Source organism: Onychostoma macrolepis, chromosome 14 (genome assembly GCF_012432095.1).
Source record: "Onychostoma macrolepis isolate SWU-2019 chromosome 14, ASM1243209v1, whole genome shotgun sequence".
Lineage (NCBI taxonomy): Eukaryota > Metazoa > Chordata > Actinopteri > Cypriniformes > Cyprinidae > Onychostoma > Onychostoma macrolepis.
Window position 1 is genome coordinate 6,108,142 of NC_081168.1, and position 288,358 is coordinate 6,396,499.

At 36.5% G+C, this 288,358-nt stretch overlaps 9 protein-coding genes across 24 annotated transcripts in view; 6 read left to right on the forward strand and 3 right to left on the reverse strand.

Annotated features, from left to right (window-relative positions):
- Nucleotides 1–6,331: 6,331 nt before the first annotated feature.
- Nucleotides 6,332–39,765, reverse strand: tsc22d3 (TSC22 domain family, member 3). Of its 2 annotated transcripts, none has more exons than XM_058797427.1 (3): nucleotides 39,115–39,765; nucleotides 8,849–8,900; nucleotides 6,332–7,681 (listed from the first exon to the last, which is right to left on the reverse strand). In XM_058797427.1, the coding sequence occupies exons 1-3, from the start codon at nucleotides 39,426–39,428 to the stop codon at nucleotides 7,424–7,426; spliced, it is 624 nt and encodes a 207-aa protein (XP_058653410.1). In that variant the 5' UTR covers nucleotides 39,429–39,765; the 3' UTR covers nucleotides 6,332–7,423. The 2 variants fall into 2 exon arrangements, with proteins under 2 accessions (XP_058653410.1, XP_058653411.1); XM_058797428.1 differs by lacking the exon at nucleotides 39,115–39,765 and adding an exon at nucleotides 9,063–10,572.
- A 9,956-nt stretch (nucleotides 39,766–49,721) lies between these two features.
- mid2 (midline 2) lies at nucleotides 49,722–206,258 on the forward strand. 12 transcript variants are annotated; one of them, XM_058797647.1, is made up of 13 exons: nucleotides 116,347–116,593; nucleotides 129,795–129,921; nucleotides 130,033–130,090; nucleotides 141,898–142,606; nucleotides 168,109–168,174; nucleotides 169,761–169,856; nucleotides 179,772–179,879; nucleotides 184,066–184,214; nucleotides 185,744–185,871; nucleotides 186,029–186,172; nucleotides 193,555–193,716; nucleotides 201,797–202,004; nucleotides 203,145–206,258. In XM_058797647.1, exons 4-13 carry the CDS (start codon nucleotides 141,914–141,916, stop codon nucleotides 203,545–203,547), a joined length of 2,157 nt encoding a protein of 718 aa, XP_058653630.1. In that variant the 5' UTR covers nucleotides 116,347–116,593; nucleotides 129,795–129,921; nucleotides 130,033–130,090; nucleotides 141,898–141,913; the 3' UTR covers nucleotides 203,548–206,258. The 12 variants fall into 12 exon arrangements, with proteins under 12 accessions (XP_058653622.1, XP_058653623.1, XP_058653626.1 ...); XM_058797639.1 differs by lacking the exons at nucleotides 116,347–116,593; nucleotides 129,795–129,921; nucleotides 130,033–130,090 and adding exons at nucleotides 49,722–49,811; nucleotides 68,300–68,430; XM_058797640.1 differs by lacking the exons at nucleotides 116,347–116,593; nucleotides 129,795–129,921; nucleotides 130,033–130,090; nucleotides 168,109–168,174 and adding exons at nucleotides 49,722–49,811; nucleotides 68,300–68,430.
- A 24,054-nt stretch (nucleotides 206,259–230,312) lies between these two features.
- On the reverse strand, nucleotides 230,313–234,495 carry nek12 (NIMA-related kinase 12). Its single transcript, XM_058798967.1, has 4 exons — nucleotides 234,116–234,495; nucleotides 232,756–233,994; nucleotides 232,381–232,581; nucleotides 230,313–232,007 (listed from the first exon to the last, which is right to left on the reverse strand). The coding sequence occupies exons 2-4, from the start codon at nucleotides 233,870–233,872 to the stop codon at nucleotides 231,850–231,852; spliced, it is 1,476 nt and encodes a 491-aa protein (XP_058654950.1). The 5' UTR covers nucleotides 233,873–233,994; nucleotides 234,116–234,495; the 3' UTR covers nucleotides 230,313–231,849.
- A 191-nt stretch (nucleotides 234,496–234,686) lies between these two features.
- pin4 (protein (peptidylprolyl cis/trans isomerase) NIMA-interacting, 4 (parvulin)) lies at nucleotides 234,687–238,239 on the forward strand. Its single transcript, XM_058798968.1, has 4 exons — nucleotides 234,687–234,919; nucleotides 235,336–235,406; nucleotides 237,242–237,361; nucleotides 237,905–238,239. Exons 1-4 carry the CDS (start codon nucleotides 234,883–234,885, stop codon nucleotides 238,061–238,063), a joined length of 387 nt encoding a protein of 128 aa, XP_058654951.1. The 5' UTR covers nucleotides 234,687–234,882; the 3' UTR covers nucleotides 238,064–238,239.
- A 2,882-nt stretch (nucleotides 238,240–241,121) lies between these two features.
- acsl4a (acyl-CoA synthetase long chain family member 4a) lies at nucleotides 241,122–253,788 on the forward strand. The gene is made up of 15 exons (XM_058797901.1): nucleotides 241,122–241,264; nucleotides 244,368–244,871; nucleotides 245,992–246,169; nucleotides 246,346–246,455; nucleotides 247,325–247,463; nucleotides 247,644–247,794; nucleotides 248,547–248,670; nucleotides 248,793–248,864; nucleotides 248,950–249,089; nucleotides 249,185–249,354; nucleotides 249,488–249,562; nucleotides 250,585–250,776; nucleotides 250,911–251,025; nucleotides 251,146–251,303; nucleotides 252,091–253,788. Exons 2-15 carry the CDS (start codon nucleotides 244,533–244,535, stop codon nucleotides 252,246–252,248), a joined length of 2,121 nt encoding a protein of 706 aa, XP_058653884.1. The 5' UTR covers nucleotides 241,122–241,264; nucleotides 244,368–244,532; the 3' UTR covers nucleotides 252,249–253,788.
- An 8-nt stretch (nucleotides 253,789–253,796) lies between these two features.
- Nucleotides 253,797–264,353, reverse strand: nxt2 (nuclear transport factor 2-like export factor 2). The gene is made up of 4 exons (XM_058797902.1): nucleotides 263,992–264,353; nucleotides 263,815–263,901; nucleotides 263,555–263,699; nucleotides 253,797–254,105 (listed from the first exon to the last, which is right to left on the reverse strand). The coding sequence occupies exons 1-4, from the start codon at nucleotides 264,004–264,006 to the stop codon at nucleotides 253,921–253,923; spliced, it is 432 nt and encodes a 143-aa protein (XP_058653885.1). The 5' UTR covers nucleotides 264,007–264,353; the 3' UTR covers nucleotides 253,797–253,920.
- Nucleotides 264,354–265,008: 655 nt separating this feature from the next.
- Nucleotides 265,009–269,067, forward strand: psmd10 (proteasome 26S subunit, non-ATPase 10). The gene is made up of 5 exons (XM_058798119.1): nucleotides 265,009–265,189; nucleotides 265,286–265,384; nucleotides 265,629–265,775; nucleotides 268,201–268,367; nucleotides 268,480–269,067. The coding sequence occupies exons 1-5, from the start codon at nucleotides 265,076–265,078 to the stop codon at nucleotides 268,631–268,633; spliced, it is 681 nt and encodes a 226-aa protein (XP_058654102.1). The 5' UTR covers nucleotides 265,009–265,075; the 3' UTR covers nucleotides 268,634–269,067.
- A 3,678-nt stretch (nucleotides 269,068–272,745) lies between these two features.
- On the forward strand, nucleotides 272,746–280,343 carry xiap (X-linked inhibitor of apoptosis). Of its 2 annotated transcripts, none has more exons than XM_058798836.1 (7): nucleotides 272,746–272,902; nucleotides 275,602–276,387; nucleotides 276,769–276,868; nucleotides 277,714–277,792; nucleotides 277,928–277,964; nucleotides 278,096–278,269; nucleotides 279,556–280,343. In XM_058798836.1, exons 2-7 carry the CDS (start codon nucleotides 275,622–275,624, stop codon nucleotides 279,744–279,746), a joined length of 1,347 nt encoding a protein of 448 aa, XP_058654819.1. In that variant the 5' UTR covers nucleotides 272,746–272,902; nucleotides 275,602–275,621; the 3' UTR covers nucleotides 279,747–280,343. The 2 variants fall into 2 exon arrangements, with proteins under 2 accessions (XP_058654819.1, XP_058654820.1); XM_058798837.1 differs by having other exon boundaries at nucleotides 278,099–278,269.
- A 518-nt stretch (nucleotides 280,344–280,861) lies between these two features.
- Nucleotides 280,862–288,358, forward strand: part of stag2b (STAG2 cohesin complex component b) — a 26,892-nt gene continuing 19,395 nt past the window's right edge. For 2 of the 3 annotated variants that reach the window (XM_058797774.1, XM_058797776.1), the window contains exons 1-5: nucleotides 280,862–281,052; nucleotides 286,267–286,399; nucleotides 286,503–286,581; nucleotides 287,342–287,485; nucleotides 287,670–287,766. In XM_058797774.1, coding sequence (XP_058653757.1) covers nucleotides 286,356–286,399; nucleotides 286,503–286,581; nucleotides 287,342–287,485; nucleotides 287,670–287,766 — 364 coding nt within the window. In that variant the 5' untranslated portion in view covers nucleotides 280,862–281,052; nucleotides 286,267–286,355. Of the gene's footprint in view, nucleotides 281,053–282,392; nucleotides 283,502–286,266; nucleotides 286,400–286,502; nucleotides 286,582–287,341; nucleotides 287,486–287,669; nucleotides 287,767–288,358 lie in introns of those variants that run through there. The other variant, XM_058797775.1, reaches the window with a different exon arrangement.

Here is a 288,358-nt window from a genome sequence, read left to right on the forward strand (position 1 = left end):
CGGTGTACAACTTTATATACAGAGTTATGAAATAATACCGTTTACATTTTGTGACTATACAACAATCAAGCAGTTAATATTTGCTATATAGTACATACTGCTTAACCAGTATGTACCTGGGTAAGAATAGATATAGTAGTTGTATAATTTGATGTAGGTGATATTAGGAATTATGAAGACTTTGTTTAATTTATAACATTTTGGTGTCGTGACAAGCTTAATTACTGTTTGGTGATGTGTATGACTGAAATGGTTATGCATATAAATAACAGGGTTAAAAATTTCTCATATCACCCACTCCTGAGCATGTTATCCGAGGAGTTAATTGAAAGTTGTCATGGCATAATACTTAATATATTTAGTCAAATTTAACAAAACAAGTCTCAGAAGCCCAACAATTTCAAAGTACTCATGGCTCATCACGAAAAATTCAGGATATGCAATAAGAGCACCTCAATTTCCCCCATGACATATGTCAGTGCTAGAAAACAAGCTGTGCTTGTCCCATGGTGGACTCTGAATTCAAGGCTTTCCACTCAAATCCTCAGCCTCATGCTGGTGGCCTTTGTTCTGCCCCACTTGGTCAGAATAAGATGTTCCAGGCACATTCCTTGCCAGGCTGGTACCACAGAGGAGCAAAGCTCTCACACAGACGGCGATTCACAGTGTTTTCCAAACCCCTGGGGAAAGACGGACACAGTTCTTCTCAGATATCATGCGTCTAGGAAGAATTCCAGGACTGTTAAATAAGAGCACCTTCCCTTCAGCTGCTTACAAAGGGTCTCTTTTTGAGGAGAGCTTAATAAAAGCCACTCAGATGAAGTTGCAGGACCTTTCTGGCTATTTTTACACACTTATCATTTTCAACTCATCAAGCCGAGGAACTAACAAACATATGTTCTGTGTGCTCAAGCCAATCACCCATGAAGGGTAAGGGTCATTGGGCAACTTCTGCTTGGTATATTTGACCTCTTGCACCAGCCCTGGGATTAGTACAGAGTTTAGGGTGGAACTACCACCCAGATGTGTTTGTGAGGCAACATCCTTTTATGGTCGTGTGAAAGTAACTAGTGTTGCTTTCCAAATCCTCTTTCTATAGGTGGAGTGCAGTAAACTTATCACATTCCCGCACCCGTGTAAAAACAAGAGCGTAGTGGCTTACCTCAAATAAACAGACCATTGGTGTTGTGAATACAAAATGCTCTGTCTTGAGAGATAGCTGTGTATGTTTATGGGAATAAACAGAACTTTGTCGTAGATTATTCTTGGAGACAAATTAAATTCATTAGTCTCCAACTATTCACTGTTTACTGCTTATGCAAAACAGTGAAACCATTCAAAAGACTGTATTTGAAGTATGACAGGACAATATTAAACCATAAGGGACTTTGGGATCAAAATTATTTGGGTCAGGTCGGCTAGGGTAGATACTGAGATAAAACACCTCAAATAATTGGAGAAAGATTCAATATATGAGATACTATATGCATACTGACTACAAAAGTTCAGTACATACACAATCTGAAAATGTGGTTTGTTCAATGGAAATGTTTTACTTGTTTGTGGTTATGACATGCAACCCTGGTTAAACAGTGGGTCATGCATTTGTTTGCCATTTATGTCAGAAGAAGCTTGACCATATGCAGGCCCAGATTAACACAGTGTAGTGGCCTAGGGTGACCACATTTAAAATATTTAAGAGCACTGTCAGGAGCACATTCTGATCAATAACAAAAATTAGCCTTCCCATTACAAGGTAATATTTGACTCAAAGTGATTTACAGGGGCATTTCTTTCTAATGTCATTATGTCAAATTCAAAAATCTATATTTATAAGCTTTTCCAAAATTTCTAATAAAAAAAAAATAGAATAAGAACAGGTAGAATAAGAAGAATAAGTTACCAATCAAAAGAAATCAGTATTAACAAAATTAGTTTCCACTACAAAGGTGGCACAGAAGAACACAAAAGTGGCATGTAGGTAAATTTACAGACATTTAGAGAGGCTCAGAGGTGGCATGGATGTTTTAAATTCATAACAATGTTGTGAGATTAATGTTTTAAATATAAAATTTTGAATACAGAACTATTTTTTGATTGAAATGATTTAAAATACCTGAAATGACACTTTAAAAATAAAAATAAAACTGCCAGCAGGTGGCGGTAAGTCACTGATTTTATCACTGAATCATTCATTCAGTTGAATCGTTTGAATGGCTGATTCATTCAGGAACAAAGCAGGTGTCTTTATGAATAGGTAATTGAATCATTGACTCTCTAGATTCATTTAAAAAGCAGGTTCCTTCATAAACGAAACACCGCTTGGAGATGCGCCGTGGCTCAGCTGTGACTGAAACTATTTTCGTTGAAGAAATAGATCAAAATCAGGCAATATTGTTAAAGTCATACAATGTATGTCACTTAATATTAACTTATTGTTTATTGAACAGTTGTATTCATTTAATATCACATTTGCAAACTGCCTTAATAACCTTTAAAAGCTGTCTGCACTCACTCCAGTCCATCGCGATCTCACAAAGGTCCATTATAATTAATGAAACTCTCTCTACACTGCACAACGAATCTCTTATTTACACCCTGTCTACACTTTGTTTATTATAACAAGAGGATTTGTGAGCTTGCATAACTCAGCAATGAACAAAACTCCAGTATTTTGAGCAGTGAGTGATTCCAAATAACATTGCATTTAAGCAATCAACATATGTCTGCGACACATTACTCAACGCTGCAAAAAGACGTAAGTAGACAGCTTTGACTCTCCCCTGAGCTCAAATACAATATGCTGATCGGGTTAGTCGCACAGGTGCTCCTAAATATTTTTTGATAGTCGCACGCAGTACTTTTCAGTCGCAAATGTCACTAAAACGGTCGCATTGTAGAGCCCTGGCTATGTGTCATGATATTTTCCTGACCCAATCGCAATTCTTTATGTATATATTGTATCATTAACTGTTCATATTGTATGTATCTGCATCTCCTCTAGCAAAATTATATATTTACAAAACATGAAAAATATTTTAAAGGTCTAGTCATTATCTTAATCACTTGGTGCCCCTCTATTGGCTGGTGCCCCAGGGCAAATCCCGTCTATGGATAATCCGGCCCTGACCATATGCCTAGTACTGCCCTAGAAACCTTATACAATGATTCATGTATTCCATTACAAGGGAGGATATTAAAGATTTTCAAATGCATTTTTATATAGCCTTTTGTGTGGATTATATAATTTATATAATCTTATAAAGACTTGTGTATTTATACAAGTTAAGTAACTCTTATGTATTCATTTGGATTGGATTTTGGATGCTGTGATGTAATTTAAAGTAATATTTTTAATTAGTTTATTTGGGAGCTGAACACCAGTCGGTGCATTCCATAAAGGTAGTAAACACTTTCAGCTCATTATGACTTTGTCTATTTATACTGTCAACTTTCTTCTAAAGGATTGACAAAAAAAATCCTGAGGTAAACATCTGTCGCGTTTGATTCTGTCTCTACAGGATGCACCTGGGAGCGAGAGGGAGGCAGTTTGTATAACGTGAGAATGAGGTAACAACGTTTACACGGCGGCTCACACTCAATAACTTTCCACAACAGGGTATTAGATCTGAGACTTAGGAAATAATGTCTCTCCACTGAAAAATGGCACAAACAGCCTACTGTGAGCCTATATTTACATGAGAGGACAAACAAGTACAATTCTCAGTGCACTGTAACTCGCTCGCATGCAAAGCCGGCCACACTTCACCAGGCCTTGACATAGAAAGCCGCCCACTACACCAAACTGAAACAGATGTTTGGGAGTTGCATAACAGCTGAGGTCTTGCAGCTGTTTTGGGAAGAGAGCAAATGCCAAATCATCAGTGAATTTGCTCTGAACATTGTACCATTGAACAGTGTTTACACCAGGTTGTTTTGAACCAAGTCAAATACATATTTAATCGAGTTTGAGAGATTGCATTTGTAACAAAATATGCATGTTCCCGCCATACCTCAGAGAGGTATCATGGAATGTAATTGCAACAATATAACATTTTTAACAAAAAATAAGTGGTTATATTGTGAATATATATATTTTATTTAACATGTAAAAAATTTTTTGTTTGTTTAAGAAAAAAGTTGTGTCCCCCAAATTAATGTCTGTGGTGTTACAACAATGGATGTAGCCTCTTTAAGAAAAGGGAGAATTCTAATTCTAATTAGGCTACTTCCTGTGTGTAAAGGTCACTGCAGGTGCTGGATGATCTGAGGGGTGCATGGGAAGTACATTCTTTCTTATACATTTTCTTAAAATTAGCTAAATTTCTGACAATTTCATGTGTCGCACTTTATTAGTGTCTGTGGTGTTATGTTGATAACTTGCAAATCTGACACATTTTAACCAAAAAGTACCGATAAGTACATACTTATTAATATTTTCAAAATGTGATCTTGAAATCATCATGATGGCAGCCTCCATTTTAGAAAAGTCAAGTCAAGTCACCTTTATTTATATAGCGCTTTTACAATACAGATTGTGTCAAAGCACTTAACAGTATCAAATTGGAGGATAGAGTGTCAGTAATGTATAATGATAAGATTAAACACTCAATTTTCAATTTTCAGTTAAAGGCATTTCATTATTGAATTCAGAGATGTCATTGTCTAGCTCAGTCTGAATTTAGGCGTATGTGTCTGTGGTGTTACTGTCTTTCCTGGCAAAATGTTACTTCAGTTATTGGTAACACCATAGACATAAGTGGTTGTGTCACCAGTGTTTGTTCATTTTAAATGGATATAACATATTAAACTAATTTGAAATGCATAGCAATATATTTTATTAGAAAAAAACAAACAAGCATTTTTGCAAATTCTGCCTCTCATTTGGCACCCCAATTGAAGAATGACCCATTATTATTATTATTATTATTATTATAGTTCATTGGTTTAGTTATTTGCCAAAAGACATATGCATTATTACCCAATGAAATAACATTCTTAAAGTATGAATCTTCATATTCACAAACTTCACAAATAGTTAGTGATTTATATTTAATGTGTGGTTTGTCTATTCACTTTGGAATCAAATTGCCATATACTGTAGATGTTCAATACAATTCAAGGGATTTTAGTTTAACGGCATGAACAGGTATATCTTGTTTTTATTAGTGGCAATAAAATATTAATGAAACCTCAGATCTGAGTGCATTTGGATTCTGATATTTCCAGAAGTAATTTCCTTTTAAGCCTCCACCCATTTGCAAAAGGACCCAGTGGACACAACTCGCTAGATCTGCATAACCTTTGAATCTACTTTATTACCTTTTACCTTATCGGAACTTCTGCGGAAATACTAAAATCTGGGTCTTACGTAGATGTCTTACCCCAGGGACCTCTCAGAGGCTTGAGTTACACTGAGCGTGGCTTTCCTAAGGAGAGAAAGATGAGGGTTTCACACGCCAGCTCTGTTTTCTCATGCGTTGCCTCAAAGCCTCCTGGATTACTACAGCACAGTAGCCATTATGAACTTGCCTCTAGATCTATTAAACCCTCTCTTTACTCCACGTACAGTTTTAAATAGCCATTTTTACAATTAAGCGGAAAGCTCAAACGATGTATAGTTTTTAATCATGCACATGATGCAGAGCTCACTGAAGTCATTGACATTTACTGTATCTTTATATATATATATATGTAATTACCGGAAAGAATTTGATTATTCCTATAAAGAGATTTCATTGCATGTAATAAAATGTGAGCAGTGAGAGATGCCACTGCATTTTTGAATAGTAAATGTCAATCATAAACTACCATGCATGCTAAGGGGACAATATTGGGCTAAATAATTGCATCTTGAAGGCTTTATCTTCATGGACTTTGCTCCTGGTATAAAACACTTTATCTCAATCCTATATTAAGGCCAATGAAGATTGTGCCAATTTTACGTCGAAGTAGGAATTTTTATGGATATTAATAATCCGATGGCAACTTATCTAAAGTGTTACTGAGGTCATGAGCATTCATGTGAACTACCAGTGCAAACTCAAGTGTTTGCTTTGCAATGCATGCATAAATAAACTGTTCTCACCGTCGGGGCCTATTTTGCCTGGCTAAGTGTACATGATGTCCTTATTTTTAAGATTATTATATAAAATGAATGAATCTTACCCCTGGTATCAAACATTTGATCTCAAACCTATATTAAGGCCAATCAACATTTAAAGTTGGAATTTTTATAGATATTAAGAGTCTGATATCTGAAATGTTAAGAGGTTATATGGAGAAATGTCCTTGTCCTACATGAAGAAAAAGAAAAGACTTGAGCATCATATTTAGTGTAAACATAAGGTTTATTGCAATGTGCATTTTGCATCCATAAATTGTTAAAAAAAAAAAATACCATGGACACAACGAAGCAACAATACCCATGTTTCAAAAAGACTGCGGTCAAAACTTCTCCCTGTGAAAAGTTCCACATGGTCCTGTTGGCTTGTGAGTATTAGGCAAGTCTTTGGTAGTTAGAAAACACAAAGTTAATTCGAAAACATGTTGCCTTCTTCAGACACCATCGTGCCTGTTAATTGGTTGGCATAGAAGGTCAACAGAACAGATGTTCGACATGTCAGCAGAACATTTGCAGCAACATTATCCACCTCCGTTTCAGAACATTTCTCTTTACATCAGTCGCTAATTTACAGAACTATGCAAATGTATACAGATTTTCATTCCCACAATAAGAAAAAAATCATTTTTTTTTTACTCATAGCCCATATAAACAAGTTGATTTTGTTCCGTTTCAAAACACAAACAAGCAATAATCCCCATAAGCAGCAGGCCCCATCTGCAGAGATACAAGCGATGCTATACAAATCATATGGCGGGAGTCACCGCTGTGGACGAGAGGACCAGGGCTCCATACGGGTCCGTCTCAAACGTCCTTAACCACGGGAGCTAAAAAATAAAAATAAAAAGTCCACAGCACTAGGGATCAATGACATGGAGGGCATGAACGTGAGTCCCGTATAGCTTGCGTCAGGTGGGGCTGTGGGGGCGTCTCGCAGGGACGTGTACATTTCCTTGGCTTGACTTGGATAGGCCAAAGATGCGCTCTCGGCCAGCTCCATCAGGCAAACCCCTCTCCGTCTCTTCGTGAGAGGGACCAAGGGAAAGCAAGGCTGGGCCCCCTTCCTAACAAGGGGCACGTCAGTCCCGTTGTACAGTAACCTCGGACGTCTACATCACTCTCTCTTTTCCGTGTTAGTCCGAAGAGATTGTCAGATATTACTGAACTAGGCCACTTGTCGCAATGCTTTCATTTCAGGTCAGGTTTTCATCTGTACAGCCAGCTTCATCTTGAAGTTGCATATTTGGAGGTCCATTTCAGGTGAGAGCTGTGGCTCTGCCCGCCCCATGGCAGAGCCACTTATACAGCAGATCCCATGCTGTTGTACTGGTGCTCGCCGTCCTCGGAGCACCCCAGCTCCAGAGGCTCCAGGGGGAGGCTGGACTCTGAGGGCAGACGTGACTGAAACTTCTCCAGCTGCTCTGGGCTCGCCAGGTTCTTCAGCAGGCTGTTCTCACGCTCCAACTGGTTGTTCTTCTCTGCCAGTTCCTTGATCTGCTCTTTCAAGATCTCAACTTCCTCCCTGACTGCATACATTAAGTGATTCTTCACAAGATCCTATGAGGAAAAAAATATGAGAGAGTTGAGTTTCCATGATCACACCAAGACATCTGACTTTTAGATGCAATGCAACTGATCTGTTTGCACTCATGAATGGAGTAGAATGAGGCTAAGAACATAAATCCAAGTTTTACTCCTTGAATAGTCCAATGAAATAAACTACATGCTATTTTTTAGGGGTCCTGATCTCACCATCAGGGTCTGTTTTACAATACTGACCAGCTGACTGTACATTATGTTCCAATTATTCATTCATTTTACCATTTTTGAGGGGGAAAAGAAAATTAATCCAAGAATGAATGCATGTTGCTAATTTTCTACCTAAATGTTGCATTTTTTAATGTGAATCATGTTATTCAAATAGGCTATTGATTACCAAATATTTACATCTATTTTGAGTATGATTTATACACTGTAAGAGAGCAATCTTAATACATAAAGTTATGATTATTTGTACAAGATATTGTAGTTATGGTTCTGCACTTTAATTTACAGTTAAATATGAATAATTACAGAAAATAGACGGTAGTACTAATTGGTACTAAATGGTTACAGAGGTTACTAAGAGGATTAAATGGGATAAAATAAATACTTTAAAAAAAGAATCGGGATCTAAAAATAAATGCTCGTTTCTCTTTATTTTAGTTACATTTTCCAACATCCTAATCTACAGTCAACTTATTCAAATGTGGCTCTGGATGTTTACATCTATTGTGAGCATGATTTATATACTGAAAGACAGAGCAATCTTAATACATTAATAAATGACTGTTTAATTGTTATTTTTACTAAATATGGTATTATGGATCTGATTTTGCTACCTAGATAGTAATATTTAATACATTAATTTAAAAAAAAAACAAATAAATACGTTAAGACCTTTAGTAAAAAAATTGGTTACAGATGCTACTGGGAAGGTGAAATAGGGTAAAACAAAGACATGTTATAAACAAAAGGGTGCATGTATTGTTGTATGGTGACCTTTGACTTTTACTGCAGGTGGGCCAACAAAGCACAGGCAATAGAGGTAACTTAGATGCAGCAGCTCTAGAGCGTGCCACAGCTCTGGTTACAACCTACACAGAAACTAGACACTTTCCACTGCACTAATACAGTCTGAGCTCATTCTAGTAGGGATCTGATCATGATGTTAAAACAACTTACCATTGCTTGTTCGATCTTGTTGTCAATTGCCACAACGCTTGCGCCAGAGGCACTGCAAAAGACAAAGAAACAAGGTATTAGAACGCAGCTCAGGCACCGCAGTAGTAAACAAGCTCGTCTCAATCGAAGCGCGGTGAACCGAGCGAAGTCCGACATGCAGTTCCTACCGACTGTCAGAAATAAAACACCCTACAATCCCATAAAATCGGCCTACCTGTTGTCTAGTTTGACTGATACTACATCCCCTCCTAGGAAGGACGAGAAGAAGGAGATGGAGAAATTGTGCAGCTGATAGACCGCGAGCTCCATTGGCGTTTTGAACATCTCCGTGCTCATGTTGAGGACAAGACCCGTCTGAATAATACTTCTCGCCACGTTTGCGACTTGTTTGGACACGAGTTTAAGATCCTGGTTGTTTTGCTTCGTTGCTCTGTTGCGGTGCGCACAGAGAAGCCGGGCGCTATGAAAGGACTAGGAGCGGTTTCAGAGAAACACTGTCGGCTAATGATGCTATTTCTGCCGCAGCGGGGCTTTTATACTCGGCGCGGTGACGTCGCATGACGCATGCATATATTATTCAAATGAGGCTTGTGGCATAGATTTTCTTCCTGCCCTCTCACTGAACTCGCTCAAAGAACACACAGCATGCAACAGCAGCAGCAAGCCGCAGGACAAACCCTCAAAACACATCAACACAAACAAGGCACGCCATTAACAAGTGGCCGTTACTTGTTGCATCAGGTTTGATAAATGATACGTTTTGCCGAGTTATGACAAGCATTGTGAAATAGATAGTTCTCGACAAGGCATTTGTTTTGTGCAGGTACCACTGTCACTGAGGAACAACATGTTCCTATGAACTGAAAATCAGTTTATTACCGAGTAGCTGAAATTACACCTTCCAGGTCTCCGTAAGTTTACAGTTGACAGCTCATACACAAGACAGTTTGGGAAATGAGTTTAAACAATAGAATTTTCTCACAGTAGTACTTTTTCCACAGTGTTTAACTTCAGCCTTTAGTACCTCTAGTGGGCAAACTGGGTATAACAGATGTAAACACGTGCTCAACCTCAATGTCACTGATGCTTCAACACTTGGATATTAGTCAATAAGCTGGTGTTTGCACATTTTGCTCGTTCAGAATGTAAACAAACTAATTGTTAAACCGTCCATTAGTTTAGTTTTTAACATTAAAGCTCATACCAAAATCATGGCAACAGTTTTAGCTGGTAGCTATATTTTACAATGTTTTAAGACATAGAAAGCACCCCATAAAAATAAACAATAACATTTAGAATCCTTCTAATACCTGTTGTAGACTCAAAATGTAAGACTCTTAATTTAGGTTTTGTCCAATTTATAAACATGCACATCTTACAAAAAAATACTTTTTATTCACGCCATTTCAGATTTGTGAACAGAAAGAAGCGTTTTTGAATGGGTGTACAAGAATTCAAATGAATATACTTCTACCTCACTACAAATTATTTTAACTTTTAAAAAGTCTCAAAAATGTATGTATGCGTACGTTATGTATTAGGTAAAGTGGCATTAAAATAGGCTGTATAGATTATTAGCTATTTAAAGTTATGACATTATTTAAATTCATAATTATTATGAAAAATGCAAAACTGGAATCTCAAAGTTCTCTATCCCTCTTTCTTTCACTCAATATTGTTTTATGTCATTGGTGAATACTTTTAGGGAGGGTGTGTGCTAGCAACGTTATCCAAAGTTTCTGCAATGTTATGAAAATGCATTGTCGCAAAATGACATCCTAAGCACTTTATCAACTCTTTCACTACAATCTAGCATCTTTTCTTAGTGGAGTCTAGATCCCAGTGAAGCCCTTTGAAAGGTGACGTCTCAAAGTTGATCCACCTAATGAGATTTCAAAGAAAAGCTCAAATTAGCGACCGTAGTGCTGTCACTTTCCATTTCATGCAGAGTTAGTAATGCTGCCAGATTAGATTTTACAGGGACACCCCAGAAGGAAGTTAACATCTTCTCATTTGACAGATGCTGAACTCCTGGTGAGCTGTAGTCACGGTAATTGGCAAGCGCTTGTACAGTTTGTACTGTATGAAATGATAATTGTACCTCAGATGAAGGGGGGAAAGACCATGAAGTGCCCTCTTAATTTAAAGAAATATGTATCTTGCTGAGGGTCTGCAGATAATTAAGTGTCAACAGAACCTTCCTGTCCTGCAGATTTAGTGTAAGGTAATAGTATTCACTTTAGTGGCTTGACATGACAAAACGAGGACAGCCAGCCTCTCGAACACCGAGAAAACTGCATACATTACATTCCAGTAGAATTAGGATGTTATGTACTTAACTTGTTTTGGAATTGGAAAAAGTATGCATTAATAATTAATGGAATAATGCGTTGTTGTGATGCAGCGAGATGAGCAAACAGATGCTTCATTCAGCCGCCACTCCTAAAAAAAAAACTGCACATCACAGTAAACACAGATGTGCCATGGTACAGTATGTCTCCGTCTGTCACCATGGCCAGGGTGGGGATGTCCCAGACTCGCTCCGATAAACAAATCCTTTACACTGCTACTACACAGTCTGGAAACTTAAACGCTAATTATTTATACTTGAACCCCTAACGCTACAAGTTTAACTTAATTGACTAAAAACCCACAAAGCACACCTAACCATACTTGGTAAACTTGGTTAGCATTTGCATACGTAGGGACACACCAATAATTGCAACTAAGGAATGTGTGGAATGACACATTTTCAGTCTGTTAAGTTTGCATTCCGTGAATAGTTGCTGCTTATTAAGTCAAAAATGTAAATCTAGTTTACTTAGGAGGACAGCTTCAGAGAGACCTTCACCATACTTATGAATCAAATATGTAAATAACACCATCTACAGTGTTAACTTGACTTTGTATCCTACAAAAACAAGTTATGCAAGATGTGCATAACCCATCTGTAATTACTTTCTAACATGATCCACAACAGATGATAAATGCAGTCACGCACTTCGCTGACTAAAACGTAACGATTTTGGCAACTTGTAGACGAGCAGTATTCGCCTGTTTGAGTGGTTAAACGAGACTGAACTATCCTCACTCACGTTCACACCTTAACAATTAATCCGTCAGCTGTCAGTAGTAATGATACACTCACACAACTCCATCATTCTCACACTTACCGCCTGTCCCTCCTCTTAAATAGACTAGGTGAGTAGAGAGGTGGCAAACTCATGGCCGTTGCTTTATGAGAAAGTCACTTAACTGCAGACACAGCCTCAGATGCAACTTTGCGACTCCAGCAGTGTGGATGGAGTAAAAATGTCCCATTCTCTCAGCTGGATGGGAGGGAGGTGGACATACAATGATATTGTGTCTCTTTTTTTCCCCTTTTGTTCTCTGTCTGACTGTTCTCTGGAGACATATACCCAGAAATTCTGTTTTGCACACGGCAAGATTGATTAGTGACTCTTATTGCGACATGATTGAGAGCAGAATATTCAGAGGATGATAAATTATTCATGTAAACAAAATGACAATGCTGTACAAATGAAGTCTCACTGTTGCAATCTGGAATTTCCTAAAATATTCTTCTCAGATTATGTTAAATTCCCATCTAGATTTTTCCATGTCCATTTACGGTATGTGTTTTTAAAGTTTAAGTTCCCTTTTGTTGGAAGAGAACAGACATGATTCAACTTTTATGTATATAGCATGCGTATTTCTCAGCAGACAGCTTTGTTTTGTGCGTCTGATGGTCTGAAAGGACTCATGCATGACTGCAACAAAGCTGTACATGTAGCGTATGGCTGGGTGTTTGTCTACATAAAACATGTTGGTACAGGAGATGTGCATGCAATGTGTTATGTAAAACAAGATTAGGCATCCATTACTTTAATTCGCTGGATACATTTAATTGTCTAATTGCCTGAGTCAAGAACACATGAGTAATTCTTACAGGCATAATTCAGGTCAGCCTGTGGGCGAATAAGGCGTTTGTTTGTTGGCATCTGTAAGCTAAATAATTTTCATGTTCCAGAAGTAAAACCTTCCTTTTGAACATAGAGTAGTTTTTTTTTTTTTTTTTCTTTGCTTGTTTTTCCCTTGTCAGGATGGCTTCCCATGTATTGTACTTCCAGAGGAACCCTTGACTTGACCTGTTTGAGTGCCAGGTCCTGCCCTGAACAGCCAATAAGACAGGAATTTAGGCCACAAAGTTACAGAACATTTGTAGGACTTTTGAAAGCAACATTGAATGAGTGACTAGTGACTATTAAATATGTTTGAGCACTCAGAAGTTTGGAGTCAGTATTTATTTTATTTTTATTTATTTACATTAATCAAGTCTCTTTTGCTCACCAAGGCTGCATTTAATTGATCAAAAATACAGTAAAAAAAGGTAAAATTGTTAAATATTATTACAGTTTAAAATAACTGTTTTCTTTTTAATATTTTAATATTCTTAGTACTTTATTACTTCACATGTTGCATGATCCTTCAGAAATCATTATCAAATGCTGATTTGCTGCTCAAGAAATGTTTCTTATTATTATCAATGGTTAACACAGTTTTACTGCTTAATATTTTTGTGAAAAACATGATTTTTTTTTTCCAGGATTCTTTGATTAATAAAAGTTCAAAAGAAGAGCATTTATTTGAAGTATCAAATACTTTTTGTAGCATTATAAATGTCTTTACTGTCACGTTTAATTGAATGCATCCTTGCTGAGTAAAAGTTATTTCTTTTTAAATAAATGCATAATCTAAAATCCAAATAATCTTGACCCCAAACTTTTGATTGGTAGCATCGGTTTGATTGCAGTCCTGTGCAATGCTCGTGAATGCACGTTCCCACTGGCATGGGATGAAATGAGGTGCAAAACAAGTCATTACATCACTCAAGCTCTCAGTTTCGTGCATTGGCTGACTAAGCAATTATGAACGGTCAGAATGTCATTGGCACTATTATCATTGTGCATGGAGGAGCTGCTTACATAAGACCACATTTGAACAGTTATAAAACCACCTGTAATCATACAGCAAGTATTAGCAGGTGTTTGTACCTTTACAGCCCAGGTGTGTCACAAATCCGACCCTCTTTGTTGCTTTGTTATCTGTCTAGACAAGACTCAGTGAGGACTGCAGTGCCTATGGGTTATACTAACATCTCTGTGGTTACTCTGTTTCCATTGGGCCTCATGGAAATTCTGCGCAGTCTCTACTAAAGATCTAATTATTTTCATGACAGAAAGCCCGAGTCTGTAATACGTTGAGTCAGCCACTTGAGGCAGTTGCGGACATTCAGTGCCCCTATTCCTGCTGGATATTTGCACATGCTTGAGTTCTGTGTCAGCTCATCTGTCTGTACCCACTAAAGAGAATCTACTGCCCTCTCCTGTTTTATGGGCTTGCATTTATTTATTTATTTATTTTCAGATTCACAAGGAACAACAATGCTGGGCTCATCCTGCATTACTAAAATATTGGTATAGATGCATATAATTTACTCATGTAATGATATTACTCCAGTTATCAGTGTCACATGATCCTTTAAAAATCTTTCTAATATGCTGATTTTAAACTGTAGTGTTTTAGCTACAGTTAAATATTATGTAACGAAATGTAATTTGATTCTCTTGAATGCGCATTGCAAAATGTTATGGAAATGATTTGTCAGTTCCATGTCTCCATTTTCAAATTGCATCAGTCTGACTAATGCATGGAAAGTGCATGTTAAAGTATGAAATGCAGGAGTAACACATGAATTAGGGGAGAGAAAGGATCAGTTATGTCAGTCTTTCTCTAAATGCGAGTGTTGATGACAGAAAACTGGTGTTAAAGGTAAAGTCACTAAATAAAATTCCTAAAATCCTGAACACTCCCCCATCTTTCGTCAAACACATAGTCCTGCCCTGAAGTCATGCCACTGGATAAGCCAATGATTCTGTGTCGGTCTGGGGTGCATAGTATGATGCATTGTTGGAGAAACAAACTGGCTAGTCACGACTGCTTCCAAAACATGTTTATTGCCGTAAATCTATGAATACTATTGTCCCAGCAATAAACTACAGTATTTAACACTGACTGACAAAATGTTCAAGCAGATGGTGTCCTTTACACAAAATGTGCAAGATGTGAGCTCAAATCAAAGTGGAAGAAATTTTGGTCCAACAAAAATGGCTGTTCTGCACAGTTTGTGCAGTTTTCAAATCACTCTAATTAGTCTGTCATAGATATTCAGGCAACAAAAGGAGAGAGCACTCTGACGTAAGTCATCATTATCGTTATTAATATAATCATCATGACCTCAGAACATTAGTCCCAAGGTTACATTGAATAAAACCTCCATTTCCATTCATGCATTTACAAATGTGTAAATATGAGCAGTCTCCGTTGAGATACGTTGAAACAGTCAATGGATCACTCTTCAGCTCTGTACGGTATGTACCAATTATCCACGTGTTCAAGCGGCCCCTGCTGTGCAGACATGAAAAGAGATCGCTCCAGATGTGGCTGTACTTCTGCACACACTCTTAATTAATAATGCATTGTTTTGTGCAGAGAGCAGTCAGAGCGCTTTACTCTTGCACGGCTGCTCACAGGTCATACTAATCAATGCCTCTCGCTGGGCTGTGACCTCCCACGGACTAGGCAACGAGGAAGAGCACCTTCTCTTAGAAAGTGGGTCTTGTGTGCCCCAGAAGGCTTATGCAACCAATCTGCAGCCAGGTCATAAAGTCATTGTCAATGCAGCAGTTCTTGTACAGCAGTGAAATCATAAAAATGTATCAATATAAGGCTTCTGTATATGTTCCGTCAATGTTTTTTCCACCATCAGTGGTTTTCCACGTATTCAAAATAATTACTAGAATTAAAGTCAGCATTGATATCATCATTCTAAATGCACAGTCAACCTTTTCCTATCAATGGTTTTCCATGCATTCAAAATAATTAGTAATATTGAAGTCAGCATTGACGTCATCATTGTAATTGTACTGTCTACAATAAAAACTTGTTTTAGGTTTTCAGTTTCATGTGATATTACTCTAAAGTTGCGCTCACAGAAAAACATGTGTATGTTTTTAAATCGTATATAATTAAATTAATTTTATATTAAATAGATTTTTGATATAAATTGAATATAAATATAATTATATATATATATATATATATATATATATATATATATATATATAAATTGAACAACAGTGTCAGTAAAGACATATAATGTTACAAAAGTTTCTATTTCAAGTAAATGCTGTTCCTCAGTCTTCAAAAAATGTATCACCGTCTCCCCAAAAAATATTAAGCAGTACAGCTGTTTTCAGCATTGATAATAATAAGAAATATTTCTTAAGAAAATCAGCATATTAGAATGATTTTTGAGGGATCATGTTACACTGAAGACTGGAGTTATGATGCTGAAAATTTAACTTGAATTAATCACATTTTAAAATATATTACAATAGAAAATAGTTCATTTAAATTGTTAAAATATTTCACAATATTACTGTTTTTACTGTATTTCTCCTTGAATAAAAGCAGCCTTGATGAGTAGAAGTGACTTTCAAAAACATTACAGACCCCAAACTTTTGAATGGTCATCTTCATCATCAGTCATAATCTCACTAAACTAAGCATTATTTGTTTGTAAAGCTCTTGAAGAGGCGAGAGCTGTAGAAAGTGTCTGATGGTGGTCTGACGTGAGCCACAGAGACTTCCCTGCCTGCAAAGTGGCAGCAATACAAGTGAAGCTCCAGTGTTCTGGCCTCAGAAGATAAGTGGACATGCCAGGAGGAGGGTGGAGCATAAGGCATCTGATGTCAGAGCGCGGTCATTACATCCGCTTTAACGTAGATCAGCTGGCATCGACACAATGTGCAGAGCCTGGCAACGGGCCTCCTGCTAAATCCATTCATTAGTACATCTCATCTCAACTGAAAACAAAACGTGTGTGTGTGTGTGTGTAGAGCGGTACTAATTTATTTTATCAGGTACGCTTCAGTGTCTGTTGGCTAGGGAAGTGCCTGTTTGTATTCTCTGTGACCAATGAGGCTTGAGAACAAAAGTAAATCAATTTAAAACATAATTGTGTTAACCTGTGCAATAAAAGGGCACCATTAATCATCCAAAGCGTCTGTATTCATTAAATGAGTACTAAGAACAATCATTCTTTATTTACTTTCTTGCATCGTGTATTATCTGCACTGAAAGAATTTGTCCTCTAAATCATATGATGTTGTCATCGGATGGTTTCCAAAGACAACACAGACAAAATGCCTTTGACACAATTGAACCATAAACCTTAAGGCAAACAACAGGAGCAAAGGTCAAGAAATAGCATTATCTCGCACACATGTTGTCATCACAGCACATTTGAAGATATACACAAACAGACAAGAAATCCACACAAAATCCTCTCCCTCTCAGTCTATATCAGGCCGGATGAGATCCATGTGTTGGCTGGATAAAGCTGGCAGCCAGGCAGGAAAGATTTACAGCTCCTGGGCCGCCTCAAACTCACTGCCCCAAACTCATTCCTCTGTCTTCATCATGAATGGATCCTAGCTAAGAAAGGAATTTCCCAGAAATAGGGTAACCTTGTTCACCTTGAGCCATAACCGCCGCCTACGCCTGAGCACTGGTGTTTGTGTACTTACAGTTATGTATGTGCATTCAAGCAATTACCTCTGCAGAATGAAAATGTGTTATCTTGAGGCTTTGTACATTCTTAATCTCCTCTGCACAAAAGGATTAAATCGTTTAAAGGTATGAACTGAAAGATGATATATGTGCAGGTAGCAGAGGCGGTGACGTAAAAGCTCTAATCAAACTCAACCAACCGGACAGAAATATGAAGGTCAACTAAACGGTGCAGAGATGTTTTTATCTGATGTGCAGGCTTTGTTACACGTAGGCAGTGTTTGAGCCAATTAGCTGTCAGCATATCTCCAAAACAATCTAGAAGCCTAGTCAGACTTGAGAAAGTTGTCCAAAAAATGGTGATATGCTGGCATGCAGCCACTTTTGCAGAAACACGCGATGTTCAGAGCAGTCAGGGGAGGTGGAGGCCATACGCTGCTATGCAAAAGCATGTTACAAGGCTTCTGAACTTCGATGAGGTCGACTATCGGCCTCAGATGATCTTAGGTTATCTAACGTACATCGGTGGGAATTAATTATGCAAATTAGGTAATGTTGCACAAACACCCACCAATTAGTCCTGAATGCATTTTACACGGTGCAATTTCCAATCTTGCACGTAGCAGACTAACACAACTGCCACTGTATAGAACTGAGATGGAGGCAACTCAATTGACTTTATACAGTTCAGATAGTGTGCTTGACTACATCGGATTGCAGATTGCAGTTATTGAATAACACACAGATTTTTAGAGCGTGCAAACGTGACACAACTGTTCATTTGCGCCATAATGTGCCAACAGTGTGTGTTGAAAGACTGTATCGGCATGCAACAGTTTGACTCTACTCTGCAAACTCCACATACTGAGATTGAAACGGATCAGTGTTGTCAAGAATGTCTTTCGAGACATTGTTTGCAGTTCTTAGTCACTGTAAAAACAAGGCAGTTAAAGAAAGCTTGTTTCAATCTAATGCAAATACAAAGGGTATACAAGCAAGTTCGGTGTATTTGTGCACAGTTTTACTTTCTCTCTCTCTAAGTCACTGTCCATGATTATTTCATTTTATTCAAAATAAAAGATATTATTAGATATTATAAAAAAAAATATGACTTGATAGGAGTGATTAGCTCCAATATATGGCTCAACGCTAAAGATCAGAAGCGGTGAAGGAGCTCCTGTTCATATGTCACTATACTATACTAAACATACTATATGTTTACAGAAACTGATATATCTATATCTGTATTTAAAATACCACTTTATTATTTTCAGATATGCAGGCACACAGACATGGTTTTACATAACAGTGAACCGAGTCAACTGCCACACCCAGAGTAATGCAGAAGTGCAGAGGGCCATTTTAAAACACCAGCTGCACCTAGATTTGTTCTGTTTCGAGTTCTTTTTAAATGTATTAATTATATGTGTTTTAACATTAACCCATTGTTTTTTCTCAGTGCATACCCAACATAAAATAAGACTTGGCCGATTCACTTCCTTGATGCATGTTCCTGGTGTTATTGTGAATGATTCATCCATGCAAGGTATTCTTCATAAAACCAGTCCTTGTAATCATTAATCAAAAGGAAATAACCTGCTCCTTCTCTGAGACAACTTTCCTTTTCTTCTGAAAACACTTCGTTACAGAGCCTTCAAAGGGACACAGTGGAGGAAAAAATACTGTATGAGATGGAGGAAAAATCATAATTAAATGTTTTTGCACTCACTCACAAAACTTACATTTCCCAAGAAACATTGCATTCGCTTGCAAAACATTTGGGTTCTCTATTCTCTAAGTACTGCATTCCCTAAAGAAACTTTCTCACAAAAGCATTTAAATACAGTTGTTATTGTATCATCCCATCATTTTCTCGAGGGAGTGAATGCGAAGTTTCTAAGGGAACACAAACATTTTGCAAGTGAATGCAAAAGCATTAAAATATAATTCTTTCTTCCATCTCGTTTTTCCCCACAAATATTTCCCTTTAGACTTACTATTAGCTATGGGCTATTAGATCATTTAGGCATTCACAAAGGCAAGAATAAATAAATAAATAAAATCAAGTCCCACCCATTTTTCCTCCCTGAATATGCTGTTTAACAAAAACGAATCCATATGAACCAAGCAGTTTAGTTTAAATTACTTTACATGATGAAAAGATTTAATTTAAGCTTTTAATCACATATTTGCATTGATAAGTGCACATAAACAGAAGCTCAACTGTACTTGATGTGCAAGAACAAACCTCATTGGTTCTTTTCGAAGATTGAACCTCATTGGTTCTCACACGTCAAGCAAGCATGCTTGCTGTAACTGATGTGTGCACTGATTAATGTTTATATGTGAATAAAAAACTAAATTAAATCTGTTAATCATATAAAGTGACTGAGTCTCTTCCGAAAATTTGGACTAAACCACTCAGTTCATATGAATTTGTTTTATGATCTCTTTATGAACTTTTAAGGCATCAAAGCGATAAGTTGCAAGGACTGTAAATGGAGGGACATGAATCTCTTAGATTTCATTAAAAATATCTCCATTTGTATTTCCGAAGATGAACAAAAGTCTTACGTGTTTGAAACAACCTGAGGGTGAATGTTTGGGTGAACTAGCCCTTTAACATTTTCCTGGAGTGATTTGGTAATAATCTCGCAAAGCACACAATGACAGCCCAACCATGGGACAAAAACGCATCTGGAGAGCTCAAGGACTGGAATTAAAGCTATAAAATGACAAAGACAGAACCTCAAGTCAAACAGCAGACTGCAATATAGCTGTTATTTCAGAAATCTGCTCCAACACCTTCAGCTGCCCTAAAAACATTCCTTATGTTTGGAGTTGCACAGTCTATGCCAGATTGTTAATGTCAAACACTTCAGCAATTGTCTACATACTAAGCTCATCCCGTCTGCACTTTTGCTTATGCCCCTCCCTGCTCTGTGCTTTGCATGTCTGCAAGTGTTTGCCTGTTGTCTGGCTCAGGCGCTATTTCTGGCATGAGCGAAGGTGTTTGGTGTGACACTGACAGTACCTGCAGGGTTATAACAAGGTGAGTCACTTCTACCTGGATACCTTCACCCTGTTGTTTGTTATGAAGCGCTTTAACCGGTGTGCCGCTCTCTGTTGCTAAACAAAACTCTCTTCACTGTCCTCACAACACCCTGGAAAACATTCATCTCGCTTCTTCTGACTGTGGGGGAGCCTTTAAGGCCAGACTCACTTCAAACGGCCCTGTGACATAAACATGGTCACCAGCAGGTTCTCAGAAACTCTGCCCAAGTAAACAGACCAAAGGAAGAGACTCTACATGACCCTCAAATGAGAACAACAAGGAAGCTGGTTGACATGGGCCCTATTATTAGACACTCCGTGATAGACACTGGCATGGAAGTTGTGGTTTTTGCCGTGCAAGACCCTGACTACTCTTTTTGCTCTATTGAAAACAAAGTGGAAGCACCTAAATGTGTTTTCCTGCAGTTTTTCACATTCAAAGACAACTTGAAATCAAAACTGATACTGTTTACTCTTTATAATAGAGACATTCCTAGTCCTGTTGTGAAAGATTCTTTACTGCATGTCATTCCAAGTTTTTTTTTTTTTTTTTTTGGCCAAAAATAATAGCTTAGTCTGTCTCTTAAACAATAGCAAAAGTATTGTTTTTTCCATGCTCTGGTCACTTTTAAGATTTTGGGCTATTTTGATAACATAAGATGTCTTCTTTTAGACTAGAACGACATATAAAATAAAAACATCTAAAATACACGTGTTTATTTCATTACACTTGTATATTGATGTCTGTAGTTTCCAAATACAACATATATTTTCTCAAAAAGATATGCACCAAACTTTTTTCCTGTACGTTTTATTCCTATATTCCTAATTTTACAAAAAGCCTTGGTCATATATAATTCGCCCATATTTTATTTTATTTTATTTTATTATTTTCTTTTATTTTATTTTATTTTATTTTATTTTATTTTATTTTATTTTATTTTATTTTATTTTATTTTATTTTATTTTATTTTATTTTATTTTATTTTTGTTTTGTTTTGTTTTGTTTTGTTTTGTTTTAAACAATGCATTTTGAACCTGAATTTATCCAATATTTAGATTTCTGTTCTGTTTCTGCTGTTATACAAAACAATCTGTTTATGTACTGTGATACTGACTAGCAAAGCACTTTTTTTATTATTAGGGATGGCACAATTCTGATATGTAATACTCATTTTTAAAGATCTTATCATATAAAAGTTCTTATTCTGGAGTTTTGCTATCTGAATATCCAGTTTGACTTGGAAATGTCACATTGCGGAAGTAAAAAGAGTTAAAAATGGGCAAAGTGTTCTTTATTTTGCCATTGTTGTTGTTACTACTACTCTTTAAGAGCTGATGTCGTGATTAATCTTTTGAAGTGTGGGTGGCACAAATATAGTTCTCTTCTGATTCGTGCTAGTATATAATTTGTCAAGGTCTAAACGGACGTGTGATGTAATCTAACGTACAATTTATCTGAAGGATGTCCTGTGTCTCTTTCAGATCTGGATGACTATGAGTGGTAGAAAGACAGAGAGTGAGAGAGACGGAGAGTGCACACAGAAACAGGGAAATAAAAAAAAAATGAGGAAGAGAAAGAGGTGGGGTGGGAGGGCTTTCACAGCTGTTGTTCTGCTATGTTTCCTCTGATAGTGAACTTGGCTGTACTCCCAGTTCTTTAGGTAAAAGATTCAAAACACAATTACCTTCAACGCCTTTTTATGAAAAGACAAGGTGGAAGTATGCAAAGCAACACTCATTCTGGATTTCCACCAATATATTTTATTATAATTTTTTCACTCAAATCTGTATGCATAATTAAGTTGTTTTACTTTTATATTTTAAAATTGAAGGCGTGCTGCATATTACTGTGGATATACTTTAGATGTACAAGAATTAATTCCACCTTCATCCTCTTATAAAGTTGTCTCCCATCACATGAGGGAAAATGCTGACAGTGCTGACATGAGCTTCTTATATCTAGATCAGCTTATGGTGCACGCTTTAATTCTTTAATCTGTTCTACACAAGTGACCCTTTGCGAGTTGCACTTGGCCGGGATGTTGAAGGGAAGGAACTTATTCTAGAATACTAATTGAGAGGAACAAAAGCACCCGATGGGCCCTCACCCATGATTCGCCAGGTGACCATGGCAACACTTAAAACCTGAAAGATAATGTCTTCTTGAATTTCAATGTGCTTCGAATGTCTCTTACGGACATTTGCCCAGTAATTCTAAAGAAATGTATAAAGAAAAGAAAATAATTAAAATAACAGGCCCATGTCTCTACATAATGGATTCCACTTAAGAACAGATATGCAAAACACTGTTGCAATCCATTTAACATGCCAAGACATTTCTCTCATACAAGTCTGGTCTTTTACTATCAGATATGATCTGTCAGACTGCTCTAGTAAGGTAACTGTTACTAGTTCAAGTAATAGAAAGGTGTGTCTCGTCTACATTACAAATTTCCATATGCACCGTCAGGCTTACATAATGCAATACCTCTTGCTTTTCAAGCAACAAAGGGACAAATGAACAGCTATCAGTATGTCTTGCCTTGAAGACCTGTCTCTTTTTTTCTATGCGAGGATTACAATAATTTCCATGTGTCTGGGCTGCAGTGGACTGGCATAGTATCATTTTAAAACAAATATTTGTTTTAGAGGAAAAGATAAATGTCCTGTAAATCCAAACATCATCCAGAACTTTGGACTGATGTTAAGTACATTCACCTCTGGAAATCCAATGTAAAACATCTGTCTCAAACAACACAATGAAAATTACTCTTTTTTTAATGTAACTTATATTATGTTACCTGTTTTCCTAAGTTACTGAAAACGACTCTGTATATTTTGTGAAATAATTATGTCATGCTTATGTTTACATTTACATATTTGGCAAGTATTTCAAAAGACCTTAAGCATTATACCAATGGGATAAGTTTTCCAATTCAAAAGTGACAGTAAAGACAGTTATAGTGTTACAAAAAAATCTATTTCAAACAAATGCAGTCTTTTTATTTTTATTATGCTTATATTAATCAAACTATTTTTTGGTTACCACAAAAATATTAAACTGTGATGATGATTTCTGAAGGATGCTGTGACACTGATGACTGAAGTAATGACAGATTATTATTATTTTTTTTTAAATATATTAAAATAGAAATCCGATGTTTTAAATTGAATTATTATTATTACTACTACTACTACTATAAGTGACTTCTTTCATAAAATAAAATAAAATAAAGCTTTGTTGGAAAAAAGCAAACCTCAAATCAAAGCGAATTCTGTCTGGAGACAATCGCTCAAATGAGCCCACAACACAGTAATTAATTTTGTTGATTTACTAAGAAGAGTTTTTAATTGGTCACATACACAATCATACATAGTACGACATGTACCCAGCAGGCACAAAACAGGCACACAATGTCATGAGACGTTGATATTTGGTTAAATTTCGGTTGCGAACGTCGGGTGACCAAAATTCAATGTAAATTCAACATCTAATATCAATGTTAAATTGATGTCCAATACCAACGTCAGCTGACGTTGAGATTTTGTTGTTTTTAGGTTGTGCAACCAAAATCCAACGTTAAGTCAATGTCAAATTGACGTCAAACATTGACGTCAACCCGATTTTCGTTTTCAACCGAAATGCAACGTCTGTCCGACGTCATGTCCAACGTCAACCTGACGTTACATAGACGTCTGGTGCCTGCTGGGTAGTGAAATGTTTGGTACGACTCTCCACACAGAATGCAATAGACTTAAAATTAGACTTAAAATAGAAATATTATAAAAGTAGTAATAAGAAGAGAAAAGAAAAACTGTATCCTAAGAAATAAGTTGAGAATAATGAATAAAGTTACGAATTACTATAAAAAAGAATTTCAACTAAGAAAATTACAACAATAAAGAATTATAAATAAAAAAGAATATACAGGTTACTCAAATTTACAGCAAATAAAAAATAATTTAAACAAGTAAAAAGGTAGAGAATATATGTACAAAAAAGATGTAAATGAATACAGAGATGGTAGCAGCAACAGTCTTGACAGTAGTCTTTTTTTCCCTTTCTCGATGGGTTGCATTCAAAAGGTATGTCAGTGAAACGCTAATTTACCCGAAAACGATTCCCATCTGAATCTAGCGTTACAGTGCATTACATGCGTGTTCACTACATGCATGTTCCCGTTGAACTCATGACCTTGGTGTGGAGAAGACCACACTATACAGTGTGCTGTATGTATATATGCTGAGATCCAGAAAATCAAAAACAGGAACGTCTCAAACATATTTATACATGGTACAGCTATATGGAGGATCATCCATTTCTTCAGTGAGGAACTTACATCACCAAACCAGAGAGCGTGGGTTATGTTGCACAAGTCAAGGGCACATAAGATCACTCTGCACCTGTCACAAGATCCTAAGTAATACGTTTCAAAAGCGTTTCAAATACGTAAGTCTTGACCTTAAATCATGCAAAATAAAAAATCAAGCTGCATGTTCTGGAGCAAAAAAAGTCTGTTGAAAAGCTGATTGGCTCTTGAGTTATACTGTAGGCAGGATTTTCATTGCTGCTGCCGCCATATTGAGGTTTTATGATTTCCCCATTCAGTTTTGTACAAGAGGCCCGTCTCCTCCTCCTGTGCTGTCTCTGGATAAGTATGTTCTAGTCTATGAAGACTAGAATGTTCTTTGCTGCCCAGTTCTTTAACAAATGACACATCATGAATTGCAGGCCCTGGGAGATTGCAATTTGGACCACAGCTCTGTAGTTTAAGTCCAACAAGAACCCAATTGCCCCTTTGGATAAGGCTAAGAGCAGCGTGTTTCACATTCCAGATCCCAGTGTCTTTGATTTTTTGGCAGAGCTTCGTAAGTTACATTAGCCTGTCCCAGAGTTCACTGTTCTGTTTACTCATTTGTCAATTTGCATTTGCTTGCATGACCAACTCATCCAGATGATCCAGTCCATGACATATCAGTGGAAAGAATGCTACCGCAAACGTGGTAAATGACACTGGTAATTAGCACAACACAAGAAGTGCAAAAACAAACTACATGCTAACACTAGCCATGCATGTTTAACTTGGAGGATACTGTAAACAATGGCTTACAAAGTGCGTCTTGTTCACAGGTTTTTGATTCAGGGCCACATTTGAACTTTTCTTACTTCAAGGGGTAGGCCACCCAAAGTTCAAATAAATTATGATTTTATTTGAAGAATATCTTTGCAACTCTTGTACATTTAATGAAGGTAAAAGAGGAATTGGACTGCCAAGCTTCAAAATATCGGGAAAAAAAGCTAAAATAAAATATAAAATAAAATAGTTCACCAGTCAAATAAATGATGAATAATATATTTGCAACTCTTTTGCATTTAACAGTGGTAAATGTGGAACTGGACAATGACAAAAAAATGTAAAAAAAAAAAATAAAAATGGATAACTGTGATAAAAATCAGCAGATTTGTGAAATTACCAATTCATTGAAAAAAAATCTTACACAAAAGACAGTATAATAAGCTATGGATGTTTTCAATGAATAAAGTCTTCCGTGTTCCGTCTATTCCTCACACAAAACTAAGACTTGAAATATAGCATATGACTCATTAAGCAAATTTACTATTCTTTTACGCAACCTTTTTACTGATCAGACTGCACAAAAAAAAAGGTGAAGAGTAATTAAAATCACCTATTCTTGCTATTGCTTGATTGTGCAACCTCATCCGATTTACAAGAAAGCCAACACTGAACCTGCTTATAATTTATCACAGTGACTGTTGGAGTCAATAAGAATTAAAGACAGAGCAGTCTACTGGCATGGGCATGTTACAGAAGGATACTTGGCAAAAGAGCTTTACAAAGGCTTTCCAGGACACCCAAGCATTTCCGATAAAAGGAGAGGAAGGTTTCTTAAGAATAGCAGTACTTTGGGTTATTAATGCAAACAAGTTGATTCAAATGAAAAAGCAAGCCTGATGAATCAGTGTTGTTGACTCTTTTTTCTTCTGCTCTTAGTCTTCGAGAAGTGACGGCAACAAACGTTAAACCTACGTAAATAAAGCTCGTAAGTAATATCTGTTTACCTTTAGCAGTATCTAACAATTAGTCAACATCCCTTCACATAAGCACTCTGCCTTACAGTCCCAAAGACACAGTGCCTTTCCCTCATCAAGCTTGACATTTATAATGAATTACATGCTTATGGAAAGAAATGCTTTGGGGTTGTATGTTATGTATGTTATCAGTCAAAATTAATGTGGGTGGCATCCATATTATATCCATAATCTTGATTCAGTACATTGAGATAAACTCAGTTCTATTTATTGGTCACACTTTATACTAGGTGGCCTTAACTACTATGTACTTACATCATGTACTTACTTACGTACAGTGTACTTATTGTGTTCATATTGTATTGCAAAACACTTTTGCTGCTATTGAGGTGGGATATGGGTAAGGTTAGGGACAGGTTTGGTGGTATGGGTAGGTTTAAGGGTGGGTTAAGGTGTAAGGGATGGTCAACAGAGTAATTATAAATGTAATTACAGAAATGAATTACAGATGTAACTACATATAGGTATTTTTAAAAATATAAGTACAATGTAAAAACATGTATGTACACAATAGGCCTTTATCACACTTCCGCGTTCGAAAAGCGGTAGATTCAAATAGTAGCGTAAAAGAACTTCCGCTGCAGCCTCTATCAATGGCTGTGCCATTGTTGTGGATTATTTATGTAGAATTCAGCACATATACGTCTTCTAAAGACACCAATCTCAGTTTACAACAATTAATTGAGTATTATGAAACGATGGAATATGTTGTCACGATATACCGATGCATATTTCGTGACTTAAACAGGAGCGCGCGAGGCATACTGTATGTGTATAGGCAATTCTTCACAGTCTGATCACCTTATTTCATTACAGAACAGCGAGAAAACTATACAAACAATATATCACATTAATAAGCATTAGAATTAGCCAAAGCTTAAAACATTATGACTAAAGACTGTATAGAAGGATTAAATTAAAGGTTTAGTGCAAACTTGTATTAAACATAATGCTCACATTTTTGATGCAATCCTCTATAATCGCATCAAACTGAAGTTGTTCAAAGAAAGAAATATTTTCAGCCCATAGACGATAATTAAAAATAAGTTTGATCATCTTGAGTTATTCTCCGTGATTGCGTGCAACGATTGAATATCATTTACTGTGAACAAGAACTGGAGGTTAATCACAATAAATATAATGCAAAAATAAACAATATAATATTAAAAATAAAAATAAAATTAAAATTATATAAGTCTGAGTATTCCTCTGGCAGTAACTTGAGCTGCGTGAGTCGCGTCGCTCAGATAGGCTAATGTTACACATTAAAATGAAGGATGACATGATACATGGTATGGAATCGGTATAAATACGCAGTTTTAACATTGTCGTTTATTTCGTCAATGTTCAACTGAACTAAATTAGTTTAATTTTCTTCACAAAACTGGCGTCTGTCCATTGACAATAAAGCAGGCGGAAATTTCTTTACGCTACTAATCGGAGCCGGGTGTGACGACACGCACTTACAAGGCTTATAAGTGCATTGTACCAAATAATTAATTTAAATGTAAGTACATAGTAGTTAAGGCCACCTAATATAAAGTGGGATCTATTTATTTTTGAACACCGTGCATAATATGCATTTGAAAAGCTTTGTATGTTGACTCAAAGTTCCCAACATAATACTTTGGCAACTTTATTAAAGTTTGGCAACTCTATGCGCCACAAAACAATCTCAGCTTTTACTGCCCAAAATATAGTCTTAGTTTTGTTGCATGACACTAGTGTTTTGAAAAACCAAGATCCTTTAATTAGCCGTCCAAATCTAAGAAACCAAAACAAAGAGTTGTTTACTGTGAAAGGGCTGCTTTGGACAGGAAATTGTTCACTGCATAGCCACACGCAAACATATTTTACTATAACCTGCTGTACACATGCCCAACACGCCAGAGCAGAGACGACTCGTCGCTGGTTTGTAGCATGTGACTGGAAAAAGTCCATAAGTACATCCTGCTTGGATGCAATGCAACGCAACAACCCTGTGCAGAAGCTTTACGCAGGCCTGCAGCCGAGCAGGATGAGCTGTAATAGCAGGCTGATTCATTCACTCTGTCTATAGGTGTTTCGGAGGACACCATGTTCCAGACCAGTCAAGACAAAACCATGATGACCCATGGTGTGTCACGGTTAATCTTACAAACTAGCATAATGGAAAAACATAGAGGCCTGCTCTGCCAGCACAGTGTTCTTGGTCATACATCATAGTAAATAGATGAATAAAGTGTTTTGTCACGTAATCTAAAAATGTGATTGGTAACAGCTAAAAAATGTGTTTTATTTAAGATGAAAATATTTAAAAAGACTGAATCAACTAGACTATGTTAAATTACATTGAAAAAAAAAAGTGCCAGTTGAAGTATAGATCCTTAGTTTTAGAATATATGTACATTCATGACTAATTTTTTGTAATTTTTAAATTTTTGGTGGGGTGGGGGGTGTTATATTATTATTATATATATATATATTTTTTTTAAATACAAATAAAATTATGATAATAATGATAATAGTAATAATAAATTTTACTACTATTATTATTATTATTATTTAAAACACAAATGAAATAATAATGATGATAATAATAATAATATGTTTATTATTTTTGTTAGTGTTATTATCATTAATAATATTATTATTATTTAAAATACAAATAAAATAAATAAATAATAACTATAGTAATACGTTTACTATTATTTGTAATAATTTTACTATTATTATTGTTGTCGTTGTTATTTAAGATAAGCATAAAATAATAATAATAATAATAATATTTATTTTACTACCACTACTTTTTATTATGAAAACACAGTAAAATAAATTAAAATTTGATGTTGATGTTAATGCATAACAAATGTACAGCGTGATTTCACTTTGGTTGGGGCCATCCAGTGTGATGCAATAGATACAAAATTGCTTTAATCTCATCACATATGGCTAGGTATAATACAATGGCTAAATCCTCTTTAAACCACACACTCAAGCAGCGTGAAAGCAAAGCAAAAGCATGACAACCGCATGCTCACCTTGTGCATTCAACTGAACTGCAGTTCTATGCAGAAACTTCTAGCCTTTTATTCCAACAATGAGTGAGTAAACGACCCTATTATTTTGTTCCTTCATAAATCCCATATTGCAAAAGATAATGTTGATGAATAGGTTTATGGTGCATTTCAACATTTTTTTCTGCTGAGTTCATGGGTGGAAAAAAAATGGTGTGGACTCAGCAGAGAAACTCTACTTGCACCTTTTGCTATGTTCCTGATACAGTATACAGCACAGCTCTGCTAGGGTGGGCAGTGTGAATACTATAATCTTTTAATATGGGTGCTTAAATAATTACACGCTGCTTTGCGTGTGGTGTGAGAAAGGCCTAAGTCATGCACCGATTCGGCTCGGCCCACGTGGGCTCCCAGGCGCTGATATAACAAGGGCAAACGCTGCAGAGGGCAGACTACTGTTGACAGATTCTGTCATTATCTCAGTGGACGTCATTGGCAGGGTGTGAGCAGATAAGACAATAAAGGCCAGGCACTTTTCTCAGGACTCACCTCTGTATCATCATATAAACAACAACCGCTGATGCTTTCCACATCATTCCATTCTCATAAACAAGGAAGGCAAATCAATCTACGAGGCGACCTGCTCCATGTACAATAAAAAATATATTTTGTTCGACTACAAATATCACTGTTGATATAAGACTTTTAGCATACTTTTCAAAAGTGCTATTAATTTATTTGTTTGTAAATGAGAAAATATTGAGTCTATCTTTAAAATAAAGGCAAAAGGACTGGGGCTTGTTTGTTCTTTCCAGGACATTATGCAAGGGTTGAAAGCGCTGGAAGCGGTGAAAGTTATTCCACTCTAAGACAGTTACCAGCAGAGACTTTTGAGGTCGTGAAAACAAATGCCTTGCATGAAACCGAACTCTGTCCACAGACCTTTTCAGAGTTTGTGCGATCATTGATTTTCAGCCAGTGAATGTATTTTTTCACGTTCAATACTAAGTTGTACAATAGAATAACTGTCCTTTCATTTTTGACTGCAGTGAAGGTGTTTTGTACAGTGCATTCAATTAAAAAGGCCTTGGGGGAAATGAAGGATACAGTCCCAAATGTCTGCGATCAGAACGCTATTATGTCTGCCTTGGCAGCCACTTCAACATGATCAGACCTCTCTTTTGCCCTGAGGTAAACACAGCTGAAGCCATCCAAAAGAGTGTTTTATCAAGTCAACAAACCATGAACCCATGAGGCTGTTTCACAAGCTACCGGGGCAGTTTTATTTCACAAGCAAATTATCTGACCTCTTTGCTAATACTGTGGACATAGATTTTTGTTGAAGGCCTGCCACAATCAACAACATGAAGTTACCTCCCAGCAGACACCTTGAACACTGGCTTTAAAGAGACAGTTCACCCAAACATGACAGTTATGTCATCATTTACTTACTCTTGTGTCATCCTAAACCTGGTACACACACGATGGTACACTGACACTACCATTCAAAATCTCTCATATACTGATTTATTTGAACAAAAATACAGTAAAAACTGTATGTACGTGTGTGTGTGTGTGTGTGTGTGTATATATGTTTGTAAAATATAGGTATTTCAAAAACTGTTTTCTATTTTATACAGAGGTCCTAAAAGACCCTCCATTGATACATTTTTTCTTTTTTGTTTTCTTGTGATCATCGACATAACAATAGAAATAAAATAAAAAATTAAGTCATGATTGCGAGAAAACAAGAAAGAAAAAATAATAATAATCCATGACATCTTGGGACTTCCGTAATTTTAATGTTTAAAAAAAAAAAAAAAAATCTGAATTTTAGCATCATTACTCCAGTCTTTAGTGTCACATGATCCAGCTTTTGTGGAAACTGCAATACATTTTGTTTATTTTTATTTTTTAAAGAATTCTTTGTTTGTTGAACAATCTAAAGTTTTGACTGTCACTTCTGATTAATTCAATGTGTTCTTGCTGAATAAAAATAGGCATATTAAAAATAAACAAATAAATACATTTAATTAAATTTAAGTCATTATTCACTGAAAAATCCATCTCACTGTAGCTCTCCTTGGTGCTTGTGAGAGAAATAACTGTGTATGATTTGTGCATGAATTATTCTTTTGAGTGAGTTCCCAGTTATCAGCTCACTGGAGAGGAAGACAAAATAATAATAAAATAACAAGTTTTCTTATATAGCCTCAGAAGACTTGGAACACAGCATATAAGTCGCATGGGCCACTTTTATGATACTTTTTAAAGCTCGAAAGCCTTCATTGTTACTGAAGTGAAAAGAGCGACAAGTACATTCTTCAAAATGTCTCCTTTTGTGATTGACAGAAGAAATAAAGTCCTTTTGGTGGTGCATATAAAATATGCATTGCTTACTGTCATTTACAAATGCCACCAATTACTATTAGAGTAAGCTTTTTTAGACAACGTTTATAAGACTCCTTTTTCATTGCTGAATGAACCCCACCTTTGTTTCCATTTCCATCACATAATTGTCAGTGACAATATTCGGTCCCTGATAGATTACATAACAGCACAATGTCTCTTTATTAGCCTGTCTTAACATTTAGTCCGTTGTCCCAGGTCATGGACTCTGAGGCACTCCACTGCCCTCAATAAGTATGTTTGTGTTTTGGCTATAGCATGGCTGCGCTGGATCAGTGAATGCCAGTGCTGGGTGGGCTTGCAGACAGTGCCTGTCACTACCCTGAACCCTGCTTCTGGGAACAGGAGCACCTTATACCAGACAACAAAGCCTGGGCTGGCCCCCAGCCTCTGGCTCACTGTCAACTCTCCTCCGGCCCAGTCACAACAATGCTGCTATTCAGTCAGCCAATTAAATGGATATTATACACCTCTGTGCGTGTTTGTCTGACTATGACAAGTAAATTACTGAACAAGCCTCTTGCCATGAAGACAATTGACCTGTTAAGCCACTGTGAAACTTGATCCACCTGTTGCATTTTATTACAACACCCCATCTACTGTCTGCAAGTCATTTATTACAAACAGCTTGTGTTGAGGGTAGCGCTCGCTGCATTGAGAAGCGCGTGTGAACTCATAATCAGAATCATCGATGCAAATGACTTGTTCTCACAGCACGAGCTCAATGGAGGTTTAATTTTCAGACCAGCTGCACGACTGAATGCGTCGCATGTGTTTCATCAAAAGGCCGCATCTCACTCAAATAATTAGCGGAGACGTTATCAATTCATTAGGTTTTATGTGTATGATAGGGAAAATTGATGGCATATGATCTAAGGCGGGTGGAATATGATCTAAGGCGGGTACTGCTATTCGCTATTCTCTTTAGTAAGCTGGTCTAAATTTAAAGCAGCTTTGTTTCTTTTGAAATAGTGCAAGAGCCGTAAACAACATCACGCAAGAACCATGTATAGCTATTCAGACCAATGGCACAATTTTGATTGCTTCTATTGAAAAAAAAAAAACAACATGACTGCAGACTGTAAGCTCCAGAATGTTTATTCATAAAGCAGTGTAGGATTTTTCAACCAGTCAGATCTTTACCAGGCATCGTTTGTATTTATTTCTATTTGGGCTTTGAATGTGCACACCTACTCTGCATTTTTTTTTTAGATTGCTTTTGCTTTTATACAACAGTTTAATAAACACAAAGTTAATATTGAGTAACTTATAGTTTTAGCTACCACTGCCAGTTACTTTATTTACTTTTGCTCCACTAACAAGCCGTTGAGCCTCAGACACACAGGCTGAACCCACCGAAGGTCGCATTCGTCACTGATACATCATTGGGCCTGTTTCATTTCAGAAATATAACCATTATATTACAAAGCAGAAAGGAAATTACAATAATTTATGCCTCACAACGGCAAAAATCAATTTTTTAATGGCTGCTTTTCTAAAATGAGACATGCTCAATGATGTATGCAGTCAACAAAATGAAATACAGCTAGAGGCGTTCCTGAATCAATCAGTGTTTTGAACAAATTGGCTGAGTGAATGATTCAATCATAAAGAGAATCAATTAAGTGAACATGATGGTGAATTAAACACAGGTTTGTGTGTGTGTGTGTGTGTGTGTGTGTGTGTGCATATATATAATATTTATTTTATTATTATTATTATTATTTTATTTCATTAATTAGTGAATGACAATTGCATCTAATTTAGTAGATGTCCAAGAGAAGGCAGCTTTTTTGGGAGGAGACAGCTCATGCAGTTCATTTGCAGTTTTATAACTCTGTACTCACATTATGTTACATATTATATGCTCTTATCCATGGTGTTTCAAACAGTGGCTGAATTTAAAATAGTATACTAGCATACTACTCTTGCTACTTCTGCGATATATTTCAGAAGAGTATACTATAAAGCATAAAAAATAGTAAGAGTATGTTATTGCGAACACACAAGTTGAGTGATAAACAATAAAAATGAAACCCCAGTGCTGTTGGACTGTATTTCAGCTAAAAGTTATGGCACGGCATTGCAGTCTGTGGTTAAGTTTCCACATCGTCGCTGATTGTTCCAAATCTGATCCAATCAGCATTTAGATTTTTGCTATTCATTTGAAACAGAAGTCTTATTGAAGTGTTCCTGCTTCTGTTGACACAGCTGGGAGTTGGTAAGCATGTCTTCAGATTGCGGTGTAATGTATGTATAGCTGATCTTCTTTATAGTGATGAGCATGTCAAATAAATAGGCATGTGAGGCCAGAGAGAGTCAGGGGTGGATGGGAATAACGCTCAGAGGTTCCAGGCCTGGGGTTTTTCAAAGCCTTGATTTCTTCACGCTTATAGTGCAATATCAGGCTGACATTCTCAAAACAACTTTGAGAGAAAGACCACTCAGCCAAAACCACCGAAACCCTGATGACCCCGGGATTTTTATGTAACAGTCTGCTGCGTGTTGCCTTCCGGGAAATATCCTGCAGGCTTTAGGAGGACCTCTCACAAAATAGTTGCATCTTTTGATATGTTTTTGTCCTCTGCTGTAGACTTGGAAGTATACAGAGGTTCATTGTTAGTATTTTTGGCATATTAGTACTACTTGCGTATATTGATAGGGATTGCTCAAGTCTCTGCTTCAACACGTCTTCAACGTCTTGAGAAAGAACGAAAAGCTAGAGCTCTCATGTGGTGAACATTAGCTCTCTTTCCTCATGTGATGTGCTGGATGCTTTTTATTAGTAGTGGCTCCCTTTTACATGCTGGCTGCAGACAAAGTGTGCCTGACAAACGCTATCTATCTATCTATCTATCTATCTCTGTAGCACATATTCAGCATTCTTGGTAAAAAAAATGTAAGGAGCAGCCAAAAATTCTCACTTGGGACGGAGGCTTGAGAACAAGCAGTTCTGAATTTTGTTTGTTAGTCTGTTTGGTCAGAGATATTGGGGTCAGTTTGGACAAGGCTGAGGGTTCAGATGTTATCTCACATGGGCATCGTCCTTGAAGGGTGGCACAGTGTTGTCTTTTCATGATGTCTATGAGGGCGTAGACAACCTTTTGCAAGGTTTTGCATACTCAGCATTTGGACATGGATTTGGGTGTGATTTAAGTAGAATGTTGCTCCCAAGAGTCTTGTGTATTTATGAGTCATACTACCTTTTTTTCGTGCAGGTGAAAGGCCTTATTCTCAATTCTCTTAAAATTTTGGTTTATGTTCCTGGTTTAGTGACACAACACTCATTTCTTGCATCAATATGAGCTTAACAGTTTTTTTTTTTGGAAAACAGATATTTTGTGGTGTAGTGATTGTGGACATCATATGTCAGTTCTCAGTCGTCTAAGGTTTATTGTCCTAAACTGTCATAAAACCAGTTAGATAGTGATATCAGATTCTAAGAAACAACTTTATCACATTTTAAGAATCAGAAGAGTCATAAAAAAATTACACTGAAGAATAAATATATATGGTATACGCATTTATATTTATTGCACTATATTTAGAGCTCACCAAGGATATTTAAATATTAGTTTGTTGGTGTTAAAGATTAGAGCTGTCAGAATACTATTTTTTTAAACTAATGCAATAAAAAAAAAAGTCTTTTTTTATTTTTGTATAAAATTTGGAGTAAATTTTTAGTGCTGTCAAACGATTAATCGCGATTAATCGCATCCAAAATAAAAAAGTTTTTGTTTATGTAATATATGTGTGTGTGTACTGTGTATATTTATAATGTGTATATAAATACACACACATACATATTTTGAAAATATTTACATGTATATATTTATATAATTTATATTATATATAAATATATTTAATATACAAATATAACATATTTTTATTAAATATATACATGCATGTGTGTGTTTATACTGTATATACATTATAAATATACACATCACACACATATATTATGTAAACAAAAACATTTATTTTGGATGCGATTAATCGCGATTAATCGTTTGACATCACTGTAAATTTTATATTTGGAGTATAGCATTCAATTAAAATTAGTAAATTAAAAATTAATATCATGATAATGCATTATTATCAGATAATCTCATCTCATCTGATATTAATGCATTATCATGGTATTAATTAATCACAATAATTAAAAAAGTAATGTGTAAAATAAATAAATAATCCAACAGCCTAATAAATGTTTAAAACAAAAACATATAACACATACACACACACACACACACACATACATATATAGTGCACTTTTAATGTGTTATGCAATCACCTATTTCCATTCAACAGGCACCAGAAACACACCTTTTATTTAAATCCTCACGGATAATTCCCAAAAAACGCTGGCTTCCAGACACTATAGTGTAGATCATGAGCTGTTCAGCTTGGCATGTCTGGATCCATGTCTCTGCATGCCTGGAGATGGATTACATTTCTGCATTTAAAGTAAATAGACTGGTATTTTAGCAATATATCTGAGGGTTTAGTGGACAGGACTTATTGTTGGCAAGACCTCTGTTACTTTGTATCCTGCATACTATTCAACAGACACACCTTTCTTATCATTGTTCCATCAATAACACCATGTTCCTTTCTTAAGACATCAAGGACCTTTGTGTGAAACACAAATAAGTCTGTATTTAATCTGCAAGAGGTGTGAAATATGAAATATTATACAGTGTAAAGGATGAGAGAAAGGAATCATCTCATCCATAAGACACTAGAGTGCTAATTTTTGAAATCATGGATCACAGGGAAAGTATCCCATGGCGTAGAACAGTCCAACATGAAAAAGAACTGCCTTTCCTGTCATGGAATACAAGAATGGGTTGGTGTACAGTTTAACAATGGCTATTTGATCATAATAGAACAGAGGGCTGTTGAACTCTGTGTATTTAGTAACTAAGACTGTGAAGTGTCTTTGGGCTAGAGGTCCCATGCAGACTGCTCCTGTTTACATCCCGACACCAGGCTCATAAAGAAAAGCTAATTATGTAAACTGTAACCTTTCACTGCCACGTATAAAAATGAGGACACCCCGATAAAGAAGATTGAACATTAACTGGCACACTAGGAATCTTGTTTCAGAGGTGTCCCAGTAAGGTTAAGAGGTATATTGTCTTGTCATTAAACAGACGAGATTAGATGCTGAGCAACTTTATTGCATTTTAAGAATCAGAACAGCCATAAATAAGATTCCACAGTAGAATACATTTATATTGCATATCATATTAATATTTATTGCATCAAATTTAGAACTTGAAACGTTCTGGTTTTAAATATTTATTAGGGCTGTTGGATTATTTATTTATTTTATGCATTTTTTTTAATTATTGTGATTAAGTAATATCACATCGTACAATTATCTGCATACCGTGTCATTAAATTTATTACAAAAAAGGTCAGTTGACAGCCCTACTTTTTATACGCGTATTTGTTCTTTTGAATTAAATATTATGAGATAGTTTTACTACAAAAGTTGCTATGGCAACTCCCTTTTTCATATGCAATATGTCTCATTACTATGTCATGCCATGCTCCTTTCAGTAGTCATTCAGATTGCAATCTTTTCATTTACAATAGCTGTTTCAAATATGAATTTTATAACCCCAAGAAAGAATGATTTTCTGACTGTTGATATCTGGATGGTTATTAGCCAATTTTATTACTGCTGTCAAAACTTAAGATAGCAATTTGAGCAGATGTACAGAAAAAAAGTGGCAAAATAATCAGCTATTACCATCAAAGACAGTATGACAGGCTAGCTATAAACATTTAACCCATGTCTCTGCTATGCTGACAGTGAATATTTCCAAAGTCAAGTCCAAAGGTGGCGTGTTAAAATAACAATACATGGAATACATTCTTATCATCTGGCTGCAAATGTCAATTAAATATAGTTCAGTCTTTTTTCTAATACCTGGCTTTAGCTGTCTATTTTTCCACTAGGCCTCATCTCTAATTCTTCCGCAGACTAAACATTTCGAACACTATCGGATTTTTAGCAAACTATCCTGATGTCCTGATCCTGATGTTTATTTTCAGTTTGGAGAGCATGGTTTCATGGAAAAATGCGCTGTGAGCTTGATCCTGATTAGACACTTTTGCCAAATACCTGCTGTGGATAGCTTGCAATCCATTTTTGACAACGTAGTACATCACATCAGCTTGTTCCAAAATTCAGTATTATTGCATACACACTGAGACTGAAGCAAGTGTTAAAGGTTTATGAGATTTCAATGCATCCACGGTTGTTTTGGAAACTCCTGTGACCATTAAATTTTATAAACATGCATATTACCTGGAAAGGAATTTGTTTTGCTGCATACTTCAGCTATGGGGAGATAGACTATGCCAGAATGGTATGTAAATTGCCCATAGTTTGTAAATGAATGGGTGTTTTGCAAAACGGACTGGTTGGGGAGAAAAATCCACATGCACTTTCTGTGCAAAAAAAAAAAAAAAAAAGAAAACATATTTGCACAAAACCATTGTATGAACCTGATGAGTTGCAATGAACGGGGAGCATTTAAGAAGTGAGAACTGGACTGACTCAAGATCCTCTTAAGTTTGCGCAAAGGCATGTTCTTCATACCAGACCACACATTCCTGAAACCCTACTGAGACTGTAAGCCACCCTGTTCTTAAATAACACAGTGTAGCGAGGTCCTTAATCGTGTTAATCATCAAGGAATGTAAATAACTAGTAGTGTTCAGTGTTTGTGTAACACTTATCGGTGTTGGCTGGGGGTTGGCAATTAATAAATGATGAATTACTACCCAAACCCAGTAAAATGAGCTTGGTTTAAACTAAATAGTAGTGTTACCACTTAAAGTCATCCGTAACCAGTCAGCCAGGAGGTGGCCAGAATTACATAAGTGAAACCACAGCATGTTGTTGTCACAAGACTCAAACATCACAACGTTGGCCATTAACCGGCAATCACAGCTCTGGCAGAGACTTGTACAGTTTTTATGAGCTGAACTAGACGAGTGTGCCAGAGCAGGTGTGTGAATGCACGAGTAGTTTCACATACCTGTGGAAGAACAGCAGTATGGACAGCATGGTCTGGTCAATGTTGCTGTTGCAGATGCCCTCATTGAGCAGGTAACAGGGGTCCCGGACCACAGACTCCAACGAGTCCTGTCTCATGATGTTGTTGAGCTTATCTGTGTTTAGGTTCTGAAAGTGAAGCTGGTCTCGGAGCTGTCTGAAGTGGTTGACGGACGTAGGGCTTCCCAGGCTGGTGTGACCTGCTCGGCCCGGCTCAGGCTCGCAGCCATTGGCCAGATCCAGACAGCAGCTGCAGCAGTCCAGGCCGATGGGCGAACGGCACTCCTCGTTTGACATCAGGTCAAGTTCCCCCACGTGGGAGTCAGACGGTAGCCGTGACAGGTTCTCCTCCACCTGCTCGCAGGTGATCTTCAAGCGCACCTCCCTCCTTCTCAAGTCCACCGAGTGTGCCAGGTGCTACAGGAGAAGAAGCTTCTGTGAGTTGGTTCTCCTCGACTGCGTGTGCGAGAGTGTGTGCACACACGCGACACAGGTTTTTATGAGCCGGGGGTGCCTGTTCTCTCGTAATGATGCAGCGGGAATGCGTTTGAAAGAAAACCCAGAAGCTGCTTCTGTTTTTTTGTTGATTTTTTTTCTTCTCGCTGTTCCCTGCCCCGCACTTTTCCCTGCCCCTGTGCGTGCATACAGTGCAGACAGCGAGAGAGGAGGTGGAGGGATGGAGGAGAGGGAGGAGCAATCCATCTGATTGGCAAAGCATGCCGATCAGTTCACAAAAAGATCCCGCCTACTTTCCCCTCAACATCACAATGAGGGAGGAGCGAAGTCGCATGCTCTTTAACATGTGCACTTCAGTGCTGCCAGGGGCGGAACCCTGAGAGAGAGCAAACACGTAGTACTTCCCCTGTTTATATCACTGAATCAAACACAAATGTAGTTTTTTTCCTTGCTGGTTTGGTCTCGCTTTCCTAAGGCTATTAAATTCAGACTCGACTCGTAGTCTTTGCTTGCTGCTGGGACAAATACTGCTTGTGTGCAGTGTGCAGTGTTCCGTGTCCAATGATTCATCGCTATAATGCTTCTATCAGACTTGTTTGCCTTTTTTTTTTCTATTCCTTGCCTTTTAAAGAGAGAGATTTTGGCTTGAGTACCCATATGTATGAGTTAGAAGTGTTTAATGTCCCTTGGAAATTGTTTATTAGCCTATTATTCTCTGGCATCATTTGTTAAAGGTTAAAGGTCAGTTATCCTATCTGTTTTGTCTATTAAATTCCTATTTCAGGGAGATATTCATGTGAATCAGATTTAGAACTTTGCATCAATAGGATTCCTATCATATTGCTTAACATGTGATAAACAAAAAATGCTGACATAACGTTAACTCAACACAGCATGCTTTAAAAATCATTCAGTGGTCAATAAATTCTCTGAACACCTTCCAGTGTTCCACTTAGCATGTTTGAAATGATTTCGTCGCATCTTTAGCTGAACTTTCCACTGAAATTCAATCAAAGACTGATTATAAAGCAAATGTTATTACTGTTAGGGCCAGCTTTGACATTCGACAGTCTGATAATGCTATATAATATGATGTTTAATTATTGCATTGTATAGTGCAGAGCTCCTAAATTCAGTGTATTGTGATTATTTAATAACGTGTTAAATGCCTTTCTGGATCGTCTCTTGAAATGTAATTTATGGTATAATAAGACTTATCGAAAACCCCTTAATAGGAATTCAAGAAATTTAATTTAGCAGAGAATAGGTGAATTATGATTGCTTTATTGAGTGTGTAAAGCGGTTGAGACATGTCGGGGCATTTAAGGACTTTGCCAGCATGGGGTCACATGGGTTGATTATTTGGCCCTCTGCTGACAGAAGCAGTGAAGTATAGAGAATAACAGACTGGGGGATATGAAACGATTCCATCATATGCTGAATAAGCTCTCTGAGTCCAAGTGTTCACAATCTGAGAACAAAAAACATCAAGTTCATCATACGAGAGATTGCTTTAAAGACAAACGTGAAGAGTTTCTTGTATAGACTTGACGAGTGCAATCTGTCATCAGAGAACACTGGACCGTTTGCTTTACTGCAAAATCAGATACACTGCAGTGATATCAAACACGCAGTATAAAACAGTACAATGTGTGGACAATATTAATCCAACTTCAAATTTTCAGCATCATTACCATAGTCCTTTAGTGTCACATTATCCTTCAGAAATCAATCTAATATGATGATATATGTTTCAAATAAATGTTGTTCTTTTAAACTTTCTATTCAGGAACAGTGGAAAAGGTATCACAGTTTTCAGAAAATATTAATTGGCAAAAATCAAATCAGCAAATGAGCATATTAGAAGATTCTGAAGGACACTGAAGACTGGAGTAATGATGCTGAAAATTCAGCATTGCACCACAGGAATAAATTACATTATATACACTACCAGTCAAAAGTTTTTGAACAGTAAGATTTTTAATGAATTTATCTAGGTTTATAGAGAGAGAGAAAGGGATGGATTGGTTGATCTGATCTGATGGATAGATAGCTATAGATGTGTAAGTGTATATATTAGATAATGCACCAAGAAATGGTTTTCACACAGACTACGTATGCATTTTATTATGTATGTAGATATGGTGGAAAATATATAATGTATATATACAAATTTTCCATTATATATAATTAATTTTATATTTATATTTTTCTGCAATTTAAATGCGCTATTGTGCTGCCTGTATATAATGCTGCAAGCAATGGTTTGCCATATGTGCACACAGAATACATATGGTGGAAAATTTTTCACTGTGGGTGGCGTTAGGCCGGAAAAGGTCCTGGGCTTTTTTCCCAGTCTCAGTAGTCCAAATCCTTCCCTGCTGTACCGTTACACTGAACCTGGGGTGAATAATGTGACACTGACGGATTGCATATGCAGCAGGTGTGTGCCTGAGGCTGGAGAATGTGTAATACAAAAGCTCTTTTTGAATGTGTACACTAAAGCTTTACCTTGATACTTTGATTCTATACATGAAAATACAACTGTTATACAATGCTGTGTTCTGCTTGGAAAACAGGCCTTTGCTTGTTATTATGGATTTATTGTCATTATCACTGCCTAGACAGGAAAATGAAATCAAATAAAACTGTGGAACTGTCTTGTCGCAGCTTGCAGAGATGTAAACATGTTTAAGTAAAACCGCAATCTTGCAGTGATCAATCCAAACACACAATACAGGTCAGCAGTCAACTACACTATCACTATCAACTATCACGTCCATATCTAGACATTTATGTTTAAAATAGTCCACTCTTCTCAGACTAAAATGTCCAAATTATTTGCATTTCAAAGCGTGAATGGCATATGATAGGTTAGTAAGTTCTAAAGTGAGTGATATCTTTTTGTTTGTTATCTACTGACCAACTGTATTTTTTATTTTATTTTTTTCCTGCACAGTCAGTATAAAAAAATATGGTGCCTGTCCTGAATGCTGAGTGGTCAATACAGCGTTCCTGTCCTAAAATACACAAAACACCTGTGTTTATCCTTTAGCAGAAATGTTGCACTTAATGAACATTACTAATAAAAATATTCTTGAATGAAAATTGTAATCTTTAATCATTTTTAATATGTAACTTTGTAATTTTGAAAAACAATAAGGCACTCCACAAAAACAAAAACTCTATTTTTTATGTTTTCTAGGAAAAAAAAAAAAAAACTATTTATCTTTCAAACAAGATCAATTTCCTTGAAAAGCAGTTTCTTGACATTTTTAGATAATATATCTTGAACTATGTTTATTTTTGTTACCCTATATTGATTTTCTTTTAACAAATTCAGGTAGGTTCATAATTGAAATTACTGTGTTTTACTAATAATAAAATAAAAAGAATATACCGAATACTCATACTCATAATATAGCACTACCACTCCAATGTTGCTTAAATGTCAGAAGGCAGTCATTTAAGATATTAATAATTAATGCATTAATACTAAAAATGTCTTTTACTTTTTTCTGCAGGCTCAAAGCTGGAAGCCATGCTGTGAAACCTGAAGTTTTGCTGCCACCTTTTGGAATGAAAGTTTATTTAGGAATAATTAACCCTTGTATATAATAGTTTTGTGTGTTTGTGACTTGGGACATGGACAGAACGAGTCAGGACAGAGATGGGAAGGCTGCCTGGTACAAAATGTACTCTTCACAAGCAGTCAAAGTCCTTAAAACAGCGTTTGATTTCAGATCTCCCCGTTCATAGTTCAGAGCTCTTACAACAGAGCCAAATGCTTAGCACAGCATTCCTTGACCAAATAATGAATCATTATAGTTATATAATATAATTAAATCAATACACTTCATATGACATTATAATATATGAAGTAAAACTTTTACATAAAAGAAAAGAATAAAATTACAAATTGACTTCAAATGTCAGCATACTTTTATAAGTATAATAAATATAAGGCTGTATTTTGACCCTAATAGCAGCTTTGAATCTTTTGATTTCTGTGAATAAAGTAAAACATATTGGCTTTGTTCCATTATGATGACAGATGTGCTTGGTGGAAGCACAACAGGAGTTTAACTCTGGTAATGGCTCCTCTAATCAGTGTTACAATCTGTGTCACTAAGCATAACACTATCTACTTAGATAAATGACCCCATGCTGGTAGGGCAGCATGTGATGGATAGCTCTGCTGCAGTATCTCCATTCTGGTTCAAGGTTTGCTGATCTCCCCTGTTTCATTGACATTGTGTTTTAGATAAAAATGTAGGTCCTGCTGTAAGCCAGCTTCAGATGAGATGCAATCAATCACAAGGTGCATTTCATCTAGGTTTGTTGCCAAATAAAGCCTCGGTGTGATGAATAAATAGGTGAAGGAATTAATAAATGAAATGTCATTTCAGCTTTCTGATATAGGAAAAAAAAAAAAAACGGTGTGGAATAAAAAATTGTTTAAAACTCCACAATTTTGTCTTTACACGCAATACGCTTTAGATGCAATCCTAAGTTTACAGTGGGGCAAAAAAGTATTTAGTCAGCCACCAATTGTGCAAGTTCTCCCACTTAAAAAGATGAGAGAGGCCTGTAATTTTCATCATAGGTATACCTCTACTATGAGAGACAAAATGAGAAAAAACAATCCAGAAAATCACATTGTAGGATTTTTAAAGAATTAATTGGTAAATTCCTCGGTAAAATAAGTATTTGGTCACCTACAAACAAGCAAGATTTCTGGCTCTCACAGACCTGTAACTTCTTCTTTAAGAGGCTCCTCTGTCCTCCACTCGTTACCTGTATTAATGGCATCTGTTTGAACTCGTTATCAGTATAAAAGACACCTGTCCACAGGGCTGGGGAGTAACGAAATACATGTAACGTCGTTACGTATTTAAAATACAAAATATGAGTAACTGTATTTCGTTATAGTTACATTTAAATGGGTGGTAATCAGATTACAGTTACATCCGAAAAGTATTTTAGATTACCAAAGTGATTACTTTAATTTTTAATGTCATTTATTTATTTTAATATTAATGTAAAATGATTTTAACTCGCGTGCAGCCTGTCCATACAGCAGCCTGCCTGCAGAGTGCAGACTATAGTGATGACTCACTAAAATGCAAGAGAAAATCAGAAAGCCTAGCGCGTAATTGTCATGGAAATAAAAAGACGATTTGTGTTGTACAGATCACGTTCTGGTAGAATCCCCCTCGGTCGAAATCGCGATCGCGTTATACTGTTTCAGCTATTAAAATAGTTCAGTTCAGCTTATGTTTGATGAATTTAGCCTTCTCAAATCATCACGACTTGCCTAAAATACAATCTATAGATATACTATAGATAAACAGTTCAAGCATATAACAATGTTTAAACATTAAACCTAGATAAATGTGCGCTGTACCCAGTAGTTTGTGAGGAGAGTCGAAGCTAAAGCGCAGGACGTGGAGGCACCAGCGCAATCAATTGCATTGTTTTCAGTGGAAACAACTTACGCCGTAATTTTTGCTCATAAAGGTAAGAGTAATACATCATTCGGAATTGTAAAGGGTCTACTTTTATTTGTGTGCACTCACAATATTAAAAAAAAACTTTTTATAAAATAAATAAAATAATTTGATAAAATAAAGAAAACAACGATGCGCTGTCTCGTCTTGAGCGCTTCACAAAAATGAACCGAAAGTCAATACATGCCTCACAGACATGATAAATATATCTATAGAAAGCTTTAAATTACTACTTAACGAAATAAATCAAATCGAAAACAAAAACTCTTTCATTATAATCAGTGAAGATGCACTTCTCTCTAAAGGCGCGTCTAATGAGGAGATGTCGAGTCAGGATCATCATCTTCATCTTTGCGACACTGACACAGAAAACACTAGTTTATTAGTAAATAATTCAAATATCTCCTTACTATTTTCCCCTGACACATTCATGGTAATTACTTTTGCTGGGGCTTTGCAGCAAGCGTCAGCCTACTGCATGTATTTGAACGCAGAACTCTTCATCTGCGCTGACGGCGCGCGCTCTGCTGCTGCTGCGGGACTCTAAACACCGTCGAGCCGCTCTTCACAGTCGCAGCACGGTCTCGTGTTGTTTCCACCAGCGCGGCAATTTTTTTCATCACTAAATGGTGGATGTGTAAAATATAAAAATAAGGAGAAGCCTAAAACAGGCCCGAGGCCCGGCACGCGTCTGAACTATGACGTGAAAATTGGCCCGATCGAAGCCCAGGGAATGCAGGGCTCTAGCGTTCCCCTCGGTAGAAATCACGTTTCCCCCTCGGGGGCAGTGGCGGTTTTAGGCATGGGCGAACCGGGCAGCCGCCCGGGCGGCATTTTTTCATGACACGTGGGGGGCGGCACAAGCACTTGAAAAAAATAAATAAAAAATCATCTGCGCCGCTAAGCCGTTTTCTATTCATATAACTGTGTGGGGATTTGCAAATTGGCGCCCCTGCTTGCTGAGAAGGTGCAGTGCACAGAAGCTGTGTGACTGTGAGTTCACACCAGACGCGACTTGCGCGAATAAATCGCGCTATTCGCGCGTAGTTGGACGCTTGAACATTTTGAGTTTACTCTCTTCATTCGCGCCTGAAATTCGCTTCACAACAGACGCGAATTCGCCTCAAGGAGGGACTTCTGCCAGGCGGCTCCTCTCATTACACTACACTGGTCCAATCACAAATAACTATTTTTTACTATACTATTGTGAGTGTATTTGCAATAGGATACAATTAGAATGAATGTACAAATGTTTGCCATAAGTAGCCTATTCTAGTCTTAACATAGAAATATTATTTTTATGTAACAAATAGGCTATAAATTATGATTTACTATGTTGTGCACAAAGTAACACACCAAGTAAGATCCTTTTTATTCCTGTTTCTATAAAAGTACGAAGATGTATCATACAGCTCCGGGTATCCACATACAGCGACGATGATTTTGATCCACTTAGTGGGCTAAAGTCACAGCTTTACTTTCTTCCAAATAACGCACATTTCATTCATAATATTAAAACACAGGCCTATAATTTGCACGTTTTTGTTTTTTCTGAATTGTGTGAAATGGCTAATAAAAATAGGTAATACAAAACGATTATGTGGAGGTGAATTGGTTTAGTCTTGACTTCTGGTCGTGAGTGACAGTGTTGGGGAATGGGAAATCTGTTGATTGTCGAGTGCCAAATAAACACAGCGATGGAGAGAAAAAGGTCAAAGCCTGATTGTGAAACATTCTGATTGTACATATTTTTGCCACTTTTATGTATATAGAGTATATTTAAGTTCTGATAACTTATACTGTTTTGTGCAGAATTGTGTTTTTCAAATGTTCTGTTGAATGATTTGTGCAATTGAGAAATATAAGCTTGTCTTACACTTATATTGTTATAGTAAAACATGGATGTTTGTGCAAAATTTTGTGTTTTTTTTTTTTTTTTCTCGGATGGGTGGGGGGCGCTCAGAGGGGGTCTCGCCCGGAGAGTAATTCAATGTAGAACCGCTACTGCTCGGGGGCCCCATCCCATCGTCGGACTCTTAGAATCGTCCTAACGCGATCGCGAAAATATTAATCTCATAGCATTATTTATGCATTTATAATTGTTTTAAATGTATTCATGCCACCCATTTTTATTTAGAGGTGATTAACATAAAAACAAGACATCAAAGTTAATATGCCATTTAACTTAAGTATTCCAAAGTATTCCAAAGTATTTAGATTAAGTTACTAAAATTAAGTAATCTAACGAAATACATTACAAAATACTTTTTAAAGCATGTATTTTGTAATCTGTAACGAAATACATTTTAAAAGTAACCTTCCCAGCCCTGCCTGTCCACAACCTCAAACAGTCCAACTCCAAACTCTACCATGGCCAAGACCAACGAGCTGTCAAAGGACACCAGAAACAAAATTGTAGACCTGCACCAGGCTGGGAAGACTGAATCTGCAATAGGTAAGCAGCTTGGTGTGAAGAAATCAACTGTGGGAGCAATTATTAGAAAATGGAAGACATACAAGACCACTGATAATCTCCTCGATCTGGGGCTCCACGAAGATCTCACCCCGTGGGGTCAAAATGATCACAAGAACTGTGAGCAAAAATCCCAGAACCACACGGGGGGACCTAGTGAATGACCTGCAGAGAGCTGGGACCAAAGTAACAAAGGCCTCAAATCCTGCAGTGCCAGACGTGTCCCCCTGCTTAAGCCAGTACATGTCCGGCCCGTCTGAAGTTTGCTAGAGAGCATTTGGATGATCCAGAAGAGGATTGGGAGAATGTCATATGGTCAGATGAAACCAAAATAGAACTTTTTGGTAAAAACTCAACTTGTCGTGTTTGGAGGAGAAAGAATGCTGAGTTGCATCCAAAGAACACCATACCTACTGTGAAGCATGGGGGTGGAAACATCATGCTTTGGGGCTGTTTTTCTGCAAAGGGACCAGGACGACTGATCCGTGTAAACAAAAGAATGAATGGGGCCATGTATCGTGAGATTTTGAGTGAAAACCTCCTTCCATCAGCAAGGGCATTGAAGATGAAACGTGGCTGGGTCTTTCAGCATGACAATGATCCCAAACACACCGCCCGGGCAACGAAGGAGTGGCTTCGTAAGAAGCATTTCAAGGTCCTGGAGTGGCCTAGCCAGTCTCCAGATCTCAACCCCATCGAAAATCTTTGGAGTCCGTGTTGCCCAGCGACAGCCCCAAAACATTACTGCTCTAGAGGAGATCTGCATGCAGGAATGGGCCAAAATACCAGCAACAGTGTGTGAAAACCTTGTGAAGACTTACAGAAAATGTTTGACCTCTGTCATTGCCAACAAAGGGTATATAACAAAGTATTGAGATGAAATTTTGTTATTGACCAAATACTTATTTTCCACCATAATTTGCAAATAAATTCTTTAAAAATCCTACAATGTGATTTCCTGGATTTTTTTTCTCATTTTGTCTCTCATAGTTGAGGTATACCTATGATGAAAATTACAGGCCTCTCTCATCTTTTTAAGTGGGAGAACTTGCAGAATTGGTGGCTGAATAAATACTTTTTTGCCCCACTGTATATATCACAATTTATTTCTCTTGCAATTCTTATATATATATATATTATTTATATATATATATATATATATATATATATATAAAACTAAGATGAAAAGTCAAAATTTTGATATGTAAACTCAAGAAAAAGTCAGAATTGTAAGGACGGTTTTGCCAAGGAATAAAAAAGGGTAATTGTGACTATTTATATGACAATTTTGACTTTTCAGTTGCTTTTAACTCAAATAATAGAGCATGGGGCTTGCAACACCAAGGTCATGGGTTCAATTCTCTTTGAAAGCAAGGACTGATAAAATGTCTACCTTGAATGCACTTCAAGGTTACTTTGGATAAAAGCTGTACAAAAATTCTGAGAAGAAAAATCCTAATTGTGAGATATTAACTCACAATTGTGAGAAGAAGAAAAAAACAGACTTGTGAAGAACTAAAAAATATAATCTTATTTTATAAAGTACTTCATAAGTTTTATAAAGTGCCCTGTGGTGAGACTTTTCTTCAGAATTGTGAAATTATATCTCAATTACGAGTTAACATCTTGAAATTCAATTTTTTTCTTGTGCACATTGCACATTTATATCCCACAATTCTGAGTTAATAAAAATAATTGTGAACTCTCAAAATTATTTGGACCCCTTGAAAATGAGATGGATCATCACAAGAGGCTATCCCTTTAATAAATGAAATTAATTATTGTAAGCATGCTTTTATTTTATTATTTATTTTATTTTATTTTATTTTATTTTATTTTATTTTATTTTATTTTATTTTATTTTATTTTATTTTATTTTATTTTATTTTATTTTATTTTATTTTATTTTGAATAGCACATACAAAGACAGATAGTAGACTTATGTAAAGACAGAACAGCAATACAGCATGACTCTTTTTGGAGTGCCAAAAGTACTAATTTCCATGATTATAACTGAACAGTAATATTTCATGAACAAATGACAGAAAAGCAAATAGTTGATTGATATTCTCAGGCAGTTTGAAGAAGGTTTGCAGTAAATCATGATGTAGAAACACTTGTCAAATCAAACGCTAGATGTCGCTCTCTCCTCTGATATTGATGAGGAATTGAGCCTGTCCAGCGTACAGCATGTCATGCACAAATGTTTCCCAGCTGACAGAGGAAGAATTGCGATTCAAGGTTAGTTTTCGGTGTCCTATATTTTAATGCATAAATCTTTAAGGCTAAATAGATATGAGCCTGTTCAGGGAAATCAAAAATACCTTCTAACAAAGAAACACACCACAGTATTCCCATGCACTGATGGATTTGCCTCAGGCTGAAAGCAAGTGATTAATTCTCCACCAAGCCTTGGTAGGCCATCTCCAGTAGAGGAGCAAATGTGGATTGAGTCCTCGGAGACATAAAGCATCTGTTAAATTTGCAGATTTATGTAGTCCGTCCATACAAACATAACACCGGTCATTTCTATCATGCCATTGTAAAGATGTTTGAAACGTCCGATTTGACCTCCATCATGATAGCACATCAACAAGACATCTGTGTGTTTTCATCTTAAATAAGTCGTTTTAAAAATGCTGAAATGTTAAGCATGCTAAAATCGCACGTTAGAACAATATTCAGCGGTTTTATGGTGTTTGTGATTCTGAATGTATGTGAGAATCCACTCTTTTTAAGAATTCTTGACACAAAATATTATTTTAAAATAGCACACTGTGATTTTCAAATGATTTGCTTTGTCACTGACACTTTGGCAACATATGTGTGCTTACTGGATCATTTGTGCTTAAAGCTGTTCATTATCAAAACGCTTTGTAATATCCCAGCTTGTTTAAAATGAGTCATTATTCTTTCAATCCTGATACTAGACCCAATTTATGCGGCTTCATCCCTTTGTCTTTCGTATCAGGTCCCTTAAAATGACTTAATTATGTGATATCACTTCACATTGCTCAGGTTATTTTACTCTGAATCCCACTTTTACGAGTCATTAAAAATTTGTAACATTTCATTACATGAGGTATCATCATTCTAGTCAGCTGCAGACCCAGTCATGAGCAACGTAAGGCGCACAGACCACAGACACATGCTCTGTTATTCTGTCATGCTCATTGTTTCAGTTCAGTGAAAGCAATTTTAATTTGTCTGCTTATCAAAGTGGTAAGTCAATTCAAAGTCACCAGCCCTTGCACTTACACCAGAAATGTTCCTCTGAGTGTACAGAAATTATTGCATAGACATGGTACAGTTTACCTTTAAGTAATATAGCTTGTGAGGGTGTGATATAATAAATAAACAACAGACTTCTCCATACATTTATTCTGCTTAAACCCCGATCATGTGTATCCCCATATGTGTAAACCCATATGTACCGCCTGTAATATATATATATATATATATATACAGTATATACACTATATTGCCAAAAGTATTGGGTCACCCCCTTCTAATGAACCGGTTTGACTACTTTAGTAATTTCCATGAGTACAAATCTTAATGTTTAAGCATATAATGATATTCTAGGGAATTGTGTGCTACTAATTTTAAAGCAACAGTTTGGACAGGACCCTTTTCTATTCTAACATGACAATGCCTCTGTGTATAAAGCAAGGTTCAAAAAGAAATGATTGATTGAGTCAGTGTGGAAGAACTAATCCAAGCTGAACACCTCTGGTGTGACTTTAAATGCAGATCTTGAGCCAAAAACTCTTTACCAAACACCAATGACTTTTAAATACAATTTTTAAATACATTAATTATGTTTCCATCTTTGTTGCCACAGTTTTGGAAGTGCCTTTTTCTGTTCTAAAGAAGGACGTGTCCCAATACGTTTGTCCATATAGTGTATGTACAAGTCATTGGTGTTTGGTAAAGAGTTTTTGGCTCAAGATCTGCATTTAAAGTCACACCAGAGGTGTTCAGCTTGAATTAGGACTTGGCTTTCTGCAGACCAGTCAAGTTCTTCCACACTGACTCAAACAATCATTTCTTTTTGAACCTTGCTTTATACACAGAGGCATTGTCATGTTAGAATAGAAAAGGGTCCTGTCCAAACTGTTGCTTTAAAATTAGAAGCACAAAATTCCCTAGAATATCATTATATGCTTAAACATTAAGATTTGTACTCATGGAAATTACTAAAGTAGTCAAACCTGTTCGTTAGAAGGGGGTGACCCAATACTTTTGGCAATATAGTGTATAATGCAATGAATTACAATGATGATGTAAGATGTACAAGTAAATGTTCCTTAAAATTTAAAAGCCAGATGTATCATATTTGATACTCAAATATTAACTTTTTGTGTGTGTTTGTGTGTGATGTATAGATAATCAAGTAAACCAAAGTTGCATCAATTCATCTTGAAATATTACTATATAACACTATAAAATGTATTCTTATATTTACATTATAAAAGTCTGTAAAGTTCTTAGTGCAAAAAGCCATGTGTACCACGACCTGAAGGTGAACATTTTTACAGTTATACTAAAATGCCTTTTACTTGCTAAAAAAAAAAAAAAAATTAAATGATCAATCAGATGACAGAAAGCATGTAATAGATTGTGTACAATAGGTTTTTCTTCAAAGATTTTGTTCATGTTAATAATTTAGAGACCTTAGAAATGTCTAGCACACATGCCGCTTGATACAGTAGGCTTTACAGGGTTAACATTCAGGCAAACTCTGTATCCGCAAAGAGATATCAGATGCCATCATCCAGATTTTCTAATGGCTTTCATAGACCATATGTTCCAATTAGAGCATAGTATATGAATTTGCTCTTGCCGCTGCTTGTTTTCAGGCCCGGCGAGCACAGCTTGAGGATTTTTCAGGATTTCGCACCTGAAGCTCTGCTTTTGAGTCAGATCTTAAAAGCAAGACAGAAGAGCGATTTTAAGCTCAGTCAGTGGATATGCTTCAGGGGAACCTGCTGCGTCTTCTCAAAGTCAAGCCGCTGTCAAGCATCTGACTGAGGTCAAAGTTCCTGTCAGATCCGAGCGTCCATGTGATCTGAGCCTTCAGACTCCATATATACTTTGACAGGTTTAAGGCCCATCATTGATGATTCTCAGTGACACCCTGGAAAATAAAGCCCAATCCACATCAATCTGTCAACACACAACACGCAAAGAGTTAAAGGGATAGTTCACCAAAAATGGGAATTCACAAAAATAAGATTAATAACCAGTTTCGCTCACACAATTTTGAAGTAGAGAGCATGCTCCAATAATCTTTGTTTTATTTACAACTTTGAAAAATAAATTTTTACTGTCTTTTTTTTTTGCCTCCGCATACAATGAAAGTCAATGGGGTCCAATGTTGTTTTGGACAACATTCATGTTTGGTTCTTTTAAAGACCACAAGTCAATTTAAAGACAATTTTGAGTCTACTTTAAAAGAGTGGTGTGAATACAAGAGGTTCCAGTGCTTAATTTTAAGATACAACTGATATGGTTTTTTTTATTATTATGGCCATAGGCACTCATCAATTTCTCTGCTCTGCTTGTAAACCAGATCTAAGCTTGTGTATTGAGGTCCCTCTGTTCCATACACTTCTTAGGTTTTACGCTCCGCTCATACAAGGTTCATGAAGAATTCTTCTGCCAGCAGCACACTTTGAAGTGTTCACTTTTTCTTCTGCTCAGAATAGAAGACATCTTCAATCATTTCCCTGTAGGCCTCATTATAAATCCAGCTATCATTACTCTGATGGTGGGAAGCAGAGCAACACGCTGCTCTTGTTACTGTACGGTACACTTGGTCAAACGAGAGCTGCAGTTTGATTTGTCCAAACCTCTACATCTCCATCTTTTCCAAGACTCCCTGCGTGATGGAAAGTTTTTCGTATTTTTCTTTCATTGCAAGAAATAGGCTTAGCATTCCTTTGTAGGAAATCAGTAAAGCACTGTTTTGGCTTTGAAATCTAATGTTTTCTCAAAGGAAATACTGAGAGAGAGAAGAATGTGTCTTATGCCTAAACACATGACGGTTGGGAGCTGGATATTTATATTTATGCTCTTCATTAACCAGGTTCTCATTACCTAGTCTTTGTTTAAATTATATTCTAAAAAAAAGTGGTTATGCAAACAGACAGGACTCTGAATTCTCAAGGCTGCTTTGTTTATACTGGACTACCTTATTATATGATTGAATTTTAATTGCATCTTGAGGTTACATTATTTGAACATTTCCTAAATGAAACAGGATGAATAAAATATTTTATTGTTGAGCCTTTGTCTTTGGTTGTCGAGGGAAGGATGAATGCTGCCTATAAAGACTCTTTCTTGCAAGCGCAGCACAGGGTTGCACAGTTTTAAAATAAAACCTTTGTTATATTGCAAAATCATTCGCTTTATGTATGCGTTGTAAATCACTTTCATAATATACAATTCCCTTTGGTCCAAATTATAATGAAGTCTTATTAAAAAAAAAAAACAACAACAATAATAAATGTGAGTTAGTGTTTGCCTTTTGTGTTGAAATCTATAATAATAATAGAATTGTATAATAAAATGTTAAATTATCATTTAAAATCAAGAACTTGAGTATTTACAATCTGACTGCATTATGTAGCATAAGGTATGCTTGTTCATATGTACAAATGATCAGAATGTTGCAATCAAATCACAGATGGTGACATAAAACAATGAAACACTGTTCTCATTATTGCATTTGATGCTTTTAATATCTGGACAGTGATTCATATTTTAAAATCTGCTTATTATTGAGTGTTACACAGATGTATTGTGGGTTTTCGGTTTAACAATGGCTGTTACTGTTGGCCATGTGATGGGAATAACGGCGTTATTTTTTTCAGTAACGAGTAATCAAACGAATTACTGTTTCCCCCGTTACAACGCCGTTACCGTTACTGACAATAAAATGTGGCGTTACTATATTATATTATTAGAATTTAATTTTTCAGTTCACCTGAATGGATGCGCGGTGTAGCTGTATTTGACGTACCATAAACTCTATTGTGAAGGCGCACGACTCGCCTCGCTTTCTCTCACATACACGCACGCAAAGAAAGATATAGAGCGAGAGAGTCTTTCATAACGTATAGAATTGACGCACTACATGTAAAATAACGGAGTTCCTTTGGAATTCTTCAGCTTTTAAGAACTGCCGCTTTCTCTGGTAGTGGGCGGAACTAATGCGCAAACCACAATCTCATTGGCTGGCGCTCACCTATTGTCGTCCCTGTTTTGATTTCAGCAAATCAATTCGAGCGAACGCAGACAACGTGATTAATATTCATGAACCCAGCAGCTCATTAATCCTTAGTGCGTTTTATATTGATGACAAATATACATTCATACTTGGTTATTCTAATTACTAAAGTTCTATTATCATATAATATTAAATTATCATAATATTATATTATAATGCTTGACTGACTGATAATAAGTGTCAGTAGATAAATAGTGTAGATTATAATAATATTAATGTTTTAATAATAAAAAAATGTTTTATAATAATAATTTATTCTTTTTAGTGTCCATTTCATTAATTTAACATATTTAATATTGGGGGCATCCAAAGTTATTTGACATTTGAACAGTTTTTTAAAAGTAATGCAATAGTTACTTTCCCTGGTAATTAGTTACTTTTATAATGATGTAACTCAGTTACTAACTCAGTTACTATTTGTGAGAAGTAACTAGTAACTATAACTAATTACTTTTTTAAAGTAACGTGCCCAACACTGCTGTTGGCATTCTTTGGGTTTTTCCAGATCTATGAGGAACTGTTGTCCTATTTTTGTTACTGCATTTCCACCTCATTTGGTTCCAAGCCATCTTCTCCAGTCCAGAGCACTATATGTTTACTTTCTCTTTCTTAAATCACTGGTTTCAGATTCCACAGCAAAACTGCTGCTATTTTCAACCTATGTATAATATGCAAGCAAAAATAATACAGAGACATAAGCAATAGAGCAATATTATTAGCTTTGTTGTCAGTCACTGTAGCTACTCTAATGTCTAGTAGGTACATTGGCACATTCACTAAATTTATCTATAATGCTTATAAAGAGGTTTTTCTACAGAAATCATTTGAAATGGACTTTCATTTGATGCGAGTTTAGTCTATGTCTTTCATTCAGAGGCAAACTATCATTCTCACCAAATTCACTTTTTGTTTGTGTTTCCTCTTCAAGCTGCATGTGTGCTAGAGAACATCCAGGGATCCGGACTGTTAGGGAGTATCCTGCAATTCTCTTGTCTTATTGAAAAGGAAAAAGTCTCAGCTGTAATTCTTTCTGGCCTGAGCCATTGATTCTTGATTTTGTGTTTACAGCTGGTTGCTAATAATAGCAAAACTAACACTAGCACAACACAATGCCTTGTGTTTATTTACTGCTTTTCTTTTGTTTGTTCTTTACTATGTGTGGAAGTTTGTTTGGAGATGTGGCTATTCATCATTCTCATAGCTCTCATGAGTGTTGATAGATAGAGAGAAAAAAAAAAGAGTAGAGCTGTAGGAGTCAGTATTATTATTTTTTTTAGTTTTGGCATTTTTATTATATTTATATTACATTATATTATTACTGAAAACATATGAAAATAGAAAAGCAGCAGAGGTCATCATTATGTTATTTTATTTTAGTATTAACATATTTTTATATTATTATCATCTGATATGTTATGTTAGAAAATAGCAAAGCAGAAGAGGTACCAGTGATATGATATGATATGATATGATATAAGATATTAATGTGTTACACAATGTTTGCCATTTGCTCAGTATCCATAGCACTTTAGCTCTTTCACGCTCAATATCTCTTCAGCTGCGCAAAGAAAAAGTTTCCTGTTTATAGCACAGTAATGGTTTGTTTGCTCAGAGCGAATTAACATTTCCTCAGAGGTCTGAGGGCTTCTACTGCACTTGGTTCTACTAAAAAGCTTAGCAAGGCTCAAATATATCTAGCTGTATCTCAAAGCCCACGCAAACGATGCAGACTTTCCATGATGGACAAATCCATGTAACATGCAAAGAGTAAAGTGAACCCATGCAAACGTGCATCACACTTCATTTGATTTTATCAATGCTTTTTTAGTCATAATTCTTATTTAACCTACACCTTTGTTTTGCCTCAGTTTCTTTTTTGCACGATAGAGTTATGCAAAGGAATGTGAGCTAGAGAAACACAGAGCCCCTCGCTGAGGCCAGAGGGGTGCACGTCTTCCTCCGAGAGCTAACTTTAGCTGTGAGTCTGTGTGGTGTGTTCATAGCTGCCACCGATCTGACCGGAGGTCGGTTCAAGACAATCCTCTTAGCTCCCCGCTGAGGGTCTGCTCCTTTATTAGCATTGGTGACATTCTAGACACGAGACGAGAGTTTGAAGAGGGGACAGACGTTCTGAGGGTCACAGCTACTGCTGCATGTGCTCTTCTGTCACATTATGAGAGGACGCTCTAATTAGGTCAGCGGTGAAACTGCTAATGGTGCCGCTAACTCTAGACGGATTTAGTTATGACTACAATCCTCTGGTATGTGTGAATGGCATTCTTAGCCAACATGAACAGACATCATGTTGGTGAACCAATGCGGCTGGAGTGTGTTTCAGGGCAAAGGTGTCCCAAAAACAGTATGTCAACTGAAGGCTGTGTGCACCCGCTGTGACCGATTGTTGTTACACTCCCAGTGTTGTAAATAAAGTTCATTAGCATCACTCTCTTTTGCTTTGGGTTAGCATCGTATTTTTTTTTTTTGTGACTGTCACTCTGCATAGTCTGTCTGAGCAGATGCTTGTCATTTGCAGGAAGATTATTTGCATAGAAATGAAAAGATTGTTTACACGCTGCTAGCTCATATTTGTGGATTGTCAAAAGTATGACAAATATGAGAGTTTTGTGAAGCATTCCTTGCATTTATTGCTTCTTAAAAAATTAAAACACAAAATCTGGCAAGTGCACTGCACAAGATGTATGAATGCAAACTATTATACTCAAAATCCAATCTGCTGTTTTTATTTAAATCCATAGTGCCAAACAGTTCAAAACGCTGAATCATTAAAGAGAAAAAAGAAAAACCTATGGCTTTTTAAAAATTTTTAATATAACCTATTTACACACTACCATTCAAAAGTTTGGGGTCAGCAAGTTTTTTCTTTCTTTCTTTCTTTCTTTCTTTCTTTCTTTCTTTTTTAATGCAGCAAGGACATTGAATTTATTATAAGTAACAGTAGAAACTTTTACACTGAAGAGATTTCTATTACAAAGAAATGCTGTTATTTTGTGCTTTCTATTCATTAAACAATCCTGAATATATTAAGCTACACAACTGATTTCAAAACTGATAATAATAAAAGCATTTTAGCATGGTAGAATGGTTTCTGAAGGATCATGTGACAGTGAAGACTGAAAAATTATTTTGCATGCCAAAAAAATCACTTTCCATGGAATAAATCACATTTTAAAATACACTAGTCAACATTTGAAGTGGATCAAAACGTTTCATCAAAGTTGTCCTAAGACAATATTGCATTTTGGTTTTAGGTTTTAGGACTAGTGTAGTTTAAAACTACTATATATAATATTAGCAATAATAATTCACAATATTACATTATAAATATGAGTTTTTTGTGTTTTTGATCAAATAAATGCAGTCTTGATGGGCATTAGAGACCTCAAAATCAACATAAATAAACATCAAAATAATCTTACCAACCAAAACTTTTGAATGCTAGTAATTTTGACTTTGACTTTACTTGTTTGTATGTTGCATGTCTGCGAATAATGTTACAGACCTGTGGCTCTAACGTCTGTGGCCATGAAATCATTTGAAAGACTGGTTTTGGCTTATCTGAGGGACATCACTGGACCCCCTGTAGTTTGCCAACAGAGAAAACAGGTCTGTGGATGATGCAGTCAACATGGGACTGCACTACATCCTGCAGCATCTGGACAGACCAGGGACTTATGTGAGGATCCTGTTTGTAAACTTCAGCTCCGCTTTTAACACCATCATCCCATCACTCCTCCAGCCCAAATTAACTCAGCTATCCGTCCCCACCTCCGTCTGTCAGTGGATGAACAGCTTCCTGACAGACAGGCAGCAGCTAGTAAAGCTTGGTAAATTCTCATCCAGCACCCGTACGATCAGCACTGGTGCACCCAAGGGTTGCGTCCTCTCCCCACTGCTCTTCTCCCTCTACACGAACGGCTGCACATCTAAAGACCCCTCTGTCAAGCTCCTGAAGTTTACAGATGACACCGCAGTCATTGGCCTCATTCAGGGCGGTCACGAGTCTGCTTACAGACAGGAGGTTGAGCAGCTGGCTGTCTGGTGCAGTCTTAACACCCTGGAACTGAACACGCTCAAAACTGTGGAGTTGATCGTGGACTTCAGGAGAACCCCCCCTGCTCTCCCCCCACTCACCATCATGAACAGCACTGTGACTGCAGTGGAGTCATTCAGATTCCTGGGCATCAAAATTTCTCTGAAGTGGGACAATCACATTGAGTCCATTGTGAAAAATGCCCAGCAGAGGTTGTACTTCCTTTGGCAGCTGAGGAAGTTCAACCTGCCACGGGAGCTGCTGAAATAATTCTACTCTGCCATCATTGAATACGTCCTCTGCACTTCGATAAGTGTCTGGTTTAGCTCAGCTACCAAATCTGACCTCAGAATACTACAGAGGGTAGTCCGGACTGCTGAGCGAATCATTGGTACAACCCTCCCCACTCTCCAAGAACTGTACTCATCCAGAGTGAGCAAAAGGGCTGGCAAAATCACTCTGGACCCCTCACATCCAGCACACACCCTCTTTGAACCGTTACCGTCTGGTCGACGCTACAGAGCTCTGAGCACCAGAACGGCCAGACACAGGAACAGTTTCTTCCCTCAGGCAATCCATCTCATGAACAGTTGACAATAAACGTGGAACACACAACACTATTATACATTATTTACTTAACACACATACTTATTTACATTTTAAATTTGCACATATCATACCTGTACACACATAATTGTCTATATTATATACTGTGTTTTTGCTATTTTGTACATTGTCTATTTTATATATTATTCTTTTTATTATCTGTGTCCTGTTGCTGTCATTCTGTTGCTCTGTGGAGCTTCTGTCACTATAACAAATTCCTCGTATGTGTAAACATACCTGGCAATAAAGCTCATTTTCATTCTCATTCCCTCTCATTCTCATTCTCATAAAGACCACAAAAGTGAGCAATTTGGAATAGGGCCTAAGGCTGTAAATATCAGTATCAACACACATAAATCTTACATAGCTTCTATTTTAAGTTTAATCAGCTTTCAGCTTTATTTTGATCATTTATTTTCCCTGACTGAAGCTTGAAGTGTGTGTTCAGATGCTGAGAGGCCCTAAACATCTGCTTTGGTCTGAGGAGGATTCTCCGGTTTGCTCTCTAATGTTATTGGAAGTGAAGCACAGTGTTTCTGAGTCATGCAGCCTTTGATGTGATTCTCTTAGGAGTTTTCGAGAATCAGTGTTACTTTATTTAGACTGAGGGTCATTTATGTCAACAATTTCCCATCTTTGGTTCTGTTGGCCTGTTGCTGAGATATGCTTTTGCACTTTGGATATGTATATAGAATGTCTCCTTGTTTCTCTGTATACAGTTTTGCCCCCAAGTACGTGAGGTGATGATTTTATTTTGCCTGATACGATATGATATGCCCATAGGCCAGCTAAGCAACATCACAGCATAGTGATAACAGCATACTCGAACAGAGGGTCATGGCACCATGTTTGTACCTGCATATGAAAGCACTCACACGACTATAAAGCCCAACTGTTCAAGATATCATGCCATGAGCCTTTCAGTGTTAGAACAGGCCTTTCCCTGCTTCTTCCTGGAAGACTAGTCTAAATGCATTCCTCTCTTTTGGTGAGCTGAGAGAAGCGACAACACTAAACAATTGGGTATATCTGGCCCCACTTCCTGCATCCATCTATTTATAATCTTAAGGTTTTTTGCCTCATGAGAAGCTTAACAGTGCAGACACTGGGAGAGTTTAAGGGGTGCCAGTGGGGGCCCTATGAAGACAAATTGTTTTAGATTGTGCATGAAACGGATTGTTAGGAATGCACAAAATATCTGTACTGTGTCAGTTACAACATTTTTATATATCAGTATCACTGGATATTTAACTGTGGATACTTGTTTCCCCTATTTTTGTGTTAAGATTACATCTGCCTTTATGCAAAACTCTTGCAAAAATTAGCCTTTAAAACGAATAATTTAATAACACTGTTCAATGTAATCTTTAGCATGATCTCAAAATGAACATAGATTTCCATTTTCATACACTTCTATTATACACTAGTCAACATTTGATGTGGATCAAAACCTTTCATCAGAGTTGTCCTAAAACCTAAAACCAAAATGTGTTCTTGTCTTAGGACAACTTTGAACTTTTTTGATCCACTTCAAATGTTGACTACTGTATATACATATGTGTGTATGTATGTGTGTGTGTGTGTGTGTGTGTGTGTATATATATATATATATATATACATAATCACCATTAACTAAAATGAGAAACAAAACACTAAAATAAAGCATATGGATAGATAGATCCATATCTATCTATCAGGGGTAGTCGTGGCCTAATGGTTAGGGAGTCGGGCTTGTAACCTGAAGGTTGCCGGTTCAATTCTCGCGCCGGCAGGAATTGAAGGTGGGGATTGTGAATGAACAGCACTCTCTCTGCCTTTGATACCATGACTAAGGTGCCCTTGAGCAAGGCACCGAACCCCTAATTGCTCCCCGGGCGCTGGAGCAGTGTGTGTGTGTGTGCATTTGTTCACTGCTGTCATGAAAATATGTGCATTTTCTTGTATTCTCTTGGCTGTGCCTGATAATATCTAAATCAAAATCTGAATTCAAATCTACTATTTAAAGTGTGGTGCACTGTTTCCTGTGATTGTGATTCATAGGATGCAAGCATTATAAAGTCTGTGCAACACCTTTTTGTGGTATAAATGTGATTATGACTCAAGAAAGACAGTTTTCAGTTTTCTTTTCATCTCTAGATTGCCAAAGATTTTAGAGGCTTTCATATCAAACTCACATAATATCTAAGACCTCCAAAAGTTCCACAAGACTCCACTACAAAGAGTCTGCCAATTTCATACATCAGAAAGATAGCATCATATAATTGCTCCCTATTTTAAACCATAAAAGTCATCTGACATTCCATTGCTTCCTATTCACAGATGTGTCATAAATCTATGAGAAATACTGTACATTTATTGCCCTACCATCGTCCTCTGTGCGCCACATTGTTTGTCCATCACTGCAACACTCAAACATCTACAGTTCAGAATCAGTGCTAGGCTTTATACTAGATAGATTTAACAGCGCCGGTTTGTCAAAACAGTGCAGTTCCTGACAGTAATTATTCATGAGGCAATGAAGTATGGCTTCCACTTATACTGTAGATATCTGCTCTGCTCGTAACTGCCGGCAGTCTGATTCTTCCCTTCATTTATTCAGTGACTGAGCTTCAGTGTATTTAAAGATGAGATTGGTTTTAAAGTTTTTAGACAGGATGTGCCTGTAAGGCATGTTGGATATAATATCTGTTTGAGCTCTACAGGTAACTGCTGGACATGATGAGCTTCATACCAGAACATATGGTGCTGGGACAGGATGAAACACTAAAATATGCCATGATGACCACCAGAGATAAAATTAATGATCATTAAAAGCAACAGTTCTGTTTGTGTAGGCAACTGTCAGGTAAGACAATAATGCTTTCTGTTGAAAACAAACAAATAAACACATTCTGAAGAAAATGCAATTTGACACCACAAGGCAAGGGTGTTGCCATGTTTGCTAGGGTGTTCTGAGTGGTTTTGAAACATCAAAAAAAGCATGCTGTGGTTGCTAGAAATTCAATGTAAAAAATACAGTGACAATGTTTCAAGGATTACAGACTGGCATATTAGTGCCTGTATATTTTAATTTTAATATACTAAGCTACTTGAACTAACAAAATATGTTTGTTTGTTTGTTTGTTTGTTTGTTTAACTTAAGATGTACTGATAACCAACATGATAATATAGGTTAGAAAAGGCTTGTCCAAAAAATATATATGTGACCCTGATGGACCACAAAACCAGTCATAAGTGTCAGTTTTTCAAAATTGCTTTCCATTGATGTATGGTTTGTTAGGATAGGACAATATTTGGCCGAGATACAGCCATTTGAAAATCTGGAATCTGAGAGTGCTAAAAAATCCAAATACTGAGAAAATCGCCTTTAAAGTTGTCTAAATGAAGGTTTTGATATATTTTCGGTAGGAAATTCACTAAATATCTTCATGGAACATAATCTTAACTTAATATCCTAATGATTTTTGGCATAAAATAAAAATGGATCATTTTGACCCATACAATGTATTTTTGGCTATTGCTACAAATACACCCCAGCGACTTAAGACTGGTTTTGTGGTCCAGGGTCACATATACACACATGACACTAAAACAATGGAAATATTAACCAAATAACATAAACCATTACTAAGAACAAACATATAATATTGTTTTCATATTTTCTTTTCTAACCATAAATTATATGCAATGAAAGAAATTGGGTGTATAAACAAACTTCGCTCAGGAACTGCAGATACGTTTCAGAAACAATTACAAAGAAATGGCTAATAACACATTTAATTAAAAGTAGAAAAACTGAAACTGAAAAAAATCCTTTGTTAAACATACTCCAATAATCTTTGTTTTATGTACAGATTTGGAGGGGGGAAAACATTTTTATAGTGTGGTAATTCATATATAGCATTTTTCAGTAAAATTACATGAAATGCAATGTTAAACCTGTTTTTCACCACATATGGTAAGGCAAGTTAACCAATTAATAGGTTTTATAGCATTTTTAAATGATTTTTCTGTACAAATTACAAACATTTTTACAGTTTGAAGGCAATTTTACTGACCTACGTCAAAAGAGCCCAAATCTAGACACTAGAAGCAGTGATCACCTCCCAAAACCATTTTCCTGTCGGGTCAGATGCGGTCAGAGTAATTTCCAGCCATTCAAAAGGTGACCTTGAAGGCCAGCAGCCAATCAGTGAAATGACTGGTCACCATCTGTCTGCCTTAACTATGCCCAAATCTGCTCCTTCCTGACAGTAGACCACTTTTCTGATTCTATCACTCTATTTGCAAGACTGCATGCTGTTAGAACACAGCCCAGTTGGATTTCTAAAATGTGACACTAGACCTGGCCAGATAATCAGTGACCTTTCCAGCGATTTCTATTCTGCCTTCTGGCCAAGACCGACAGCAGCTGCTTAGTTATGCTGTCAAGTCAGACCGAATGTTGTCCATGTATACTATCCTAAATATAAGAACTAAACCGCTGCTTTCAGTGTAATATTCTCATCATACAGGATTAAAAATGCATTCCACGGTCTCTCAAACCAAAAAAAAAAAAAAACAAGAGTTTGAGTCATACATTTCCATTTTGTTGTAATGAAATTATGCTCCCATCCAGCGCTTTACACGCTTCATATTTCAAAAGACAGATTTCCCAGTGTGATAAGCAATTCAGCAGCAGGCTCATAACTGCATGAATCTCACAAACTTGGCAACCAATAAATGCACCCATCTGAATCGCAGAGGCTGACAGTGTCATGTGCTGCGCATGGATATGGCTAATGATAGCTGGAGGGGGCCATTTCCAATACCAGCAGATGCACAGCAGAGAGAGGACCCCAAATGTGGTTCAAAACAACCAGCTTTTGGAGATGTCTGTGAGAAAGGTTAGGGATGCCGAGCTCAGCATTTGTAATTACTTTGAACCTCGGACTTGTCCGAAGGTCAAGTTGAGAAGAAAGCATTTCCTTGGAGGTTGCAATACAGCAAGAAAGCTTTTGAACTTCTGTTTCCTACTTTCTAAGTTCAAAGAGAATGAAGCTGCCAACCTGCTATGGTAGAGTAATGCAAGCATTTAACTGCCTGATTTGGGCCTAATATGATTAATATAGTATTTCAGAAGAATGATAATGTTATATTTGCCTGAATGAATCTTTCTATTAAATTGCCTCATCTGGGATATATCAAAGATTCATTTAGTGCTAAAAATCATCCATATATTTCTACCCTGCTCTGTGGAAGCTATACAAAATCTGCTTACTTTAGCTATACAAAAATGTGCTGCTCTCACTTTTTAATTAGCAAAATTCAAAAAGCAATAATCAACTTGTGCTCTCTGGAGGTTGTATTGAAACTGAGCTTTGGGCTCTTTGATGATGAGATGAGAGAAGCATGGCAAAAAGCGCTTCAACATTTCTCATTGCTTTACAATCAAAAAACAAATCCCAGGTGGAAACCGTTTTTCCGCCTTTTTCCTTGGGCCAGCCAGGCTTAAATGGGAGCAAAATGAAAAAGTAGAAGTTGGACTCGACAAAGGTGAACTGTAGAGAAACGATGAGACAATTCAAATCCCTTTTCTGAGTACATTTGCATACATCGTGTCCTCTAATGTGACCAGAGTTTCTAATTGTTTAAGTGGTCTTAAGTTTGCCTAATGCTCTAAAAAGTTTTTGGGCCATTAATAAAGCACAGGGTTATCAGTTACAGATCTTAATTAGGCAGCGTGGCCCATCTGCACTGTGTCTCATCAATTATTGCTTAGAACCTGCCCGAGTCCCCCATTATCCAATGAACTATTTATAAACCTTTAATGATTCACGCTATAAGAGGCGTGATTCATCAGATATTATGTGATCTTATCTCATTCCACTCTGTAAATATGTCATTTCCTTTTCGATATCAAAGATGTAATCTGTAATCTCCACTTCGAAACCGAAGGAGTATGGTATAAAACACAACTTGCACAGCACAATTATGAATAAAGAGCTGATTTAGTGTCATAGGTTTGCTAAAATAATCTTTTTCCAGGGCTACAGTTAAGAGGCACTTAAGAAGCTTGTTCAAATTACAATCTAGGATTGCGATATGGTCGAAAAAAAAACCCTGGGAAAAAAAGCCTTGACTATGAGTTTTGTGAGATTTGAAATCCAAGCCTTTGCTCAGCTTGGATCAGACTGTTGTATATTTGCTTAGGACCATGGAGGAAGAAAGCTTTATAGGATTGCTTTGGTAAACCGGCAATGCGTACGGCCTAGAGTGCCAACTCAACAGACTATTTCATCAACCCCAGTCTTATCTGAGATTACTATTATCCGCTTTTAGAGGATTTTTTTTCTTTCAATGAAACATATATGGAGTACACTTGTCCTAAATTCACTTTGCTGGCCAATTCGTGATGACAAGGAGCAAAGAAATGGAAAGTTAGATCAATTTCATCATGCACTTGCAGGCTGAGGTTTGCAATCAATCTTGAAAGGTGTTTACAATGTGTGACACATGATAAATGTGTTTTTATTTACTTAAGCATCAGCACAAGGGTGCATAATCCAATAACTGGATCATTAGTTTTTCTCCACAGCTCCTTCAGACTCCTGAGTGTCTCTTAAATATTTTCTGTCCTTGTCTGCAAGGGAAACGATCGTGAAGCTTGATATTTGTCAGGCTTTTACTGTCAACAGCTCAATGATAATGAGTTCCCTGGGAGAACGCCACCCCATTGGCTCATCTGGAATAAAGGCTTTTATCGTAAGAGTCCAACTGGCAATTATATACCAACCGTGGCTATTTTCATGGTAGGGACCATTAAACTACATTATAATGCTAGGTAGTAAACAGTTCACCCACAGTAGTCATTTGCAGATGCAGTTGCCATGAAACAATGAGATTTTCTAGTATTTTGAGGGTCTGTGGTTCATGGGATACCTGCTCAAAATTCAACATAAGCAATCAGAACAGGATGCTACATCCAATATGCAGGCTTTGCCTGCAGTTTTCTTCAGTACAACACAACCGCAATGCTCTTGTTTACACGTACTACATAGAACTACTCTTGACACTCTTTGCAGGATACACTGTAAAAAAAAAAAAAAGTTGAGCCAACTTAAAATTTTAAGGCAACCAGCTTCAGCAGATTTTTGAGTTTGCTCAACTTTTTTTTTTTTACAGTGTAGGCGTAATCCCTTATTGTGGAAGCACATATAAAGTTTAAAGGTCCCATGGCATGAAAATGTCACTTTATGAGGTTTTTTAACATTAATATGAGTTCCCCTAGCCTGCCTATGGTCCCCCAGTGGCTAGAAATGGCGATAGGTGTAAACCGAGCCCTGGATATCCAGAGAACAGTCTTCTCTAAACTACAAAGATTACTGATATAGATGCTAATACAGCTTTAGAACCATAGCAAATCAGAGCAACATGAAAAGCCAACAATGTAAGCTAGCATTAGCTACATGATAATAACTGTAACAGCATACATAAACAAACCAACTAAAGTACCATATCCAGACACAATATTTTAAACTAATCATTCGGAGACATCCTGCTGTAGTTGCATCTTCTTCATCTGGTGCTTCTCCATCCGGATCAGATTCTGGGTCAAACTGAAAAGCTTGAACAACTGAGTGTCTACGAGCCATTGCGATACATCCACTGTCAACATTAGCGCATGGTAGCGCATGGTACTGTGGCTGCAAGCTGGTTAAGACCACACACCCAGCCTCCACCTTGCCCCGCCTCTCTCCTCCTCATTAGCATTTAAAGCTACAGACACAGAAATGGCACGTCCTAAGGAAAGCTCATTATAGGACTGGCTTGTAGTGGCACCAAGGCTGAATTTCGGGAAAGAGACTTCAGATACAGTACTAGAGACCACTTAGGCCTATATAAAAGCATCCAAAAAGCAGCATGTCATGGGACCTTTAAGATTTAATAATGTGTTTAAGAAGAGTTTAGCATTAGAGCTTAGACACAAAATGAAATAAAACTGAAAAAGCCCCTCACTTCGTACAGTAAATGGGCTCTCATTTAAATCGTGTATAAATATTTTAGCAGAGAACCATTGGATAATAGACTCTTTAAACTTCCCAAATGTGTCCTTGAGCTCAGGGTAAAAATGGCTGCTGAAGAATTCATTACTAAAACGCCATGAGAACTTGGAGGCGAGTCATGACAGCACTACAAAGATCCATCCGCTCCCCACAGCTGCTCTCCACGAGGGTCCCGAGCAAGTGAATGAATTGAGATTTCTTCTCAAAAGCAGGCTCCCTTAAGGGATCTCATTTTGTTTGCTGTCCAAACGCTTCATAGTCACAACGTCATTTTTGTTTTCACGTCAGCTGTTTACAGCAGGGCACTTAATATATGTGCAAATTTTAAGAACAGTTAGATAAACATGTTGATGTGAGCAAATGCGAATGAAAGTCTAGAGAGGTGGAATAGAATTAAAGTTTAGCAGAAAGAAGTAGAACATCAAAGTATCCCTGTCATGAAGGGTTTTACAAAGCATTAACCTCTATTAGTCAGGGATAGTCACACGGTGGTAATTGCAATTCCATGTTTTGCTTTCGCTCTGTCATCATTAAAATTTACCAGGAGCAAATCTCAGGCTCCTCAAATGTTGCATATAATTTGAGTGTATGTTTTGTCACTCCTCTGTAGTTTATTTTACTTTAGTTGTTTGTTTGACTTCAGACAATAACAGTGCACGTTATAAACTAACATGTGCATATTTTTCTTCTCTGCCTTGTTATGTAATGCTGAATACTCACTGAACTCTGGCAGAAACCTGTGTTCCAAGCAAAGATTTTCCACATGGAAATCCACGTGTGGAGGAGGCCCAATGTGATGAAGTGCCAGAAAGTGACTCGAGTTGTCTTCCTCAGCCCTCATAACTCACAATCTGTATGGAGAAGGTAAGAGGACAGACCAAAGTTTGCTATCCCATCAATGTAAACTAAATAAATACAATTATTATAATTAATAATTATTATATATATTATAAAGTTGTTATTATTACAGTCATAGTTCAAAGTTGTAAATGAAGATAACTGGAGTATGTTTTACAAGAAAAAACGATTTCATTCTTTCTAAAATTTCACGTTTAATTCAGGGTGTTACTTTTTTGTTATTATATGTGAGATTAATGTGCAATAATACCAGCGACAGACAGACAGACAGACAGACAGACAGATAGATAGATAGATAGATAGATAGATAGATAGATTGATAGATTGATAGATTGATTCTTGGATTGCCCTGCCCACAAAGAAGTTTTACATCACAACAGTCTTTAACAAATAAGGGATAATACTTTCAGATGACTTCAGATGATTTTTAATTATTATTATTATGTGAGAGGCTTGACTAGATTCCAGGTATCTATCCACTTAATCTTCCAACCAAGAATATCCTGCTTATTAAATGAAGACAAACCCTTTAAAATGTACCATGATAACCACAGCTTCAACCAAGCTAAAGTTATTGGTAGGCTACTATAATAAATTATGGTTACCTGGGTAAATTCCCATTGGTGTGTAGATCCATGGTCTATCCAGAAGGCTAATGCAGTGACTTGTGGGTAAATGGAACTTGTATAAGATTTTTAATTTGTTTCACACAATCCAAAAGTTTTTTGTTTTTGTTTTTTTCTTTTACTGCAATATATTTAATGACAGTTTTGTGCCATCCTGAAATGAACAAAAATGCTAGAGCAGCCTACTGTTGCCATGGTTACCACCTCGGGCCAACATTTTATTTTATTTATTTATTTATTTATCAGGTGAAAATACCCGCTTTGACTAACTTGTAATCTAACTTTTGTGGTTACTGAACTGTTTGAAAGGGATATGTGCGCTTCTGTTTAAGATACAACATACTAAAAACAGACAAGAGTTTTAAGAAAACCACCTTGTAAAGTAGGGTTCTCACGCTGAATGTATATTTAGTCGATATGTTTATATAACCAGGTCGATATCCATATGCATTCAGCTCAGACTGATTTGATTGTCAATGCTTGTCAACTTGTTTCCATTGTCCAATACAATCTATGCACATGACATTAAGAAGGATACAACGGAATCGACAGAGCCGAACTAAAGGACGTGTCCTGCCGAAGCGATGCCAGTGTAACCGATACCAGCCGCCGGTGAGGGAGGGATGAGAGCTATTCCCGTGGGATGATCACGTGTCCGTGGGGAGTAGTTGTGTGTGGAGCCAGTGGAATGGGAGGTGTAGCGTCACGCGCGTCGTTCAGACTTGATTGTTACAGTAAGGACGCTGTCAACACAGAGCCGACTGTATTCGCGCGTGTTTATTGCTTCGTTCAAAGCGAATGAAAATGCACATGAGGATTGAGGATCTGGCGACCGATTTCCATAAACTTCTGCGCGCATCTCAATCGCAACAAACACACTCAGCGTGCTCGGTGTGGTAACATCAGCGCTACTGTTTACTATTGCAACAAGATCTGCGAAGTACAAAGGACTGTCTTTGCAAATCAAGGTGAGTACATGTATTTTAGCAGTTTTATAAGTTTTAGGAACAATTAAAACATAACAGATCGTTAGTATCCTAGTAGTTATCATGAAGATAAACAACTCGTTTACTCTGAATGTAACATTATATCTACATTATGGAAAGTTATGTTTCAGTTGTTATTGCTGTAGATTACATTGTTCATATTTGCACTAGCATCTGTGTTTTTCTATAACTGCTGTAAAAAAATAAAAAAGAAAGAAAATACGGCAGGTACATGTGACTTCTCCGGTGATGAAAGCTTCTGGATAATGTGCAAGAACAACATGATCCAATTGCTGCCTCCTCCTCAGTTTTCATTTTGTTTTTTTTTCTTTCTTCTAAATAGGCCTATATATTTTTGCCTTTTTCCCCCCCAAATTGTTTTTGTCTGTCTTGTTTTTTACATTAAGCTCGTGTTCTGATGTTTCTCTGGACGTTTTAGATGTCTTGAAAGGGAGATGAGGTAAAGAAAGACAGAAAGCACAAAATAGCCATTTACCAAGGAGAGGCAATATTAGGCAATTTTTTTAATGTCACCATGCAGATATAAAAATGTTGGCTACATTATAAAAGGAAGTGTTTTTTTAATGAATAGTTCCCCCAAATGTGTAAATTCTCCTATTATTTATTCATCCTCATGTCATATTGCCACCAGATCAGTTTGCACAGCTCAAGAAGTGTCATGAAAAAACTGGGCTGTATACGAAAATTCACTACGTCCTACATCACTCCTACTAATATCACTGAATGAGTGAATAAAAACCAAGTTAGAGAATTTAGACGCTGAACGTGCTGGATTTGCTGCAGACATCAGGTATTTTATAGAAGCTAGTAGCTGAGTGTTTATCAGTTGTACTTGAGATGCATTATGGGGTTGAATGAGTGCACTCGCCAGTGTACACTATGGTTTTGGACACCACCTCGAATGGCTCTTCCCTCAAATCATGTATCTATATAAGAGTATATGGGGTGATTACAATGCAATCAAACAAAACACATAAAAATGTAACATTTTTATAGAGCGTAAGCTAAGGTAGCAGTTTAATCAATTAGCAGTATGCTAAGCTAGTACACTGAATGGTTAACTTGCAAAAGAGTGGCCAATTTTGTGGTGATTTGAGTTCCACAGTAAAGTCAAGTCAAGTCACCTTTATTTATATAGCGCTTTTAACAATACAGATTGTGTCAAAGCACTTAACAGTATCAAATTGGAGGATAGAGTGTCAGTAATGTATAATGATAAGATTAAACTCTCAATTTTCAGTTAAAGGCATTTCATTATTGAATTCAGAGATGTCATTGTCTAGCTCAGTTTAGTTTAAATAGTATCTGTGCAATCAAATCGGCGATAACCGCTAGAAATTAAGTGTCCCCAACTGAGCAAGCCAGAGGCGACAGCGGCAAGGAACCAAAACTCCCTCTGTGACAGAATGGAGAAAAAAAAACCTTGGGAGAAACCAGGCTCAGTCAGGGGCCAGTTCTCCTCTGACCAGACGAAACCCGCAGTTCAAAAGTTTATATTTCTATTTTGTTGCAATTTCTAACAATAGTAGTATTATGTAGTTAGGTATTTTATTGTAAATGTAAAGGATGCCAGGATTTAAATTTTTAGGTCAACTGTTCCTTTATATCATGTACAGCTTCAGTGCGTTGCATCTTTGTCAGTATCTTAAACAAAATTGACATCCTCTGTTCTCATGGCAGAAATATCAGAACAGTGTGTAGGTGTACCTGCCCTTAGCGATGAGGAAGCATATTACACGCCTCCGTGTTGAAAATGTCTGTTTTTCATTCAGTGCAGTTCATGTGGGGCATTTGTTTGTAGCCAGTTGATTTCCATATTGCATCTGAATACATAATTTAAGGTTACAATGCATTGCGTTATTTTGGTGGCATTTTTTCATAAAAGTACTGTCATCCCCATAGTAACACTAAGCTTATGGTATATCCGCGGGGGACCGACACCTGTGTCACCGGCTGTGCTGTCAGCACTGATTTGACATTCAGCTTTTCAGTTGCACCACTTGGAACCGGTCCTTAGAGCTTGTTTAGAAAGAACAGAACTAGTTTGTGATGATAATAATAAGACCTGTTCATATGATAGTTTGTTCTTGAGGAAGTGGTAGGTATCATGTTGGCACTCTGTCTAGCCTTAAGATGCATTTAAAAAGTACCCAGCAGTTGAAAAGGGCTCCTTCAGTGTTGTTTCAGCCTTTCTTCTGTTTATGCTGAGTAGTCTCAACTTCCTGCCAGTATTGTAGGGCATTCTTAAACTAGCAACAAACATCCAATTTAGACCACCCTTGTGTTATGTGACACATGAGAAAATCCGTGCCCATATGTACAAAGGCTTCAGTATCCAAAAGTCCTCTTATATTTACAGAAAATCAACTCTGATGCCATGTTCCAAGAGCTTTCTTTTCTTCACTACCACTGTAGCTCCAAAGGGAAGAAAAGTTTCTCGATATTAAAAAGCACAGAAGGTAATTTTCCGTGGCTGACCTGCTGTGCCAAATGTATTTCTTGAGGCTATGTACTATTCTTATCTCAGGCAAGGCAGCCTGAGAAAGCTTGCTGAAGAGCTTGAGGATATATCTACTGAAAATATTGCGATATGTGTTAGATATGATTCCATGATGCCAGGAACCTGGTGGAGATTAGGAAGGGGGTCCGTTAATGTTGTTAGCTTCTCATCAGGGGTTTAATATTCAATTAGAGAGTCCTGCGTTCATGCCAGCTCTTATGTAAATGTGGCCTTAAGGTTGATTTTAAAATGTCCTATATTAAGCATTTCTATAGTTTACTGTGTCAATGAGGCTTAATCGCTTGTGGACAGTAATGCCTGCTGTGATGACGTTCGCTGTAACAGCCTCCCACTTTTCCCATCTATCTTTTGCTGTATCCTTATCTTTCGCTCCATAAACTCTTTAGCCAATCCAGAAAGTGATCTCGCACTGATTTACTGTTCATATTGTGGTTCTCGGTTATACTTAGTGTGCTGATTTAAACTCTCCTTCTGTTTTCACCCTGCATGTTGAGCTCTCACTGAATGATGACACAATGGAGCTGACTGCATGGCAGGCCATCTCAATGCACACAGCTTTTTCTAGGAGAGCCTTCAAATAATGCAGGCCTGTTGAAATGGGTATGACTAATTTTGTTTTGAGCCAGAGTCAAGACGAGGTGACGTTGTGCAGTTGAGAGCGGTTCATTACAAATGCCCCAGTGCTGGCCGAGCTCCATATTGAGTTTAGGATATGAAGCCCCTCATGGCAAATAAACTCATTCTGATGTGACTTTCATTCCATTTTTAGTGGAATCAAATCATAGTATCTGATATAAAGTGCCATTTAAGTGTCTAAAGAGTCTATTTTAGGGACTGTTTATAGAAACAATGAATTAAAGCTGCAATAAACGTTTCATATAGAACCAAATAGGGTTTTAAAGCCTGATCCCACTGGAGAACCTTTTCAAATTCAAGAAAAAAAAACAATATATATATATATATATATATATATATATATATATATATATATATATATTCTCTAGTATCTTAGAAAAGAGTTTTGAGGAACCAAGAAAGCAACAAAATGATTTAAAGAATGTATGTCAAAAGAATTTGAATCTTTAAAAAAGCATATAGTGAACTTGTGGTTGTTAAGTTGCTGAATGCTGCAGATGTTGCAAAAAAAAAAGATTTTAAGAAATGTTTCTTTTTCTTTTTTTAATGTCTCTCAATAGATTCATGGATTTATTTACTTATGGACTACTTTGATAAGCCATACACTCTTAAAAATACAAGTTTTTTGGGTTACTCAACCACTTTTGGGTTACTCCAAAGAACCTTTCAGTGAGCAGTTCTTACTAAATATATAATCTAAAGGTTCTTTAGATTATTTTAACCTTTTTCCAAGAACCTTTTGTGCAATAGAAAATTCCATGGATGTTAAAGGTTCTTTATGGAACCATCAATGCCAATAAAGAACCATATTTTTTTAGGAATGTACTTTTTTTTTTTTTATCGTAAGTATAATCTTTTCATTGTACCATTTATCAATACTGGTGCCTCATAAAAGTGTCATCCTGTGTGGCTTCCTACAATTTCCCTTTTCCTTCCGAGACACAGGACATCACCATAAATTTCAATTTTTCAGTTTTCAGTATGGTGGCAGTTTATCTCATTTTAAAGGATGTGGCACAGTGTAAGCTGTTATACAAGACATTTAGAAGACATTGTAAATTGTCATTTTTCTCCTGCTGAAATAATTAACGCTGCTCTAAGCTCATTAGCTACAATGCACATTAGAGTCACTGAGATGGATGTCGAGACATTCACCAAACCAGAAAGATTGTCTTGTCTTCCAGTATCAAAACAATGTCAGTATGCCTCAGCACACTCCAAAACATTTTCATGAATCCCTGATGGTTGTTGTGGGAAAAAATTGCATGACAAGGTCAAGACGGGTCATGAGACGACTTCAACAAATTCCTTCAAGGACTAGTCATAGCTTTTTCTGTCGTAAACCTTTAAAATCAGCCACTGGCTATCTTTAGTTCATTCAAACAACTCCTTAACCAGCGGCTTTCAGAAGGTTTTAATTTGTTTGTCTTTCAGCCCGTGACGAACACACCTCTCTCTCCATACAAAACAAACAGACAGTGTTTAACTTCATAGAGGGTTTGGCACCAGTTTGAACAATACAGATAGTCTTACTCGAGTATTTTACTCAAGGTCAAACATGTCACCTTCAGCTGATGGAAGTAGCACAGATGTTGAAGCTTGTAATCATCTCAATGGGAGAGTTTAGACACAATGCTATTGTTCTGGTTGTTTTGTTTTGTTGGGAGCCATATGATGCCAGTCAGCGGGGTGGGGTTGTCTAGACTCCAAGGGGGACATTGGGTGTTTGTGTAATGACCAAAAGGAACAGCAGATAAACTTTAAGTATCCCTTGGCCAGCCAACATCATTTAATGTAGAGTTCTCTTGTGTGGATTAGATGCCATTGATGCCAGACTTTCATTATTTTGTTTAGTCTCAGTCACAAGTTTTCTTTCTAAACAGCCACCTACAATGTCTCAGTGTTTATCAGAATAGGGTGAGTTCAAGAAAATTGGGCCATTTTTCACATTCATGGGATTCAAAATAAGGTTACTTTCTGGTGTCATAGTGGGGTCAGTTTTTACTTGCCCTGCCAACATGTTTTGTTTTTATCAACATATTTTATGTGTAGGAAAAGCATATTATTTATATCATTAATATATTTTTCAAAAATAATTTATTCCTGTGATGCAAAGCTGAATTTTTAGCATCATTACTCCAGTCAGTGTCACATGATCCTTTAGAAATCATTCTTATATAATGCTGCTGAATAAACATTTATTTTCATTATCAATGGAAAAATAGTTGTTCTGTATACAATTTAAAAATATGTTTTGATTATTTTGAAACAGATATCTTTACTAACATTATAAATGTGTTTACATTCACTTTTGATCAATGTAATGCATCCTTTCCAAGTAAAAATACTAAAACATTTTTTTTTAAAAAGGTCTTGACCCCTAACTTTGAATGGTGGTGTAATAGACAACATATATGTCGTCCTATTAGCGAGAACTTTGTATGCTTCTTGAAGCTAATGTGTGCTTTTTAAGCCATGTCAGTTGCTGTGTCACCCTTATTTTTGCTAGCGTTCCAGCTGTTGTTTAAATGTATTACATTTATATGATCAAAACCTACAGGTTTTTGACATATTGAGATCTAACAAGCGAAGGACTCTTTCTGCTCATGCATATTTTATTATCCCGTACTGCTAAAGTACTCTAGCAATTTGCATTTTGCTGTTCTTAGTTCAAAATGCTGCTTGCCCAAATATTAATTATATGGATGGAGGGTATTGCAGTTTGTCATAAATTTATTTCAGGAGATGTCAGGTCACCATTTTCATTTCAGATATTTGCATTCGCAAGAAAACATCCATAAGCTAATTGCTACACTCAGATCGGAGCAGTCCCACAAACTCAGAGAAAAAGAAAGACAGATTGCTTTGATGCATCATCACAAATCTCCCGTTCATTTGGACTCTCTCTTCCATCTTTTTACCCTGAACATGAACAAGAAATGCACTATGTGCCCACATTTCGGTTCATGGGAAATGGTGAGAGCATGCAAATGCGTGTAATTAGTCAATGCCAACGCAGCGATTAAAACCTACAAAGTAAGTCATTAGTTCCTTGACTTCCGTAGCGCCTAAATTCACTTATATTTTTCTTCCCACTGCATTACTGGTTTGAAATGAAGTGATTTGCTAACAGTCACACAGCAATGTGAACTAGCGACTGTGAAAGTCACAGTTATTTGTGACTCACGAAGTGTCAGATTTTCCTGAGTGTCTCTGTATGAGCCCTGCAGTTTTGTCTTGTCTGGTTTAATTGTCGTCCTTCTTGGGCTGAAGGCCACGGCATGTGGATCACTGCACTCTCGCGTTCCCCATGTGTAGGCGTGTCTTGCTCTGCCTTAAGGAGCAAATAAAGACTCACATTGTTGCCACCCAGTCAGCCTGCTGGATTCCAGAGCTTGGGAGAGGAAATCTATCCACAACACTAACAAAAGCAAACTGGCATACCGCTTAAGGAATCGGCCAGGCATGCTGGGAAAGTTTGTACCCATCTTATGCATCTTAAATGAAACGGGATAACCTTGGATAATCTTGGATCCATATACAACATTCCGTTCTTGTGTATGGGAAATGGTATTTTCAAACGTGGTGCCTGCTGTCCAGTGCTTTCAACACCCACTGAGACTGTAATATAAAGACTCTTGTGTATTTATGACTGTAGACGTTTTGTTCATTGGCATTGGGGAGTCTGAATTGATTTATTCGGTTGGGTTATTTAACCCTCAGAGACCCAGCATAGCAGTAATATTGTATTAGGGTTAAATGGGTTCCGAGCTCACAATTTTATGTTTTATTTTTGTAGTTAAATACATTTAATATTGCTGTTTATCATAATGTTTTTTTTTTCATTAGCTTATGTAGATTGTCAAATGTTGTGTTGTTTTGGCTTCAACATGTCAGTCTTTATCAGTTTTACTAATAAAAACACTTTTTGTAAGTCAAAAATGCTTTGTGAATCATTACAACTGAATCATTAAAGGCAGCTGTTTCAAAAGAAGGATTTACTTTAGTCTTTTATGAGTTAGTCAACATTTGAAACTTTTAATAATGTACTGTGGGAGTAACTTTTATTAATATACTGTGGGAGTAACTATTATTAATGTAGGGATGGAGTTAAAGATGATTTTCTAAAAATGAATCTCATGAATGAATCATTTAGTTGCCCTGATGTTGCGCAAAACCTGTACAGCTCTTTCTTTCGTGGAATACAAAAGAAAAATGTTGGATGGAATATCTCATCTTCATCTTTTTTTTTTTCAATATGATGAAAGTATATGGTGACTGAGGCTGTCATTCTGCATAACATCTTCCTTTGTGTTTAAATGGCTTTGAAATAACATGAAACGATGACAGAACTTTCATTTTTGGGTGAAAAATCTCTTTCAGGAGATGATTCAGATATCGAGAACAGTACTCTGCATAAATAAGTACACCCCCCTCTGAAATTTAAATTTGGCAATTACTCTTTACTTATAAGCAGTGGTCGAATTGTTAAAAAATAAATTAGGGGGGATGGTGTGGTCAATTTCTTTTTTCCCTTCTGGAACCTGAAATGGAGGAGTTTTGGTAAATATTGATAATTAAACTGTATTTTGCTGAATGTGTTTTTGTGCTGACATCTTGGCTGGTTTAGGCCTGTCGTGGATAAACATATGATGACAGTAAAACCGCTATGATTTATTGAATCATTCAAATCAAACTATTTGTTCAAAACGGCTGATTCAATTAGAAATGAAACGAGTGAATGGACCATTGAATCACTGGCTCAGTCAATTCATTTAAAAACTGATTTATTCAAGGAACGAAACACCGTCTTGCTATGCACTGTTGTATAAAATTAATAGCACATGCTTATTAGACATATTAGCATAGGCATCGTCGATTTATGTTTCTGCCAATGGGTGCTCACCCCACCAGAATGGGGTAAATAATGTTTTGTGTGTTAATAAATGTTTTCCTCTTGTAAAAGGTCCCTGAAATAATCAGGCCTTTACTTTAAGTCAGTTTACTTTAAGTGATTGTTTCGCTAGGAAAAGAGCAGGAGAAATATCAAGCAAGTGTCTCAGAGCTGGCAAAAGCTATAAAAAGAGTGACTGTTTCGTCTCACACAGTAAGATGCAGTGTGTATAAGTGAAAAGCATGGTTGTTGTCCATACTGTGACTACACTCATTTAGACTTTTCCAAGGCCCATATTTACAAAATATAGAATTCTGGCAATCCATACTCTGGTCTCATGAGGTCAAGTCAGTCATTTTGTATCTAAAACATTATGGCATTGTTAACGGAGGAGAACAGTGAGAAGTGCACTGAATTAAAAAAAATATATATATGATATGATATGAATGACATAGTTCTCTGTTTTTACTAAGAATGTTTAATGCCTTTAAATTTTACCATCTTTCCATGAATTGTATTAGTGATCATTAAGAAAAAAAATATTTTGTATTTTTCAGAAGGGGTGTATGCATTTGCTGAGTGCTGTATGTGATAAACATTTTAATAATAAATCTCTTAAAATATAGTACTGTGTGATCGCAACATAGTGTTTTTTTTTTTCAGTTTAGTTTGTCTTCCCACAGATTCACTGGCTGTGCATCTTTGAAAAGCCCACAACCTACAATTAACCGGGAGAGGCTGAGCACGCAGAGACTCTCTCTTCTAATTGTCAAGCATTGTTTTTGATTGAGCAGCCTGAGATCTGCTCTCCATCACTAAGACTTTGTTTAGGTAGAAAATAACATCAAGGGTGGCAGTGTGTCACTTCCTCCTGCTATAATGAATTCAGAAAGCAGTAATGACAGCTTTAGTTTCTCTCTCTGGGTCATCAGCCACAGCTGGTGGGCGCAGCCTCTGCCATCTGACATACATTGCTTTAGTTTTTCATCCATTATAACCTTGCACTGCATTTTCACTGGATTTTAGCACTAGTGTCTCATCTGCCTTCTCATTGTCCTTTTGTCATTATTTTTAGTGGTTTTATCTGGTCTTTGTGAGGCTAAATTGCCTTTTATGGAATTTGAAATGACATTTTAATGCACTTTCTGTGCACAACACTTTTTTTTTCTTTCCTTTTCCCACCTCGTAAAGAGGCTTTTGTGTTTTTAAAGTGCACTTCTTGAACTATAAATAATCTTCTGGTTGTTTTGGAGTGATAAAATAAGACATTTGCGATGCCTTGCGAACCGAGTTTAAATATTACTCAGGTTTGTATGTGTACAAGTGCAATGGCATCACAGTAGACTGTGAATACGACTAGCTTTAGCACTTTTAAATTTACTAACCTCAAATATAAAAACACAGTCAGAGATTTGCAATGTATTTCATGCCTGGTGTCGAGCAAAACTACAATAGCTTTAATGTAACAACCAATGACTTTATTAAATGCATTTTGACATCAATTAACAAATGCATTATGGATCAGTAGTTCATGTTTATCAAATTATGAATGCACTATAAGAACAATTGAATATATTAACCGACTGCGTGATTATCAACTCGCAGTTCAAGGATACACGTCAGACATGCATACGCAACACATGAGAGCCTTAAGGAACACACAGAGTGTTTTCCAGAGGGCCGGCGGGGAGTCTGAACAAGAAGCCGAAGTGTGTACGACTGGTTGAGGTAAAGGGATAGCCTAGTGACAGGTGGCTGCCCCTCAGTTGAACCACACAGTTCAGTGGCAGTGCCGAGTAACCCCCTCCACCTCACCTCCTTCTGATCCTCGGAGCTCAATTTCCACTTCCACCCTGCTGGCCAAGCCTGAACCCACGCCAGAATCAATCTCACGGGACGGGGCTATCGAATTTCTACCGCGATACGAAATAGCACCTGAGGCACTTTCTGTGAGAGCAGTGTTGCTGAGAAAATGGAACGATAATGACCCGAGTGCCAGTTTGTCTTCCAAACTATGTTTTTATTTGGTGGTAAATAGTCTTCCACTGCAATTTTATGCTCATTAAATAGCTTCAGTTTTATTGAGTATATTCAGAATAGTGCAAGATATTTTTCTGCATTTATGAGTGAAAAAAGGGATATCTAGATAAGTGGTGTTTGCAGGCGAAGTTTACTTTGTAATTTTTAAAATTAAAGGCTTTAGGGTAGCTTAATATTACTTGTACAGACAGATGCAGGTGATAAGGTGTATTTAGTATGAATCATCCCCATTTAGCAAATGCTGTTTGGCAGGGAGAGAGTAATAATTCATAATGAATTGTAGGGTGGAGAAATGGCTCACTTCATGAGCTGCCTAAGAAGGCATTTTCTCACAGCTTGAATGCTTAAAGCGTATGTAGATGTGTTTATGATTTCCTCATATCATGCAGAGTGGTTTCGTCTTTATCAGAGTGTAGCTTGGATGTATGGTCTTATGTAACTTAATATATTACTACTAAACTACATTTACACTTACTCATAACAGCAAGCATGAGTAATGCCATTTAGCAAAGCCATAGCAACAGTAGGAATACAAATATTAGACAATTGGCCCTGCCTAAAAATGTTAATGACAGATCATCTTGTCAGACTAGCTTTTGCTCTTGAATCTGTGTTTGGATACAATTTGGATAATGGTTAACTCATTTTAACAGTAATTAGCATATACAGTAAAACATTGGGGATAGAGAGACAGATACATAGATACATAGAAAATAAATATATCTTAAGAAATTCATGTAATATAAATTAACATTTTGTAAAACATAACATCAGTCAGAACACCTACAGTACATGTGTTCCTACGTACTGTAAATGAATACCAATCTTATGCCTTGATTCAAGTCTGGTGTTGATAGAAAAGAGTTCACAGTATCTTCGTCATGTTGAAGAAATTTTACAAACCGTTCACTAGCTCTTGTGTGATCACTTGAAATTGCTTTTAAATTAGACTTTTCTCTGTTCACTTGACTGTGATAAGAATTTGCCTTGATTGTCATTTGCAGTCGCCATAAATTTCAATCATAGTACTGCTTAATTTAACATTTTCTTAAAGATAAAATGGATTTTCAGGCACATTTTACTGAAAACAATGCTGTTTGCAGACATCTCCAGTGCATTAGTATTAAAGATTCTATAAAGTTATATAAGGGGGTGGAGCTAAAGTTCAAGTATCTAATTAAACACTTGCCTCAAAGAGACTGTGCCTGTAGTACCTACACTGCACGTTGGATGGGAAAGTGTTTATTAAATGACAAGTAACTGCAGAGTTAAAACATGCATTGTGAGCCACTCAGATGCACTAGATGGCAGTGTGGATGCACACTCCAGCACCCACACTTAAATCACTGTACTGAGAAAACTGCACAAACAAGCTACATGTCACTGTAAGGTGTATTAGAGAGATCTCTGTCCTGACCACAGACTAAATTAATTCATGGATTATCGCAAGAACCTAACGAGATAGAGTAGCTGCATCTTGAAAGATGTTTTTTGGTCATAACATAAACTGCTTCATACAATAATTAGATCGGTTCTTCCAATTGATTGGCCAAACAGTGTTCCAATAGCGTTGATATATGCAGTCCAACAACATGCTCAGAAAACTCAGCTACGTAATCCATATAATGTATGATTTATACACTCACAGAAACTGTCTGGGTTAAGAACACGATGCATTTGTGTTTCTCTGGCAGCTCTTGGCAGCATCATCATTTGAGTTCTGCTGAGATACTTTTGATCCCTTTAAGCAGATTTTGCCTGAGACAAACTGCCTCAGAAATGGGCTTTTTACACGTTACAGCTAATCTTTATTGAAGGGATTAGTGTACACCGAACAGATGCACTTACCCTCTCCTCTCTGAGTGATCCAATTAATAAGATCAAGAGGAACCACTCCTGTGAGGCATATTTGACTCGACCACTGCTTTATGTCTTGGTAGTGACTCACATATATGACCAACCGTTTGGTTTTGAATGGGTTTATGTTTTTGACAGCTTTTATTCAACTGAAATTGGGCAGTCAGACATCAAATTGTCTAATTTATTATCAAGTAATTGTCTCCAAGAATTGCTTTGTAAAACTCAACACTGGGTTTTTCATGCTTTGCATGACACTGCCTTGCAGCTCTTTAAGTTGTTGCCAATTTTTTTTACACATCTAATCCAGCCAGCTACACTCTTAATGACATTTAAGCCATAGGTAATTTATTTTCAATTTAATATTCATAAATTGCCATGTACTGCAAGGGTCAGTGTCTCCTCGGCTACCAAAGCGTGAATACAGAGTGTTAGCTTCATTCAAGTTGAATTTTCAGCACGGCTTTACTTTGTTCTATTCTCTGATACTGCAGATGCTTAATTATGGATGAAATTCTAATATTATGCTCTGGTTAAAAGGATCCTGTGTAGAATCATGTATTTGGGTGATGAAATGATAAAGGTACAATGTAATTATGAAATTATGGATCTTGATTTGTGAGTAACAGAGCTAAACAGTATGTTGTGCATTTGTAATTTGAATATTTTTGCTATTGTTTATGTGTTTTTGTGGAATGCTCTGGATTACATAAAAGTATAGACACTTCAGCCATTAATGAGAAGACTGGATTGCACAGCACATTGCATTTTTCTGTTATTTGGTTCACTGCAGCCGGTGAGATTCAGACTTTCACAGAATTGCATCTTCCAAAGCAATTGCATGCGAATTGAATTTACTGCGCTCCATTTTCACTGACCTTTCTCTCCTCGTGGAGCCATAAAGGTGGTGTATAAGGGAAAAGAGGTGTTTTTAGTTTTATTTAGTGCTAGGCCTGGACAAAATGAGGGTGAGATGGCTACAGTCTCACACTGGGAGCCTTTCATTCTGCTCAGACTGTCCTTTGCTTGTTCACAAACTCCAACAAAGTTGTTCTCTATGACTCAAGAGTCTTTTAAACGGGGTGGGAAAACACCCTGTATTTCTGCAGTATGCTCTGACTTCATACTGCACAAAGAAGATATTATTTGTGCTCTTTTGAGGGCCCCCAAAAATGGAGCGGAGCTAGCTGATAGATGTTCACCCCCAAGCTTTTGTCTTCTGTTTGGTGACAGAACATGAGCCGTATGCCATCGGGAGTCTCGCATCTCCATTTACAGCTGTATTGTGTCTTTCACCTGAAAGACAGACCACAGACATTGAAGCAGACGGGAATCCATCTGAAGCCACAGAGCGTTGATATTTGAGCAGGTGGTCTGTGTTTAATCATAGGGAGAACCACAAAACACACATCATCAGCCGTAGAGCTGAGGTCTTCAAAGAATTACATAATACAGATCTATTTATGGCGTATTGTGTGGGAACATACTGATACTGCTTTGACAGGCATTGTTAATATATGGCTCCCAAAATTGTAGCATACCTCTTTTGTAGCTTTGGGAACAGACAAGAAGGAGAACCTTTTCAAACGGTGGGATTGTTGTCATGCGGTGAACATCCACCATGAGCACAAAAGAGAGCGATTTCTGAAGCTACTGATGCAATCCACATTTCCTCTGTCACTCTACTACTGCTACTGTCTGTAAATCCATAATTTGCATATACTGTTGTCATTTGGAATTATTTTTTGCTTATGTGCTCTGTTATGTGTTTCTTGCTTTGGGCTTGTTTGTAACTGTAATATGGCAGAGATAAATGTAGGTTATTAAAGATGAAGTATATAATTTCTGATCCGCTAGTGTTACCAAACGAAAATAATGACTGTTTTGAAAAGGGTATTTGGAACACTCCCATTGGTCAGACTGACAGATGGCCACGCCTCCAAACTCATGCCATAGAGTGCAACAGTGGCCACCCTGTTTTTCAGTTGGGATTTTTTTAAAACCAGCCATGAACCAAACCAGCCAGCTACAATGTTAATCACAACATTACAAAGTTTGATTTGAAGCAAAAACGTATTTGAAAATTGGACAAAAAGACAAAAGTGAACTTAACAGTTTTAATGAGGGAAAGAACTACTATCCCATGATGCATAGAGAACGATGACTCTAGGTGCGTTCCGATTGACAGGGTCCCTACACAGTGCTCACTGCTCCCTACTCCCTAAGCACGTGATATCCATTGAAGTGAACTTCACTGACAATAATCGCTCATTTGGAACGCCCTTGAACGTAATCTACCCTCTCCACTTCTTGTGAAGTGATGTATCGGTGTTCCCTTATTCCCTATGCCGTTCGCAGTGCCCTTCAAACTGAACATGTTCGCTCCCTTCGGATTTGGAATTTCACTTAAGATGGCGGAATACCCTGTGAAATCCACTTTGCAGTCCACTTGCAGTCAAATGGAACGCACCTTCTGATTGGTTGAGATTCTCTGCAGAATCATGGGTAATGTAGTTTTTCACCAGGCACATGATTATTTAAAAAATAAGTTGAAATAATGGAGGCCGATGGCTTTAACAAAAGCATATACCATTGATTAACAACCTCGTAGTTCACAGTAGGTCTATATTTAAGGGCTTTATAAGTTATTGTTAAATATCAATTCCCCTCATGAGAAAGTGGATGGGATTTTTGCTTCCGTAACCTGCCTGCTGCACACTATTGGTTGACACATTGTTGCTATGTTGAACTTATTGGGTTCACAAACAAACAAAACAAGTAGTTTGTTGATTGAGTGCAACATACGTTCTGATGCCTTTAATAATCTTTTTTTTTTTAATAATGATACTAATAATAGAACAATATGGTGAAAGTACATAGATATGTATAGAATCCGCATTCGACCACTCCAAGCACGTAAATGCGGCCGCCATCTTGGAACGGTCAACTTGACGTCATCCACCATACTGTAGGTTCGCACAGAGCCGTTGAGCAGTTCTGTGCAGGACTGTGGCATCTTTCGAATATTCAGTGATTACTATGGTGAATGACGTCAAGTTGACCATTACAATATGGCAGACGGCTTACGTATAGCGGCCCATAGAACAGTCACTAATGAGGCATCTACGTATACATATCTATGGTATAGTAGGTTATTGCTAGCTTAGCAGGCTAATCATTTGGCTTGTTAACTGACAACACAAACTGTACTTTGGATAATTTTTATTAAAATATATTTTATCCTTATGGCAATGAGATTATTTAGCTGTTTTCCCTTTTGAATGAGGTACATAGCACAGCAAAAGTCACCGTGTGACTCACAGAATCATGCTGGACATGAGAGTGAAACTGCACCTGTCACAAAAATGTGAAGGCGTAATGTGATTTTATTACTCATATTTTTTTCGTTTTACATTGTATAAGGTTTGAGTAGTTTTGGACTCAAAACTAAAAATTAACCTCATGTTCACATAATTGTGATATTGAGATAAAAGAAAACTTAAATATTTAAAAAATGTGATTTTAATATTTTCTATTAGGACCTATAGGATGAGGATGCGACTTGACCCAGGTAAAATCCACATGCTGGTTATTAAATTTACTCAATTGCAAGACTCGCTGTAGCTTACCGCTGTTACTGTAGCACATTCAAAGAAATAGGACAAAGTTTAAAAATAGGTGCTCCCCAATTTCTCCCTATTTATAAGACGAAATGACACTGCAACTCTATTTTGAATCCACTTATTAGGTCCACTTTTCTGCTGTGAGTGTCTGATTTGTGTCTTTTTCAGGAGTGTGTTCTAGCCTGAGGGACTCATCTGTGCATGAATAAATTCTGTTAGAGACCTGGCAAAACTAGACACAACACACAGTCAGTGAGAAAGAAAGGCTGCATTTTTATGGCTCGTAAGAAGTGTGGTTCTCCTGACACCAATAAAGCCTAATTCAGGTTAAACAGGTGTTTTCAAAGCGTATTTATGCCACTTTTTGCATTAATACAGTTAAGGCTGTGAATTCTCACATTAAGCCAGTCAACATGGTATAATCACATTTACTTCAGATAGAAAAACATCTGCTTTTAAAAAGAGTAAATATTTGCCTGGTAAAATGTAAATAATTTGTTGTGACTTAATATTACTTGCAATGATTTACTCAAAAACAACAACAGTTTTCTGATTTATAAACTTAGAGATACATTTTCAATTCAGTTCAAATGTAGCCTATCTACCAATTTCACAAAAATGTGAACATTAAGTATTAAAACATAACCTTTTATGTTTATTATACTTGCTATCCAATGATAGGTTTGCGTGTTCTGAGGTTTTGTACCTCTTAAGTCTATCAAATGTAAATACGCTGCATTTTGTTGGCGTGTGTGTGCTGGCATGTATTCAGATAGTGTTATGATTAATATAAATTATCTTCAGTGGCTCTGACTAAATGCTGCGGCCCACCTGGGAGGTAGTTAAAGGTGATAAGTGTGTCTTTACCTGCTGTCAGAGCATAGTCACAATGAAGAGGTCTATACTAACATTTTATTTGTATTAATGAATTACTTAATAGACATATCAAAGGCTTCCGTGGCCCCCCCAGAGCGCAGTCTGATCATGAAATATTCACGTCCTGAATAATTTAGCTCTCGCTGTCAATGTTTGTGTTAACAGAGACCTCCAACAGACAGTGCATAACTGGCAGCGTAGGGTTGAGGCACTTCTTGTACTGGATGTGCGGAGGAACACAAGATTTATGAATAAAAGCCAACGTCCCTTGTTCATCGTTTTTGGAATGGTTGCATCTGCTTTGCTTTGCGTTTTGCTGTCTCTCTGAAATCTGTTTATAGAGACGTGGAAAAAACTAACAAATATCTTTTTAGCATATCAAAAAGAACAGAGCCATTTCAGTGTTTTCAATCTTTTCAACAAATAATAAACACATGAATAATGTACAGCTTTACAGCGTTAGCACATTCTAGTTGGGCATTGCTTTTATCTTCAGTAGCAACAGCCATGATTAGAATCACTCTACAGTCAATGCAAAGTGCATCTGCAGGCCTGCAGTTCTGTCAAAGATGAACATGTCCTTATTCAGACAACTGTAAATGCAACAAAGAGCCTAAAAATAAAGCATTCAACCCTTAATTCTAAGGTGACACTGTAACTCTGTGCTCATACTTTTTTATAAACGTACACTATATACCGTATACATATTCAGTGCATATTAAAAAGTAAATATAAATAAAGTGCGTCTTGCTGTATGTGTGTATTTTTTTAAATTTTAAAAATATACACTGCCACTCAAAAGTTTGGGATCAGTGAGATGTTTTTATGTTTTTCAAGGGAGTCTCTTCTGCTTATCAACTAAGGCTGTATTTATTCGATCAAAAATACAGAAAAAATATTGTAATATTGTACAAAGTAATATTGTGAAATCTTATTGCAATTTCTAATATTGGTTTCTATTTTAATATACTTTAAAATAGAATTTATTTGTGTTACACAGCACTGAATTTTCAGCATCATTACTCCAGTCTTCAGCGTCACATAATCCTTCAGAAATCACTCTAATATCCTGATTTATTATGAGTGTTGAAACTGTGCTTGTGCTCCTTCATATTGTTTTTTGGAACATGTGATTCTTTCTTCTTTGATTCTTTGATAAATACAAAGTTAAAAAGAGCAGTATTTGTTCAAAATAGAAATCTTTTCTAACAATACAAGTCTTTACTATGACTTTTTATCCATTTAACACATCCCTCCTGAATAAAAGTTTTAATTTCTTTAAAAAAAAAAAAAAAGAAAGAAAGAAAAATGTACTGACCCCAAACATTTGAATAGCATTGTATATTGTAACACACATTTTTGTTTTAAATAAATGCTGTTCTTTTTAACTCTTTATTAATCAGAGAATCCTAAAAGAAAATATCACAAAAATATGAAGCAGCACAACGGTTTCCAACATTGATTATAAATCAGCATATTAGAAGGATCATGTGACACTGAAGACTGGATCAATGATGCTGAAAATAAATATTAAATATATTAAAATAGAGTATATTAAAATAGAATTGCAATACTATTTCACAAAATAACAGTTTTTTTCTGTATTTTTCATCAAATAGATACAGCCTTGATGAGCAGAAGAAACTTCTTTTAAAAAACATAAAAAATCTTACTGATCTTTTGAGCGGCAGTGTATATATTTTTCTTAAAATATATAAAATAAATGATTCTATTTTAAATTGTAATAATATTTCACAATATTGCTGTTTTACTGAAGTTTTCATCAAATAAATACAGCCTTGGTGAGCATAAGAGACTTCAACAAGTAATAAATATATAATAATATACTAAAAATATATATGCAATATATTTATAAATAATATGTTGTGTATAAATAGTTTGAGCATGCACTTTAGATGACTTACAACAAATGAGTTGAAAGCAATTTATGCTAAGTTGACTTTGAAGAAAAGCTGTGTAATGCACTGTGAGTCGCTAGTTCAGATCAGGATGCTTGTTCATCTCCTCCAAGTGCCATGAGGCTTTCTAAACGGAACAGTGTCTCCTCCTGGGTGTTGTAGCGCCGACTGAGGTGCACATAATTAAAAGTGCACTGGACCCAGAATGGAGCTCTCTGAACCTTATTAAGGTGTAATACTCTGAGGTTTTAATGCTGTCATAGCCCAGCATCACAAAGTTCAATTAGCTTGCCCTTCACACACAATTACCCAGATGTAGTGACCACCTTGACAGGACACGTCAACCTTAATAGGAAGCTGGATGCCTTAGAAGTTTTATGAGGATGCCTGAAATGTCCTAGAAGTCTAATGACTTGCCCTTGTCCTTATGGCCCAAAGTTTGTTTTTAAAGTTAGTTTAATCAAAAAAAAAAAAATTGTATCCCTTTGTAACTTACTAACAGCCTCCTTCATCAAGGTAAAGCTTGAAACATCTGCAGGAAACTACTATCAGTACTGAACACTCACTGCTGTAGTGGTCAGGGTGAGGTCATAGTAACAAAAGTTCCCACAATGTGATCGAGGCATACAGTGTGAGAGACCGGCAGATAATGTGGAGTGAGATAATTCCTGAGTTCTGATTAACACTCTCCACTCTGTCCATTTTCCCACAGTTTCTTTTTCACTGAACTGCAGGGGAAAACACCTCAGCTGAATATGCCAGAGAAAACTGAAGAAAATTTCATTTATTTGTTCTTTATTACTGACTGCTTCAGGTTTTAATAAAAAATTTCATTTTTTAGTTTTATTTATAAAACAAAAAGTTTGAGTGTTGCCTTAGTAGAGGGTGTTATTGAATCCCCCATAAGACATGCATCACATCACTTCTAGCAGTGGTATAGATTGAAATATTTGTATGGTGGCAATGTAATAGGAATAGTGAAACCTTGATATTAAGAGTGTAAGAATATATTGATACGCTTAAGTATTCGTGATAGTATGTTTGGTGATACTGAATCGATTCTCAAAAAACTGTATTGGTATTTAATTATTTGTTTGCATCCTAGATTTGTGGCAGTGGCTTGGTGTTGGGTTTAAAGCAGGTGTGACACACACACACACACACACACACACACACACATGTCCCGAAATTTGAAACCAAAACATTCTGATCACCCCCTGGTGGCTGGCTGCAGTATAGGTCATGTAAACGAATGGGATGCCCTCTCCATGTAAACTGGACATGAACCAAAAAAAATAAAAAATCTAATTTCACATCTCAAAGATGGTTTCTGTCATTTTAGGTAGCTCTTATCAGGCTTATGTTCAAGTGTTTGTTTTGTGTAATATGCAATTGAGTTTGGGTGGGGTCCTGATATGGCTCCACTTCACGATCACTACAATGCAGATTCTGGCTCAGATCGGAGCAAGATAGTAGCGGCCATCTTGGGACATTTTGCCTTCACTTTTCCGCAGTGACAGGAAGTGGATACGTGTTGTCTATCTTTTCTAAAGTGTTTGTTAAAAATCCAGACTACTGGATAGCAGTGTTTTTTTCTGAACAAGTAGCACAAGGGCACACTGCTAAAGTTAGCATTAGCAAAACTAGCTCATAGTTACCACCAATGACATCTCCCATCTTGCTGAAGCGTGGACTCATTTTGACTTAAAGGTCACGTATTGTACACCTTTCTGGAGTTTAGGTTTTGAAAAAGCCAGGAAATTTCAGTTTTGACAATATGGGACCTTTAAAAGAAGGCAGTTTATGTAAAATTAGATCCTCCTCCTAAATAAGGAAATATTGCAATATATTGCCTTGCATACAGTCTCGCAATATATTGCAATACATCGTAACCCCTGTATTGCCGTGTGTCGTATTGCCAGATTCTTGCCAATACGCAGCCTTACCAAATGTTGTGATAAAGTGAAGATTGACTTTAACTTCTTAAACAGTTCTTTGCAATAGTTTGAATTCTTTATTATGAAGGTAATTTTTTCAAAAGACGATTCTGAAATAAATAAGAGGTTTGACTTTCTAAAGCACTTTTCACTGAAATGGCAATTGCAAATGAAATGGAGCACTTGACTAAAGTCATAAACATGAAAATGAGCCTTCTGCCAAAAGTAAGCCCTGGATGTTATTGAAGGCAACATTTCATTTATTCGACGCAGGGATATGGTGACACTTAATTTCTTTCCTCCGTGTCTGCAAAATACAGCTTGGCCTGCAGGACGTTTGATGAGAGTAAAATCAAAGTGGGCAGTTTAATCGCATACAGGGTGTATTTATCTGTCTTGTGCCTTCACGTCCCCTACACGCAAACCAGTGTCAGCAACATTCATAATTCATTACCTTACAACTGCCATTTATCTCTGTGCAACTTCCATTTGGCTGCCTCCTGGGGTAATTCTGAGCATTGTGTTGCAGAAACAGCCACAATTTAGCTTTATTTGAGACGCTTTGTCATCTATCCCCCCTCTGAAACATCTTAGATTGACTGATGTAATGTCATGTAAATACTTCAGTTTCAGTGCATTAGCTAACAGATTAATCAAACTTACTGTTCAGAGTGTGTTAGAGTCAGTATGTTGGCTTGGTGTCAGAATTTCTTGTTTTAAAGAAATATGTTTTTATTCAGCAAGGACACAGTAAATCATGTAAAACAGTATTTCATTTTCCCAAAAATGATTAAGCAGCACAGCTGTTTTCAACATTGGTAATGATAAGAAATGTTTCTTGAGCAGCAAATCAGCATATTAGAATGATTTCTGAAGGATCATGTGACACTGAAGACTGGAGTAATGATGCTGAAAATTCAGCGCTGCATCACAGGAATGAATTACATTTTAAAATATATGAAAATAGAAAGCCAAATTTTAAAACTAATAATATTACAAGCATTTTGCAGTTTTTATTGTATTTTAGATCAAATAAATGCAGTCTCGTTGGGCCTAAAAGTCTTTCAAAAACACAAAAAAATTCTTATTGAACCCAAACTTTTGAAACTTACTTCCTCAGACAGACACTCAATGCATATTTTGTTAAATTTGCCATCCGTCAAAAATTTCAAAAATGTTTTATTATTTAGTTCCAGACAGTTTGCTATAAGAACAACAACTGTATGTGAGTTTAAATGCTTGATGAATTGAACAACTGCGGTAAAAATTCACCATCCTTAGGTTAATGTATCATCTTCAAGTGATATTAACCACAGCCCTTATTTTATTCATAAATCAAAAAATCTAAAAAGCCAAATGAAAATACTCACGACTCAAAATGTAAATTCTCCTCTGGGTTTTAGGACTGCAACCTGAACAGCTCTATGACCTCCATTCCCCTTGGTCTTCATTATACCGCTGGAATATGGCAGCTCTTGCTGGGTTTGCATGGAAATTTGAGAGGTTTGAGGACCAGATATATTAATTTGGACAAACCAGAATCCAGTGCCCTGACAAATACTGCAGCAAAAATATGTGCACCTAGATCTCTCTTATTAAAGAATCTGCACTTCTATTCTCCCACACATATGCACAACGTAACAAAATGAAGACTCAGAGGCATTGGCCGTTCCCTCCTGAAATATCACAGGAAATGACTCTCATTCTTTGCGGTATTATCAGGACGCAGTTGCAGAGTGATTTGGACGGTTTCACATAAAGCGAGTGGGATGACTTGGGGTGGGGGGGGGAAGCTATAACTTCAGAGCTGCTGACAAATTCACTCCCGGCATCACGCTTCACTTCCTCATCAGGAGAGAGCTGTTGCGTCATGGGTTCCCTAAAGTGCTGACCCTTCACTTCATCACACCTGCCTGTATTTATAGCCTCCTGTTTCCATTCAAATGTAGGGACATCAGAGGACGGCCATACTGACAGGGAGTTTTCCCTTGATATTTCACTTTTGTCTGAGATGGAGAGTGTGTTGAATCAGGTCAGACCCATCTGTCATAGTCATAATCACATGAAACATAAATGCTAATGAAGACGTGTGTCAGCGTGTGAATGAAGGTTCATTAATGTGATTAAGCGGCAGCGTACACAGACAGACACGTGTGTTGTGTTTATTTGAACCAGCCATTTGTCTTCAAGCCTTCACTTTCATCCGTGGCTGTTTACAGATATGTCTTTGTTGGTGTTTCCCATGATTTCATCATCAAAAGGGCAACACTTTCTTTGGTCTTTTTATCTGGCAACAAGAGGCACAGATATTTTCACGAGTCATTTGATACCTGGATTATGGAAACCGTCATGCTTTGAAGTGATTGTTGAGTGAATGTGTCATTGAAAGCTAATGTGAGATTCATGACTGGAAGTGGAAAATGTTTTGTGCTCGTGCTTTATCATTTTGCCAAAAAACCATTCGGGTTGTGCTGTGGTCTTTTTTTGAATGCAGATAATTCATTTTTTAACAGCCACGACTTTGCGTTACTAGGTTTACTAGCTCTTTTAATAATGGTGTATTTGAATAGCTTGTATTTGAAACTTTTATTCACCTTGAGATTGAGAAATCAAAGAATTCCTGTATGACAACAGAGAAATGTTTGAGCTGTATTGGTTTGCACTGATGTGGGATGACAATGCTTCCGATTTACACGTAAAGATGAAAAGCATATGGAATTGCTACCACGATTCTATTTCTACTCATAGTTTTAATTTATTAATGATTTGATTAAGGATTCTTGGATTCTTTTAGCACTTGAAGAATAACATGATTCATTGAGAGTCAGTGAGTGAGTCATAAGACTGATTCAAACTGATAACACATCAGTTTCAGACAGATTTTTAAGGTTTTGTAACAGATTCATTTAAAAGAAACTAGTTAATAATTAAGTAATGTGTTAGATTAAATAGATAGGCTGGTTTCTTTTGTATTTATCATATTTTTTTTACTTTTTGATGGTATTATCATCATATTCAGATTGGAAGTTTCAAAGTTACTTCAAGAAAGAATTTTTATTTTGTTTTATTTTATTATTTTAATACAGCTTTTATGCAGCAGTGTCTCTATAATAAAAATGGATAATTTTTTTTAAATTTAATACAACATGTACCCACATTGTCTTTTATTAAAGCACGAATGATTTTTTTTTCTTTTATTTTAACACAGCTTTTATGCATAATTTTCTTTATAATAAAACATGAATAAGGATTTATTTTTCATTGAATAAAATTTTTTAATACAGCTTGTTACCAGTTTCATTAAAGTATTTTATGCTTTCAACAGTTTTATTAAACTATTTAAAAAATATTGTTTTATTGTATTTTAGTTTATTTTTAATACTTTCTTTGCAACATTGCATTTTTAATCAGAATTTGAAGCCTGCACAGAGCCTTCTTAAAGCAACTTGACTGTGTAAAGACACCAAATAAATGATTTCATTCCAGTATGTTGCTGTTGTTTTTAATAGATATAAGAGAACTGGTTGAACACTGTATAGTTTAAGTAATATTTTTACTGCTACATTTCCCAGCCATTTTGAAAATAGGCCTTCAGTATCTGTTGCAGAGAGAATCCGATTCATTAATTCTGCATGGGGAAGGGATATGAAACATCAGGGAAAAGCTCTTTCTGCCTGTATGAAGTCATTAAGGTGCTCAGACTGAATACCTGCTCCATCTGTCTTCCGTGTGATCTCAAATGCAGGGAGAGATTGAGCAGATACAAATAGAGATAACTAGATTCCTCTTCTAATCTGGAACAGCAGGCGGACATCAAAATGTCCAAATGCGCCTGTTGTTTTACTTCGGGCATTGATCTTCCCCTGAAGAATTTTTCTCGGCTGGAGCTTTAGAAAGGGAGGCGTGCTTGTAAACACAGAGCCGAATTCAAGCGATTCCCACCAGCTTTCCATCTGCAGATTGTTTGGTGATGTGCTGTTGGTTATGCGGGCCACGCTTCAAGAGCAGTCTCTGGTAATAAAAGTCCTATTGAAAGGCTGTGAAACCAGGGCGAAGCTGACCTCTCACCCAAAGTGATAAATGAAGGCTGGAGCACTCAGCATGCTGGCTGGACGAGCCGTGTCCGCACAGCCTCAGACGCCACTGACGAGGCCATCTCTTGTCCTGTTGTTCTTCATTATATAAACTCTACATCCTGAGATCTGCTCTGCATCGATAAACAGCACACTGGACTGTATTAATCGTGCAAGCAGATTCATTATCAGATGCCATTTAAGAGTCTAGACAGGGTGAATAAACATAAAAGAGAAATGTTTTCTGTTCGTTATTGGCTTCCCCATCATTTCTGGAAACAATATTCTTTACTCGTTCTGATTCGTGGCTGTATTACAAACCAATGCAAAACAAAGGGAAAGTAATTAAAGTTTAATGGTACACCAATTAAATCATTTGTTCTCTCTGTAGAACCCATTTTTAGTGTAATCATTTCCTGTGAGGTATCTTTCTGTATGATGAATCATCTGTAGCCGCAGTGCATTATTTCTATCATACGTTTCTCCCTATGGACGTTGTCCAATTGCAGCTTTCTCTAATAGTCAGCTAATAATCGCTGCTTTTCTCATTACACATCACAAAAATATTGTAGAATCACACAAAATACTGTCAGAGTAAGTGTGTTGTTGGCTTGATTCTTTTCTTGCTCTGACAAAAAGGTGCCTGGTTCTCTTTTTTTCCCCTCTGGTAAAAGCTTAATTTGTTGTCCTGTGCACACGGTCAGCTATTTGCAAATGTATGTAATGCGCAGAGCGGACCTCATTGTCATTAGTTACGGCTGAGCTAGACATTTTGTATTTTGTCTGTTAATAAGCCTGCTCAAAGGGATTGGCTATAATGTGTTATGCAGAAAATAGCCAGCCTAACGACGTAAACAGTGTTGTGCGTTGTTGGTGTATCCAAAGACTGTTTAGTCAGCCAGTGCTTTATATATAGATTTATCCTGCTGTAATGATTCAGTTTCCCAATGAAAGATATTTGATTAGGTAGCCAGTGTTGTCTAACGCACTTATTTTTCTGTAGCTGTTTATGTGTGCACTTTTACCATCCACAGTAAATCTAATATCCTTTCAATTTATTTGCAGTATATATACATTTGAAAGGGTTATACGGTATTATTTTAGTTTTATTCATATAGAGAGCATTTATTTTTGAATTAGCTTTTATTCTTATGTTTTCAGTTTTCATTTTCATTTTAGTTTAGTTTTAATAATTTTGTTTTATGCTTTTCTCAGGCAGGACCACAATCCACAATCTTATCGCAGCTCTTTGCAACCCAGGCTCAATGGAAATACATGACTGTGCCTACATTTCTGCAAAACTGCAAAAATGTACCTATACATATGTTTCACTGCAGTTTACAGGTGAAATGAACATTAGAGGCAGTAAAACACTAACAACTTTTATGCCTTTTAACACCAATTATGATTACAGGGGCAGATTTTTACCATATAGTGCATGATTTGTATATTAATACATTTTACAGTTTACATCACACAGTCGGTTCCATATGTATTGCTTTTCAGATTTAGTAAACTTGCTTAGTAGCACACCTGGTACAGCCATTGCACTCGTGATGCAGAGCGCTCAAGTACGTGTTTCGTGAAACACGAGTCACAACACTTCACAGAATTGCTAAAAGCCCTGTTTAAGGAAAAATGGCATGAAATGGCATGGTTGCTTCAGCAAATGTGTTTTTATCCCACATTTGCTTTTGTTAACAGTTTCAGTTAGATTTAGGATCAGGTTTAGTGTAGGTGGTACATTAATTCCAAATGCAATGGAGTATTAACATTTTAGTGCCATTCACTGGACATTTCATTTCTTAACTGCCATGATATGTACATCTAACAACATTTTGAATATACTGATTCTTAGTAAAGCTACAAAAGTTCTTCAGCTAGTAGCACTTAGGAAAATGTACTTCACAATAACTGTAAATTCTTTTTTTGCATATAAGAATTTACTTGCATGTAGTAACCACTATAGAGGTGATAATAATTCTAGTAATAATCATAGATGATAATAGAGATGCTAAAGCAATAATAATCAAAACAACAATGACACTAACTTTCTCTCTGCAAATGCAGATTGTGAAGACATTTTAAATGTAATCACAATTTAATATTGAAATATCACATGCCCCTAACTTCAACTTAAACTTATTTCAGTTAGGAAAGCCAAGTAAAAATTTCAAATGTTTTTTTTTTTTTAAGTTATTTGTCTAATTTCTATATTTTATTATATTGTAATTCTGTTGCAATTAACTAAAACTTTTTTCATTGAATTATTCACTGATTCATTCAGAAACAAATCAAGTGGTTGGCTTTATGAATCATTCACTCAACTGATTCATTCAAAATCGCTCATTCATTCAGGAATGAGTGGTGTGCTGGATTCAGGATTTGTTTAGGTTACCCTGCTATTATTTAACACTGAGAGTTAAAAACACTAATAATTTAATTTAAATTGATAGCACAATTAAATGGAATCTTTTGCAAATTTAAATCAATTTAAGTTTGTAGTGTTTGTTGATTGATTGATTTGATTTTAGGCAAAATAGTTAACAATTTTAGTTTATTGGTTGTCATCCATAACATGACAATAATTGTCAGCCAGAATGATAATATACTTGTGAGTGTTTTGCTTTAATACTAATGAAATGGGTTTTTATACACTTTACCATGGTGCAATGAGCATTATTTTCTTCCTTTTCTCAGGCCCATCTGATTGGTGGGGTCATGGGATCGGCTCGCGAGGCTGATGAGGATTACGTTAGCTGTTCATTAAGCGAGCGCTCTGGCAGCAGCCATGCTGGAACGTCCTCTAGCGCAGGTGTGAGACTCAGCTGAGCGCTCGACGTCTACGGTCTGATTCGCTCTCTGAGACTCAGCGTGGCCTCCACTCTAATTACACTCCCTCGCTCTCTTCCTCTTTCATCCTGTCTTTTCCTCGAGCTCCAGCCCCTGCCCAGAGCCGTGTCCCCAGCTCTGCTGATCAGCGCTAAGTAGGCTGGGACCCACAGGTGCACGCTCTCTGTGCTATTTTTACCTGCTCTTTCATCCACAGTGGGAGCAGCGAACAGAGACCGGAGCATCCAGATACGGCCGTGCGGATTTGGACAACACACACGCATAAACAGGCCCCTCGCCTGTATAAGAATCTTACCTTGTGCTTCTTATCCGCACGGGTCTGGTCAGGTCTCAGCGCACATTACTGCTGAGTGTGTCTCTTTAGCTCTGTACCTTGGCAGGAAGTCAGACCTCCCAGAGAGCGAGAGATAACACTGCTGGGCTCTCAGAGCGGGGCCTTCCCTCTGGCTCCTGACAGCCGCTTAGATCACTATGCGTAAGTGTGTGTGTGTTTGTGACGGTAGCGGCTTCACGTCTTTATAACGCAACTGTTATGCTTCTCATTATGCTTGAAAGCCCCATGAATCACTAAAGTGTACATCCATGTTTTACAAGCTGCATAAAGCAACATTTCATATCGCAGATGGCTCTATTAGGCCTAATATCCATGAGCAAATAAGCCCTTCTTTATTATGATGAACGGCAAACATAAATTTGATCTAAGCAAAGACAGCTGCTGTTTGTTATTTTTCAAAGCAGTATTAGCTTACCTGAATCACCCTTCAGGGATCAATGGAGTTATCTTAAATTCGAATGGCTCTCTGTGGTGTATATAGCCTTGGTTTGAGCCTCGATAAATGTTATGTTACTTTTCAGACTTGTACAGCTCTTTGATTCCTCTTAGTCACCGATGAACATTTGGCATTTGGTGTGATTCATCAGCAACAAAACAAGAAAAATAATAATTTTTTGGTTACAGGCTTTTTGCCACTTTTTGTTGAGTGAGGACAGTAAAGACGGGCAGGAAATCTTAGGTAGACAACGTTGACATTTTCCAGGCATATGGAAAAATATTAACAAGCAACCAGTATATATTAATAAAAAAAATTGAATATACTGCCAACAATTTTGTGTCGTTATAATTCTAGACAGACATGGAGTTGCACTTAATTTAACAGAGCTTAGTGGTTGCTCAACATACGGATTTTTCATATGAAGCTCATTCCGGTTCAACCCTTTGTAACTTCCACTTATGAATGTTTGAACTATTCAAGATGATTTTCAACATGACTGGTTATGTACTTCATACTTGCACTACTGTTAAAGAGTTTGAGATCAGTAAGATTTTTCAATGTTTTTGAAAGAAGTCTCTTATGCTCATCAAGGCTGCATTTATCTGATCAAAAATGCAGTAAAAACGGTAATATTGTGAAGTATTATTAGAATTTAAAATAACTTTTCTATTTTAATATATTGTAAAATGCCATTTATTACTGTGATGGCAAAACCAGGGTCAATAAGAATTTTTGATGTTTTTGAAAGTCTTTCAGGCTCAACAAGGCTGTGTATTTGATCTAAAATACAGTAAAAACTGTAATACTGTTGTAATATTATAACAATTTAAAATTTCTGTTTTCTATTTTCATATATTTTAAAATGTATTGCTGAATTTTCCGCATCATTACTCCAGTCCTCAGTATCACATGATCCTTCAGAAATCATTCTAATATTTTCAATAATTTTTTCTCATTATTATCAATGTTAAAATCAGGTGTGTTGCTTAATATTTTTGTGGAAACCATGATACACATTTTTTTTTAGGATTCTTTAATGAACAGAATTTTTTATATTTTTTTAACAAATGTCCTTATGGTCACTTTTGATCAATTTAATGCATCCTTAATTTATTTAATAAAAAAATTTCCTGACTCCATAATTTTGAACAGTAGTGTAGGTGAGCATTAGCACATTAATATCAGGGCACAAAGGTTCAAATTCAAACCTATATGCTTTCCATTTGAACAATATAGTATCTGATGCATATGCTTGCACTAAAAAGCCACAGCTTTTTGTTTAAGCTGTTTATTCCAAGCTGTCACAATAAATGCATCAGGCTAAAACCAATGTTAGCATTCAGAGCATAGATCATTCAGGGAGTCCCTGTGCAGTCCCATTGAATCCCAATGAGCAGAGGAGATTCCACGTTTGCTACATTTGATAACATACCATCGATCTCAGGCCTTTCTCTAGCAAATAAGAGTTGAGAATAGTGGCTTTTTCATGAACCATCCTCTGTATTCTAATCCTGTAGTAAACTTTGCTTTCTATTGGAAAGTAATGATTTTCGCTCTGTGGTAAATTGCAGTTAAGAAGCAATGATTTAAAAGTGCATTAAGGATTCTCAGGCTGACACGGCTGATAAACGCTGTCTCAGATGGTTCCTTCTGCTCTCCCCTTACAGACATTTGTCATCCTGCTGTGTAGGTACCTTCCTCTCCTGCCTAATGATCCCTTTGCAGGAGCGTTTTTCCCTGACACCTCTATAGCTGTCAGGGATTCGGGGAAAGCACTCCTCCCGGTCCCATGTTCTGAGAGTACTCAGAGTAACCAAAAGCACCAACCGAAACATTTTTCTACAGCGCAATTGTGAGTGGCGGGGTGCTGTCAGGAAGTTCTTTGTGATGTATTGTGAATATGAGGGAAGAATGTGTGCTCGTTTGTAGGTGTTGAGAGATTACCGCATGTCTTGTCCTCTCAGCATTCTGCTGATCATTGTAGTGACGCTGCTTTTTTTCATCCAGGCTCATCAGACACTGCGGTCTGCTTTCAGGTTTCTCTGTGGGGAATATGGCAAACCAACACTTCACAATGCCGTCAGTCTTATAGTCCAGTGATACTAGGCTGGGAATATGCTTGCACAAATAATATCAATTCAAAATGCTAACATTTACAATCTACTTCACTTTCCTGAACCAGAAAAGATCTCTTTTTTTGTTATTTAAATTTGCAGTTTAGAGTTCATCAAGAATTTTGCTTTAATATGCTTTAAAAATGCATATGCTTGTGCTTCTGCTCTCCAGGATCTGAATTTATATGAATGTACAGTATAAGAATGTACTGCAATTGAAACTCTAGCTGATACTGATAAGCCTAAGAATTGTTTTCATGTTATGGTCAATGTCCGATAAATGGCCTAAAATTATACAATTACTTTACTGTGTTAAAAAAAAAGATACAGAAATACGTTTAATGCACATTTGAAAGTTACATATATAAAGTGTATTGTGTTTTTTAAATGTATTAACTTGAAATGAATTCTCACATGCATTCTTAAAGTGACAGAGGTCTTCAAAAGTGTTCTTAAATCTGAGTGGAACTTGGTTTTATGCATTTGGTTGTTGATTGGATGGAGGCAAATCTGATTGTGAGCTTGCAGTCAATTGTAGGTAAGGGGCGGGTTTTAAGTGGACTAAATGTGGACGGCATTTGTCATATGTCACCAGAAAAGCGGTTGTCATTTTACCAGAAGATCGAGTTATGATTTTTTCATCATAAGCTCAAAAAATATAAATAAATAAACAAAGAGACACATGCATGAATAATAAATACGATCAATAACATGCGTTTCCACTTCATTTTTAATTTAAAGGGTTAACTATTTACCATAATTATTAGCTATTGCTTTTAGGTTAGTGCTAGATGATTATCTAGATTTTAAAATAGGTATAAACAATTAAATATCTATCAGCCAATTGATGCGACGCTGATGTTGTGTGCCTGTACTAAACATACGTATCAATAGAAGTGAGTGGAACACAAAGTCTTAAAAAGATCATAAAGCTTATGAAGATCATTAGAGCTGCTTATTATTGCTGTCGAGTTTTGTGTGTTTTGGTGTTATATTGTGGTACATGTCCTTGCCCTATTGACAAACAGTTGGCAAGCAGCTTGTTTGAGTTCATCCGAAGGCTTCATGCTTCATGCTTCAGTAACCAGTCTGGTCTAATTGGTGATGTATTTCTCACGGATTGGTGGACACCAGCCAAACTTCAGTCGTGATTTTTACTCGCAACATATTGAAACTTCACTGAAATGACTCTGGTGTGAGTTCATAATGAGATGAAGAATAATATTTCCATTGTGATCCAAAGCTTTAAAAACACACTCAGACTCGTACTTCTCAACAGAGACTTGCAAACCAGAGCTGAAGTACGAACAGTAAGAGGCTGCAGGTATGAGCCGTACCTTTCCTCTCTATGATGTGTGCCGTGAGAAACCTGATGCTTGCCTGGGTTGAGACAGATGAAAGTGAGATGGTGCGAGAGAACCAGCCTTCAAAGGGCTCGATGTGGAACTCTCAGGGGCTCTTTGAAAAGCTGTCCCTAAAAGGGTGAGAGGAGACCCGTCTTCTCCAAAGCAAGTTTGCAGAAGTGGAACACTGTGTTAAATTTCATCAAAGGGCTTGGGCTGAAAAGCTTGTATGGCCCGGGGTGTGTTCTTTCCGGTCCAACTTTTGATGGTTTTGTCACCCATGCGTCTAGACAAACTGGAAGGCAGGGGAAAATAAACCCAACGCAATTGATTTTGACGACTTTCTGACCCAGTGGACACTGGGCCAAACTATCACTTTGTCACGCTTTGTCAGAGTCACAGCGCCAGTGCTGAGTTTAGACTTCTGGATGCAATACATTCACATTTGCACCAACACAAGATGTCAAAAGAGTGACTCCAACCATCATTAAACTTTTATACTTTGCTCCCAAAATGTCAAAGTGATGGATTGCTGCAGCCCATCCTAAGGGCTCAATTGCAATCAGGCTGATAGTAGCTGCCGTTTTAACGCTGGAGCTTCAGAAAGGAATCAGAATCTCAGAAATGACACACTGATCCATATTATTTGCTGTCTAATTGGCTCATTATCGACCCATGTTGTTAAACCTCGCATATTTTCAGCTGTCAGCAGCCGTAATTTTGAGTGTGAATTTTGAGCAGCGTCAGAATTGGTGGTCATGTTTTGCAAATCTACTGGATATTTATCTGTCAGTAGCAGTGGTTGTGTGCCTGCGTTTAATTGTACCATCTCAATGTCTGGTCTGTTTTCTTCGATCAGCCACAGCAATACTGTTTTATCTGTTCTTCTGCTTCTCTTCCTACACCGAATGTCTGAGACTTGGCCGTTTTAATTAGCTGAATAATACCATGAGGCAATGAAAATGCCTTGACTGTGTAAGAGTGTGTTCTTTTTTCCAACACACAATAAATAGCGAGACATCCTTGCTTAAATGAATTGAAATGGGATTGGGTTTTTGCAGCACAAATACAGGCTTTCTGTGTCTAATGGCACTCCTCCAGACTATCAATATCATATCTGTTCCAATGAACAGGGCCAAGATATCTCATACTTCACTGCTTGCAAACAGAAGATGCCTCACAGACATGAAGTAACATGAATTTCTGTGATGTTCATTTTTGTGTATGTGTATACAATGTTTATCTGTCTGGGTCTTCTGGACCTAGAGGAGAGATAAGGAAGCACAACAACTCACTAAACGAGCATCAATTTTTGTGTGTTGACATGCACAGTTAATGGAGTCAAGTTTGTTGTCGGAGTTGGAGTTGAGTTAAACAATCGTGTATATATATATAACAAATATAATTCCATGTGGGCCACAAAAGATATTTTGAAAAATTCGTCAGTAGTTGTTTAATTATTTTTTTTTTGCTCAGTTAAATTCACTGGTGTCCAATCTTGTTTTGGACCCCACTGACTTTAAACAGTCCATACAGTCTTTTGTGTGTTCTTTTTACAATGTGGCTGTATTTGCCAGAACTTTACCGTAAAAAAATATAGAAATATAGTAGCAACATGTTATGCTTTACGGATTTAAAAATGAATTTACAGTAATATATATATATATCTTGATATATATATTTATATTTCATTTACTGAAATATTAATGTTAGTACTCCAGTTTACTATATGTATTTACCTCTATAATATAACAACAACCATCTTAAAAGCACAGGTGGCAAAGAAAAAGCCAAATGTTAAATCAAAGTTCATCACAAGTAAGATACCGTAAATATTTAGAAGATGTAATGTAAAATATTTAAAAAAAAATTGAAGAAACTAAGGGAATAGTTATTTAAATCAAAGTAAAAAACAATTCTGTGTGGCCATTCAATTTATTTATTTTTTTACTTTAAATTATAAAATGACCTTTTCTTTTTCACTTCCAAAAGTGATGTGCATTTAACCAAATTTTACTGTAAAATTACCTTAAATTTACCATTAGATCTACCACTAGATCTAGGTTTTCACTGTATAGAGAAAGATATCTTGGTGTTAGCCAACATTTTTATATAGCCAACCATGTAAAAATGGGTTTTAAGTCTAAGATAAAGCATCAGCGGTCAAATGAATGGCCATTGGCTAACCACCAGTAACCCTAATAGGTCTTCCTTGTTTTTTTAGTCATTGAGTTAGGATGACCGTGCGAATATTACATTGAGCGACTTAATATTCATGAGCCAGACTGGAAAGGTTTATAATGTGTCCCTCCACATTTTTCAGATCAGTCCTACGCCCTTGGCTGTAAGAGAATGATTTAACAAGTTAGGATTTGTGCCGGGTTCTGTTGACATTAGAAACAGGCGGATGAAATGAGTCTTGATTCTTTCTTGTGAAAGCTCAAGAAAGATTCTCTTTGTGTACTCTGAGTTTTACTTAATCATCTCTTGACTCATCCCCAGAGAACATGCCCACTGGCCACTGTTGCTTTACCCAGCTACAGAGGAGCTAAAGCGGGGCATTGCTCATTAGCCTGAGCACCACTGGCTGTAATTAAATTTAGCCCCAGAACAATGCTCATTCTTCCAGGCTGTATTATTTCATCATTTGACTAATCATTAAGTAAGCGTAATACAGTATCTGTCGTCTGGAGTTCCACATGAGAGCTCTTTGTGGCTAGGAATGGGTGCTTTCAGTCTGGATTTCTGTAAATAGTCTGCGGGCATCTTTATGCAGCACAGAATATTCATTCAAAAATTATGCATTTAAAAGGAATGATTCGCCCCCAAAAATGATTCATTATTTCCTTACCCTCATGCTGTTATTTTTAAAATGGAATGCAAAAATTATTGAAATTGAATTTGAATTTTAAAATGAACTGAAATCATGGCATGGCACTATGAATAATTGAAATCAGAACCAATTACATGGCACTTTATTTTTTTATTTTATTATTTGTTTTAATTGATTTTAATATTGTTGTATGGAAAACATCTAAAAAAAATTCTTACATTTTTCTAATTTAAGAATTGAAATTAGAACCAATGACATGATCAGAACAAATTATTATTCTTTTTTTAATGCAATTGTATGGAAATAATCAAGCTTCTTCAGTTCCTTCTTTTATGTTCCATGGAAACAGTACCTGCATGCTTGGAACAGCATGAGGGTGAGTAAATAATGAATCATTTTCATTTTTCAGGTGAATTATTCCTTTAATTCTGAAGTTTAAAGATGCTTTAGGTGAGGCTGAATCACACTATGGCCAGCAGATGTAAAAATGAGTTGGAGCTGAGTCTCAAGCACCTGTATTTCACATAAGCGAGGTATCAGTCCCAAATACCAGTCATCCAGAAGAGTTTGAGCCAGCCTTATGAATATCAGATGAGGCTGATTAATGCTACAGTTAAATGATGTGCAGTAGTGTCTGTTAATGCCATTGCCTTAAAGTGCAGTCTCATGAGTAATGATGTCACCGCAACAGTCGAGTGTTTGGAGGACTTGTTCTTTCCATTGCTTCTGCTTTCGCAGCACATGGCCAGCGCTCTTCCTCTGTCTGTTTATTCTGCTGTTTTATTCCAAGTACATGTGCTGCTTTCATGCTCCACTCACTCCGTTTTAGTTTCTTGTTTTCCCCTGGAGAAACAAATGCCTGCAGTTGTCTGTTGCATTTTTAGAATTGATAAACAACCAAGTCATTGCGATTTCCAATCTCATCAGCTTAGGAATGGGCGGCCCGGGTGTGACCCAGTTTTTTTCCGCCGGCCGGCATGTTCATATGAAATGACATACACTGTTATGATATACACAAATCTGTTGGAGTTTCCAGTGCACTGAATTCCTATATGTCCAAAATCAGTAATATAAAAAGCAATAGGAGCCCGGGGTGCAGCCACAACTTATTCTACCGCAAGCTTAGATGGGAAGAAACCGCTGGACCGACATGTATTGCAAGTGGCCACAGTTTGTTTTGTTTTTACATGCTGGGTGTTTTTAGATAGTGGTAAAAAAAGAAAAAAAAATCATTTAAATAATGAAGTAGCTGTCAATACATTAAACGTTCCGCAAACCCAAGAGCTTGTAGGTGGTCTGTGACTGTCAGCTGAGTCTGAGACTGGTGCAATTTTGACTCCGAATTATGTGTGAGTTTTACATTCATGTGAAAATAACATACTTCGTGCATTGTAAACAAAAATTAATTACAAGCTTTTATATATGACAAATGGCCTTCACAGGGTAGCATTAGTAAGCAACGTCTTCATAAAAGCTTTAGCCTCTTGCAGCATTGTTTCTATGGCAATGATCACACCACTAACTATTCCGTAAAAGAAATTGCTTGGTATTGATTGAGGTGATTTCAACAGAAGAAAGGTGAATTCAGAAACCTCATTTATTCCTTTTGTGATTTATTGTGATTCACTTAAATGGTTGAATATAAATGTTTGTGTCTACACAAGGAAAAACTTGACCTCTCCTTGTTTTGCTCATTCTTAACCATCATTAATTGTTTGTTATTTTCCTGCTGTATGATTTTGTAGCTTGAGACACATAATGGGTGGATTGTTCACTGCCCCTTTGGCATAAACTTTGTTGCTGTAGAAACAAGAAAACAAAGATTGCATTGACGTACATAACACAATCTTTCTTTATGTTTGCCTGGTCCTTCTCACCCATGCACAGGGCAATGCTGACACAAGCATATTTTTTATGTTTATATTCTTATGTTTAATTATTACAAATTATATCTATATGCACACACACAAACACACACACACACACACACATACATATATATATATATATATATATATATATATATATATATATATATAATAAATAAGTTATTTTAGATGCTATATTAGAATATAGTATATTAGAATGATTTCTGTAGGATCCTGTGACACTAAATACTAGAGTAATGATGCTGAAATTTCAGCTTTGCCACCACAGAAATTAATTAAAAAATGTATTATATTAAAAATGACATTTTAGACATTTTATTATAAATCACATTTTATATTAATTATAATATTTTACAATATTAATGCATTTTTGATCAAATAAATGCACAATACATTTCTGAAGGATCAGCTTTATCGTCACATTTTTAAAAACATTTTTAAAATTGTAATATTTCACAATATTACTGCATTTATTTTTTTATTTTTTTATCAAATACATGCTAGTGGGCAGTGTGTGACATATTGTGTTGCGGGCGTCCCGAGTTCGAAGCTTGGCTCGAGGACTTCCACTCCCCTCTCTCTCTTCCACTTCTCTTCCTGTCTACTCTACACTATCCTATCTTAATAAAAAGGTAAAATGCCAAAAATAAATCTTAAAAAAAAATCTTACTGACCCCAGACTTTTGAAGAGTAGTGTGTGTATATGTACAGTACAGTATATAACTGTGAAATAATACTTGTTTTCGCTGCACGAGTACATTGGTTTTAACCCTTATCCTGTGCTTATCTGTGATCTGCTCTGAAACACGGGAGGAGGGTACGTAATGAGATTAGTCTGAACCATGTTTACCAGTTCTGATTCATATCAGGCCCTGCTGTCTTGACTGAATTGCACACGCAAGTAAGTTCAAAAACCCCACTTACCATTAACCAATAAATCCAGAATTAGCACCTAACTCATCCAGACTGCATCGGACTGATTCATGCCTGAGAGGGATACTGATTTGTGCGTCGAGGTCATCAGTAGGCCAAGGAGCTGCCCGCTGAATTACTTTGAAGCCGCTCTGGTTTACTCTGTTAATGATCTGTCATTTTAAATGGTCCACGTGTGAGAATTCATCTCACATGCCTCACCAGCAGCAATTCCCACTGAATCTTCACTGGCTATTTCCATTCACAGCATGGTGAGACTGCATTATGCCTCCTAATGACTTGTGTGAGGTCTGGCGCTTTACAATTGAAAGCAGAGGTGCATGAGATTAGTTCTTTATCGATCTGGCTTTAAGAAGATAAGATACACTAACATGTTTAATGAGAATTTAATCCTAAATGACCAGGTCTGTGCTATTCATGACCATGATGCATTTTTAATGCTTTAAACAGTTACTCTAAAAGTAGTCATTACCAATTAACCTAGACTAGATAAACAGGGGGATTTTGAAGTAGGTGCTTTCTTGCTCATAATTCATTAGTGATTCATAAACTGATTCCAACTAAACGAAACGCTTCTAAATCACATTGTAAATAGACTGGTCATTTCAGCTGTTGTGGACCTTCTGTCTGAAGTCAAATTAATTTTCCACAGATATTATACAATATGTGTGAAGACTGCTACAATTTTTAGTTGTTATATAACTTGTGACCATTATTAAGCCAGCTTGTGATGTTTCTGCACCAGATAGTTGTATCTCGGCCCAAAAGTGTCCTATCATAACAAACCATACATCAATGGAAAGCTTATTTATTCAGCTTTCAGATAATGTATAATAATCTCAATTTCTGAACCAGCATAGCAGTCTAATGATCTACAACAAAACTGACCGATGCTAAAAGTGGAAAAAGTTGGAGAAAAGCATACATTCATACGTAAATCGACCACCAACCACAACTTTGTCACCATTTTATTTTTTAGATCAACTGCAGGATAGCAGGATATTATACCTTCAGAAATCAGTGACACGATCTTTGTATTTGGATGTGTTTTGTTGCCTTCCTACATCTATATCCTGCAGAGGCAGCATTTTTCAGCTATCGGACACAGCCAAGATGACCACAACATGGTGTTATGTCTGTAGTGTACACACGGTATGAGACACACACTGCATGCCAGCCAGCTTTTATAAGCTCTGAGATCACCTGGACCTGTGTGTGTGGGAAATATAACACATGTTTAACTGCAGTGGACCAGCCATTACTTATTTTACAACTTGAATTACAATTTATTTCCCATTGCTTTCCACAGGCCGTGAAATCAAGCAAGCTTTTCCATCCCTATTAAACAAATCACTGCCTTCTGCAGTCATCTGCTCTCTAACAGCCAGCGCTGAGATAGCCCTTAGCATGACTTGTTGCGCCATTTAACGTGCCTGTGATCCTATTCCTACTGACAGCTAACGACAGACACTTAGTTCCAGACCACATGCGGAGCTAGTTGCTCATGCAGAGCCTTTCACTGGGCTCTAAACCGAAACAGTCTTTCTGTAGCCCTGCGTTTGTCTTTGGCTGTAATTTCTTTTTCTTAAATGAATTAATGGTGTACGTCTGAATTAAATGAAAGCCCAGCCGGTCTTCAGATCAGTTCACCCCCTCAGCATTCACTAATGAATGTGGTACTAGTGACAGACACAAGCTGCATATACCTAATTGTTTTATTTGATAATCATTAGTAGTGATCCTGCTGCTTTATTGGCTGGATTATTTGTTTTACTGCTATCTGTAAATTACTTTTAAAGCAAAGGCAATAGAGCAATTACCCACTTTTAATTAAGGTCTTTTTCCCGTTCGTATGGCCAATTCAGAAAATGTAATGCCTCCTGTCTCATTCTACGGTGAGAACTCAATATGAGATTATACAGGGCAATAAGGAGGATCCCATGGCCCCAAAGTCATATGAATACATTTTATACGGCAGTCTTGGAAGTATCATTAAGAAGTATCATTGGAAGTATCACCAGCAGATGCTAACCATAACCATGTGTTTATGAATTTACATTACGTTTTATTTACAACATTTTTATGCATTTTTCATCAATTATTCTATATGTATGTATATGTATATGTAAAATAATTTATAAAAATGCATACAAATGTTGTAAATAAAATGTAGTGTAAATTCATAAACACATGGTTATTTTATATATATCAGTAGTTCGTGGTCAGTAACATTTTTGAAGTCAAAAATACAGTAATATTGTAAAATATTATTACAATTAAATAATTTTATGTATATTTATTTTAAAATGTCTAAAATGTCATTTTTAATATAATACAAATTTGTATTTATTTCTGTGATGCAAAGCTGAATGGTCTTCAGTGTCACATGATTTGCTGCTCAAGAAACATTTCTCATTATTATCAAAGTTGAAAAAGTTCTTTTTTTGGAAACAAATGATAATTTTTTCAAGTATTCTCTGATGAATAGAAAGTTCAAAGGAAAAAACATTTATTTGAAATTTGTCTATAAATTGATCAAAAGTGACAGTAATGCAAAAATAAATCAATAAAAATATTTATTAAAAAAATTAGCAGATTTGTGCGTGTGCATGCGTGTGTGTGTGTGTTTTGAGCGTTCAACTCCAGACATGATTTGAGAGTCCAGTTGTAGGACAGCATGGCCTTTATCTCAGTGGGATCCACTCAGCAGGGGGTCTGCTCATACTTTAACATCTTACGCTTTGTGACATTTGTGTATCTACTGCAATTTGCTAATTTATTTAAGAGAAAACAGGAAATAAACTTAAGATAGCTATGCAGCTATTAAACACCAGCTGTTGTATTTATACTTTCCTATGATGTGATATAGCTACGTTGTTATCCTCAAACAGATTTTTTTTTTCTAGTCTTGCATTCTTCACCTTAAACCTAAACTTGCATAACCTGACCATGACATTGATGATAATCAGAAATGTTTCTTGAGCAGCAAATCAGCATATTAGAATGATTTCTGAAGGATCTTGTGACACTGAAGACTGGAGTAATGATGCTGAAAATTCAGCTTTGCATCACAGGAGTAAATTACATTTTTAAATATTTTAATATAGAAAACAGTTATTTATGTTATTTCACATTATTACAGTTTTACAGTATGACTCACTAGATTTTAAAAATCCTCATATAAATGAATTCTCACAGTTGCATCTCATTCATTGGTAATTAGTTTTGTTTCATAAGAATATATAATAAAATGTTAAAGTTAGGGTGTGAGTCAGAAGTATGTGAATGAGGTTATGCAGGCTGAAGAATTCCTCTAGGGACGGGGGGAGGGTAGAACTGACATTTGTGGCAGTTTAATTTGGTTAGTCAGTGTGAAAGCATCTGTGTATGATAGTGATGGAGTCTATGTATTAGAGCTCCACATTTCTGTCAGAAACAATATGTCTTTGTTCGACTGAAAGTAACGACAAAAACAACAGTGATGGTCTTCTCTAGTTCTGCAGCCTGGCCAAGACTTCAGTTTTATAACCATAAACAGAAATATAGAATATAATAGGATACTTACTAACTGTACATTGAATTTGTTTTGAGCTGTGTTTATTGTGGATTATAGTTTATTCTTGATTATAAACAACTAAAGTTTGTTGTATTTAAGAATTTTGTATACATAATTAAGTGACACATGCTTGCTTAAAATCTATTAGAAATTAAATAATAAAGTAAATTTACTGTCCAATATCTACTGTGTTGTAGGAGTTACAGTGAAATACAGTCTGCAGAAACTGCAATGCAGAAAATATAACAGATTTTTTACAAGACAAGCACTTAACATCGTATCAAGTACAGTACACACAGTAAATACAACACTATGCAGAGCTGAAGTGTCTTTAAAAATCTATTAAAAATGCTTTTTTAAAAATAGGGTACAAGCTGTATGCTGTATTGTGAGTGCCTTGTTGATTTTATTTAACAATAAATTATATTTAAACAAAATTAATACTACTATAAATTTTATGCCGATTTAAGCAAATGTATTACTGTGATTGCCATGGTTCTGTTAGAAGATATAGTCCTTATAGCAGAATGTTGCATTGGAGCAACAGTCCACAGTAAACGGGTGTTTTGTGCCAAAGCTGTTGGATCAAAGATTTTGGATCAAAGACAATCAGGGTGCTGTATTGACCAATCAGAAGCCATGACCACATCTGTTGTATACAATTTCAAGCCTAGACTACAATCTTATGCATATACCAAAAAACATTATATGTGTGTTTATTGTAATTATTTTTTTTAAGTTGTAAATAAAGGTTTTTGGAGTATGCTTTAAAAGAAGGTACTATGTTAGTCTTTCTACTTTCAAAATTTCACATTTAAAGATGCAGTAAGTGATTTCGGATCAACGCTGTTGAAAGTGGATCGGAATGAGCACCAAAACACACTTCTAGCCAATCAACAGTAAGGGGCTTGTCCACTAATGATGGGAGAGATGCCTGTTGCATAGCATGTTAGTGAATTTGGGGGTGGATTTGTCAAGATATCTTCAAATATCAATAGCATTTCTCAGAAATTGCTTACTGTACTATATCTTTAAAGGTAGGGTAGCTGATTTCAGAGAGGGTGGCAATAGCAAGCTAGCTTTGAAGCATAAGATCCCACCCTCCCTGCAAATCACTCTCCAAAGCCACATGGATGAATGGATGTCAATGAAGGAGAGGCTTCACTACGTTGAATAAACAACTTTTTAGAGGTAACAGCTTATCATTTAATGTATTGACGCCCTATTGGCTAATCTTCAACATGTTTTACACTAAACAATACTTCTGGATTGAACTATTTTTAGAGTTTACCACAAATAGTGTGACAGGTGGGATTCAGTTTACGGCACTTCTCATTCATTCCTATGATATCCGTAAACGACGACTGAGTGTCGTATAACTCTGACCGAAGTGCAATGACGTCAAGGTTGTAATGTGATTGGTTATTAAGGCACACGTGATCCAAGTTAGCCGTTAAGCTTTCTCCAATAGTAAGTAATACAGACCCTCTCATCTCCCAATCTCTGACCTGTCGTAGTCCTTGGACCAAGGCATATGATTGGACAAACATTTCATGGTCCTGTAACTTCCACAGACTAAATAAAAATTATTATTATTGGTAATCTGAGATATTACATTATAATTTTACACACTGAACCTCTCTGAGCGTTCGATTGGTTCCAGTGATGTGTGGCTTCTTCTACACTGACTTTTATCGAGACGAAACACAGAAAACAGACGAACGGAAATAGTGGGTGATCATGGCTGCGCCAACTGGTTGTTTAAGAAACCAACTTGTGGATAGCATTACAGCGCTAATCAGAGACATGGTGAAACTATTCTAGAACAGGAAAAGGCGTGCTTTGGAAGAGTGGGAAAGTTCTGTCAGTGGTTTCGTCCACATGTTGTGGTTCAGTCCAGTCTCAGATGAAAGTCAATGGAGGTTTATAAACTGTGCACAGCACATCTGTGTTTAGCTCGACAGTTTCACGTGGATCACTTGCTATTTCTGCTGCAATTAAATGCTTTTACTTTTTGTTGTTTCCTCTTAGAGGCTTGCTTTTGATTGGCTCATTTTCACCCAACCGTGCCTCGTTTTTAAATATTGTGGAGCATCCATCCATTGCGTGTTTAACGTATCTAACTTGGAAGCCGATCTGATCCATCTCCTGTGTTTCAGACACGTGAGGGCGTATGGAGGAGGCTTGTCACGCAGCGTGTCGCCCACCTCAGACAGTCAACAGACTGAGTAAAAAAGGGGCGGCGATGCATTTCCCCTGGATCTTCACACTGATGTGTTGATGATGATCTGTTATGTAAGCTGCCTTCATGTCATTGTACTTCCTGTCAGCTAGAGTTCTACCCTCATTCTTTCACCCGGGCTTCTCAAACCGCTGATCAGCGGCTTGTAATATTTCACCCTCTGAAATAAAATTAAAAAAAGAACGGCAGGAATGTCTCAGAAGAATTCAAGGCATGCAGGCTACACTAGACTCTTTGAGTGGAATGAATGAATTCATCACAAAATGAAAAAGCCACAGTTTTTTTTGAGAGCGCGTCCTATCAAAAATAACCACACACCAGCGAAATACAAATTGATTTATTCTGCACATTATAATCATTTTTCGCTCATCCAAACCACTGAGGGTTTGGACTTGAAAGCCTCTCGAGGAAGCTCTTGCAGAAAGTGTCTTTGTGTTTCGTCAGATGGCCGCAGACACTCCTTTTTATGTAGCCGTAATGTCTTCGAACGTATCATGTCCCCTCAAAAATGGAATAAGCTTTACAAGTCTGACAGGTTTTCGTTTTGTGATGGGTGTGTCATGTGGCAGCAGGCGTTCGGGAAACACAATGCTGTCTTTCTTCATCTACATGACCGCAAGCATTTTATATCAGGCCTCACTGGGCCTCTCAGTTTAACTAAACCACAGTCAGTTTGCATATTGGCTGGGTCTGCTTTAGGAAAACACTCATCTTAGGTGGCGAGAACAAACTGGATTACCTCATTCTGTGATGCCTTCGGTTGTTTTTGTTTTCATGGAATATGCAGTATACATGCAGCAGCTGACAGAAAAACGTTATGAAGTTAAAAAATTGGCTCTGGTTGTGAAAAAAATGCATTATATAAAGTTAGAATTATTCGTTTTTGTTGGCCAAGCAATGGTTTGATATTTCTGCACGTTACCTTTTACAACTTTGATGTTTCATTGCTGTTTTGTTTCATAATTCATTCATTGCCTCATGCACTGCTTGAATTTTGCTGTAAATAATATTTAGTTTATTTGATGCCATTGTGACAACTTTACCCACACAATATAAATGTTCAATGACATTTTTCACATATTACTGTATAATAGTTTAAAAAAAGATGTAAAAACATGAGCTTGAATAGGAATTTACTGTATATAATCATAAGTATATAATTACATAATATTCAGTTTGTTTATAGATACAGCAAAACATTATTATTATTATTATTATAATACTTTCTGTTTTTGATATATTGGAAATCTTATTGCAATTCAAAATAACCCTTTTCTGTTTTAATATATTTTAAAATGCAATTTATTCTTTGAATGCAAAGCTGAATTTTTAGCATCATTACTCCAGTCATCAGTGTAAACATGATCCTTCAAAAATCATTCTAATATACTGATTTGCTGGTCAAGAATCATATTTTAGTATTATAGTTATTATCTTTGAAAAGCTCAAAAGAACAGCATCTATTTGAAATATAAATCTTTTGAAACAACGTCTGTCTTAACTAACATTTAAATAACATTTTTTATCAGTTTAATGTGTCCTTGCTAAATAAAACATTAATTTCTTTAAAATAAAACTTAAACTTGCATGCATATGAATTTCATACATTTATTATATGTATAAAAAATGGAAATAGTTAGAATACATGGCTGTCTGTCTGAGAATGGTGCAATTACAGCATTTTCCAGCAGGAGATACCTGCATGCTAGTAAGCCAAACCTTGACCTCTTGGGTGCAAGAGAAAAGTTCCAGAAAACAGTTCAAGCCTAAAGCTGCCCGATCCTGTTCTTGGCGAGCTGCCTTTCTGCAGTACTCAGTTCCAGTCCTGTTCCAACACACCTGCCTGTAATTATCAAGTGTTCCTGAAGATCTTAATTAGCTGGTTCAGGTGTTTTTGATTACGGGAGGAGCTGAACTTTGTAGGAAGGTAGATCTGGGCAACCCTGCATAAAGCCTTCCAAACAGCTGCAAAGAGGAATTCAATGTGAAATGGCTCGGTATGGTTCATAGCATATTTATTTAGCGACAGCCTTTTCCGAATAATATAATTAAATGAAATTACTGCACTATTCTTGTTTGCTTAGTTGACCGTGGGTCCGCTGCACCTATGGCTCTCATTGAACCTCCGCTGCAGGGTCAATTATACTTGGCAGTCAAAAGCAAGTGGCCTTGATTTCTGAATTCTGTTGCAAGTGTAAATTGTTTTGTCAGCAGTGCTGTGAGACAGTAACTGCACTGTATTTCTGGACTACAACCCAGGAAGCAATTAGTAGTTGTTTGTTTTGATTTTTTATAATGTTTTGAGTGTCCGTGCATAACACTCCAGACATGAGTTGAGAGCCCGTGGTAGGGACAGCATGGCCTTATCTCAGTGGGATCCACTCGACAGGGGGTCTGCTCATACTTGAACAGCTAATACCATGTGACATTTCTGCGTCTACTGCAATTTGCAAGATTTTTCCCAGGAAAACAGGAAATTATGTTCACATTGCTTAGCTGAATATCAGGATGTTGCTAATAATCTCCAACTGCTGGCTGTGTATTTAATATATTCTTGTGATGCATTCAAGTCATTTGTTTGGGATTTTAAAGCTTTTTAAAATGAAATCAGGTAGTCTGTCTTATACAAACAAGCTTGGCCAATCAGATTTAAGAACCAGAACTAATTGTTATACAGTACAGATAAAGTTACATCATTTATATAAAATTATGCAATTTAAAATTCATATAAAGTTACAATTCATTACTTATAAGCTTTTGCTGTCCAGAGAATGTTTGATATTTCTGTATGTTACCTTTTACATCTTTAATGTTTCATTGTTGTTTTGTTTCATATTTATTTTACTATGTACATTTTGCTGAAAAGCCTTAATCCCACTGTGACTATTTACCCCACACAATATAAATGTGCCACTATATAATAGCTTTTTTTTTCTTTTTTTTTTTTTTTTAATGATAAAACTCATATATGTGCTTGTATAGAATAACATAATTGTATAATATTCACTGGAGTAAAAAACGTGCCAACTAGCCTTGTTCTCCCTTGTTGTACTGAAAAACGCAAATGACCCCCTCTGTCATGATTGTATTTGCTCTCATATAGCTGCTCATGGGTAATTCTGTTTACCATTCATCTCTATGGGATTCTCGTTCATAATAAGCTATATTATGTCTTATCTACCCGGTTTCATACACAGTTAAACGCGAGGTGTAACAAATGGGTCACGGCTGTTCCTTGCAGGTCCACAGACGACCATAACATCCATAATTCCTATTATGGTTCATACTGCTGACCGTATAGAGACGCGGGAGTGCCCTCTGGTGATTAATGACCCTGCCAATAACGGGAACCTGACTAGAAGGAGACCATAGCCGCTCAACAGCCATCGTTCTGGAGACTCTTTGCGCGTGTGTAGCCGGTGGGAGGAGCCGCTTTCCTGCGATTGTCTGTCTGCGCTCGCGCCGCGCGCATTCCTCTAAAGTTGCGTTCTCGAGACATACTGCGTCGCGGAGGATTGCGCGTCGAGACAGTCACACTTGTTTCTGACATCAAGATTTCTTTTGGTTCTCGTTTTGGTTCCTTTCAAGATGACAGAAGAAAAGAATGTTCGACATTTAAAGCTGGTATGTGAGTATGTGGTCTCATATCACGCTGTGCTGTAGTTAGTTGCGCTCTGGACAGGATTTAAACTGAGGAACAGTTCGACTGCCAGAATGAAGGTAGTTTAATGCATCCTGAAGTGCTTTAAGCGCTATATAAATGCATCATTCATTCATTCAAGTAACCTAAAAGCGGAGAAGTTTTAATAATTCCGTAAACCAGGGCTGTGCTGCAAAACCTACCGAGCTGCTTACCTAGACAGTGTTTTGGAGCACCGTAAGCGCTTGAAAATGCTGTCTAGGTAGTGGGCTCGCTAGATATTGAGAAACGGCGCAGTAGAGTCGGTGTGTTTTACTTCTTAACCTGCCTGTTCTCTTTTGCACCGTGTTTCGACGCTATTATTGGATGTGTGTGGATGAACGTCTGTTTGGAGATGCTGACTAACATTGTATTGTCATTTTAGCTGCGAAGAGCAGTGATGTTCTCCTGTAGACAGAGATAAATGGATGATTAGTGTTATATACCCTCCTCTCATAATCTGAACATTTGGGGTTGCGCATATCGCTACCATAGCGACAATACATGCATGTATTATATGGCTGAAACACTGAGCGTTTCATTCACTATGAACTTAACATTAAAAGTGAGGAAAATAATACAATGGCTTTTAAGTAATCTTGTCTTTCACTTGCAGATTAATATCAAATTGGAAAGTTTCTATTTTTATTTATTTATTTAATTATTTTGGAACCGCTCTTGTTTTTAAGAGCAGTGGTTCTTAACTTGAGGTCCGGGGCCCACTAGGGGTCCTCAGTAAACCTTCAAGGGGCCACGAAATGTAAAATATTTTAAAATAAATATTGCAATAATAAAAAACACATAAATGCTATTTGCATCTGATTTTTTCAGAGAAAGTTTAACATGCACCAGCTGGTTCTCAATTGAAAAATTGTTAGCGGATGTAAAACATTTTGTATTGTTGATGTTTGTTTGTTTTTTTTTCTTTCATTTTTTGCCCTTCAATGATATTTACACGTTATATTTCCTTTAAAAATAGGTTAAAAGCTACCTGAGCAGAGTGAGAAGTGCGTTTAAAGAACATAAGAACACAATAATTGTAATCAGCTGTTGTGGGTACATTTTATTTTAAGTTCTATGGGAAAAAAGCTCACCTGCTATAAACAAGTTGAGAACATGTTTTCACTCTAAAAGAATGTAGTAGTTGTGGCGTGTTGTTTTTAGTAGCATTACTCACTAACGTTTGTGATCGTAGGAACTTCTTTTTTTCGAATCAGAGCATAAATCCATCAACAGTGGTGTGTATCAGTTTTGATCTCAGGACTCCAGTTTAATTGTTTTCATACCTCAGCTGTTTTTGATTTGTAAGTGATTGTTTGCATTTTGTTTTACAATACAAAGTCTATTGTAAGTGTGGGTTTTTGTCGAGCTTTCATCAAAGGCTGTCAGAGTTCTTTAACAGAAAGCAGGTATTTGAGGGTTTGATTGTTCCGCTGGCATGCAGAAAACCCTGTAGGCAGACCCTGAGTTGAAGGTCATTAAAATGTCATTTAGCAGCTGTCAATTTTAAAAGATTATGTGGCAGATTGATCTGATTTGTTGAAAGAGCACTACTGTTGGCTAACCTAACTTACAAGCTAAACCATTTAACATTTATGACTAGAATTCCTAAAAGTGATCTTTAGTGGCATGTACACCATGGCTGTCAGTCCCTTCATGTTCGTTCATACAGGTTTAGATTACTGCCAGCTGAAATAGAGATGGTTAGCTCTTAAAAAAACATGACTTTTATTCCACTGCGATTCTCTGAGCAAAACAAACTGAGTGTACACTTGTTTTGAAGGCGACTCTTTTTTACGCTCCTGTGGCTCATGACATGACACGTTCTCTCAGCTGAATTACACATGAATAACAGCGTAATTAGATGATATGAGGTACTGGGTAACAGAAGGCTGAAAAGGGCTGAACCGTGTTTCTTTTTTGCCCTCACCATTGTTTTTGTCTCTAGGGCATGAACTAAAGTATGATGGACTATTGTGTGGTCAAAGGGCAACCACAAAATGCAATTTTATCATTTAATTCTATAATTGTAATTGCGCCTACTGGAAAAAATACTTCACTCTAAACCCGAAAAGTAAATTGAATGCCTTTTTAGCTGGAAGCGCTGTTGTTTTAATTGATCCATTTGTTCTTGATGTGGTTATACTGCAGCAGCATGCAAGCCTAACAAAATGTGAAATATATTAAAAAGGTTTTTCTTTTTTTATATATATAAATCTTGATGAACCATCATTGAACAAACAGACATTGTTGTCAACTTGATTTAGAATGTTAGTAAAATGCAGTGAAAATAGTCATGACAAGGAAGAACAGCATTTAGGGATTTATGTGCACTAATTTACTATATATATAACCAGCAATATTTATATATATTATCAAAAGTTTAGTGTTTTTGAAAGATGTATCTGTACGCTCACCATGGCTGCATTTATTTAATTAAAAATACAGTTATAAGAGGAATATATTGAAATATTATTACAATTTAAAATAACTGTTTTCTTTTTGAATAGATTTTAAAATTTATATTATATAGCATCATTACTCCAGTCTTCAGTGTCGCATAATCCTTCAAAATCATTCTAATATGCTGTTTTGCTGCTCAATAAACATTTATTATTATTGTCAATGTTGAAAAAGGAAATTGTGATATACATTTTAAGGTTTCTTTGAAATTAATTTAAAATAAAATCTTCTATATCATAATGCATGTTTGAACTGTCACTTTTGATCGAGTAAATGCATCCTTGCTGAATAAAGTTAATTTCTTGTATATAAGCCTAACGCCCCATTTACATGAAAAGCAATGTGATTGGCCATTTTCACTATCAGCACTAAGCTTCAGACACGCCCTCCGTCAAGCGTTGATGCCGACGCCCCGTGTGAATGGGGCATAAGTGTTCTGACTATACATATTGGCCAGCCCTATTTATAACCATAAAGTTTGCATTGTTGTCAGCATTCCATGAGGAACGCTGTTAGAACCACTGTAAACAGAAACAATAACTTTTTCACAACATTTAGAGCTCGCACCCTTCCTGTCGATAATAGTTAGTTATATTTTTAGCCTACTGTACATGCAACCTTTTTGTCCAATACTGTAGATGTTTAAACTTCTTCATCTCTCACCCCATTATTTGTTCCTGATGATGAAATTATCTTTTGCATTCATTGCATTCGCTGCTGATTCTTAATGGCAAAAGAAATTATATTTCACCTACTTTGCTTGCAGGCTGAATTGAATGAGAGGAGATAAAAATGTGTTGCACAAAACCTGGACAACAAGTCTTTTTCGGATTGTCTTCGCCGACTGCATTCAAAAACAAACAGACAAGCAGTGTTGTTTAAATATTAAATATATTATCTGAATTATCAGAGCAGCAGCAGAAAACACTACAGCCACATCATATGGCCTCAAATTCAGCTCACATAGAGCTCTGTTGAGAGCCTCTAGAGGGGCCGGCTGGGGACTGCGTCTGGATTGGACTGGCTCTGAGAGAAGCGTGAAGGGTACATTTTGCACAGTCCCTAGCAGACGTCGCGCTGATCGCGTCTGCTCACGGAGGGGACGCGTAAATCTCAGTGCTTTGTGGTGAAAGGTCTTTGTGTACCTAATGAAGGTGTTGCATATTGATCACATGCTCCCAGTCACATGTTTTATTCAGGGCGTGATGATCCTGTTTAAATCCTTGGTTATTTCTCAATTCTATGCTGTGTATTCATGAGACACGTGGGTATTAGGATGGTCCTGATGTGTACCCATGGTTTGTTTGTGTGATTCAGAGCCAGCTCAAGCACACCGCATTAAGACTATGTCATATATAATAAATGAGTATCAACACAACAGTCTGCTGATTAATTTGAGCTGCAGACATGCGGCAAAACAAGCAGGTTTTGGACAGACTAGCTCTTGTACTTTCATAAACAAGTCTCATATTTTAGAAGTAGGGCTTGGCAAAATAGGTGCCTTCTGGTGATGTGTATTTGCTCTAAAATGGCTTGAAAATGGTTGCTGTTATTGAGTAGTTAAAAAAAAAAAAATCTTACACGATATAAAACATAAATCATGTTTTCTACAATGTTTTGTTCTGAATGGGCATACAGTATTGAGAATTATATTTAAAGTTATAATTAATTAGTTTTACATTACCATACAAAAGTTCAGGGTCAGTTTTTTTTTTTTTTTTTCTGAACATAAATGAAAAAGATTATTCAGCTAGGACACATTTATAATGTTACAAAAGTACATTTCAAGTAAATGTTGTCCTTTTGAACTTTCTATACATCAAAGAATCCATAGAATAAAAAATGTATTACTGTTTCCATAATATTATTGCAATCCACATATTAGAGTGATTTCTGAAGGATCGTGTGACACAGAATACTGGAGCAATGGCTGCTGAAAATTCAGCCATGCCTCACAGGAATAAATTACATTTTAAAATGTATTTAGAAAACAGTTGTTTTAAAACTGATAAATGGAGCCTTGGTGAATATAAGAGACTTCAACACGGTAGTGTATATCCTGATATTTTTTTATGTTTTTTAATACACAGAACATTATATTATACACACAGTAATCACAATCAAGAGAAACAATGCATCACGTGCTTGAAAGGTAATTGTTGATTCTTATGCACAGCAAATAGAAAAAAAGTGCACTGATTTACATGACAACAGCAGATACTCAATCAGTTGTTTTTGTTTTTTTGTAGCTGTTTTCAGGACCATATTTTTGCATTTTTAGATTTCATCCAATTAGCATAACTAAACCGCTTCCGCTGTATGGTTCCAATTGGAGACTTGTGAGCTAAACCAAGTGTAAGATTGACTCTTCCCATAAAAAACAGCCAATGTGTTGGCGGCAATAGTCTCGTGGTTAGTGCGCCGACATGCAGCGCTACTTCGCTCGCGGTGAAATATAACTTAGAAAAAAAAAAAACAGCCAATGTGATGGTGTCGCTCTTCCTCACCGCTGTGCACCTCTGAGCTACATCGGATGCTTTCACTTTGCCTCTGGTCCTGGGACTTCTCTGTACTGCCTCTAACTTTCAGCTTGTGTATGTCACATTTCTGAGTGTATCCTGAAAAAATAATGAGGCTTAATTGGATTTTCTGCCCATGTTGATCTCCATCCTGCCTTTCCCAGAGAGGAGCGCTTAGCTGCGAGACGCTGGAAGTGAGATAGGCGGTTGACTCTCACAGGACCGCTGACCCTGGGGGCGGGTGCTCATGTACAGGCTGTTCCACTGCAGCTTTGCCACTTCCTCCAGCGAACAGCAGCTCAGCAGGAAATGGGCTCTGGTCTGTTCAGTGCCAGACAAGTCTCTATAGAGACTCAAACCACTAGCACAGGTTTAGACCATCTGAAAAGCTGTTATAATTAGTAGTGACAGTCTGAATTTGTGGACTTTATTACAATTTCGGTGCTCATTTTAAGGAAAACCCCTGAAATCCGTTTAAACTTGGCCTTTGGGACTAGTCATCGTTTATGTTGTTAGATTATGTGAAATTCGATGCATCTGCAACATAAACAATTAGATCTTCAGTTGACCAGATGTTTTCTGTCAAGGTTTCTGCAAGCCTTAAAAAGTCTTAATTTGCTCTTCTACCAATTAAGATCTTAAAAAGGTTTTAAATCAGAGTAGAAAGTCTTAAATTCATAGTCATAGTTTTATGCATTGTAAATAAAAAAAAGAATATTTTCACCAATATTTTTGTCTTGTTTTCCAGTATACATGTCTAAATATTCTTAAGTCAAGATACATTCATTTGATATGTAAAATGAACATGTATGAAGTCTTGTTTTCTGAGAAGTTGAACAAAATTAAAGTGAGTTTATGCTTAAAATAAGAATATCTATCAATGAGGTATGAAAACTTGTTTTCCATTTGAATTTTTTTTTTTTTTTTTTTGAGCCCACTGGAAAATATGTTTAATCGTAAACTTGCTTAATTTTCATTAATTTGTCAGAAAATAAAACTTATATCAATTTGCTTCTCAATATATTTTGATTTAAAAACTTTAGACATTTGCACTGGAAAACAAGACAAAAATACAGAGGAACAACACGCTTTTTTGCAGTGTGATCAGAAGCTACAGTAAAAATAAAAATTTGAAAGAAATGTTTGGAAATTGTATTTTCAAACTTTTAAGAGTTGCTAATACAACTCATTGTCTACTTTCTAGACATTTCCATTTAGAGAACATATTGATGTGTTTTTCCCTTCAATTTATTCATTAAATTTTCTTTAATTTGCCTTAAAAGGATAGTTCACCCAAATATGAAAATTCTGTCGTTTACTCGCCCTCATGTTGTTCCAAACCTGGATGAGTTTCTTTCTTCTGTTGAACACAAAAGTAGATATTTTGAAGAATGTTGGTAACCAGAAATTTGCTGGTAGCCATTGACTTCCATAGTATTTTCCCCCTACTATGTAAGTCAGTGGCTACCAGCAGCTGTTTGGTTAACAACATTGTTCAAAATATTTTCATTTGTGTTCAACACAAGAAAGAACAGAATTGGTGGATTAAAGAATTTACATTTTTGGGTGAACTATCCCTTTAAAAAGGCTTTAAATGTACCTTCATAAAACCTTTAGAAACCCTGTCTATGTTGTTTGACACCCAGATATATATTGTATACACTATACAGCTGTGAGCACGTCTGAATGACCCGCATCTGCTCCGCCTCTGTGCTGGTGGAGGCAGAGGTGAGCATATGGGACTAATCGGCTGTGCTGCCGTGGAGGTGGAGGCAGGCGAGAGGTCAGGAGTTTCCTGCGGCAGCTGAGGGAGTCTCCCGCTGTGGCTGTTAAGAGCCAGCTGCCGTACCCGTACATATGCGTGTGTTTGCCTGCATCCTGTGATCTCACCTGGCACGGTGGTCAGGCAGTGGCGTTATGATTATAGACACACAAAGTGTGCATTTCAACTCTAGCAGACACACAAGTGCACCTTTTATACTGTATAAATATAAGCATTGTCACAGATACTTACAGTATTGCTTTGATCCTGTAAGAATATATGAGGTTTCCTATGCTAATACTGAATCTACAGTGCAGCTAAGAGATATTTTTGCAGTGTGAGCTGAATGTGATAAAAAAGATGTTCTACAAAGAAAATAAATAGACAGCATATCTTTCTTTGAGTTGTCACCATTGGCTGCAAACAAAAACAAACTGATTCACAAACTAATGGCTCTTTTGAGCTGGAAATATGTAATGAATCATTCAAAAGACTAGCAAGTTGCTGCTCGCTTAAGTATTAGTTGAATCTGTCAGAATGAATATCTGACTGCTTGTTTATATAACGACATGAAATTAAAAATACTACACTATATTTTTTTTTGGTGGTGTAATAAATGGTATTTTGATTACAAAATTTAAATAAAAATTATTTTAAAAAAAAGTGTATATACACTATCATATCCTTATTTATTTATTAATGTAGAAAGAAATTAATACATTTATTCCAGAGTAATGCATTAAATTGATGAAATGTAAAGACATTTCCAGTGTTATAAAAGATTTTTATTTCATATAAATACTGTTCGTTATAATCTTATATTCATCCAAAATTCCTGAAAAAAGAAAAATGATCACGGAAACATTTTCCATAAACAATATTGAGCAGCACAGCTTTTTTAATCATTGATAATATTAAGAAATTTGAGCAGAAAATCAGCATATTAAATGATTTCTGAAGGATCATATGACACTGAAAACTGCCTAAAATGACTGAAAATTCAGCTTTTTTTCTGTACTGTTTTTTTTTTTTTTTTTTTTTATCAAATAAATGCAGTCTTGATTTATTTTCTAAAAACACTAAAATAAAAATAAATAAAATCTTTCCAACTTTTGAAAGGAAGAGTATATGTATGACTTTCCAACCTTAAAGTCAACATGAAATGGCATTTGCTGTGCATCAATGTCTATAATGTGATGAATTATATGAATTAATTGAAATATTTGGAAGAAAATGCAGAGAAAGTTATTAGATTTTGAAGAATGATTATGAAAACATGTGTTTTTTTTTTTTTTTTTTTACAATAATGTATGCTGATGAATCATGAGATATTTAGGAAATACCAAAAACATTTATTAAGTAAATAGAGGTAATTTTGAATTAGTAATGACATCCAAATGTTGTACAGGCTGTGACATGCACTCAGGAGACCTTAGTAGCATCCGCAGTCCATATTTCAGCGTGTGCGTCATCTGCTCTTGACTCATTTATGACCATATAAAACCACAAAATAAATCCACGTGCATAACTCCTCCTCACCTTTCGCATGTTTACTTTGACTCTCAGCAGAAGGAGCTATGCACATTTAAGCTGAGCTCCTTGGATTTACAGCTCTTTGTTAGGAATACAGGCAGAGGCTCGGAGAGCAGGTAGGTGGAAGAGAAGGGATGAAGAGCTAACTCACTCACACTTACTCACTTCACCATCATGTGAGCGCAGAGAACGGGGACTCCTACGCTCTCTGTCGGCTCAGTAACAGCCCAACTTAAGGCAGAGCAGGATTATGGAGCATGACTGAAAAGCTCTCTGCAATTTATGCGATGCATAATCCATGAATTATGAATACAAACGAGCCATATGTTTGTGTTTCTAGCCATGGAATGCTATCTATAGCTTATTGTGTCGAAGCATATTTTTCTCAAGCTGTCTGTTTGATGGCTGATTATCTCATTCAGCATAGAAAAAAAACATAGAAATTGAACTGTGCTGAATAACCACTGTGTGTTTCAGGTGGAGAATGCATCACAACTAATACAGAAAGTTTTGTGTAAAATAAAACATTCAGATATTTAAATCTGATAAAAATGTTAGTCATGGTTTCTTATGTCAAAAACACCATAGTTGCTAAATTAAACATGGTATTTTTGCTGCTGTGCCTTTAAATTTTCTATATGTAAATGCTGTTTTGATGGGCCAAGCTTGGCATAGGCATACAGAGTTGTACTAAATAGGTGTTGATGCAAGCCTGATCTCATGACGAAACGTACCTGTGGGAACTTTTTTGCAAGACGTGAAATACGTAGCGCCATGTACGTTTTGAGACATATTTGATGTGAAATGGCCACGTTTTAAAATAACATACTATCTGCACTACACCTAAACCTATCTGTTAGAATGAACAAAAGCGAATGTAATGTAAAAACACAAACGCAAGCATGGTGTTTTAGCTTGTTTTTCGATCTCTCATCTTTGAGCTCTTTCATCGGGAGTCATTTTTTTCATGCGATTCATACCCAAGGATTCCGCATCCTAAGTCCAATTCCATGCCAGCTGAGCTGTTGAACGAACATAAAATGTAATGGTTTAGACTGTTGTGCTACTGTACACTGCAAAGCCCGAGTCTATGGGAGAAAACATAAACAGCATGACTGTGATTGGGGGATAATGGCCTTCTCAACTCAACACAAATGGAAATGCATAAACGGAACAGCAAGACTTTGACATTTCAACAAAAAGAATCAGCAAAACAATCAAAGTCAGCCAAGGAAAACAATGCCTTCTCCCTGCCCCATCCCCAGAGGAAATACCAAACATTACAGCAGCTTATAAATAGCATCTCCTACAGCCAAATGCAGGAGGGGTACTACATCTCTGGGGGTCTTTGGAAACACGCCAACATCTCCGACACGTCTGTCTTGCACTTCCCTTGCACTCTTTTCCTTGCTATCTGCCCTCCTTCTGCATGAGTTAGCAACCTTGTAACACCTCACAAACAGACGGTTATTTATTAATAAGCAGCAGCAGCACTTGTGCAGAGAGTGCTTTTTTATGTGGGTGCTTCATTGGAGGAGTGTGTGTGGACATTGACCCGAGTGATTGCAGAGGTTATCTGAGGTGCCTGATTGTTGGCTGATCACACAGCACCCGCAGGGGCACACATTGTAACACACAGCTGCAAGAGGTACTTAGTATATAAGATATATAGCTATAAGAAAGGGCACAAGATCCAGAACCTTCATTCTGTTAGTACATGGGTGTTTCTTTAACTTGTAGCACATGTTCTACAGATTGATTGTAATTACAAAGAAATTCCTTTTTTCTTTTTCAGTTTTAAGCTCCCGTTAAAACTGTCTTGGACACCGTTTTTCCATGCATTTATTTTCATTATTATTGCTCTCATATGCTCACCAAGGATGCATTTAATTGATATAAAATACAGTAGTAATATTATGAAATATTATTACAATTTAAAATACTGTAACTGTTTTCTATATTAATGTTTTAATATATTCTATTTTGTTTTAATATTTTCTAATATATTTTAATATATTCTGTTTTAATATATTTTAAATTGTAAAATGTAATTTATTTCTGTGATGTAAAGCTGAATTTTCAGCAGCCAATTACTCCTGTCTTCAGCGTGATCCCTCAGAAATCATTCTATTATGCTGAGTTGCTTACATTTATTATTATTATTATCAATGTTGAAAACTGTTGTGCTGCTTAATAGTTTTACATAAACTGATACATTTTCAGGATTTCTCAGGATTCTTTTTATAAAATTCAAAAGAACAGCATTTCTCTAAAAACAGAAATCTTTTGTAACATTATAAGTATATATGTGTGTGTGTGTATATATATATATATATATATATATATATATATATATTAGGGGTGTCAACTTAACGCGTTGACGCATGCGATTAATCAAAATTTTTTAACACGTTACTATTTTTTAACTAAATTAATAGTTCGATAAGGTTTTACCCCAACTTTTTCCTGTCATCACAGCACGGAAGGTTATCTATCATTGTGTGATGATGAGGGTACAGCAAACCAGTGTTGCCAGGGTAACGGCACAAGTGGGCTGTTTTGAAAATACAGTCGCGGGAAAAAATTACAGAGCCCTGTTTTTTGGGCTACTTTTTTAATGTACCGCGGCCGCCCAAAGTCTATATAGACAAATTAAAATTAAAATAGATCCTTTTACTAATGTGTATTATACTTGGAATGTATCCCTGGCAACTTAAGAACGAAGAGGCGGTTGTAACATCAAACAACGTGAGTTTCAGCAGAGCATACGTTAAGGCTTTTACACAGCAGAAATAAACATGACAACAGCCACTGTAGATTATATTATATAATAAACACACAATTACGATAGATATGGTCTGTATGTGATTTTCTTGAGTGAATGTGTACATCTGAAATGCTAATTTGTGCAGCGATTATAAAAGGCTATAAATAGCATATTTTAACAACAGTAAACGACCAAATTCCACACGTGATCGTAAAAGGAAGTTATTACAAACACTCGATGGTGGTTTGAAGTGAGTTCTGAGTAAAAGTGTACTATTAATCTCATAAATTGTCTTATGAAGCATGATGCTAATATTAGCTCTAATGCACCTGCAGAACAGGTCCAATTCTTCTTAGGGCCATGAATTGAAATTTTTTAAACGATACCCAGCCCAAGTACACAATGCATTATTTAAAATGTGGCAGGATTCTCCTATGATATATATATACTGGACATTTTACTAGAAAGTTAAATTAATACGTGTGAGTGTGTAAACTGCATATTAATATAATAATTTTAACTGGGTCCACAGGGTCACAAGTCCCTTTAGTTGAAGAAACACCCAAATATTGATTCAAGCTATTAATTTTCTCATTTCCTCATTCCCAGAGGAGTTATCTAGGTACAGTGGGTTCGTGTGCAGAGCCGGCCTCTGTGGCTTAATAATGAGACGGAGGGAGACACCGATCCCAAATCTTTCCTCAGTTATATTTCTCGTATTAAACACTGCGCTTTGCTTGTCTTTCTTGGCGATGATCCAGGGCTTAAAAGATGGATTCTCTTGATCGCTTCAGCTGTACTCTGAGCAAAGGCCTCAGTGGATTATCCATTATAGACTCTGGGAAAGAGTACGTATGAAATTTACATTTTCAGTAGAATTGTTTATATTGGGAACTTCCCCAGCTGGGGTTCATTGACTAGGTTCTTTTTTTTTTTTTTAAATGACCCCTCTCTATTATAAGTTTCTGAATGAGAAAGGCCAGCATGCAATCTCAGAAATCATTTTAGTTTAGAGCCTTGAGGAAACGCTGGGTGGGTTTGAAAGGTTACATAAGCATTCAGCCTGCAAATTCATAGAAAACTGAGAGAAAGGCCATCAGCTAATCAGTCCATTTGTTTGGTCATGCAATTTTGAGTCAAAAACTGCTCTTTCACACATAATTTATTTTTCATACTGCTGATCAAATCTGTATGGATAGCTAAAAATATATATATTAAAATTGGTTCAGAAAGACCACATTATTTGTGCAAGTACCTAAAGAAAATTATATTATTTTGAATTAATGAAGAGCACAATGGGTATCTTGTATGTAAAAATACAATAGTAAAAGACAAGACTAAAAATTAGCTCCAGATATGGTAAAATGTGGAAGCACCTGTTTTGAATATCATAAGTATTTGGATAGGATCAGAGATAGCCATGATACTGTAGCAGATTCTGCTGTTCATTATTGTCAGATGGGAATGCAGATTAGTACATTTGAGACTCAACGCAGCAACCCATCAGATTGCCATTTATGTGCGGCACAGGCTGCATTTCATTCAGGCTACGGGAAATTAGCATATTTATGGGAATTTTAACGGAAAGGTACGGCATTAGTTTGGTCGTCAGTTCCTCGCACATTTTGTGTCACATGTTCTGCGCCCTGTGTCAGCAAACAAGAAATGAAAGGAGACTGAAAATGAATTTTTGCGAGTGCAAGTGTGTTTACGGTGCGGCATAACGAAAGGATTTGCCGCAGCTTTTGCATGTTTACACTCCCATTGATCAAATTCTTAATGCATGTCAGCGGGGACCTTCACCGCAATGCTGAACCAGACCTCCTAATGTTTGGATATTCAATGCGTCTTGTTCTCCAAAATGCGTGAAATAGAGGAAGTATTAAAGAATATGACAGAAAATATCTGGCTAGATACTTGAAAGAAACTCGCCGTTATCTTTAATGTTCGCGAATCGATTCCTTGACATGTAAAATGGAGGAATCAAAGAATCTTTATGTGCTCTGATACTGAACCATAGCCTAAAAGCTTCTGATTTATCCTGTTAGCTCCAGTGGGACAGTTTGTTCTCATACCTCTGTTTTTCTGTGGCTTCCTGTGAGGATTCGCTTCAACATTGGACACAGCGGGGCAAGCACTCCAAGTTCTCGCCTCTGTCTCCTCCCTGAAGGTACTGGAGGTGAAGACATGGGGTCAGCAGTCCGTGTCAGGAACACTAGGGCAATAAATGTAAGCAACTCTCAACAGCTCTTTTTTTATTTAGCCTGTTTCTCTATAATCTGGGCTTAATGTTTCATGAGGTTTTGTGCTGCATTTTTATCCCGTTTTTGTTCTCACCAGAGCAAATGCACATCAATAATGGACGTGCTTTGGAGTAGCAGAGAGAGACAGCGTGAAGGTATTCTGTTAGTGTTAGACACCTCTCCAGCTAAGAGCATTAGGAAAATGACAAGTCTTTCTAGAGTATTACCGCTGTGGTGATTGGTCTATTTTGCGTCAGTTCCATCCGCAGGTGGTAAATAATTAATTTTACAAACAGAAACTGTCGTTGTAGTGAAACTGAGGTTTTGACCTCAATTCTGGGCTGAAGATTGTTCAGGGAAATAAGCCAGTCATAAGCTCCTACGGAAAAGAAAAAGTCACATTTTTCATGTCGCATTGATGGTCGCTGTAATTTAAACTCTTACTGACTAGAACAAACTACTGTCGGACTATTTAGTGCATGCATTTTAATGATTATTATATTATTTTAGATTAAAATTTATATTCATGTGTGCATACACTACCAATCAAATGAAAAACAGTAAAAACAATAATTGTGGGAACCCCAATACTTTTTTTTTTAGGATTCTTTGATGAAAGTTTAAAATACCATTTATTTGGAATATTGTTTTTCCAGAATTTTTTTTGTTTTTTTTTTAAAGATTTTTTCGTAAAATTGTAAGGGGGAAAAAATGCTGTAATTTTTAACAATGTAGAAGATCAATTCAATTCTTTTCTAAATAAAACTATTTTATATTTACTTATTTTTATTTATTTATTTATTTATTTATTCATTTTAGGTGTTGAGATGCTGTGCCACTAGCAGCGCCAAACAGAAATACACACAAAAAACAAAACAAAAAAAACCTTCCAAAAAGGGTTTCTAAACACTTGACCTGTCAATTCAGTTCTGCCCCATCCACAATTGTGTGCCAGAAATCAACATTTCAGACCACCAAAACATTGCTTTCAAAGCACCACAGAATCACAGTGTTTCAGGAAGATAGCCTACAAATGGCTTTTCTTGGAAAAAATTACACACGTTTTTTTTTTTATTCTATTTGTGACTGCAGAATGTTGTGAAACACAGACACATTTCCACTGGCGTTTTCCCCTCCCTCTCATATCGAGATCCTGCCACTTCCATATCTGGGACAAAGGAAGCCTTTTCCATCATTTCACAACCTTGTTATTCTCGAGTGGGAGGGCACCAGATGGGCTCTGACCTGGATCCACGATCTTCGATCATCAAGGTTACCCATCCGTGTTTGTGCAGATGCCAGAGCGTTGAATCTGTAGTCAGTGGTCATTGCTCTGATCCCCACAAAACTAAGCCACCACAGCACTGTTTACATTCTATGAATAGAAACACATATTTGATTAAGCCAGCCCAGTGTCAGAGAGAGGATATGGAGAACATGAACAGAGGCCAGTGAAGCACAAGCTGAATTCTTGGTGTGGAGAACTGTCACTACGTTTTATGTGACACATTTGATGTGCAACATGATCTGCTGAAAATACAACAAAGCACACCTCTGGGGATTATTACTTGGGATGGAAAGAGTGACTGGAATCGTAAGGAATTTAACGACTTTGAATTACAGTTACTTAACGGCTCCATTCTTTTAGTACTTGTAAGAAATACATATTTGAAAGAAATGAAGTTCCATTGCCAATGAGATCATTTCAATATTTGCAAAGTTTAAAACAGTTCTTGCTAAAGGTTTGTTTATTCGGACCTTTTGAAGACTTTTTAGAGCTGGCATAAATGCAATGCAAATAATTGGCCTTAATTATACAAAACAACAATACTAAAAAAAGCATGATTTTTAAAAATGCTACACTTCAATCCGTCAAATTTACGGTAAAAAAAACCCAAATTCTACTGTAAAAAATACGGTAACAACATTTTAGGTTGTACGGTTTTGACTTAAATTTACAGTTAAATACCATAATTTCATTAACTGATATAATGTTAATATACCAACCTATTGAAGTACTGAAATCTGTTTTGTATCTTAGAAATACACTGATAACCACCAAATGCAGGTGGTGATGAGAAAGTCACATGATGAACCAAAGCCCATCACAAGCAGCTTTTAAATAATAATATATATATAGAAGGTGCACAGTGTCATTCACACAAGTACTAAACGCCATCATTAAACTGAAATATGCAATAAACATTAATTTAACAACATTAGATTTAACATACTCTAATAAACATAACTGATAAGAAAAAACTAAGAAGAAACATAATTATTTCAAAGAAAAAACATCAAATTCAAACAAAATTTGAAATGCAACGCAGGGAATTCTGTGAACGTCAGTTTACGGTTTTTCCCTGTAAATTTTACAGGAACTTACCATTAACCATTTAACAGGTTTTTACTGTAGCATTTTCACAGTTTTTTACCGTTAAAATCACAGTCATTTTTTACAGTGTACTGACAAAATGAATAATGTAGCTACCTACATGTTATCATATAAGCAGTCAGTAACTACACTGATTTGAGTCTCAGTTGTAAGCTGATTCACTAAAAAGAACTGGCTTCTTGGAGTCATTCATTGGGGAATCGGACTGCACTTGTTGTGCTGTATATTTTTTCAAATCACTAAAAACAACAAACATTAGAATAATTTGTTTGGGAATCAGAGTACACTGGTGGCACTATGTGTTTGATTCACCTAAAAGAACTGACTCATTAGAGTAATTTGTTTCGGGAGTCAGAATACACTGGTCTCTCAGTATTTGCTTGATTCATTAAAATTAACTTGTCATAAGAATAATGTGTTCTTTAATTGGACTACAGTGGTAGTGCTGTTTGGTTGGTCTGTTCCGCTATTTTTAATTTATTTATTTTGTAAATATATTTATTTTGGAACAGACTACTATTCAATTTCTGGGGGGTCTGTAGGGTTTTTTAAAGAAATTAGTAGTTTTTTTTTTTTTTTTTAAGAAATTAATATCTCTATGTAGCGAAGATGCACTAAATTAATCAAAAATACCATTGAAGATCACAAAACAGCATCTTAGAATGATTTCTGGAGGATCATGTGACACTGAACGCTGGAGTAATGATGCTGAATTCAGCTTTGTAGCATTGGTGAGTAAAAGAGACTTCTTTCAAAACTATTTAAAAATCTTACTGAACCCAAACTTATAAACGTTTGTTTATGGCCCTTTCAGAAGTGGAGAAAACACATGATGTGAATGGCCATCTATGACCTTGGTGACCAGACAGCTATTGTGTATCCTTATAAAAACACATCCACTGCAATTATCCAAGTCTGCCCTCTATTTCAAGCTTTGACATTAAAAATAAATAAAATAGCACTTATGGTTTGAGAGACTGACCACTTACTTTTTGGATCTAGGCAGCCTCATGTTGACTCTCCCTGTGTGTCTACATGGTTTGGTTGTGTTGAAGCCAAGCTATCCACTCGCAGCTGAAATCTCACTGCGGTGCAGCTAAAAACAGGCCTAACACATACCCTTATTACGCTGTCCCACGGGAGATGAAATAAACCGCCTATTTAAGCAATACTTCAACCTGTTAAAGGCATATTCACCCTTTGGGCCCTGTTCTAGCACCGCTGTGTACTTCAGAACGCTTATTTAATTAGCGACGTCTCAGTTCCACATGAAGTCGTCGGTGGAATAATCCTGTAATTTGTAATTAACATCCATAACCTTTTGTTCTCATTTGATATTTGAGGAATGCTCAGTGCATACTAACTCCTGCAGCTCGTTTCTGTCTCGCTCACGTCTTTTGTAATGCTAATCACTGCAGAAAATCAGCATGTCACTTATTACGTGGACAGCTTTACTGTACAGAAGACACATGTTCGGTGCCTGCGCTTGTGCAATGGCTCACCTGTTCGGCTCAAAGCGTTAGCTGTGGGTGAGCAGATTAATACTCAGTGTGGGCTCTCCATAACGTGTGTCTTATTTATACAGAGGCAAGATTTAGCAGTTGAAGGTGGATAGGAGAATGGTGAATGTTCTCTGTGGTGAAGAGCCGTGAATTCTGTGCCAGGCACTTCAGTTAAAACACACCTGCATGCTTTTATTCACTCCAACGCTCTCGTGGGATTGAGCTTTTCATAAACGTATCCCACAGCTACGTAGTAATGCAATTCCGATTTTTTTTTTTTATCTTAATTCTAAGTTTATATCACACAGTTCTGGCTGCTTTCCTCGGAATTGCAAGATACAAGCTCAGGATTGTAAGGTATAAACTCAGTTCTGAGAAGAAAAGTTAGAATTGTGAGATAAACAATTCTAAGGAGAAAAAGCTAGAACTGCAAGATATGAACTCACAATTGTTAGATATAATTATAAAGAATTATTCTAAAGAATTGTGAGATTAAAAATGTACAATTACTTATTAACCCATGTCAAAACAATATAGCTCTTGTCGTGAGTATAAATCTCCAAATATATATATATATATTTTTAATTCACAATATGTTTGTATTATATTGGTTTTCTGCCATTATTAGATCATTTTCAATTTATCATATCATTTGATATTGTATATTTAACAGTGCAAGCCCATTTTCCTTATTTTTACTAAATTAATTTTATAGAAAATACCAAATTTCACTTTTTATTATCCACCAAGAGAAAATTATGAAAAATGATTGTCAAGTCTGACCATAGTCTTATAATAGCAGACATCTGCTCAGTAAGCCTCAATATTTGAGATGTTCATGTCTGTAGCATAAACATTCCAATGAGTGTAAGCAATGGCACCATTATTTCAATGCCATATGAGAATGTGTTTTTTTTTGTTTTGTTTTTTCACACAAAGAACTTTATGTAGTGGTGCTTTATAGATCTCATAAATCAATGTAACAATACACTGATCTGAAGAACCTATGAAATAAAATCTAAAACTTTTCATCTCCAGATGACCGTAAATCAACTCAAGAACTCTATCCAGCACAAAATGGTTCTTTTTAAGAATCCTCCGGGGTAGAATTTGCCACCCTGGGGAATCCTGTCTTTTCTTAAACACCCCTCCTGCTCATATCAGCTGCCGCTCGGCTTGCCGGCAGGTCAGTCGTAACAAATTCAGAGGTGATAAACTGCGAATGGCTTCCCTGGCACCTGTCCTAACAGCAGAGCTCTGGGAATCCCCGAAGTCCAGTCGCTCATTTTTAATGGATGTGTCTTCATCCGTCCGTGAGGTGTGGGGCTGCAGTAGTGCTCCAGTGGTGCTGTGTCCGGTCTAGACTTCCTCTCTGCCCATGACTCCAGCTGCCTGGCTACTCAAGCGGCAGAGGAGGCAGTGGGGAACCGGTAACCAGCTGCAGGTTGACAGGAGATAAATGGCTCCATTAGAGTGTCTGGGCCGCAGGGCGGAGTCTGACCCACTGGCCCACCCAGCGCCATAGTAAGCCACTTACAAACATCAAACAACATACTTCCTCATTTCGGACAGGCTAGCACAGTGAGTTATCTTGTGTCCTGACTGGAATGGCCTATATAGTACTATCTGGATGGTAGGTCAGTGTTATGACAGGTTTATGAAGAATTACGGTGTCCTACTAGATTTACTTTGTATCGAATTCCAAAATTTTGGCGAATTTTGAGGAAATGTTTAATTTCAGCATACATTGAATAGTTCTATATCATGTAGGATATTGGATTGGTGTCTCATTGACCACTGAGATCTCTAGTTATCAGCCACTTTAAAATCCATGCCGGTCAGCCACTAGGTGAAATATTGCTGGTATGGCAAAGTGTTAAAAGGGATGTAATGTGATATGCTGAATTTCTGACCCAGATGGAGTTTGCATTGAATAAACATATTTCTCCTATGACATGCTTCACCAAGGACAGTTTTTCTATCTATCTATCTATCTATCTATCTATCTATCTATCTATCTATCTATCTATCTATCTATCTGTCTATCTGTCTGTCTGTCTGTCTGTCTGTCTGTCTGTAAATACTAATTGTAAACTTTGGCAAATCTCTGAAATTAATTTCTTTTTTCATACTGTACATTGTAATGTTGTGCCTAAATTAGATGGATAGATTGATTGATTGATTGATTGATTGATTGATTGATTTCTAAAAACGTATGTACAGTAAATGTGTTATGAATATAATAACCCTAAAGATGCATTAACAAACCCTTGAAGCAGATTAGTCCATCTAAAAATAGCAGAAAAAGTTATATTTTCAGTGACCCTATATATATGTTGTAAGTAATCATTGTCTCATTATCAGTGTATGCATATAATTCAAGGAAGAGCAGTACTTAGAGCCTTTTTATAAGTGAACTGTCCCTATTGTGTAGTCAAGGCTAATTGTCATTGTTCCAGTAATGCCATACCTCTCAGTGACGCATGACTGTTGGTTTTTCTTTTTCCTTCTGTCCTAACAGGCACAGAAAAGTAGAGTCCCAGGAGGCCAGAGATAGGACTATTAAATGCAACTGCCATCTTTTATACTAGCCGTGCTTAGTATTTGTATTCTACAGTGGGCTGTCGTAAGATTGTTTAAGAGAGATGTATTACATTTGGATGTTATTAGCAAATATATCAGCATCAAGGTGGCTAGGTTTGTGTTTAGGCGAACACGTTAGACACCCGATGTACACTTGTGTCTGCAATTGAACACTAAGTGACTTTGTTAAATCATTACCATGTGAGTCATCTCTTATAGAGACTGCTTTTTGTGTTTTTCTGATTCCCAGTCTAGATCAAAGGGGAAAATAATGTCTTAATCAAGCCGAGAACAGATCAAATAAACCAGACTCGGCTCTGAGAACGTGTGCATGCGTTTGTGCTTGAGAGGGGCTGTTCGTGAGCAAAAGCAGACTGATCAGCCTCCATATGGAGCACTTCATCATAATCAGATTATATGTGGTGTCTTTCTTTGAAAGGAGTAAACTGTTTGCTTCTCCACTTCTTCTCCAATCTATCACATCCTTCTGCCTGTTACACTTAAAATAGACGTTTACATGCTAAAAATTCTGGCTTACTCTCCTGACTCTCTCTGTATGTCTCATCTTCATTTTAAACATCAGACCAGCTGTAGAGGATGCTGGAGTCCATTGCTGACCTCAATGTGACCTTCACTAAGTCCTGCCATTTCTTCCATATAAGCTATGAATGCTCTGCATGCCCAAGCCATTAGAGACAATGAGTTGAGAGTCATTTATTTGAGGTGTAACATAAAGCATTCATATTAAAATATTGCAAATACATATATATTTGCCAAGCGATGGTGATTTTCTGCTAATCTGTGCCAATTACAGAGGGTTTGCACAATAGCGGATGCACAACAGCTTTGGCACCTGCACTCTATTGCTGTGAATTGTCATTATTGTTGCATGCTCTGTTTGTTTTGTTGGCCTTTGGGTGATTTCTTGTGCAAGAAAATGTGTCTGTGAATTTGCTCGCCCAAGCCGAAAAATATGCTGTTGCTGCCGGATCTCGATTATCGAAAATCACATTTTGAAAGACTATTTTTTTGGCATAGACAATGCATGTTGAATGTACACGTTACTTGGTGACTTGCTTAAGCAAACTAATCAAAGTGAATGTTTCTGAGGATTTTTATTGTTCCGTTAGTTTTCCCCATGCTTGATATACCTGGTTAAAGTCAACACTTACCACTGGATTCTACTTGTCAGACAAGCTTTTGCTCTTTTCTAATGTAATAAGTCCCTTGTGTTTGGATGGTTGTAAATGGAACTAGTGGTGTTTTAAAGGGAAACATTTCAAACTTTTCCAAGGTGGTTAGTTATAGAACAGTTCTGTTTTCTCACTCTAATGTTTTTAGATGTAATTGTTATGAAATGAGTCTTCTTTATTTGATATCTATTTATTTGACTGAGTTTGAGCATTTGAGTCTCCACAATTTTCATTCTTTTTTATTTTTTATTTTTTGGCAGTCAAAAATGCTTTGCAACTTGCACCCGGTCCCCTAAGAATAGCACAACTCACACTGTTCACATAAATCTACCATTAATTTTTGAGGTAGCCTATGGTTTTTAAAGAACATCTGAGCCAGTAATAGTAGCTTAGGGGGCGGAGCTTAGCAAAGAGTCAGTGATGTTTCTAACTGGCCAATGAGGACCAAGCAATAACTCAAATTTCAAACGCAAACTATGATATCAGATTTTCACTCACTGGGGTGTCAAACAGCCGTATTTTTTTAACGGAATCCAAAAACTCCCAACCTGGTGAAACTTTTTCGAGGTGTCTCACTTTCATCTGTCATCTTCAAGTTTTGAGTGGCAGTTGTGCCCATAGATATGTATAGATGCCCTATTCAACCGCTCCATATATGTTGATGAGTCCGCCATTTTGGAATGGTCAACTTGACGTCATTCACCATTATTATCAATGAATATTCAAAGATATACAAGCGTATAACTTGCTGTCGTAGGCAACACAGGCAACACGTTCAAAGGTTCGCAGACCGTTCCAAAAATGGCGGATGGCTTACGTAACGCGGCCCATAGAAACAATCACTAATGAGGCATCTACTTATGTATATCTATGGTTGTACCTATACACTGTGTTGTCATCTTATTTATTTAATGAAGGATGGCAACCAACATTAAGGTACCATACTGCCACCTATTGTGTTGGAGTGTCAAGCAGATTATTTACAATATTATCACATAGAATTAACATGATATCAGTATTTAATTTTCACCATTGTTATTGTGAGTACCGGAATATTGCGATTAACTTTAACACAAACTTTCAAGGATTATTTTTCGCACAGAATCCTCCTGCTATCTATCAAGGTGACTATTATACAAGGACACAAGGTCTTATTATCATATATCTGCATTTTATTGAATTTTTCCAGTAATGACTTCATCCAGTTTCCACCTGGTCCACTGCTGCTTTAATCATATGCCCTTCTTGGCTCGCCGTCATAAGTGCCTGTCGAGTTAAAGGTTTAGTACAAGATCTCAGGATGTCTGCAGACTTCAAGAGTTTTTGGCTCCTCAAAGGAGCTGTCAGATAATTTTAAGCAGCAGTCAGGGGCTTCAGGTTGCTTGTCAGAAATGGCAGTAACTTGCTGCTCCAGTAGAGCAGTGTGTCTTGAAGATTCTGACATGCTCAATAGCCATTTAAGAGGATGGAGCTGAAGCCTAATGTGGGAATGATAGGACGGTGATGGACGGTGTCGCTGTTAGATCAGAAGGTGCAGGGAAAAGTGATAGACTAAGGCAATGTGATCATAGCCTTTTACATGTGCTTGGAGTTCTGCATTGATTTGTATGTAACATCAGAGATGGAAATCGTTAAAAAGCCACCGAGCGGTCTAGCACAATCAATATGAAGTCACATGGCTGCCCACAGGCCTAAGAAGGAGAAATAGACACAAGAGTGAGAAATAAATAATTGAAGCATAATAATAATAATAATAATAATTATTATTATTATTATTATTATTATTATTATTGCATTATTATTATTAATACATTTTATTAGTTTTTTATAATAATAATAATTATTATTATTATTATTAATACATTTATTTTTTATTTTTATGTATTTATTATTTGTTTCAATAATAATAATAATAATAATGTCATTTTTTCAATAAATAATAATATAATACTGCTTCCAGGAAATTGCTTTAAATTCCCCCACTTTAATGCTATTTATTTGCTAGTTTAGTTATAGACATTTAACTTGTTCATATGTTGAATGTATATTCCCTGCACATTCTTGCATTGTCAAGCCAAGTCAAGTCACCTTTATTTATATAGTGCTTTTAACAATACAGATTGTGTCAAAGCAGCTTTACAGTATTAAATAGGAAAAATAATGTGTAATAATGCAAAACAGTAAACACTCAATTTTCAGTCAGTTCATCATTGATTCAGGGATATCATCGTCCGGCTAAGATCAGTTCAAATAGTATCTGTACAATCAAGTTGACAATATCGCTGGAAATGAAGTGTCTTTTTTTCAAGTTTGTCTGTTTATACTAGAAGCATCAAAGCTGAAGGCGTATCACTTTCCAGTGCAGACAGCTATATTGATTATAATGGGAGTGATTTAAGTTTGACCACAATGCTCTGCTCATGTTTGGTGTACACATGGTGTCAGAAACATGACTGGCATGAGTATATTTTAGAATGATATATAATTATACAGGGCTTTTTATGACTGACTAGTCATTCAACCCAAATACTAATCAGTTGTATAAATATATAATTCTGCACATCCCTACTTCAAAGGTAGTAATCAAATTTCATTATATAGTGTGATTTCTTCATAATTTCCTTGTTTATATGACTGTTAACCAAACAGGCGATGTATCATCACACTGTGTGAAGTACAGTTCATTAGCTGAAAAGACAAACACATTTTAGCATGCAGGCTGGAGGCACAGGTGCCCGTGTTCATGTGATGTGATGTGCTGTGCTGATTTGGGCCCATTCATATTCATCAAAGCAGAAACATTGTAATCTGCTAAAGCCCCTCCATTAAAACAGCAGGAGCATAGCACAAATATATGATTTTAAATAAATGCGCAGGAGAGGTTTTACTTAAGGGGGTTTAGCTTTCCTTTAAACTGTCTTAAGTGATGCATCTTATTGGGTCTTAGTTTATGGGCAGAGGAGATGTTGCTTGATGACGCTGATTTGCTTTGCTGAAGCCCAACAAGTGTGTGTGTGTGTGTGTGTGTGTTCACTGTTCATCTAGCCCAGAGCATATGCATATGAATGGATGTGAATGGAACGTAAAGTCTTCTTTAATCCCATCTGTCACGATGACAATGCAGCTTGAAGGCAATCCTTGATCATGTTTTGACATTTATGTTCTCCTTGTAAAACTATTAGCTTACACACGCTGCCACTATTGAGCCGGAGATAATGCTTTGAATGTGTGTGCGCTGTCATTAACCAAACTGCTTACAACTCTCGTGATTTTCCGCTCAAAATCAATATTTTTCTCCTCTTTTTTCCAGTTGTCATCAGGGTTATTTTAGTTTGATTTATTTTCTAATTTAGCTTTTGTCATCACAAATTTAGCTTAGTTCAGTGTTCAATTTCACTTTATTGGAATAATTCTTATACATACATTACCCCAGAATCAATACACAACCAAAACAGTGATGAAAAAGAAAAAGAAATATAGTAGTAATATAATATAATATAATGTAATATTAAAATTTCTGCTCTATTTAGGTTTTAGTTATTTTTAATATTTGATTTTATGGCTATATTATAATATGATATAATATATTTCTCTACAAAAATGAAAAATACATTTCATGATACAAGTTTATTTTCTTTAGTTTGAGCTTTATGATATAATATATTTTTATACAAAAAATATATAAATTTCATGATAAAAGTTTGTTTTCTCTAGTTTCAGCCTTTTCTTTTCAGTGTACTTAGTTTTGAATTTTAGTATTTTTAGAATTTTGAAGTTTAGTATTAATATAATATATGAAGATATGTATGAATTTAAATAAAAATAAATATAATTAATAATAAAAATTCATTTTCTAGTTTTTATTCAGTATATTTAGTTTTGATTTGTAGTGTTTTTATTTTATTTTCATGACTTAATATAATATAATATTTTTCTATTAAAAACAGAAAGTCATGATGAAAGTTTATTTTCTCTAGTTTCAGCTTAGTTTAACTTTTTCAATACATTTAGTTTTTAATTTAAGATTTGTATTCTTTATGGCTATAATATAATATAATATATAAAAATATAATTTCATGATGAAAGTTTATTTTCAGTTTAGATTTTCTTTTTCAGTATGTAGTTTATCGTTAGCAATATGCTGATTTAAATACTTTGGTCACAAACTTTTTTGAGCGGAATTTCTCTTTCTGCTGCTTTTGCCATACTAAAGTTGCTTGCCACTAACCCGTAGCTATCCGCCGCACAGGTGACTGACCAGCTTCTGTGGGATTTGATGTCACCTTTAGATCGGTTCAACTGAAGATGGAAACACTGGAGTCCGAGCTGACGTGTCCAATCTGCCTGGAATTGTTTGAGGACCCCCTCCTGCTGCCCTGCGCCCACAGCCTGTGCTTCAACTGCGCCCACCGCATCCTGGTCTCGCACTGCTCCAGCACCAAGCCTCTCGAGTCCATCTCCGCCTTCCAGTGCCCCACCTGCCGTTACGTCATCACGCTCAACCAGCGCGGCCTGGAGGGCCTGAAGCGCAATGTGACGCTGCAGAACATCATTGACCGCTTCCAGAAGGCCTCCGTCAGCGGGCCCAACTCCCCCAACGAGAGTCGCCGGCCGCGACCCTACAGTGCCACGCTCGGCGGGAGCGCGAGGGGCAGCCCCGCCAGTAGCGCCATGTCCCTAGAGCGTGTCGGCTGCCAGTTCTGCGATCAGGAGCCCCCGCGGGAGGCCGTCAAGACATGCGTCACGTGCGAGGTGTCGTACTGTGACCGCTGCCTGCGGGCCACACACCCCAATAAGAAGCCCTTCACTAGCCATCGTCTGGTGGAGCCAGTGGCGGACGCTCAGCTGCGTGGGCTGGCCTGCCTGGAGCACGAGAACGAGAAGGTCAACATGTACTGCGTGGTGGATGACCAGCTGATCTGCGCTCTCTGTAAACTAGTGGGACGGCACCGCGAGCATCAGGTCACCTCGCTTAGCGATCGCTTCGACAAGCTCAAGGTGAGTCCTGAACTTGATTCTCAAGGCAAGACACCCCAGGTAATATAAAAAATGTAACTAATAGATATAACTATGCTTCCCCAGTTGATTACATGAAGAATTGCAATCTTCTTAGTGTTACAAGTTTTCCGTAATGTAATTTTTAAATATGCATATGAGGCATTGTTTAATTAAAGGAACAGTTAACACAAAAATTAAAATTTGCTGAAAATGTACTTGTCCTCAGGACATCCAAGATGTAGATGAATTTGTTTTTTCATCAGAACAGATTTGGAGAAATGTAGCATTACATCACTTGCTCACCAACAGGTCCTCTTGCAGTGAATGGGTGCCGTCAGAATGAGAGTCCAAACAGCTGATAAAAACATCACAATAATCCACACCACTCCAGTCCATCAGTTAACATCTCGTGAAGTGAAAAGCTGAATCTGTGTATTAAACAAATTCATAATTAAGATTTTTTTTTAGCTTCAATATAGGAGTCCTCTATCCATAATATTTTTTTCTCCAGTGTAAAAGTCATCTCGTCTGCATCAGGAGAGAAATATGCACAGATCAAGTACCATTTTTGAGCAAAAACTGCCTAAAACAGTTTTAAACAATAATGTGGGTGTACAAGCACAACAGACGGTGAACTTTTTCTCTGGAGGAAGTGTTATTTTTGGATTTTGCACAAAAGAGATGGTTTAAAGTTAAAACACCTTCTTTTGTTATTTGTTTCTTACAAACATTAAGACATTATTTGATGTACTGGAGTGGTGTGGATTACTGTGATGTTTTTAATCTGCTGTTTGGACTCGCATTCTGACGGCACCCATTCACTGCAGACGATCCACTGGTGAACAAGTGATGCAATGCAAAATTTCTCCAAATCTGTTACAATGAAGAAACAAATTCATTTAAACCTTGGATGGCCTGAGGTTCAGTAAATTTTCAGCAAATTTTCATTTTTGGGTGAACTTTTCCTTTAAATATGCACTAATTTGCATACATTTCCAGAACAGAAATCTAAACATTGGATAAAGCGAGGTTCAAAGTTTGTTTCATTTTGTTGACATATTGTCATTTTTTATACCTTTTTTTTTTTCTCACTCCATAAATCAGAAAATAATGTCAACAGGCAGAAAAAATTTACCAATACGAACCATTTGAAAAATGAACAAATCCCTCTGTGAAAACCGTACAGAATGTACATGGGAATAAAGCTGTAAAGGTTTTGTGTATGTAATGCTAGTAAAGTGGAGAAAGCAGCTTTTAAATTTAAATCTACAGACACAAATAGGTAAAGTGCAATAAGATAAAAATGTATTTTGGATGTTTTCTTTCCACTGAAGAAAAAGCCAAATAGTCCAAAATCTCAATTTGACCAGTGCATGAAAAAAGTGTTTTTGCCTGCAGTGTCTTGCCTTCCACAGCTGTTTTCACTATTAGCTCTTTATTAAAGAAACAGCTCAGACTCCTCTAAGTGAGCAATAGAAAGGGTTCATGTTGACTGATTTTGAGTGAAATAGTTCAAGGTGATCTCTTTGGTAAAATCTTTGTTGTCCTCTGCATCATGTATTGTAACCATCATTTATGCAAACTTGTTTTTCTTCTTCAGTAAGCTAATTTCATTTCATTAGCATCAACCTAACTCATTCTTTGCGATATTTGTTGGCCTTCATAGTGGAACGCTTCATGCATAGTAGCAGCCAGAACTGCCCAGCTGTTCCTTTGAGCACAACTCATTATCATATTAGATGAGTCTGCAGTCCCTAAAGCCATTCTCTGTTCGGCACTGAAACGCAATGCTGACCTGCTACAAAGACCCTGATTGCTGAATCAGGGCTAAAATACAGAAGCTCACACAGAGCTCCCAACCTGTGAATACACTCGCGCCTGTCAGTATAATCATTCACAGCTGCAGAAGGCCAGAATTACATCCGTGCCTTGTTTTTTCAATGCCACCATAACTTCAGAGCAAGTTTCCTCAAGATCAGCCTCCCATTACCTCAATTATCCCTGCGAAGGTCGAGTTAGAAGAGAAGAGCGAGTTAAGGCCGCTAGCGTTATGTGCTTGTTAAGTTCTCATGGGATGGATTTGTAAATACGAGCCCACGTAGAGGCCTCTACACTGTTGTAATCTCACTCCCATGAATAGGCCGCCATTGACTTCTGCATCAGCTTTATAATAGCAAGCATAGAGGGCACATGTGATCTCCCTGTGATCTCGTATCCCGGTTGACCTCTTTGTTCACACCAGCTCGCACAAAGGAAATTCCGATCATTGACGCTCGGCCCATCTGGTTTTTGAAGAAAACGAACGCAGCTCTGCTGAAACTGCCTGGATTGTGCTAGATGGAGTTCATTGTGTGTTGCTGAAAGTCGATACCTGAGAAAGTTGCTCCTCTTTTGTCCCAAGGTCTTCTTGCAGGGAAACAGAAAAGAGGCTGGCAGTATGCAAAGGTTACAGCATCAAGATCGACATTTAATTTCCTCTAGGAATCCCGGCGGACTGAGAGGATTACTTTGGTTTAGAATTACTCACTGGAATGTTTTATCCATAATTACCTCTTGTGCCGTAGATGCTTGTTGTACACATTCCGCACGGAAACTGTAACAGTCTTGACTCGTTCCGTTTTAAAAAAGTTGTGCTAGGCCTAAAATAAGACGCCAGGTCTAAAATGCACTTTAATGCACTTTTAATGCAAAACGTCTGGATTGGGGTTTGTATCTACGTTGCAGAGGCTTATTTGAATGTTCCCCTGCCGAAGCTTTGAACCTGTCTAACTTTGAACTTCCAATCCACAACCTGAAGAGAGAGAGAGCAAAGACGCCGTCAGGGCTCAGGGCTTCAAACTTTTAATCTTCTTCCGGCTCAAATAAAATGAGAAATCCTTGTTTGTACGTAAGCTTCACGGTGGATGATGATGATTCAAACTGTTCCACGCGTTTAGATGAGCTCTGCCGTTTCCTAGTCAACAGTCACAGAATTGCATATTACAGTTATTGTGAAGCCAAACCGCTGGCTCTCCTGCAATGAAGTTGTAGTGAGGTATAGGTTTGCACATGCTTATGTCCTGAAAAAAGTAATTTTTTTTGTTCATATTTTGCTCTTATGATTCAAGTTTTCCTTTCTGCTAAATAAGTGTTTTTAGAATGTGTTTTGAACAGAACTTACTGCATGTTAGGTAATTATTAAGAAATGAAGAGACACATTAAGTTTGGGGCTATTTAATTGAATTAAATATTTAATTATGTAGGCCTGAGAACGGAGGCTTATGATAACTGTAAGTAGTTCTCATTAGAAAGTAATAGAGATTATAGTTGTGTTTACAGCTATGCTTAGTTTTACCTATGATGAAATTGTTTTTGTAGAATTAAAAAACATCATGGAGATTTATGTTGCTTTCAACTATGCACAACCTTATGTTTTCCCCACGTACTGTATATAAAGTATACTTTAAGATTATACTTCAATTTGCATCTGGTTCATTTTCTTCATAGCAAAAGTACATTTAATTCAGCTAACCACATTATCGTTCAAAAGTCTGGGAATAGTAGGTTATGTATAAAATTGCTTCAAAAAAAATCTATTTTAAGTAAATGCAATTCTTTTGAACTCTGCAAAAAAATTAATATTAAACAGCACAACATTGCAAATTGTAATATACAATGCAATACAGTATCTCACAGAAGTGAATACACCCCTCACATTTTTGTAAATATTTTATTATATCTTTTCATGTGACAACACTGAAGAAATGACACTTTGCTACAATGTAAAGTAGTGAGTCTACAGCTTGTTTAACAGTGTAAATTTGCTGTCCCCTCAAAATAACTCAACACACAGCCATTAATGTCTAAACCGCTGGCCACAAAAGTGAGTACGCCCCTAAGTGAAAATGTCCAAATTGGGCCCAAAGTGTCAATATTTTGTGTGGCCACCATTATTTTCCAGCACTGCCTTAATCCTCTTGAGCATGGAGTTCACCAGAGCTTCACAGGTTGCCACTGGAGTCTTCTTCCACTCCTCCATGACGACATCACGGAGCTGGTGGATGTTAGAGACCTTGTGCTGCTCCACCTTCCGTTTGAAGATGCCCCACAGATGCTCAATAGGGTTTAGATCTGGAGACATGCTTGGCCAGTTCATCACCTTTACCCTCAGCTTCTTTAGCAAGTGTTTGGGGTCGTTATCACGTTGGAATACTGCTCTGCGGCCCAGTCTCCGAAGGGAGGGGATCATGCTCTGCTTCAGTATGTCACAGTACATGTTGACATTCATGATTCCCTCAATGAACTGTAGCTCCCCAGTGCCGGCAGCACTCATGCAGCCCCAGACCATGACACTCCCACCACCATGCTTGACTGTAGGCAAGACACACTTGCCTTTGTACTCCTCACCTGGTTGACACCACACACGCTTGCCACCACACATCTGATCCAAATAAGATTATCTTGGTCTCATCAGACCACAGGACATGGTTCCAGTAATCCATGTCCTTAGTCTGCTTGTCTTCAGCAAACTGTTTGCGTCACATTGTGCATCATCTTTAGAAGAGGCTTCCTTCTGGGACGACAGCCATGCAGACCAATTTGATGCAGTGTGTGATGTATGGTCTGAGCACTGACAGGCTGACCCCCCACCGCTTCAACCTCTGCAGAAATGCTGGCAGCACTCATACGCCTATTTCCCAAACACAATCTCTGGATATGATGCTGAGCACGTGCACTCAATTTTTTTGGTCGACCATGCAGAGGCCTGTTCTGAGTGGAACCTGTCCTGTTAAACCGCTGTATGGTCATGGCCACCGTGCTGCAGCTAAGTTTCAGGGTCTTGGCAATCTTCTTATAGCAATACGCCATCTTTATGTAGAGAAACAATTCTTTTTTCAGATCCTCAGAGAGTTCTTTGCCATGAGGTGCCATGTTGAACTTCCAGTGACCAGTATGAGAGAGTGAGAGCAATAACACCAAATTTAACACACCTGCTCCCCATTTACACCTGAGACCTTGTAACACTAACGAGTCGCATGACACCGGGGAGAGAAAATGGCTAATTGGGCCCAATTTGGACATTTTCACTTAGGGGTGTACTCACTTTTGTGGCCAGCGGTTTAGACATTAATGGCTGTGTGTTGAGTTATTTTGAGGGGACAGCAAATTTACACTGTTATACAAGCTGTACACTCACTACTTTACATTGTAGCAAAGTATAATTTCTTCAGTGTTGTCACATGAAAAGATATAATAAAATATTTACAAAAATGTGAGGGGTGTGCTCACTTCTGTGAGATACTGTACATCCATGAATATGAAATAATACATAATAAGTGATGTTTCCTGTGCATCAAATCAGCATATTAGAATTAATTATATTTATATTAATTAAATTATAGGAATTACGTGACACTGAAGATTGTAAATAAATAAATACATAAATAAATAGCTTTGTCATCAAAGAATAAATGCCGTTAAAATATATTGAAATACAAAACGTATTTTAAATTGTAATAATACTGTAAATAATTGTAACAATATAATATAGAATATGATTTAATATATAACACAGTAATATAATATTTTCACAATATTAATGTTTTACTGTACTTTAGATGAAATGAATTTAGCCTTGATGAGCCTAGGAGGCTTCTTTCAAAAACTATTAAAAAAATCTTACGACCTCAAACTTTTGAATGGCAGTGTGTAAAAAATCTTTTTGGTTTTCAGTGTTGATGCTCTCACACGCTTGTTACAGGCAGCTAATTGATTGAAGAGCAGGTACTTCAGTCTTTGTGTGCTATACTTCAGGAAGCTAATGAGCTGCCATTCTTTTAAAACCTCATCAACACCTCTTCACGCACTCTTCACTTCTAAACAACTGCAGAAAGGAGCCAAGACAAATATTATGTTTAGGCGTCCACTGTCCATTGCACTCAGCGTGCATCTTCCATTCGCCTATTGATCCCACCCCGTCTCCTGCGTTTGAACGTGACTTACATGAGTAACGCCGGACAGCGAGGCCTTCAAAGCATGACAGCACTCTCGCAAACGCTCAGGGATTAGGTTTTACAGGGCCAAAACACAAAATATGAAAAAAAAGTAGCGATTAAAGGCTTAATTTCTATTTCGGAAAAGTTGCAAGTCGCAGCAGTCAGCTTTGATTAAAGTTCCACCCCGTTTGGCGGTCGGGCTTCTTACTCTAAGCTCCTTAGGGAAGTCGTCTATCTTCTCACAGATATATGAGCCCTGCTCAGCAGACACCAACTCGCCCAATTCTGCTGCATTCAGTGAGCCATCAGTAGGCCGCTGGGGTCATTTTCCTAAAAGACAGTTTTCAAAGCCAAAAGAGCAAGTCAGCTGAAAAGGTGCTTGATATGAACTAGGCTTTCCTTCCACCTTAGCCTCTGCCAGATTTCCCTACTGTGGCCACGTTGGCCTGGTGTGGTCCTTTAGCCCAAGGTGTTCAGAGGAGATAATGCAGGAGGCAATACGTCATGCTTATAAATTTAAGCACTATGGAAATACTCCTCATTTAGAGTAATGGAAGCTACAGATTTTGTATGCACTCACCCGTATTCAGAGGACAGTGACTATGACCCTCAATATCAAAACTATTTTATTGTAATAGTCAGTGTTGGGAACATATTTTGAAATTCTAGCTTGTTACCATAAAAGCCAGTTACTGGGTCAAAGCTAAAGACTATGACTTGCAATTTTTACCAAAATCTAAATTAAGCCTTTAATTATCACTTTTTATTCATAATTTGTGTATATAATATTTGTCACAGTTTACAAATGAATTTACAGTAACTACAAAAAAACTTTTTTTATCTAAAAAAAATTTTAATATAATTTTACAAAATATTGTGATACATATCAGAAAAGTATTCTCTGTTCTTATTGTATTGCTACAAAGCAAAAGAGTATTTATTTATGTTATTAGATGGATGGCTGGATAGATTTTACAAAATAATTCAAAATATATATGCATGTATGCTGTGTATTTATGTATATTATTGTTTTTAAAATTTGTAACAGATTAATTTACAATTACCTAAAAACTAAAATTACTAATGTAAAAAATCTGTAACAATATTAATAATAATAATAATAATAATGAACAGCAGCATTTGACTTAAATATTGTATAAGTTTAGTAAAAATATTGCAGTACATATTAGAAAATTATTCTGAAATATGTATTATTGTGTATATTTGCTACAAAATAATACTGTATGTGACCATGGACCACAAAACCAGTCATAAGGGTAAATTTTTTGAAACTGAGAGCTGAATAAATAAGCTTTCCATTGATGTATGGTTTGTTAGGATCGGATAATATTTGGACGAGATACAACTATTTGAAAATCTGGAATCTGAGGGTGCAAAAAAATCTAAATACTGAGAAAATTGCCTTTAAAGTTGTCCAAATGAACTTCTTAGCAATGCATATTACTAATCAAAAATTAAGTTTTGATATATTTACAGTAGGAATTTGACCAAATATCTTCATGGAACATTATCTTTACTTAAATATCCTAATGATTTTTGGCATAAAAGACAAAGCGATCATTTTGACCCATACAATGTGTTTTTGGCTATACCCGTGCTACTTATGACTGGTTTTGTGGTCCAGGGTCACATATATCTTTTCTAAATATAAGTCTAAATATAAAAATGAATCGGTATCTGTTTTACCCCAGATAGCTTGACTGTGAAGCTGATTGTTCAATTTATTAGAAAAATAGTAATGTAGAGTTTTGTCACACTACTTCTCTATATGTTGAAAAAAAAGTAGCTTGTTACTAGAAAAGCTATTCTGTTTTAAATGCAGCTGAGCTACTGTCAGGCTACTGAAAAATACATTTAAATTAGTAGCTTTTCTCCTTTTAGTCAGTTACTCCCCAACTCTGGTAATAATCCATTATAATAAAATGTGTTTTAATGGTTTTTGCTGCTATTATTGCTTTTTGGAACATGTCTCTTTTCTTTTTCTCTCCCATCTGTATGGAGGCGTGCCAGTGCTTTGCAGCTGCGTGAGAACCGAGTGAAGCAAGAGTGCTTGTTGTTTCTGTACAGAGGCATTCAGAGACATTCTTAGGGGCTTTTTTCTCTCTCCTGCACATACCTGGCTCATGATTGCGTGCAAAAACGGCCACATGTAATGCATGGTGCATGCTGTGAAGAGATATAGTGACAGGTTATCAGAGGTGAATATAGAGGCGTGTTATTAAACTGCTTTGAACCTTGCGCTCCCCATACACAATTAATGCAGAGAGGAACTGAAAAGCTTTTAAGAGCAGTGAAGTGGAGTCATCAGCCTTACAATGCGAACCACCTTCTCCTTTCCTCTCCACTTTGGTCTCCAGGTTGAGGAGTTTCTTGAGTGCGTGGGGCTAATGTGGTGTTTCTCTGCTTTGCGCTGTGGTGTGAAGTGCAAAGCGCCACATATATCATCTTCCAGCTGCATACATGATGGACAATATCAGTAATGCTCAGAGAGTGGGATTAAAAGCTGTACTGGCTCTGGTTTTAGGAGATTATTCCACTCAGTCTTGCCCCTCTTTGAAATGGGATTTGTGTATTAGTAATTCATGTAAAGTCTCTTGCATTCATGTTCTACCTTTATTTGGCTTGCTGTGGTGCTGTACTCCAAAGTCCTGTGAAGTTATTTGCGCTGGGTGTTTTGCTTTGGAAAGCGACTTTAAAGAATTAGTTCACCTCAAAATGAACTCATCCTCATGTCTTTCTAAACCCGTATGACTTACAGTCTTCTGTGTAACAAAAAGAGACGTTTTGATGCCTCTGCTTGTTGCTCTTGTACAAAGTTATAAAATAAAAACAAAGACTAAAGTTTTACAAAGAAAATACTATACATTTTTCCACTTAAAAATTTCAAGTTTAAGTCCAAATTGTATTTGTTTATTTGTAATTGTTTGGAAAATTTAGTAGTAATTTCTGAGTTAAACTTGTTCATAAAAGTGCATATTTGTAAAGTCTTCTGAAGGTATGCAATAGCTGTATGTAAAAATAAATAAAACTTCTTTCTTTTGAGTCAGAATATTTTTTTATCTGAATGATTCATTCATAAATCAATCTTGAGTTCAGTGATTCAATCTCTATCTTTTTCTCTCTCAAGGCTGTCAGAATACTTTAAATACAGTGCTTTTATGTGATTGATTTATATTTATTTCCTTAAATGAACCATCAAAATGTATTGTTTCACTAAAATGAATTGGACAGAGTTTTCAGTGCATTTAAAAAGTATGTTGAATAACAAGCTTGTTACCAGAAAAGCTATTGTTAAAAGTAGCTACTGAAAAATACAAAATCACATCCTCCTTTTAGTGCATGAGTCATATTGACCATGTTTATAAAATGTTTTGGCGCTTTTGCATCCCTTTAGCAACTTGAAAGCCATAATCCCCATTTATTTTAATTGCATGGAAAGACCGACCTGTACATTCCTCAGAAGTTCTCCTTTAGTGTTACACAGAAGAAAGAAGGTACTACGTGTTTAACATTTTCATGTGGGGATGAACTCTGCCTTTTATCATTTTTTTCTCCCTGATTCTCTGTTCCGCAGACCTTGCTGTGGTTTTCCCTGAGAATTGGTTTTGTTCAGGCTTTGATGTGGTGACATTTATCTGCATTCCTCCATCTTTGTCAGTCAACAGTTCTCAGGATCTGCGGCTCCTAATACATTCTTTACTGTGTTCTGCATGGGTTACGGTCGATTGTGAACAAAAATGCTTTGCTTTTCCATCTTTTCCGGCCATGTTTTCGAAGATCAAAAATCATTTAATCGCCCCGCATCCGCTTCCATCCGAGCTATTCTGATCCCAGCAGTTTTAGACTGAGGTGACTTGGGTCATCCGTTATCTCTGCTAGGGATGCTTGGTGCTTTTCCGCCAAGAGTCGGAATGTCAGAAAACAGTCCAAGGTAGGAATTTCCTGCAGCCTTTCTCCATCAGGACAGGCAGCGGACGTTCCAGCTCATCCTGCGCGACTGAAGCGTGTTGTCCAGCTGCCAGGAACGCTGCCTGTCCTGAGAGAGGACAAGAGCGGGGAGTGTGAGACCACGAGCACGTCTGCAGTGTTTCCGAGACCTCTCTCCTCATTTCTTGTTCCCTGAGGAATCCCAATCCTCCTCCTTCTGCCCCGGGACACTCATTGACTAAGACAAGACCCCCCTCCAACTATTCTTCCCCTTCAGCTTATCTCTACTTCTGCCAGTGAGTCGGGGATGAGGACAGACAGCCTGGTCTTATCACAGACCAATGAAGGTCACTGTGAACATCGGACAAGATGGAACTTAATGACCCCACAAAATCACTGTTTTATTGTTTTTTTAACAGTATTTTGAGCATATCGATGGGATAATCCCTTAAAAACATTTTGGGGGTCACTAAGGTTATTTAATGTTTTTAAAAAAAGTCTTGTATGCTTAGTGAATGAACAATTCTGTAAAAAAAAAAAAAAAAAAAAAGTATTGTAAATTATTAATACTGTTTATACTCATTTCTATTTTAATATATTTTACAATTTATTTGTGAAAAGCTGAAGTTTCAGCATCATTACTCCAGTCTTCAGTATCACATGATCTATAATCATTCTAATGTGCTGATTTGCTGCTCAAAAAACATTTCCTATTATTAACAAAGTTAAAAACAATTGTGCTGTATCACAGTTGTATGTATCACACAAAAAGCAGCACAACTGTTTTTTACTGAATAAAAAGAACAGCATTTATTTATTTATTTATTTATTTATTTAAAGGGCAAAAATCGGTGTAGTGCAGGATGAGCCATCCATTTTATTTAATTTTATTTTAGCCCACACTACTGTTGTTTAAACGATTAATACAAGTAGACAGAAGGGACTATTCAATTTTTGATATGTGATTAAGTATCCCATTCTTTATGCAATGAACTTCTATGAACAAACTTAAATAAGGCTTTCTATCTTCAGTGAGGAAATATTAAGTTAGCACAGTTGGTCCTTGGAGCATGCCTGGCTCTCAAGTCTTACTCATTTCATGCGTTTGAAAGAGTCTGGAAAATTAGATATATTGTGGGTCCCAGACCGAATTTTCATTCTCAGGTTTTCTGAGATTTTTTCTTTGCCTATTCAACCCACTTTAAAGAGCAGACACCTCATGCATGCTTTATTCCCAGAGCCATCTTTAATGGACTGTTAAAAATGTCACCTATCAGCTGTCCGTAGTGCAAGTGTCAAAGAGCCCGGGGTCCAACAAATCTGCCATGCTGCCACACACAGGAGAATCCCAGCAGTGAGCTTATTTCCCATCATACAGTCTGTTTATCTTGACTCTACCGTTGAGCCTCGTGCCATGCATGCTAATTATTCGAGAAGATTAGAACTAGAGGAGGTAAAAATAGTTTGTGCTGTCTACGTAATTATGCATTCTGCATCACAATGTGGTCCAAAAATCCTTTGCCTATCAGTACGGAGAAGCAAGGTAAACGGTGAAATTTTCAGCACAAGTCAATTATAAATGGGATTTTGTATTTACCCCCCGCCAGAGGCTAACCACCGTGATTTATTAGTATGAAAGCTTCCTTATTGGAGAAGATGATTTTAGCAGTCCTTGCTTGTAATTTTAGATCAAACAGTTGCTTAAGAATGTATAAAATTTATATTTTTTTATATATATTATATATTTATAATGCAATAGCACATACAGTAAGTACAGTATAAAAACCATTACGCCTATGGGATGTCCCCACTTTTCACAAAAACGAATGTGTGTGTGTGTGTGTTTCATAAATTCACAATTTCATAAATGTGTGTATATATATGTGTGTGTGTGTGTGTGTGTGTGTATACATACACACACATACACACAATTTCATAAATTCTTAAGCAACTGTTTGCAGGATATACAAAGATTAGTATGTTGCTTTATGAAAATGTCATTGGATTGTAATCCCAAATAAAAAAATGTCTTAAACCGTATTAGGACGGGATTACTTTTTAGGACATATGTCCATAAAGTAATTGTTTCTGGACATATGCAATGTTTAACGTCAGTTTGCACAAGATAAGTGATCTATTTTGAAATCACCTAAATAGGTTTGTGCACTGCATTTATGCTTTGCTCTCACTCATACTCATCTATTTCATTTTGTGTGCATAAAATGCTTAACATGAAGCATAACCATACATTTGGTATTGAATATTCAGTAAAATAGTGGTCTTGCTTGCATTATTGAATCTATAATCCTGCAGTGCACATTAAAAAAAAAAGGCTGACAATTTGCACAATGCACATTGTCCTTGTATCTGATTCTTTTTTTTTTCTTTTGAAAAAATTGTTCAAAGAACGAAGCAGACAAGTCTTTGAACAATGTACAATCACTTGTAACTTCCTCTTGTCTCCTTGCTCCAATCACAAAATGACATGCTTCGTTTGAATCCATTGCACAGTGGGTAGTTTACAAGCTTGTGTGTCGTGACACATAAAAGCTGCTGCACTCAGGGGAATGTGGGTTTGAGTCCAGTCTGCGTTGTCTCATGCTCTATCCTGTAAAATTAGATGCAAAATGCTATAAATAAACTGAAAACATTTCCGCTTTTCCACAAAAGTAACAAATGCTATTTAAAAGCAGTTTAAAAAAAATTCTAATTATTTATCATAAGTAAAATGTAATCTGTTCATTCAGCATGTTTTCAAAATAAAAAGCACTCAGTGAAAAAAAATATAACACTTTTTTTTTTTTTTTTTCATCAGAGTCCACACTTGATGTACAGCAGTAGTGTAATGAAATGTGGGCTGCAGAGAGCAGATTTTTACCAGCATGTTAATTCTCACAAGATTGCTTTGTGAACATCAGACAAGATGAAACAATGAAAGGTTGATTGTTTATTTTGTTTTAGAACATTTTATTAAAGGTGCCATAGAATAGAAAACTGTATTTACCTTGGCAAAGTTGAATAATAACGGTTCTGTACATGGAAATGACAAACCGTGAACCTCAAACACCATTGTTTCTTCCTTCTTATGTTAATCTCGTGAATGAAAAAGACCACTGAAAAATAGGCGAATCAGAACATAACACCGACTGTGACATTACAGTCGGCATCACTAATAGTTACGCCCCCAACATTTGCATATACCCACCCATGTTCTATGCCAGCTAAACCTACACATCCAATCATCAAAAGTTCTGCAGGTATTGTGAAGAAACAATGTGCAGAATGTGCTCTTGCGTTAAAAGCAGCGAGATCTCAGTGGAACTGAACAGAAGGCATGTTTAGAGGTACATTAACTCCTATTGCTACACACTGAATGCACTGAGTCGCTCATCACATCCCCAGATTCATCCGATTGGTCCATTGATTTAAAGCTGACATTGATCCTCTGTGCTACATGTCAAAAGTTGAACTGTTTTTTAACTTGACATTTCCTCTTAAAAATGCTGTATTTGAGATTCTGAAAAATATGGGGAGACACTGAAAAGAGACACTCTTTCCCAGCCTTAAATGTTATTATTTACTCATCCTCATGTCATTTCAAACCAAAACTCAAAAGAAGATATTTTGAAAAATGTCTCAGTTTGTCCATAAAATGAAAGGGGTAGCTGTACTGGAATGGAACGATATCTTGACACAAAGGTACTTGGTAGCTTGTTTCACATAACCTTCTTCCTCCTCCAGCAGAGCAGCTCTGATAGATTTTTGCTCTTGCTGTCTTTCTTGTTACACTACTAGTGAGCAACATCTCACACTTGCTGTGTAAACAGCTTCATTGATTATAATGAGAGCAATCCAGTTTTGCTGCACTGTCTCGTAGACAAGATGTACGAAGTTCCATTTGCATGTTGAATTAATTTGTATGTTTTGTACCATTAGTTGTTAAATGTTCACTGCTATACATCTAGCAGATTGCAGCTCATTATTTACTTTGAGCAATTTTTAACCATAATGTTTATTAACACTTCGTCTACACTGTAAAAAATTATTGCTGCAATTAGTTATCACAACTTAAAATTCAACGTTAGAATAAGTAATAATGCGTTTCTAAAAAAATATGCCATTTCTTGACTTTGTTTAAAATTCAGTTAAGTTTAATTAAGTTGTATATTTGTTATCTCAACAAATTTTAAGTTGTTATAACTAATTGCAGCAGCATTTTTTACAGTGTAGCATTCAGCAGATGTCCGAGAAGCCATTTTCTTCACCGAAGCAATGCAGGTATCTGCTTAATCGTACTAAACGTATCAAGAGTCCAATGAGCTGCCAGTGCAGTACAGATTCAGACACACTGACTGGAATTACAGTACGATAGAAAGACAATTATTGATTTGATTCACATTTGTTTTAGAAAATAATTTGGCACAGGGATTTCCTACATTATAAAGTGAAACTTTCAAGCAGTGTTGTAATTGTTAATCAAAGCTAAAATGATTAGAAATAGTTTTTATGAAATAAAATAAAATAGAAATATTACATGTGAAACTTCACCAAAACAAACAGTGAGTATGTTTACATGGACAACAATAATCCGATTTTAACATGATTAAGACAATACTCTGATTAAGAATCTACCATGTAAACAGAGATTTTTGATTACCTTAATCCGGCTAAAGTCATATTCGAAGTAAACAGAAATCGAATTAAGACATGTGGAGTATTCCTATTTTAGTCGCATTATTGAAGTGCAGTGTAGACATGTACACACCTTAATGTGTAGGACTTTTCGCCGCATTTTGCGACAGGATACACACACGGGTGGGTAACTGTTTGATGGCAAACAAAAGAGCATGGCTTCAATAACGCCGTCATCTGTTTGCACGTATAGCATGACAAATAATTAACTGCACTTGAAGCTTTCATAAAATTAAAAATGAAACAACGTCGGCGTGGAAGGCCTCGTGAGCAGTGTGCCGACATACAGCGCCATTGCACTTCAAGCGTCCCGAGTTCGAGTCCCCGCTCGCGGACCTTTCCCGATCCCATCCCCCTCTCTCTCACCCACTTTGCTTCCTATACTGTCCTATCTAAATAAAGACATAAAAAAACGCCATAAACAAATGAAACACCCAAAACTGTATATGGCAAAATAACGAAGACGAACTATATGTTTATACGTGAAATTCTGGAGGGGACGTCGGATGGTGTCACGTGGGGACGTAATGATGTGTGCCATTTAATCGATCTATGTACTATAACATGTAAAACGGAACATGAAAGGAATATTCTAAAAGTAACACCTTAATCATAATGCTGCCTTATTTAGAATAAGGTAAATAATTAGATTACCGATGTCCATGTAAACGTAGTCAGTGATAGTTTACCCAAAAACTAATATTTTGTCATCATTTACTCACTCTCAAGTTTTTTAATACCTGAATGAGTTTCTTTTTTCTGTTGAACATAATAGAAGATATTTTGAAAAATATTTGTAACCGAACAGTTGATGGACACAGTTGACTTCCATGGTGTGGAAAAAAAAAAAAGAAGAAGAATATTAAAGAAGGAAAGGAGGAGGAGAAAGAAATGCATACAGATTTGAAACAACTTGAGAGTGAGTAAATGATGACAGAATTCTCCATTTTGGGTGAATGATTCCTTTAAACTTAAAAAAGGGGTAATATGATTTCAACTTTTTAACTTTTGTTAGTGTGTAATGTAGCTGTGTGAGCATAAACAACATCTGCAAAGTTACGAAGCTCATAGTTCAATGCAAAGGGAGAAATTGTCTTTTACAGAATTAGCATAGCATCGCCTACAGCGAACGGCTGGTAAGGGACTATGACAAAATAATTCCAGGTTAGTGACATCATAAACCCAGATAAACCCCGCCCCCGGGAACATGCAACGAAGGGGGCGAGGCCATGCTGTACTGCTTTAGAGAGGAGGAAGAAAACTAGGGGTGCATGTAAAAATCTATTCATATACTGTATGAATCGCGATTCTGTCTTCTAACGATTCTAATGGATTCACAAGTTTCAAAATCAATGTTCTAAAGCAGCGGTTCTCAATCCTGTTCCTCGCGTCGCCCAGCTCTGCACATACTCTGCATCTCTTTCTCTCTCTCTCATTCAGATCATCAGCTCAGCTTGAACGGTTTCATTTATACGCTTAGCTATGACAAGCGTTAAACATGGACGCATATGCGATTGCCGTACTGTATTAAAGCTTTAATCATGTTAAAAGCTAACATAAGTAGTAGCATAATAACAGCGTATCTAAAAGTATGAGACAACAACAAACAAAAAACATAGGCCTACCATTAAAAGCTGTGCTTGCACAGGTTCTGCACCATCCTCTTCACTAATATTCTCTGGGTCTCAATCTGGCTCAAATTGATAAGCAATATAGACGACGCCATTGTTTACAATACAACCGGAGCACATGCAGCTGAGGTGAGGGGCGGGACATTTAGAGGCAGTTTAGCCAATCACAACACACTGGGCCAGCTAACCAATCAGAGCCCATCGTGTATTTCTTAGGGAGGGGCTTCATGAAAGCAGGAAATGATCAGCTCGTTTATCAGAGAAGGGACATAGCGGTGTGAAATAAAGTGTTTTTTAACAAGCAAAGCATTAACACATGTTAGATTTCACCCCATAAACACAATCAAGCCTAGAAAAAAAAACAGTCAACCACCCCTTTAAAAAAAAAAAAAAAAAAACATGATGAAAATGAGAAATATTGCATTTGAAATTTAACTATAAGTTTAAGTTGAATTACTAAACTGAAATAAAAATAAACTTAAGTTAAATAGAAAACAAATAATAAAATAAAAATCATGAAAGCACATAAAAACAATTATGGAAACTGAAAACAAAAATTAAAACAGATTATAAACAAAAAAGAGCTTTCAAAATATAATAGTATATGAATAATATTAAAATAACAGTTATTTCAAGACTTGTTAAAATTTTATACTCATAGTCGACAACATTTCAAACCTTGATTGATGTAATGTTATGAAGGCACAACAGAGCCACTGTTCGTTGTTTTCTTGATGCCTTCCTACAGATTGTTCAGAAATGGCATGTCTCGAGCTGCAGTTAGTGCCTCGTCTGGCTCAAGCATTTCTCAGTAGTATTTATTACAGACAAACATCTATTGGTTTGGATGTTCTGCAGAGGCTTTCACGACTCAGCATCTGTTGTCATTATAGCTCGCTTGCGTTTTTAAAACCCAGATCACACAGTTCTGACAGAATATCTCATAAAGTGCTGTGTGGTTCGGAGACTACCATCCAGAGTGTTTCTAAGGCCCATCAAAGGGATTTTTCACTCTTATGTAGCCAATTAGACACTAAGAACTGTAGTTTGGAGCGGTGATACAGTAGTTTCTGTGTCTGTTGCTGCTGTGAGACTACAGTCGTCCCTGTTGTGCATCTCAAATGCCCATCTCGGTCTCCTGCGGTTTGAGAACTAGGCCGTGTCTTTGCTGTGAACCCTTAAAGAAAGCAGCACTTGTCACTCTTGGCATCAACACTCCTTTTTATCCGCCTTTGAAAACATGTTTACACTTCAGAGAAGTTTTGTCTGTGTGAAGTCGTTCTGTATTCTGCAGGCCACTGAGTACAACTCACAACAGCAATGACCGGCTGAATTTCAAGTCACCTTTCAGTCCAGCTCTAGATTATAGTGCTGCTGAGGTCAGAGCTTTAGTGTGTTAGGGACGGCTGCCTCTGAAATCTTTTTGTCAGGATTGCTGTGATGAATCAGGAGATGTCAGTGCAATTTTTTTGTGTTGTGCTTTATTCATCTGCTATTTGAAATTGTGTGTTTTTTTCCTTGTGGGAGGCAGCAGCAAACAGGCTGCCAGAAGCAGATGTAGCTATATGGATGCTTGTGTACAGATCTGTCTTGATTTACTGTGGTAAGTTTGGAATGTTTTTTGGGGTTTTTTCTCATATTAAGGGGGATACTAGACTGTAATTGGTAAGGATGCAGTTTTAAAATTATATTTGCATTTTGTGAAATGCTTGCATTTTTAGCCTCAAACATCCTAATAAATGGCTGTCAGAAAGCAGAAAAAAGTACTCATACAGTATATCACAATTTTGTGTGGTGTAATAACTGGAAAAAGTAAAAATGTGATCTGAGATTGAAAGATTAGAGATTAGAGATTTTATAAATGTCCAGTTTGACCATAAAAGTCAATTTATGGTTTCAACTGAGAAATAAACATTGTAGTATCTAAATGTCATTTATATTTTTATTGTATGTTAATTATTTGTATTTATATTAGAATTTTTTTTTTTTTTTTTAGAGAGATTGAAAAGTCAGTTTTATTCATAAATGTCCCTTTTTTGAGTCAATTATTGGTTTAATTTCAACAGAGAAATAAGCATTGCTGTATCTAAATAATATTTATACACTGTTAAAAAAAAAAAAAAAAAAAAAAGTTGAGCCAACTTAAAATTTTAAGGCAACCAGCTTCAGCGGATTTTTGAGTTTGCTCAACTTATTTTTGTGGGAGATACTCAAATTTGTGTTGTATAAACTTAAAACGACCAGTTGAGAAAACTCAAAAATCTGCTGAAGCTGGTTGCCTTAAAAAACATTTTACAGCGAACTAATATTTTTATTGTATGTATATTATTTGAATGTATATTTGAGGGACTAAAAGAAGTACATTTATTTATAAATTTGCAGTTTTTCTTGCATACAAGTTTGGAATCACTTGAGAAATAAGCATTGTAGTCTTTTTATTATTATTATTATTATTATTATTTAAATATTATTATTTTAATATTATTATTAAATTAATTATTATTTGTAAAGCTTATTTCTAAATAATATAAAGTTTATTTATATATTTAAAGTTTAATATAAAGCTTATTAAAAATAAATAAATAAATAAAAAACACCCAAAATTTGCTGGAATTGACCCCAAGTTATTTGAGTGGAGTCTTAATGCTATGCAAATTAATTTTAAAAAGTATAAGAAGATATAGAAGACATATAAGGGATTTCAATACAGTTGTATCCACTGTAAAAAATGGTGCTGTTCGGTTTGCCAATATTTGACCCAATCTTTCTCTAGCCATTGGCATCCGTGCTGTTTCTCAGCGGTCACAGGACAACGAGAGAGATGGACAAATGTAGAAGATGAAGACAGAAGGTCTCTTGATGCAGGGTGACAGCGTGACTCACCCTTCATCCACAATTGAAGGTTTCAAATGGCAAGTCCCTGCACATGCCGCCTCATGTGCTCTGCCTGAAGAGAGGGAAATCATGTTTTCTCTTGCTTTGTGTTTGAGTTATTTATCCGGGTATTGCTAATCTATGGATTTATGGATTTCCAATTGAGAAGGACACGTTTGTTTTGAGACTTTCCCCTTGGCAGGTCCTACTCCGCAGAACTTACAAACATGAAGGTCTCCCAGGGAGATGGATTATGGGAAGTGTCAGAAAAAAGACGAATTAACATCAACCAGTTCATGTTCAAAGGAGTAATAAGTGACAAACTCAAACTTGCCTGAACTGAACAAGTTCTAAGCTTCCCACAGCCATCATTCAGAAACGTACCGGATGAATTTCAGTGTTTTTTGTACGAATACTGTGTGAAACTATAGTGAGCCCAATTTACATAGAAAGGAAGCATGTTTTGTTCTACATAGAATGACAATGAATGGAAATATTCAAGGCACTGCACTATATCAACTGATTTGCGGGTGGTTAGTGAATGCTTTGCTGTTTCAAGAGGGGGAAAGAGTGAATATATATATATGACAGATATGCCAGAAAACATCACTCTCTGTGAGTTGAGGAGCACTCAAACCTTTTACCTCAGACCTGAAAGGCATAATAGCAGTAAGATTACTAACATTAACTAACATTAGCTGAATTAGTCTGAAAGAAAAGAAACCAGAGTCCAGACCTTCATTGATGTGAGTTTCAATGAGAACTTAAATGAGAACAATTCATTTAGTTCGTTCGAGGCCCCGTCAAATGATTTATGGCATGCACGATATCTCCAGGGTGTATGCCGTTGACTAAAACAACAAAATGCACAATAGCGCCAATTGTACATTTGTTGTTGTTCCCCGAGCACAGGCATAATTTATGGTGTTCAATACACAACAGTGCTGTCTTTCTCTCCACCTCTGCTTTGTACCCACCCTCATTCACCTTGAATTCATAACACCACTTTTCACAGTCTAATGAGAGTCTGGAGGCTGCGTACAGCATTCCTGGGTGGTGATATAAGTCGTGCACCTGTGCACACTTGTGTACACTTTACCAATCCACAGCCAAATGTTTTGGGCTTCAGGACGCATGTGATATTTCAAACTGAAGAACGAGACAAGCCTGAACCCCAAGGCCAATCAAACCGCTCGATTCGTCACTAGCGAGCACAGCTTTCCAGAGAAAGTGAATCATCATGTCATTCGCTTCCCGGGAAAATCTACAGCAGTTAATTGTGTTACACAAATGAAATGTAAAGCCATTTAGCAGACATGCCACGTGAGTCAATCTTCAGCGTTCCCATGCTTGTCCAAATTGATAGCACTTAACTCATTGGCAGATGAGCCAAGGCTTGTTTCTGCAAATTAATTTTCTGAATAAACCGTTCGTTTCGCTGCCTGTCAAAGACAGATGTCAGGCTGAAAGTTGTCTTCGGCTTATGATTACAGGGAGCGTGCAGGGTTGGGTTCGGATAGGGTTCAAAGTCAAATGGAGGAGACACTATCTTTCCAAGAGTATCAGAAGTTTTGCAGCTATAAATAAACCACAAGCTCCATTTTGCATCCGAGCTTCTCAAGGGCCTGTAGCAAGCAGCCTCTGCCGTGCATTATTTTCATGTAGTTTCATCAGCTTTGCATGTCTTTTTTTTTACGCTGTGACCTCTACTGCGATGACCCAGAGTTCGCTCCTGCTCCACATCGGCCATTAGCTGTGACCTCCATGTTCCTCTTTCAAGCAGACGCCAATATCAGGCTCCCAGGCACACAGTAAGAGGAGATAATGGCTCGACTAAAAAAGCCGTAAGCCTCTCTTTCTGGCGGTTTTCTGGAAAGTTTTAGGTATAAAAATCCTGCTGTTGTAGGTAAACGCACTTTACCTAAAAAAAAACATAAATTTACATCTAGAGTAAAGGCTGGAACACATTACGCAATATGTTTATCTTATATTTGCTGACTTTTAAATGGTTACAAATAAAAACTAGACATCATGCACTAAGCAACTGAGGATCACACACTACAAGACATTAAAGGCTTTACGAACACAAAGAAATGCATGACAAATGAAAACTCAAAATAACAAACATGTTTGATATCCTCCAACTGATGATTTCATAGTCTGAAGCTAAAAAATCTGAGTCTGTGCCCATCATACGCTATACAATTTTCTGTAAAATTTATCAATTCAATCTGCCAAAAATCTGCAGACTGGCTCTAGCTTTCAGCAGTTATCACAGACTCTTCCAGACTGCAAAACTGAGCATAAATCTGGGCAAAAGTTGTATAATGTATTCCAGCCTTATACAGCTTTTTGCATCTGAACAATGCAAAGTTTAAATGATGAAATCTGCCATTCCAGAATACTTTCTCAGCCATGTTTTGCATCCTAAAGGACACTTGCACACTCTCACTCACTTATTTCATTTGTCTAATGACATTATCCAACAATGCGTACATGTATCATAGGGCAATTTTGTCTTCTCTTTTTCTTCATTTCAACCACACCATACAAAATTATGTATTGTATTTAATAACATTTTGGGTAGTCTCTTTTGTATTCCAAGACTAATTTCATATCTAGCATGTTATAATTGCACACAAACCACACAAAAATGCATAAATACACACAATTAAAGAATACACACATACAAAAATGCAGAGAATTTAGGAATTATTTTGTATGATAAAATAAGTACAGTAAATTTTGAAAGAAAAAACATTATTTGGGACAATTTTTGGTGGAAATTACATCATAGCTTTTTAGTTTGTTATTTTTTAAAAGGGAAGTTCTTAAATTTAGTATTTCCCACCTAAAGTGTCAATAGGAACTATATAAAGCAAACACGGTAAAGAAAACTGCCCTCATTGTACAATTGTTTTGTGGCCTTGTTTGACATTTAAAGAATATTCTTTAATTATCCACAGCCTTGATTTTGTTTACATCATATATAATATGATTAACTAACTACACTAATGTCTGTTGGTAGAAGCTGAAGTGTCCCTGTTCCCTCAGACTTTGACAAGCGGAGGCGTCTCTGTGTTGCTCAAAGAAGCTCTGCTTTTGATTCAAATTAATTATTGTCTAACTGAGCAATTCCTTTCCATTTAATGTCCTCAGTGGGTGTAATTAACTCAAACACATTCTATTAAGTTGTTTTGCATGAAGCACATTTTCCCTCAAGGGATTCGTCTTCCCCATGAGAGCAAGCAATTCCTCTGACACTTGTCCCTTTAACCTTCAAGCCTGTTAGTCTGTGAAGTCTGATGTCTTCCTGTCTGTGGTCTTCAGGCTGATGATCTGTTCTGAATTGCGAGATGTTAACGCAGGATTCTAAGAAGTCCAAATTGTGAGATGTTATTTCAGAATTCCGAGAAAAAAGTCAGAATTGCGAGGTTATTTCAGAATTCTGAGAAAAAATTGTGAGAATTGTGAGATGTTAGTTCAGAATTCCGAGAAAAAAAGTCAGAATTGCGAGGTTAGTTCAGAATTCCGAGAAAAAAAGTCAGAATTGAGATGTTAGTTCAGAATTCCGAGAAAAAAAGTCCGAATCGCAAAATGTTAACTCAGAATTCTGAGAAAAAAAGTTGGAATTGCAGTGTTAACTCAGTATTAAGGGGGGAAAAAATCTGAATTGCAAAGAAAACAAGAATTTCAAGATTTTAACGTCAAATTACGTCAAAAAAGTCACCTTTTGTATATCTTTATTCTGTGCGAAAATAAGCTTCCATAGGGAAGAGATGTACTCATAAAAAACACACCTGCGATGTCCAACCTCGACAGTACATTTTCATTTGGATTTAAAGTATAGGCATGCTAGACGGTTTGACGGGGTCAAAGCTTTAAACACGGCATTATGGGATTGATTTTTTGGTTTTTGATGGAGAGAAGGGGGCGTATTCCACTGCGTTAAAAGCTTAATGGCACTCCCCAGACAAGCCTCAAACAAGGGTAATGTAGACAGAATTAAATGACTCTGTCTAATTAATTAGAAGAGCGGAGGCTGGTAAGAAACAGCAGTGGCTTCTCATTAGACCGAGTTTGTGAGTCTCTGGAGAGTGCTGGTTTGGAATATTATCCGGTGCAAGCGACATTTCCCAGCAGGCTCTGGTTGCTGACACATGCACGCACTCAACCGCCCGTTGTTAGTGTGGTTGCTGTGTTTCCGCATTGTGTTCCCTCAAAAAAACACAAGAGGAGAGGATCACAGAATAATTAAACACACCCACTTTGAAGTCTGTTTTCTCGCCTCAGGATGTAATTCTTTTTCAGGATTTGTTGTTGTTGTCGCTCTGACCCAGAACTTAATGGACGCGGCGCACGCCTGTTAAAGCGTGTAACGCCTACAGTGTGAGCATCAAACAGCAATTCAGCAAATATCTTGTATATCTCGCCTTCCCTCTGTATCTGGGATAATCTCTTATCTGATAACAAGGTCTAGTCAAACTGTGAATCATTTGGACTAGAGCTTTCCAACCAAATCTGATTCATTTGATTACTTCAAGCTGTTATTTGATTCTTTTGGTGAATCAGTTGCTAATATAAGCAAATGTAATTCAACTTCAGTAAATTGTCCCACAACGCAGCCTAGATAGTCAGTCCTTCCTATCATTCACTCTCACTCACTCATTGCTTTATTCCTGTCAGTCATGTCACAGTGTCAGTTGTGTACTGCAGCACTGCGCTTGTTACATATAAGAGCAGAGATTTTATGTGTGCTCTCTCTCTCTCTCTCTCTCTCTCTCTCTCTCTCTCTCTCTCTCTCTCTGCTCTTCCTCTTGCATGGCTGTGTCTGTGTCTTTGAAGTCTAGCGTCTGCTTTAATGAGTGTGTACTTCAGACTTGTTCAGCCCAAACAGCACTAGGTCTGCTGTCCTGAGGCCACTCCGCTCTCTCTCTTTCACCATCCCTCCTTTCCTTTCCTTTCCTTTCCTCTCCTTTCCTTTACTTTCCTCTCCTTTCCTTTTTTCTCTTTATTTTTTTGTCCATTCTTGTTTTTCTGTTATTATTCTTTCATGCCTTACTTCCTTCTACCTTTCTTTTTCCTTCCCTTACTTGTTTGTTTGCTTTCTTTCTTTCTTTCTTTCTTTCTTTCTTTCTTTCTTTCTTTCTTTCTTTCTTTCTTTCTTTCTTTCTTTCTTTTCTATTTTCTTCTTTCCTTACTTACTTTCTATTTTCTTCTTTCCTTACTTAAGATGCTAATTTCACCATTCCTTCTTTCCTTCCAACCTTCCCTACATCCATCTCTCCTTCCTTCCGCCCTTCATTTCTTTCTTTCTTTTTCTTTCTTGCTTTCTTTTTGTAAAATTACGTCTATCCTTCCTTCCTTGTTTCTTTCTTTTATTCCTTCTTTCCTTCTGTCCTCCTCCTGTCCTTCTTTCCTTCCTTCCATTTTTCCTTTTTTGTTTCTTTCATTTACTTCTATCTTTCCTTCCCTGTTTTTCTTCCTTCCTTCCCTTTTTCCTTCTGTTTCTTTCATTTACTTCTATCTTTCCTTCCTTCCTTCCTTCCTTCCTTCTTAACTTCTTTAATTACTTTTCTCTGTATTTCTTTCTTTTACTCTTTTCTTTGTTTCTTCCTTGTTTATTTCTTTCATTTACTTTTATCTTTTCCTTCCTTCTTTCCTTGATTTGTTTCTTTTTTTCTTTCTTGCTTCCTTTTTTGATTTACATATATCCTTCCTTTCTTGTTTCTTTCTTTTATTCTTCCCTTCTTTTCTTTTTTCCTAATTTGCTTCCTTCGATCCTTCCTTCCTTCTTTACTTCTTTTTCTTTCTTTTTTCATTTACGTATATCTTCCCTTTCTTGTTTCTTTCCTTTCTTCTTTACGTCCTTCCTTTTATATCCTTCCTTCCTTCCTTCCTTCCTTCCTTCCTCTCGCTATCAGTCACACTCTCTCTCTCTCTCTCTCTCTCTCCCTCACTCAGTTGGGCTCCAGGCTCGTTCACCCCCGGCAGCTTGTCTTCTGTCTCCCGGGAGGTGATACTTGGTTTTGATGTATAAATCATCCTCGACTGTTCAGTCTTTAATTAATGACCCCCATCTGTCCTTGCTGGGTGAGTTTGAATTTTAAAATGCTGACACACCAAACAAGCGCCTCTGCGACTGCCTGACGCAACAAGCCCCCGAGTAAAGCAAGCTATCAGCGCACAGAGAATAGGCAGTCTGACATAGACACCCTCACCTGCTCCGAGGTGCTTCCAGCCCATTTACCCAGCAGAGCAAGAGAGATAAAGCACGAGAGAGGCTGAAAACCAGTCGCCGGACAGAGCAGGGGCAATAATACTTCCGTCCATCAGCAGGCCAGACCAGTAAGGCTCTGTGTGTATGTGTGTGTGTTCATAGGCTTTTCAAGTGAGCCCTGCCAGAGTTTCTGAAGCGGTTATGGAGGCATCAAAGACGAGCGCCGCGGTGAGTCACCGGCTGCCTTTTACAATCTATGTACTGGATGTGTGCAAGACAGCGTTTCAGGTCATAGACGGGGGGTGCGGGACGTGCAGGTGGACAGGGTCGGGCTGCATCACATATGCATGAATAGCCAACAACACAGAACAAGAGAACATAAAGGCTCTGTTCTCGCTTTTGTATGCCGATGTTGTTGATGTTGTTGTTCCCATCGTTCCTGCTTTTCAGTCCACTCTGGCTTCTTTTTTGTTTCCTCTCATGTCATTAACATCAGCTGTTCATCTCAGCGCCGTGTTCATGTCTTTCTCTCTTTTCTCCCGCTGTGCGGGTCATCACTTCGTACAGCTGCTCATGTAGCATGGTGGGGTGGCTCTCTTTGAGTTGTCGCTGCGATTTCCCCCTTTATCTTTCCAACTTGTGTTGTAGTGAAGCATGTGCGACTCTTTTAACTAATTACACAGTTCTCCGCCTCTCACCATTGTGATTCAACACCAATGAAATTCAACACTCTCATAAATCTTTTGTATGTAGTGTTAAACTCCATTACTCTACAATATAGGACAGTACCTCATCTCCCCTTTTTCATGAGCTAAACAAAAGCAAGCGGTCTCACAGTGACCCAAACTCACCAGTTCTGACCTCAAACCTCTTATTAAACTTTAATTGCTACAAACCTGTTTCTACAAAATGTACACTAGAGCTCATGAATTAGGACACCCTCCCCCCGGTGTGAAAGTCTCAGCCCAGCGCACACAGTTTCTCGTTAGTGACGATTAGTGGTTGTGATGTGGAACTAATTTGCTGTTAGTTGCTTGTTTTGAATCTAATCCGTCTTTGTGGGATCTCTGTGGACTCTGTATCATTTATCCATGTGCACCTACACTAACATTACCATCCACACAGTGTTTTTCCTTAATTCGTGAAAAAGACAGATCGGGAGCACTGGGGAAAAGAATCTGCTGCCCTCGAAAAACACAATTTTAATCCCTTGAAAGCAGATGTATTACGAGATACAGTTTTCAATTCCAAATGTAGAAGCCTGTTTTCAAGCACTGCATTTTGGAAGTGGATGTGTATTTATATTAAAGGGATGGTTCATCCAAAAATTTAATTTGTCATTTATTCATCTTCACGTTGTTCCAAACCTGTACGCTGTTGTTGTTGTTGTTTTTTAAAATCATTTTAATGGCATAAAATTCATACATTCTAATTGAATTGTACACTACCGTTCAAATGTTTATGGTTGGTAAGATTATACTCACTAAGGATGCATGTATTTGATCAAATATATTATTACAATTGAAAACAGTTGTTTTGTATTTCAATATATTTTTTAATGTAATTGCAATGCTATTACTCCAGTCTTCAGTGTCACATGATACTTCAGAATTCAATATGCTGATTTAGTGCCCCAAAAATTCTATATTGTTACTTTTGATCAATTTAATGCCTCCTTGCTGAGTAAAAGTATTAATTTATTTAATATATATATATATATCTTGATGGAATAAATGAAAAAGCTTGTCTGTTTCAGACAGAAAGAGTGATTCATTTCATTCTGTCTAAATGCCATGTATCTGCCATTCCAACAGCAAACCTTGGAGAATAACTTAACCAATCTGGTGAAGAGGAACAGTGAGCTGGAGAACCAGATGGCCAAACTCATCCAGATTTGTCAACAGGTGGAGGTGAGTCCATTATATTCTTCATCCTTCACATCACCTTCATCATCATACTCCCTCACATATTATTTTCCCTAAATTTTATTTTTAGTGACAAAAGTGTTGTTGCCCTTTTCAGCTACAAATGCTTGTCAGAGGTTCAAGGCTACTGCAGGGATGCAATTACAAAATGTAAAGAATGATGTATATATGAGATTTCTAATTTGTATATGATTGTTGCAGTTATATGGATGTATGTATGAATGTTTTATGTAATTGTGTGTCTGTTTTCCTCAAGTGCCAATGAATGTTTTTTCACAGTCCAGTGTATCTGTATAGGCAGCTTTTGAGTGGCTTATATTGACTTGAGTTCTGCATTGAAGTTCATTTTCTGCTGAGCCAAAGGCTAGAAAAGCCCCCAAGAGTGTATCAGTATGAATGTATATTGGTAAATGCTTTTCTTGTGAATAAAAGAGACTAGCACTATAGATACACTCGTTCAGTAAAATGCACTCATGGTCAGTATAAGAGAAAGAACTTCAAATAGGCACCATAGTAGGTGTCTGAATCATAAAGTTGTCCCACTACGCAGTTTAATATAGTTGCTTGTACAAGCAGAAAATTATTTAGCTGTATTGTATACTATTTCCTGGGGGTTTTCTCCTATTTATTAATATTCCACTGTGGTTTATCATTAAATGTAACTTTTATGCAGTTGCAGGAAAAAGTATTAACTGGATTCCTGTATATATTTGATCTAGTCTTTAACCAAATCACAACAGAAACACACAATCTGCTTAAGCAAGTATTATACACACAATGATACATTTACATGAAAAGTGGAAAATGTATGTGAGTCCCTGAGGTAATATCTTAGCTAAAGCTAATGTAGAATCTAAATAATGAGGCAAGATTGGAAGTGCTGATCAGGGTACAAAAAAAATTGAGATAGCTATTCACTAGACGTGTTGCCTGATGTGAGCCATACCTCGAACAAAAGAGATGTCTGAATGCTGAAGATTAAGAATTGTTGACTTACTTAAAGCAGAAATATCTCTACACGTTAGTCTTCAGTGCACAGTAAGACAAATTGTCTATAAATGGAGAAAGTTCAGCAGTGAATGCTCAGTGATGTCAAGAAGAGTCATAGAGTGTCAACTTAAAACTGGAACACTGGAATGTGCTGACATTCTGTACATAACATTCAGGGTTGTTATTAAATTACATGCTTTTTCCCTAGAATTCTGTGAAAGTTTACATGTTTTCCACAATAATGACATAAACACATCGTTTGTTATTAAAGTAAAGTGTTTTTCCGTTGTTGAATGAATATATATATATATATATATATATATATATATATATATATTAGTGCTGTCAAATGATTAATCACATCCAAAATAAAAGTTTTGTTTACATAATATATGAGTGTGTACTGTGTATATTTATTATGAATATATATATATACAAACACATGAATGTATGCCTTTAAGAAAAATTTTATGTTTATATATTAAATATATTTATATATAATATAAATATAATAATATAAATATAAAATGTATATACATGTAAATATTTTCAAAATATATACTGAATGTTTGTGTATTTATATATACATAATAAATAAACAGTACACATATATACTATGTAAACAAAAACTTTTATTTTGGATGCGATTAATCACGATTAATCATTTGACAGCACTAATATATATATATGTATATATTCATTCTTTGAAACTTTCTATTCATCAAAAAATGAAAGAAAAAATTAAACAGCACGACTGTTTTCAGCATTAATAATAATGAAATGATTATATCATATTATATTATTATAATATGAAAAAATAATTATGTTTCTTGAGCAGCAAATCAGCATATTACAATAATTTCTGAAAGATATGATACAGAAGACTCTAACGATGCTGAAAATTCAGCTTTGGCATCACAGGAATTGATTTCATTTGAAAATATATTAAAACTGGAAAACACTTATTTTAATTTGTAATAATATATTACAGTATTACTGAATTTACTATATTATTGGGCAAAAAAAATACAGCCTTTGTGAGTATTTTAATTATTGTTACCACCATGATGTTACATGTTCATATATTTGCAGTCGCAGCTTGGTAGTGATGTGACATATTTATGCACTCATGATAAACAGTCCTTTTGAAAGTCAATTAGTACCCTTTATTTTTAAATCAGAGCTTATTAAAGGCACGACAAACAAGGCACCAGGGATATATTTAGGCCTTTACTTGATGTCACCTTGAACATCGGCTGAGCGAGTTGTTGTTACTCCAAATATGACTCAAGATCAGCACTAAGACATCGGGCACAAGGGAAATTCAAATGCGAGCGTCCTTTTAATGACTCTGTCAGGATGGTTGTCCTTGCTGTTTGAGAAAAGAAAGCAGGTGACAAGGCATTGTTACTTCATTAGCTGAATCAGTCATGTTGAACCCCGAGGGGACTGCATGTGTAGCACGTCTCTAACCTCAGCTGAACCACACATAAAAAACTTCTGCATACAACCGGCTGCTTTGAGCACTTGAAGAATGTAGCTCACCCCTCAGCTGAGAGAGTTAGTGTGGTGGAGGCCATACATTTTAAAGCATTTAAAAACAGCTTTCCACAGTAAATCCCCAGCTACGTATATTATATTGAGTTGAATACCATCATGGTGATTTAAAATGTTTAAACCTATCCAAAATAAATAAATAAAGCATTAACTGCATTCCATGATGTTTTCTCCTTCATTATTAAAATCTAGATCAATTATTCAAAACTGACTGTTGTAAGCATGTTCACCGAACAGCTTGTCAGTCATTAGAAGAACGTGTCTTTATGAACAGGCCCTCTGTGTCATGTTTATTTGAAAGCCACAGTTAATTATTCAGGACCAAATGAATAAGGTGTGATGATAAGTCAGCCAGATTTCAGGGACACTGCAAATGAAATGTCTTGGAGATGAAATGCTGAATGTTTGACCCAAAATCCCTCAGCTGTGAACTTTGGTCCTCCACTGTGCATATAAAGCTGGCAAGAACAGGAAATGTGCATCAGTTTTGATCCTCAAGCAGCCAGTTAAATTATAGTATTTTGCTTTTCATACTTGCAATCATGATAAAGTGCATTTATGTGCTTGAAGCAAGGCTGCAGGTTCAGTATAAGTTCAGATCTGTCATCCCTGTAAAAAGGGTGATTTAAACAACTTTACAGCTCAACTTGTGAACATTTTTTAATAGAATTGTTTAAGTAAATGAAACAAAAATACAGATTTCACATCTCTGATTAGGAGATTAGAGCCAAAAATTAGGAGTTTTAACAAACATTAAAAATGTTATTTATTAAGGTCATTCCAGACCTCCAAACCTTCAGTCTAATGTTTTATTTTATTTTATTTTATTTGATTTATTTATTTATTTATTTATTTGTTTGTTTGTTTGTTTGTTTGTTTGTTTGTTCTGTTCTGTTTTCCCCACTTTATTAAATGATTACAATTTTTATTCCTTGCTTTTATTGTTGTGATTATTTTATGATTATTTTAATTCCTTTTATGTGAAGCACTTTGAATTATCATTGTGTATGAAATGTGCTCTATAAAAATACACTTGGTTTGCCTTGCTTGCCTTGCTAAATGGAAAAAAAAAAAGAAGAAACATTTGAAACATTCTTTAATGTTCCACGATGAGGCAAAGTGAGGCAAAATTTTGTTTATGGCTCTCTTTAAACCCTCTGTTTTGCTGGCATGGTGTGTCTCCATTGTAAGTGCTTTTTTTGTGGCCAAATTGAGACCCCAGAAAGAGAGAGAATCAAAATGATCTTCTATAGTACTTAACATCATGCATCCGATGTTGTCGCTAGAACATGAATGTTCTGTAACTTGCCCAGTTTAGCCAATCAGAAGCCTTTGAGGTGCTTTCAGCCTGTCAATCATTTTTCAGAACAGCCCATAAATGGGAGTTAGGCTGGATTAGTCTGGTTTTTGATGTGGATCAATCAAGTTAAGCAGCATATTCAGCTTTATCAACGGTTGTCAGATGTTAGTGTGTCATGCAGACACATTGAGAACACTGAGACATTAAAACGTGTATACTGATGTCATTGATATTCTCTTTCCTCCATACTATATATGGGTATGACCCATTAAGATGTCAGTCAGCGAGTGCATCATCTGGAACGCATCACTTTCTATTTTAAGGGTCACATCTGCAAATATCTGATAGACGTCTCAAAGCAGATTCACACACTCTGTTGTGAAACATCTGCTTGAATATCATTCTAGCATTCAACAATGAATTAATGCAATGTATTGCAGATGCAAACTCTTGAAAACACACATCAGATAGACCCATCGGCATTCGTGAAGCATCAGAGGAACATCTGCAGAGATGTTTACAGGGGTCTTTGTAAGCGTTATGTGAAAAATAGTGTCCATGGCAAGGTTTTCGATGGATTCCATTAGACAAAAGTGTCACTGCTAACAGTGAACAGTGAAGGAAATGCCCTGAGAGAGTCCGTGTATAAATAACTCATGAGTGATGCTGTCAAGGGACCGAAGGTGTCTGGGGAACTTTGCACTTTCAGTTGGGAATTTCCATTTTTACCTTTGGTGATTTGAAGCCTGGATTCCATCACTGCCTTCTTTGACATTCCAGGTTCCCTCTCTGGGCCGCTGTTGGTTATTAGCCCTGCGGTGCAAAGGACCGCTTTGTTGTGTTGCTGTTCCACCGAGTGGACATGTGTGCAGCAATGTGGTGAGGGCCGCCACGCTGTGATGCATATGCCTATTCCTCATCCATTTTTAACAGGGCCACTTGGACTCTCCGGCGACGAGGCAGGCCCCAGAGGAGCGCCTTGTACAGCCGTGCACTTAGAGCACTCAGACCTGCCCCATCTGTCAGCATACGGGCAAGATACACAGTAATCAGAGCTGCCACAAAAACAGACCTCTGCTCTGTGGCATCTGTTCAACAGCACGTAGATTGTTTATGTACCCAAAGTGAACCGCTGGAGCTCATTAACGGCCTTTTTATGGCGGCCAGTGTCTTTCCCGCCCTGTGGATTAGCAGATTAAAGATGTGGCAATATGAAGAGATAAAGGTCAGGAACTGATGAGCCTTGTCAATAATGAGTCTTGTCACAGTCATTACATGCAGTGCACACGAGCATCTGGGCTTAATCCGAAAAATAAATTGCTGAAGTGTGTGCAGACATTTTTGAGTCTTTTTTTTTTATTAAATGTGCAAAAAAGTACCCTCAGAACCTATGCTGGTGGAATTAGATATGGCAAAAACATCATTATTTTGACTTGTTTGCTTAGTTTCTAACACAGTTTTGCTTCTTAAGTAAATGTATCTTGGTGTAAGGATCTTGAGATATTTTTACAGGAAGAAAAAAACAAAAAGTAGTGTTGATTTTCACTTCTGGATTTTTTATTATTATTTTTTATATTTTGGTTAGGTTCTTTTCCCCCAAGTAATTAAATGTATTGCAATTACTTTTTATCTTTTCAATTAGTTTTTATTTATTTATTTATTTATTTTTATAACTTAAAATTTTTTATTTTGTTTTGTTTACTCAGGTGCATGCATATAATATATATATATATATATATATATATATATATATATATATATATATATTAGGGGTGGCACGGTACATGTATTCATACCGAACCGTCACGATGCACGGGCGTCTCGGTTCGGTGCATGAGGCCTTACGACGAATACAGGCAATTTACCCCCAATCCAGAAGGGGGCGCCCGCAGTAATGCAGCGCTGTTTGATAACCGCCAGCGGAAGAACAGCGAATGCCATGAGTTGCGCACTTGAAAACAAAGCCCCCTAGACAGTGACCATGTGCTGATTGTGAACGCGTCTCTCACATAGACAAGGGAGTATACTTTAAAGGCTTGCGCACTAGTGATGGGAAGTTCGGATCATTTTACTGACTCGGACCTTTGAGTCTCGTTCAGCAAAATGAACGAATCTTTTTTTCGAGTCATTTCGTTCATTTCGTTCATTTTAGCAAAATATAATTAAAATGTTACGTGCTACTTCCCTAACACATCTACTACTTATGCAAACGTTGATCACACTACAAACAATACAAAACTAATGCTATAAGAAACAGAAATGATTAATTAATTGTTTACCTGGGTCTGTCTATTATTAGCTCACCTCACCTCTTATCTGACAAGTCTTCGGGTTTGAGTCGTTCGTTCATCATGTGACAGCCTCATAAGCTAAACCTATGCAGTCAGAAGCGGAAAGAGAATTGATTAGTTCGTCTCCCGAGTCTTTCGAGTCGTTCGTTCTTTTGTCATGTGACGTGACAGCATTGTACAGATAAATTAGTTAATTTACAAGCTTCCTTACAAACGTGTGCATAGTTAGTATTATTATTATTATTTACTCTTACAGTTACGTGATGCGTTTCTGGTCTCAAATTGTAGCTTTTTAATTACAGTTTATAAATGTGAATTTCTGTCATGATGGTTCTTTTCCATAACACTGAATGTGGTAACAAAGGTAATAAACTAAAGAGTTGGTTATTATTATTATTATTATTATTATTTTTAAGTATTTTTCCCTCAGACTGAATAGGTTTAGCTTATGAGGCTGTCACGTGATGAACGAATGACTCAAACCCGAAGACTCGGGAGACAAACTAATCAATTCTCTTTCCGGCTCTGACTGCATAGGTTATGCGTATGGGGCTGTCACGTGATGAAGGAACGACTCAAACTCGAAGACTCGAAACAGGTGAACTAATTCAGTGCAGAACCTATAGGATGTTGAGCATTCGCGACTGAAAGAATAACTCTCCGAGACGACTCGTTCTTCCCGAGTCATATTAAAGATTCGTTCAAAAAGAACGAATCGTTCAAGAATGACCCATCACTATTGCGCACTCAACTGTTTGCGAAATGGAGCTTTGTGCCCGTGTATCCTACCTCTCTCATTCGGCACAAATCCAAATATTCCATAATATTTCCATATTTGTGATGTAACGTATCTGAATGCTAAACTATTATTTATTATGTAAATGATAGGCTTTGTACTTCAGTCGCGTTCCAACTGTACCAAGTACCAACTGCGCTGTCAAGTTAGCAATGCTGGAACTGATGTCTTGTGTGTGTGTGTGTGTGTGTGTGTGCTCTCCGGCACGATCACTTCAACTGTTTCCTTATACCAGCAGAATCAACTTTAAACACTTATTGTCTTATTAATAATCACTGTATAAAGGTCTGCTTTTATTTGTGTACACTCACAAGGAAAACAAAACAGATTTTATATATATAACATGTAATAATATTTAGTATTTTCACATCTAGATGGAAAAAATTGTAATTTGCACTACTGTCTGTTCAAAATAAATGAAAAGAAACTGAGCATAGGAGATTTTTTTTCTTTCCCTGTTGTTCGAAATTGTATCGAACCGAGGTGCGTGCCGAACCGTGACATCTGTGTACCGTGCCACCTAATATATATATATATATATATATATATATATATATATATACAGTATATATATATATATATATATACACAGTATATATATATATACACAGTATATATATATATATATATATATATATATATATACAGTATATATATATATATATATGTGCACCTATTTTTAGAATTTATCAAACTGATGACATGATGTAATATTTGCATATTAAACTTGTCATTGGTTTTCTTTCTTACATCTATTTATCCCTCAGTATGTTGGATTACAATCCATTGTATCATCTTTAGCTTTCTTTATCCATATTTGGATATATAACTTTTTGAACCATCATAATACTTCAGTGCTTTTGCTGCATTTCAAGCTCTGGTTTTCCTTTAGGAAATACAAGTCTAGTTTATTATGTGGCCTACAGTGCACAACGTCGCAAAGGCTCTAAGTTACATTGCAAAATTGTCCCCATGGAGCAAGCTAGAAACTGCATCTCCATTGCTTTACTTTTATGCATTGCAAATGCAGTTTTGAATTCCCTGACTTTCTCCTTTGAGACTATTTTACAACCTTACATTTTGCCACTTAACAACTACTTAACATTTCCGGTTCCATGCTTTAACTATATAAAGTTTTTAAATAAAATCCATGTTAAACTCACTTAAAGATTCAGCATCAGCAAGATTCTAAGGGAGTGCAGACTAAATCACCTGTTCATTTTTTTCTATTTCAGTACAGAATCCCAATCCACAATGACGCACGATTGTTGTAGACCTTTTCTGAGTGTCCAATAAACATTAATCCAATCCAAGACAGTCTAAATACGTAGACAAAACGTCTGTGCGCAGCAGCACACTTTAAAGGTGTCAGCATGAATCTGCCAGGCGAGTCAGCCTTCAGGGTCTTTGCTGACTTACGGCTGGCCGGTAGGGTGCGGGCGCCGCAGTAAAGTGGGGTCACACATCACATTCATACCAACCTCAGAAGAGTCCTTTATAGTCCCAAGAAAAGCTACAGGAATGTATTTAATCCCTGGTGGAAGGATGATGTGTTAAGAGGTCTGATAAAGAACATATCAACAGCAGGAGTCGTCCATCACTGCACTCGTCCACTGAGCCAGAGCGCTCTGAGATGGTGGCGGATAGAGAGAGAAGTTTGCTTTGCTTCAGACTAATGTGTCATTTTTATTCCACTCTCTAGGGTAGCTGAGTGGTAGGAATTTTTGTATTTTTGCATTTTTTTCTTAATATAATGATGCCTAAACCATAAAAATGGTTGTAGTTTTAACTGTAAAAGACTGTGAAAATGTTACTTTAAAAACCAGTTAATTGGTTAACAGCAAGTTATCTTATTCTAAATGGAATGAAAAAAGATGTAATTTCATGTTATTTTACAGTAAAATACTATTAAATATACAGTTTTTTGAATGTGAAACAGAACAAGTCATCTCCTCATTTAGTCAAACACTGAAAATTGGCATTCAGGTGTGTGACATCTGACATTTGACAGTTTTTCATTACTTAAGAACAGATTTGGGTGCCATAACAGCTGATAAAAATATCATGAAAATTCACAAGAAATTTTCAGTAAATTCTCATTTTGGGATGAACTGCTCCTTTAAGGTGGTTGTCAATATATTATACAGGTAAAAAACGATTTTTTTCTTTGTTTGTTTTTTACTGTAAATTTAAGTTCAATCTCTAAAACTTACAATTTTGCTGTCGTATTTTTACAGTAAAGTTATGGCAACCACAGCTACCAATTTTTTATCATACATTTCACAGATTATTTTTTACAGTGTCCATATGAAACTTTTATTGACTTTGCGTTGAAAGCAATCATAGACCATTCTAAAGACATCTGCATTCACTGTTTATTTTATAGACATTCCCACAAAAAGATTAATCCTTAGGGTTTGTCTGGTATTGAGCGGGTTTCTTCCGTGTGAGTGGATACCACTTGACAACAAAAGTTATCCAGCCGAAATCCAATAAAATGTTGGGTTTGTGCTGTCCTTGGCTTCTGTGCTTTCTTAATGAGATTGAACCCTTGACAGTATTAAAACGGGGTGAGCATTAATTGTCTGTTTATTTAAATGCATGAGTGTGTGTGTGCTTGATTAACAGCTTAAGTGGATCTGTCTTGAATAATAAGCTTTATGCAAAGATCGGATAGTACAGTGATAAAGCAGGATCCAAAGAGAGTGGCGCGGGAATCTTTGATGGGATATCACAATTTTGTCTAATTACAGGGATGATCTGAGGAAGGAATTGAAGTAGAGTCTAAAATGTCTCTCCTTTCTGTAATGATACGGTCCACATCACTCCAGACAGGACGTGATGTTGATATTCTCTCATGGTTTTTGCATGAACTGAAGCAGAGAGGCTGGAGTAGCTTAGTTATCCCAGCGGACTGATTAAGTGCCATTGTATTTCTTTATGAAACTCTTTGCTCTTATCTGCAGGTGAACACAGCCATGCATGAAGCCAAGCTGGTGGAGGAGTGTGATGAATTGGTGGAGATAATTCGCCAGAGGAAACAGGTCATTGCTGTCAAGATCAAAGAGTCCAAGGTACAGTTTCTCTCTATTTGCACCACCGAGACAGATTAGGGCGGCCCGAATTGTAATTTTAAGTCAGATTCGTATCAAGCACTTGAGACACATTTAGGAAGGCTTTCGATTTGCTTTTCAATTTCTAAACTCTTTAAAGTTACGAGTATAATATCTAGGTGGGAGTTAAAACTTTTTAGCTTCTTTCATTTTCACCATTTCAAATTTCATCATTTACTCACCCTCATGTCATCCAAGAAAATGTGTATGTGTTTTGTCCATACAATGAATATCAATGGGGCTCAGGGTTGTTTTGGTTTGGACCCCATCGACTTTGATTATAGAGGCAGAAACAGTTGAAACAATTGTCCAAACATCTTATTTTGTGCTCTACAGAAGAACAAAAGCTATACAGGTTTGGAACAACATAATAATGACTTTCATTTTTGGTGAACTGTTCCTTTAAGAGGCACATATGGCAGAGAAACTCAGTCCTTCACTCACTTAGAGAAAGCTATTTGAATTTGATTCTTGACAGTATGTCACATGGCGCACAAATACGGAGCTGGCATTTCTAACACATCTTTTAGATCATGTCACCTCCCCTGTTACAGCATGAGAGAGACTGTCAGGGACTGTTGGACACTACGCTGTGCGGAGAGATAGGTGATGTGTTGCTTGATGACAAGATGGAGAAAAGGCTTGGAAAATCGCAGCATATTTTCCCTTTGTAAATTAGAAACTCCCCTATTTAATCTCTTCTGAGCAAACTCTGGTGAGTAATAATGTGGCTGTGTGGACGTCAAATGGGGCTTTGGAAATCTTGTTAGATAGTCCACAAGCCGAAGTATGGTGGCCGTCGGGTGAAGGTGCAGTGAAGTGTAGAGATATTGCTTGAACGAGATTGTTGAATGTATGACAGGAAGCTTGGCTGGTTGAAGCGAACTTGGCCATGTGGCTTCACTTAACAAGCTTCCCTTGTGGAACAGTAACAAGGCCTTGATAATCTTCAGCAGCACAAACACGGCACGATGAACAGCACTCTTCTCCTCTGGGATAGGATATAAAGAATAGACACTCACAAATATGATTAATGCTAAAAATTACTTTGAGTGCAAAATAAAAATAAATGGAAATGTTGAGATACTCATTTGCATTATAAAGAAAAGGGAGCTTTTTATTTTTGTGTTGCATTTGTAATTTAAAGCAAAACTAAACAACTAGAGAAGTGTGTAATAGTGATTTTATTGTGAATAAGGGATGTTTTAGCCAAAATTCAAAGCTCTTAAGAAACGTACTGTATTGCCAATAATAATAAAATAAACCAATATTTCATACATAATTACTTTTAATTATTTTATTCATTTTTATTATACTAATGCAATGTTCAAAAGTACGGTTGATATTTTTTAAAGAAATATTAAAGAAAAATTAATATTAAAGACATTTACAACATTTTAAAACTGGGTAGTTATTTGAAATAAATGCTGAACTTTAAATTTTCATCAAAGAATCCTGAACACTGTATTACATTTTCCACAAAAATATGAAGAGGCACAACTGTTTTTAACGTACAATAATCAATGTTTCTTGAGTAGAAAATCAGCATATTAGAAGGATTTCTGAAGGATCATGTGACACTGAAGACTGGAGTAATGATGTTGAAAATTCAGCTTTGCATCACAGAAATAGATTTCTTTACATAAAATATATTAAATAAATTAAAATAGAAAATACTATATTTTTACATTATTACTGTACTTTTATTCAAATCAATGTAGTCTGACCTGAGTGAGCATAGGACAACTTTTGAATGGCAGCATGTTTTTCTAAATTATTAACTGTGGTTAATTTTTTATGAATGAGTAATTAATGTAACAATTTTCCATGCAACTTTAACTTACTGTTGCCAAGCAAGGCAGCTTTTTGCATTAGTTTTGAACTCTGATAATCCGATCAGACTGTAGAATTAGAGCTGTCAATTATACACGGAAAGATCATATATTGTTCCATATTTTATATTTTGACACTCTTTAAACATTACCAGGATTGAAGAGTCATACTTCTGCCCCAGTTCATCTGTGCGCAGTGCGTGTATAGCGTTTTGTGTTTGACAGTGAGTGTGCAGCGCACAGGCACTTTAACTTGACAGCCTGAACTCACACTCTTATCAAGTGGGGATTTGAGCCGCGAGACAGGCCTGTGCTTCTCTGTTTTTGGGTAATGTGATGTGAGAGGCCCGGACAAATGCAGTAATCTCCATCAGAAGTGTCTACGTAAGGCCTTCAATAATGTGCTCTCATACGGCAGCCCCGAGTCGACATGCACAGCCTGCAACATGAGATTATGTCTGGCCTTTTGCAAACATCAGTAATGCAGCTCCAGCACAAAGTGCCTGTATCTCTAGCATTAAGGAGGCTTTTGGAATCATAAACCCAGATGCAAAGTGTCTGTAAGATTTGATCTGAGGCTTTGGCTGTTCAGGCTGGTTTGTTACTGGATTGTTTTGAATGATTTTTTATTCATTTTTCTGATGCAGTCCAATTTCTTTAATGCCGTCCTGAAATTCCGAAACTTTTTGGCTGTGCACCATCTGATCAAAGCAAATCATTTGAAGCTGTCTTTAAGAAATGGGGTCAGATTGGGATTTGATCTAATGCAATCCACTACGGCACCGAGCAACATTTTTCTCTCCTTGTTTCTTGATTTATCTGAATGCTTCCAATCATTCCTTCCTGTCAGACGTCCCATTCCTCTATTGAATTACACTGTGGCATAGGCTAGATCCTGCTTAACCGACTTACTGGCTTATTTAGGAAGCATAGCTAATGTCTCTCATTCCCTTGTGAAAGAAAAATAATGTATGCGCACATGAAACATGGGGTTATTTGAAGGAAAGCTCAATTCATAGTAAATCTGTGGTCAGGGATTGTGGGCGGTATGAGCAAAATCTTATTTCATCCTCTGAGTGCATTATATTATGGTAACGGTATATATAAGATTGCTGGATATTGCTGGAAATTCTTTTATTTTTATGTAAATTCAGACCAATATGTTTTATATTTAAGCGTGGAATGTAGTAATGCCTATTTTTGTATAATCTATAGAATTATAATATACTTATATATATAATGCATGTCATCTCATTTGAATAATTTATTTTTGTAATGAATCTTGATGGACTCAAACCAAAAGATACTATTCATATACACTGCCACTAAAAAGTTTGGCCTCAGGTTTTTGTTTTTTGTTTTTTTTTCAAGAAATTAATATTTTTATTTAGCAAGAAAGTATTACTTCAATATTAATTAATATTTAATATTAATAGAATGTTACTAGAACAAAAATCTAATAAATGCTGTTCTTTTGAACTTTCTATTCATCAAAGAAACCTAAAAAAAAAAATCTGACCCCAACTTTTGAACTTTATTATAAAAGTATAAGACTGGATCAATGCAAACACAGCACTTCAAAACACTTGAGTTGAAATCAAAAGACTTGATCAACGCAGTTAAACTAGTAAATTCTGACTGGATAAGTCATATTTTTGGACATTGTAACGTAGCTGAAACAAAGCTCACCTGTGATCACACGTTGAATTCTATATTAACACAGAAAGTTGATTTTTATGCAAGGAGGAACTCTGAAAAGCTATCCAGCCAGAGACAAGAAACATGAGAAATATGAAACATTTACAGCTATTCCAGCATTAAATGAGATTCTTTGCACAGCAGTCTGGTTTGGGCCACACTCTTTTCTTGTTAAAATCTCTGAGACTTTGTGTAATTGATTTGGCTCACAGTTTGTGTTTTGTTTTTTTACAGACATCTAAAACAGAATGAAATATGCATTTGTTTTTCCATTCAGGCAAAGTCTTTAACAGTTCATGCTAATTCGTCATTTATATCGTCCTTAAAAGTGTTTTTTAACTTAACTGAAAATCAGAATCCGTCACTTTATTGTTTCTCAGCTGTAATTACACAAAAAGCAAACAAAGGCAAAGGCGCATTTGGCTGTGATGATGAGCCAAGGGGTGATAATGAGTTTTTGATAAAATGCTCCATTAGGGTCCATTATTTTTCATAACATCTTGAGGAACGTAAACATTTATAATATTAATAGCTCAGAAAGTTGTTATAACAGCTCCATGCGTTATCTCTCATATGAGAATGTGGATATATTGTAAAAGGCTGGTGTGTGGGTTTAGGTGATGAAGTTGAGGAAGTTGGCCCAGCAGATTGCGAACTGCAGACAGTGTCTGGAGCGCTCGAGTGCCCTCATCACACAGGCTGAGCACAGCCTGAAGGAGAACGACCACGCCCGCTTCCTCCAGACGGCCAGGAATGTGGCAGAGAGGTGAGACCGCACACACACACACACACACACACACACACCGTCATCGCCGCTGCCAGCGTGAATTCAACTTTCAGCTACTCTGCACATTTCCTGGTGCCGCCTCCTCCTTTCAGTTCTGTTGCTTGTGGCTTATATTCAAATTAATACAAAATATGCCTTCAGGACTCAATATTTAACAGTATTTGTGCAGCTTTGGGTGTGGAGAGAGTCATGCGTTTTTGACAAGCAATTAAACCCAGGCGGTTTGTTTTGCGTGGATGTAAACAGGTACAAAAACAGGAGGGATCTGTGTTGCAATATCAGATCTGTGCATTAGGCAGTGTAAATGCAGTCTAATAGACCTGCTGCTGGCTAAATAATATTGTGCAATAATATTAATCATACAACAATTTTGATGAGAAACTCACCGTACCTAATTTCTATTTTTTGTACTTTATTACTGACAGTTTACTTAAAAACTTCCACATAAAACAGTGGTACTTAATGAAATAAAAATTTAATAATTATGTGTATGAATTAAAAGAAAAACAAAAAAAACTGTTCACCGTTCTTAATAAGTTTCCTTTTGACTATTTACTTAAAATCATGTACCTAAAAACAATGTTTCCTTAATAAAAAAAAAGGGTCACACTTTATATTAGGTGGCTTTAACTACTATGTACTTACATCAAAAAAATAAGTACAATGTACTTATTGTGTTCATATTGTATTGCAAAACACTTTTGCTGCTATTGAGGTGGGATATGGGTGAGGTTAGAGACAGGTTTGGTGGTATGGGTAGGTTTAAGGGTAGGTTTAAGGTATAAGTGATGGGTCAACGGTGTAATTATAAATGTAATTACAGAAATTAAGTATTTTTAAAAATATAAGTACAATGTAAAAACATGTATGTACACAATAAGTGCATTGTACCAAATGATTAATTTAAATGTAAGTACATAGTAGTTAAGGCCACCTAATATAAAGTGGGACCAAAAAAAGTAATATTATATGTATAAATATTTTCTTTTTTGTAGAAAAGAGAAAACTGCTCATTGAGTCCTTAATGGGGTTTTTTCTTCTTACTGATCATTTACTTAAAAACCTGAACCTAGAAACAATCCTTAATAAAATAAAAATTGAAAATAATTATATTATTTATAGTATTATATGTATAAATATTTTATATATTTTAATAAATATAATATCTAACAATGTAGCTATAATTGAAGGCTACATGGCATTATTTTACAATATCATAATTTTAAAAAGTAAATTATATATATATAATGATGTTGTGGCATCAGAATTGTTATCAAGAACTGTAAACATTTCAGTGGTTTTGGTAGAAACTGCTCAAATTCTGGTCTCATGGCATCCTACTGACTGTACAGTCTTCTGTATTATTTGAATTTTGTGAGCGTTGCCAGATGCTGTTTATAATTTCTGTCACTGTGGGTGAAATCACATACAGCCTTATAGCCTGTAAATAGACTGTTGTAAATAGAAACATTTATAAATTAATTGCCAGCGCTTCTCTTTCCTCCCAGAGTTGCCATGGCCACCGCCTCCTCCCAGGTCCTCATCCCAGACGTCAATCTGAACCAAGCTTTTGACAATTTTGCCCTTGATTTCTCCAGAGAAAAGAAAATTCTGGAAGGACTGGATTACTTGACAGGTAAAACCAGTGAGAAAACTGAAACCACCTTCCACAAGTGCTTTCTGTGTATGTACTGCAAAACTAATGAATACATGCTGTATCTGGGATATTGCCAGAATTACATCAGCAGAAGTGAATCAGTACATCCCGTCTTGACGATTGCCTTTTCTTCCAGCACCCAACCCTCCGTCTATACGTGAAGAGCTCTGCACGGCCTCACATGACACCATTACAGTGCACTGGACCTCTGAAGATGAATTCAGCGTCACCTCCTATGAGCTTCAGTACACCATCTACACTGGCCAGACCAACTTCATCAGTGAGTCTTAATACACACCTTACACAGCTTGCCGTCTCACTCTTTTACCATCAAACCAACATTTATATCTTATACACAAATATTTCTCAACTGGTTTTGCTTCTGTTCACAAACAATTTCCATTAACTTTTTGCCATAGAAATGTAAACAAAGAATTATTATAGTATTAATATGATCAAGGACTGCACAAGCCCATCAATTTAAAAAAAAAATCATTATAGGCTTTATATTGGAATATAACAAATAGGACTCATGGATTTGACTGACTTTTTTCATTTCATTTTAATTTTTATTTATTTATTCATCTTTTATTTCATTTTCTACTTTAATTATTTTTAATTAATAATGTTTTATTCATATTTTGTATAATATAATATACAAATTTTTTATGATCTCTTATGTTCACCAAGGCTGCATTTATTTCATCAGAAATACAATAAAAACGGTAATATTGTGAAATATAATATTTTTTTCTATTTAAATATATTATGTAATGTATTTTTTTCCTGTGATGACAAAGCTGAATTTTTAGCAGCCATTACTATTAGCAATGTTGAAAACAGCTGTCCTGCTTAATATTTTTGTGAAAAATCATGGATTTATTTACATTGTCTTTACTGTCACATTTAATCAATTTAATGCATTCTAGCCAAATAAAAGTATTAATTTCTATTTAAAGAAAAATTTTACTGACCACAAACAGTAGTGTATATCATTTTATTTTCATTTTATTATTAACATTTAGCATTTTGTTTAATCATTTTAGCATTACTTTGAAGCACCAGAATTACTGCTGCATACCCATAAAAATTTCCAAAAGATTCATAGCATTTTTGAACACCTGCCTGTCCCCCCACACCTACTTGCAAATAAAAGCCCTAGGTCTAGCTTTTATGAATCTGTGGAGTGAAAGAGCTGTTAAGGCTTAATTGCTTAAAGGCCAGGACATGCATAACTTGTCTGGGCTTGGACAGTACAGAGACAGCACTCTCTCACTCACAGACCTGCTCCTCAGTGTCCATTCAGCCCGCTCCGGTAACAAACACGGTATATTCATTTCAACCGCTGATAGTTTAGAAGCCCCGAAACATCTACAGAGCTACCGCAGGCTCCTTAGAGGATACAAACAAACAGACACAGAAATGGAGAGCAATGCTTTCTTCCCAGACCTTTTTACAGCATTGCTCTTTGAATGCGGGTGCCTAAACGCAGCAATTCTTAGATGCGTATGCTTCGCTCCCTTGAGATGAAATGTGAGTCTTTGCTGGTGCATTTTCTCAGCCGTTGGCCAAGTCAGGCAAAGTGGCTCCAAAAAATACTCCGGCCTCCAGTCAGGATCTATCAGCTTTAGATGGATTTCCTTCTATGAAGAAGTTCAATCACATTTAGTTTCAAGGCATTTTTAATGGAATAATGTCTGTATATTGTGTTTTTTTTTTTATCTTGCATTTTATCGTTTATCATATTTACAGGCTGGTGAAATTGATGGCTTGTTTTATGTTCCCTTTAGCAAAAGTGTATTACATTTTGCAAGCCTCTCATAGTAAAAGCGTAATATTCAAGGGCTCGGGCAGGATAACATGCAGGATCTTTTTCATTAATTGTGATCCGTCAGTTTTTATGCCAATACCATGCCTTAGACATAAAATAAGAGTCATGTGCTATGCAAAAATCTATACATTCCCCCTCCAGTGCACTCAAGTCCAATGTGTAATTGCACAGCTGCCATGACTTGAAAACCAACCTTTTGTGATCAATTAAACGTGCACAAAATGCATGTGCATCAGCCGAAACTCAAGCTAATAGAATAAATTAGCTGTAAAATGGACTTTAAAACAAGAAAGCATCATTCGCGGACAGAGTCATTGGAGGTTCTGTTGAAAGAGCAGCTCCGGTTTGTCTACGGACTTTATTGTCAGCTCTGTGAAAGTGAGGGCACTGGCCTGGCATCATCCCTGATTAGATCTGACACGAGCTAATGCTCTTTGCTCCGCTCTCATTGTGACATTGATTGATAGTGATACAAGCCGCCGGACTGGCATGCTAACCTGCAGCAAACAGTATGCAAATGTCTCTGACCTTGCAGAGGAAACGGGCCACATCACCTAATCTGACATGCGCACCTCTTGCTCAGGGATGTGTGCCATGACTCATGCGCCGTTTATGGAAAACAAGAGAGACGTGGATGTTACGAGGGCCAGCAAACACGTGGTCAAACACAACTGTAAAGCTGACAGTTGTGCGCAAACATGAATGAGGTCAAACCAGTCTAACAAAAGACCCTATTATGGTCATCTGACTCTGTGTGTCTGTTTTCCAACAAAACTCTTGTTCATTTGATAATGTGTGTCCCCACGAAACACTAGCTCGATGTGCTGTGCAACCTTGAAAACACCAGGAAATCTTATATATAGACAAACCCACGCAGAGAACAGTGAGAGTGTGTTGACAGAGCTGTTAGTCAGCTATTGTATGTAATATCAGTAAGTCAGAAATTGAAGGGATGTTTTCTTTTCTCTGTGGAACACAAAAGATGTTTTGAGATGTAGTGTGTTTTTTTTCTACATACAGTTTTTCTCAAAGATAAGTATTGTTGATTTTAAAGCTCATATTGATTGTTTTTTTAATGAAGAAACTGCAGTAAAAAGGCCTCTAAAAATCTATTCTAAGCACAAAGGTTAATTTAAATATATATATATTTTTGACCCTGATAATAATTCTCTCAAAATGATGGATTGATTGCTTATTTGAGCTCAACTACTGTGTTAAGAAGGTAGACAGAATCTGGTTTTAGCTTCTTCACAGTTTGTTGGTTCAGTGCTGCGCCTTTAAGAAGTTTTAGACTGTTTGCGCAACTGTTACACATTAAATTTTCCCTGTCAGATGTTGGAATGACATTCAGATGTTTTCGCAATGTTTATGATTTATAATGGGTGTAAATCTACTCTTGAGGATGTTTATCAGATGATTTCATCCAGATATTAAACAAATTGTTCCAGTTCTGGATGAGTTTTAGCTGTCCTGAAAAGCATGATATAGTAACGGTTAGGGCTGGGTATCGAGTTCGATACTTTTTAGGCACTGACCGAATTGCCTCGATCCCATCGAGTATCGAAAATTTAACTGAATTGTGGGTCCATCACGTCGCGTTGTGTCGCTTCACTGACGTTGCTCGTGGCAGAACTTTTCAAGCGCCAACGTAGGCGTCAGCCAGTCAGATCACCTTATGGAAATACCCTAGCGCAGACGCTAGCCAATCCCGTTCATGCAACACCAGAAAAATATGTGATTGGCTGTTGTCACTATGACGGTCACGTCAGCACCAAGCTTCAGTCACGCCCTCCTTCAAGCGTTGACGCTGATGCCCCGTGTGAATGGGGCGTAGGTGTTTTCGACTAGAAGCGAAGCAGTGTTTGACATTCCCGAGAACAATTCGAAAGCGTACGGAGCAGTCTGCTCTCTATAGCTCTCGTGGTTCTGTAATACACTGATCGGTCTGCACAGTCGGTCCGCTTCAAGTCCAATACACTGGTTACACTCAGAGATGTGGCTCACATGCAAGGCTGTAGTGTGAATGCGTCCCATCCACCTTGATGTAAGGCTACATTTACACTGGTGCATTGTTGTTTTAAAATGAAAACGATCCTCGTCATACTGGCGTTTCCACTGCGTTTCAACCCGGCTTTCCACTATCTCCGACAAACGACAGACTGGAAGTCATTCATTTCCAATGGAGAGAGTAGTGCGGGAGCTGCGTGGAGTTCTGATCATGTGCAGATGTCCGTTCATACTACACGACTGAATGTGCTTGTTACATGACCATTCATGCACACTGTAGCATCATGCTACATAAGACAATAAATAAGATTTATATTCCGCTTTTATTCAAAACTTTCTTTAAACCACCATCGAGTGTTTGTAATAACTTCTGATGTGTGTTTTGGCCATGTAATGTTGCTGAAATATGTTATTACCTCTGAATCAGAACAGCGATCATGGAAGAGAGAACACAGGCAGACAGCACTGGAAGCTGCTAATGCTCATCAGTAAATCAGTGGAAAATTAATAGAAATTATGATTCTGTCTGAGCTATGTTTTTTTTTTTTTAAAACACGCACTAGTATAAGTGTAGCCTAACAGATGTGTAAACTGAAGACTATTTGAGCTTTAGTAAAACTATTTGCACTAATTATTGTGTTGGTTACATTTTGTTCCTTTATGCAGTCTGTATAAACATCAGCAAGCTGAAAAATAAAACCAAAGTGTAATCTTGTTAAAATTGATAGAAAAAAGCATCATTCAGGAACCGGTATCGAAGTCAAGGTATCGGTATCGAAATTTTTTTAACAATACCCAGCCCTAGTAACAGTAATAAAAATGAAATTAAACATCTTTTTTTTATACTAATATTGTATTAATATTTTTATTATCTTGTAACCATTTAGGAAAAAAACAGTAGTTATGGCTGAAGGGGTTGTAGACACTACCAATTCTTCTTTGCCCTCTAAAAACCTTTTTAATACACTACCATTCAAAAGTTTAATGTATTTTTTTTAAGAAATTAATATTTTTATATGGCAAGGTTGCATTAAATTGATCAAAGGTAAAAACATTTATAAAGACATTTATTGATTTTTGCCTCAAACTTCTAATCTGCTGCTTATTAGTTAGTAACGTAGTTGTTAAGTTTAATCATTGGGAAGAATTAGGGATGTAGAATATGGTCATGCAGAATATGTGCATTATAAGTACTAATAAACAGCCAATATGTTAATAATAGACATGCTAGTAAGCAACTAGTGAGAATTGGTCCCTATACTAAAGTGTTACCAGATATTCTTTCAAAAGCATTTAAAAAATCTTACAGACCCTTAACTTTTGAACAATAGTTTATACAGTATACAGTATTGCATAGCCTCTCATATCATGTTGCTTAAATAACATGCTTAAAAGTGAACACATCTTTCTGCTTGATGCACACTTTCACAGACATCTGCGACATGCTTACCGGGTCAATATTCCCATCCCGCTTCCATGATTTATCCTCAGCTTTGATGGTGGATATTTCTCATCCTATGTCTGAAGTGAATCTCAAAGCACCATCATTGAACAGATAATCACAAGACTGGTTAGCCAGACATTGATTAAGTGTCATATTATTTTTGCATGATGGCGTTGGTCGTCATAAGACAGTGCATCATGATGCTAGGTTTCTATTCCTTTTTAGTGGTTCCTGCCAAAGCCAAGGTCTCTGTACCTTAAGATATTCATAAGCTGGGCTTTGGAGAGCTGCCCAAGAATGTGAATGTGAAATGAAGACACAGTCCACAGTGGCCACCGATCAGGAGTGAGACATTATTTTTGCTGTGAATGTGACCGTATGTTTTTGCGTCTCTAAGAAAATATGTTCATGTGGGATCGTAACACATGGACATACTGTCCATACTCTTACATTAATTCTTCTTATGACAGTACATGTCCTATTGGCACTGATGACATCTAAACACATGCACAGTCATGGAAACACAGACACACACACACACACACACAATAGAAGCATCAAAGGCTAGTTTGGATTTGCAGACAGTAGTGGGAGCACCCCGTTCCAGTTTTGTGTTTTAGCTCCCTTTCATCTGCCAACACACACACACACACACACTTATGCACAGTCTAGGATCCCTATTCACCCTGCCTTCTTTTTAGCCAATGACACATACCTTCATCTGGCCCTCTTTGAAGTCTCTCTCCCTCTGAATGTCAAGCAACAGCAGAGAATTTACAATGTAAGCAGCATATTGTAGTCTGCTATGCTAATTCCATTCATCAAACAACAACATCAAACGCCTTTTTGATATGGACATGGATCAAATGATTTTTTTGCTCATGAAAAAATATTACAAACATGCAGTTGGTGGATGCGAATGGTTAATACTTTATAAGCTTTACTTTCTTTTTCATCCAGTCTTCAGATGTTATACATTTTTATTTACTTGAATACTTAAAGTTATATGTAATTACATTTATAAGAAGGCATCTTTATTCCTTAGACATGTGGTTTCTGCTTGGCTGAGTGATGCAGTAGTAGATGTCCTTGTGAAAAGGACATTTTGTGCAGACTGCAAGTGGTTGAACGAGGGATTTTTAAGAAATAGCTGATACTGATCTAGAAAGCAAGATAGCAAGTGGCTAATATAATGTTGGTATTAATATAATTGTTATAAACAGTATTTGCTCAAAATTGATTTTTTTTTTTTTTTTTTGCACACATTGTTATTATAGGCTCCAGCATCCTTACAACCATGCATAGAAGAATAAACAATTTGGAGAATGTGTTTTTTTTGTTTTGTTTTGTTTTGTTTTGTTTTGTTTTGTTTTGTTTTGGTTTTGTTTTGTTTAACCGTAGGTTAGACAATGTTAATATATTATGTATTTTATCTATTTGTTTTCTTTTTATTTATTATACAATTAACAAAAACAAAAAAGGCCTCTAACATTAGCTTGCTCTGTTCTTTTTCTATTCTATCTGTTTTCTTTTTATTTATTATATAATTTAAAAGAAACTTGCTATGTGTACTGCGTTAATCTAATTGAGACTTGTTATAGCACTTGCATATCATTGCTCTTTTGTTGATTTTGATTGCTTCCATTATCCTCATTTAAAAGTCGCTTTGGATAAAAGCGTCTTCTAAATGACTAAATGTAAATATAAACATTAATATAACTAATATAAAAAAAAATGAATAATGTAAATATTCAATATTCATTTTTAGTCAGTTTTGCATTATTGTCATCATCGTCATCATTATTTATTATTTTACTACATCATATCATTTGGAAGTTGTAATTCTAATTGCATTACATTTATATGTGGAGAGCAGGATGGACTGTTGTTGATATATTATTGTAATTGATATAGATAAAATGCACTTAAAATTATTACATTACATTTTTAAGTACTTATTAATTGCTTTTGCCATTTGTATGGCACACATTTGACAGACCTTGAGTGGCAATGCCAATGGTTGTAATGGCATTGCTGATGTTTCCTGAGGACATTCTGGGCAAATGGTTCATCATGAGAAACTGGATTGAGGGGCATCTGTTTGCCTGAGGCAAACATCCCGAGTCTCTCTATGAACGTGTGCTATATGTGTTTTCACATCAAACAGAAATAGGCATGCCTTGAATAATGAACTTCATATGTACCATTCCCTTTTTAGAATCATCACACTTTTCAAAAATATATTGGTTGGTGGTTATTATTACACTGTTCTTCTATGTTAATAATGAATGCTTGCACAGTCCTGACTAAGAGTGATTGTAAAAAAAAAAAAATGCTGAATCTGTGATTGATGTTATGCTCTGTCTCTCTTACCTTGCAGGTCTGTATAACTCTGTAGATAGCTGGATGATTGTGCCCAATATCAAGCAGAATCACTACACTGTCCACGGCCTGCAGAGCGGCACTCGTTACATCTTTTTCGTCAAGGCTATCAACCAGGCAGGCAGCAGAAACAGCGAGCCTGCTCGACTCAAAACTAACAGTAAGTCCAGGCCTCATGAGATGTGCTAAGGATCTATAAACCTCATGGTAGTCGTCAATCGATATGGCTTTTCAATAGCTGATACCAGTATCTTGATAGCAGTATGCAGTATATTCCCAAAACGAATGTTTATTTTACACAATATTTACTCAGCATTCACTTCAAAAATATAGAGTGGTGCAGGGATGACATATTTTTGTAGTTCAGCTCAGAAGTCACCCTGGCTCCCTCAAGTAAAAGCCTTTGAATTTTTTTCCTGCACGTTTTGTTCATCAAGATAATCTTCACAAATGAACACAGCTGTTAGGAATTTTGAAGCCTAAAATCAAAATCACCAGAATGAGCCCTTGTATTAAGTTTTAATAATGGGTAAGACTTTTATATTGCACCTCAAATTGACACTAATTTGATTCAATACAATTTACCAAAAATCATGAAAATGAACAAAAATAGTAAACCTTAATGCTTCTCACACATTACAATAAAAACAAATACTAGAACATGTAATTTTCAATGTAAGTTTTTTTTTTTTTTTTTTTTTAAATATGAATAATATTATAAGCAGTATTGTAGCAATTATTTTTTAAATGCCAAATGTGTAAATGTAAATACCCTCAGAGGGTAGTGGCATAACAAAACGCATAAGTATTTTTTAATATTTTGGGTCAGTGCTGTTGCTGCTGACCATGAAATTCTGGGTCAAATTTACTTGTGACCATCATAAACATAATTAAAAATTTTGCATGCACATACGCACATTGAGTTTTCCTATATTTATATGCTTGTTTGTTTTTCAAGACATGTAAAAGCTTCAAAAAATCACTAATGTAGTATTATTCATGTATTTTATGTTGTAGAATAAAACATGAAAACATCTTGAGCTTGTTTTAACCACAGACCTTGTTTTAGGCATTTAACCAAAAACCCTTTCAAAAAAAAAAAAAAAAAAAAGTGACTTTAGGACAATGGAATTTAAAGTACAAAAATGCTAACTGTTTCCAGGTTTAAGGACTTATTTCTGGCTGCAGCACTCTATATACTACCAAAATGATGATTTGTTTTACAAATTCACTCAGAAATATTTGTAAATGGAAAATATACCCTGAACCCCAACTGTTACAGGATATTGGTAGGGAAGGTTAGGGACTGATGTGAATAATCTCAAATTATCAGAAGATTATCTGAATGATAAATCTGGCCAAACGCACCAGTCTACTCCTCTTAGGTCTTATACCCTGAGTCCTAGTATATATGGTGGTTGTACATCAGTGTAAATGCAGCAGCTCTGTCATACTCTACCGCTCAATACCTTTTATCAGCATTCCATCTGTCACAGGCACCCGAGCATGCAAATAATGAGAACCATCAGTTGGTTTGGTGTGTGTGTATGTGTGTGTGTGCGTGAGAGAGAGAGAGAGAGGTCTGGGAAAGCCCGGGTCCCTCACCTAAGCTGTCAGACGTTACCCAGCTTTCTCACAGCAAAGAACTCAATCAAGATGAAGCGCACCAGCTGACAGCATTCAAATGGGTTATTGCATCAGAGTCTCTCCGTGGCCTTGTGGAGGAGTTTGAGAGAGAAATACAAGAATGTCTGGAGGAAACGGCAAGCGCTCATTTTCATTGTCTGTTTCTTCCTCTCAGTCCTGTGCTTTCTCATGGTTCCTCGAGCTTCTGTGAGAATGCGGCAAGAGTATCTCTCTCGCTTTCCATCATTCACCCCCACCTGTCTTTTTTGTTACTGTAATAATGCCGTTTTTAGACAGCAGTGCCATTAAATGCCATTTTCTCCTAGACACACACAGAGCTGCGGTGTTTTATCTGTGTTGTGCTGTGAAAGCCTGTCCTACAAAAATGTAGGGGAGCGTATATACGGTATGTTGCTGTAAGTTTACTGATATTTAGACTCAAAATGCAAGCCCTTTAAAATGTTTTTGTGTTGTTTTTGGGACACAAAATATACTAGTAAATATACATATAACTAGAAGAACTAGTAATTATCTGTAATGTTGCGTATAAGATCGTAATATTATTTAAACATCTAATATTGTGAAATATTATTACAATTTAAAATAACCGTTTTTTGTTTTCTATTAAACTGTATTTATTCCTGTGATGTTAAAGCCGAATTATCATTACTCCAGTCTTCAGTGTCACATGATCTTTAATAAATCATTCTAATATGCTGATTTGCTGCTAAAGAAACATTTATTATTATTATCGGTGTTGAAAACTGTTTGCTTTGAATAGAAATGTCTATTCAAAAATCTTTTGTGACATTTATAAATGTATTTTAATGTCACTTCTGATTAATTTAATGTGCCCTTGCTGAATAAAAGTAAAAGTAAAAAAAAATCATACTGTCCCAAACTTTTGAACACTAGAATATGTGCTGCTTAGATAATGCTGCTATTGGGAAAAATGCTATAGAGATTAAGCACTACCGTTATTCTTAGTGCTTTGGGAAAATTATCCAAGGTATAAATTTCTCTCTTTGAACTACGGTAACATTAGCTTTCAAAGTAGGACGTTTAAAGCTGCCGTATATAGTATTCACCAGAGAAGACATTTTAACCCTTGCATAGTCAAAGAATCCACTGTCATTTGCCACAGCTGTGGCTTCTGCCCATGTGACCATATAAAACAGGAAACTGATTTTGGGCCAGTTCTCTGATTTACGTCTTCTCCAGCACACACGTACTCGCCATGCCTACTCAATCGTGAAAGTCCAGACACTTCCCCCCCGTCTCAAGAGAAATACTATTTAAAGACATTTACATAATCACTTCCTGTTTGATTCAGGAATCCAGAGTGAGAGCTTGCTCAACCCCCAGTCAAATCCTAGAGCTCATGCTTCATCATCTACAATTAATTTCTCAGCAGCCTTTGAGTGGTGACTGCAATTTGCAAAGGCAGAGAAGATGTAGAAGCGATCGTATCTCAGGGTCACTCAATATGAAATGCACAGGAGCCAAAGAGCAGGATCCCTTTAGCCTCAAATGCCACATTCGTAATGTTTTATTTAACTAATTGTATATTAATGAAGCAAATGAGCTGTGTGGTGTGCGGTATGACACACATAAAAAAATAAATCAAGTCAAGTTAAATTAAATTTATATTAAAGTAAAGTTAACTTTATATGACAATACACATTACTTCAAAGCACCTTTACAGAAAATCATGATGTTAATTTTTATAATATCTTCATATTTAAAAGTAACATTTAGAAGATTTAAGCTGGCTTATGATATAGTTTATATTATGCGACAATACAAACAATCAAGCATTAAGATCTTTGTTAAGATCTATGTTTAGGTAGATAGATTTGTACTTAATATATGGTTAGGATTTGGCTTATGGTTACTTGCATGTAATTATGCATAATTTATTGTTATGATAGTAAGTACATTTAACATGTGTAACAAGGACACCTTAACATAGTGTTACCAATTCTTTTTTTAGAATTATCATTTTATTCACTTAAATATTTTGGAATTTTATTGATGTACACCAAAAGAAAACCTGGAAAACCCACTGAAGCGAATACAATAGAAAAGAATGTGTGTGTGTGTGTGTGTGTGTGTGCGTGTTTTTGTGACAAATCAGGACATAGATTTGTATAATGACACGGGTATGACAGGTATTACAAGGAGAAGGTGACTTTTCAGGACATTACCCCATGTCCCCACTTTTCAAAACGTTTATAAATCACACCGAATGGAGTGTACTGAAAATCTGAAATAGCACAAAGTTTCCTGTAAGGGGTAGGTTTAGGTGTAGGGCAATAGCACATACAGTTTGTACAGTATAAAAACCATTAAGCCTATAATGGGATGTCCCACTTTTCACAAAAACAAACGTGTGTGTGTGTGTGTGTGTGTGTGTGTGTGCGCGCGGTCTGTCCACTGTGGCCACCCTTCCTCTTTATTTACCATCCCTGCTCCTGCTTCTCCATCCCCCAGTCCATCGCCAGGCTCTAAGTGACTGTGTGCCTGAAGCGCAGCCAGGCTAACAGAGCAACAACAGGAAGACATCGAATGGCTCTTTGCAGGTTGTGCTGAAATCAAAGTTTGGTTTCTCCAGCTGAACTTTGGATGAGATGATATGTTCAAAAGGCATTGCTGAGATCCATAATACAGGCAGCAGCAGGGGTCTGAGCACAAACTGAAGTCTAGACACATCAAGCCAAATCACTGCCTTTCATTCCCACTGATCTATCTTTTATTCCTCAAATGGATCCTCTTTCTTCTTGTTTTCTCTCTTCAGCTTTGGTTGCATTGTTAATCATAATATATATCATTAATCCAGACTGATTGTTGTTTATTTGAGCAAGCCCCTCCTTTGGTCTCAATGCATTTTGAAGATTTTTAATGATGTTTTTGTCTTTTGATATGGTATCATCCAGCTGTAGCAGAATAAATGTGTTTATTGATTATAAAGTAGCCCCAAAAAGTATTTGGACACTTCAGCTACAGTTTCATCGTTTGTTTTAAATAAGATGGATAGCAAAGCACATTTTATTAGATTCTACAACATAAATAGATACAGTTTTCAAAATGAAGACAGAGTATTGCAACACTTTCCCGCTTGTCAAACTTTAGTGCAATATGTTTACAGTTAATGTGATGAACTGCAGCTGGTTACTCAGATAGAACAACCTGTGTAAACTTGAGGAGAACTGACTTCAGCCACAAAAAAAATCAATGTAAATGTATGAATTCAGTGCCATTCTTCCATTTGTGCTATTGAAATGTCCATATGAACCATAAAAAATTGAGATGTTAGATGTGGCGATATTTAGTGTTTTTTCGTAAATTTTGTGGAGAAAATGCGGTCTTTTCAGTAGGAATCCATGCAAATGGGAATTCTGTGTAAGGGCAAAATATTTCCCCAAACAGATTTCGCAACGGTTCAAGTTGTAACCAACAGAAAGCTGCTTGGTTTGAAAATGATTTCTTTATGAGCTGTGCTTCAAACATCGCTATACTACTGACAATAGACTTTTTTTGCCTGTAAATTTGACCAGAATTTTGCTAATGTGACCTCAGGTCCACCCTAGAGCTCCAATATGTCTTATAAACTTAAAAAGTAAAGGTTTTCGCTGCAGTAATGTGATGCAAGTTTGAGCTTCATCTGTGACATTCCCTAGACCTCCTAAAATCCTTCCGTTCTTCTGCCTGTTCTTCTCTACTGTATTATCCAGTAAAGACTCATAACAAGTAAAACACTTTCATATGACCTTTGAGAAATGCTGGATATTTTAAGCAAAATATAACATTTTGGTAATTGCCGTCTTCATTATGAGAAATAACAAGTGACAGCTCAAGTTTTCTTTTTCTGGGTGACTAGCTTTAATGTCATGTTTACTCTGCCCTGTGAAGGTAGAATTTTGAATGACAGCTGCACTAAATAAGCCTGTCTGTTTGTGTGTGTGTGTGTAGAGTCACACTGTGTTCCTATAGGAGGTCTCTCCTGTTTAATCAGCACTGCCATGGCTGGTGACCGTACATAAAGCCAATATGAGAAATATCACATGACAAGCAGCCCCAAGGGCAGCCATGTTTACTTGTTGTTAAAAGATCTCAGAATAATATTTACTCATCCTGAACAGCATAGACATCGCTCAAGCTGTCAGCGGTCGGCCCTTCCCTGCAGAAAACACACCATAACAGCCCAGCCCAAGAACAGGAGCCATGCCAACCATGTGACCTCACTACACGTCTTAAAGAAAAACATACACTTGATTTGTGTGTGTGTGTGTTATGATATATATAATTTATGAGGACAAATGTGTATAATGGCATGGGTATTACAACATAAATATGCTGTATAAGGACACTTCCTGTGTCCCCATAAACTAAATGACTTAAAAACATACTAATCTGTGTTTTTTGAAAGTCTAAAAATGCAGAAAGTTTTCTGTGAGGGGTAGGAGATAGAGTCCCCATAAACCGTGTGTGTGTGTATTAGAAATATGTAAATATAAGTATGTATATTAACATTATGCTAATATAATAAAAAAATGTAACCAATAATATTAATTCAATGCAGTAAATAAAGTTTTATAAAATATATAATATTAGACAACTTATAATCCTAATAATACTAGTACTAATACTACTAATAAAACATATATATATATATATATATATATATATATATACAATATACATTATTGTGTGTTTTTTATTAGTAGTAGTCAGAGGCGTCATGCCCATTCAAAGTGAAGGGGCACGTGCCCCCTCAGATTTTTGAGCCAAGTGGATTTTGAATGCAGCTTCGAAAAGACAAAAAGATTAATATTTTCTATATTTAATACAATCACACCGGCGTGATTAGAACGTTCAGTGTGTCATAACATCATCTGCTTAATTCAAATCTGCGTTCGCTGGCTGGCGCTGAGCCAGATACAGACGTGTTTGTACAGTGCTGCATTATAACCAATCACACACGATTCTGTTGAGCTTATGAATGCAATGACCAATCAGAGGCGTTCAGATGAGTCATCACTAAAATGCCGGTGTTTTCTTCACTTTCTCGCTGACTGAATACCTCTTTCTGGCGAATTCTCTTGTCAGAAACAACAAAGTGCAAATGTGTGTACGAATCCATAAGATATTAATTTCATAGTGTAAACAGCTCCAGTGATTTTAATGGGAGTGTTTGAGAGTGCTTGAACTCTAGACTGTCAGTAAAAATGTTCTTTAATGTAAATGTTCTTTGATCTCTTTCTGTACAATGAAAGTGTTATGATAAGTAGCCTAACTTACAATGTTTTTATTCATATTAACTTTCGATGTTAAATTCACATTAAATATAAAGTCAGTCAGTCGCCCCTGGTAGTAGTAGCAAATTCCATTCTGAAATGAAAATGATCTTATTTGCTGTTCTGAAAGACACTGCAGTGCTGTTTTTATGTCATGGTCACAGCTGGCACTACACATTATGTTCTTGTCACAGTGAAATGCACATTTTAGTGCATTACAAATAAACCTTTGAGTATATGTGACACAGGCATCAGCGTCTACAGCAGCTGTCATAAATCTAGTTTTTCTCTCACTCAAAACTGCTCATTTTTGCTCACTCAACTCCAATATGTAAAGTATTTCTCCACAATAGACTGATATATTTCTCTGGTCTTTTAATTTTTAACTTTGATGTACCTTATTATTTGAACCGCTACGTTTTTATATTTCTAACTACATACTACATGCTATGATTAACATAAATAAAACAATCATAATATTCAACATAATTGCTTGTAGTTAAGTGTATAAAAGTATGTTTGTTTGTTTTTTAATTTCCCATTTTTAAATAAAAATGGCACAATAAAGACCTTGCACCTGACACCTGCACTGCACAATTATGCCATTTTACTCCTTTTTGTCTTGAAAAGTTCATCAGTTTTATAGTAGCGGGCGATAAGCATTTCATGGGATTCTCGCTTGTAGCCTAGTGTGTGTGTGTGTTTGTGTGTGTGTGTGTGTATGCATGCATCTGCATCGTTTTTCCCAGTGCCCTCAAACACATGCTGTAAAATGGCATGACTGCACGAGTGTTGAGAATGGCTGCGCTCGCAGCGATAAGCAGTTCAAAGACAAGAGCGTGTTAATGTAATTGGCTTCCAGCAGCACATTGCCAGAACCTTTCATATCTGGGTGCAGTAAACCTCACTCTGGGTTGAGATGATTGGTTTGTGGGCAGGGACGGAGCGCAGCTGATTGTTTTCCTGCATTGTCTGTCATTACGCCGGGGATGGGAAGATTTAGACGTGCCAGAGCTAAATGTCGGGTCTGCGAGGTCACCTCTGCTTTTCAAGAAATATAAAACTCAAATCATATATGTAGCAGACTTCATTTAGCATTTGGTTCTCTCTGTCTTTAACTCTTGCACACACACACACACACACACTGTGCCTTTTATCACAACCGCTCATCTCCTAATTAACCAGAAGAGCTCAATCTGACATTTAACAAATTGCACGAATTCCAGCAGACCAGTGAGAGTTTCTTCTCAGGTCACCAAACTCATTCCCCACTGTTCCTGATGTATCTCACCCATCTCTGTCCTCTCCGCTCCTCAGGTCAGCCTTTCAAACTGGACCCCAAAACAGCCCATAAGAAGCTGCGCCTCTCCAATGACTGTCTGACCATGGAGAAGGATGAAAGCTCCCTGAAGAAGAGTCACACTCCGGAGCGCTTCAGCGGAACCGGATCCTATGGTGCCGCTGGCAACGTCTTCATCGACAGTGGCTGCCATTATTGGGAGGTTTTACTGGGCGCCTCCACATGGTAAGTCATTTCAGATTTTCAGGCTTGGAACTGTTATGTTAATAGGCAATTGTCAAGAGTTTATAATAGGCAGTCGAGTCACACTCTCCATAGATCATTTGCTTAAAACAGAATATGATGTCATTACCTGCCAACCCTTGTATTGCTTGAAATTTGTTCCTGTAAAATAAAAACAAAATGTCAAAGCTGCTCTTTTCCACACTGCAGAATGTAATGATAACTATATTAGCGCCCGCACCAATGTACAATAATATTTAGTTTATTATTAACACGCTGCAGTTATGCCGTCTGATGCTTTAAATGCTCTTTAAAATCAGATGGATTCTTATTTGCCTGCTGTATTTTTAGCATTCATCAGCTGAAAAAAAAGATGGAATTCCTCTGTTGTTATCATTATTGTATTTTTAACATTTTGTAGTTATAGTTATGGTCTATAACTCTTTCATTTAGCAAATATGTCTTGTAACAAATATATATATATATATATATATATATATATATATATATATATATATATATATATATATATATATATATATATATATATATATATATATATATATACTGTAAAAAAAAACAGAGTGTCTAAATAGGGCTTCAGTCAGAAATATATACAGCATGACTTCTTAACTGCACAATATTAGGTGCTTTTTTTGTTTTGTTTTGTTTTGTTTTTGAAAGAAACCAATCTCACTGGTCTGTTAGTTCACTTATGAACGCAGTATGCATTAAAAATTTAACAGACATTTCAAGAAGTGTAAAATGTGTATGATCTTAATGTAATGTTACTCTTGACAAGTAGGGACTTCTGAAACATGCACAGTTAAAAGAGTACATTGTGGCCATTGTGTGTAATTTTTACATTGTTACAATTTTGTAAAAAGTTTTTCTGTTATTTGGTAATATTAATGACTTGTCATTATTTGTGCTTTCTGAAAAAGGCATTAGGCTTTAGAACATTCCTACTGATCACTTTTTACTTGGTGCATTAAAATGTTAAGATTTCAAGATTTGGGAACCCAGATTGTAGACGCTAAATAAAAAAAACAGCACTAAACTTAAACATCTTATATAATGAACTAACAAGTTGTTAAAATCAGTTTTTATCTCACCTGCATTTCAAATCTGTTTCCCTTTCAGGTACGCTCTTGGTGTGGCTTACAAGTCAGCACCCAAAAACGAATGGAGCGGCAAAAACTCATCGTCTTGGGTTTTCTCACGCTGCAACAACAACTTCCTGGTGCGGCACAACAACAAGGAGTCGATCGTGGAAGCGTCGCTACAACTGCGCAGGGTCGGGGTGCTGCTAGACTACGACAACAACGCCCTGTCCTTCTACGACGCCATGAACTCCCAGCACATATACACTTTTGACGTTTCCTTCCTGCTTCCAGTGGCTCCCACCTTCATGATCTGGAACAAGTCGTTGATGATCATGTCAGGGCTGCCTGTGCCTGACTTCGTGGACTGCAGCGAGCAGCAAGAAGGCATCTGCCGCCAACAGGATTCGCCCTATGTGTCCGGAGTGAAGAGCTGCCACTGAGGCATCATAGGAGTTATTCCAGAAGGTTCCCTCGCCCTTCTTCTTGTCCTGGTTTTCATAACTAGGTTGAAGTTGGATCTTTTGTTGTTCCTGATAGTTCTGGTCACATTAATGAGCGTTAAGCGATTGAGTTATGAGCGCTCAGATTTAACCAGCTGAAATGGGGGAAATTGTAAATTATTTATGACTAAACATCGGTTTGCTTTTTTGTCAGTTTTAATGTATTCCTAAAAGCACTTTTTAGAGTTGAATTTGTTGCCCCTGTGTGTAAAAAAAAGTCTTGCTAACTTGAGACAGGGTTGGACTTACTTTTGGACCGAATATAGTGGATTATGTTAGGATGACAATTTGGTGTTTCTAATAAGGGTTACATTTATTATCTGATGGGTCTATAACACACTTTTTCATATTCAGGGAGAAAAGATGATGCTTTGGTTTAAAATATGTCTGAAGATGATGGCATGATATGTATTTCCTCTGTGATTTGTTCTCACTATCTCAGTTTCTGGTTTTGTTTTTGTGAACAGCATGAGGCACAAGTTCCCCAGGTGTTTTTAACATGTATCTTTAATAATTGATATACGATGTGTCGCAAAATCCCATCTGTGGAGGTGTTCGTCCATTGACACGCATTCAAACGCCATCAAGAACTGAATATTTATCAGATCCATCCATTCAAAAATATTTGAAAGATTGGCAAAAAGACATGTTGATTCATACGTTTAACATTCAAACGTGCATCCAAAGCAAATGCAGTCTAGTAGTTATATTTTCTCAATGGCTGTTATGAATCTTACACGATCTTCCGCAGTGTGATGTTCAGGGCTGTAATAAGGATAAAGACAATCACTTGTGCTAATGCAGGCAAAAAAAAATCAAGTGTGTAGCAAGAGATCTTTGCAATAGCATGCTGAACTTGAGATACTTCCCCAAGAAAGTGGTTTGTATCCTTTTAGTTCAATGTAAATATCCAGATTGGGAAGTATTCGTACTACTGACGCCACTGTCCTTCTGCAGGTTTTGCTTTGTGTCAGTGGGGTTTGTTCTTTGCTCTGCTGAATGTACATGATTGCTTTGGTTCTTTTTATATCTTTCTGATTGAAAGCACAGCGCATTTTACCATTACATCCTCTTTGCAAGCACAGGAAGTATGTGAATCCTCCTGTTACATCTTGAGAGCACTAAGAACAAGTTGTGTGCACTGATAGCATTGTTATTTGCGTTGGATAAGGAGGTGAAATGACATTTATCCAACACAGTTTTGTGGCAATTCTTAGCTATTTTACGTTTTGGCAAATTGGTGGCTAATTCGTATGAATTTGTACAATCTCTTATGTATGTTTTCATGCGATCTGCTTACTCCCCATTGGCAGTTAGCTTAGGACCTTTACTCTTACAGAATCAGCACCGCGTAAAATAGTTAACGTTTTCTCATGAGATCAGGTTGTGTTTACCTCACTTCTGACAGTTTTTCCGGCATCCTTCATCTCAGCATCGGTCCATATAGACTCATTTTCCTCCATGAACGTGAACTCATGAGTTGTTTAAAAGTTTAATCTGTGACTGAATGATACATTAATAGTGTAGTAGAGCAATAATGAACTTAATTTCTTAGCATTTATAATGATTTCTGGCCAATTGCATGAAGTTCTTGAGTCTCAAAACTATTTCCACTTCATCATTGGCCAAATTTGTCCTGGTCTCAGGCAATAAATGTGTATCTGAATGCCATAATGAGACACTTCTTAGATTGATGGAACTTATTTAGTGAGTTCTACACTGCTGAAAGTGCAAGTATGGGTGACGTGTGACACAGCAACGTCAAATCATTGTCAGTGTGTTTCCTGTATGAACGTAACCCTGAGATGTCCCACTACTGCACTGTCCCTCCGTCTCAGTTCATTCAGTCACACTGTTGTCAGTTCTGTTGTCGCTGTCAATGCAGCAGCCGCTGTCATGTGTCTTGGTCTCACATTCTGACAATCTTGAGTGCAACCCTGCATGCTAAAAAGCGCAAGATGACATGTACTGCAGAAAGTCTTCAGCATTTCCATTGATCATTAGTGATATCCATAGGCAAATCTTGAGGAATTGTTTGAGATTTGCTTATTTTTTGGTCACTGTTCATGTGAAAACTCATTTTCAGGCTTTTCTGAGGCTGAAAGGTAAACGTGAGGAGCTTGAAAGCAGAACTCACACGAGTCGATCTCTGATCTAGTTTGATCTATTTGTTCAAGTGCGATTCACTGGGTCACTGCATGACGATCTGACCCGACTCGAAGCATTTCCTGTGATATTCTCTGCTGTTTTATATAAACATTTTTTATGAGAAATGTCCAGGAAAGATATTGTTATGGCATATCAGGTTTTCAGTTAGCTGTGCTTTTCTTTGCATTTAGGACTTATGAACTAATTACATTTCTGTTTTCAAGCGATTGTTTTTACATTTCTGAACAAAAAAAAAAAATGAGAGAACCGATTCCTCTTCTTTGATATTTCCATCTTTATTATGTGCTCAAGCAGCTGTGTGTTCATCAACATAATGCTCCTGTTTCAATAGATATAACTTAGCAAAAAAAGAATGTAAATCATAGGAGGAAATATATATTATATAAAAATTGTATAATATACAAAAAAAAGTATATATATATATATATATATATATGAACTATTGTTATTTATGTGAGTCCAAATAAAAGTCTGATCCCAAATGTGTTTTGTTCCATTATTGTCCTGTTTTCCAGAACATTGTGTTATGGAGGTTAGTAATGCCAAATGAATATGCCCATAAGGTTATGAGCAAAAGTGCATAGGAGGAGCCCTGCTGCACTGGCAGGGCACTCAGTGCCCACAGTCATGTAATAGGGCAATGCTTATGTTCCTCAGCTGCTATATCTGGCACAAGGGAGGGTTCCACACTTAGGATGCCTGACACAAAGGTCACCGTAACAAGCTTTTGCAGTTATAAGCCTTAATCATATGCAGTCATATAATAAGGTTGTTTAAATACCATTGCAATAGGTATTTCATAGGTATTCCATATTTCAAGTTTCTAAATTGTATGTGTGTGTGTGTGTGTGTATATATATATATATATATATATATATATATATACAGTCATGGCCAAAAATATTGGCACCCTTGGTGAATATGATCAAAGAAGGCTCTGAAAATAAACCTTCATTATTAATCCTTTTGATCTTTTATTATTTATTTTTTTTAATCACACAAATCTAACCTTTCATTGAACTAAAACAATTGAAAATGGGGGAAAATCTCATTATGAAATAAATGTTTTTCTCTAATACACGTTGGACACAATTACTGGCACCCCAGTAATACTTCAGAGATATTCTGTTTCAAAGCCCAAATTCCCTTAATCATCCATCACAATGAGAAAAACCAAAGAATATATTTCTGATGTGCAGCAAAAGATAATTGAGCTTCACAAATTAGTGAAGTGGCTTTAAGAAAAGAGCTAGAGCAGTGAAAATTCCCATTTCCACCATCAGGGCAATTATTAAGAATTTCCAATCCACATAAAATGTTACGAAACTGCCTGGAAGAGGACGTGTGTCTATATCGTCGGATTCTTTAAATAAATTCTTTAAATAAAAGATTAAAAGGACTAACAATGCAGGTTTCACAGCCTTCTTTGGTCATATTTACCAAGGGTGCCAATACTTTTGGCCATGACTGTATGTATATATGTATAAGAAAAAAATAAATATATAAGAAAAAAAGATTTTAAAAAAATCCCATCATAAGAAAAATTAAGCAGTTGTTAAATAAACTGTTCTTGCCTTACTCTAGATAAGAATGATAAGCCTGCAATAATGATTTATATTTTGAGAGAGCCATATAGGGGACAGATATGGCAGGAATTTGCAGATTTACACCATTCATCTTTGCATGTTTAAGTCTTGTCTGTAAACGGAGTGAAAAGGTTCTGGCTACTTGCTCAGAAAATATATTTTTTCGAATATGCCTTTTACTGACTATGGACTTTCGTTCTACTGTCAGCAGCTTTTTGGTTTAGCAAGTCAGATCTGCTTTGATATGGTGATGACTGGTAACCATGGAAATTCCTCAAAACATCAGATTTATCTGCGCAAGTAAATTAAATTGCAGTCTTATGTTTTAACCACAGAAGGCAATAGTGAGACCACAAATCCTAAGTGCACTTTTAAGATTGAGGGTCTGTCTCAATACCCACATTTTTTTTTCAGTCTTGTAGACTTGAGAGTGCGTGCATGGAACAGGAAGTAGTGTAAGACTGTTTCATGTCCAAAAAAAAAAAGTTAAAACTCTTTTAACACACAAACCTATAGGCTACTATCTCTACTGCTTAGGAGCAGCATTCGAGGCTAAGTATACCCCATCATTAACCATGTTAAAGAAGTCGTGTGCTCCAAAAGCCACTGCTTTTTGCAGATGTGCAGAGCAGTGGTACCCCAGGACCAGGATTGAAAACCACTGAGATACAGGAAATACATCATGTAAGTCAGGGCTGGGCAAGGCAGCTGTCCTGCAGAGTTTAGCACCAACAAGCTGTAGCTTTCTAGTGATCTTGAAGACTTTGATTAGCTTGTTCAGGTGTGTTTAATTAGGTTTGGTGCTAAACTCTGCAGGGCAGAGGCCCTCCAGGACCGAAGTTGCCCAGACCTGATTTAAGCAGACAAGTGGTCAAGTGAAAAGACATCCAGTGTGGGTACTGGGACAGGCCCAAAGTATTTGGACACGTTTTTATTGGCAAGCGAAGTGCAGTTACACAAAAGGTAGATTTTGCACTTGATATAGCTACTTATGTTTTTGATAAGAATACACATAACTATCTGTACGCTTTTCAGTGTTGTTGGAAAGGGGATTAATAAGTGTATTTTAACATTTTAAAAGTATTATTGTGTTGTTAATTGTTACATTTATTAAAAACAAAAGCTTAAATGTGTGAAATCATATTGTTGCCCATATTTACCGTACTATCTAAAGTAATTTAGCATAATCATAGACTGACACAGACACTAAACTTTAGTGGATTTTGTTCATAGTTAATGTAATGAGCTACAATTTTGATGCTACAACATGAAAACAGTTTTCAAATGTATCCACTTGTAAGAGTGTCTTCAAAAAGAGAAGGCCAAAATATGGATTTGCATGATGCATTTTCAAGTGTATATGTTAAAGTGTAGACATAGCCTGAAAATCATCTTGAAACAATGCTAGATACCAAGCTAAAAATGTTAGGTGTGAGAGAATTTCTAGCATCATTTGTTTGCGCTTTTTGATGCATTGTAATCTAATGCAATTTAATCCATGCAGTAAGTGTGACTTCAGTGTACACAAATACTTTTTTGGAGCCACTATAAGGTCATAGGATGTGGCCGTTAAAGCAGAACAACATCAGGCAGTATGTTTATATGAATGATTTTATATTCAGAATAGAGTACTTTGAATTGGCTTATTCTAGTATCGTGATTATGAATGTTACTCCAAAGGTTTCAGAGAAGTGGAATTTACCTTTTAACTAAAGCTGCTGCCTCTGTCTGTAATTGAACACAGAGTTCATGCGACAGTGCCTCAGTATCTCATCACTGCTCTCGGTTTAGTCCTGCACAGCAGAGGCAGTGATTACGGCTCTCCGCGGTAATGACTCTTATCACAGACTCCATGTGTGAGCATGGAAATCAGGCCCAACTTGAAGAGCTCACCCCACTGCCTGCTCTTCACCACAGCACAAGACCTTAAATTGCTTTGCCACTTCGGCTGCTAAGACTCCAGATTGAAATATTCAGTATCAGTGACAGTGAGTGCGTCAGTATGTCAGCAGAAAAGATTCAAATGTGGGAATGAAAGCTTGTGGCATTTGCCAGATTGTTGTGCTGAACGTGTGATTTGTTAAGCTGGCTGTAAGAAGCGCAGGCTTAGCTTCAGATTGATCGAGGAATAGATCTCAGGTTAATCTTGCACTGTGTTCAGTGAGGCATTATTTTTTGCGTAGGCTTTATTCCTTTTCCTTGAATACTCAGAGATGTCCTGTTTAGTCTGCAAGTAAAATGATGTTTTCTGAGAAATGCAAAGCCTGGCTAAGCCTTGCAGAATTCAGTATGCAGAGGTGTAAAAAGTGCTGAGAATTGATCTTCACGAATGGCTACGAATAAAATGCATTGCTTTTTTGTGTTGACCGATGAGACGTCTCTTCAAAAGGACAAATGACCATTGTCGTGTCCAAATGCAGTTTACTCTGGAAATGGATGCTATTGATTAGAAAAGTTCAGCTTGGAGGCTAATTTGATTGATTAGTACGATAAAGGAAGATTTGGCATGATGGGCTGTAGTACAATATACAAGAGCAAAATATAAAAGGCAATTTCTTAGTATTTCTCTCACACCTTTATCCACGAAAATATAAATCTTCCTATATTTTAGTGTATCCCTTGTAAAGTGAACATCATATTTTTGGGTCTTTTTTGAAAACCCCTAAGCGTAGGCCTATGTTCTGACAGGCTCAGACTTTGTATATCGACATGTAGAAGCAGATATGAACTGACGGAAACTGCAGTAAGCACTTTGAACTGGATAAGAATTTCATGAGCATTGTAACTCTGAGGTTTCTCTTACATCAAAGTCTCAGCGATTCTTGTCAATCAAGCTCTTCAGTGAGTCCTATATGTACCAGATTGCCTAATAGCTAAATATAACATTAATTCCCACTTAGCTTCATCACCTAGTCTGCAGTTAAACACCCTCTAATTACCATCTTAATTACACAAGTAATTAGAGGATCCAGAACGACTTGTTATATCATTTATCACCTTGTCTCTTAATGTGATGTAAAACAACAAATTAATTAGATCTGCCTGAAAATGTGTTTTAGCATCGCTCTTATATGTCACTGTGACACTTTGTCAGGATAAATGAATATCAGACTGAAGCGTTCTAATTACGCAAACAGGGTCAAAAGGTTTCTCGGTGACCCTGAAATGACATTTAAATGCTGCAGATAAAGAAACGCACTCCAGTAGCGATAGCACGTTCCACAATGCAGCACACCTGGCCTTGCAATCTCTAAAATCTCTTAATTCACTAAATCCTATTGAAATCCGGCAGCATTATTCGTTACATAAAGGTGTTTTACTGGTAGCGTTATTCAGAGGTGTAGTGGACTTTACAGGCTGAATGTAATGAGCAGTAAAACCCATCAGGCTCTGGCTGATGGCTCCTGAGCACCTGCGGCAGCTGCATCTACCTGATGACTCTCTGACACCTTCATAACATCCCCAAAACAGCCCACTTTAGTCCCATCTGCTCCACTGATAACAGCACCACCTTCAACAGCTCCCCCACCCTCCATATTACCAGCTGCTGCTCAATATGAGAGAAATTTATGGAAAGAATTCAAATAGATGAGGCAAAAAAGTGGGCTTAAAGGAACAGTTCACCTAAGAATCAAACTTGTGTCATCATTTATTAATTTCAATATGATGAAAGATAAAACAGCAGAATAATACAGCAACACCATTATTATCCTTCATGGCAACATTAATAACCAAATTAAAAATCCAGACAATAATGTAATTCTAGATTAAACTCGTTTTGCATTATGATCTGTCATTGACATTTTTATAATGAATGTAATTAATTTTTTATTGTATAGATCTAATGCAATAAAGTAGAATCCAAATTGGTAAAAACTCTATCTACCTATCTATCTATCTATCTATCTATCTATCTATCTATCTATCTATCTATCTATCTATCTATCTATCTATCTATCACTGAGTATATACTTGAATGAAGAAATTTATCTATCTATCCATCCATCTATCGCTGAGTATATACTTAAATAAAGACATCAGTCTATCTATATATCTATCTATCTATCTATCGCTGAGTATATACTTAAATAAAGATTTATTTATCTATCTATCTATCCATCCATCCATCCATGTGTCATCTATTGATGCCTATATACTTAAATAAAGATATTTATCCATCCATCTATTGCTGAGTATATACTTAATAATAATATTGGATGCATGGAGGTAAAGTTGATTGTTTTTTCATTCTTTTCTTTTTTTTTCAAAAATTTGTGAAATTACACAATGTATGCAATGATATAATGTTCGTTTTAGCAATAGCATACGGCCGGATGTTTTGAATGCACAGTAAAAAACTCCAAGACATTTCCAAGAACAGCTCCAGCCAGGGACAGACCACTGAAAATGGGGAACGTCTCTGGAAAACAGGGACAACTGGTCACCCTATTAAATAGTCATTAGCATCAGCATGCATCACTGTTCACATTAAATCAAGACAAAGCCATTTCTTGCTTGCGCATTCAAGCTTCACTGCAGTGAATGTAAGAAATAGACAGCCTTATTTAATACAGTTTCCGGATGGCCTATTTTTTCAATTCATACATTATTGATCACACTTCTTCACAATATATTAATGCTATATTTTCCCAATCGGCCTGCACAAGAAAATGTATCATACTTGGAGGTGAGGAAGAGCAGCGGAGGAGTACCTCCTGTCTTTTAGAAATAGCACACTGGGCCGGAGGCATGGCGTCCAGCCAACTGACTGATGAAGCGGCGTTCTAAGTCCTGCCCAATGAGAATCTAACAGGCAGTAGATCATTACTTTCCTGGACTCAATCGAGATTAATCTCACAAGAAGCCATCAATCACAACGCTGTCCATGTATCCCTGAGGCTCAGGGCTTTATGGTAGCATCTGACAGAGAGTGATGGCCCAGCATTTCTGCAAGATCTCAGCACACCTTTGGAGGTAAAGGACCTCTGACAGGCACAAGGAACTGGTCACCGGCTCAAGAGTGTGGTCATAGATCTCCAGCTGATTGATGCTGGAATTGGATTACTGTTGATATCAGCCAAGGGTGAGTGATTGCTTTCTCTGGCCCTCTCTCAATGAGAGACCCTCGGTGACCATTCGGTTTAGGCAGCCTCGACTGTACTAATATGTGACTTTTTCCTCTGCTTGTATCGATCAGTTAGATCCAGCTGAGAAGAAACGTTGCATCCTGTGTTGTTATTCAGACCCAAGACATTGACTTTCACTCTAAACAAAAAGAGATTGTAACAGTCATGTTCTAAATTCTAGTCCTGTGGAGATTCTGTGCATTCTGTTATTCTGGGATCTGTGTTTGAAGTAATTCTGAGGTCTTCTGTCTTCTAACTGCAGGATGTCAATCTAGGTGTAGCGACAGAAGCTCACTTTAAGGTACAGTATAGTCCACCCAAAAATCTCAATTCTGTCATGATTTACTCACCCTTATGTCATAACAAATTTGTGTGACTTTCTTTTTTTCTGTGGAATATAATTTAATCGAAATCGAATGTAATCCGTTGTTTGGACAAAAAAAAAAAAAATACATCGGAAGTCAGTGGGAAACAAAACGTACAAAACATTTATTCCAACGAATCTCAAAATACCTTCATTTATGCTCCACAGAAGAAAGAAGGTCATACAAATTTGGAATGACTTGAGGGCGAGTAAATGTTGAGATCATTTTCACTTTTGGGTTATTATCAAATTGTTCATATATTCTAACATTCACATTCTATTATTCTATTCTAAATATACTCTAATTGCTAGCTAAAACATTTTCATTCACTTAAAAATTAAATCAAACCTAAAAGCTTTTTTTTAAGTATTCAAAGAAATAAAGATACAATCTGAAAAAACAACTAACTGAAAATAAGTCGAAGTTGAAGCACTAAAATTACTAAAATAAAAATTAAAGCTAAATAGAAATATTTTTAAAACACTATAAAAATTACTAAATTAAAAGTTTAACTAAAATGAAAAATAAAATGGTTACAAAACCAGGTAAGCATATATTATTGAAGCTTTAACCATGTCATATCATAAACTAGGTATGCACTTTTTGGAAATTTTATTAATGCAGCATTGTTTGACCCCGGCTAAAACATATTGTAGAAAAATGCAGTAGTACAACAATATATATACTATTCATGTTTTATATCTGGAGACTCTGAGACACCAAACATAATTTAACGTAATGTAACATTTCGCATGAAGAACATTTGAAACATGATATCAAGTTAAAATTTAGATATTCATTCCTCATAAGACAAAGAAAAGTCTTTAACTTGATTAACTTGATTCTTCAATGTTATGTAGGTTTTTTAGTTATTAAAATGGCCTTGGGGATTCTTAGAGACTGAACAAAACTTGAGGATTGAGGAAAAAAAAAAAAGTATATTAAGGCATGCATTAAGGCAATATACTAAATATTCTGGCTAGGCTTAATATATATATATATTTTTTTTTTTTCTTAATCCTCAAGTTTTGTTCAGTGTCTAATATATATACAGTGTCTATATATATACTGTATACATATATATATATATATATTTACATTTAGTCATTTTGCAGACGCTTTTATCCAAAGCAACTTACAATTGGGGAATACATAAAGCGATTCATCTTGAAGAGGCAATCAGACAGACGAAGTGCTTGCAACACCAAGTCTCAGGCATTGTTCAAATAAGTACAAACTACCAAAGGAAGGAATAAGTAAAGAGAAAGATATATATATATATATATATATATATTCAAACAAAATACAGTTTAAAAGACACACAGTAAACTCTTACTACTAAATGTGTACAACTTCATATACAGTATATAGATTGTGTCCAGTTTTGTCTTGTGTTTGGACTTTTATGTTGTAGTTTGTATGTGTAGTCCATAGTAGTTTTATTGATCAATGGTTCCTTTGATTGTTTCCCCATGTGTGTCTTTTTTCCTTGATAACCCTTGTGTATTTAAACCCTGGTTTCCCTGTGCTTCCCTGGATTCTGTTCCTGCTTTATTTTTGTTGATTAAACTCCCGCATTTAGATCCTGTTTCCTCTTGCTTTCCTGACAAGAGGAATTGTCAGTTCTTCAGCTTAGACATTGACATGATGGCACTGTAAAGGCACCAGACTGATTTTTAAACAGAATGACTGACAGTCGAGGTTTATTGCACAGCAGTGCATAAATAAAATCACCCTTCAGGAAAAGCAGTCTGGCAGAAGTAAGTTACAGTATTAGATTTTTTTTTTTTTTTTTTTTGACTGGAAAATGGTGCAAGTCTTAAGTTTCAAACTGAATTTCTTTTTGTTTGTTTTCTATCTAGTTAGTCCAGAACCAGACATAACGATAATTGTAAACGAAAGAAAGTGTGCTATATCCTTCTGTAATAATATCAGTCATTATGATTATAATGTTACTGCAGGCATCTCTATTTAACTGAATTATCCAAAAAACAATTCTCGAAAGTGGTGGGAGAAAGTACATGCAGTAGAGATGGATGCAGATAGGGTAAGATCTCCTGGGTAAGAGCGATGGTAATTTGAATGTCAGTCGATTAATGAATGAAATGGAGCACCTGAGCTCTTTGATCTAGTAGCACATGTTCTGCGTAAACACCTCTCCAAAAATACCTCTTCGTCCTTCTGGGAATGATTTTCCTGTGTCCTCTCTAGTTTTGTCTAACTCTTTGATATTTAATCGAATCAGTCTTTCATGTGGATAAAGAAAGATTAACTACAGATTTATTCAGGGCACAGTGTTTACCTAATTAGTTCAGGCGCTCATAATAAACGGGATGAACAACCTTGACTCATATGCTTCTAGACTTCCGCTTTTGAAAGCTGTCACAGGATTCTGGAGAAAGCAGCTTGAAAGGCTTGAAGCTTATTACTATGCCCCATTTTCCAGGCCATTTAGACATGAGTGTTTACAGTTGTTCACTGATGATTAGTGCCTGTTTCATTTGAGTTAGTGCTTTGTTTGAGTAAGACCATCCTGAATGCGGCCGAGCTTCTGACAGGAAAAAATCTTAATTAAATTTGTATTGAACCTTTTTTTTTTTTTTTGTGCTCGCCCATGCAGGTGTCTTTGCTATGCTGTTGCGAAGGTGTTCCAAGTATTGTTTTAATTGAAAAATGACAGCGTTGCTTGAAAACTTAATATTTAAAGTTTTCCTTATGGAAATGTTTTGTATTTTTCAGTTTAGTTTTTTTTTTATACTTTTGCCTGTGTTGATGCCAACAGCATAATTTTTGGCACAAGTGTGCATTTTATTAGAATTTTAATATTTTACCCTCATTTCCTCAGATTAACTTTTGTAATATGACGCACAAGGCTTAAACAACTACAATCTTGCCTAAAAACCTATATATATATATATTTTTTTTTTTTTTTATTATGAATACCTCATTGGAAAGACTGATCAGATTCGAGAACTAGAATGAACTGGTGTGTGTGTGTGTGTGTGTGTGTGTGTGTGTGTGTATATATATATATATATATATATATTTACATTTAGTCATTTTGCAGACGCTTTTATCCAAAGCAACTTACAATTGGGGAATACATAAAGCGATTCATCTTGAAGAGGCAATCAGACAGACGAAGTGCTTGCAACACCAAGTCTCAGGCATTGTTCAAATAAGTACAAACTACCAAAGGAAGGAATAAGTAAAGAGAAAGATATATATATATATATATATTCAAACAAAATACAGTTTAAAAGACACACAGTAAACTCTTACTACTAAATGTGTACAACTTCATATACAGTATATAGATTGTGTCCAGTTTTGTCTTGTGTTTGGACTTTTATGTTGTAGTTTGTATGTGTAGTCCATAGTAGTTTTATTGATCAATGGTTCCTTTGATTGTTTCCCCATGTGTGTCTTTTTTCCTTGATAACCCTTGTGTATTTAAACCCTGGTTTCCCTGTGCTTCCCTGGATTCTGTTCCTGCTTTATTTTTGTTGATTAAACTCCCGCATTTAGATCCTGTTTCCTCTTGCTTTCCTGACAAGAGGAATTGTCAGTTCTTCAGCTTAGACATTGACATGATGGCACTGTAAAGGCACCAGACTGATTTTTAAACAGAATGACTGACAGTCGAGGTTTATTGCACAGCAGTGCATAAATAAAATCACCCTTCAGGAAAAGCAGTCTGGCAGAAGTAAGTTACAGTATTAGATTTTTTTTTTTTTTTTGACTGGAAAATGGTGCAAGTCTTAAGTTTCAAACTGAATTTCTTTTTGTTTGTTTTCTATCTAGTTAGTCCAGAACCAGACATAACGATAATTGTAAACGAAAGAAAGTGTGCTATATCCTTCTGTAATAATATCAGTCATTATGATTATAATGTTACTGCAGGCATCTCTATTTAACTGAATTATCCAAAAAACAATTCTCGAAAGTGGTGGGAGAAAGTACATGCAGTAGAGATGGATGCAGATAGGGTAAGATCTCCTGGGTAAGAGCGATGGTAATTTGAATGTCAGTCGATTAATGAATGAAATGGAGCACCTGAGCTCTTTGATCTAGTAGCACATGTTCTGCGTAAACACCTCTCCAAAAATACCTCTTCGTCCTTCTGGGAATGATTTTCCTGTGTCCTCTCTAGTTTTGTCTAACTCTTTGATATTTAATCGAATCAGTCTTTCATGTGGATAAAGAAAGATTAACTACAGATTTATTCAGGGCACAGTGTTTACCTAATTAGTTCAGGCGCTCATAATAAACGGGATGAACAACCTTGACTCATATGCTTCTAGACTTCCGCTTTTGAAAGCTGTCACAGGATTCTGGAGAAAGCAGCTTGAAAGGCTTGAAGCTTATTACTATGCCCCATTTTCCAGGCCATTTAGACATGAGTGTTTACAGTTGTTCACTGATGATTAGTGCCTGTTTCATTTGAGTTAGTGCTTTGTTTGAGTAAGACCATCCTGAATGCGGCCGAGCTTCTGACAGGAAAAAAAATCTTAATTAAATTTGTATTGAACCTTTTTTTTTTTTTTTGTGCTCGCCCATGCAGGTGTCTTTGCTATGCTGTTGCGAAGGTGTTCCAAGTATTGTTTTAATTGAAAAATGACAGCGTTGCTTGAAAACTTAATATTTAAAGTTTTCCTTATGGAAATGTTTTGTATTTTTCAGTTTAGTTTTTTTTTTATACTTTTGCCTGTGTTGATGCCAATATCATAATTTTTGGCACAAGTGTGCATTTTTATTAGAATTTTAATATTTTACCCTCATTTCCTCAGATTAACTTTTGTAATATGACGCACAAGGCTTAAACAACTACAATCTTGCCTAAAAAAAACCTATATATATATATATTTTTTTTTTTTTTTATTATTGCGGAATACCTCATTGGAAAGACTGATCAGATTCGAGAACTAGAATGAACTGGTGTGTGTGTGTGTGTGTGTGTGTGTGTGTGTGTATATATATATATATATATATATATATATATATATATATATATATATATATATTGTAGGATCAGAACGAGTCAGACAAATTTAAGATTCGATCAGAACATCGAAACATGAGAAGCCGAAATTCCAGAGAGGCCCAAGAAAACAGGACATCATAAATCAGATTCCTAGCGCCATGAGTCTGGAGCAAGCCTTACCAACAAGCCTCTTTCACAGAACAGTTTGCAACATTAAGACAAAAGAACACTTATTGATAAGTCCAACGCAGGAAGGAGATCGTCAAATTTGGGGTAAATAATCAAGATTAATGGTCAAAGAGATGGCCATCACATGTGTTCCACGAGAGAAATCACAAGCTTCTTTAGATTGACTTTTCCCCCACACATAGAAGACAAAGAACCAGACTGAAATTCCTCTGTCCAAAGAACATGTCTTTTGGTCTCCACAGAACTACACAGAGACTTTCTTTTTCATATGCATATAAAATCATCCTAAAAGGACATTTCTAGGCATAACACTATATGTATGAAACCCACACATTAGACTATCATGTTTTAAGCACATATTATGTATGTCTTTTTAATAACTATTGAACGATTTTAAGGGTTATTCGTGTTTGGTATGTATGAGTTTGACAATTCTAGCTTGAAACGTTTCTTCCAACTAATTCTTTGTCAAATGTATCATATTCTGGTTATAGAAATCACATCCAAAAGTATACTTTGCAAGAGTGTGTAAAATTCGAACCATGTGACTGATAACATGCTGATTTATGATGGAAGGAACAACCTAGCTAAGATAATAGCCTATCTAATTGGTCAAGACACCAGACGAGATGTGTTCAAAAGCCGAGTTTAAAAACTCAGGACACCATCAAACCTCCCCTTCTCTCCCTTCTCTCTTCTGTCTTTTTGCCACTACGTTTTGACGCTGCTTTTTAGCGCTCTTTGAACATGCTCTGGCCTACAGGCCAGTTGCTACTTAACACCACGATGAGAAGAAAAACCACCTAGTCTCGTTACATTCCTTCTTTCTTTTATTTTAGTTTCTTTTCCGTTGCGAGTTTCGTGTTCTCAGTTTAAGTTTTGCCGCCACGCCTTGTCTCCGAGTTCAACTCGAGCCTGTGACCGCCTCAAAACTTCAACCAGACCAACTCTGCATCCTCAGCCAACACCCAAGACATCACTTCAACGACTACTGAACTTCCAGCCAATCAGCACTTGGGAAACCCCTTTTCCTGCAAAGATAAGGACGAAAAAAGGGAATCCCTGTAACACAAAGGCAACGCAAGCAAGTAACCTTCAGGTCTAACTGAGCTGGTGCATTTAATATAAATTTTAGCCTCATTGAGAAACTCAATGCGAGGGTTAATTAAGTGATTGATGGCTGTTCAGGTCTATGCAATAGCACATATTGCTATAAACTTGGGATTTCACATTCTTATTCTCTAAACTCATCCTTTCTCTCTTTCTGCAACGTGTGAATGTGTGACTGCTTGTGTTCATGTGTTAGATTAGTTTATGTCTTAGGTTTATATAAATAAAGTCTTATTTATATTGAAAGAGAAGTATCTTGTGTTTTGTGCTTACAAGTTAATGTCTTAATCTACCGATCTTGTTACTGTGCTTATTAATAGTGTTTTCACTATAGTTTGGATTTTAATATCCAGTGCAGAATTAATGTTATACGGCTCGTTCAGTGACTCAGTGATCAGCCGCAGAACAGTGATTCTGTTCAAATTCCCTATAAAATCACAAATGATTCCCTTTCAGCTAAATTAAATTATATTTATGTATCAAACCCTACAATATATATATATATATACATAAAGAAAATTGATTTCCATATATAAAATTTAATGACTCTCTGAAGCAACTTTCTTTTCAGCTGACATCATAAAGCTAATTAAGAGAACAAAATATTGATTGTGTGCTCAAAAAGTAGACAGCCTTCTTCTAAATGTGTAAATGTGCTTCTGTTGAGTACTCTGTAAACACAATTTACTACAGCAGCAATCAGCAGTGTTGAATTCTGGCAGGTGTGTTTGTCCTCTGTGTCAGCCCTTTGTGCTTGTCTAGCCACATTATCCCTGTGTACTATAGAAGAGTTGTGTAACATTGAGTCATTGATAAAGCGTAGGTACTCGCGGGTGTGCTAATGCCCACACACAGCTGGAGGCTGCTGCTGTCCTTCCTGTGAGACTCCAGTGCACGTGTCTCCTCCTCAAAGGACACAGATGAGCAGGATGTTGTTGTCTTCCTCAGGCTTCAGTGGCTCTGCACCAGTCTGTTGTGTCGATGTGCTGCGCCATCGTTCTCTCTGGAGCCAACCGTGACCATTGTCTCAAAGGAGCTTTACATCATTCTGGGTAAGAGTTTACAAAAGACTCAAGAGGGGGAACTTTTGTGGTATTTTGATGCCCTTCAGTGAGCTTGCCATTTCTTCTCAAGTACTGCACATGAAATGCCACACCTCAGTGGGATTCATCTAGAAATTTCATTCTTTCATGTGGAGATCATTTCAAATTTGAACCAAAACAAGTAGTTTATAGATGCATAAATACATTTACACAAATATTGAGGTGGTGCTATGATAAAGTGATGGTATTGGAAATTTGTAATAATTTTTGTGTAAGCATTCAAAACTGTGGCTTTTAAATGCATATCTATCTATCTTATACTTGAAGTCTTTTGTTGAAGGCATAGTTCAAAATCTGCTGTTTTGCCATTTAGTTGTGTTTGTTTCTTCATCAGATAAGATTTGGAGAAATGTAGCATCACATCACTTGCTGACCAATGGATCCTTTGCAGTGAATGGGTGCCGTCAGAATGAGAGTCCAAACAGCTGATAAAAACATTGCAGTAATCCACACGACTCCAGTCCATCAATTAACATTTTGTGAAGTGAAAAGCTGTGTGTTTGTAAGAAACAAATCCATAATTCAAACATTTTTAACTTCCATTTTTTGCTTGCAGCTAAAATACAAGTCCAACAACCATAATACTGCTTTCTCCAGTGAAAAAGTAATCTTGTGTGAATCGGAAAAGACATGTACAGATCAGGCATGATTTACAAGCAAAAACAGTTCTAAAATAATATATTGGTGGATTTTGATGTTCAGATAAGCCGTTTGCACAATCTGACATGGCTGGGGTTGAATTGAACTGCAGATTTCATCTGGCCAGAGGAGAAATGGCTCCCCGACTGAGCCTGGTTTCTCCCAGGGTTTTTTTCTCCATTCTGTCACAGAGGGAGTTTTGGTTCAGAATCGCTGTCGCCTCTGGCTTGCTCAGTTGGGGACACTTAATTTCTAGCGATTATCATCAATTTGATTTCACAGATACTATTTAAATTAAACTGAGCTAAACAATGACATCTCTGAATTCCATAATGAAATGCCTTTAACTGAAAATTGAGTGTTTAATCTTATCATTATACATTACTGACACTCTATCCTCCAATTTGATACTGTTAAGTGCTTTGACACAATCTGTATTGTTAAAAGCACTATATAAATAAAGGTGACTTGACTTGATGTGAGAGGGCAACAGCTGTTTATACTTTCATCCTAATGGCACCCATTCACTGCAGATGATCCAATGATAAGCAAGTGCTACATTTTTTCCAAATCTGTTCTGGTGAAGAAACAAACTCATCTACATCTTGGATGGCCTGAAGGTGGGTAAATTTAAGCAATTTATTTATTTATTTTTTTGGATGAACTATTCCTTTAATGCACGTGTCATATTACATATGCAGCTTTTGGGAGGAAAAGCAAGCTCCTCGAGGGCATTAATATCACGGTACTTTTTTTGATATGGGGCAAGTCTACTTCACAATGTTGCACCACTGTGAAGTCATTGGCTAAAGGCTAAAACTTCATTGTCTGCCTGTATGTTTTACTGTCTTACTAGGCCTCTGTGTCATGCTCATTTGCTGCATGAGTCAAACTGCATCACACCATCCTCAGACAAAGTTAGCATTGCAAGTGTAATCGTGTACATGCCTCAACAGTTTGCACCTAACAGCCCTTTGTAACTAACACTTGTCCTGTGGATCAGTATTACATTGCATTTATTTCTGCAGTTTTTATGACTGACGGCTCTTAGAATGGCACATTACATTGAGTGATGGGCCATTTTTCCTGAGCCAGATGAAACACAAAAAGGTACTGACGACGATCTTTTTTTTTTTTTATGTGTAAGGCTTTTGCTTTCCATAGTAATGTGTTTACGTGTTATATGCTTACATTGCAAATCCATTAAAATAATCATTATTGATGCAGAACCTTATTCTTGTGTAATTTAAATTTTACTTGGTGTATCTTCTTAACTTAGATTTAGTTAAAGTTTACTCAATATTGTATTTTTGCTTAAAACAGATTTTAAAAAGATTGAGCTCAAACAATAATTACTAGGCCCCCTGCAGTACTGCTGTGGACCCCCTGTTGAAGACCCCTGCTGTATTGTTACATTTTCAGTTGGATTTCTGAAAAATATTGAAAACAATGTAGGCAACCGCAGACAAAGAGAGCAATTCAGAAACAAAGATATAAATTGGCTCAGGCGTATGCGTGGTTCAGAACTCTCTGATGTACCGTGTGTCTGACTCAAGCTGAGCTTTCATATACTTTGGTCTGAAATGTATCAAATTTGTGTTGTGAAGATACACCACTGCTCATAAAGGAGATCACGACTCAGATGCTTTGAGAGACAGATACCAATTTTGAGCAACTCTTGAAACTATTTTTCTGATTTATCCTCTATGATAAATGCATTTATTTTATTTTTCCTTTTAGATGTAAGAGAATTTTTTTTTTCTTGAGGCAAATAGCTCATGAAGTCTTCCTTTGGTTCCTTGCAAGTACTCCTGAAGAAATATGTCATGTTGAATGTACCATTGTTTGTATCTATATGAAATAGGGCTGAGACTAGAAATGCCTAGTGACCTGGGAATAATCCACATATGATACATTACGCATGTCTAAACTCATTTTATTCTTCTCAGTGCACCTTAGGTTCCTGTGTAGTATGAACATCATGTTTCAAACCCATAGAGATGGTTATGTAGATTGAACATGGTTTTATTATTAATTTAATTTCTAACAATGCACTAATGTTCAAATGTTTGTGGTCAGTAAAATAAATTTGGAAGTATGTACTAAAAAGATCAAAACTGACAGTAAAGACTTTATTTACTATTATTATTATTTCATTACCAGGAAAAAATATATATATATATTTCAAATAATCGGCTGTTTTAACTTTACATTCCTTGAAGAATTTTATTTAGCACAGTTTCAACAAAACTGTTAAGCAGCACAACTGTTTTCAACATTGATAATAAGAAATGTTTCTTGAGCACCAAGTCAGCATATTAGAATAATTTTCTAAAGAATCATGTGACACTGAAGAATGGAGTAATGGCTGCTGAATATTCAGCTTTGCACCACAGGAATTTTAACTAATTAACATGAATTTATGCATTTTATTTATTCATAAAATAGTATGTTTCTACATGTTCCTTTAAAAACTACTTAACACCTGCTGTATGTTTCTGATCTCTTGCCTTTGGTTTTCACTCTGGATTATCTCTGTACTTCATTAAAATATCTGCACATCGATCTTAAATCGGCTCTAATCTCTGATTCATTGCAATTTGATTGTATCAGTTTAATCAATTTCATATCAGTTAATTCTGTAATGTACAGGTGCATCTCAATAAATTACAATGTCGTGAAAAAGTTTTTTTCTTATAAGTTATTTCAAAAAGTGAAACTTTCATATATTTTAGATTCATTGCATGTAAAGTAAAACATTTCAAAAGCAAACTCACCAGACCTGAACCCCATAGAGAATCTATGGAGTATTGTCAAGAGGAAGATGAGAGACACCAGACCCAAAAATGCAGATGAGCTGAAGGCCACTGTCAAAGAAACCTGGGCTTCCATACCACCTCAACAGTGCCACAAACTGATCACCTCCATGCCACGCCGAATTGAGGCAGTAATTAAAGCAAAAGGAGCCCCTACCAAGTACTGAGTACATATACAGTAAATTAGGCCAACAATTCACTAAAAATGTTTTTTTTTATTGGTCTCATGAAGTATTCTAATTTGTTGAGATAGTTAATTGGTGGGTTTTTGTTAAATGTGAGCCTAAATCATCACAATTAAATGAACCAAAGACTTAAACTACTTCAGTCTGTGTGCACTGAATTTATTTAATACACGAGTTTCACAATTTGAGTTGAATTACTGAAATAAATGAACTTTTCCACGACATTCTAATTTATTGAGATGCACCTGTATATACCATATTTTCAATCTCAATACTGCACCTCCATTAGTGGCAGGTGGTTACCAAGCCATCATTCTTCCTTAACCCCATTTGAAATATCCTCACTCACTGTGATTCATCTTCTTCCTGTGGCAATAAAAAGATAAAAGAGCATTTGAAGGAGAAAGAGTGGCGAAAAAGAGGTTGACCTGACCTCAAGCCCTGGAGGTGACTTGTTCTTTCTACCAAACGAGGGCGGCTTATTTCCCAGCCTCCTGCTGTCGGCCTCTGCACTCCTGAAAAGGACAAGAACCCTTCACGCATTCACAATTAGCCGAAGCAAACAACTCTCTAATTGACAAGCTTCCACCATAAGGAGCAAGACATGCATACTTCTCGAGTAGTCAAGATATTTGACTAATTAGATCATTTGCACCACAGATCGCGTCACACTGTTGCAGGCTGGGTAAATCACAGACAGTCATACTGAGAGAGCATCTGAAGCATCTTTTGCTTCAGCTGAAATAGATTTTAAAGGAGTTTAGATTAAGGATGTTGAGATTAAAAAGTATAAAGATGCTGACATGGGTGACAGGTTATTTGTTAAAAGTGTATGTCTGCTTTCTCCTCGGGCATAATTATGCAAAAGAGGGCTGAAAAGGTTATGAGCATTCTCTGACACATTGAAGATGCCTGCCTTCATCACTCTCTTATTTTCGATAATGGCAAATTCAAGTTGAAGTAATGAACTTTATTTGCCTTCTAGACATTTATTTTGTTTTTCACTATACTGAAATGTTGTTATGTCCCATAAAGCCCAGCTAACAGGCAACATTCTAAGTGTCATATTCACACAGCGCCTTTGCACTTTGCATTTCTCTCAACATGGGGACAGGAGAGCTGTCAAACAATAAATGGGAAAACAAAGTAACTGCTGTTACTTATTTGAAAAAGGAACTATATTTATGATATTTTCCTGTAATTTAAAAGAAAGTGTTAATATATTGCTGGTTTCTGCTCACGTTGCAGTGGTGGGTGAAAGCAAAGCATATTCCTAGATAGAAATCTTGGAACGAAAAGCGCAGTTGTCCATCAAGTTCCCTCTACAGATCTTCCATTTAGACAAGACTTATCTTCAAAATCTCTGCTGTTTCCACACGACTGGGATTCCCCCAGTGAGAACGCTTCCAAAGCCCTTACAAAACCTCTACCACCCACTGAGAAAAAAGCGGGTTTTCATACTGCTGTAAAATGAAATATGAAGTGGCCTGTGGAGAATATGGTTTAGGACTAGGGGAATAACCACTGGAAGGACGAAAGCTGTCTTTGGTCACTGTGGAGGTCAGATCTGCTTGTCTTTGTCCAATATTAAATGTGAAAAGCACTTAAATTTAAGCTTCAGTTGAAACAAAGCTCCTGCATTCTCCCAACTTTTAATCTTATTGATTTATAGAGGTTGTTGTCATTGTGAGCTCTCATGGCCTTACGATGGAGTTTGCGATTTCAAGACTGATGTTGCTTTTACACAGTTATTGCTGAGAAATGTGCATTTTAGACACAACATTGACAGTTACTTTTTTGCGCTGCTGATGAACATAGTTTCAAACAGCACTGTTGTATCTTCAAGCAATACAAACCCAGCAGGCACAAAACAGGCACACAACGTCATAAGACGTTGATATTTGGTTAAATTTCGGTTGCGATGTCGGGGTGACCAAAATTCAATGTAAATTCAACATCTAATATCAATGTTAAATTGATGTCCAATACCGATGTTGAGATTTAGTTGTTTTTAGGTTGTGCAACCAAAATCCAACGTTAAGTCAACGTCAAATTGACGTCAACCCGATTTTTATTTTCAACTAAAATGCCATGTCTAACGTCAACCTGACGTTATATAGACGTCTGGTGCCTGCTGGGAAGTAGTGGTGTTTTTAAATAATAATAAATAATTTCAGTGAATGATTCAATGACTCACTCATAAAGACAGTATATGTATGTTCTGTCTGGTATGAATGTGTGTATGAATAAAAAACCGCCACCTAGTGGTTTTACAAAGTTTTTTTTTCAGCCATAGGTCTAATCGTACACAAATGCCATCTGAAGTAGAAAAGTGCTACCATGTTCCTCTACGGGAACAAGCTTCTAAGCTTTCAAAATCAGAGAGCTTCACTGTGAATTACGAGTGAATCAAAAACAAACACCAAGGAGATCCTAATGTTGAAGAGATGCCTGAGGGATCACAAAACCGCATTAGACCTATTACTGTTCCAGTACATCAAACACTCCACTTTTGAGTGGTCCAAATTGTTCTGCACCATTTATTGTGAGATATGGATCCAGCTCCCATGAGATACCTTCACAGGAAGATTATGGACCAACAACCACAATAGCAGACTGGGACCAATACCCTGTAATATCACAATATTGTGCTGAGTGTTACTGGACCTCCAATAAACTGAATTAAAGGATCTGAGGGGAAAAATTGATCTTGCATCCCGTAATCTAACCTAGGGGACCTTTAAAGACTTTCTCCGTGAGATAACTGTCACTGAAGGACAAAATACTATCCTTGACACCAGAGAACGTATGTCCATGCATGACTTAAAATACCAAATTTCAGTGATAATATCCACAGAATCCCTCATGTGGCAAGGGTGTCACTCTCAGAGCTTTGCACTCTGAAATCAATTTTATAAAGTTGGAAATTACATTCTGCCAGTTTCATCTTACGTCTGAAGGGCGTAAAGACCCGTTCACCTCTCGTCATTGGATAATCCGCTCAGGAGCACACTACAAACTCCATAAAGTGCACTCTGTTGACACTGATCATTTACAAGGACATTTACAATAGCTCTTATTAAAGTGCCCCACCGCAACCCTAAGACTGGGCGGAGATCGAACCGAGACTCTCACCTCAAGGTCTCCTTCATGTCAGGTAATAAAGTGAAATTATGTGCCATGACACCGCTTTCTAACATGTAATTGCTTTCGACCTGGTCTCATCATTTGTGATTAACGTGTCATGCAGGGTGAGGGGAAACGTGAGCAATGTTCTCTAGTCACTCTTTACAGTACTTAGTCAACTTCCCACTTTACAGTCCCTCTGTTAATGTGAAACAGTGTGTGTTAAGGAGTCACATATGTGGCGCTTTCTACACTGTAAAAAAAATTCTGTAAAATTTACGGTAAAAAACCGGCAGCTGTGGTTGCCGGAATTCTACCGTAAAATATACGGTAGCAACGTTTTAGGTTTTCACTTAAATTTACAGTTAAATACCGTAATTTCATTAACTGATATAATGTTAATATACCAACCTATTGAAGTACTGAAATCTGTTTTGTACCTTTGTATTACACTGATAACCACCAAATGCAGATAGTGATGAAAAAGTCACATGATGAACCAAAACCCATCACAAGCAGATTTGAAATAATAACATATAAAGAAGATACACAGTGTCATTCACACAAACACTAAACACCATCATGGTGAGACTGAAATATGAAATAAACATTAATTTAACTACATTAGATGTAACATACAACTCTAACAAACATAACTGATAAGAAAAAACTAAGAAGAAACCTAGTTATTTCATAGAAAAAACATCAAATTCAAACAAAATTTGAAATGCAATGCAGGGAATTCTGTGAACATCAGTTTACGGTTTTCCCCTGTAAATTTTACATTCTTTTTCACTTCCAAAAGCGGTATTTCACCGTAAAATTGTCTGAAATGTCTATTACAGTTTTTCACCGTATATATTAGGGGAACATCCCGTTAACCATTTAATAGGTTTTTACCGTAGCTTTTTCACAGTTTTTACCGTTAAAATCACGGTCATTTTTTACAGTGTATGAAAGCCTGTTTGTGTGTCACATTGTGGAGATATAACGTCATATTGCAACATGTAAAGTCACATTATGAGTTATAAAAACTCAGTTATGAGAAAGAAACTTTGAGACTTTGAATTAAAATTTAAAGTCAAGTTGTGAGATAAAAGCACAATTGAGAGATATAAAATTACATTGTGTGTTATAAAATCGCAGTTAGGAGAAACTGTCGCAGCTGTGAGATGTCAGGTCACACTGTGGTGATATAAAGTCATTTTGCATTACATTGTCACTATGTGAGTTACAAAATTGCAATTTTGAGAGGAAAAAAAACCATTGCAACTGCAAGATTTAAGATGAAATCAAAATTGAGAGATATAAAGTCACATTATGAGGTATAAAAATCTCATTTATGAGAAACTGTCACATCTGTAAGAATTACAGTCACATTGTGGAGAAATAAAATCATATTGCGACATGTAAAGTCACGTTGTAAAAATCACAATTATGAGAATAAACATTGCACAGGTCACAGTGTAAGATAAAACCACAATTAGATATAAATTCCTTTTGTGAGTGAAGTCGCAATTATGATATGTTTGATATTTAAAATCACATTGTGGAGAAAAAAAAGTAATATTGCAACATGTAAAATAAGTTATTAAATAACTGACACAATTGCATTTTTCTTTTCTTGTATTCTAAGGCCTAAACAGGCTTCTAGCAATCAGCTGACATTATCTAAAAACTGAGCGACATTTAATTGGAGCATACGGTTATTCAAAGTAGTAACACCTATAAGACTATATTTAACAGCTGAACTGTAGTGTAAATCTCTGCTGCACAGTTTCATGGTTAGATTCATGTTGTACAATCCTGACATAAGCCATTCAGACAGCTGTTGTCATAGTTATTTTTATCCTAGCGTCAGCTCAAGATGGTGAGATCAGGTAAAGTGCCATCAACCTTTCCTGTACATGTGGCTTTTACTCTTCCGCTGGATAAAGCAATTTGCTTTCATACACAGGCTTAGTTGATGAGTTATATGTAATTTTCAGTGATGCTTTTAGTCCCTCTGGTCTTGAGTGAGAATAGGGCTGCTTTTCACAGGGAGATGGGGTTTGTGGTCTGTGCCGTCCCTGGAGACGCATCTGGAGCAGGTTAGAGTGCAGGCTACTGTCACCATCTTCCACCTCACTTCTCTAATACTCACTGGTCTCCAGTGAGCCTGTTTCACCGGAAACAATGGCACATCAATATTTCAGAGCTCTTACAAAAACAGTCAGCCTGGAGGTTATTATTGTTTGTAGTATTCTGCTGCTTGGAAGAGGAACAAAACTTTTATGCTGTGAGCCTCACTCTTATGCATGTTTTTTCTTTACTTCCTTCCTATGGTCTTGAATGAATCTAACCAAGTGGGTTAGATTTACGGTACTGCTGGAACTAATATTTTCCATAAAAATATTTTCTGATAAAACAATTAGGGATTTAAACATCCAGCTTTCAATGGAACACATGTGTGAGGAGCCGTATGCTAATCTAGTCTATCTAGCAGAGAAATCTCACACTGATGTAGGCCAGACATGTGCTGTCTATTAAAGGTCAGGGGAAACATGTTTGCCTGAGTTTCCTCCCATTCTCTCTGGAGCTTCCTTTCTCTTTGGAATATCATGAGTGTTAAAGATGATTTTCCTGAATATGTTTCGCAAAGTGGCTGTTTGCCAGACAAAAAAAAACAAAACATGGCCTATAAGAAAAAAATGACAGATTTTTTGCAGAACAGCATCAATAGACAAAGCTCACTGTATGTTAAAACTTCTTGATGTTTTCTTGAATATATATATTCACAAAAATGTACAGTATCAAGATATTATATACAATTTTAAAGTTAAAAGATTTCATTTCTAAAATATATATGTAGAATATTTCTTTTTTAAATTATGTATATAATATCTTGATACTGATATTACATAATTTAAAAAAATGTAAATTTCTAAGATATTCTATCTATCTATCTATCTATCTATCTATCTATCTATATATATATATATTAACACAGTTAATCAAATTCAGGGAAAAAAGCAATTATTCCTATTGAACTTTTATTCTAATTCTTTTGAATGCTTTAATACAATAAAAACTGGAGTGTTTACATGCTCTCCAAATATTAATTTAGTAATATGCACTGCAACCTTGATAGCAACATGTACCAATCTTATTTGACTATTAACACTACATTTGAATTCAACAAGGTTGCTAAATTCATCAAGTAAAAAAATATAATTAGGACACACCAAGGAAAACAACAACACAACGAGTGAATAAAGAAAATATCAACTTGTCATTTTTCAGAAACTTTTTTATTTTCTTTCTAATGATGCGTGTCACAAACTCCAACTCGAAAACAAAGAAAGACTCTTAATTAGGACCCTAGCCTCATTTTTGAATAATATGCAAACAAAAAAAGCAAGAAGAAAGCGCATTTGAGCTGAAGGGTGGAGCACTCATGCAGCAATCAATCAATAATGCATCAAACTTAGTACAAAGCCCTGAAGACACAAGTGACAAGCTCTTCCAGTCCCTAGTTTTACTATGGATGAAATATTGACAGGTTTTAAAGTGACAAGGCACAGAGGTGATTGCTACTCAAAGCGGTCTCAGGCCTGTCTGCATCTATTCTGGTCTTTCATCCACTCATACAAATGCATAGACAGATAAATAAAGAAACACACTGCAATCCATCGGGCTTATGGAAAAATTTTTAAAGCTCTATCCTGAATGACTCCTCAGGCCGTGTTTTACTCTTTCCAGGACATAACATGAAAAATAAATGTATTTTGTGGGAATGACTTTACATTTTTAATGTTCTGAGTTGTTTTTCTTTACAGCAGTTAACCTAAGTTTTTTAAGTTTGTAAACAGAAAACAGACCCTACCTGGGACTGATCCAATTTTGAGAGTCTGTCTCTAAGTGTAATGAATACAATTTAGTTTTTTCATTTATAGAGATATTAAAACAAAATGCGAAGATCATCTACAGCCAAAACCTCATTATGTGAGGACATCTATGTCATCTTATACTGGCAAAAAAAATTGATGCAGCTTTCCCATGCTAACGCTGGCTTGATAACACACTTTCCTCTAAAGGCAGATTGTGAACATTCTTAAAAGAAATACAATACAGGGTCATTCAGACAGTTACACATGGCAGTTTCTCGATCACACTGACTAATTCCCTATTGGAATAATTTGGACAAGTTTAAGGGAAAACGCCTTAAGTGGAAAACAACTGCAGCTGTGGCCCATAAATTTACAAATTCAGCAAATGTCTTCTGTTTTACATTGCAATAGTGCAGTGAAATCACAGCAGGAAATGTTCACATGATATTCTCCACTACTTTTTCATTTACAAGCATTGTTTAACGGATATGTTAAGAGATCATTTCTCAGCCTGGGCAGAAAAAATAGGTTAAATCACTTGAAAAAATAGTTGACTGGGCGCCACTGATATAATGAATTTCTGGTTTCACTATATAGTAAATTTAAAATCCAGCAGTTTTATACTTCAGTCCCTGTGAATGTGACTAATAGTGTCAAGATGGGAGACTATGATATCCTCATTTTTTGGATTGGTATGTTAAAGCAAGACTACACAATTTCTTACTGTAGAGTGCCACCTACTGTTTAAACAAGGTAACATTTTCAAAGAAGTACTGAATTGTTAGTGCAAGCGTTCCATTTTCTTGATGTTAAATATCTACAAGACCTCACTATTTCAAAATATTAATTATAATTAATGTATGATTACATATATTACAAAACGCTGTATTTAATATACTCTAATTCCAGCACTTGCTGAGGTTCACCATTAGAGAATCATTAGAAACTACTTTCTCTAAATTGAACAGACATGATTCAGCATGTGGTCTCTTGGTCAAGGTTGAAAATGAGGTAGCAGGTCTCCAGATGGTCTGTCCCGATCATGTGCTGGAATTGTGGCTCCAGGTCCTCTGGCGTGAGGCCATTTAGAAAGTGCCCGCTGATTTCCTCATAGACCGAGACGCCAACATCTTCTATAAATCCAGAAAGCAGAAAAGCATTTACTTGAGTATGCAGAGACACTCTGAGAACCAGATGTGTTGCAAACAGTACCCAGAATTATTCTGATATCTGCAGATGTACTAAGATTCATATGACGCAAGACAAAGTCTATGTGACATTTTTCAATTATTTGAGTTATTTTAAATGCTCTGAACCAATGATAATCATTACATGTACCACTGCAACCTTGATATAATTATGTAACGATCTCATTTGACTTAAAACTAAATATGTTAAATTCATCATTGAAGTAAAATACAATTAAGAGACAAGGAGGAAAAAACAACACAATCAAGTGAATAAAGAAAAATAATCTACTTAAAATGTAAAAATGTGCATGTTTACCCATGTATTTCCCTTTTAACACTTTCATTGTGACAGAGAAACCGCCTGCATCTTTGAGCTCCAGTTCCACATCAAACGCGTCATTCTCTGAAACACAGTTAATGGCATCTCTGGCGTAGCTGACCACTTCAGCCAGGTCATCATCCTCAGCTTCTTCAAAGTCATCTGGATAGTCAGAGATGTCTTCATCTTCAGACACAACTGTCAAAAGAGAAAAACATACATGTAGAGAGTCCTCAAAGGTGTTGGAAAAGCCAGGAAAAATATGAAATCATTCTTAGATCACCATCAGCCTACGCCTGTTGCCTTGGAGATATAACTCAAAATAATAATAAAACAATGGAAAATATTAATATGATTACAGCACACTCCTACCACTAGATTCCTCAAAAGCCTCTTCAGCCACATTGGCAAGGCTGGAGGACACATCTTCCCTCGAAACATCCTCTGAGGAGGGATAGCTATCATGTTCGTCAAAGTCCTCTGAATAATCAGACTCTGTTCCTTCATGGGCCACTTCCTCCTCAGCACTGCGTGATGTCTCTGTTTGGAGCGTCTTGTCAGAGACGGCTGAGGCACTATCTGTTCTGATTTCCACAAATGCCATTTCTCCATTAAAATCGTCTTTTGTTTGAGGTCTGGATTCAGCATTCACCTTTGTAAGTTCCTTCTCCTGATGCGAGATGAAGTTTCCCAGATGTTCTTGCATATAGGTCACGCTAAGTATGCTGCTCGCACTCGGCCTATTCTCAGGAACCAAGGACAGCATTTTCTCGATTAATGTGTGAAGGTCTTCTGAATATCTCTGGGGGATCTTGATGTACTCTCCTTTTATTATCTTGTAAAACAGACTCAGGAGATTTTTAGCTTCAAAAGCTGGTTTGAGGGCACAAAGCTCATATAGCAGGCAGCCAACAGCCCATATGTCAGATTTGGTGCTGTATGGGACATCCTGACAGAGTTCAGGACTCAGATAGCTAGGGGTTCCCACACAAGTGGAGGCCATATCGAGTGTGTGGTTCATAATCTTTGATATTCCAAAATCTCCAAGCTTTATCACACCTCTCTTGGTTAACAGCACGTTGGAAGGCTTGATATCTCTGTGAAGGATCTTTTCTGAGTGGATATAACTGACGGCCATGACTACTTGCACAAACCAGTCCATAATTTTGCATTCTGCAAAGTATTCGCCACTCTTCTGCTCTTTAATGTGGTCGTCCAGTGTTCCACCATCACAATAATCCATAACAATATAAATATGCTCATTAGTCGTGTCAAAGAAAGTGTCAATCCATGTTATAATATGAGGATGCTTCAAGCTCCTGAGAATATCAGCCTCTTGCAACACAACATCTTTGGTCTTTGTTTTTCGGGAACTGTCCACATGTATTCTCTTGACTGCACATAATTTCTTTGTATCGACATGTTTCATTAACATCACAACACCTGCTCCTCCTCTGCCAAGAGTCAGGACTTTATCATATTTCTCCATGACACTATCAACTCACTAAACATCTTCTTTATTCATTTGCTGGTCGCAGGAACATTTCATTTGTCCCGTTGAGAGCTGGATATGACTATGGCCACTTATCTTCTGGATAAGAAATGGTCTGTCTAAAGAAAACACCAGATATGTAGGCAAAGAGTTATTATATGAGCCTTCAGTAAATCTACTTGTAAACTGAAAGGTGAAACAAACGTTTTGGAAAACAAACATCTTTAAAATCTTTATTACCTGTGAGTCATCTTGTCTTATTGACAAAAACTAGTGTAATTTATGTATTTTTTTAAGATAACGCGTCGTTGCCAGCCGTTGTGTCAAGAGAAGGCGGCGGCTGTGTTGTCTTTATGTTACTATGGCAACAGCTGCTTCTCAACAAACGGGAATCTGATTCGTTCCCAACAATAGCTGCCTAAAGACGAATTACGTGCTTAATATCGAACATTTGAATGATTTCTTTCTCTTTTTTGCAATTAAATAGATATTTTCCACACAAAAAAAAAGTAGGCTACATAAGAGGGACGGTCATCATGAGGGTCTGTGGTGTGGGGTTGTTCACGAGCATCCTCGCTGGGCACATTTGCGCAGAACTATCATAATCTGTTTTATTTAAAATTCAATAATAATAATAATAAATAAAAAAATATTAACCCATCTGTTGGTCATCGGCATAAAAAAATCGATTGTCACTGGAGTGAAAATACCGAAAACTGTTCGTGTCTCTTCAGTGTACTCAATCGCGTCCTTTCCACTCACATATGCGCAAAGTTATACATTTAAACTATAGTATAATTTCTTTGCATTGGCCCAATTGTTGTATTTGCATGTGTCGTTTACCACTCGACACAGACTGAAATAACGTACACAGTAAAACTGTTGGCTGAAAGAAGCTGCCGTGAAATTTTCAGTCTAAACGCGTGGGAATCTGTGAGTTACTACTAGCTCGTGTGTGCTAGCTAAGGTTTAAAAGGAAACACACATCCGACACGAGGAGATAAAACATGCCACCAAAAGGAAAGGGTGGCAAAGGTGCTAAAGGTAAACAACACATATGTGATGGTGCATGAACAAAATCTAACAAATGACTCCATATCTTAAATTTATAGCATATAATTTGATTGTTGCATTAATATTTATGCTGATATGCTAGCTAGCTTGCAGTGTGTGTGGCTAACGGATTGTAAACATTGTTACACTCGGCTGTACTTCTGTCGATTTTGTTTCGTTTTTCACAAGACCAGCTAGTGTTAATGAAATATTTCGGGCTATTGTATCTTAACTAAATGTGTTAAATTGTTAAATGCTTGAGAAATGTGGCCAAATGTGTGATTCGCTTAATATGGTTATTCCAAAATGCTTAATATATCAAGTGTAGCTACATACAAATGGATAGGTATTATCTTAGTTGCATCGTTGTACTTTTAAGATGCTAACATACATTTGTATTTGGACAGGGGCAGCTGCTTCAGGCAGTGGAGACAGTGATAAGAAGGAGAAGGCTCAGAAAGGAGGTACAGCTGTAAAGGTAAACATCTCTATACTGTATTCTGTATCTGCATAAAAAATGTTACTTACAAATACTGTAAATTTTAACTGAATGTGTATATATATGTTTTGCTTGATGTATTAAAATAACTAAAACACAAAATAAAAATAATAAATAAAAACTATATCAAACCTATTAAAAAAATATCAAATAATCAAAATGACTAAAACCAAAAATGAAAGCATGAAAATAAAAACTAATTCAAAATTGTAATTAAATTATAGTAGTGACGGAATGATTGGGAAAAAACCCACTGGTATACGGTTATGTACTGTTATATATTGTATACTGTTACGGCATTTAAAATTCTTTGAATAACATTAACTTCATTGATTCTAAGTTCATGAATATACATTTTTGTGATAATATGAATATTAAATTACTTATGAACTACCTTGACAAATTTATTCATATAACTGTTTAGAGATGTTTAAATGTTCATTTATGAAGGTTTATATAATATGCATCATATTGATACATGAAATTAGACTAACATTTTTACATTTTAACAGCCTGTATTGGCACCAGAGGTGGAAAGTAACGAATTACATTTACTCGCGTTACTGTAATTGAGTAGCTTTTTTGTGTACTTCTACTTTTTAAAGTAATTTTTAAAATCTGTAATTTTACTTTTACTTAAGTATATTTTGTTTGAAGTATTGTACTGCTACATTTTAAAACACATTAATTACTGAGTAAAAATAAAAATAAATAAAAAATCGCTCCTGAAACTAATGCAGTAAATAAAGGGCAGGAGAACAAACTGGCGCTAAAATCAGAAAAAGACAAAGACGGACAAGACAGGCGTTAATGGTGCAAACCCAGCTGAAAACCAAACCCCGTCGTATTCTGCTGAAGTTGAACTCGAAGGAAATGAAGTGAACCCCTGGCCATGTTTATGCACTATTATGCAGTGTAAGCTGTTTGCCTAGGGAGACCAAACTAGCAGCTTATAAATATCGACATCAGCCCTTCGCAAGCATGTAGAGGTAAGTATAAATACTTGCATCATTGCATTGGTGGTTAAAATGAAGCTTTGGCAGTTTAGCAAAAGGTTTTGCACAAATTAGCCAAAAAGACAGTGGTGCAAGGGTATACGATATATCGTCTGCGATAATATCGTAATTGTTGTTCTAACGATGTGCATTGACATTTAGCCAAAAACCAAACAAAACACTCCTACAGAGTGCCTTGAAGTCTAGTAGACCAGTGCGCGCGCATTTAGAGTGCGTTCTTTCACTGCGTGATTCAGTGTGTTAAAATGCATTTAAAATGATCACGGAATATTTATATTATTTCATATAGTAAATCAATATCACACGAAGAGTGCCGTTTTTCTGCAAAAATTAGCATGATTACATATAGATTAGATTAGCTGGATCAGATGTATTTAATTAGGGTTATATCTATACTGTGTAGGGCTGTGGCCCTCCAGGAACTGAGTTTGACACCCACTGTTAACAAGTAATTTTTACTCTGAGTTATTTTTAAATTAGCTACTTTTTACTTTTACTTGAGTAGATTTTTAGACTGGTACTTTTACTTGTACTTAAGTAAAATTTAATTAATGTAATGGTACTAAAATATTTTCATACTCTTTCCACCTCTGATTGGCACTTTCTATTTTTGCTTTAAATTGATCATCTTGTTGCGTAATTTTTCATATAGTACAATATGCAAATGATTGTACTGTTCAAAGAAATCTCAAGCACTTTTAAATTAATGATGTGAAGTCACATTGTCACTTTCAAACCACCATGTTAAACATTTTTGCTGATTACGTATCACTCCTTTTTTGGCCTATTTTCCGATAGGTTCGGCATATTCTGTGTGAAAAGCATGGTAAGTGTATGGAAGCGATGGAGAAGCTCAAGTCTGGCATGCGCTTCAGTGAGGTGGCAGCACAATACAGTGAGGACAAAGCCAGACAAGGAGTAAGACATTTTTCATGTATAAAAACAGTGGATTAGTAGCAGTAATGTGACTTGCATGATGTTGAGTTTTAAAAAAATCCCATATTCCTATAGGTACTATTTGTTTTTTACCAGCAGATGGCATTCAATGCACTATCCATGCTGGAAAATCCCTCAGAGTCTACTTTGCATAGAATACTGAACCCATATTATTCTAGGGAATTTCAATAACACTAACCTATAGCCTTTCTGTAACATTTTGGTTTAAAATAAGTTATATAAAAGAATATATGTTTGTAATAATAATAAATAAATTATAAGAAGTGTTTATCAGTACATTATCATTTGAATTGTGCACTGAGGTAGAAATCTAATTCACCTGGGAAAAGCTGTTGCCTAGTGCCTTTAGAGCTGCATATACTTTTACTTTAACAGTTTTGATTAAAGTATGTTTTAGTACTACTCATTCAGTAATTTGTTATTCAAATTATGCTTTTTTTTTTAAAGTATCAAGACAACCTTAACATTGGCTTGTGTAGTTTTAAAGTTGTGATTTGCATACAGGGTGACCTTGGCTGGATGACAAGAGGATCAATGGTGGGACCATTTCAGGATGCAGCGTTTGCACTAGCCATCAGCACTATGGACAAACCTGTATACACTGATCCTCCTGTGAAAACAAAGTTTGGTTATCACATCATCATGGTTGAAGGCAAAAAATAAATGGACTGAACAGCTTCATGTTATGGTAAAATTAATTTTGGTTAATCTACAACACAGCATTTACAACATAGCAACTTTTTGCAGTCATGAAAGATTGTTTTGTTTTTTTAATATCACCATGTAAATAGCAGCCAATAAAAACTGATCTTAATGAGCAAACTGTTTTGATGAATTTGTCTCAGTGTTGGGTGTGGTTTTTCATAAATTTAGTTGTAACATCATACTTCTAGTAAGCCTTCAAGTTCTTCTTTTTATTGTCTCCATTAGGAGAAATTTGTCTTGGGCAATCGGGAGAGCAGATCAAACATGCAACAATACAATTATTCAATAACCCCCACAAAAAAAAAAAACATCGCTCCTAATAATTCACCAACATTACATGTTACTCATCACATTACCCTCATCCACACAACAATTTCGATCACTTATTCAATAACTTGACAAATAATGGAATTAGAGAAAATTTGTATCTATTCAGCTTACAGATTGGAACCCTACAGTTGCATCTCAATAAATTAGAATGTCGTGGAAAAGTTCATTTATTTCAGTAATTCAACTCAAATTGTGAAACTCGTGTATTAAATAAATTCAGTGCACACAGACTGAAGTAGTTTAAGTCTTTGGTTCTTTTAATTGTGATGATTTTGGCTCACATTTAACAAAAACCCACCAATTCACTATCTCAACAAATTAGAATACTTCATGAGACCAATAAAAAAAAAAAATTTTTAGTGAATTGTTGGCCTTCTGGAAAGTATGTTCATTTACTGTATATGTACTCAATACTTGGTAGGGGCTCCTTTTGCTTTAATTACTGCCTCAATACGGCGTGGCATGGAGGTGATCAGTTTGTGGCACTGCTGAGGTGGTATGGAAGCCCAGGTTTCTTTGACAGTGGCCTTCAGCTCATCTGCATTGTTGGGTCTGGTGTCTCTCATTTTCCTCTTGACAATACTCCATAGATTCTCTTTGGGGTTCAGGTCTGGTGAGTTTGCTGGCCAGTCAAGCACACCAACACCATGGTCATTTAACCAACTTTTGGTGCTTTTGGCAGTGTGGGCAGGTGCCAAATCCTGCTGGAAAATGAAATCAGCATCTTTAAAAAGCTGGTCAGCAGAAGGAAGCATTAAGTTCTCCAAAATTTCTTGGTAAACGGGTGCAGTGACTTTGGTTTTCAAAAAACACAATGGACCAACACCAGCAGATGACATTGCACCCCAAATCATCAGACTGTGGAAACTTAACACTGGACTTCAAGCAACTTGGGCTATGAGCTTCTCCACCCTTCCTCCAGACTCTAGGACCTTGGTTTCCAAATGAAATACAAAACTTGCTCTCATCTGAAAAGAGGACTTTGGACCACTGGGCAACAGTCCAGTTCTTCTTCTCCTTAGCCCAGGTAAGACACCTCTGACGTTGTCTGTGGTTCAGGAGTGGTGGCTCTTGATGCCTTGACCCCAGCCTCAGTCCATTCCTTGTGAAGTTCACCCAAATTCTTGAATCGATTTTGCTTGACAATCCTCATAAGGTTCTCTCGGTTGGTTGTGCATCTTTTTCTTCCACACTTTTTCCTTCCACTCAACTTTCTGTTAACATGCTTGGATACAGCACTCTGTGAACAGCCAGCTTCTTTGGCAATGGATGTTTGTGGCTTACCCTCCTTGTGAAGGGTGTCAATGATTGTCTTCTGGACAACTGTCAGATCAGCAGTCTTCCCCATGATTGTGTAGCCTAGTGAACCAAACTGAGAGACCATTTTGAAGGCTCAGGAAACCTTTGCAGGTGTTTTGAGTTGATTAGCTGATTGGCATGTCACCATATTCTAATTTGTTGAGATAGTGAATTGGTGGGTTTTTGTTAAATGTGAGCCAAAATCATCACAATTAAAAGAACCAAAGACTTAAACTACTTCAGTCTGTGCGCATTGAATTTATTTAATACACGAGTTTCACAATTTGAGTTGAATTACTGAAATAAATTAACTTTTCCACGACATTCTAATTTGAGATGCACCTGTATATCTCCTGCCCAATGGCAAAAGCTCATACTCCTTATAGAGAATATGGCTTGGGTCACCAATAATTTTAAGACTCTGCTTCCTAACAGACCTCTCAAAAATGTCCTGAAGAGAAAATGGGGACATGATACCAATTATTTTTCCAGCTCTTCTAACCACATTTTGAAGTTGTGACCTAAGTTTAACAGTCAAATTGCCAAACCAATTTGTAAAACCATAACATATTATCGATTCAATAATTGATCTGTAAAACAGTAACATGATACTTTTGTCCACCCCATAAACCCTGAGCCTTCGCAAAAAGTATATAATTCGTATATAATGTAAAAAGGAGGGGGGAACTTAAACAGCCTTATGACCAATGTATCAGAGAAAGTTGAATTAATTTTCACTTGCTGTTGTCATCCAGTTAGAAATGCATAATACCATTTAATTATCTAGGGTTAACTTTCATCTGTTTTAACTTAAATGACACAATATCTGGAAGTAGAGTATTAAACGCTGAACTCAGATCCATAAACATCACTCTAAGATAAGCTACAGGATTTTCAAGGTGCTTTAAAACAAAGTGCATCATAATATTCAAAGCATCTTCTGTAGCCTACTCCTGTTTTCTTTATACGCAAATTGATAAGGATCTAATTTATGCAATACATTCTCCCTCAACTTCTCTGTCACAATACATTCCAGTGATTTCATCACTGTGAACGTTAACGCTACTGGCCTAAAGCCTTCGATGCTTTCCATATGCAACATAAGTCTTATTTATTTATTTTTTTTAACTACAGAACTAGAATAATATGTTAATATTACATCCTGAATCTTACATCATATTATCTTGTAACACTAACAATACTTTCTCATACTTCACTGCCTAAAGTCTAGAATATGATTTGGATTTTACGATTATTTGCTTGTGAAACTACAGAACAAGAAATGTGTCTTTTAAAGTGTATTATTAATAATATTAACACTAGAACAATTATAGCCGTGACCTGAAGTGCACCAGCAGCAGCAGCAGGAAGTCAATGATGCGCTTTCCCTCATTGTCTAGACCTTATTGGCTGAAAAATATGGAGTCAGATGACGCAATATTTCCGGGTGCAACAGCACGCGCCGGAGGTAACTGTCGGTCATTGCGCTTGGCAGCGAGAGAGACTGAAACATACAAACCGGCTCTGAAGGTAAGACAACTAAACGCCGGTAAGATTTAACCGGTATCATTTTCTAGCCAGCTACTCCTATAGTCTTAACACCTCAGTAATACTTAACGAGGGGGTTCTTTTTTCATTTTTTTCGTGTTTACTGCGACAACTTTACAGATGGCTGAAAGCGAGAAAGGGAACGCTAGCTTGCTAACGACGGGTTGTTTCATCGAATCTGAATATTACACGTCCTTACTGGGTCTGAATGAAGATTAAAGTGTGTAAATGGTGTTTTAATACATGACGATTCAATATGAGGCTAGGTGATGGAAAAGCATGTCTTGGCATCCCTCATGATGATGATGCTGCGTTTGACGTTTCACATCCGACAAAGAGCGCCATCATCATCATCACCTTCTTCATCACATTCAAAAGACTAGAATAGGCGGAATAAAAGAGCTTTAGCGGATTCCATTAATCAAAAATCAGTCGCGTTCCATTTATTAAAACGAGCCGTTTCCACGGTGATGTACAGAACACTTGTAACGTCAGCTGCGTCTCAGATTCTAGAACGGTGTTTTGAACATCCTGTGATCGCGCCCAAAATTGAAGCAGATATATTCTACATATCTTAGAGGTCGGAAAACCTTATTATCGAAAACTATGTATGTTTTATGATATTTCTTACTTTATCCGAGCGTTAAATCGTTTTAAACTAAATGTTTACAGAAAGTTACACTTTGAAAAGTGGAGTTGACATGACATCCTCACTGTATTATGCCAATATTTGTATAGTTGTAACGTAGTAATCACCGCCACTCAACGGCAGTATTGATGTGTACTTTGAAAGTGTACATTCAGGTCAACTTGTTATAAGGTGTCCTTCAAGTAAACAGAGGTCGGTTTGTAAAAGATGATGATGATAAAGATAATGGGATCAGATTCAAGATCCAATCATTCTGTTCCTGTCCACCTGTTGAAGATCTGGTCAGTGTCCGTGAGTGGGGTGAGCCGGAGGGATTGATATCATTGGCTGTCTCTGCTCACTGACCACTCTCACCAGGCTGTAGGGTTCACATTGAGTATAACCTTTGTACAGGTTTCAGCTCATTAGGGCAGATTAAAAAATTGCATCAGTCAGCATCAACATTTGTTTCTTCGTAAGTAAATTTGTTATTAGGTCATGTAATTAACTTGGGTTGAGCAAGGGTAGAGCTTTAGTTAATTCGATACTCCCAGTGTGAAGGTATGTGAATGTTTAATTATTGACTATTTAATTGTAGACACTAACTTTTTTCCCTGCTGTTTTTACATATTGATGAACTATTATGTGAACGTTAGATGATGGCAAGAGTAAAGTTTTTTTTTTTTAATGACTGAAAAATGTAAATTAAATGTAAATATTTAGCAAATGAATATATATATACATTTGTGTGTGTGTTTTATAATAGTGATGTTTAAATCCATTTATAGTATTTAAGCTTTAGTTGATTTTTTTTTTTTTTTTTTTGAAGACAAAAAAGTTCTGAGTTTGAAATTAATATCGATAGCTTATTGGTTATTTGCCATAACATTAAAATAAATATGGCTTATCGTTATTTGCCAGATTGTTAATATTGGTGCATCCCTAATATACATTATATTGTTATCAGCATTGCCCAGTAAAGTTGGTCTTTCTTACATTTATAATATAGAAATATTTTTAAATGTAATATTTAGCAAATTGCAAAAAAGTAGTTTTTAGTATTTTTATTTAGACAATGTAAATATTGACCATTTATCAGGACTGACCACAAAAAAATAAAATAAAAATACATACATACTGGTTGACTAGTACACTGTAAAAAAAAAAAAAAAAAAAAAGTTGAGCCAACTTCAAATTTTAAGGTAACAAGCTTCAGCAGATGTTTGAGTTTTCTCAACTTGTCGTTTTAAGTTTATACAACACAAATTTGAGAATCTCCCACAAAAATAAGTTGAGCAAACTCAAAAATCTGCTGAAGCTGGTGTAAAAAAAGTTTTTTTTTAAGTTCGCTCAACATTTTTTTTTTTTTTTTTTTTCCACAGTGTAGGTGGTCTTCCTTATATTAGAATAGCAGACATTTGTTTTGCCCAAGCCATGAGCAGTATATCAGGCTGTGGATTGTGTCAACATCACACGCCATTTCACCAGGACTTGATCTCTGATCCAAAATGTTGTCAGTTTAAACAAACAGGAAAGCGCTTAACTGCCATAGTAAAACAGCTTTGGTTATCTGCTGTTATTGAGTGTCTTGCTGAGTCAGTGGAGTATCTTACATTAACCTTTTGCCATTAGCTCATACTCATACTAGCCCCTGCAGCTGGTCACGCTTGTCTTCGCCGTCAGTAAGGACTTGTGTTTCGAGGGATCTAATTTCATAGACAATTCCCAGCTCGGCAGCAATGTAACAGGACGATGCAAAGTTATGTAAATTTTGTGTACAGGTTGTAACAGTAGTATTAAGGTGATGTTGTTTCTGTTCCATATATGAGCAACTCATTTCTACTTCCTTAATCTGACACCAGTCATGTGATCAAGAGATGACCTTATCTGCATGACTCCTGAGATGAAGTTATCTTAATCCAGAGTTCACTTACGTGGCTAATGACGGAGATAAAGTGTTTCTGCTAAAATCAACAAAACAGATTTGTTTGAATTGTTTTGGATGTTTCCTTGAAATCTAACCCATGGCCTTGGCATTGCTGCCATGCTGTAACAGCAACTGGAACATTGGATAAAACAAATGTATCAAGTTTCATCTGTACAAACATTAATAGATGTTTGGTAACTGTGTGCTTTAATGTCATGCATTCGTGAATCCACCCTGTCTTTAGGCTAGGGCAGCCTCCGCAGGATCTTTGTGACTTCATACTAGTCGTTAAATGAGAACCGGAGAGACACTGTTCACTGGCCTGGAATGTGTCTTTTTGTGCAGCGCATGTGACCACGTCCTCTAATAAGTCTCGCTTGTCTCATTAAAGCAGCTGAATGAATAAAAAATGTTCCGCTTGAAGCCTCAAAACTCGATTTTCTCATAGAAATGTCTGGTAGGGCTGTGTTTCAGTTGAGTACACTTGAATAACATGCATTTCCTTTATTTGTTACTGTCATTCTCATCAGGTTGCGCATTTTGGAGCTACATATCAGACAATTCGCTAATCTGTCTGAACTTTGATCTGGGATCCTTAGTAGGACACAGGGCAATAAACTTGCTCTCTATCAGGCTTGGCCTGATCCCTTCATCTTTCAGTCCCCTTCAGCTTCTCAGCAGACGTGCGTCTGAACATGGACCCGAGTACCGTTCTCTTGTTCCCAGTACACGTAGTAGTGTGGCTCTACTCGCTCTTGAGTTTTCTACCATGGTACTTCCTGACTGGAGCTCAGAAAAAGAAAGCCCTGGCAAAGAGGCTCAAATCTAAGTCAACCACCGGTCAGGCTGATGGGCCGTATCGTTCCGTGGATCGCTTCGACTCCCTGGTCACGGAGGACCTCGCTGGAAAAGACACCCTTGATAAGCTATTTGATAATGCGGTGGAGCGTTTTGGTAAAGCGGACTGCCTAGGAACCAGAGAAGTTCTGAGCAAAGAAAATGAGACTCAGCCGAGTGGGAAGGTCTTCAAAAAGGTACGTCCTCCTCTGACATATTCTGTTAGGCTATGGTCACAATGCAAGCCAAAGTGCCTCATTTTAATTTTCTGCTCTAAATCAATTTATTTAGTGAGGTTGTTCACATGATCTTTTTAGTTAGCTCATATCAAATGCTGGTCTAAACAAGCGACTCTCCTAAACTGGCCTATCTTATTTAAAAATGTACACTACTGTTTAAAGGTTTGGGGTTGTATTTTTTTTTTTGTTTCTTAAAAGTCTCTTATGCTCACCAAATCAGCATTTCTTTAATAAAAAATACAGTAAAATAGTGAAATATTATTACAAATTGAAATAACTGTTTTCTATTTCATTATATTTTAAAATAAATTTTATTCCTGTGATTCAAAACTGAGTCTTCAGTGTCACATGATTTTTCAGAAATCATTCTAATATGTCGATTTGCTGCTTAAGAAACATTTTATTTCTTTATTTGAAATGGAAATCCTTTGGAATAATGTAAAAAAAATTGTCTTCACTGTGATGTTTGATCAATTTAATGCATTCATGCTGAATAAAGTCATTTCTTTCTAAATGAATTTTACTGACCCCAAAACATTTCAAACGTAGTGAATTTTCCTATATATATATATATATAATTTAAACATTATATTTAAACATTATATTTATAGATATTCATACAGTTATAAATGGTAGTTTATAAATATTTATATATCACAATTTATTATTATGTGATATTAAAAAAACATTTTAATATTTTACACTTTAATTTAATTAACATTTTAACATGGCTTGTATTTATGGTTCACAACAAGAGTAAATCATTTGTAGAAATCGGGTTATATTGACACACAAATCACACAAATTCCTACCCGATGGTGAAGTCACATCAGAAAACAGAAAACAAATCTGATTTTTATATATATATATATATATATATATATATATATATATATATATATAATTGGGAATTGCAAAATAGATAAATTGAAAATGTCAGATTCAGTATTCATTTTGCTGTTCACACTGTCATCCAACATTTGGGTCACATTCAAATGCAAGGTGAACATTGCCAAAATTACCATTTGTTGAGAGATAATTTTTAATATAAAGGTGTTTGATGGTTTTGTCTTGGCAGTTAATTTTGGGCGATTATAAATGGTTGTCCTATGAGGAGATGGACACTCAGGTCAGTCAGTTTGGGAGTGGACTGGCAGCACTAGGCCAACAGCCAAAAAGCACCATCGCGATTTTCTGTGAGACACGGGCAGAGTGGATGATCACGGCTCAGACCTGCTTCAGACGCAATTTCCCATGTAAGGAAACAAATTATTTTTGCTCTCATTTTCTCTTTTTTTCCCCTAAGGAAAAATGATTTCAAGTGAGTCATAGGTTTTATCCCTTCATGCTTTAATGTGATGACGCATTGATGTACTGTGAATGTTTGTCTTGATCTTCTTTTGTTAATCTGTGTTTCATGTGGTTTTTGTAGTGGTCACATTTTATGCAACTCTAGGAGAAGAGGCAGTGTCTTTCGGATTGAATGAGTGTGGAGCTACACACTTGGTCACCAGCGTGGAATTGCTGGAAACCACACTGAAGGTGAGCTAAAGACAGCGACGTAACAGTTTCAGTGTTTCCTGTACTACTGTCATTACAGATTCACAGCAAAACAGTATATTACTCAAGCTGATTTTTGAATCGAATGGGTTAAAATGACAGGGTCCAATTGAATCAGTGCCAATTTAGCACGTTTTTCAATTCCATTCTCTTTGCTAACTGAACTCATAAAACCAGCGTAGTCCTTATAACAAACAAACAAATTCCCAGTGCTTTTAAACAGGACTCATGATCTCATGGGTTATTAGTTTGAATCACTGAATGAACTCACTGAATCAGTTAGAACAGTTAACAAAATAACATCTGACTCACTGAATCACATGTCTTTATATTCAGTCATGTTCTATAAGAAGAGGGTATAACAGTAACAAGTCAGGCCCTGTACTGTAGTTCAAATTTTTCCAGCGGACATTGATATTTGGTTGAATCCATGCTCTTTTGGTGACCAAAATTCAATGTCACGACCTGTTCTAATGCCAATGTCAACTTGACAGAATACTGTCAAAAGCTGATGTTGATATTTTGTTGGCTTTTAAGGTGTGGTACTAAGTAACCAAAATTCATGCCAGCAACATATTGACAAAACACCGGCATTTAGCCATGATGGTATGTCATAATGTTAACTTTCACACAGCTTTAATATATAACATCATTAGATGGGTTGTAAGTCATCGTATTAAGTAACCAAAATTAAACGTCCATCCAATGTTGGGTTTTGATGTCAATCAGATTTTCAAATCAAAGTTTAACTTGACATCTGGTGCCACCTGGGTTTACTTGCCCTGCCACTTGAAATATTTATATTTTTCATTAAATATTCTGTTTCCATGACAATTTTTATTCCCCTACAGAGTGTTCTTCCACAAATCCCCAATCTGAGGCACATCATTTATGTGGACAGGAAGAGCATCAGCACAGCGGGATATCCACAAGGCATCCAGATCCACAGCATGCACTCTGTGCAAGAGCTGGGAGCCAAGCCAGAAAACTGTAAGAAAGGGCACCAACTTTACGCTTGACATTTTATTTATATGCTAATTAACCTCTTCAGTGATTGCCTGTAGTTTACCCACAGTTCACCCATACAATATTGATCTGAATAGAGATTTGCACTGTAATAGATTCATCTCTATCACCAGAGGAGAAAACAATGTGCGCTTTGTGTTGCAGTGAGCAGACCCATAGTGAAGCCCGTCCCATCAGACCTCGCTGTTATTATGTACACCAGCGGCTCCACCGGTAGACCTAAAGGGGTAATGATCTTTCACAGTAACCTGATCGGGGGCATGGCAGGCCAGTGCGAGAGGATACCTGGATTGGGGTGTGTATAAATATCAATAGGGTGCCACAGTGGCCACCTAGTTTTTCAGCAGATTTAATTTTTTAAATATAGTTTTCCCATTTATTTTCTTTAACCATACAGATTTTTCAAATATCTTAGTGTTATAAGCCAAAACAAAACCAACTAGCTATGAGGTGAAACACAATATTATGCACTTTTTATACCTTAATTTGAAGCAAAACTGCATTTGAAAATCAGACGAAAAGATACAAGAATGTGTATTTACAGCTTTAATGAGAGAAATAACTATAAAGCATTGCCAATTATATAAGCAAATTAAAAAACAATGGAGAAATATGAAACCATTGATTTAAAGATGTTAGTTAATTATATATAATAATTAAATAACTGTGTGTTTCTTGGAAGTGGGTGGGGCTTAAAGAGTTCGTTTGGATTGATTTGTTTATTTTCTATTCCTTATTAGAAGAGATTCTCTGCAAAGTCATGAGTAATGTAGTTTTTCACCAGGAAATTATGATTATTGAAAATTAAGTTGAAATAATATGGGCTGATGTCTTCAACAAAAGCATATACCATTGATTAACAACCTTGTAGCTCACAGTAGGTCTGTCTTTAATGGTTTAAAAGTTATTTCTAAAAATCAATTCACCAGTGGAAAATATAAATGGGGATTTTGCTTTTGGAACTTGATTGTTGCTTTCCATTAATGCAACTGTTCCTGACTGAAATGCTTATTAGTTTTGCTTTAATATGCCTGTATGCCTCCACAGACCTAAGGATACGTATATTGCCTATCTTCCTCTTGCTCATGTGCTGGAAATGACGGCTGAGATCTCGTGTGTGACGTACGGCTGCAGGATCGGCTATTCCTCACCACAAACACTTTCTGATCAGGTACTGCACCTCAATTTATCAGATAAATGTAGTCACACATTTACACACATGTATGAGGTTTTTACAAAATAAGGAAATGATGTTAATCTCAGATGATTGAATGGCTTGTTTTTGCTTTGTAGTCAACCAAAATTAAGAAGGGAAGTAAAGGTGACTGCACCGTGCTAAAACCTACTCTAATGGCCGCCGTACCTGTAAGTCTGACTCCTCTAAACGTTTTCACCTGGTTTTACTCGCAACAATCATGTTAAAATCTCACACTCCTATTTTCTCTGTCAGGAAATAATGGATCGGATCAATAAGAACGTCATGAGTAAAGTGCAGGAGATGAGCTTCGTGCAGAGAACCCTGTTCAAACTGGCCTACAACTACAAGCTTGAGCAGATCAAGAAGGGTTACGATGCGCCCCTGTGCAATATGTAAGAAGCAATTTAAAATAGGCCTTCGCTTAATCACATTTGCTCTTGTTAATGAGTCTGGAGTTTTAATCGCCTTTGTTCCCTCATGTGTTCAGTTTGTTTAAGAAAGTGAGAGCTCTGCTGGGTGGAAACGTGCGTATGATGCTGTCCGGAGGAGCCCCTCTGTCTCCCGCCACTCAGCGCTTCATGAACATCTGCTTCTGCTGTCCTGTTGGTCAGGGTTACGGTCTTACTGAGACCTGTGGAGCGGGAACTATAACCGAGGGTGAGGAGTCCTGCTACATCTGGACATCTTTTCCAGCCTATCTTGCACTGTTTATTTATATTACTTATAGAGTCTTATTTGGAAATATTTATCTCAGTGTGCAGTAATGATGACATGATCTTATGTTGTGCAGTTGCTGACTATAGCACAGGACGAGTTGGAGCTCCACTGATCTGCTGTGAGGTCAAACTCAAAGACTGGGCAGAAGGTTGGTAAATACTACCAATTTTCCTTATTGTAGATACCTTAAAGAAGTAATCCACCAAATATTGTATTCTGCCATTATAAACTCACTTTCATGTTCTTCCAAACTATGATGCTGTTATTTTTTTAACTATTTCTGAAGCTCTTGCCATAAAACAGCATTATATTTTTACCACCATGGCTGTCAGTCTCTAAACTTGGACAAGAATAAACACTAAAGACATGCACTATATATACCAAGCTTACTAAAGTATTAGGAAAGTTTGCTTTGAGGAACGGTCTTTCTTCACTTTTGCCAATACTTAGATCGGCATTCCTGTAGCTCAAACAGTAGAGCATGGCGCAGAAACACAAAGGTCATAGGTTCAATTCCAAGAGAATGCATGAACTTCTAATGTATCTTAATTTAATATAAGATTCTGCCAAATGTGTAAATGTAATCTGGTGGCGTCTAGATTTAAAAAAAAATAATAATAATAATAAAAAGTTGACGTCAATGACACCAAAAGCATCATGTTTGGTGTCATGTGAGCTTCAGGGAAGCAGTGTTGGTATTGTTGGTAAAAAATATTAAAAATCGTTTTGTCCATTAAAATAAAGCTAAGCTAAAATAAAATACATTTTGGATGGGAAAAACTTGAAACTTAAATGAAAAATTAGAAATGTTGCCTTGGCCAATAACTGAAATAAAATGCTCAAGCTGAAGTAATAAAATTACTAAAACTGAACAAAATCTAAAACATTATTAAAATGAAAACAGAAAATATAAAAATAACAGCTAATTAAAAATATTAATAAACACTATAATAGTATATACTGTAAATAATACTAAAATAACACTGTTGGAAAGATTATCAGTGAAATCAGTTAAATTTCTTTCTCACTCAGTTTCTAATTAGTGCAGTTCTTTGGAAGAAAAAATATCCGCATACAATTTTGAAACAACATGAGGTTGAGTAAGAAATGTCCTTTTAAGGTGTTACTATTCAAATGGTTACAACTGTCGTGATTCTCCTTATACTTCAGGTGGCTATACGAAGCATGACAAGCCTCATCCACGCGGTGAGATCCTCATCGGAGGTCCTAATGTGACCATGGGCTACTCCCGGAGTGAAGGCTGTAATAATGAGGACTTCTTTGTGGATGAGAACGGCCAGCGGTGGTTCTGCACTGGTGATATAGGAGAGATGCACCCTGACGGCTGTCTTCAGATTGTCGGTATGTTTAGATTCAGCGTCATAATGAAGTCGACTGTCTTGTTTTAGTTAAAATCATATATTTATGTTTGTTATCTATATTATTATATATTTATGTTATCTATATTATTCACATCTACTGTATGTAATGCCTAGATCGCAAGAAGGACCTTGTGAAACTTCAAGCTGGGGAGTATGTCTCTTTAGGCAAAGTTGAGTCGGCTCTGAAGAACTGCTCTCTCATTGACAACATCTGCGCTTACGCAAACAGGTTCGTATGCTCTGCTTTGTTTGACGCATATGGGATGTTACTGACCCTAACAAAGGGTCCTCTCTTTAGAACAGCAGACGTACTGTATACAGACCTCTTTTCTCTCTCTCTGCCCACCAGTGACCAGAACTACGTTATCAGCTTCATTGTTCCTAACCAAAAGAAGCTGACAGCTCTTGCCAATCAGAAGGGCATTGAGGGAACATGGGAAGAGATTTGCAACCACCCAGTAATGGAAAGGGAAGTTCTTAGAGAAATTAAAGAAGTTGCAACTTCAAGTGAGTATAACTTACAGTATTTATAGCAGCAAGGTATATGGTGTAAAAGTTCAAAATGTGGACACTGCATCAAAACATTCACTATCTATCTATATCTATATATATAAAAAATATTCATAGAGGATGCATTAAATTGATCAAAAGTAGCAGTAAAGACTTTTATAATGTAACAAAGTGTTATTTTAATATTACAGAGTAGAGGTCGCGATTTAATCTTTTTCAAAATAAGTGTGTATATACTGTGTATATTTACTATGTGTGTATTTAAATACACGTATATATTTTTTTAAAAATATATGTATATATATTTATACTTGTTTATCATTTGTTATATATAAATCTAACACATTTTTCCTTAGTGTATATATACATGTATGTGTTTGGATTTATATATACATAATAAAAATACACAGTACATACACATAGTATGTAAACAAACTTTTATTTTGAATGTGATTAATTTGTTTTGCAGCTCTATTACTGAGAGTCTATTATAGTTTTTAATTTTTTAGAATGTCTGTTTTATTTATTTTTATATCTTTTTTTCACTCATTTTTAAAAAACAAGTTTATTACTGAGCAGCAAATTTTTTGAATAATTTATTAGATTGATTTCTGAAGATCATGTGACTGATGATCTGCTAAAAATTCAGCTTTGCACTTTGTAATATTTCTCATTACCGTTTTTACTGTATTTTTAGTCAAATACATAGTAGTGTACATGAAAATGGTGTTGTATAAAATGTGGAATCAGAACATGTCTTCTAATTGTCTTCCCATCATTCTAGTTAAACTCCAGCGCTTTGAGATACCAGTTATGGTCCATCTGAGCCCGGAGCCTTGGACCCCTGAAACAGGCCTGGTGACGGACGCATTCAAACTGAAGAGGAAAGAACTGAAGAACCACTATCTCAACGACATCGAAAGAATGTATGGTCACAAGTAGGACCACTATCACAGCCAAAGACATCTTCATCAGCTCCTTGCCGTGCAACATTGCTGTATATCAATAAATGTTAAACACCTTTTGCCACAACTGTCACCACTGCCCATTGCTTAGTGATGTGCACAAATTTTCAAAGACGAACAATGTTGATAAGCCGTTGGTCTGGGTATTTTTATTCCTGAGCTTTGTGGGCTTTTCATTCAGAGCTCTGTAGTCTCTCTGCTGTGAAATAGTTTACAATTGAAGTCGTAGCTGATTAGCTTGAGACCTGTTGGGTAAAGGACGATATTTATCTTATCCAGCATAAAGCATCCACTAATTTCTCTTGTGAAAAGGTTTTCATCCGTACAACAGCGATATACTGCCTTCACCTTGCGCTTTTTTTTTTTTCTTCTCTTGAACGTGTGAAATTCTTTTGTTTGTAACAGTGTTCACTTGTTTGGTTTAATAGAATTTGAGAACACAAACCGCTAGCTGAGGTGAAGTTTTGTACTGTAGAACTCCACCTCCTTGTAGACGTAAGTAATATATTGTGATGTTTCTGTGCCTTCTGATTGGTCACTATTTTAAATGTTGACTCCCTATTGGCTGCAAATTAGAATTTGATTCCTGTGCTTCATTCATGCAGTGCATTAGGAGTTAGTCTTCATAATGGTTACAGACCATGTTTTTTTATATACTTGTGAGATTTTTTTTCTTTTGGTTATGAAAATGTATGTCACTGAATTACAATGTTTTGAATACTAATTGACACATTTACTAGTGCTCATGGATTGACTCAGGACAGGTTGAGATGACTGGCAAGTGGCTTATTGCTCATTTGACCTATTGGTTAGACTAAACTTAAATGAAGGGAACATTTTTTAGGAATAGTTTTTCCTTCTCATGCCAGAGGTAAAGTTTGTATTGCATCTGTATCATCTTTTCATGTAAGATTTTTTTCCAAACCACTTATTTTACTGTTAACGGTGTCTTATTGTCACAAGCTCTTTTGTCTGTCACAAATTCCACTTCTGCTGGCTTTTAATATATTTAGTAACATGTCATTAAAACGGTCCTCAATATTTAATGTATAAAGCTGAAAAGGAACAAAGTGTGTTTAGAAATCCAAACCAAGAATATGAATTCTGAGATTGAGGAACACTTCTCAGTCAGTTAATGTTGTATTCTGTATTTTAATTTATTTTCGTTTTTTAAGGAAGTGTGATCTGTACAGGCACTGTAATTTATCTCTTGGATTACCAAATGTCTCATCTAGAAAGTGTTTTATTTATAATTATTTCGTCATTTGCACTATTCTTTTTGTCAGGGATTTTTAGCCATTGTTAAATGAATAGCCATTAAGCCAACAAATTCAGCAGTTTCTTTCCCCCCCCCACAACCCTCAGGGTTCCAGCCAGCCACCACAAGCACGACTATACAGCAGTCAAATGTTTGCATTGAGAAATTGTGAATTCGCTTGTAGAATGTTCTATGATGCTTATTTATTGTGGTTCACTGTATATGTTATTTGCCGAGGACAAGTAAAACGATTTTCTACTCAAACTGTGTGGTATTCCATATTAGAAACAGTTTAATGGTCAATGTTTTATTTTTTATTTACAGAACATACTTAAATTGCAGTGAGTTTACAAAAATGAAAAAAGTTATACAAAAGATTCAAAGCTACAATTCAGTTTGCCCAGTCTTGAAAGCGAAAGCAGTCGCTTGCAATCTTCCATACTGGCTGGTCACTGTTAGGAGAGGCTTGGGCAGTTAATAAGAAATTCTGGTTGAAGAATCTCTGTTTGTTTCCATCAAATTTCACTGTGCCAGCTGTAACCACCAACAAAGTCATTTGGCCTTGAGTTGCTTGTTCTGAAAAGAGAAAAGAAATGGTATTTGATAAAACTATAGGAAAATATATTATTAATTAGTGCTGTTAAACGATTAATCGCATACAATTTACATAGGTGTACTCATATATATATATATATATATATATACATACATATACAGTGGGTTACGGAAAGTATTCAGACCCCCTTAGATTTTTCACTCTTTGTTATATTGCAGCCATTTGCTAAAATCATTTAAGTTCATTTTTTCCCTCATTAATGTACACACAGCACCCCATATTGACAGAAAAACACAGAATTGTTGACATTTTTGCAGATTTATTAAAATCAGCAGATTTATTGTACACTGTGTGTACATTGAGGAAAAAAAATGAACTTAAATGATTTTAGCAAATGGCTGCAATATAACAAAGAGTGAAAAATTTAAGGGGGTCTGAATACTTTCCGTACCCACTGTATGTGTGTATACACACACACACACACACACACACACACACACACGTACAGTGGGGGGGAAAAAATAAAACATTTGCTCACTGACAAAGAAATGGTCAGTCTATAATTTTTATGGTAGGTTTATTTTAACAGCAAGAGACTGTTATCCAGTCTGGACTGAAATCCAGAAAAAAGTTATAAATTGATTTGCATTTTAATTAGTGAAATTATTTCACCCCTTTGCAAAACACAACTTAGTACTTGGTGGTAAAACCCTGATTGCCAACAAGAGGTCAGACATTTCTTGTAGTTGGCCGCCAAGTTTGCACACATCTCAGGAGGGATTTTGTCCCACTCCTCTTTGCAGATCCTCTCCAAGTCATTAAGGTTTCGAGGCTGACGTTTGGGAACTCGAACCTTCAGCTCCCTCCACAGATTTTCTATGGGATTAAGGTCTGGAAACTGGCTAGGCCACTCCAGGACCTTAATGTGCTTCTTCTTGAGCCACTCCTTTGTTGCCTTGGCCGTGTGTTTTGGGTCATTATCATGCTGGAAACCCATTCATGACTCGTTTTCAATGCCCTGACGGTACATGGCCCCATCCATCGTCCCTTTGATGCGGTGCAGTTGTCCTGTCCCCTTAGCAGAAAAACACCCCCAAAGCATAATGTTTCCACCTCCATGTTTGACGGTGGGGATGGTGTTCTTGGGGTCATTCCTCCTCCAAACACGGCGAGTTGAGTTGATGCCAAAGAGCTGGATTTTGGTCTCATCTGACCACAACACTTTCACCCAGTTCTCCTCTGAATCATTGGCAAACTTCAGACGGGCTGTACATGTGGTTTCTTGAGCAGGGGGACCTTGCGGGCGCTGCAGGATTTCAGTCCTTCACGGCGTAGTGTGTTACCAATAGTTTTCTTGGTGACTATGGTCCCAGCTAGGGGTGGGCGATATGGCAAAAATATCATATCACGGTTTTTTTTTAGAGCAGAGCAGCCTAAATAATTTCCCTATTATAAAGACAAAGCCTTTCAAGGTAACAAAATATAAAAAAAGAATGGTGGATGTTTAGGCCAAAGTGGGCGAAGATAAAAATGTGTCATTATTTTATCTTTGTTATTAAAAATAAGAACAAAGATACACATTACAAATACACATAATATACAAATAAAATAAACTGCTTTATTTTCAGGTACAATAGGTGTATTTAGCAGGAGCATTCAAGAAATTGAATGAAATATAAAAATAAAACAATTTATAGATTGATTCCTATTAAAGCAACTGTATTATTATTGTTTTTTCTCTTTGCATTTTGTGGTTTTAACATTAAATAATAAAAATTCAGTCGCACTTTATATTAAGTGGCCTTAACTACTATGCACTTACGTTTAAATTAATCATTTGGTACAGTGCAATTGTGTACATACATGTTTTTACATTAAAAATACCTGCATGTAATTACATTTATAGTTACACTGTTGACCCATCCCTTACACCTTAACGCACCTTAAGCTTACCCATATCACCAAACCTGTTCCTAACCTTACCCACATTTTCAAGTGTTTTGCAATACAATATGAACACAATAAGTACATTGTATTTATTTTTTTGATGTAAGTACATACACTCATTGCCAAAAATATCGGCACCCTTGGTAAATAAGATCAAAGGCGGCTGTGAAAATTAATCTGTATTGTTGATCCTTTTGATCTTTTATTTAAAAAAAAATTCACAAAAATCTAACCTTTCGTTGGATACTAAGAATTTAAAATGGGGGGAAATATCATGAAATAAATGTTTTTCTAAAATACACATTGGACACAATTATTGGCACCCCTAGAAATTCTTATAAGTAAAATATCTCTGAAGTATATTCCCATTTATATTCACAATTTTGAGCACTCCAGGGTGATTATGAACATGAAATTATCCAGCCATGGCTTCCTGTTTCACAGAAATATAAATAGGAGGGAAAACAAAGTCCAAATTGCCTTAATCATCCATCACAATGAGAAAAACCAAAGAATATATTTCTGATGTGCAGCAAAAGATAACTGAGCTTCACAAATTAGTGAAGTGGCTTTAAGAAAAGAGCTAGAGCAGTGAAAATTCCCATTTCCACCATCAGGGCAATAATTAAGAATTTCCAATCAACATAAAATGTTACGAAACTGCCTGGAAGAGGACGTGCGTCTATATCGTCCTAATGCACGGCATGTTGTTTGGGACGGTTTCAAGAAAAATTCTCCTCGCTCATCCAAAAACAAACTCCAGCATATTCAGTTATCAGACACGACTGGAACATCAAATGGGACTGGCTTCTATGGTCAGATGAAACTAAAAAATGAGCTTTTTAGCAGCAAACACTCAAGATGGGTTTGGTGAACACAGGGATAAAAAGTACACCATGTGTACAATTAAATATACTGCTGTATTTTTGATGTTCTCCTATATTTCTGCTGGAGGTCCTGGACATCTTGTTTAGACACATGGCATCATGGATTCTATCAAATACCAACATAAAAAAATCAATAAGTGACTGATTCTGTTTGAAATCTTATAATGGGCCATGTTTGGATCTTCCAACCGGACAATAATCCAAACACAAACCTCAAAAACAACACAAAAATGGGTCACTGAGCACAAAACCAAGCTTCTGCTAGCCATTCCAGTCCTCTGACCTGAACCATATAGAAAATGAGTGGTGAACTGAAGAGAAGCAGCACCAACATGGAGCTGGGAATCTAAAGGGTCTGGAGTGATTCTGGATGAAGGAATGGTCTCTGATCTCTTGTCAGGTGTTCTCTAACCTCATCAGGCATCATACGAGAAAATGTAGAGCTGTTAAACTGGCAAATGGAGGTTTCAAAAAGTATTGAATAAAAGGGTGCCGTTAATTGTGGCCAATGTGTATTAGAGAAAAACATTTTTCATTATGATATTTCCCTCAATTTTAAAATTCTTATTATCCAATGAAAGGTTAGATTTTTGTGAATTTTTTAAATAAAAGATCAAAAGGATCAACAATACAGATTAATTTTCACAGCCTTCTTTGGTCATATTTACCAAGGGTGCCGATATTTTTGGCAATGAGTGTAATAGTTTAAGCCACCTAATATAAAGTGGGACCAAAAATTCTGTCATCTGTCTGTCAATTCTGGCATAGCGTTTTATTTTTATACCATCATTTACAAAATTAGTTTTAAACCTGAATGAGCTGCTTTCTTCTGCTGAAAACAAATGCTATTTTGAAGAACGTGGAAACCAAACAGTTGCTGGTCCACATTATTGTTTTCCTACTATCAAATTCAATGTTGACCAGCATCTGTTTGGTTACCCACATTCTTCAAAATATCTTCTTTGTGTTCAGCACAAGAAAGAAATTAATACAGGTTTGGGACAACATGCGAGTAAATGATGACAGAAATATAATTTTAGGGTGAACTCTCTCTTTAATTACAGTCAGCACCATGTTTAGTACTGTCCGTTTAAGATAGGTCTGCATTCCCGCGGCTGTCCCGCGGTAACCTACCCGATTTCTTGCCTGCACTCGACTGTTATGCACGTATGAACCAGAGCTTCGTTTTATTTGCGAGTGTCTGTGCGCAGCATGTGCATAACGATGCTCAGAGCAGGCTAGCCTACCGGTGGTGAATATACGGCCCGCAGACAGAACAGGCAGGTTGTCGATGTGTGAGAGTAGAATAAGGATGGAACAAAGTATGGATGCGCTGTCCTTGAAGAAGGCTCTACTCGGTTTTGTTTATATTTTGCTTGGCCTATAATTTTAAATGACGGATGTCGAATTTATTTATTTTTCTTCCGCAACACTTTTCCTAGTCTACTGTGTTTACAGCAAGATGTTAAACGAATTTAGTATTTTGACAAGACGAACAAAATTATAATAGGCCATTTTTGTACAACCTACATTTTTTTCCCCTCTGCAACACTTGTTCCAATTGTGTTGTAAAGGTTAAACAAATTATATCGTGACAAGACGAATAAAAATAAGGAATACAATTTCTGTACATTTTTATTTTCTTAGTGACACACTCTGTTTTTTTCCTACTGTGTTGGCAGCAAAATGTTAAACGAATTTTGTGTCTTAAGACAACATTTGGCTGTCAATAAAAGACTCTTGACAAGACAAATAAAATCACAAATACAATTTTGTGCAGACTACACTTTTATTTGTTAGCCTATCTGTCTTTCTTTCAGTAGAGGAAATTTAAATGTGTGATTCTCGAAACGAGATCTAAATTTAGCGGGAACGGTTGGGTCGGGAAGAAAATTATTCAAAGCAGACAGCGGGTGAGCAAAGAGTTAATATATCGCGGGAGCGGGTGGGTGCGGGATATAATCTCGCGGGAGCGGGACTTAAAAAACAGTCCTGCGCAGACCTCTACTTTAAGACCTGCACGCATCTAATATACAGACACACATCCGTTTTTCTCTCAACTGTTTACTTTCATTTTAGACGTGACCAACTGAGTCTATATGTAAACCTTGTGTGTTTTGACCGTATTAGCGCAAAAGATAACTTAGTCCAGTAATCAGGCGCGGTTTAACAGGCTTTTTAGTTCGCGCGTGTACATTCCCATGTAGTTCTGGGCTGATTCCTCACCGTTCTCATGATCATTGAAGATCTTGCATGGAGCCCCAGACCGAGAGAGATTGACAGTTATTTTGTGTGTCTTCCATTTGAGAATAATCGCACCAACTGTTGTCTCCTTCTCACCAAGCTGCTTGGCGATGGTCTTGTAGCCCATTCCAGCCTTGTGTAGGTCTACAATCTTGTCCCTGACATCCTTGGACAGCTCTTTGGTCTTGGCCATGGTGCAGAGTTTGGAATCTGATTGATTGATTGCTTCTGTGGACAGGTGTCTTTTATACAGGTTATACACTCCCTTTAAGAGAGTGCTTCTAATCTCAGCTCCTTACCTGTATAAAAGACACCTGGGAGTAGGGGTGTGCGATATATATCGTCTCCGATAATATCGTAATTGTTTTAACGATGTGCAATTTGACATAATGGAGTATTTTGCAAAAACAAAACACCCCTACAGAGAGCACGCATTCATTACATGAAGTCTAGACTAGAGCGCGTGTGCATTTAGAGTGTGTTTTTTCACTGCATGATTCAGTCTAATAAAATGCATTAAGAATGATCACAAAATTCAAGATATGAGGGCAGAAAATGTATATGTATATATATATATATACACATATACATATACATATACATATAAATATACACACACACAAGTGGGTACGGAAATTCAGTGGGTATTCAGACCCCCTTAAATTTTTCACTCTTTGTTACATTGCAGCCATTGGCTAAAATCATTTAAGTTCATTTTTTCCCCTCATTAATGTACACACAGCATCCCATATTGACAGAAAAACACAGAATTGTTGACATTTTTGCAGATTTATTAAAGAAAAACTGAAATATCACATGGTCCTAAGTATTCAAAACCTTTGCTCAGTATTTAGTAGAAGCACCCTTTTGATCTAATACAGCCAAGAGTCTTTTTGGGAAAGATGCAACAAGTTTTTCACACCTGGATTTGGGGATCCTCTGCCATTCCTCCTTGCAGATCCTCTCCAGTTCTGTCAGGTTGGATGGTAAACGTTGGTGGACAGCCATTTTTAGGTCTCTCCAGAGATGCTCAATTGGGTTTAAGTCAGGGCTCTGGCTGGGCCATTCAAGAACAGTCACGGAGTTGTTGTGAAGCCACTCCTTCGTTATTTTAGCTGTGTGCTTAGGGTCATTGTTTTGTTGGAAGGTAAACCTTCGGCCCAGTCTGAGGTCCTGAGCACTCTGGAGAAGGTTTTCGTCCAGGATATCCCTGTACTTGGTTCTGGTCGTCCCAAACGTCTTCCATTTAAGGATTATGGAGGCCACTGTGCTCTTAGCAACCTTAAGTGCAGCAGAATTTTTTTTGTAACCTTGGCCAGATCTGTGCCTTGCCACAATTCTGTCTCTGAGCTCTTCAGGCAGTTCCTTTGACCTCATGATTCTCATTTGCTCTGACATGCACTGTGAGCTGTAAGGTCTTATATAGACAGGTGTGTGGCTTTCCTAATCAAGTCCAATCAGTATAATCAAACACAGCTGGACTCAAATGAAGGTGTAGAACCATCTCAAGGATGATCAGAAGAAATGGACAGCACCTGAGTTAAATATGAGTGTCACAGCAAAGGGTCTGAATACTTAGGACCATGTGATATTTCAGTTTTTCTTTTTTTAATAAATCTGCAAAAATGTCAACAATTCTGTTTTTCTGTCAATATGGGGTGCTGTGTGTACATTAATGAGGAAATAAAACGAACTTAAATGATTTTAGCAAATGGCTGCAATATAACTAAGAGTGAAAAATTTAAGGGGGTCTGAATACTTTCCGTACCCACTGTATATGTATATGTATATATATCTCTCATTTCATATAGTTACAATCACACGAAGAGTGCAGTTTTTTGTTCAAAAATAAGCATTATTGTGATATTGATTTTATACAACAGTTCAATAAACAATAAGTTAATATTAAGAGACTTCAATTTTAGACAACATATTGCCATTTCGTCAACAAAAAATTATTCCAAACAGCTACAGCACTGTTTTGCGCCTCTGAGCAACATGACGATGTTTAGTTCCTGAATGAATCAACCATTAAATGATTCGGTTCAGTCGCAATGACTCACTGCCACCTACTGGCGGTTTTAATTTCACATTCAAAGTATCTGTTCATTTTTTACGACGGCGTTTTAGTGCCTTGTTAAAAGATTACGAGAATAAAGTCGAAATGTTTTGAGAATAAAGTCGAAATGTTTCGAAAGTCGAAATGTTTTGAGAATAAAGTCTAAATACTACGAGAATAAAGTCGAAATATTACGAGAATAAAGTTGAAATGTTTCGGTCATTTAAATCATAGAAATTAAAGTTATAATATTTTGAGAGTATAGCCTATATTGCGCATGCAAATGGCCCGCATTGAGAGCACCGGGAGAAGTTGACAGGCCACCGGAAATTATTTGAATATTGTCCGAGGCGCGGCCGCATCATCTTGCTGGGATGTCAATTTTAAGGACTCGCGGGAACAGCTTAATATCAAGAATATGATATTTATTAACAGACTGAACAGGAACAACTGTTTATCTTAATAACATCAGCTCACACTCAATCGATATTCCTTTGGGGGGCGCTGTAGCCCTCTTATTTAACCCTTTTTTAATACACTACATATGTGGGATTATTAGCAGAAATCATACCATGTGTCATACTCGCGGGGACAGTATGCTTGGAAATAATATTTCATGTTTTCCATTGCATTCGTTATTTGTAGTGCCACACAATAGCAATAAGCTTTGTGCTTTTAGTGCTTTTAATATAAAACAAAGTCTCAGCTTTCAAAATCAGTTTTATAACGAAACACAAATTATGTGTCTTACAATAATGTGATTTTCAAGCTCTTTAATGTGGCGTGACAGATCGCTGTATTTACAGTATGTGAATCAATTCATTAAATTATTGTGAAAATTCCACCTGCTCCATAAAACGTCTCAAACCTTCATTCCTCACATGTAGCCTGTTTAATTAAACAGCAATAAAACATTCTAAAGGTTGAAGTGGACTCAAATTTGTTAACATACGTTATATTGCTGTCTTTTCTGCTGTAAACTTTAAGTGATTCACAAACTGTTTTATTCATGGTATACTGTAAATGAGGACATAATATTTAACGTCTTCCATTCATTATTTGTAGCGCGCCAACCAGTAATCGCAACAATTGTGTGCTTTGTTGCTTTTACACACAGCTCAGCTTTCAAATTCTGCCAGTTTTATAACGAAATACAAATTATAAATGTGTCTTTGCTCTTTATTTCAAGTTTATAGCAAGATATAAATTGAAGGAACATCATAAGGCATGAAAAAAAAAAGTTTAGCCTAATTTATAATGAAAATGTCTCATCGTTCGTTGTTGTAATCAGAAAGATGACTGACTCGCATGCCGCTTAACAAACACATTATTGCAATATAGCCTATATATTGTTTGTATTTCACTATAAAACAGACAGATTTTGAAAACTGAGATTTGGAATATCTCCCGGTGCTCCAAATCTGGGCCATTTGCATGTGCAAAATGCAAGAATAGCCGATCTCAAAATATTACAACTACATAATCTTTATTCTCTAAACATTTCGACTTTACTCTCGTAATCTTTGATTTTTTTTTTTTTTAACGAGGCACTAAAACGCCGTCGTAATTTTTAAATAACTTCAAATATCAGTATTTAATATTTTATGTTTTAAAAAATCAAAACATTGTGCATTTGTAATTTCCATTACTATATTACTATTACTATATTCATTTCTATCACTGATGTGAACTGACCACACAGAATTTAAAGAATATCAAAAACTGCAGCTGTCCACGGTAGTCAGATATCAGCACAATAACACACTCGGCAAAATATTGTCTAATTATCGTTATCGAAAAAATCCCAAAAAATATTGAGATATCATTTTTTTTCAATATCGCACACCCCTACCTGGGAGCCAGAAATCTTGCTGATTGATAGGAGATCAAATACTTATTTCACTCATTAAAATGCAAATCAATTTATAACTTTTTTGAAATGCGTATTTCTGGATTTTTGTTGTTGTTGTTGTTGTTATTCTGTCTAACACTGGTTCAAATAAACCTACCATTAAAACTATAGACTGATCATTTCTTTGTCAGTGGGCAAACCTACAAAATCAGCAGGGGATCAAATAACTTTTCCCCACTGTATATATTTCAGAAAAATGTGTTGTTTATATATGTATTAAATATAATTTATAGATAATATAAGTCATATGAATATAAATATAGACATGTAAATATTTTCAATAAGTGTACATTTATATACACATAATAAATATACACAATACGCACATATATTATGCAAACAAAAACTTACTTTGGATGCGATTAATCGTTTGACAGCACTATACGATAATTAAAATATTATGAGCACGTTGTTGCATACCGTGCACAGGCTGGCAGTCAAGAGATTGCACCTGAAATTCACTGGAGGGAAGAGACTCAAAGAACTCGCCGAGAGCATCATGACCTGTGACAGCATTTCCATTCCACACAAGCGTTGCTTTGTCCAGATACAGCCTCGTCAAATTCTGAAGTATTGATTCATTATCATGAAATCGTTAAACGCAAACGTAATTAACATAACAGATCAGCACACACGCTATTAGAAGTGCAGTTCAAATTCCAAACATGAGACGAGCATACCCTTCTTCTCTTGTCCATGCAGTCATAATAGATATTGACGAATTCATCCGAGTATCTGCACGACTGATCAACCAGAGTCCTGAAGTCCTGATCAGTACCGAACACAATTGATGAGGACAGTTATGAAACATATTTGCACAAGTATTTAGATGAATGTTGACATCAGTGAACACTCACCACCGTTGAAGCCATGCCACTGAACGTGCACTTCACCGATCTCCCGCCGACTGTTTGTGATGTTCAGTCGTTTTGAGAATTTGATATCCAAACTACTAATAAAACATAAAATAACCAGCGCGATTTAAATGTAGGTACGCGCCAGATGAAAAAAAAGCCACGCAGCGCAAAATCTCAGTGTGTACGAAAATGACTTGTGATCGTAGTTTATGCCCACGTGGAAAAGGATGATATTGCGTTTAAAACAATATCAGAATAATGCTCTCTTACTCTTAAAAAACAAATCCTACATCGAGAAAAATGTGCTCAAATGTGTGTGTTCTACACGATTATTGTTCCGGCGGAAACCTACACCGTTATTCTAAGTTCCCACTAATAGAAAACTACAGGAGGAACAAAATAGACAAAAGATGACAAAAGGCAAAGCAAAGTGCATAAATAATTTAAATCTTGTTGTTTTAAACTGTTTTTATTTTTCTCATCTTAAATTTTCTGTTAGTAAATTTACATTTATTCATATGTAAATTTGTAAATTATAACACGACACGATTAATTAATAAAAATCTTAATTACAATAATTACAAACATCTGTCTTACGATCATTTTTTAAGCCAAAATAGCACTTTTTCTCAAAACAGTAATGACAACACGTTTGAAAATGTTTTCATAGCTTTCTCACAATCGTTCTTTGTATTTTACACCAAAATGTAACACAAAGCCAAAATAAATGTAAAGTAATCATTAAATCATTAAAAAGTACATATAATGTTATATAAAAATAAAGAATTTATAGAATGTAAAGTTTCTAAATATAATGAATGTGCGGCTACACTGGCTTTAAATAAAATCATACGGCTATGATATAATCATCAATACAAACTAGCCAAATTAATGGCTCAGTCAGCTTTATTACAGTTTTAGATACGTTTGTTAGTTATTGTATTTTTATTTTTATTTTTTAAACAGGCACCATTCTGCGGCACCTAAGTAAGTTGTTTTATCCAATGAAATTGCAGCTTGTTGTTTGGGGCGGGACCATTTGGATTGAATTGTCAAACTACTGGCGTTCCCCAAAAAGTCTGAGATGGAAGGAAGAGTATCAAATGTAGAAATCTGTAATTTGGCTTATACTGGGAAGTTTGAAGAACTGAAAAAATGCGTGTTGTCTGACAGCTCACAAGCGACGAAAACAGATCAGGTATGTGGGCAGTGTAGGAGCACATACACCGTGTTAGCATGATGCTAGATTGAAGTCCGTCTATTGATTCAGATGTTACTGTCACGTTTGGTACAGGACAGCAGGACTGCTCTGCACTGGGCTTGTTCAGCTGGACATGTGAATATCGTGCAGTTTCTGTTGGATCTTGGAGTTGAAGTGGATCTCAAAGATGATGTGAGTCAGCATTGTGTCATGCTACAGTCCAGAAGCCTTATGCTGCATCAATTAATGTTATGGTATTTAAAAAGAAACTTTCCTCTCAGTGTTATTGCTGATCTCTAATTCCTTTAAATGTGCAGTTCGTACATGACATCAGGTTTTTTTGTGGTTACATGTCCAGATAGTAGCACTATTGATGCTTTGTCATTCACTGCATATCCTCTTGGTGGAGTTCTATACCCTTTTTGTGTCATTTTAGGCATGTTGGACTCCTCTTCATATAGCAGCATCTGCTGGGAGAGAAGAAATTGTCAGATCCTTAATATCCAAAGGAGCTCAGTTGAACACTGTGAACCAGAATGGCTGTACCCCACTACACTACGCAGCATCGAAAAACCGATATGAGGTAGCTTCAGCGTTTCCCAGCCTTTTTTTTTTTTTTAAATCAGAGTTAATTCAATTATTACACGAACATTTTTTTTTTCTGAAAATCGTATAACATTTATATTAATATTTTATATATTATTTCAAGCCCTTACTTTAGGTCATATGAGATCAAACCACTATTCGAAATTAAAATATAGTATTTATTTATTTTTTACTTTTTTTTTTTATTGTTGACTATTGAGTTATTATATATTGACTGATCTTCGGTTAGGGGTAAAAGTAAGTTTGATATAACTGCACTGCAAGTCATGTGACTCACGTCACGTTTATTTATATAACACTTTATGCAATTTGCTTTAAAGCAAGCAGCTTTACAGGATTAAACATGAAACACATTGTCACTTTTGGTTAGAATTGTAACTTCATTTTCTGCTATAGAGCAGCCCTATATGTATATGAATATGTGTAGAATATGTATCTCAATATTTTAAAGAATTACAAAAGCTGAATAATTTATTAATCTAAGCCTACTGATGAATCAGTGAAATAATGATTATTAGTAAATTAATCGTTCTAATAATCTTTGATTAATTGATTATCAAAATAATCATTTGTTGCAGCCCTATTAATACAGTGCGGGAAAATTATTATTTGCTTACAAAGAAATGAAGGGTTTATCATTTTTATGGTAGGCTCATTTTAATGGATAGAGACGGAATATCAACCAAAAAATACCTTATAATATGCTTATAAATTGATTTGCATTTCAGTGAGTGAAATAAGTATTTGATCCCCAAGAAAAACATGACTTGGTACTTGGAGCAACCCTTGTTGGCAAGCACAGAGGTCGTCGTTACTCACCAGGTTTGAACACATCTCAGGAGGGATTTTGGTTTACTCCATTTCACAGATCCTCTCTAAGGCTGTGTTTCAGTTCATTTTTTAAAATTCCCTTCACTCACTAACTTGTTTAATCGGATGTATGTCATTTATGACGTTATGTTGGTTATAGTTATGTTGCAGAACCCTTGCAATGGGGTTAAGCCCTAAGCCCTTGATCACTTGGAATCTGCTATAGAGTTGACTTATTTATTCATTTATTTTCCGCTGTCGAATTTGTTTCATGCAGCATTCAGTGTGTATGTAGGTACGTATGGGCTATTTTAGCCCAACTGCCTTGAGATCATTAACAATCTCCTCCCGTGTAACTCTTGGCTGATCCCTCACCTTTCTCATCCTCATCCTTAACCCATGAGGCGAGATCTTGCATGGAGCTCCAGACCGATGGTTATTTTGTATTTCTTCCATTTCTGAATAATGGCACCAACAGTTGTCCCCCTCTCACCAAGTGTCTTGCTGATGGTCTTGTAGCCCATTCCAGCCTTGTGCAGGTCTTCAGTCTTGTCCCTGATGTCCTTTGACAGCTCTTTGGTCTTTCCCAAGGTGGTGGAGAGGTTGGAATGGAAGATACAGATCCTGTGGACAGGTTTCTTTTATACACATAATGAGCTGAAATTAGGAGTACTTTCTTAAAGTGACAGGACTAATCTGTGTTCCACATGTGCACACATCCAATCTGTGGGATCCAGAATTCTTGCTGGTTAATACTTATTTCACTCGATCAAATGATAATCAATTTATAACCTTTTATGTAATGTTATTTATTGTTTTCTTTGTTTTTTGTTTTTGTTGTTGTTTTTTAATTCTACCTCTCTGTTAAAATAAACCTACCATAAAAAATGATAAACAGTTCATTTCTTTGTAAGTGGGCAGACTTACAAAATCAGCTGGGGATCAAATAATTATTTCCCCCACTGTATATTGCCAGCTCTTTTTTTTTTATTTTTCATTTTTTTTTTTATTAGTTCTCAACTCTCAAATGAGGAACTCGGGTAATTGATCATGAGGATCCAACATTTCCATTCTCATGAATTCCTCTCCCATGTGTGACCGCCCCTAATTTTTGATGAAAGTGACACTTTTTTTTTTTTTTTTTTTTCTGGTAGTTTGTTTCATATTTTTCCTGAAAATTGTAAAACAATTTATATTGATATTTTCCTATATGTTTTATAATAAGATATTGTCAACACTATTTTTTTTATATAAAATGATTACATCACATCTTTCTAAAAACATGAAACTTTTAAATATTTTTTATATTAATATTTTGCCAGCTCTTTTTAATCAGCTATATTAAAAGATTACATTAAATATTTCTGAAAATTGTGAAACTTTTTATATTCATATTTTATTATATTTATTTTTTATTAATATATTGCCAGCTCTCAGAGTTAGATTAAATGATTACATTAAATCTTTCTGAAACTTGTGAACATTTATTTTTATATTAATATATTAAATTTTTATAATCATTATATTCAATAAGAAATATTTTTTAATAAAAACAATTATAATGCATTGTTTATGCATCATTTTTTCAACAGATAGCCCAGATGTTACTGGAAAACGGTGCAGATCCTAATGCAACGGATAAACTGGAATCCACACCTCTACACAGAGCATCTGCCAAAGGCAACTATCGACTCATTCAGCTTCTTTTGAAAGGGAGTGCTTCTACCAACATTCAGGACTCAGAGGGAAACACAGCTCTGTGAGTAGAACCACTGTGTAGCACTGTTACTGTTCTTTATTGGCTCATAATTATATATAAATTCTTCCTCAGAGCAGGTCTACATAAGCTTTTTTTTGTTTGTTTTTGCCAGTCATCTTGCATGTGACGAGGACCGAACAGAGGCTGCAAAACTCCTTGTGGAACATGGTGCCAGCATCTACATTGAGAACAAGGAAAAGATGACGCCTCTACAAATGGCTAAAGGTGGCCTGGGATCTGTGTTGAAACGGATCGTAGAGGGTTGATGGTCCCCGGGCAGAAATGGAGCAGTGCACTTGGGGCTGTTAATTAAGCTGCTGTTCAATATACTTGTTTATGAGAGTATTTGAAAGAAACACAGTAGAGGAAATGCTTTGTAGTGGAAGTTATTACAGAAGTTTGCTGAAGAGAAGAATGATGTTGTGGTCAACATTCACTTTTCGGCAGTTTAAAAGCTCATGATATGTTGGTCACTTTTCATGCATTTTATTGAGTATATGAGTTTTAGATTTACGGATAATATTATTATTAATTATTATTACTTCAGCAATGGATGCTTTATTTCTGTTAAACCTAAAGCTGATTTTGTTATTGGTTAGTCACTTAAAATGTAATTTCTAGTTTTGTATCTGTCTATCTCACCTTAGTGTATTCTTCCACCTTGATGCTCATTTTTTATAATGAAAATAAATTGTAATTGAATACAATTTACTGTTGCAGACATATCTGAGTATTTTGTTAAAAGGTAAATGTAGACTCAGTTGAATACAGAGACCTGTTCATCACGTACACTACCATTCAAACGTTTGTGGTCACTAAGCTTTTTAGAAGAAATTAATACTTTTAATTTCCAAGGATGCATTAAATTGATCAATTGAAATTGAACAGTAACAGTAACAAGACATTTATTTTTACAGAACATTTCTATTTAAAAAATGTTTTGCTGTTCTTTTGAGCTTTCTATTCATCAAAGAATCTAGAAAAAATTTTTTTGGTGGTTTCCACAAAATTATTCATCGGCACAGATGTTTCTTGAGCAGCAAATCGACATATTAGAATGATTTCTGAAGGGTCATGTGACACAAATAGCAATAGAAAATATAATTTAAAAAAAATAATGTAATAATATTTCACAATGTTTCTCTTTGTATTTTTGATTAAATGGCATGAGAGCATAAGAGGCTTCTTTTAAAAACTCTTGACTAACTTTTGAACTGTAGTGTATGTTATATAATTATATGATGTACATTTATTCTTTGTCGTTCAGCTAGTTTTTTGTTTTTTTTTTCATTTTCAATATACTTAAGCTTCTGGCCATTCTATTTCTTTTCAATGAAATACCAGTATCGGATATGTATTTAAGCAGACTTCCTCGTACAACAACTGTTGTTAAATAGTTTTAGATTAGTAACAAAGGAACTGCTGACCAAACTCATAAAAAAAAAAAATCTTATGAATGCCTTTCATGCAATGCCAGTTCCAGCTGCCAGCTTGTCAGCAAAGGTGTCACCATCTAAAATAGGGTAGTGGTGAAGATAACTTCCCCTGACGATAATCCACTGTTCGCCCCATGACGATATCAAACAGGGAACATTAAAAAACCCATCACGCACCGTTCCTGCATTTTGGGCAGTGAAATTTAATGGTGGTTACAGCCCTGCATTCTAGCTCCAAATCTTGTATCAACCAGTCTCAATGTTCTCAACCATTTAGATTATATTTATTAATATAAAAGACACTTGGTTAAGAAACTCACAAATAAGGAACACAAGTGATTACTCGTGTGGTTCCAACATTTCCATTCTCATGAATTCCACTCCCACATGTGACCATCCCTAGTGTCAATGAAAATTTGTTTTTTGTAGTAGTATTTCCAAACACCACATTTTTTCTCTTATAGCTGTTTATACTCAAAACTGGTTCAGTCAGTTTTAAAGAATCACATAAACTGTATGTGCCACATATGAATATGCATGAAGACCCTTCACAGGCATTATATTCATGAATATGATCTTCCCTTCCCCCGATTTGGTTACCTGGTTTCAGGTTGCACTAACACTTTCAAATAAAATGTATAATAGTGAAGTATTTGAATGTGGAAATGTAGCTGGGTGCAAGTTTCTAGTTACGTAACTGAAACAGTATATGCATACCGCAAAAGTGAAATGTGAATGGCTATGACAAAAATGTGGTCTCGTGTCACCAGTCCTCATGTATTAATTTCTGATTTTAGTGAGTGCAAATAGTGCTTTGTAGAAAGTTTCACGAGAACTCTATTGCGAGCATTGAATAAAAACTGTGGAGTTTTGAGAAATGCAGAGCCTTTGAAAAACCTAAGTGGCCCGATACTCTGGTCCTGTGGAATGGCTGGTATCATTACATTTCTAAAATTTCAGTGCTGACTGGTACTTTTGACAACACTACAAAAATGTCTGAATAACTAAAAGTTCAATTTGAATGATTGTTTTAATTTAATTTCATCTTATAAGACATGCATGTTGTTTCTTTAATTACAAAAAGTACTTTTCATTGCAGAATGATTACTCAGGAATGGAATTAAACTTAAAATCTGCCAAGCACAGGACAATGGTGCCAGCTGAATAAACCATAATTATACTCAGCTGTAAATGCTTTCAAACTTTCATGAAAAATTTTGTTTTAGATAACAGAATTGGGACAACAAAAATATTTCTTTTTTTTTTTCTAGATATGGAAAATGCTAAAATCAAATTCTATACTGCGTAGGAACCCTGTGTGTAATACATGATCATTGTTCAATGCACCACTCTTGTGCATTGTTGAGTAGCTCATTTTCTCATATTGATATTTTAGGGATAATGAAAAATGTTGTGGGCTTTCTTGTAAAATGATAGAAAAATCCCTGCAAGCGGGTAGAGAAAGCGAAATCAAATTGCCAAATTTCCGAACCACAATTACGAATCGTACTATTGCAAAGGTTTAGCTCATTAATATTAAATTTGTCATTTCAAGGTTGCTTGGAAATTGTACTGGAGAGCCCCGCTTTAATCAATATTCATGAGGCCGCACCAGCCAATAAGATATACGAACGTTACAATGCCTAATTAATATTCATGTTCCTTGGTCGGTGTCGTGTCATAGCTGTGTGGGCGGAGTCAGCGTGGGGAAAAACGAACCTTTCCCCCTCAACGGAAAAGTGTATTGTTAACCCAGAATGATGTACATAAAATCTTTTCTGCTGCTCGACTGAGCACGGTACGTCGAAAAACTGAGCCGTATTGGGTCGGACTGTCCGTACGGTATCTGTGACTGGACAAATGACCCAACGAAATGGCCAGAGGTGTCGTTTCCCGATTCTTTTTGTCCTGATTGAGTCAGCTTACTACAAGCCTATACGTGACGGCTTGTGAAAGTAAACATTTATCGTTTTGTTTTGCTTAATCTTAATAAAGACTATAGTAAAAGCCTGTCATACTTTTTTATTTATATATTAAAAATAATTTTAACATTGACAAAACATAGGTAACATTAAAGGTCTACTGAAGTGCCTTGAAATGCACAGCATTATGTGGTGTGCTAAACGTATAACCTAATCATTTTCACAAATACACGCCGTAAAATAAAAATATATAAAATAACATGAAAATATCCCTTACGAAAATTAACCGTGGCTACAAAAAAAAAAAAAAAAAAAACACACAAAAAAAACATGGTTATTATAGGTAAACCATGGTAAAAACAAATTAAACATGTTTTGCTACACTAACCATAGTTTAACCATGGTATTCGTAGTAAAACTGTGGTTATAGGCTACAACTGGTAATAAAAACGCCCAAAAAAACACGGTTAGCCTAGCCTACATTTACTATAGTAATACCATTGTTAATTTTCGTAAGGGATTGTATATAATAATATGAAATAAATGTTTTAATATGACATTTACATCACAAAATATCAGGGAGTGACATTTATTTGATGTGAAGGAGGGTTGCTGTGTAAGCTCCATCAGAACTGGACTAATGACAGGTCATTGAAGGGTAAGTAGTCTAGCCTATCTGGAGTGCATATAAATATGAATATTAAGCTTGATATGTTTCATACGTTGTATATCCATAATAACTGCTGTCGGAGTTCTGATGTTGTGTGCTACCCGCTCAGGTGCTACCTCCGTCAGTTTATTCGGCAGTATATAAATCTTCAGATCGGCTTTTTATTTTAATTTTTTACTTATTAGAAGCACAGAACGCCACACAGCAACTTTTCAGCACTGCACCAAGCAAAAATCAATAGAAATCACAACAAAAAGTAAAGATCAAGCACCCCATGACGTAAACGGATATGACGTTTTTGTGGGCGTTCCCAGCAATGCCTACCAAGTCCATAGTAAATTCCAGTTTGGGGCGTCACTAAAGACGTATTTAAATAGTTTCCGCCCTCTGTACTTTCGTTGCCTAGTACTCATTTATTTGCTTCGTCCAAGGGCAGAGCGGAGAGAAGCTGTCGTCTTTCAAGTTCCGAGGTTGATGTCCAGTTAATAACGCGTTTCTTCACCGAAGGTAAGCAGACGTTAAGGTTTATGGCATCGCGGACTGTTAGCCAATGCTAACGCTAGTGCGCTCTTCTTAATCCTAACAGCCTGATTGTCAGGTTAAGGTCAAAGTCCGACTGTGTTCTCTGATGCGGCCTTCTTTTGAATGTTTTGTCTTCCTTGACCGTGCTGATCGCAAATGGAGAAAAGTGAACGCTTTGCAGTCTAATGTGTAACACACGGACTGTCAAACCGAAACCATGTAACATTAAACCTGCCGCGTCTTACCAACTTGTGTGCCATGAGGTACACATACAGATCTTTGCTGTTAGTAAACCTCCTTTTACAGCATAATAAACTGACATATATATGACCCTGGACCACAAAACCAGTCATAAGGGTCCATTTTTTGAAGTTGAGATTTATACATCATTTGAAAGCTGAATAAGTAAGCTTTGATGTATGGTTTGTTAGGATATGATGATATTTGGCTGAGATGCAACTAAAATGAGAATCTGAGGGTGCAAACAATCTAAATATTGAGAAAATCGCCTTTAAAGTTGTCCAAATGAAGTTATTAGCAATGCATATGACTAATCCAAAATTAAGTTTGTGTGTGTTTTTTACAGTCTATGGTGTGGATGTATGTACAATGCATTTGTTTTCCCTGCTAATGACAGGGGATATATATATGCATACATGCATGCATGCATACACATGCGCATATATATATATATATATATATATATGTGTATATATATATATATGTGTGTATGTTTTTTTTAACAGAATAATAAATGCCCGTGTCTTTGTGTGAAATATTAACAGGGCAGGTTGAGCATCGTGAAAGCTCCTTATATTATGGAAATTGTATTTATATGTTATGTTATACATTAGATTTAAAGAATTCTTTGATTTAAAGAAAGTCCTGATTTAGGGTGGAAAGTAATTTCAATGCTTCTTAAGTGTAATTTACTTACAGTTTAAATGCTAAGCAATAAAACAACATTAGCAGGGGAAAAAAAAAAAAAAAGTCCTGCAAGTTTCTAGGAATAGGAAAGTGGGCAGGACAGGGTTGCCAGGTTTTCAAAACAAAACCCGCCCAATTTTGACTCAAAACTAGCCCAATAGCGTTTCGAGGGGGATCCCCGGTAAAATTCGTTTTCCTGGGGTAAAGTACACGGGTTTTTTGGCGGGGTTCCCCTCGCATTCCAGGGTCTAAATATGTTAAAGTAGCCCAATTGGCAACACTGGGGCAAGACATCTCTTAACTTGGAGTGGCATGTTGTTATGCGTAGAAAGGTAATGTTACTGATTGTCATGATCATGTCAAGAGGTGAAGACATAAGGCGCAGTCATTCCACTTGTTTGAAAAAAGTTACATGAGACATTTAATTTGTAATGTCCTTGATGTACAACCACGTGACTAAGTTATGTCAGTGTAGTCGGGCCAGTTTCTAAATGTTCTTGAGCAGTAAAGCAGGGTGGATGTTATAATGAATCGCCCTGCACACGCTGTTCACATGTGACTGACTACGCCTCTGTCTCTTAAAGTGACAGGAACTCTGAATAACTCTCCCGGTTAAATTATTATTATTTTTTTTTGGATTCTTTTAAAAACATTCCTTGCGCTGCATTCCTAGTTCAGGACTGTAGAAATCCATTGAACGTGTGTCAGTGGTGGATGTGAATCATGCACAAACAATGTAAACCCAGCACACGCAGGCGGTTTCAGGAAGCTGTGGAATGTTCTGATCGGCCCACCAGGTTCACTATGTCCTGGTGACTCGATTTGATAATAGACCGTTGTCGTGGAAATGGCACATGACCTCCTTAGTAACAGTGTTTCTAAAGGAGATAATGATTTTAGAAATGTTGCAATTACACAAAAGTGACTATTGCTCAAACTTGTCTGATCTTATTGATCTGAGCAACCACATGTCAGCAAACTAACAGCCAGCCTTAAAGGGTTACTCCACCCCAAAATGAAATTTTATTTTTTTTTCATTAATCACTTACCCCATGTCGTTCCAAACCTATAAAAGCTTCGTTTGTCTTCGAATTTTATGAAGCGACAAGAATACTTTTTGTATGCAAAGAAAATAATGACTTTATTCAACAATTCGTCTCCTCCGCGTCACCTTACTTTTCTGGGCCTTGACCATGTTAATTACTTGGCAGTTTTTACGGGTTTGGAGTGACATGGGGGTAAGTGATTAATGACAATTTTCTTTAGCAGGCTTGGCATATTTTTTTATTTTATGAAATGTCTTATGAACTGCATTTATTTGGTAAATTGCAGTAATATTGTGAAATATTAAAGTTTTCTTTTTTATTTAAATATTTTTAAAATGTAATTTCTGCCTGTGATTCAAAGCTGAATTTTCAGTATAATTACTAAAGTCTTTAGTGTCACATGATCCTTCAGAAATCATTCTAATATACTGATTTGTTGCTCAAGAAACATTTCTTTATTATTAATATTGAAAACAGTTGTGCTGCTTAATAATTGATAACTGCGCAACGAATCAGTATATTAGAATAGTTTTTGAAAGGTCACGCATCTGTTATAAGATTTCACAATATTGCTGTTTTACTGTATTTTTCATCAAATAAATGTAGCCTTGGTGAGCTTAAGAGACTTCTTTCTTAATTATTCCAACCTTTTGGCTGCTAATGTATACATATTTGAATTTAATTTTGACACCTTTTTTTATTTTTTAACAGACATTTTGTTACAAGCAATAATGGCACGCTCAAGTCAAGATGGTGAAATTGAAGCCGATGATGCATGGTCATCCATGCCTAATCGTGTGAGTTCCTTCCAGCACTTCCCCCGTTCTGAAGAATTTTCAGCTGCGCGCCTGGCCCGGGCAGGCTTTTATTTTACAGGTCAGGCAGACAGGGTGCGCTGTTTTAGCTGCCATGCAACAGTGGAAGACTGGAACAGAGGGGATGCCCCGCTGAAGAGACATCAGCAAGCATCTCCCAACTGCAAGTTCCTCAGCTGTGCTCATGGTTTGAGATCCTCTGCTCTCATTCAAAGCCCTGCTTACAACGAAGAGGCCGAAGCCATGGAGTTCCAGCTCCGCACGGGAGAGGTGGTGGATCAGACCATTTATCCCATTGTGTCGCACATGAAGAGCGAGGAAGCTCGGCTGAATACTTACAGTGAGTGGCCTGCAGATGCTCCAGTTCAACCCGAAGACCTGGCAGCAGCAGGGATGTATTACTTAGGAACAAATGACACTGTGAAGTGCTTCTGTTGTGGGCAGCAGCTGGCAGGATGGGAGCCAGGCGATGAACCCTGGGATGAACATTCAAAGCACTACCCAAACTGCTTCTTCATCTTGGGCCACGATGTGGGCAATGTGCCGCTGACAACACCTAGACCCAGGGCGAATGGTCAGAGAGCCTCTGTGGAGACTTTTGAGGGGCGTCTTGAAACCTTCAGAGACCGACAGCATCCCATAGACCCTGAGAGACTGGCCAGAGCTGGTTTCTACAGCAGCGGTAACTACTGTTATGTTTCTCCAAGCTTGTGTGTGTGTGTGTGTGTGTGTGTGTGTGTGTGTGTGTGTGTGTGTGTGTAGATGTATAGAGATGTGGATGGATATAGATATCTATCGATAGATATATATATATATAACCTTAAATAGAATTAGCAGAAGTTAAAAGCTAAATGTAGGCTGCTAAAGAACCACAACATGGTCACATGACTTCAATGTCATCATCATTAAGCTTCCGACAACCCATTTAAAAAAGAAAACAACTACTTGAAGAGAGTGCTAAAATGCTAAATTGTTTCCAGGTTTTGGCCTTTAAAAATGTGTCATCCTTGCAGCACTTTGTTGGAAGACAGTGAACAAACTGTTGTGGTGTTTGGTCCTATAGGAGAACAGGACCATGTGCTCTGCTTCAGATGTGGAGGAGGACTGAAGGGGTGGAGGCCTGATGAAGACCCTTGGGAGGAGCATGCCAGGCACTATCCAGGGTGAATTTCTTTATCATACGTATTGAAACATTGAAGTACACTTGCATGTTCACTGCAAAATTTAACTTAACATCCAGACTGCTCTTTTGCATGCAGTGAATGTATGAATGTGAATGTTGTTACAGCAGAATAAGTAGAATAGAATAATTGTGTACTATTTTATAGAACATTAATCAATTAATCAGCCATTTAAATGTGAATTTGGGCATCACAACAGTATAATGTGCCAGTATTATTTTAGTATCATTAATATACTATTATAGTTTTTGTAATGTTTTACATTTTTTATATTTTCAATTTAATTTGAGTTAAGCATTTTTAGTACACTGACTTTTTCTCTCTCTCTCTATTATATATATTCATTTTAGTTTAGTACTTCAAGTTAAACCAAACTAAAATTAGTTTTTTTAAATGTATATATTCAAGTTTCATTTTTGTGTCAAGTAACAGTTTTTACAATTTTTATTTTTAGTTAATGATAATATCCATTTTCATACTTTACATAATAGGGTTATTGGTTTTAAGATTCACTAAAGATAACATTTTAACATTGGATATTTTTTTATGCCTTAGTCATTGTATAATGTATACTTGAATAATTCAATTACTTAATTTAAACAAATAATTCAATTATAACACGATCAACCGAAACAGCCAAATTATAGACCCTAATATTATCTAATAACTGATATGGTACTGATATATTGTGTGTCCCTAAAGAAAATTAGTCCATACAACGTGAGGAATAGTATCAGTATATTTTAGATATTGATCATGTGAGGCAAGCATTAACCATGGTGAAAAATGCGGTGTCTAATTGTGAAATTATTATAATTGACCCCCAGCTGCAGTTTCCTTCTGGCAGAAAAAGGAGTAGAATATGTCAACACCATGCAGCTGAGATATCCAAAAGGAGACCATTCAGTGAGTCATTGCTTTACACAATTATGCGTACTTGACAGAATGTGTTGAATGGATAATTCAGAAAGAACACAATCCTTTTATTCTGATGTATATAGTGGGTGCTATATGTCTTATGTTTGTAATTTGTCCTTACAGAGATCAAGTCAGAATGGCTTTTCAAGTCACGAGGAAGGTAAGCTTTTCGGAGTTTAATTTGCTTTCAAATCCAATGAAGCCATAATCATAGTTTTTATAACTGCTGTCTGCAATATTTCTGGAAGCATCCTGTCTTGCCAAAATATTTGATTTCTACTTTGTGTTCAGCAGCACAGAAAGTCATGCAGTCAAAGATTGCACAAAAGGCTGTAGATATGGGTTTTGACCCCATCAAAGTGGAGCGCACCATTCTGCAGAAACTACGTCAGAACACTGAGGGTTATACTTCAGTAGAGGCCCTTATTCAAGACCTCAGTGCCAGTATCACACCCGAGAAAGCTGGCAAGTGCTCGTTTTCTTTTCTTTTTCTTTTTGAAAGTTGGATTTGTGCCGGATCACACGTGATCTCTTAATGGTAACTTACTGGTAATTTACCCGTACAGACTGTATGTGTGAAAGGGGCTCTTCCTCTGCATATACTGTGAATTTGAATTGCTCAACGTTCATTATCTGCATTATCTGACTAGATTTGTAACGCAAATTATCTGTAAACCTTTGCCAACACAGGAGAATACATCAACCTATATCTAAATATGCCATTTATTGTAATCGTGATTTCAAAATAAAAGTTTGAGTTTGCATGTGGCCAAATATAAAAATTTAATGGATTTAAACATGGTTTAATCGCGCTGTAATGTTAAACGTCACATGTTGGCGCCCTCTGCAAGTATTTGTTATAATACATAATGTACTTAAATTGGTTATGTTCATATTATGTATAGGCTTATTACATTATGTATTTTAACAGCGTTGTTCAATAAAACCATGTAATTACTTGGTTTTGATATTTTATTTGAGCCAATTATTATTGCCTCATCGTTAGTTTATACATAAATGGTCATACTAAAGCCTGGTTTTCACTTAGGTCTATTTGTGTTACTAAAAAATATCAGATTACTCAACTGTTTAAAATCAGTAGATTACTTGATTACCAAAGCAATCATTAGTTACAGTCTTAGATTAGTTCAAATATTTCAAAATACAACTGCATTTTTACTTTTTGTAATTAAGACATATTTTGTAAATGAAAATTTCTTAAAAATAGTATTAAAATATTGCCTCGTTCTGGTGAACCAAGTATCTGTATTTTGTCTCATCTCGTGAGCTAAGTGTATTGTCACACCCCGTGTCGATACGCAGTGACATAGCTCTTAATTTTCCAAGTGTATGATATAGCCTTCATTCTTCAGGTCAACTATATATTCATGAAAAAGAAAAAAAAAAGCTTAAATAAGGAAGGCAATAACTTTGCCATAGTACTCTTTCAAATGTTAAAGTTGCCACAGTCATTGCATGCTCCAACCCCCTCCTCCTTTAACCCCTTTAAAGTAATTTAGTAAAAATCTAAATGTTCAAGTATTTCCTTGTCTTTAACCTGCAAATATATCGCAACTTTTGGAACATAATTGTTACTTACAAAAATCATACTCTTAAAAATAGCATGCCAAATATTGTGGAGATTGACAGCTTTCAAACTTAATAAAATAAGATAAATATAATAAAATAAGCAGAGAATCACTATTTTAATATTTTTAACGTTGCGTTTGTTTCTTACTTATTTTCTACAGAAGACCCCATGACGAAACTTGAGAAGCTCCAGAGGGAGAAACTCTGTAAAGTCTGCATGGACAGTGACATTAACATTGTCTTCATTCCCTGTGGACACCTGGTCACCTGTCAGAAGTGCTCCGAACCCCTGGACAAGTGTCCCATCTGCTGTGCCTCCATCACTCAGAAGATCAAGACCTACAATGCCTAAAAGACAAAGAAACCAACACTCCAAAAGAAATGCTGATGCTTATTGAAAGTGGCAGAATGTAATCGTTCCTAAAATAGCACATAGATGTGTATAATTTAAGCTGTATTTGTGTGTATATATATGTAGACATACATCTGTAGATGTACTAAACTATGATAAAATTATATTTTTATTTTTTCACTTAAGACTTCAAAATAAGCTGTATATAGATGTGTTTGGTTTTGATCAATGCAGGGACACACTACGTAATTTAACTTGTAATATACTGCAGGGAAAGACATCTTGAATCCTTTTTAATACCTCCCACTTAGTTGGTTCCCTCAAATACGCAGTGTCAGATTCATGTTAATTACCATAGTGCCTTTATGTAGACTACTTTTTATGAAAATTTTTCATTGTTAAATATTTTGACAATCATGTTTTACACCTTATATTTGATCTTTTATTCATTTCTTATTAAATAATTGCTTTTAATCAAGGTTAACTTAAACTTCACCAGTGCAAACTTGTTTTTCTCCTGATACTTTTGTCATAATTCCTTTTAATAATGATTTTTTTTCATCCATTACAATGACAATAAAATTGGACTTCACAGTGGATCTTTTCTCTTGTTTCATCTGTCAGTTTTAAAATTCATAAACTGGAAAGTGAGGCTCACCATAATTCTCACCATAATTTCGGCCTGTTTACCAATTAATGCATTTCATTTTATACATCTCATTATATTGTTAAATATTTTATAAGTTTAGTAAATGCTTCTGCAAACACGTGTAGCTGTTGAGTTAGTTATTAAAAATGCATTTGTTTATTAAAATGCATTTATTAAAGATACTTTTTTTTTTTTTTAAACCATTAACAGCTCTAATGGTTCTGATTAAATAAAATAAATTTATTGGAAAAAAGGTGTGTATATATATGAAAGAAAGAAAAACTTCCCCAAAAAAATAAAATCTAGAGACAGATATTGCCCCTTAATAAAATAGATCATTTCTGAAATGAACGTCTATTGCACTGAGCATTTTGCACCTCAAGGCCTCGACCACTAAATGTCAGTCTCGAGCTCACAGCTGCAATCCCTCCACTGTCCACCGGGTGGCAGCTCTACACCGGCAGTTTCTCTCTGAGTGATCGGAACAACAAACCGAACGGAGCAAGCGGGGTAAGAGCGTGTCCAAAACCGCCTCTGACCGCCACTTTCAAACTACATCCATGAAATAGCCGCGAATGCGCACTTTAAAGCCACTGGAGTCTATCTAGCGCTTCAAGAAGTCCTTATAAACAATCCGGAACCGACCCTGACGATCGGGTAAGTGGTAAAATGGCGGAGAGATTTATAGAAATTAGTGGCTTTAGGGTTATTTGGATGATGTGTTAGCCGCGCTAGCCTGATAAGCGAGGTACAGGATACGAAACGAGCCGCTGTGCTTCCGTTGCCGCATTTAAACGATAAAAACCACCTCGCCGTGCTCTTTGTGAATTCAAACAAGCGTATTATGTTTTCACTAACGGTTGTAGTGTGTGTGTTTCGTGGCGTTTCATTGGTAAACAGTTAGCTAGCGGGCTAACCTTACCCTGCACAGTCAGGAACACAAATTGAGAGGCAAGATGGAGGACGAGGACGCGATGTTTTCCCCCCTTTTCCGAGATGGAAAAGCTGATGTCGCACCTATTATGCTAATTTCATCACATTGTCAATTTTAAACACACTCGCTGGCCATTTTTACGCGTTATATGTAAGCGTGTGGTAGGTGCGCGTGGATAATGACTGGAAACGAGCCGAGCCAAAATGGAGAATCCCGAAAACAGCTGTGCTGGATTGACTTCAAGATGGAGATTTTTTTCCCCTTCTGATCATGTTTTAAATCGTTCCGTCAAACTATTGTGCGATTTCGCAACTGTAGCCTGTATTTGCGCTAACAAGCTCGACGTTTAACGGTGATAATTGTGCGGTGGAGGTAAAACACCGCGAGTAATGAAGTAATATCGTGATAAGAAGTGCGACGAGGAGGAGTTTGCGAGCGTCCGCCTGATCTCAGCACTCAACTTCACATACTAGCTCCATACATTAGCAGATCCCTTTATTTCTCACTTCTCTAGACCAGTGGGTCGTGACCTAAAAATAGGTCTCACTTCTGTTTTGATAGGGTGCTAAAAGCAAGCTTAATGAAGCTATGTAAGTTAATAGTGCTTATGTAGGGCAGCAAAATAAATGTGCTGATCAACTTTTAAAAGGGGGAAAAAGACACTTCCCATATCTTTTGTTGTTGACGTCAGAGGCAGTGCGTCCAATCAAACTTTACGGTATTTTGGCGCAAATTCATCTGTCACTTAGTAAAATGGATAATACTGATCCACTATTTGCTGCATGTTATTGTGAAGTTGGCATAGGATGAATGAGACGTGAAACTAACACGTTATTTGCGTACTGCAATATCTGGGCAGTTCGTTGCGATATTTGACTCTAAAGGTTTTTATATGATAACAGGAAGCGGATGCTCTAGACAGAATTTTTAATGTGTGTGTGTGTATATATTATATTTATATATATATATATATATATATATATAGGCTAGGTCCGGTTTATCATTATGTATTTTATATATTCTATATACACAACTGATCCGTCCACACATTGGTAGCGAACAGGAACTGGAAAGCATGGGATGAAATAATGGTGCAGTATTAGTTTTGGGCTAAGCTGTCATTGTCATCCGTGTGTGTGTGTGCGCCACAATAGCTGTGGATAGAAGCGTCATTTGGCGCCACTTTTCCTTCGAACGCATTGTCGATGATGATGCCACGGCTTTTGAATTCCCGCCTTACCGCCGATTATTCTATAAAGAACATTGAGCTTTGTTGCGTCTGTGCACCGCGCATAAATTCTGTTTATTGTTACTTGCTGGGTATTACATAACTGTAATCTCACGTTCTCCGTACACGCTTTGCCCTGCATTTGGTGCAGAGAACATCGTATTCGACATATCTATTTTTTTGTGACTGATAATGTACTCGGTGATTAAGCTATTTAAAAGTTATTTGATTCGCTCGCATTGAGGTACTGAAAGCCACACCTCTTTATGCACATATAAGGCCGAATTCAAAGTGTTGCGGATAATATGTCCTTAGAATACTTGCTCTCCTTGGAATGTTTTTTAACCGCGCATTAATTCAGAATATTAGTAGAACATTCATTAAACCAACAAAATGATCCGTTTAAAATAATGGGCAGTGTCTAAATGCGTCATGTTTTACAGCGGTGGCCCGGTTCCTTCCTTCTCTCTCTCTGTTCATGTTTACGTCCACAAATGTTACTGGCGGCCTCTGATTGGATGCCGCGAAAAGGAGGGCGGACGTGTTACTTCCTTATATGGGCACAGAGGTAGACGCGAAGCTCCGGCGCACGGAGATGTTTCCTGGAAACGGTGGAATCTGGGTAGCCAATCAGAAAGGAAGCAGCGCGATATGACAGACTCAGAAAGCCACGCCCACTTGTTTTCATTCTGAACCGCGGGCACATCTTCAGCGCACAGCTCAGAACAGCCCCTATCACGTTCATTGCACTGTATTTCTCCACACTCGTAGTGGTATTTTTCAATATTTCCACAATGGTGTCTGACGAAACGAGTGCATCTATGTTAAAAGGCGCTAAACTTGCTGAAACATTGATGAAAATACTTTTGTTGTGACAACACAGATGCCATCTGCTCTTTAGTGTTGTGTTGCGCTGCCTTCATCTCAAAGTGACTTGTAAGAGGGTAAGTAGTATTTCAGTAACGGCCTAATAAAATACTTTCTCTTAGTTATATTTTTAAATCCAGTGAGGGTGAACTTATTTATTTATTTAGTTCCTCTGTGCAAGGATAAATGAAAAGTAAAACTCATGCATCTAATTATATTTGTATTGTAGGATTCCTGCTACCACATATTTTTGACAACTTTATTGTAAACATTTACATTTAACAAACAAAAATGCTTTTATATTCTGAATATTTAAATTAAACAAATAAAAATCAACAGTATAGAATTAATTAATAGTTTTTCTTGCAGTTCACCCCAATGCATCTGAAACACTTTACAAACGAAAAAACAACTTAATTTTATAACTCATAATAACACATGCAGCAAATAGTGTATCTGTATTAGCCGTTTTACTTTCTGTCACTGACACAGTTTATCCCACATCTGCCTTTTTGGGGGGAAAAAACATCATTTTATAACTCAGGACTATTGTTTAGTGAAATAGTGTATACAATGCAATTTTTGGCCAAACAAAAAGTTTTCAGCATGAATAATAACTTTTCATGTGTACCTCTCAGCCACAGGCATTTCTAAATATATAGTCAAATGACAAAAAAATAAAATAAAATATGCAGAATGACAGAATAAGGTGGAAGCACCATTTCACAAGATTTAATATTTATCAGAGGAATTCTCCGTTCATTCATATTGACTGTTCATTTTATGCTTTCTTTTTTTAAAAACATTAAAAAATTTTTTAAGGTTTGATCCCACTTTGTTCGGTGGCCTTGCTACATTTAAATTAATAATTTGATACATTGCACTTATTGTGTACTTGCATGTTTTTACATTGTACTTATATTTTAAAAATACCTGCATGTAAATACATCTGTAATTAATTTCTCTTATTACATTTATAATTACACTGTGTTGACCCATCCCTTACACCTTAACCCTCCCTTAAACCACACCTACAAACCTGTCCCTAACCTTACCCGTGTCCCACCTCAAAAAGTGTTTTGCAGTACAAAATGAACACAAAACGTACAATGTTCTTTTTTTTTTATGTTAGTACATAGTAGTTAAGGCCATCTAATATAAAGTGGGACCAAAGGTTTAGGGAAAAAAAAAAAAAAAGATTCCTCCTAGCCCAGATGAAGAGACTAATATAAATTAATTGATTGTTGGTTTGATTGGCTGAGAGTGATTAAAGTGCAGTGGCTCTGAAACATCTGTCAAAGGTGTGACTTTAGTGTGGGACTGTGTGTTTGTCTGAGCAGCGGCAGATGAACAGGACTGAACAGGGAATGTGAACTCATTCTGCGCTGTTGCTGTATCCAGGTTTTTGTTTACTGAAATGATTTCTTTAAATATTAATTCTCCTTACGCTAATTCCACCGGTCTTTGACTAGCAATAGCAGATCTTGTTTGTGACTGTGATGTGAACTAAATGCCGTTGTTGTGAAACATCCATTTAGTGAGGTCTTCATGGATAATCATGGTAGTCTTTCATTCAGTGAGCTTTATATTAAATTAATTACAGTGTGTTGTTATGTTTGTCATGAACAGGTGGTTGTGACTTCAGGCATATTTCACTGCAGAGCTGTGGTCCTCTCATGGGCTGATAATATCACATTGCTCTAATATCTTCCTCGTCTGCTGAACATGTTAAAGAGCTTGTCTTTTTAAGTGAGAATTAACTGGTTTAGAAAACAGTTGTAGTTCATAGAGAAATGATCATAGCTGTCCTATTATTCCTAAGCAAATTTGAAGTGATACTTCACCCAAAATTTACTCGCCTATTGACTCCAAAAGCATATTTTTTTTAATGTTATTTTATCTTCCACAGAAGAAAAAAAGCCATACAGGTTTAAACGACACAAGGGAGATCAAATGATGGGCAATTTGTCATTTTGGGTGAACTATCCCTTTAACATCATTGTCAGAAAAGGGGTTTTGTGTCATGAACCCTCTGTTGGAGAGTAGTCTTATGTGTAAAATATCTAGTTTATGTATTTACTGTTGTCGTTGTTTTGAAATGGTGCTTTTACTAGAAATAAGGAGGTGCAGGCGCCTGCAGCTTTCACTGGAGTTCCTTCACACTGACTGAAAGAGTCTCTCTGTCTGAGTGATCAGCTCAGGAGCGTTGAGATGGAGCCATACTGCCCCCCTGTGACTACAATATAACTGCATTTGCTCTGCCTAACCATAATGACAGACTGATTGAAGTTGCAGGCATAGTAAAGCGAACAAACTAATTGTTATGAGTGTTTTGGAGGCATTTTGATTTTAATATCCCACATATACTGGTGCACTGAAACATAATTGTGTTAGTTGTATAATTTTTGGATAAAAATAAACATGACAACACAATAATAACATGGCTTGACCATTAGAATTCAGTAACAAATATACACAAGTGTGACAGAAAGGTTTTTAATTTTGTTGCCACTTAACCTTTGAGACCTTGCAAACCATTTTTTCACACATGAGTTTGTGTCAACACTGTACACTGTGACATTCAGACTGTATTAAAATGCACCTCTCGTAGCTTGAGAACATGAAAAAAACTGAGACGCGATGCGACAGCCAGCAGACGCATATGAATATAAGCCAGCAATTAAAAAATGAGTTCAAAAACAGCCGAAGTTGATTTATAATATTAAGAAAGAATTCATAGATTACTGATGTATCTGTGCTTGCTTTTAACCTCACACGTTTTTAATGTGTGATTTTAACGTTGTTATTTTTTCTCCCCATTTTGTGTTTGTATGTTTTTTAGGTTTATGAGACAAAAGTACCCGCTGTTGCCCTGTGTGTATGAAGACAAAGCCCTTGATAAGTTGAAGTGGACCAGAAGATGTTAAAGAAATGATAGCTGCACCGGAATTACAAACAGAGTTTCATTACGCTCAGTGAGTGTACAGACACACAGGAGTAATGAATACAGATTGTGTGTATGCATGCATTCACACGTTCACCTTCACTCTGATAACATCGATCTGTTTGTGTGAACAGGGACACTGACACCCGATTCTCATCAGACACTGATTTCGATGATCCTGATGGGAGGAATCTCATTGTCGGGAAAGGGAAGGTATGAGTGGACTCTGACATTTTTTATTATCAGAAAGTCTTTGCAAGGTTTCACAAGGTTCCTTTATATGGCCTTTTACCCCTTTTCCATGGAAATGGTTCAGGAGCTAATAATTGGCCAGGGTTCGTGAACCTTTCGTGACTTAAAGGAATAGTTCACGTAAAAATGAAAATTTACTCACCCTCAGGCCATCCCAGATGTAGATGAGTTTGTTTCTTCATCTGAAAAGTTTTGGAGAAGTTTAGCATTACATCACTTGCTCACCAATGGATTCTCTGCAGTGAATGGGTGCTGTCAGAATAAAAGTCTGGACAGCTGATAAAAACATCACAGTATTTCAAATGACAGTTTGTATTTAATGCATCAAGATGTTTTGACATGTTTTTGAGCAAGTAATGTAATGCTAAATTTCTCCAAATCTGTTCAAGTGCATCCATATCTTGAATGGCCTGGGGTGAGCACTTTTTTGACACATTTTAATTTTTGGATGAATTATTCTTTTAACTACTGAATGGTGAAGCAACCATGTTTTTGTATAACCTGTCAACGAACATATGACTTTATAAAACGTATATTAATTTTATTTATCATCTTTGTACAAGCTGCTTGTGATCGATATTATTTAAATAAATAAAATTCTTTGTTACCGAGTCGCACACGATATTTGACGGTTCTACAATCACTGAATGTAGCCATTTTTCACTTGTGGAGAGTTTGATCCAGTTCGTCAGTGTTGACCTGTGTTGTCACTCTGCTTCAGGCGAAGAAAGGAAAGAAGGGCCCTGGAGAGAAGGGGAAAGGAGCGGGAAAAGGGCCTGGACGCATGAATGGTCACCACCAGGAAAACGGCATGGAAAATGTCATGCTTTTTGAAGTGGTCCGGCTGGGAAAGAGTGCCATGCAGGTCAGTGAGCATATTACCGGCTTTTACACTGCCCTCTGTCTCGCTCTGGCATTCACATCTTAAATTCCCTCATGTGGGGTTGTGTCTTCTGGAGGGATTTGAGCGTTGGCAGGAGAATATGCAGACAGATGTGTAGTCGAGCAGATTTTGACCTTTGCGAGATTTCTGCTCTCCTCTTTTGCAGTCGGTCGTTGATGACTGGATTGAGTCCTATAAACATGACAGAGACGTCGCACTTCTCGACTTGATCAATTTCTTCATCCAATGCTCTGGCTGCAAAGGTTTGAATGTCACTTCTCATGTGATCTGATTTGAGCTTGTAGAGAATAAATGCTGTGTGACAGACATAATTGTTATAGTTACAGGGACAATTCACCCACAATTCAAATTCTTTCTTTGTTTATTCGTAACTATATAATTCCAGTCTGCATTATTTAAAAAAAAAATTTTAAATAAAGAAGATATTTTTAAGAATGTTTGCACTGCTGCCTTCCATATAATGAAAGTGAATGGGCACTAGGGTTATCAAGCTCCAAAAAACACTTAAAACCATGCTAAAAGTGGTTCTCGTGTTATATTGAGTCCATATGATGGCTTTGTGTGAGGAGCAGACCAAAATGTAAGCTCAGGTCGTTACTCATTAAAAATCTGGCCTTGAAAAGCTTGTTTGAATGTTATGGTAAAAGTGAACACTACATAATTGCAGCACACTCTTATAATAAACAATTTGATCATCTTTTGGTGTTGATTCTAATATAGTTATTGTAGATATCATAGTTGTAATAATAGTTACCGTTCTTCTTGTGACCGGGCCTGAAGTTTCATTATATGGAAAAAAAGAATTTAGCTTTCTTCTAAGTAATTCTGTGTTCT

What these genes read in the sequence shown, in the direction of transcription:
- acsl4a (XM_058797901.1), top strand. Translation starts at nt 244,533, where the DNA reads ATGGACCCGAGTACCGTTCTCTTGTTCCCAGTACACGTAGTAGTGTGG. An exon ending in GTGGGAAGGTCTTCAAAAAG is followed by an intron (nt 244,872 to 245,991) that starts GTACGTCCTCCT and finishes TTGTCTTGGCAG; the next exon opens with TTAATTTTGGGCGATTATAA. An exon ending in AGCGGGAACTATAACCGAGG is followed by an intron (nt 249,355 to 249,487) that starts GTGAGGAGTCCT and finishes TATGTTGTGCAG; the next exon opens with TTGCTGACTATAGCACAGGA.
- mid2 (XM_058797639.1), top strand. Translation starts at nt 49,761, where the DNA reads ATGTCATGCACAAATGTTTCCCAGCTGACAGAGGAAGAATTGCGATTC. An exon ending in ATCGCTTCGACAAGCTCAAG is followed by an intron (nt 142,607 to 168,108) that starts GTGAGTCCTGAA and finishes GTGTGTTCATAG; the next exon opens with GCTTTTCAAGTGAGCCCTGC. An exon ending in TGGCCAGACCAACTTCATCA is followed by an intron (nt 186,173 to 193,554) that starts GTGAGTCTTAAT and finishes CTTACCTTGCAG; the next exon opens with GTCTGTATAACTCTGTAGAT.
- pin4 (XM_058798968.1), top strand. Translation starts at nt 234,883, where the DNA reads ATGCCACCAAAAGGAAAGGGTGGCAAAGGTGCTAAAG. An exon ending in GGGTGGCAAAGGTGCTAAAG is followed by an intron (nt 234,920 to 235,335) that starts GTAAACAACACA and finishes GTATTTGGACAG; the next exon opens with GGGCAGCTGCTTCAGGCAGT. An exon ending in AGGACAAAGCCAGACAAGGA is followed by an intron (nt 237,362 to 237,904) that starts GTAAGACATTTT and finishes ATTTGCATACAG; the next exon opens with GGTGACCTTGGCTGGATGAC.
- nxt2 (XM_058797902.1), bottom strand. An exon ending in GCATGGACAAGAGAAGAAGG is followed by an intron (nt 263,700 to 263,814) that starts GTATGCTCGTCT and finishes TCAATACTTCAG; the next exon opens with AATTTGACGAGGCTGTATCT. An exon ending in TGACTGCCAGCCTGTGCACG is followed by an intron (nt 254,106 to 263,554) that starts GTATGCAACAAC and finishes TTCTCTTTTCAG; the next exon opens with AACAAGCAACTCAAGGCCAA.
- nek12 (XM_058798967.1), bottom strand. Translation starts at nt 233,872, where the DNA reads ATGGAGAAATATGATAAAGTCCTGACTCTTGGCAGAGGAGGAGCAGGT. An exon ending in GGCTTTTGAGGAATCTAGTG is followed by an intron (nt 232,582 to 232,755) that starts GTAGGAGTGTGC and finishes CTCTTTTGACAG; the next exon opens with TTGTGTCTGAAGATGAAGAC. An exon ending in GTTAAAAGGGAAATACATGG is followed by an intron (nt 232,008 to 232,380) that starts GTAAACATGCAC and finishes CTGGATTTATAG; the next exon opens with AAGATGTTGGCGTCTCGGTC.
- tsc22d3 (XM_058797427.1), bottom strand. Translation starts at nt 39,428, where the DNA reads ATGTCAAACGAGGAGTGCCGTTCGCCCATCGGCCTGGACTGCTGCAGC. An exon ending in ATACTGCTGTTCTTCCACAG is followed by an intron (nt 8,901 to 39,114) that starts GTATGTGAAACT and finishes TGTCTTTTGCAG; the next exon opens with TGCCTCTGGCGCAAGCGTTG. An exon ending in ACAAGATCGAACAAGCAATG is followed by an intron (nt 7,682 to 8,848) that starts GTAAGTTGTTTT and finishes TTTTCCTCATAG; the next exon opens with GATCTTGTGAAGAATCACTT.
- xiap (XM_058798836.1), top strand. Translation starts at nt 275,622, where the DNA reads ATGGCACGCTCAAGTCAAGATGGTGAAATTGAAGCCGATGATGCATGG. An exon ending in CATGCCAGGCACTATCCAGG is followed by an intron (nt 276,869 to 277,713) that starts GTGAATTTCTTT and finishes ATTGACCCCCAG; the next exon opens with CTGCAGTTTCCTTCTGGCAG. An exon ending in ATCCAAAAGGAGACCATTCA is followed by an intron (nt 277,793 to 277,927) that starts GTGAGTCATTGC and finishes TTGTCCTTACAG; the next exon opens with AGATCAAGTCAGAATGGCTT.
- psmd10 (XM_058798119.1), top strand. Translation starts at nt 265,076, where the DNA reads ATGGAAGGAAGAGTATCAAATGTAGAAATCTGTAATTTGGCTTATACT. An exon ending in AAGCGACGAAAACAGATCAG is followed by an intron (nt 265,190 to 265,285) that starts GTATGTGGGCAG and finishes CGTTTGGTACAG; the next exon opens with GACAGCAGGACTGCTCTGCA. An exon ending in AAGTGGATCTCAAAGATGAT is followed by an intron (nt 265,385 to 265,628) that starts GTGAGTCAGCAT and finishes GTGTCATTTTAG; the next exon opens with GCATGTTGGACTCCTCTTCA.